The 288,358-nt window shown below is 37.3% G+C and overlaps 1 protein-coding gene and 2 non-coding genes across 3 annotated transcripts; 2 read left to right on the top strand and 1 right to left on the bottom strand.

The window, feature by feature from the left end:
- Positions 1 to 14,642: 14,642 nt before the first annotated feature.
- LOC122901515 lies at positions 14,643 to 14,747 on the top strand. The gene has a single exon (XR_006383529.1). It is a non-coding gene; the product is annotated as a U6 spliceosomal RNA (small nuclear RNA).
- A 6,565-nt stretch (positions 14,748 to 21,312) lies between these two features.
- TRNAS-UGA lies at positions 21,313 to 21,394 on the bottom strand. Its single transcript has one exon. It is a non-coding gene; the product is annotated as a tRNA-Ser (tRNA).
- Positions 21,395 to 65,180: 43,786 nt separating this feature from the next.
- Positions 65,181 to 281,786, top strand: LOC122899251 (catenin alpha-3-like). The gene is made up of 5 exons (XM_044236823.1): positions 65,181 to 65,273; positions 118,551 to 118,654; positions 155,976 to 156,168; positions 212,663 to 212,829; positions 281,583 to 281,786. The coding sequence occupies exons 2-5, from the start codon at positions 118,556 to 118,558 to the stop codon at positions 281,784 to 281,786; spliced, it is 663 nt and encodes a 220-aa protein (XP_044092758.1). The 5' UTR covers positions 65,181 to 65,273; positions 118,551 to 118,555.
- The last annotated feature ends 6,572 nt before the right edge of the window (positions 281,787 to 288,358 follow it).

Below are 288,358 nucleotides of genomic sequence, written 5' to 3'. Positions count from 1 at the left end.
TTCTTTTCTTTTCTTTTCTTTTTTTTTTTTAGATTTTATTTATTTGACTCAGAAACAAACTGAGGGTTTTGGAGGGGGGGTAGGGGGTGGGGTGAACCTGCTGGTGGGTATTAAGGAGGGCACCTATTGCATGGAGCACTGGGTATGGTGCATAAACAATGAATTTTGAAACACTGAAAAAAATTTTTTAAATTTTTATTTATTTGAGAGAGAGAGCGAGAGAGTGCATGAGCAGTGGGGAGGGGCAGAGGGAGAGAGAGAGAGGCAGACTCCCTTTTGATGGGGGGAGCCTGACTCAGAGCTCCATCCGGGGACCCCGGGGTCATGACTTGAGCCGAGGCAGATGCTTAACCAACTGAGGCACCCAGCGCACCTGTATTTCTCTTCTTTGCATAGGTGGTAGCATACTATTTACAGTGCCGCACACCTTCATTTTTTCAGTTGCTGTATCTTGGAGCTTTTTCCTTTTTAGTGCATTAGTGCTAACTTGTTCTTTGTAGGTGCTTTATAACATTCCATGGTGTGGATGAACCACACAGTTTATTTAACTTGTCCACTATTCTATTTGATACCTTCCAAGGTTATTTACATTTTTTAATAACACTACAATGAATAGCTTTGCGCATAATATTTCTTGCATGTGAAGTACACTGGTAGGGTAAAAAGCTAGCATCGGAATGGATCAAAGAGTACTTACGTCCATTTAGGATTTGATTACCATATTCTTAAACAAACAACTGATGCAATTTGGCAAGTTTTAAAGATCTTAGGGTCACTGGATTGGAAAACCCAGAAAATAGTGTTTGTTCATTGGGATTGTTGCCCGCAGGGGTTTTTTTTTTGTTTGTTTTTTGCTTTTTTGCTTTTTAAGTCTAGGCCATATTTGTTGAATAACTCAGCTTGAAGCACTGTGTTTATGGAACAACTTACCCAAAACCTTCCCAGACCCCTGATATCAGGGGGTGACCAAGATATAAAACAATAATAAAACCAGAGTACACTTTTCTTCCAGTAACTTCTCACGGAGCCAGGGGGAGAACAGAGTGTTTTATCAGTGTTAAAGCTTCCTGCTTTCTGGGTGTCCTGAGATGCTGAAATGTAATTCTGAAATATCGTTGCTCCTTTAAGTAACAGGCAACTCAACAGAGCAACTTTGAAAAACCCAGACAGAATCCACAATTTCCTGGGATCCTGAACAGTTTCTAGTCCCGAGTGAATAGAACCCTGTCTGTCAAAAATACGTCCCTGGATGAGCAAATTAGAAATGCAAAAAGACTTGAAGCTATTTCTTGTAAAAAGCAAGCTGGATAAGAAGAAGATAACATTGTTTTCCTGCTTATGAATTTTCATATCCTTTCTGGGCCCAGATCTGATGGTGGTTACGAGATCAATCACAGCAGCAAGTGCCGATGACTAATGCAGTTACTGAGAGGGTTCTTTAATTTCCTGGAGGCAAATACCATTACCCGCTACCTCCACAGTGAGGATGAGGAGATGCCAGGGCCACTGGGGAGTCAGTGATGGAAGAAATTATAAAACTGATGCAATTACTGAGAGAATGATGAAATGTGTCACAATGAAAGGCTTCAGTTCCCTTCAATTTCAGGTTTTGTGATATGCATCAGTGTGGCTGTGTCTGCAGCATTATTACTTCTCAGTTGCCCATGTCATCTCACCCTCATTGAGAGAGAAAATTCTGCAGCAGGCAGCTCATTCTCATCCTTTCTCCTCCCATCCAGGGTCTTTCATTTCTTTGTTTTCACTTGGACAGTTTCTTGTATTAATTAGCTGCCCCGCGTGAATGTTGTCATAGTGGAAGCTAGGTTAGGTTTATGGAGAACTAGGTCTTTCTCTTGTTCTAATGTGTGGGATATAGGGAAAAATCACTTGAGCTCTCAGATCCAGTTTCTTCTGCCTGTGGCTGGAATCTCCCCTTTGTAGAACACAAGGTCTCTGCCCACGACCAGGTCCAGAGCTGGCCTGCTTCGGGCCTCCATTGGCCCCATAGGTGTGGGCCCGAGAGGGAGTGTGTGGTTTAGAAGTCGAGGACTAGTGAGGACAGGGAAAGCAGAGATAGAGGAGGTGTCTTCTCCATCCTTCTGATAACTTGTTCTTCCTTGATGTTGTTTTCTTTTTTTTTTTTTTTAAGATTTTATTTTTTATTTTTGAGAGAGCATGAGCAGTGGGGAGGGGAGGGATGGGGAAGCAGAGAGATTGAGAGAGAGAGAAGTAGACTCCTGCTGAGCAGGGATCACCTGGGCAGATGAGGACAAGAGAGTCCATCAGGGTGGGGGATGTGTAGGGGGAAGAATTATGTGTCTCCACCAGCAGCAGCCAGCTAAAAATGCTGGTTTAGAAATTCCATCACTGCTTAAACAATAAAAATGTGACACTCAAAAATTTAGAAATAGTAACATCTAGGTGGCTCAGTTGGTTGGGCATCTGCCTTCACTCAGGTCATGATCCCAGAGTCCCAAATCGGGCTTCTTGCTCAGCAGGGAGTCTGCTTCTCTGCGTGCACCCCCCCCCATTTGTGCTCTCTTTCTCTCTCTCTGACAAATTAATCAGTACAATCTCAAAAAAAAAAAAAAAAAGAAAATTTTAGAAATAAAACCTGATGTGGGAGAAAAAAATGCAGATGTGAAGGTTGTTCATCAGATAATACTTAAAGAGAAGTGATTGGCTATATGGCCTGAGGCAAGTTCTTTACTTTTATTTCTTTGAGCCCATTTCCTCTCTTATAAAATGAGAAGACATAAAACTCATTGTACCAGGAAGTGAAATGAACCCAGGAAAATTGTGAACCTAACCCAGACTGTTCTGGTTTTAATTTTCCTCTTCTGGTCTAAAGTCAAGGAATCAGGGGCGCCTGAGTGGCTCAGTGGGTTAAGCCGCTGCCTTCAGCTCAGGTCATGATCTCAGGGTCCTGGGATCGAGTCCCGCATCGGGCTCTCTGCTCGGCAGGGAGCCTGCTTCTTCCTCTCTCTGCCTGCCTCTCTGCCTACTTGTGATCTCTGTCAAATAAATAAATAAAATCTTAAAAAAAAATAAAGTCAAGGAATCAGGGATCTATGCATCAAGGCAAGGACACGACATTGGCAGACATCCACAGTGATTTCATCCTTGGTGAAAATATGTGGTTAAGCGGTATCTCCGCAGAGAGGACTTAACCATCAGTATCACCTTGGGCAAGTTCACTAACGTCCTTGTGCCTCAGTTTCCTCATCAGTAAAATGGGATAGTAAATACCTTGATGTAGGACACAAATATTAACTACTAAAATATTAACTATTAATAGTAGCCATTGGGAAAGAAAGAGAGTGACTGAAACTTTTTTTCCAGCACCTTCCCAAACTTTAGAATGGCGCTCCAGCATCACTCAGGAACTTCCTACAAAGGCAAATCATGGGAGCCCTACTTAGATCTACGGAGTTAGAATCCATGATTCTAGGATTCCTATCCTCCTGGATAAGGCCCAGGACTCTGTTTGGAATCTCTGTGGAATCTCCATGGGATCCTTATGGATGCTGAAGTTTGAGCAATACTATTTTAGAACTTTGCTCCCCAAAGTGTGGTCTAAAGCCCAGAATCATCAGCATCACCTGGGAATTTATTAGACATGAATCCAGAGCCCAGTCTGATACGCTAAGTTGCAATCTGCATTTTAACAAGATCCCCAGGTATTTCTATGCATGTTAAATCTTGAGAAGCACTGCCCCTAGAACTGTATTTCTAATACAGTAGCCACTAGCCTTAAGTGGCTCTTTCATAGTTAAAATGAAATAATATTAGAGATGCAGTTCATTAGTCACACTAGCCATGTTTCACATGCTCAACTGCCACATGTGGCTAGTGGTTACTATTGGACAGTATAGATCACAGAACTTTTCTATCATCTTAGAAAGTTCTATTGGATGGTGCAGCTCTAGAATAATTATTACAGGGCTTTTTTTTTTTTTTTTTTTTGGTAGGCACAGAGCATCTAGATGGAGCAAATTGTCTGGGATAAGGATGACAAACTAATGTTTAAAAAAGCCAGGCAGGTGAAGTAAATGAGTGAAGTGTGTCAATTATAAGAGAACAATGAACATAAGCACAGTGGTCATTGGCCAGTGATACTCAACCTCTGTGTTGGGATTACCATCGGGAATACTGGGGACTCTGTAAACTGGGAAAGCAGTTTCCCCGATGGTTACCATGGAAGAGGTTGGGCTCTGGCTACCCTAGACAGTTTTATTTTTGTTTAAGGAGGTAGAAATCTGGATTTTTATGTGGGTCTTAAATTTTGATTACTAAACAAACACCTGATTCAGTATTACCAAACACCTGATTTGACCTTGTGTTGTGGCCTGAAAATCAAGCTGTGTGGTTCTGCCTTGCCAAGATCAATTGTTTGCCTTATGTATGTCTTCCTTTATTGTCTCTATCATTTCTTCTCTTCTTTTGATTCCATCTTTGCTTTCTCTTTCCTTTTGTTCTTTTCTTTCTCATCCTCTAATTGTCCTTTCCTTCAGTAAGCATTTGTTGAATGCTCTGTGCCGGGAACTGAGGATACAAAGATGAACCAACATTGTCTCTCTGCCTCAGACAGCCCAGTGCTTAGTGGGATACTCAGACATGAATTGAGGAAAAGATAGTGTAATTTGTGGGATGCCCCAGTAGTGGTGTGTCCAAAGCCCTGCAGAGTGGTAAATAAAGGAGTGAATCAACTTTGACATGGGAGAGGTCAGACAGGTCTTCACACGTGTGTGGACATTTGAATTGGGTTTTGAAGGATGTGCAGGAGTTCTACACAGTGAAGAGCTGAGATAGGAGTGGAAGAGAGTACTTTTTAGTGGGAGGAGCACCTTGGAGACTTGACAATGCTTGGTTTGTTTGGAAAGAGAAAACTTCTGGATAGCTGGTGTATAAGGTATAAAAAGTTATTTACCAGAGTTCTCTGTTCTCATAGTCTGTCAGGTAGCCACTTCCCACCACCATTTGGGTCACTTGCCTCTACCCTCAGGCTCTTCTTACCACAGTCTTGTGTCCCCTGGATCTAAATCTTCTTTTTGAATCTCCTCCCATCCCCTACGGTCTTTTCATTCCCTCTACTCCCCTGCCTAGATCTCCCTCCGTCCATTTAAAATTCAGAGTTCCCTTTATATATTCAAAATCATCCAGTGCTCAACTAATCAGAAAGAGAATAAAGATGCTGAGATTGTTAACTCACCTCTTAGGAAGGTAGTTTAAATGTCAATGACTCTGAGAAACTTACTTGAATCCTGATTCAAACTTAGTGTTGAAAACACTGAGAAAATTTGAGAGATGATTGGAAATTTGAACACTAACTGGATATTAATAATTGATATTTTTAGGTATGATAATGATATTATGGTTGTGTTAGAATAAGTTCTTATTTTTAGAGATGCATCAGATATTTATGGATGAAATTATAAGAAGTCTGAGGTTTGCTTGAAAATAATATAGGAGGAGAGAGAGTGGATGAGATTCAGATGAGACAAGACTGGCTGTGAATTTATAATTGTTGAACCCAGGAAATAGCTACATAGGGTTCATTACACCAGACTCTATTTCTGCATATGTTTGCATATGTATTATGTTTGAAATACTGCATGATATTGGTTGAATTGAGTCCTTCAAAAAGATGTGTTAGGGGCGCCTATGTGGCTCAGTCGTTAATCATCTGCCTTCAGCTCAGGTCATGATCCCAGGGTCCTGGGATGGAGCCCTGTGTCTGGCTCCCTGCTCAATGGGAAACCTGTTTCTCCCTCTCCCATTAACCTGTTTGTGTTCCCTCTCTCGCTGTGTCTCTCTCTGTCAAATTAATAAATAAAATCTGTAAAAACAAAACTCCCCCAAACCCACAAAAAGATGTGTGTTAAAGTCTTAACTCTTAGAACATCTGAATGTGACCTTATTTGGAAAATAGGGACTTTCCACATGATATCAAGCTAAAATGATAGGGTTGGTCCTAATCCAATATGATTGGTGTATTTTTATAAGAAGAGGAAAACTTACATGGTCAACTAATATTTGACAAGGAAGCCATGAGTACTCAATGGGGAAGGAGTAGTTCTTAATAATCGGTGTTGGGAAAACTGGATGACTGCATGCAAAAGAATGAAATGATATCTCTGTCTTACACACTCACAAAAATGAAGTCGAAATAAATTAAAGATTTAAACATAAGATCCTCAACTGTGAAACTCCTAAAAGAGAATATAGAAAGAAAACTCCTTAACATTGGTTTTGGCAATGATTTATTTTGGATAGGACACCAAACATAGGCAACGGAGCCAAAAATAATAACTGGAACTATATCAAACTAAAAAGGTTCTGCTCAGCAAAAGAATCAATAAAATGAAAATATGACCTACAGAATGGGAGAAAATACTTGCAAGTCAATTCCCAATAGTGAGTTAATATTCGAAATATATAAAGAACTCATACAACTCAATAGCAAAAACCTCAAATAATCCTTTTTTAAAATAAAGATTTTATTTATTTATTTATTTGTCAGAGAGAGAGAGAGAGAGAGGACATGAGAGAGAGAGGGTGGGCTGCAGATAGAGGAAGAAGTAGGCTCCTTGCTGAGCAAGGAGCCCGATTAGTGACTTGATCCCAGGACTCTGGGATCATGACTGAGCCAAGGGCATATGCTTAACTGACTAGGCCACCCAGGTGTTTTAACAGAAATAATCCTATGAAAAATGGGCAAGGGAACTGAACAGACAGTTTTTCAAATTTGTATCTTTATGCACTCCTATGTTAATTGCAAGATTATTCACAACAGCCAAGATTGTCGTCAACAGATGACTGGAAAAAGAAGTTATGATACACTCACACAGACAAACACAGGCACACAGGCACACACACATACACACCCATGCACACACATGGGAATATTATTCAGCCATAAAAGTGAAGGAAATCCTGCTGTTTACAACAACATGGATGAAACTTGAGGGTATTATTCTAAGTAAAATAAGTCAGACAAAGAAAGACAAATACTGTTATGATATAATTCATATGTGGAATCCAAAAAAGCTGAACGCATAGAAACAGAGTAGAATAGCATTTACGCTGGGGGCTGGGGGTGGGGGTGGGGAAAATGGGATGTTGGTCACAAGGTACAAACTTCCAGTTATGAGACAAATAATTTCGGGGGACTCTAATATATAGCCGGTAATTATAGTTAATAATACTGTATTGTATACTTGACAGTTGTTAAGAGAGTAGATCTTCAAGGTTCTCATCACAAAAAAGAAATGGCAATTATGTTACATGATGGAGGTGTTAGCCATCACCACTGGCGGTAAGCATTTTGCAACATAAGGTGTAAGATATCAACACATAGTACACCTTTACTTTATGCAATATTGTATATCAATTACATGTCCATAAAGATGGGAAGAAAGAGGGGGGTTTGGACAGAGACACACAGGGGGATGCCTTGTGACTAGCAGAAGCGGAGCCTGGAGTGATACAAGGGGAAGCCAAGGAATGTCAAGGACTGATGGCCAACACCAGAAGCTAGGAAGAAGCAAGGAAGAATTCTCCTTTCTAGCCTTTGGATGGAACATGATCCAGCTTACACCCTGATTTCTAGCCTCCAGAACTGTGGGGGAATAAATTTTTGTTGGGACAAGTCACCCAACTTGTCACTCTTTGTTATGACAGTCCATGGAAACTAATAAAAAAATAAAATAACAAATATCACCTATTTCCCTCTTTTAAACTCTTCCCCCACCCCCCCTTCTATCACATCTTAATCTGAACACCTTCACTCTTTTTCCACCTTTGCACAATGCTCTGTTCCTTTGAATAAGAAGAATGAGAGCGCCGAATCCTATGACTCAGAACTAAAAGTCTGAGCATGAGGTTGAGGTGGAAGTAAGGAAGGAGGCGTTTTCTGAAAATTAAGCAAAGGCATAAACTACCTCAAAATCTTTGCTGGTTCATCAGGCCCTGTGCATACCCTAAATAAGCCATGCCCCTCTGGGGGACGATTAGTTCCTTCTGCAGGCTATAAGACCTGTTTTTGGTCTTGGCTATACCATTTTTTAACTTGGAGATGTGGGGCAAACTGTTAAATTCAAAAGACTTATTTTCTTCTCAGTAAAGTGAGGGGCTTGGGTTATACCAGGAAACCTTCCTTTCTACCTCACACTGGCTCAGGTGCTCCTTTTCCACCTGAACTAACCTGCTCCTACTGTAACAGGCATCATCCCATTTGTCCCTGGTTACCATCTGTCACTGCCACAGGATTGTGAGCTCCTTGAGGCAGGGACTGTTTTGTTCACCACTGGATCCCCGTGCCAAGTCCCTGGCTTCTCACTTAGTAGATGCACGACAGAAGTAACCTGTCACAACAACACTGTATTTATGGTAAATCTGTAAAATGGGTGGTAGAGGGGTGCCTGGGTGGCTCAGTTGGTTAAGCGACTTCCTTTCCGCTCACGGTCTTGGGATCAAGCCCTGGGTGGGGCTTTCCTGCTCAGCAGGGCAGTCTGCTTCTCCCATTCACTCTCCCACTACCCCTGCTCCTGTGAGTGCTCTCTCTCTCTCTCTCTAAGTAAACAAATGAAATCTTAAAAAAAAAAAAGTGTGGCAGAATTTCCCTTTTGGAGAGATACAGAAGAAGCCATTTGTCTGCATGTAACTATTTTAACTCTTTGGACTCTGCCAGGTCCCTCTCTTCCATATCCTCTTTGGGATCAGTGTTTGAAAGTTTCCCTCATCCTTTCTCCCCTTCTAGAGGCTCCACCTCACTGTGTTTGACGTTAGAAATAGATTTGGTACAATGCCCAAAACTGTGCTGAGGATAACTAACGTGCTTGCCTGGGGTAGATTTTTTTTTTTTTTTTTTTTGGACTGTGTCAAAAGTTTCGTGCTTTTTAGTGATGAGAGTTAAGCCTTACAATTGGTTTCAGAGAGGAAACAAGAAAGAGGCAGAGTACTATCGGTGTTTAACAAGGCCTTCGAAGAAGGATTTTTCTTTGCTCAAGGGAAGACATCAGAACTGCAGATATGCATGTACAGTTGAAGCCCTGAAGAAAAATGAGCCAGAAAAAGCACTTCAAACACATGCAGGTTGGTTTCTGCAGTGCCTATGGAATGAGATTTTTTCCTTAAGAGTGTTTCCATTTTGGAAATAAGGAAAATTTCGTAATGCAAAGTAACCATGTGAAGAATGTATAATCTGTTATACAGTGATTTTAGCAGAGTGATACATTAAGACAGGCATGTTGTTGGACTGCTTTTACAAACTGCCTGGCTCTTTCTCTATATGGTGGTTTTCAGGATTGTTTTTACTCTAAATTTCTATGCTTCTTTGAGTAGAATCTTTTCTATTCCACTTTCAAAATAATTCAGAGTATGTTCTACCCAGACTAAAAGTTTATGGAAGTTATGACAATGAAATGTAAAGATTTTTTTCCTCCCAGCAGTGTATTTGCATGGCCCTCAAGAAGTTTTCCTTCAAATCTTTAAGGTAGAGTCACCATTATTCCTCAGATGGCCACAAGATGGCAGCTTTGGGCTAATAGTAGTAGAAAGATCCACCCAAAAAGCATTTGCAGGTTGCTGTGATGGTGTAAAAAGACTCAAGACCTGGTTGTTTCTTGGCCTCTCCATCTCCACAGTGTGCTTCCCAAGTTTTATATAAGGCAGAGTTCTGGCTATCTATGTTGGTCCCTCAGACCCACCCTCTGCTGTCCTCAGCTGCAGAGGCTGACCAGTTACATTTGGTCAATGAGGAGGCCCAGCCAGGGAACAGAGGGGGCAGAAGAATGACGAGGGACAGTTATCCCCTTGCAGGATCACCTTGCACTACTTGTGTCCCCTAAAGGGAGGTCACTGCTCTTCTTTTCAGAATGTTTCTTCTGGGTCCCGGTGGCTGCTCCCTCCCCTCTTGAATGGTAAAAGCTTTTCTGTCCCTTGTGGTTTTCCTGGACCTTCTCCTTACCTTTGTAAATTGTTTATTAAACCCATATAGGAAAAACCCACATAGAATTGTCCTAAACTGAGTGTGCCTTCTGCTTCTTGCTGAGATAATGACTGATACTATATTAACCATGTCTTTTTATTTTCTGCATTTCTGATGCTTTGACCAATGAGATCTTACTAAACCCCGAGAGACTGCTCCTCCTATGGCTAGCCAATTCCTAGAGACAGGAAACAATTCACCTGCTCTTGCGTCTCTTGTATGTGAACAAACCAATCCTGAGCCCACACCCCACCCCTTCCTTCATCAAGCTCTCACACTCAAGGCCACTATGCCCCTGCTGTAATCTGTGCTGGGGACAGGTACCAGACAAAAAGGGACAGTCCCTGGGCTTCAAACCAGCCAGCCTTAAACCTACTTGCCTTGACTCGCATTCTCCTATCTGCAGAAACCAAAATAAAGACTCTACCCCAGGGATACCTGGGTGGCTCATTCAGTTAAGTGTCTGTCTTCAGCTCTGGTCATGATCTTAGGCCCTGGGATCAAGCCCCACATCAGGCTCTCTGCTCAGTGGGGAGCCTGCTTCTCCCTCTGCCTCCAGCTCTTCCTGCTTGTGCTTGTTCTCTCTCTCTCTCTGACAAAATAAATTAAATCTTTAAAAAACAACAACAACATCGCTCTTTGGTGTGGCATGCACCCTCTTTTTGGGAACAGTGAGTAATACGCTTTCTTTCAGTGGCAGTCTTCTGATCTGTTGATCTTCCACACCTGAATAATAATAAAACCTATATTGTACTTATTTATTTATTTTTAAAAGATTTATTTATTTATTTTTAAGTAGACTCTACCCCCAATGTGGGGCTCAAACTCATAGCCCTGAAATCAAGAGTCGCATGCTTCACTGAATGAGCCAGCCAGGTACCCCAAACCTACATTTTATTTTTTTTTTTAACTTAAATTCAACTAGTCAACATATAGTATATCATTAGTTTCAGATGTGATGTCAGTAATTCATCAGTTGCATATAACACCCAGTGCTCACCACATTACATGCCCTCCTGAATGCCCATCACCCAGTTACCCCATCTGCCCACCCATCTCCCCTCCAGCAACATTGTTTGTTTTTTATAGCTAACAGTCTCTCACAGTTTGTCTCCCTTTCTGATTTCTTCCTACTCAGTTTCCCCTCCCTTCTCCTTTGATCCTCTGCACTATTTCTTATATTGCACATATAAGTGAAACCACATGATAATTGTCTTTCTTTGATTGACTTATTTTGCTCAGCATAATACCTTCCAGTTCCACCCATGTCGATATAAACAGTAAGATTTCATCCTTTTTGATGGCTAATATTCCATTCTTTATATGGGCCACATTTTCTTTAACCATTCATCTGTTGATGGACCTCTAGGCTCTTTCCACAGTTTGGCTATTGTGGACATTGCTGCCATGAACACTGGAGTGCAGGTGCCCCTTTGAAACCATTTTCAAATATGTGGAAAGCATAAGGGAACTGTCATATACTTAACTCTAAGAAGGAACACTGTATGGAAAGTATTTTCAACTAACATCTTCTTGCATGAAGATAGAAGCATAAAACATACATTTTAAAACAGATACAAGTGTTTTGATACTTTTATCATTTTTAGAAAGTGATTAGCTCTCCCCAGATCTGTGACGTTATAGAAGAGTAGTAACTGGGTAATGTCACAGCTCTGTGGGGGGGTTTCGCTGGAAAGACGAAAACTTCTATTGTAATTTTCCGGTGCCCAAACATTTGCCCCAATGAAAAATTCTCAAATGCTGTAGTAATAATAATAGATAATAAAACAGAGCCACTAAAAAATTGAAATATGAAGATATGGCCTAGTCAGCAACGGGCTGGATGTTTTGTAGAGAGAGTCTTGAGAAAAATGGTGAGAGGGTTTTTGTTTTTGTTTTTAAATGAAGCTTGAAAAGCACTGGGGAGGGGGAAACAAAGGATAATTTAGAAAGACATACTACTTGAAGGTGGTATTGATATATTAATACATGTTAGAAAAGAGTGGCTCAGGAAGCATCAATCTGCCTGAGCAGTGGTCATTTTTCAAGTCTGGATGAATGTAAACAAAAATCAAATTGTCACAAGTAGATCTGAACGATATACTGTCTAATTTCCATGGCAAAAAGAAGAACAAGAAAAGCAATAGATAAGAGGGTGTATGAGGCTCTTTGCTTGCATTTTAGAAATAAATTCGTTTCTAATGAGAATGCACCGTCAGAGAATGCACAGCAAAGCAGTGGGGACTCTGCTGTATTAATGTAGGTACTGAAAAAATTCAAGTCTTTCATCTCACCCCTGAAATGTTCTTCAAGTAGAAGTAGTAACCGAGAGTGGGTCCCATGGACCTCCCATCACTCCCTTGCCTTATAAATAACCTTTGTCATGCTGCCGGGAAGTTCCCAGACCTGCATTCTTTGTAATCCAGTCTTTCTTGTCCTTTTTTATGACCAGGGGCAGTGAGTACTACACCCAAAGAGCATTTGAGTCAGTAGGGGCTGTAGTCACAGGAATTATTATTGAAGCATCTTGAATTCTTAATAAAAATTCATGAAGTCCAATAGTTTCTGGTAGAATATGGAGAGAAGGACAGAGAGAGGAAACAGAAGTAGGAAGAAAAGAGACTGTTTCCAAGAACTAACTCATTTGGGATGATTTTTTTTTTTTAAAGAGATTTTATTTATTTAGGGCGCCTGGGTGGCTCAGTGGGTTAAAGCCTCTGCCTTCAGCTTAGGTCCTGATCCCAGGGTTCTAGGATCGAGCCCCGCATTGAGCTCTCTGCTCAGTGGGGAGCCTGCTTCCTCCTCTCTCTCTCTCTGCCTGCCTCTCTGCCTGCTTGTGATCTCTGTCTGTCAAATAAATAAATAAAATCTTTTTTTAAAAATCCTTTTGAAAAAAAATTTTATTTATTTATTTGACAGAGAGATAGACAGACCAGGAACACAAGCTGAAGTAGTGGGAGAGGGAGAAGCTTGCCTCCCACAGAGCAGGGAGCCTGATGCTCAGGATCCTAGGATCCTGAGCTGAAGGCAGACGCTTAACAGCTGAGCCACCCAGGTGCCCCTCATTTGGGGCATTCTTAGCCTTTGTTTTCCCCTAGAAATGGAATAGATTAGCAAAGGGGAGAATTTCTTTTTCTTTTTTCTTTCTAGGGCATTTGTTTATACTTTTATTTGTTATCCTTTTCAGTTTTATTGAGGTTGGACCGTATTTTTAGAACTGCTCAACCACTGATTTCTTGTGTCCAGTTCCTGATATCTGCACAAAGGGCTGACTCTTCTCTTTCCATTCTGCATGACAGTAGATGACTGGGACTGAGATCCCTGTTTTCGAAAATGTCATGGATATGAGATTTTCTTTGAAGCATTTTTTTTTTTTTGTAAAATCAAAAGATTTGAAATAATTTTGATCGTCATAAATAGGGATTTGGTTAAATAAATCATGGTATTTTTATTCTGAGGCAGTGAGCTCTAGTTGCTGAGGGCATTTCAGTTAGCAGAGGCCATTTTTATTTTTATTTATTTAAAAAAGATTTTACTGATTTATTTGACAGACAGAGATCACAAGTAGGCAGAGAGAGAGGAGGAAGCAGGCTCACTGCTGAGCAGAGAGCCTGATGCGGGGCTCGATCCCAGGACCCTGAGATCATGACCTGAGCCGAAGGCAGGGGCTTAACCCACTGAGCCACCCAGGCGCCCCCAGAGGCCATTTTTAATGAGAAAACTATTTCTACAGAAAGATGTGCAGGATATATTTTAAAATAACAAAATAAGGTTCAAGACATTTTATGTAGTGTGCTAACATTTGTATAAAAGCTATGTATATTCTTGCATGTGCATAAAGAAAAAAAAGATGAGAAACTGGCCATTGGTGGTCTAGGAAGGAGACGTTGGTGGCAGGAGGACGGGGGGAGCCCTTATGAATTTGAACCATGAGACTATCTTACCTATTCAATAAGCACGTTAATGTGATTTAATTAAAAATTGGGATGAATTGGAGTTGGAAGAAGGAATGTAACACAGGCTGGGAAATTATATTTGTAAAACCAATAATGAACTACAAAAGACATAAAAAACCCCCACAAAAAATCAGCCCAGCTAGGAGAGAATGTCAAAGTAATGACATCCCTCTGAGAAAAGGGTCTCATAAAGTTCTAAACACGTCCTCGGCCAGAGGAGCTCCGGGCGGCTTTGTGCATCAACTCCCAGGGAACTTGCTCAGTTCAGATAATCTAGCTCAGAGAGAAAATAAAGCATAAAAAATTCCACTCCAGTAATATGAATTAATAGCCTCTTTTGTTCCTGTCCAGGGGCTTCCTCAGGATGATCCCAGACACCTTTATGAAGGACCTGCTCTGGGTAAAGAGGAAAGGAAGTGACAGCATGAGATCTCTTCCTCCACTCCCCAGCAGTAAACCAGCTGTGACCTGTTTTGAGGGTTAAATGAGATAATGTATGTAAAGCACTTACCACAGTGCCTGGCCTATGGTTGGAGCTCAGAAAATGGCAGTTATTCCTGCACCGTGAAGTAGGAGTAATAATTATTATCACTTAGTAGATAAGGAAATTAGGTCTCAGAGAGGTTAAGTCACCTGCCTGAAGTAACACAGCAAGAAAGGGAAAGAGCCTGGATTTGAAATCTGGTGGCTCTGGGGTTCATTTCAGCAGCACATATACTGAAATTGGAATGAAACAGAGAAGATTAGCATGGACCCTGCACAAGGATGACACACAAATTCATGAAGCCTCATGGTTCTGACTTCAAAGCCCTTGTTCTTCCCACTCCCTCAAGGCACTTCACAAATAAACCTGCCCATACGTATTCGAATCACATCCTAAGGTTCACGGTTTTGTTTGCAACAGCAGTTAAAGATAGAGCATTTATTTTTTTCAGAGCAGTAGCCTATGTTGCAAACTACAGAAAGAGGATCTGTACCCTATCAGTCTCTTTAGTGAGTGGAACATAAGAGCATACTGCACAGGAGAAGATTCTGGAAGGTTCTGGGCTCTTCTGATGTATTGAGATAAAATGATCTTAGAAAACATTCACTCCCAGTTTTGCCTTATGCATTTTTATTGATGTCTTTTCTTGGTATCTTCATGTTAATGGAAATCTCAAGATTTTATAGCTATGTTAACTAGTCTCTTAACAGTGTCACAGTTAATCATATCTTAATATTATACTTGGAAAGACCTTTTTATTATACTGGGGTGAGTCCTCTGGCCACTGGGCCAAATCCAGCATGCTACCTGCCCTTGGAAATAAAGTTTACTTGGAACATGATCACACTCATTTGTATATGGCTTTTTTCCATGCTGCAAAGGCAGAGTTGAATAGTTACACAACAGCAATTACATGGCCTGCAAAGATAAAAATATTTACTAGCTGACCTTTTATAGAAAGTTTGCTGATCTCTGCCTGAGAGTCATGTGCAAAAAGTAAGCATGAAAAAAAAAAAAGTAAGCATGGCATTTCTGTGCTCCAACATTCTAGCACACATTATTTCAAAACACTAAATCTCTTTCCACTGATGTATATGTCTTCACATTTGGAAGCTAAGTCCCTTTCACACAGATACCATCTCTGGGAATGACTGGTGTTGTCAGGTAAACTGTGTCTAAAGTTCCCTCACTGGACAAACACTCTGAGAATCTTAAATGAATATGAATATGTCTGGGGGGAAACATATTCCCTAAAAGTCTTTGGGGACAAATGTGGTGTCAAGGAACAAAGGACTCTAAGATCCCTCCCATGGGACTGTGGGACAGGAGCTAACCAGGTTGGGGGTGTGGCCAATCTCAGTGCCTGACTGAGCTTACCAACCCCTGACTCTTCTCTACCCCTGACCTCAGGCAGCAGACAGTAGAAAGAGCATAAAGCCCACGCCACGGGCCATGCTCTCTGTTCCTGGAGTCTTCTGAATGGCCTAGAGATGTCAAAGAAGACCTGGCCTTGCTCTCTCAAGCCTCCCAAGCAGTTCAATGCCAGACAAAAGCAGTGAAGGTACATCTAAGTCTATCATATCCTGTCTTTAGGTCTCAGAGTCCAATCTCTGAAAGCATGTCCCCAGACCCAAGACAAACGAGTAGATATCGGGGACAGTGGGAAGGAAGTGGAAATACCTCGTTTAACATGACATCTAGTCTATGAGCTTGGGTGAACTTGACAGATCAACTTCATGGAGGCTGGGAAGGAAACTAGTCATTATAAGAAGAGCTGAAGGCTTTAAGTTTTTCCAACAGTGTTTCAAATAGAACACGTCATCTCAAAATACCAATATCAGATCTTCTCTCTCTAACTCTGCAGGGACTAAGACTTAGCTGTCTCTATTAGTTGTCTGCATTCTAGTCTGCAGCGAGGGCCTAAGATCCAGTGTTCTGGGGGACATGGCACACTTGAGAGCAAGATCTCCAAAAGTGGGCCTGGGGGGCTTGTCAAAACCGGAAAGTACTTGGAATACAAGTTTACACATGTCCTCTGCCAGCTCTATCTTTCAATCCCTTTTTTGCTGCCTCAGTAAACAGCACTGCCTCCATTAATGAAACCTCTGGAGATGAACCTCCTTTACAATGAACATGATGTGTTAAAACAAAATAACAGCTTCATAAATCACACTAAACAGTACTGCAATACATCAGGTGGCTCTGTGCGATATTCCTGCTGATCTATGCAGTCAGGGCACAAATCTCTCCGGGCACAGTTTTGATTCATCTCCCAGAGCTGAAGGAAAACAGAGTGCACCCACCCTCATTAGAGACTCTATCTCCCACTACTTCAGATATTCTGAGACCTCTTGCTCTCTGACTTTCCCAACCACAAATTTTGTTCAACAGAATTATTGATTGAGGACCCCTCAATCAATTGTCTGCCTCCCTGGCTCCAAGGGAATCCTGAAAAGCAAATTCGTGGCTTTTTCAGCTTCTGGGATGGGGTCCCTTAAGTACAAGATAAGGACATCTAGTGGTTAAAGGCACACACACACAGACACCCTCCACACATGTGCACACACAAGGAGAGATCAAGCAAATATTCATTCTAACGTATTACACAGTTTCATAAGTGTTGTGAAAAAAAAAAAAAGATAATAAAATGGTTTGAAATCATGTAAGCAGGGGACCTAACCAATTTAAGAGGAGGATGACATTGGAATGTGTAAAATTCCTAAGCTGAGAAAGAGTCAGGTCTCTTCAAGGAACTAAAAGAAAGGACAGTGCATCTGCTAGACAATAAATGGGAGAAGCCCAAGAGGTATGCTGCTTGGATCATTGGAAGACATGGATTCATGCTAAGGGTTTTAAGGCTGTATTGTTCAGAGTACACAGGCATCCCCAGAAGGGTTTTCAGGCGGAGGGTTATAAGATCAAACATGCATTTCAAAGAAAATTTTATTTTATGGACAACAGATTGGAAGGGAGGAAGTGTGGAAGATAGGAGGCTGAGAAGTGGTGGAGGTGAGAGGTGGTGTTTAGACTGGGTGGTAGAGGTAGATTTGGTGAAGGATGGGAAGTTATCAGGCTGATTCCAAGTGGGTGTGTCCTGCTCCAAGGCTGGAGATGCCACAAACTGGGTGAAGAACTTGGAGAAGGACCTGGATCTGGAAGGGAAGGGATGATTAGGAGTTCTGCATTTGCAAACAATTCACTGCAGTCTATTTACATTTAAAACCTTTGGCTTCTGGGAAGTTGCGGGATTTATCTTTTATTAATAGAAGTGAGTTGAGAAAGATTTAGGTAAAAAGGAGACTTGGGTGTCATATTTATAACCTCCTCTGCCTTCTAAGGGGAGCCTCTTTAAATGCTGGGCACACTGAGGTCAATGCACAGAAAATTGTTCTGTATCATAAAACAGTGAAGAAGTTGGGGACTGTAGGGCCAATCTTCAAGATCATGAATCTTGGGCGCCTGGGTGGCTCAGTGGGTTAAGCCGCTGCCTTCGGCTCAGGTCATGATCTCAGGGTCCTGGGATCGAGTCCCGCATTGGGCTCTCTGCTCAGCGGGGAGCCTGCTTCCCTCCCTCTCTGTCTACTTGTGATCTCTCTCTGTCAAATAAATAAATAAAATCTTTAGAAAAAAAAATCATGAATCTTGTGAAGTTGGATTGGAAAAAGCAGGCTCCAGGGGATGTACAGGGTGGGAGGGCGGGAGGACTCTGGAGGAACGGAAATGGAAAGAGGAATGGAAAGAGGAATCAAGTAGTGTCTTTCCTCTGAGGAGGGCAGAACCTCTTCCACATCTCCCCTCTGAAGTCTTCCATGGATTTTCCTTTCCGTGATTCTCAGCCATGGAGAGACCTGACATCAGGTTACATGGAGGCCAGGGTGACAGTGAACCACTCTCAGGGAGATGGGAATGGGAGTTGACCCACCGAGGAAATGGTGCTGCAGGTGCTTGCTTCCTGACTCAGTCTGCCTTTTCAGTGCTAGAAGACAAGGGAATGGAAGAAAAAGTAAAAGAAGACGAGAAAGACATAAGAAAAAGGAAGACAATGGGAAGGGAAGGAGGGATATGTTGTTGGGGTTCTGTTCTCTCTCCTCTTCAATTAAAAACACCGAGAGAAGGACACTATATATTAAGTTATCTCATACTAAAGCAAAGGTCAGTGACTCTCAAAAGGAAAATGGCTGTTGACCTCCTCCATCCCCTTCTCTGGGGTCTTCTTGGGGTGGACTGTGGATTTGTGTGCAGGGAAATTAGCACTTAGTGGGAAGACAGACAAACGACAGAAATATTTCAATGTGACCCTTGCTATTATAGGGAATAGGAGAATATACAAGGGTCTTATGAGTCAGCCTGGGGGATTGCACGAATGTTTTACCCCCCAAGGTAATACACTGAAGAGAAATCATGAGTTTCCATCATGTTGGTGGGGTGAGGAGGGAAACGATACCTGGTATTTGGAAGAGAGAAAAAAAAAAGACTGAGGCTGAAAGCAGAAAATTTACTGACCTACTCTAAGGATTTTTAATAGTTCATAGAATTATCAGGAAGGCTGCAAAGTCACTTTTGGAGAATGGGAGAGGAGTAAGTTTGTTAGGCATAATCTAAGATCATTCCAGAATGACAGCACAAAACCAGTCTGGTAGAGACAGGAGGGTCAGTGATGCTCAATAGCTACAAACCCCAGTTGCAGCCTCGGTGCTGCTGCTGTTAGCAATGCCTGCGGTTGTTGTTATCGTGGCCTCGGCTCACCACACCAGGATGAACCCTTACCTCTGTTTCTTTGCATGAATGACTGAGATTGGAAGTTGCAGGTGGGCACATTTGATTGTCTGCCTCTGAGGGGAGGCAGACAAGGGAATCCTGAAAAGCAAATTCGTGGCTTTTTCAGCTTTTGGGATGGGGCATTCACATACCTGGATTCAAAAAGAGAAAGTCCTCTAAATAGAAAGGGAGTTCAAATCATGGGCAGCCCTCTTTTCCTAATAAGGGGAGAGGGATGAAGGCAAGATAAAGGTATTCCAGGTAATTGTATGTGAGTATGTAGAAAGGTTCAAAGGCATGAGGTAGCATGCTGTGCTGCCAGGCCTGCTAGTAACTCAAAAATAGGTGGGATAGAAGGGAAGGAGGGCTGGGAAAGTGGGCAGGGGACTTGTTTTGAAGGCTTTATGCCTACAAGTTTGGCTTTCTTGTTAGAGGGTTGTGGCAGGTTCGGCTAATTGTCCACTCACTATCCACTGATGTTTCTTCCTTACCAATGAAATTCCAGTTTTGATTTGGGTAGCTCTACACCCAGCGATACTTCCTTGTAGCCATCAGTGATTGCCATATTCACCGTTCAAATCAATGAGACATAAATGGAGGATTCTTGTTTCTCCCTTTCCTAACTAAATACAGCTATGAGCTCTGGAGGAATAGCAATCAACTTAGGATGGTAAGACAACCAGGAGGGAACGAGGCCTATGTATTAAAATGGCAGAACAAGAAGATGGAAAGAGCCCAGTTCCCTGTTTCATCTGAGACTTGCCTATTCCGAGATTTCTTGAGACAAGCCCCACGTGTTTTTAAGTCACCAGAGTTGTATTTTCTGTTATTTGCAGCTGAATGTGATCCTGACTTTAAGAGGGAAGGAGACCAGACAGGACACTAATAAAATCATTTATAAGTGACTTCAGTGGGGACAGAAGAGGTAGGATTGGGCAGAGAGGATGGACTGAAGATGTGAATGTGGTGAATGTATATGTTCAGCCATGTCTCAAACGGGATGGGGGCTATGGGGGTGGAATTTACTTCAGGTACCACAGAAAACTATCCCCAGCATTGAAGTGTTAGGGAACGCCATGAGAACACCTGGAAAGCATGGAGTGGGAGAGAGATTGTGAAAACAGCTGAAAGGGAGTGGAATGGGGATGTGTATGGTCTCAAAGACAAACCTCACAATATTTTTTTAGTATTAAAAAATTACAACATACAAAATACAACAAACAAAATATATTGGGTCAATATACAAATTTTAGAAAACTCAGTTAAGCAAAAAAGTGTCCGTTAAAAATATTAAAACCCTCCCAAATTCCACTACCCAGAGGTAATAATTACTTCTAACATTTTGATTATTTCTTTGCAGCCCCCATGTAGTCCTTTTTTCCCCATTCTTACCACAAAAATGATTCTATAAATAGTTTAACGAAAATGTGATCAGAATATGTATTGTTTTTCAATCCAACATTTTGCATTTGACAAAACTGAGAAGGGCTTTTTATGTCACTATCACTGTAGTGGCTACATGCAGTGTTCCATTCTGTGGATGTATCTATCATGGTATAGATGTCAAACTTAAACATTCTTATTTCTCATTTCATGCAGTGGGGGAATTGTTAAAGGTAATTCTGGGATTGAAGTAGTGGCATTAGCTTTGCCATCAGGTTTTTTTTTTTTTAAGTTTTAATTTTAATTCTAGTATAGTCAACATACAATGTTTTATCAGTTTCAGGTGTACAATATAGTGATTCAACAGTTCCATACATGACCCTGTGCTCATCATCTATTTAACCGCGCCCCCCCCACCAGTTTTAACGTGATACCTTGGGCTGTGATAGCCCAAAAAATTGCGCCAATATTTATCTTATTTTATTTGTATTTTGTCAACTTTTCTTCACATTGTGGAAAAAGATCCTAAAACCGTTATCTTGCTGGTTAGGACAAAGCAAGATTTTTCCCTTCAGTATAATCAGTACGTTTGCAGAGCTGACATTTACTGGCTTTCCTTTAACACTTTAGACTTCTCTGTAGGTGAGCCATTTAGCTAGCAGGCAAGGAAATGCAGCAGTTAGTAACGATTATCATTTAATGGCATACGTTGAAAGAGGAAAAGAGAAGCTACCGGCTTCCGCAGCGAGCAGGGTTCGAACCTGCGCGGGGAGACCCCATTGGATTTCAAGTCCAACGCCTTAACCACTCGGCCATCGCTGCCACGGAGACGAAGCAAACGCAGAGACACTTTAGTGCAATAACTGCGCGCACGCGCGTCCAGCCCACTAAGAGGCGGAGCCTACAAACTCCCCAGCTCAGTTCAGAGAGGCGTCAGAGGGTTGACCCCTCAAATTGTGTGAACTATACCGTGGAAACAGAGAAATAACAGAAACTCCCTTAAGTAGTATAAGTAAACTTTAAGTAGAAGGTCTGGGAAACCCTACCCTTCGCTGAGCTCCGAAAATCCCAAAGTTGCCTGGCTTCTGGTCGCCGACCATATTTTTGCCCTCCCACTTCCTTATTAGGTAATCGAGGTGGCTGTGACACAAAGACCTATCCCATTCAGTGCTGCGGGCCTGCGCTCTGGGAAATTTCTGCGTTCCTGCGGGGGCGTGCGTCTTCGGCGCGTTCCTGAGTTGACCGCGTCGCTTTGACCCCTCCTTTTTTTGCGGAAAGGCGGGAGGCGGGAGGACTCGGGGTCGCTGTCTGTGGCCACACCTGTCCCGAGCTTCTGCCCAAGCAGCCCTCTCTCATTCTTCCTCCAAGGGTTCCTGCTGGAGGAAATCCGGCCCCAAGTGTGGTCTCAGGTCTTTGAAGTGTTGAGCATTGGACGTAGTTTGAGAACCAAGTTCTGCGAATTAGGTCTGCTTTCTACCTTTAAATACCATTATTTTCTCCCTTAAGCACTAGCCCTCCCCCGCCCCCCCTTTTTTGAGTTACTTAGTTAAAGGTCTCAGAAGCGGGTAGGTCGGTAGTATGCCGCCTACTTCAGACAACAGAAGCCCGGGACCCGCCCGTGGGTTTGGGCTGCCGACTCCAGGGCGCACGCGCGGCTCCTCATCCGCGCATGAGGAGGACTCCGCCCCCTCTCCACAGCCGGTTCTATCTGTTGATGCAAGATTTGGTGACAACAGTAGTAACAACAGCAACAAGAAAGGCAACCTTTTACTAAATTTCTAAATTTCTTCTTAAATTTAAACTTTTAAAATTCTAAAAGTGTTCCTGGAAACAAATGTCACCATCTCTCCAATAGTGTTACAGGAAGGCAAATCCTTGCCTTTTGGAAACCCGGATGTTGGGTGACCTCACTTTATGTGTGAATTTTCTTGAGACTTTTCAGTGCCATTTCTTTTAACCAAATTATGGTGTTAGGTGTCTAAACCTATTTAATTGCAGAAGGGGAGTGTAATACTTAAGAATTTTAAGAGTGCTTTCTATTGGGTTTGAAATGGTTTTTAGAATTTTTATCATTGTTTTTAATTTGGCAAAAACTACGGAAATGGTCCCAGTTTCTCTGTGAATCCTATTTGGGAACAAAGCTATTCCCGTCAATCCCAGGCATAAGTTTTGTCATGTATGTGAACTTTATTTGGCCTTTTCCAATAGAGACTATCTAAGAAGGAATAAATTTCCGTCCTTCATTCTTGTTCTTAGATCATACATGTGCTGTGCGATAACCTTCATTTAATCTTACTACATTAATTTACCTTGATTAGGAAGTCTTTTTAAAATTTTCCCGTGCAGTGGAATGGTAATATTTACTGAAAGCTCTTTCTCTTCTTTAACTTTCCCTTCTCTTAGGAGTACTCCTCACTTGCTTAAAAGCATGACAGTAATGGGAATTGATTATGGTTAAAATAGTTTAACCAAAAAATCTACCCAGAAGGTTTCATGCTCATTTTTTGGTTTGATTTTGAGGGGAAGGGACGACTGCAAAGAAAAGAATTTATTACAAATTAATGTGTATTGGTGAGAACAACTGTGATTAAAATTTCTTTGCAAAATTTCAGAAGTGAAATAACTACATTAACCTTTAATTTTCAGCTTATTTGAATTAATGTAGGCTTTTCAAAAATGAAATTGCCTTTTTTCTGATTTATCATATTACGAAAATGAGCCAAGAGATCAAAATAATTACAGGTTTTCAAATAGCATGAATTTATAAATGAATTCTTTCAGATTCCACCTTAGGTTTTTAGCATTGCTATTTAATGCAATGTGTGGCAGCTAAGGGAAGAAGAAGCAAAACACATGTTTCCGACACAATTATAACATAAGTGTTTTATGATTCATGACAGTAACATCATAAAACATTAATTTTCAACCATGAACATTTTACTCTGTAAAGTTCCCCTGGTGATTCTGATTACCTCCTCTTCTACACTAAACCCACATTCTTTTTTTTTTTTTAATTTATTTAATTTATTTCTTTCAGTGTTCCAAGATTCATTGTTTATGTACCACACCCAGTGCTTCATGCCTTACGTGCCCTCCTTAATACCCACCACCAGGCTCACCTATCCCTCCAACCTCCCTCCCCCCTCTAAAACCTGCAGTTTGTTTCTCAGAGTCTACAGTAACCCCAGATTATTTTATGTGGTAGTTTTTATCAACCTAATTTGATGTGGAAGGCAAATATCTGTGGCTTTCTCTAAAAACCTCTCTGGATGCTACTTTCAAAGGCAGAATACTAGGGGGGTTGGGGCATATGTTTAGGAGCAGATGAGCTCTTTTTTAGCAATCAAAATTTATTTTGAATTATTTTGCTGGTTTTATTTTTGAATAAAAAATCATAGACATTAAAGCTAGTCTAATCCCCCCCGCCTTTTTTTTTTTTTTTTTACAGACAGGAAATTGTGGCCCATGAATGGCTTACCCAAGGTCATGTAGCTAATTAGTGGTAGATTCAAGACTGTAATTTGTTATATTAGCCCAGTGTTCTTGCTAGGTTTTTTGTGTATTCTTTTAACAAAGAATACTCTGGCCCAGTGGCGTGCAGATCAAGAAGTGTGTATATCAAGAAGTTTGGTTATTGAACAGCACATATAGACAGAGTCTACTGAATAGGAGAGAGTTGTGAGTTGAAATTTGAAGGCCTTTGAGATGTCAGATACTGAATATATCATGGCTGGTGAGTTTTTTTTTTTTTTTTTTTTTTAATTCCAGTATCCAATCCATCCTCTCAACTAATGATGACACTTCAGTTGTGCTTAAAGAAGACCACTCCTCCCCCATTGGATGCAGCCTTACTTCAGCTGTTAATCAAGGTATCCCATCTTCTCCTGGCCAAGAGGTAGGCATGTGACTTGTATTTTTTTTATTGCTGCATAATAAATTACAAGATGTTTAGTGACTTAAAACATTAATTTATTATCTCACAGTTTCTCTGTGTTAGGAATGTGTTATGGATGTGTTGGTGGGTTGACTGGGTCCTCTGCTCAGGGTCTAACCAGATCTCAAGGTGGTGACTTGGACTTTGATCTTGTCTAAGGCTTGGGGTCCTCTTCCAATATCACTAGATATCAGCAGAAATCAGCTTCTGTGGTTGTAGGACTTGTTGCCTGTCAGTGGAGGATCACTTTCAGGTGCTAGAGGCTGTACCTTATCAACAACATGATGATTGGTGGTAGGTTGTTAGGCCATCAGAAGAATTACTCTCTAGTTTACTACAGTGGGATTTCATGTAATATAATGTAATTGCAGAAGTGACTGTTGTATCATGCTCACAAATCCAGCTCAAGTGAGGGGAATTATATAGGGTGTATACATATAGCTGGGGCAGGGATCTTGGGAGCCATCTTAGAATCCTGTCTACCATGTTACTGAAGTTGGACCAATCAGATCCTCTCTAAACCCCCATTCTTTCTGTTACACAATTGTATTTTTATGGACATCCCACACAAAACACATACATAGTAATCAATGAGAGGTGATCAGAGACTGGAAATTTTATCTTAGCTGTACTTTGTACCTCATATGAAAGAAATAGAGTTGACAACTGCAGAATTTTAGAGGCTCAGCCACCATTCAACTTTCTTGAATTTAATTCTGTACTGATTGCAGAATTACTGTAGCTATCCATTTTAGACAACATATGAGAGCATTAGTTCAAGTTGGCCAAAAAAATTTACAAAGTTGTTGGCAAGAAAACCCTAATGAAGGTTTAGCTAATAGGTTTACAGGCATCATGAAAAGTGATGGAAATAAATATGTAATTCCTGCATTGGGAATGATTGTATGTTTGAAGCCTAGGCAATTAATTGTGGGTTGCTTTATAATCATTATGTTACTTACACATGTATTTTTGAGGGAGGCTAGAGATATACCCTGCTCAGCACTAGAGCAACTTAAAGGATTTTCCTACCTAATTGGTCCCCTAATGCCATGCCAATTAAGAATTAAGAAGTAGGGCGCCTGGGTGGCTCAGTGGGTTAAGCCGCTGCCTTCGGCTCAGGTCATGATATCAGGGTCCTGGGATCGAGTCCTGCATCAGGTTCTCTGCTCAGCAGGAAGCCTGCTTCCCTCTCTCTCTCTCTGCCTGCCTCTCCATCTACTTGTAATTTCTCTCTGTCAAATAAATAAATAAATAATCTTAAAAAAAAAAAAATTAAGAAGTAGAATCAAGACAAATGAAATCCTCTTTTTCTTTTTTTTATTAGAATAGAACTTTATTGGTGGCATCAAGATTTTTAAAAATTATTTTATACTTTAAAGTATGCAATAATTTGATACATTAATCAGTTTTTAAAAGTTTTTATTTTAATCATCCAGTGCTCATCATGACAAGGGCACTTCTTTTTTTTTTTTTTTTCCAATTTATTTATTTTCAGAAAAACAGTATTCATTATTTTTTCACCACACCCAGTGCTCCATGCAAGCCGTGCCCTCTATAATACCCACCACCTGGTACCCCAACCTCCCACCCCCCCGCCACTTCAAACCCCTCAGACTGTTTTTCAGAGTCCATAGTCTCTCATGGTTCACCTCCCCTTCCAATTCACCCAAATTCCCTACTCCTCTCTAACGCCCCTTGTCCTCCATGCTATTTGTTATGCTCCACAAATAAGTGAAACCATATGATAATTGACTTTCTCTGCTTGACTTATTTCACTCAGCATAATCTCTTCCAGTCCCGTCCATGTTGCTACAAAAGTTGGGTATTCATCCTTTCTGATGGAGGCATAATACTCCATAGTGTATATGGACCACATCTTCCTTATCCATTCATCTGTTGAAGGGCATCTTGGTTCTTTCCATAGTTTGGCGACCGTGGCCATTGCTGCTATAAACATTGGGGTACAGATGGCCCTTCTTTTCACGACATCTGTGTCTTTGGGGTAAATACCCAGGAGTGCAATTGCAGGGTCGTAGGGAAGCTCTATTTTTAATTTCTTGAGGAATCTCCACACTGTTCTCCAAAGAGGCTGCACCAACTTGCATTCCCACCAACAGTGTAAGAGGGTTCCCCTTTCTCCACATCCTCTCCAACACATGTTGTTTCCCGTTTTGTTAATTTTGGCCATTCTAACTGGTGTAAGGTGATACCTCAATGTGGTTTTAATTTGAATCTCCCTGAGGGCTAATGATAATGAGCATTTTTTCATGTGTCTGATAGCCATTTGTATGTCTTGATTGGAGAAGTGTCTGTTCATATCTTCTGCCCATTTTTTGATGTGTTTGTCTGTTTCGTGTGGGTTGAGTTTGAGGAGTTCATTATAGATCCTGGATATCAACCTTTTTGTCTGTACTGTCGTTTGCAAATATCTTCTCCCATTCCGTGGGTTGCCTCTTTGTTTTTTTGACTGTTTCCTTTGCTGTGCAGAAGCTTTTGATTTTGATGAAGTCCCAGAAGTTTATTTTCGCTTTTGTTTCCTTTGCCTTTGGAGACGTATCTTGAAAGAAGTTGCTGTGGCTGATATCAAAGAGATTACTGCCTATGTTCTCCTCTAAGATTCTGATAGATTCCTGTCTCACGTTGAGGTCTTTTATCCATTTTGAGTTGATCTTTGTGTACGGTGTAAGAGAATGGTCGAGTTTCATTCTTCTATATATAGCTGTCCAGTTTTCCCAGCACCATTTATTGAAGAGACTGTCTTTTTTCCACTGTATATTTTTTCCTGTTTTGTCAAAGATTAATTGACCATAGAGTTGAGGGTCCATATCAGGGCTCTCTACTCTGTTCCACTGGTCTATGTGTCTGTTTTTATGCCAGTACCATGCTGTCTTGGTGATCACAGCTTTGTAATAAAGCTTGAAATCAGGTAAGGTGATGCCGCCAGCTTTATTTTTCTTTTTCAACATTTCCTTAGCGATTTGGGGTCTCTTCTGATTCCATACAAATTTTAGGATTATTTGCTCCAGCTCTTTGAAGAATGCTGGTGGAATTTTGATTGGAATGGCATTAAAAGTATAGATTGCTCTAGGCAGTATAGACATTTTAACAATGTTTATTCTTCTGATCCAAGAGCATGGAATGGTCTTCCATCTTTTTGTGTCTTCTTCAATTTCTTTCATGAGTGTTCTATAGTTCCTCAAGTACAGATCCTTTACCTCTTTGGTTAGGTTTATTCCAAGGTATCTTATGGTTCTTGGTGCTATAGTAAATGGAATCGATTCTCTAATTTCCCTTTCTGTATTTTCATTGTTAGTGTATAAGAAAGCCACTGATTTCTGCACATTGACTTTGTATCCTGCCACGCTGCTGAATTGCTGTATGAGTTCTAGTAGTTTGGGGGTGGAGTCTTTTGGGTTTTCCATATAAAGAATCATGTCATCTGCAAAGAGAGAGAGTTTGACTTCTTCATTACCAATTTGGATACCTTTTATTTCTCTCTGTTGTCTGATTGCTGTTGCTAGGGCTTCTAATACTATGTTGAACAAGAGTGGTGAAAGTGGGCATCCTTGTCTTGTTCCTGATCTCAATGGGAAGGCTGCAAGCTTTTTCCCATTGAGGATGATATTTGCTGTGGGTCTTTCATAGATAGATTTGATGAGGTTTAGGAATGTTCCCTCTATCCCTATACTTTGAAGCGTTTTAATCAGGAACGGATGTTGGATTTTGTCAAATGCTTTTTCTGCATCAATTGAGAGGACCATGTGGTTCTTCTCTCTTCTCATATTAATTTGTTGTATCACATTGATTGATTTGCGAATGTTGAACCATCCTTGTAGCCCAGGGATGAATCCCACCTGATCATGGTGTATAATCTTTTTAATGTGCTGTTGGATCCTGTTGGCTAGGATCTTGTTGAGAATCTTAGCATCCATATTCATCAGTGATATTGGTCTGAAATTCTCCTTTTTGGTAGGGTCCTTGCCTGGTTTGGGGATCAGGGTAATGCTGGCTTCATAGAAAGAGTCTGGAAGTTTTCCTTCTGCTTCAATTTTTTGAAACAGCTTCAGGAGAATAGGTGTTATTTCTTCTTGGAAGGTTTGGTAGAATTCCCCAGGGAATCCGTCAGGTCCTGGGCTCTTGTTTTTTGGGAGGTTTTTGATCACTGATTCAATCTCGTTATTAGATATCGGTCTATTCAGGTTGTCAATTTCTTCCTGGTTCAATTTTGGTAGTTTATATTTTTCCAGGAATGCATCCATTTCATCTAGGTTGCTAAGCTTATTGGCATATAACTGTTGGTAATAACTTCTGATGATTGTTTCTACTTCCTTGGCTTTAGTTGTGATCTCTCCCTTTTTATTCATAATTTTATGAATTTGGGATTTCTCTCTTTTCTTTCGGATTAGTGTAGCCAGTGGCTTATCGATCTTATTGATTCTTTCAAAAAACCAGCTTCTAGTTTCATTGATACGTTCTACTGTATCTCTGGTTTCTTCCTCATTGATCTCAGCTCTAATCTTGATGATTTCTCTTCTTATATGTGGAGTTGGTTTGATTTGTTGTTGATCCTCCAGTTCTTTAAGGTGTAGAGACAGCTGGTGTGTTCTGGATTTTTCAATTTTTTTGAGCAAGGCTTGGATGGCTATATATTTTCCCCTTAGGACCGCCTTTGCTGTATCCCATAGGTTTTGGACCGAAGTGTCTTCATTCTCATTGGTTTCCATGAATTGTTTCAGTTCTTCTTTGATCTCCTGGTTGATCCAAGCATTCTTAAGTAAGGTGGTCTTTAGCTTCCAGGTGTTTGAGTTCCTTCGGAACTTTTCCTTGTGATTGAGCTCCAGTTTCAAAGCATTGTGATCTGAGAATATGCAGGGAATAATCTCAGTCTTTTGGTATCGGTTGAGTCCTGATTTGTGACCCAGTATGTGGTCTATTCTGGAGAAGGTTCCGTGTGCACTTGAGAAGAATGAGTATTCTGCTGTTTTAGGGTGGAATGTTCTGTATATATCTATGAGGTCCATCTGGTCCAATGTGTCATTCAATGCTCTTGTTTCTTTATTGATTTTCTGCTTCGATGATCTGTCTAATTCTGAAAGAGGCGTGTTAAGATCTCCTACGATTAGTGTATTCATATCAATATGACTCTTTATCTTGATTAACAGTTTTCTTAAGTAATTGGCTGCTCCCATATTGGGAGCATAGATATTTACAATTGTTAGATCATCTTGGTGGATAGTCCCTTTAAGGATAATGTAGTGTCCTTCTGTATCTCTGACTACAGTCTTTAGTTTGAAGTCTAATTTATCTGATATGAGAATGGCTACTCTAGCCTTCTTTTGAGTCGACAAGGGCACTTCTTAACACCCATCACCTCTGGTCCCCCCCCAATTTCCTTCTGATATCCAACAGTTTGTTCTTTCTAGTTAAGAGTCTGTTCCTTGGTTTCTCTCTCTCTCTCTCTTTCTCTTTCTTTACCCCCTTTGCTTATTTGTTTTGTTTCTTAAATTACATGAGTGAAGTCATATGCTGTTTGTTTTTCTATGATTGACTTATTTCCTTTAGCATAATACTCTCTAGCTCCATCCATGTCACTAAAAATGGCAAGCTTTCTTTCTTTTTTTTTTTTTTAATGGCTGAATAACATTCCATTGTATTTATATATCACATCTTCTTGGGATACCTGGGTGGCTCAGTTGAGTAACTGTTGATTTTGGCTCAGGTTGTGGGATCAAGCTGTGTGTTGGGCTTCATGCTCACTGTGGAGTGTGCTTGGGGTTCTCTCTCTTCCTCTGCCCCTCCCCCCCTGTGCACTGTCACACATTTGTGCAAGCTCTCTCTTTCTCTCTCAAATAAATATTTTTATTTTAAAGATTTTATTTATTTATTTGACAGAGAGAGATCACAAGTAGGCAGAGAGGCAGACAGAGAGAGAGGGAGGCAGGCTCCCCGCTGAGCAGAAAGCCCGATGCAGGGCTCGATCCTAGGAACCTGGGACCATGACCTGAGCTGAAGGCAGAGGCGTTAACCTACTGAACCACCCAGGTGCCCCTCAAATCAATGTTTTAAAAAATATATATCACAACCTTTTTTATTCATTTATCAGTTGATGGACATTTGGGCTGCTTCCATAATTTGGCTATTGTAAATAATGCTGCTGTTAACATAGAGCATGTTATCCCTTTGAATGAATGTTTTTTATATTCTTTCCATAAATAACAGTAGTGTGATTGTTGGATCATAGGGTAGGTCTATTTTAAACTTTTTGAGGAACCTCCACTGTTTTCCAGAGTAGCTCTACCAGTTTGCATTCCCACCAACTGTATGAGAGGGTTTCTTTTTCTCCACATCTTTGCCAGCACCTGTTGTTTCTTGTGCCTTTGATTTTTAGCTCTTCTGACAGGTATGAAGTCATATCTCATTGTAGTTTTGATTTGCCTTTCCATGATGATAAACAGTGATGAGCACCACTTTTCACGTGTCTGTTGGCCATCTGGATTTCTTCTTTTGAGAAATGTCTGTTTGTGTCTCCTGCCCATTTCTAATTGGATTATTTGTTTTTTGGGTATTGAGGTTTAGAAGTTCTTTATATATTTTGGATACTAACTCTTTATCAGATATGTCATTTGTAAATATCTTCTCCCATTCCATAGGTTGCCTTTCAGTTTTGTTGATTGTTTCCTTTGTTCTGGAGAAGGCTTTTATTTTGATGTAGTCCCAGGAGTTTATTTTTGCTTTTGTTTCCCTTGCCTCAGGGAACATATCTAGAAAAAAGTTGCTATGGCCAATGTCAGAGAATTACTCCTCTGCTCTCTTCTATGATTATTATGGTTTCAGGTCTCAAATTTAGGTCTTTAATCCATTTTGAATTTATTTTATGTTTGGTATAAGAAAGTGGTCCAATTTCATTCATTTGCATGTAGCTGTCTGGTTCTCTCAATACCATTTATTGAAGAGACTGTCTTTTCCCCATTGGTTATTCTTTCCTGCGTTGTTGAAGATTAATTGACTGTATAATTTTGAGTTTATTTCTGGATTTTCTATTCCATTCTGTTGATTTGTGTGTCTTTTTCTGTGCCATTACCATACTGTTTTGATCATTACAGCTTTGTAATATAACTTAAGGTCTGGAATTGTGATGTCTCCAGCTTTGCTTTTCTTTTTCAAGATTTCTTTGTCTATTCAAGGTCTTTTGTGATTCCATACAAATTTTAGGATTGTTTATTCTGGTTCTGTGAAAAATGCTGTTGGTATTTGGTAGGGATTGCATTGAATGTGTAGATTGCTTTGGGTAGCATAGATATTTTAACAATAGTTGTTCTTTCAATCTGTGAACATGGAATGTCTTTCCATTTCTTTGTGTTGTCCTCAGTTTCTCTCATCAATGTTTTATAGTTTTCAGAGTACAGGTCTTTGGTTTGGTTTGTTCCTAATTATCTTATTATTTTGGTGCAATTGTAAATGGTTCTGTTTTCTTGATTTCTCTTTCAGCTGCTTCATTATTGGTGTATAGAAATGCAACAGACTTCTGTATGTTTCTTTTGTATATTGCAACTTTACTGAATTTGTTTATCAGTTCTAGCGTTTTTTGGTGGAGTCTTTCAAGTTTTCTACATACAGCATCACTTTATCTGCTAATAGTGAAAGTTTTGCTTCTTCTTTACCGATTTGGATGCCTTTATTTATTTTTCTTGTCTGACTGCTGTGGCTAGGACTTCCAGTGTTAGGTTGAATAAAAGTGCTGAGAGTGGACATTCTTGTTTTGTTCCTGATTTCAGGGGAAAGGCTCTCAGTTTTTCCCCATTGAGGATGATGTTAGCTGTGGATTTTTCACAGATGGCCTTTATGATGTTGAGGTATGTTCCCTCTAAACAGACCTTGCTGAGGGTTTTTATCATGAATGAATGTTGTACTTTGTTAAATACTTTTTCTGCATCTATTGAAATGATCATATTTTTTCCCTTATTAATGTGATATGTCACGTTGATTGATTTGCAAGTATCAAATCACCTTTGACTTGGGAATAAGTTCCAACTCATCCCAGTGAATGATTGTTTTTTTTTTTTTTAAGATTTTATTTACTTATTTGACAGAGAGAGATTACAAGTAGGCAGAGAGTCAGGCAGAGAGAGAGAGAGAGAGAGGAGGAAGCAGGCTCCCTGCTGAGCAGAGAGCCCGATGCGGGACTCGATCCCAGGACCCTGAGATCATGACCTGAGCCGAAGGCAGCGGCTTAACCCACTGAGCCACCCAGGCGCCCGTGAATGATTGTTTTGAGTGTGTTGTTGAGTTTGGTTTGCTAATGTTTTGTTGAGGATTTTTGCATCTATGTTCATCAGAGATATTGGCCTATAGTTTTCTTTTTTTGTGATGTCTTTTCTGGTTTTGGTATGAGGATAATGCTGGCTTCAAGGAATGCATTTGGAAGTTTTCCTTCATTTTCTATGTTTTAGAGTACTTTGAGAAAAATAGGTATTAACTCTTCTTTAAATGTTTGATAGAATTCATCTGTGAAGCCATCTGGTACTGGGCTTTGTTGGGAGTGTTTTGATTACTGATCTAGTTTCTTTGCTGGTAATTGGTCTGTTCAAGATTTGGTACTTTTGCCAAGTTGCCCTTGAGAGATGTTTTCCCCGTTTGTATTTATACCAAAAGTGTCTTAGTATTTATATCTCTATACTCTTGACTTTCTTATGCCCAGACTCTTATCATTCTTTTAAATTTTTGATAATAAGCAAGAAATAGTATCTTTTTAGTGTTTTGATGATTTATTTAACTCTCAGATTATCTTTTAATGTAATAGGTAAAATCCCTAGTATTATTTTCTTCTGCTAGATTGTTCACTTTTTCAGGAGATAGGTTTTGAGTCTTTTTTTTTTTTTCTTTGTATTTGTTCTTACTGGAACCTTGTCCTGGATAAGTACTCCGTTAATTTTTCTATATTTGACTTGAATTCCCAACAACAACAGATTGTTCAACTCTCACTTCCAGATTCAGAACGTTTAATATGATTGTTAATCTTTCAGTCCCATTTATACCCTGATTCTGACCGCAGTCAGGTGTTTCATCTTCATGTGGTTCTTAGTTTCATGTGAAAAAAAACAAGGAAAGTTAATTTGAATTAATTAAAATGTAGATTTAACATCTGAACAAAGGTTAAGTGAATTTTTAACTGATTTAAATGATTGGCCAGAAAAAGAGAAAGGGAAAGGTTTATTTAATAAAGTCTTAAGTCTGTAAGTGGGTATTACATAGAGGATAGAAGGAACTGAAAGAGTTTCTGCACCTGGAGGAGTTTAAGTTGGGAATAATAAAAAGAATCTCAATATGGTTGTTATGAGACATTAAAATAAATTCTCTGGTGGAGGTTAAGTATTTTCTGAAAATCTGTCTCCCTCTGAATGGTCCAGGTGCAGCCTTTTCATGGAAAGAGAAACTATAAGTCCTGAAGGATTGGGCTGTGGCTTTATATTTTTAATCTCTTAAGACCAGAACCAAATTTAGGTTCTGGCCACCGTGGAGCTACCCAGAATGTTTCCTTATAAGTGTTACTAAAACATCAGTGGCAGTGTAGTAAGATGGAGAAAGTCCTGTTTTCCAGAATGCCTCTCAGGAAGAAAAGAATAAATATGGTAGGAAGGAATAAGATCCTTGGAATGGTAGAGAGGCTAATAGTGGGGTATTTGTGGGGCACCTGCTCCAATAATGAAAGATGTTAAACTCTTTTCTAAGGAAGGTGTGTCTAATTATGTATTTCCCAAGGAAGAGTCCAGTTCTTATTTTGCTGAGTGACAAGTACACATTTAGGGCCAGAATTGAATTTTTTTAAAAAAGACTTTATTTATTTATTTGACAGAGATCACAAGTAGGCAGAGAGGCAGGCAGATAGAGAGAGAGGTGGAAGCAGCCTCCCCACTGAGCAGAGAGCATGAGGCAGGGCTTGATCCCAGGACCCCAGGACCAAGACCTGAGCCAAAGGCAGAGGCCTTAACCCACTGAGCCACCCAGGTGCCCCCAGAATTGAATTGTTTTGAGCAACTGAAGGGAATGCATACCACCAGAAGTCTTTCTTGTGGCCCCTCTTTGAGTGGAGAACATCTTCTTTGATGTTGAATAAAGGCAGTGAGGTGGGATATGGAAGGATAGGAGATCTAGAAGTGGGGAGTGAGTATTGAGGAACCCAGAATTCTATTATAGATGTATTATATTTGAAATTATTTGATAGATATATTTGTATAGATGTATTATATTTATCTATATATGTATAGATGTATTTGAATTATATTTGAAATGCCACATTCAAATAGATTTGATACATTTAAGTAGATTTATTGTGATTTGACCTTATACCCTTTTGGGAAAAATCAAGTATTTCGAATTGGAATTATAGTGGCTTTTTTTCAATGAAGTTTTATGTAGGCCGCTTTATTTTTTTAAAAATTATTTTTTAAAAAAGATTTTATTTATTGATTTATTTGTCAGAGAGAGAGAGAGTGCACGCACACAAGCAGGCAGAGTGGCAGATAGAGGCAGAGAAGCAGGCTCCCTGCTGAGCAAGGAGCCCGATGTGGGACTTGGATCCCAGGACCCTGAGCCAAAGGCAATGGCTTAACTGAATGAGCTACCCAGGTATCTCAGGCCACTTTATTTTTTAATCTTAGCTTGTCTAAGACTTAACTTTATTACTTTTTTAATTAAAAATTTAAATAAACATGTGATATAGGTATATGAGTAACTCATTACAATTCTTTCTGCATAATTTATATTTTCTTCTTAAAGTAGTATATATACTATATAGCAAATGGATTACATTTTTACTTAATGGGCAGCTGGGGACTTTGAACCTACTGTTACTATCTCCAATCATTTCCCCCAGAAACACTGTCTCAGGTATGGTGTGTTTCCTCTGTGACCATTTAGGAGCTCATCTTATTTGCTCAATTCTACAATTTTAATGGAGTCTTTAGAGGAAGAGAAGATAAGGCTGTGTTCAATTTCTCATCTTTAACCTAATTCTGAATTTTTTCATAAAAAGTTATGTTATATAGTTTTTAATACCAAGGTCTTCTAGAATTCTAGGGTCAAATGAAAAAATAATGTGAAAGTAATATGTTGTGAGAGACACAGTAGGTTAAAAGACATTTTATCTAACTTCATACTCTATATTCATTACAAAACTGCCCATTTTTGTGTTGTTGGTTCATTATACAAGTAAATACATAGTAAGATTTAGGCCATTCTGTTACTGATGAGCTTTGAAATGAATTACATTTTTTTTATTCTAAAACTGTGCATTTTTAATTAGCAAGTTATGTCAATAAGAAGTGCTTACAACATGCAAAAAGGACTTCTCAGTTTGGGTGAAATTAGTAACATGAGGTTTTTACCAATCAAGAGGATTAAGTCAACAATGGTTGTAAGTATTATGGGGTTTTGTGATTTTTATGACACTTTTTTCCTAAGACCACATCCCATTTAGATACTCAAACAAGATTTTAAGTTAAATGACTAAATATCTATTTACTCCTAAGTATGTTTTAATTTAAGCACATTTAGATGATTGTTTATTTATTTATTAAGATTTTATTTATTTGACATAGAGAGATAGGGAACACAAGCAGTGGGAGTGGGAGAGAGAGAAGAAGGCTTCCCACTGAGCAGGGAGCCTGATGTGGGGCTCAGTCCCAGGAACCTGGGATCATGACCTCAGCTGAAGGCAGATGCCCGATGGTTGAGCCACCCAGGAACCCCTGGATAATTGTTTTATATAACCTACTACTTTTGTTTGATTTTAATTATATTTTTTATTTAAAAAATTTTTAATCTATTTATTTAAGAGAGAGCATGTGTGCAAATGCAAGAGTGGGGGAATGGCAGAGGGAGAAGCAGGCTCCCCCCTGAGCAGGGAGACCAATGCGGGGCTCAGTCTCAGGACTCAAGGATCATGACCTGAGCTGAAGGCAGACACTGAACTGACTGAGCCACCCAGGCTCCCCTGTTTGAATTTTAAAATACAATCCCAATGGTTGGTATCATAGAAATCTGTAAATAAGATTTTTCAATTAAATGTTACTTTTTATCTAATGATATAAACACTTGTTAAAAGCAAACTAGTTGAGGGGCACCTGGGTGGTTCAGTTAGTTAAGCAACTGAGTCTTGGTTTTGGCTCAGGTCGTGATCTCAGGGTCATAAGATTGAGCCCATTTAGGGCTTTGTGCTCAGTGCAGTCCTCTTGAGATTTTCCTCCCTGTCCCTCTGTCCTTCTCTCCACCCCCAACTCATGTTCTGTCTCTCTAAAGTAAATGATAAATAAAATCTTAAAAAAAAACCCAAACTAGTATTAAAGACAAATGTACTGTTACATTTATTGCAGCTAAGTGTCCATTAGTATATGAATTGGTGAAGAAGATGTGGTACATATACACAATGGAATATTACTCAGGCATAAAAAAGAATGAAATCTTGTCATTTGTGATACCATGATGAACTTAGACAGTATAATGCTAGGTGAAATAAGTTAGATAGAGAAAGATGCATACCGTATGATTTCACTTATATGTGGAATCAGAAAAACAAAACGAACAAACAGCAGCAATACAGAGAAACAGATGCATAAATGTGGGGAACAAACAAATGGTTGTCAGAGGGGACAGGATGGGGGGAAGGGTGGAATAGGTTAAGGAGTTAAGAGGTACAAACTTTCAGTTATAAATAAGTCACAGGGATGGAAAAGTACAGCATAGGGAATATAGTCAATAATGTTGTAACAAGTATTTTGTTTTTTTTTTTTTTAAATCAGCAAAATGGATTTATTTGGGAATAGCAGAGAATTGCACTTGCAATTTGGGACATGCAAACTACTGCAAAGATAGGCAAGTCTAAAAAAGAAAGGAGTGTTATTTTGTGAAGGACAGGTTGGAAGGTGTTGTTTCGAACCAAAGTTCACTGGAGAAAAGCAAGAGTTCAGGGTGATCACAGTTTGTCACTGGCTGAATTACTGGGTTAGTTCGTTCTTGTAGGAGATGCAGTATTCATTTTTCCCTGTTGGGCCCTGTAATCGTGATTCTTTGATGTTGAGAAGGCTTCTGTTGGGGTCCGTAGGTGATGATTCTTCCTGTAATTGACTTTGGATGATATAGAGCATGAAAGGTCCCCTATATTCTAATAGTTTTGAATAGTAACAGATGGTAACTATACTTATCATGATGAGCATTTTGTAACATATATAACTAACAGGTATGATATAGGTATGTCACATATAGGTATGTCAAAATATATGTCACCTGTATTTTAATTAAAAAAAAAAAAAGCAAACTAGTATGGCCAGATTTTTTATTTTTTATTTTTGACAAGATTTTTAATGAAAAAATAGCATTCCCTACTCCGTGCTTCCCCTTCTCATGTCTCATTCTCCAGATAGAATAACCACATTTAACTAATATCATTTTTTATTTTGGTATTTAATTACAGGTTTTTTTTTTTTTTTTAGATTTTACTTTTAAGTAATCTCTATACCCATTGTGGGGTTCAAACTCACAACCCTGAGATCAAGAGTCACATGCTCTACAAATGAGCCAGCCAGGCACCTCTTAATTCTAGTGTTTTCTTTCTTTTTTTTTTTTTAAGATCTTATTTATTTATTTGAGAGAGAGAGGGAGTATGAGAGGGGGAGGGTCAGAGGGAAAAGCAGACTCCCTGCTGAGCAGGTAGCCCAATGTGGTACTCAATCTTGGGACTCCAGGATCATGACCTGAGCTGAAGGCAGTTGCTTAACCAACTGAGCCACCAAGGTACCCCCCAATTCTAGTGTTCTAAACAATATTCTTATATTACTATTTCTTGAAATTTTAGCTTGAGATTTTATATCTTGATTTTTTATTATATAAACTTCAGCTTTTAAAAAATCTTACCTTTTAAATTATATGATGATACTTGGTTCAAACAATATTCAGTGTTCATATTACTGTGATTATGTGATTATTATTCATTCATAGCTAAGCCACATAGTATACCATGATTACACTTCCTTTCTATTAAAATCTTTGTTTCCCCTGGGCATTATTGATTATATTATTCTTTTCTGTCTGCTTGATTTTCTATATGATTGTCACTAATTCATCTGTAGCTTCCTGACAGAACTACTTATCTCTCATTATATTTAAACATGTCAGATAATAGATTTCTTTCCCTCTCTTCTGGCATCTATTCTTTCCCCCTCTCTCCCTCCCTCCCTTTCTCCTTCCTAGCTTTCTTCTTTCCTTCCTTCCTTTTATCTAGTATCCCTTCTAGATCCTCCTGTTCTCTGCTCTAATCTGGACCAGTTGCTCTTAAACCTGCCCACCTGTCATCTTGGGATCTTCCTTCAGTTCTCTCTGTAATGTATTTTATTGTTTGCTGGATCAAATCTACCTTTTCTTTGTTTCCTTTCTCGGTTGAGGAGCGCATGCACTATAGTAGCTACCTCAGAAAGGGTGAATGAGAGGGGAGATAACATCTTTCAGCTTCACGTATGGGAGAATGTCTTTATTCATGCCTGTGTTTGATAGTGTGGCCGTGTAAAAATTGTAGGTTCAGTCAAAGTTTAACAAGATGTCAACATTCTTTTAAAATAGTCCCAAGAAAAGGGCCAATGAGGGCATAACTTTGTATTTATTTTGAAAGATGCAAGCCATTTGAACCTGATATAGTTAGAGTAACCTGCTTACCTCTCTGCTTTTTAGCCCTAATATGTGTAAACTTTTACTCAGAATTTTCTAAGATTTTTTTCCCCCCTGGAATTATGAGTAATGTGTGAAGTTGGACAGGGACTATTTTTTCAAAAGAGAAGGGAGTGTAAATGAACCAAGTGGTTTTGATTGGGGGGGGACACCAATCAAATTAAATGCTTTTGGGAGATTATCATTCCAAGTTATTTGCTAGTTGGGTTTATACATTAAGTCCAACATTTTAAGGTTTTTTCTCTTGTAAAATGTCAGGAGCAAGAATCTTTTTTAAAATTAACATATAATGTATTAAGGGATACAGGTCTGTGATTCAACAGTCTTACACAATTACAGAACTCCCCATAGCACATACCCTCCCCAATGTCCATCACTCAGCCACCCTATCTCTCCCACCCCCCTCCACTCCAGCAACCCTCAATTTGTTTCTTGAGATTTAGACTCTTGTTATAGTTTGTTTCCTTCTCTGGTTTCATCTTCCCCTCCCTTCCCCTATGATCCTCTGTCTTGTTTCTCAAATTCCTCATATCAGTGAGATCATATGATAATTACCTTTCTCTGATTGACTTATTTTCCCTAGCATATTACCCTTTAGTGCCTTCCACATCATTGCAAATGGTAAGATTTCATTTTTTGATGGCTGCATAGTATTCCAGTGTACGTATACACTATATCTTCTTTATCCATTCGTCTGTTGATGGAAATCTGGACTTTTCCCGTAGTTTGACTATTGTGGACATTGCTGCTATGAACATTAGAGTGCAGGTTCCCCTTCGGATCGCTACATTTGTATCTTCGGGGTAAATACACAGTAGTGCAATTGCTGGGTCATAGGGTAGCTCTATTTCCAACTTTTGAGGAACCTCCATACTGTTTTCCATAGTGGCCGCACCAGCTTGCATTCCCACCAACAGTGTAGGAGGGTTCCCCTTTCTCTGCATTCTTGCCAACACCTGTCATTCATTACTACCAACAGTGTAGGAGGGTTCCCCTTTCTCTGCATCCTTGCCAACATCTGTCATTTCCTACTTAATTTTAGCCATTCTGATTGGTGTGAAGTGGTATCTCATTGTGGTTTTGATTTGTATTTCCCCGATGCCGAGTGATGTTGAGCACTTTTTCTTGTGTCTGTTGGCCACTTAGATGTCTTTTTTGCAGAAATGTCTGTTAATGTCGGAGCAAGAATCTTAAAAGGACTTGAAAACTGTTAAAGTTGTCTTGTGAAAAACCAATCTTTTATTTTGTTTTTATGTGTTTTTAAAAAAATTGAGGTGACATTGACATAAAATTAACCATTTTAAAGTGAACACTAAAGTGGAATTTAGAATATTTACAGTGTTGTGCAACCCTACCTATGTGTTGCTCCAAAACATTTCATCACCCCAAAAGGACTGCCAAATCTTGATACTGATTCTTTTCTTAGAATACAAACTCATACCGTGACTTTCATATTTGGTCTTAAGATATCTGTAGTCACTTAGGAAATCAGCCAAATTATTATATTGTGGCCATTAAGTTCTTTCAAAATTACATTATACATAGTTTATAGTTTTCATACCAGAAAATCACAGAAAGATATTAATGTGCTTCCTATGTATCATATTTTTTGAATTACAGTGTAGATGTTAAATTGGAACACAGTATTAAAATTAGATTGTCTTTATTTATTTATTTTTTTTAGAGTATTTAGAAATGTACTGCCAAAGGACTTTGAAAATGCAGGCTAGAGAGTAAACACATCTCATCAAGAAATGTTCATTTAACAAATAAGTCAGTAGATCTATAGATGTTTCTGTTATTTTTCCCCCACCAGTACGTTGTGCTGCCATTTGTCACATGCTGTAGGATGATCATCTTGTCATTCTGTGATGGAGATGATTCTCTTTTGAAGAGAACTTACAGTGGGTGGGGTTTCATGGAAAATAATTTCTGGTACCTTTAGAGAGGTGGTGAGAAAGAGGAGTAGGAAAAGTGCCAGAGACTACTTTTATCTTTTCTTTTCCCCCTAAAACTCTCTTTTTAAAAATTAGATTCCCTTCACATTCCTGCTTTTCTTATTAACAGCTCTTATTTTTTAAAATTTTGTGACATTTAGAGATTAATAAGGAAACTTCAAAGGGAGAAGCATTCTCTCTGGAAGGCAGAGTCTTACCAGCTTTTGCCAGAATAGTCATGGGTGGTAGTTAAGTAAGATTTGTTGTCTTATTCTGTCAGTCAAATATACAGATTTTGTTTGTTTGTTTTATTTCAGTGTGAAATAAAATACCACGTAACAACAACAGGTAGATCTAAAAAATCTAAGTAACTATGGAGTGTTATAAGTTACCACACGGCTGTAATTATTAATAATTAGAGTGTAAATTAAATAGAAAATAACAAATAATATAAATAAAATGATGAATAAAGATCAAATTGCATGTTAATTAAATATATGTGTATAAATACCTCCATATGTAATAATTAGATGTAATTATTTGGATCAGTGATTCTCAAAGTGTATCTCCCAGACCAGTAGCATCAGCATCACCTGGGAGCTTCTTAGGAATGCAGTGTCTGGGGTTCCTCGGTAGCACAGTTGGTTGAAAATTGGACTCTTGGCTCCAATCATGATCTCAGGGTCATTAAATCGAGTGCCAGGTTGGTTTCCAAGCTGAGCATGAAGTCTGCTAGGGTTTCTCTCTCCCTCTCTCACTGCCCCTCCCCTCTGCATACTTGCTTGCTCTCTTTCAAATAAGTAAATAATCTTAAAAAAAAAAAAGGAAATGCAGTATCTATGTAATGATTCAAAACTCTAGGAATGAGGTCTAGCAGCCCTCTAAGTGGTTCTGATGCAGGACCCAATTTTAGTTGGAAACCAGTATATTAGGTACTGATAGGATGTCCTCTAGTGTTTCTGCCAAAATTGCATTTGACAAATCACTGGCCTAGAAATCCTGATGTAAAGGTAAAAATGAAAGAATATATATAAATTACCTTCTCTTGGGGCCGTCAGTTAAATATCAGACTCTTTTTTTGGCTCAGGTCATGATCTCAGGATTCTGAAATTGAAGCCTGTGTTGTGTTCTGAGCTGAGCATAGAGCCTGCTTAAGATTCTTTCTCTCCCTCTCCCTGTCCCTCTGCTCTTCCTCCCTCCAAAAAATTACCTTCTCTGAATATTTCTCTTTCTCTCTCTCTTTTTAAAGATTTTATTTGTCTGTTTCTCAGAGAAAGAGTGTGAATGAGCACAAGCAGGGGAGCATCAGTCAGTGGAAGAACCCGGGGAGCAGCAGGTTGAGGGAGAAGCAGGTTCCCTACTGAGCAAGGACTCCAATGAGGGACTCAATCTGGGGACACTGGGATCATGACCTGATCCAAAGGCAGATGCTTAACCAACTGAACCACCTGATCATCCCTCAGTATTTCCCTGAAGTCTTTTTTTTCTATGCATATTCTGTAAATTTTAGAAAACATCTATACAATTTTAAATTTTGGTCCTTTTTGGGCTTAATGTTATGGAAGAAGTATTGTCCATGTCATTAAAAACACTTGGTAAACATAATATTGAAAGTCTGCTTAATAGTTCATAGTTTCATCTTCTTATTTTCTGTACTTGTACTATGAAAATTTCTCTTTTAAGAAGGAAGGATGGGGGAATGGTTTTTTGCCTACCATGTTATCTTTGTATTACTTAATAGTATCATTGCTATATTGCCAAAGAGGCATAGGCAAATTTTGTAAAACTTTAAAGCAGGCAGTCGTGGGTGCTTAAAATGTTAATTTATTAGGATTTTGTGTTTTTCATTTCATGCCCTTCATCACCTCAGCTTATTGGCCTTTGGCTGCTCAGTGTCTCATTCTCTGGTTTAGTCCTTTTTTTGTTGTTCCTTTTTTTTTTTTTCTTTTTTAAAGAGAGTGAGCAAGCATGCAAGTGTCAGTTGAAGGGAGGGTCAGAGGGAAAGAAAGAGAGAGAGAATCTAAAGCAGGATTCATGCTCAGTGAGGAACTGATGTGTGTTGATCTCACAACCCTGAGATCACATCCTGTGCCAAAATCAAGAGTTGGATGCTTAACTGACTGAGCAACCCAGCAACCCCCTGGTCTTGTCCTTTTTGACTCACTTTTTCCTTTAAATATCTTCAGTCTTTCACTGGTTCTATCCTGAAGCCTTTAAAGGCAGGAATTTTGGGGACTATGATAAGCAATTGGAGAAGATATTTTGGTCCTTGCCTTTAATCTCAGGATAGAGGTGCTTGCTTACTTGAGCTTAGTGGTTAATAGAAGATCTGTAGAGTCAGTTAAACCTCATTTCCTTGTATTAGCTTTGTGTCTTTGGCAAATAAATCCCTGTGAGCTTAGGTTTTCTCATCTAATAGTCTAATAGTGTCTTATTTGTAGATGTGACCATTACATTGTATACAATTTATAATTTATAAATGTGAGCATTACATTGTATCTGAAGTGCTAACTAGTGTCTGTCATAACAAATCCTCAGTAATTATTAGCTGTTATAATTACAGCTACTATAAGTGTTTAACTCTAGAGCCATTTTTGTACAGTTTGGTAAGACTCCTAGTTTTAGTTCTTAATTTTTGTGACTATTTTTTACTTTTTATATTTTGTGTTAATGGAAAAATTGCTTTACTTTGTCTCCCAGTTAAATTTAACTGTTAAAGTGACAAATTTTAAATTTTTATGGAAAAAATGTTTTAAGAAGGTCTTATCTCAGATTCATATTTAATTTTTCTTTTTGTAGAATTGAACATTCTTTCAGAGGAAGTTGTCTCTTGTAGACTACTTGTATTTTCACTATTTTATAATATTACAGATTTCCTAGAAATTTGTGGGGAAAGCATATATAAGTGTACTCTTAGTTATAGCTAATTTAATGTTTCCTTTGTATTCAGTGAACTTGCTTAGGTTTTTTTTTTTTTAGGATTTAATTTATTTCTTTGAGAGAGAGAGAGAGCGAGCGCGTGTATGCACACAAACAGGGTAAGAGGCAGAGAGAGAACAACATTCCCCGTTAAGCAGGGAGCACTAGTGGAGCTTGATCCCAGGACTCTGGGATCATGACCCAAGCCAAAGATAGACACTTAACTGACTGAGTCACCCAGGTGCCCTGAACTTGCTTAGTTCTTAAGCATGGTAACTCGAAGTATTAATTGAAAAAAGGAAGCATGATTGGGTTTTATTTTCATTTTGCATATTTTTTATGATTTTGTGCATGTATAAAATGAATTTGAGAAACCTGTTTAACATGAGTTACTCATATAAGTGATTTTCTTAATACTGATTTGTTCTCTGCATGTGCTGAGAAGTGTGCAACATTTTGGCCTACTCAGTTTATTCCCTTAACCGATAATTGCGTGAGCTAGGTACCATGTTTGGTGCTAGGTATATGAGTATGAGTAAGATACGGTAGAGCTTATTCTTTTGTGGAGAAATATATAAACAGGTAGCTTCAGTGCAGTGTGCTGAGTAATATAATAGAAGCATGTAAAAAGTGCTGTAGAAGCATTTGGGTAGCACATTTAACTTGGCATTCAACTTGGGTAGAGAGCGAGGAGGGCTGGTTGATAATTGTGTGTAAGGCCAGGCAATTAGGTAAGACTTGTCCAAGAAGGTAACGTTTGATCTGGCTTTGAAGAAAGGAAACAAGTTTAGTGGGTAGTCCAGGCCAGTATGTCTGAGAGAAGGAGAGGAGCACTGATGTCATTTGTTGATGACACAGGAATCAACTGAGAATGTAAAGTGAATGAGAATTCTGCAAGATTGCCAGGTATGAAATCAACTTACAGAAATGAATAGCATTTCTTTGTACTTGTCTTAACCAACTAGAATATATATTTAGAAAATTTATTCAAAGTATGAAAATATCTCTAAAATATCTAGAATGACAAATCTAAATGGCAAAAACTTTGAAACTCTAAGACAAAATAAGCTGAATAAATGGAGGGATATCCCATATTGAAGAGGACAACTTATATAATGTATGTCAATTCTCCTTTAATGAATGTACAAATTAATTGCATTTCCAGTTAAAATTATAGTTTTATTTTTGAGGAATTTGATAAACGTTGTTAACTAAATCAGTCTTAAATCCCCATCCTTTGCTTTTTTTTTTATCAGACAAAATATTAAGACATATTAAAAACCCTTAATGTTACACATAGATCAATGAAACAGCTTAGAGATTTTGGAGACAGGCTATGTGTGTTCGCTGATTCTCATTGTTCACAGATTCTGTATTTGTGAACTCATATACTTGCTAAAACTTGTTTCTTTTTTTTTTGCTAAAACTTGTTTCTAACGCTAGATCGATATTCACAGTGCTTCTGCAGTCATTCAACAACATGTACAGAATTGAGAAGTATTTCAGTTGCCTGATGAGCGGGAGCATGTTCCCAGCTGAACAAGGCGATGTTCTTGTTTCAGCGCTCATGCTATAAATGCGTCCTATTTGCAGTCTGTTTAGAGCCACGTTTCCTGCATTTTTGTGTGTTTTGATGGTGACCTCACTGTTTAAAATGGCCCTGATGCATAGTGTTGAAGTGCTGTCTAGTGTTCTTAAGCACAAGGAGGCTGTGATGTGCTTTATGGAAAAAATATTTGTATCAGATAATTTCATTCAGACATGAATTATATAGTACTGTTAACTGGGAGTTCAGTGTTCATAATTAATGATATATATTAATAAAGTATCTTTAAACAGAGACACACATAAAACAAGGTACAGGTATTGATTGTACTGGAAATATTGTGACCACAGATTCACCGGCACTATATTTCTCCTAGGATCAATGGTTCAGTATTGCTAATTCAGTGGTTGTGGTGACTTTATTGCATAATTAACAAGAATTGACTCCATACGTACATCAGTCAGAGTCAAGTCAAGAAATCAGAAACCATACTAGGAGGTTCAATAAAAATAATTCACTCTCGAGAAATGTCTATAATTTTGTCAGAGGGCTAAAAACCAAAGAAAATCAGAGGAAACACCGTGGGAGAACAAAGGGAAGAGGTTGGAGTTCTTAGAATTCTCAAGCATGGAGCAGGTCCTGGTGGAGCTGGGACACTCAGTCATCTGAAGGGAGAGTACTCCAGGATGGGGTTACAGAGAGATCATCTCTGCATGTGTAAAGGAGCTGACCCTGGAAGAGCCTTTGCTGATGGGATGAAGAACCATTGCTGGGCTGAGCTGTATGAATAGCAAGAAAATAGGAAGCAGGGAATTCTGTTTACTCTCTTGCCTTCCAATGTCCTTGGAAGAACCTAACAGTATGCCAGCTGGCAAAGGAGCAAATTTGCTGAATTCCAGCTCCAGTATTACAAAGCATAGTATAGGAGCAGGATATTTGGATCCGAGGGACAATAGTTTAATATCCAGCACAATATGAGATCTTAATACATAATAAAGACAGCATTTCAAATTCTCACACATGTCCATGAGAAACATGCATAGCAGGGTGATTAAAAGCACAAATTCTGGAATGAGACAGCTTAGATTTGAATTTTGGCTCTGTTATTTACTGTATGATCCTGGGCAAATTATGTAATCTGTCCGTACTACCACATGAAGGAAAGAGATTCACCTCCCAGAAATAACTATATTGGATTGTTACATGAGCAAGAAAAATCTACTTTGTTAAGCACTGAAATTGTTTTTTTCAGTACGTAACATTTTTCTATTACCATAGTAGTATTTGTTGCAATGTTTTTTACGGTAGGGCAGTGTCTATTTTGATGAAAGGAGACAGTTTAAATATGGTGGATGCACAGGTTGGTGAGATTTATACAATAATTAGAAGTGAAAAACATAGATATAAAAATGAATTATAAAATTGTGGTGTTGGGAACTATATATCTCATGAAACAATGAGACATATGACACCAGTACCATTTAGGTGAATTAAAATATATTGATACAAAACAATACACATTTTTTCCAGAACAAATTCAAACACAAAGATATACTTTGAGCATATTGGACGGGTCTTAAGGGATTAAAGTAACAAGAGGGGCATCGGGGTGCCTCAGTTGTTTCAGCATCCAACTGTTGATTTCAGCTTAGGTCATGATCTCAGGGTTGTGAGATGGAGCTTTGCATTTGGCTCTGTGCTTAGCGCAGATGCTGCTTGAGATTCTTTCCCTCTGCTCCTGCTCACATACTCTCTCTCTCTCAAATAAATAAAATCTTTTTTTTTAAAAGGCTTATTTATTTGACAGAGAGAGATAGTGAGAGACGGAATGCAAGCAGAGAGAGGGGGAGAGGGAGAAGCAGGCTTCCTGCTGAGCAGGGTGCCTGATGCGGGGCTCGATCCCAGGACCTGACCTGAGTCAAAGGCAGACGCTTAACCACTGAGCCACTCAGGTGCCCCTAAAATAAATAAAATTAAAAAAAAAAAAAAGAAAAGAAAAAAGAAAGTAACAAGAGAGAGGTTGTGCACAAACTAGTAGTGATAATTGCCATAAACTGATGTCATTTAATTTATTCAATCTTCTTTTACCTAAGAGTAAAAGAAAGATAAACATCAAATCTATAATAGTAACAAAAGAAAAAAATAAATTGGAATGAATTTAATGAGAAATGTAGAGCACACTAAGGAAGAAAATTTTAAAGCTATACTGATGTGAATGAAAGATACCTTTAATATATACAGATAGTCCTTGTTTTTGTGAAGTTCAAGCTTTCCTAAATTGTTCCATATCTTTAGTACAATCTTGAAGTATTAATAGGATTTTTGGGAGCTGGATAAGCTGATTCTAAAGTTGATGTGGAAAATAAATATGTGTGAACAGCTGATAAAATTGCAAAAAGAAAAGTAATAATGAGTGACCAGTCTTGAGAGAGATTCAAATGGGAATGTATAAAAACAGCTTTAAAAAAAAAAAGATTTTATTTGTTTGACAGATAGAGATCACAAGTAGGCAGAGAGGCAGGAGGAAGCAGACTCCCTGCTGAGCAGAGAGCCCGATGTGGGTCTCAATCCCAGGACCCTGGGATCATGACCCGAGCCGAAGGCAGAGGCTTTAACCCACTGAGCCACCCAGGCACCCCTAAAAACAGCTTTTATAGAGCCATTAATTTGTATTTGAAAAAGTTTAGAATTGCCTTATGAATCAACAGAATAGAAATCCCTAAATAAATCTCTCTCTCTCTCTCTCTATAGATATAGATATAGATATGGAATATATATATATATAGAATATATTCTATATATATATATGGAAATGAGTGTACAATATGATTCATTTGAAATTAAGGAAAGAAGAATTGTTCAGAAAATTATGTTGGTATTCTTAGCTATATATTTAGCAAAGTATATATACTTAGCTATACATTTGGAGGAAGAGGAATTGGGTTCTACCTCATTTCTTTCATAAGGATCAGTTGCAGATGGGTAAAATTTAAACATCCCAAACTAGAAGTTCTAGAAGAAAGTATAAGTACATTAAAAAAATTAGAAGTACTAGATGATTAGGTAGTTTACATTGTCATCATTATCATCTTCTTCATTATCTTGGAGTTGGGAATGTTACTCAAGTAAGATCCAAAACCCAGGTCCAGTAGGGGCAGGATTTTTATGTTGCATTGCATGAAAATTTTAAGTTTCTGCCTGGGGCGCCTGGGTGGCTTAGTCATATAAGCAGCTTCCTCTGGTTGGGGTCATGATTCCAGGGTCCTGGGATCAAGTCCTACCTTGGGCTCCCTGTTCGGCCTGCTTCTCCCTCTACCTCTGCCTGCCGCTCAGCCTACTTGCGACTCTCTGTCAAATAAAATCTTAAAAATTTCTGCCTAGTAAGAAACACTCTAAGTGATAGATTAACAGGAAAGATTGACAGCATCTGTATAAGGTGAACTAATTTCCTTCATATATATAGGGATTACAGTTAAATATGAAAGCAGCCAATGGAAAAATAGCAAAGAAAAACAAAGCTTGTATGGGAAATGATATACAGATGGATTTGCATACAAATAAAACAATTGTAAAATTACTCATAATTAGAGATACAAATTTTATTTTTTTGGTATATGTGCTGCCAAAGTGAACACAACAAATTTTATTTTTTAAAAGAGACCACTTTTCATTAATCAGATGGCAGAAATAAAACGTTTTTTTAAAAAAAAGATTTTACTTTTTTCTTTGTCAGAGGGAGAGAGAACAAGTAGGGAGAGTGGCAGGCAGAATGAGAGGGAGAAGCAGACTCCCCACTAAGCAGGGAGCCTGATGTGGGACTCAATCCCAGGACCCTAGGATCATGAGCTAAAGGTAGATGCTTAACCAACTGAGCCACCCAGGCATTTCCAGGAATAAGTTTGATAATGCAGGGGGTTGGCTGGGATGTGGGAAAATGGACAGTCTTATGGATTGGTTGGAGGGTGTTTTAGGGGAAGCTCATTGAGGAAAAGAAGGGCATGATTTCTGTAGAAACTGGCAAATACTCCGTGTCTTTATGCTTTTATCCTGAAAGATAACTGCTTAGATAAATAAAATCTCTTGTCCTTAGTATATTTGTATCCTTTAAATTGGAGACTGGTATTTGGAAAGATAGGGAAAACCCAGATTGGTAAAAGGCTTTGAGTTCCAAATTAAAGATTTTATAGTTTATTGTCCAACCCCCCTGAAGACTTTGTATGCAGGGTAGTGAAGAAATCAGACTGTATTTTATTTTATTTTAATTTAATTTTGCTTTACTTCACTTTTAATTTAATTTAATGTATTTTTAAAGTAGGCCCCATGCCCCGCATGGAGCTCAGTGCAGGGGTTGAACTCAAGATCCCGAGATCAAGACCTGAGCTGAAATCAAGAGTCAGGCACTTAGCCAATTGAGCCACCCAGGCACCTCCAGATCATATTTTAGAAAGAACTCTGATAGTAAATGTGGAGAATGGATTGGTGGAGGTAGTGATAGTGAGAAGACTAACACTTGAGAAATCATTTGTACAACATTGCAGTGGTTCAAATGACCATCGTTAAGGCTCTGATTTGGGACAGTGGGAATGGGGAGAGAGAGAATTTGGAGTTATTAGGATTTGGTGACTGACTGGGTATGTGGGGAGAGGGAATAAATATGACTCCCTTCGTGAAGTCAAAAAGGAATTGGGAGTTTTAGAGAGTTTCTTAGAGTAATTCTGCTTGCTTTAGAGCTTGTAAAACTAATTCTACTCACTGTTGAGTAAGGTACACCTATGTATCTACAATAAAACCTAAACATTTTAAGATTTTGGGGAATTAAGAGTGGCCTGGGGCAGGGTTCTTGAGCCTTTTGCATTTCCTAGAACCAATTTCCTTGTCTCGTTCTCTTTCTTTCTTTCTTAGTTTCTGAGATTTTATTTATTTATTTGACAAAGAGAGATACAGTGAGGGAGGGAAAATAAGCAGAGGGAGTGGGAGAGGGAGAAGCAGGCTTCCCACCGAGCAGGGAGCCTGATGTGGGGCTCAATTCCAGGACTCTGGGATCATGACCCAAGCAGAAGGCAGACATTTATTGACTGAGCCACCCTGATGCCCCTCCTAGAACCAGTTTCTAGCATTGGTTTTGGAACAAGCTTCTCTCCTTGCCTTCTTTATCATCTCCTTCTCTATCATCTCCATCTCCACCTCTCTCATCTCCATCTCCCGTATCCATCTCTCTCATCTTCATCTTTATCATCTTCTCTGTCATCTTCACCTCTGTCATGTCTGTCTTCATCTCTATCCTCTCCCTCTCTATCATCTCTGTCTCCATTTCTATTACTTATGTCCCCCATCTCCATCTCCCATCTCTATCTCTGTCATCTCCATGTTTGTTATTTCCATCTCCATCTCCCTCAACTCCATCTTTGTCATCTCCATCTCCATCTCTATTCCACAGCTCTCATGTCCCCTCTCTCATCTCCCATTTCCCATTCCCATCCTTTTCTCCCCACTTGTTTATCATGGCTCTGTTAGAATATCAACTATTTCTGTTTTCTGTTCTAGATTTAGTCAGATGACTCTGATGTGTGACAAATGGTAAAGCTGGGAGGAATGAAAGTGTCTTGTCCTTAGAGTATATTAGCCAGATCTTATTATATAAAAGCAATTTAATAAATTAATATTTCTATTAGGTGAGTGTATAGTTGAATGACTCATGTATACTATAAATCCATCATTGTCTTATCATATAGTATGTGCCCTGAGAAGGTAAAAAGTTGAAAATAGATTGTAGTGGGAGTATAAATGATACAATTTTCTAAAAAATAGCATATGATTAATATATATTACCTTTTTGTGTTTATGGAATTTTCACCTGAGCCCTGGCAGACTGCAATATAATATGTATTTATAAACTTTCTAATTGCTAAAAATATACTTCTTGTATTTGGATAAGGGCTGACCATATTGGAAGCAGCTTATTTGTGCCATAGGACCAGGAATAGCCTTGGGATTTGGTGATCTGTGGCATAAATTCTGGGAGAGGTACTACCAGGTCCCCTTAAAAATGGGAGTATGGAAAGAAGGAAGTGGAAAACTGGAGTCTTGGCCAAAATTCTATTAATAAGGAATCCCCTAGTGCCTTCCCAATCGTCAAGACCTTTCAGTGGAATGCTAGGTGATGGGGAAGTCTTGGTTTGTAGTTTTTGCCAAGTTTTGTAGTGTAAATACTGATAATTTTGGCCGTTCTCAAATTACCTGTGTGATGTCACTGAATGCAGAATTGGGAATAGATGCTCACAAACAGCTCTTTTCACTTGTACTACATCTTTGTTCACATTAGTGAGATGTCATGTGCTAGAGCTTATCACCAGCAAAGGGGCCTCATTTCCATCTGGACGGTGAGTGATCTAGTTCAACAAGAGTACTGTTGTGTTTTCCAGGCCCACTCCTGGTAATGTCTTGGATTCTCTCCAAAAGAAAAAATACTGGGACTTGTTTCTAGGTAGTTTATTTGGGTAGTAGCTTTAGGGAGTGGGGATGAGAGACTGGACAGAGTGAGGAAAAGAGGAAAGGAGAATGTAGGATAAGCCTGCATTATCAAATCCACTGCTAAGCCCAGTTGGGGCTTGATGCTCCTTAGAATTCTCTTCCTAGAGGTCAACTAGAAGGAGCAATTGTCTACCACTTGTTCTTGGCCCCCACTAGTTGTGGGTTAATCCTGAGCACTCATTCTCCGAAATTTATATGGCTGTGCACGTACTAAGTGGGCTCCCTGTATCCTCTGTGGTATTGGAAAAGCCCTGGGGCAGCCAGTGAAAGACGTGAAGTGTGACACTGACAATGTGAGGGGTGTTATGGCCCTCCAGGAAGTATCTTCCACCATTGTGATTGGGATAAAAATGAGGTTGAACTTGTGTGGGCAGGGCACCGGAGGTATCTGATACAGTGATGCTTGGTTTTAAAAGATAGACTAAAAAACATTTATTCACAATGAAGCTACTATTTCAGATCATAGATCTTGTGGAATTAGTTCTTTAAGAATTGGGGGGCAAATGTAATTATTTCTCTCCCTTCTTTTTTTTTTTTTTCTTTTTAAAAAATTTTATTTAAGTAATCTCTATAACCTAACGTGAGACTCAAACTCATGACTCTGAGATCAAGAGGCCAAAATTAGCAAGACAGGAAACAACATGTGTTGGAGGGGATGTGGAGAAAGGGGAACCCTCTTACACTGTTGGTGGGAATGCAAGTTGGTGCAGCCTCTTTGGAGAACAGTGTGGAGATTCCTCAGGAAATTAAAAATAGCACTTCCCTATGACCCTGCAATGGCACTCCTGGGTATTTACCCCAAAGATACAGATGTTGTGAAAAGAAGGGCCATCTGTACCCCAATGTTTATAGCAGCAATGGCCATGGTTGCCAAACTGTGGAAAGAACCAAGATGCCCTTCAACAGGCGAATGGATAAGGAAGATGTGGTCCATATACACTATGGAGTATTATGCCTCCATCAGAAAGGATGAATACCCAACTTTTGTAGCAACATGGACGGGACTGAAATAAGTCAAGTAGAGAGAGTCAATTATATGGTTTCACTTATTTGTGGAGCATAACAAATAGCATGGAGGACATGGGGAGTTAGAGAGGAGAAGGGAGAGGAGAAGGGGAAAATTGGAAGGGGAGGTGAACCATGAGAGACTATGGACTCTGAAAAACAGTCTGAGGGGTTTGAAGGGGCGGGGGGGGTGGGATGTTGGGGTACCAGGTGGTGGGTATTATAGAGGGCAGGGATTGCATGGAGCACTGGGTGTGGTACAAAAATAATACTGTTATGCTGAAAATTAAAAAAAAAAAAAAAAAAGAGTCACATGCTCTTCTGACTGAGCCAGTCAAGTAAGTCTCTCCTTTTTTTTCTTCCTCAAGTAAAACTCTGGGTTATGTAGTGTTTTTGTATTGTAAGAAACCCATAGAAAGGATTTTATTAAAATTTTTTTATTTCATAGAAAGGATTTTAATAAAGTTCACGAACATTGAAAAAACATGAACAAGTAAGTTAATTCATTTAATGAATACTTAATATTAGGATGGGAAAATATAAACTTAATTTGTGAAACTGTCAAATCCTTTAAAATGTCTTTATAGGTGTTTATAAGGGATAAGGGATGATATAAAACAACTTTGATGAAATTTAGGCATTCATTATTTTTTATTTCTTTGAGAGAACATTTCTGGAAGTTTTAGTGCTTCTACTACTTAGTCATAGGTCTTTGTTATGGTTTCTTTCCATTTGGTAAAGGAATAAAGACAAAATATCTATGTATTCTCAAAGCTACATCTCTAAACCTCTTTCTCCAGTTTCTTTTGGGATATCATCCTTATGTTATTTCCTCCTTTGAGGTTGGTAGCTGTGAATTATTTGTGTATTTGATTGCCTTTAGGTATTAGTAAAAATTCAGAGAGCAAGAAGGATAGCAAAAACTACATGACATGATTCATGCTTTGCCTTACCTTCTTTAGAAAAAGAGGAACAAAAACTAGAACTGGTCTAGTCCTACTAGAAAAGAATTCTCTCTACTTCTTTTATTTATTACTCACCTTCCTTGTCACTCTTTTTCACTGAACATTTCCCAAACTAGTGAATAGTCTGACATCCTGTGCAATTCTGTTAGATGTAAACCCCGGTACTGAATTTTTAAAAATTTAGTTCTTAATGTTTGTCCTAGTTTCCAAGATAAAGTATTAATTTTGTGTATAAATGAGAGGAAACAATTGATACTGTTAATAGAAGGTTTAACTTATTTATTTAAAGAATATTTTATTTATTTATTTATTTTAGAGAGAAGGCACATAGTGTGCATGAGCGGGAGTTAGGGGCAGAGGCAGAGAATCTCAAGCAGACTGTGCACTGAGCTCAGAGCCTGACTCTGGGTTTGATCTCACAGCACTGAGATCATGACTTAAGTTGAAACCAGGAGTTGGATGCTTAACTGATTGAGCCACGCAGGTGCCCCAGAAGTTTCAACTTCTTTAAATTCAAAGTTAACAATCAGAAAGGGTATGTAAGTCATGGACTAGTTTTTTAGCTACTGAGATTTTTCTTATTTTCAAATCTGTGCTACTAATTATGTCGTTTAATAAGTACCTTAAAATCTCTAATGCTTAGCTGCTGTTGCATATTTTCTGAGACAGAAATTCCTGGTTAGTACATGGTAAGTGTTAATATATTTGATAACATGAATTCTAATAATAAAACACTGAACTTTTATGTTTGTTATTGAAAGGAGTAACGCACCCAAACAAGGATCGTTTATATTCAGGAGCTGTATAATAAAGGTTCTGCTTATCCAGCTGACTAGCTGCAGTCAGTTAAGATACCTGCTTTTAAGAATATATGAAAAATCTTCTTACAACTCAAGACATAATGTGTGTGCATGGATTACTTGAGAAAAGCTGAATCTGCATTATGTAAAGAATGCCTACCTCAAACTTTTTCACTTATGTAGATACTAATGTTTGTAGTCTATGGCATCAATCAGACCCATCCCAGTTCCCAGACAAATTCTGTTTGTAGATAGAATCTGGACTTCTAGTCCCGTATCTGATGTGTCCATTGAGTCATAGCCTTCCTTCTAACTCTCCACCATGTTTGTTCAATCTAGGTGACTGGTTTTTCGCCCAGTGCACTTGGCTGGGGCTCTAACTTCCTGCCTAATGCTTAGCAGTTTCCAACGAACAACCTGAAATAAGGCATCACTACCACCTAACATGGAGATACTGCTCTCAGGGGATTTCTTTTTTTTTTTTTTTTTTTAAAAGATTTTATTTATTTATTTGACAGAGAGAGATTACAAGTAGGCAGAGAGGCAGGCAGAGAGAGAGAGGAGGAAGCAGGCTCCCTGCTGAGCAGAGAGCCCGATGTGGGACTCGATCCCAGGACCCTGAGATCATGACCTGAGCCGAAGGCAGCGGCTTAACCCACTGAGCCACCCAGGCGCCCTCTCAGGAGATTTCTGCTGCAGTGACCCACTTACCAGATTCTTGGTTCTTGGACATTGTAACTGGTCCTAGTTAAGTACAAGTTTGCTGTATCCTCCTAACCCTGAGCCTCTTCAGTTGGCCTGCTAACCAGGTCTCTTTGGGGTTTATCCCTACCATTTGGTCATTTCCTCTAGAGTTATTTTTGCCTGGCTCCATGTTGTTGCTTGGTCCTTTCTCTTTCTTTTTTTTTAAAGACTTTATTTATTTATTTGACAGAGATAGATCACAAGTAGGCAGGGAGGCAGGCAGAGAGAGGAGGAAGCAGGCTCTCCACGGAGCAGAGATCCCGATGTGGGGCTCAATCCCAGGACCCTGGGATCATGGCCCGAGTCGAAGGCAGAGGCTTTAACCCACTGAGCCACCCAGGTGCCCCGGTCCTTTCTCTTTCTTGCACTTGCCTATTGCTGAAGTTGAGGTGGAGCTTGCCTAAAATGCAACGTGAACTAATACAGTATTTACTAAGTAGTTAACATGATTAAGTATAATTACCATATATTAAAGACTTAACTATATGTTGTTCAGTATGTCTGAACATCAACACCATGTTTTATAAAATAAGGTCACATATTTTTTTAAATATCTAGATTTCAATAGCTCAGGTCCCTATTGTCTCTTCTTTTTTAATTTTTTAAAAGAGATTTTATTTATTTATTTGACAGAGCGAGATCACAGTAGACAGAGGCAGGCAGAGAGAGAGAGAGGGAAGCAGGCTCCCTGCTAAGCAGAGAGCCCGATGCGGGACTCGATCCCAGAACCCTGAGATCATGACCTGAGCCAAAGGCAGCAGCTTAACCCACTGAGCCACCCAGGTGCCCCTTTTTAAAGGTTTTATGTATTTATTTGAGAGAAAGAGAGAGAGAGAGAGAGACAGAGATACCCCCAAGCACACTCCCTGCTGAGCTTGGAGCCTGATGCAGACCTTGATCTCACCACCCAGAGATCATAACCTAAACCGAAAGCAAGAGTCTGATGCCCAAGCAACTGAGCCATCCTGGCACCCCTCCTCTGCCTTTTTTTTTTTTTTTTAAAGATTTTATTTTTAAGTAATCTCTACATATAATGTGGGGCTCAAACTCACAACCCCGAGATCAAGAGTTATATGCTATACTGACTGAGCCAGGCAGGTGCCCCAAATCCCCATTGTCTTACTGCCAGGAACCAGCCCTTCCTGTTTCTTGGCTTTATCTGAGTCATCCCTAGAGCTCTCTCAGTTGGGTTTAGGAAGAGCCCATCATGGTTTTCTGTTTTGGACATGTTGTCATGCTGTCGCACTGCTGCTTTCGCTCTTGTTCTCCAGGTCAGTATTCCATCTGAATCAGAAAACAGATGCTTTTCTCAATTTCCCACAGCATAGCATTTTAACCAGAGTTTCACAAAAAGAGGCAGGATAAAGATAACACAGTAATTATAATAAACACACACACACACACACACACACACAGAAATAATTACCAGGGCTGCACTCAGTATTCCCTGGTCCATTTTCAGTCATTCATTTCAGTCAGTTCATTCCAGAGCCATTTTCAAGGCATCCTTGAAAAGGGTCTCTCTGACTTGTTTCTGTCTACCACTAGTATGAACGTGTCAGCTTGCCTTTCCATTGTGGTTTACTGTCTGGCTTTCCCTTTCTATCTGGTCTAGGTGGCCAAACCATGGACTTTACAGAGAAAGGGACCCCCTCCCCTTGCCCATTTCACCTAAAAGCCCAGCTTTCCATTTCTCAGACTGTCCTACATTCAACTTCTTTTTTTTTTTTTTTTAAAGATTTTTTATTTATTTATTTGAGAGAGAGACAGTGAGAGAGAGCATGAGCGAGGAGAAGGTCAGAGAGCGAAGCAGACTCCCCATGGAGCTGGGAGCCTGATGTGGGACTCGATCCCGGGACTCCAGGATCACGCCCTGAGCCGAAGGCAGTCGTCCAACCAACTGAGCCACCCAGGCGTCCCCTACATTCAACTTCTTTCCCAGAATAAATAACAATGGAAATATCCATTCTTTTCACAGAAACCTCACTCTCTCACTTACAGGATAAGGTGTGGTCTTGTGGGTACTGCCCAATTCTCTCCTCCTCTTACCATAACTGTCTTTAAAACGTTTTCTGGAAATTTTAATTATTATTATTTTTTTTAAACCACGTTTGGGACTATGGTAGTCCATTGTAGGTTGCACTATGCCATTTTAGTCAGGACTTTTTAAAGAATGTATTTTCCTTTCTAGGTCGGTCCCTCCTCCTGTCTGTCTATCTTCATTTCAGCCTTGGGGCTCTTGTAAACATGCAGTGTTTAGAGCAGTGATTCTCAAGTCCCTGCCTCTTCTGCTTCACCCTGGGGCAGGCAGTTTTGGTTGTCACAGTGGTACAGACACATCTAGCATTTAATTGTCTTGAGCTAAAGAAGCTTACGTGTTTTGCAATGTGTGAAACTCCCCTTTATAATGAATTGTTACACATCCCAAGCAGATTTCAGATATCCCACTGGACATTCGTATATATTCTGTTTATAATTTTCTAAGCCTAGAACTTAACTCTGCTTTAACTTATAAACACTAAGTGTTTTTTTGCATACCTTTAATATACACTGATTTTTCTAGGAATGCACTTGAGTATATCTAAGGAAGATCGCACTCGGGTATATGAAAGGAAGATTGTTCTTGTTTTGTTTTGTATTATATGAGGGGTTGTTCTCCATTTCAGAAAAATCTTGTCTCTGTTGCAAAGCAGCTGTAGACATTTGAATTACCAACACAACACATCCTTATCAATTTACATTTGTAGCTATCACATTCATAGTGATTTTATGCTTAACAGGAAACGTGACTTTTATTATGTGTTCCAGTATGAGTGTGCCTGAGCATTTGTGTAATGAAATACAAATGTACAATTTATGTAAATATATATAACTGTATATAACTTACATTTATATATAAAGTGTGTTTTTAAAGATTCAGTTAGATATTGTGTAGTTAGTAACTATGAAATTCATTTTAGGATATTAAAAAAGCACATTGGGAAATACTTATAAAGAGGGTGTCAGTTCTGATGGGCTTGAGAATCATATAGATTCAACCAGGAAAAAGAAACTCTTCTTTTTGAGAAGCAATAAAAATCTGTAGAGACACACCTCACTGAATTTCTTTGTGTAAAACAGCATTTTCTTCTTCATATTTTCTTCTTCATATTTAGGTGAGACTTGGCTTTTGTGCATTTGCACAACTAGAAAATTTACCATATTGGTTTTCTCAGAACAAAGAGACAATTTGTCTCAAAGGCAAATTTAACCTGGTACTCTTTGAAGGCCAAACGTGATTCTACCTTTTAAATGATATCAGTCTTACTGTATCCCTCAATGAGTACCTCTAGGCTAAGGTGCTACATTACTTTTTATTTATATTATCCACTACTAGCTCTTGAGGTTACATTCAGAAAAATAAGACAGTTTCTATAACATTTTAGAAGTTGTATCAGTGGGGCATCTGGGTGGCTCAGTAAGTTAAGTGTCCAACTCTTGGTTTTGGTTCAGGTCATGATCTTGGGGTCCTGAGATCAAGCCCTGCTCCTTCTGAAACAGATAAATAAAAAGAAAGCTGTATCAAGTAAAATGTATGTTTAAATACATATCATATTACATAATTTGATCAATAATTACAATAATTACATCTTTTGTTTAAACAGTTTGAAACAAAAAGGTTTCTAGATGTCCTGTATCTCTGAAAATGATTGTGATTTTCAAAGCTGCAAGAGCAGGTTTTTAGAACCATCAATACTAGATCTTTGGTTGATTAATATATTCAAGGGAGTGATAGGGTGCTTAATTAATAAAAGAAATGTCACCAAGAAGGTCTGTGCTGGCAATTTTCATTAACAAGTTGAAAAAGAAATAACAAAGTAATCAATGAACTAAAACAGACGTGATTGACTGTAATTACTGTGCTTGTTAAGGTTATTGACTAACAGCAAGATGGCCTGTCAAAATTGAGACATGGCACTTTGAGAAAATTAAATGAGAAAAATTAATGAGAAGAACATTTGTTTTTGCCTCTCTGTTATCACCAAGGAAATAAAGTTAATGTGTCAATTTCAGTAGTGATGAACTAGTTAAACCGAGATTTTTAATTTTAACTCTAAGTACACCCTGCTAACGTTTAAATGCTGTATTTGAGTTTTACATAAAGTGAAAGAGAGGGTGAAGAAGAAATTTGGTGGTAAATATACAAAGATAACATGCAAGACATAACTCTTTTGTGTCAGGTCAAGGTAGTAGCTGTGAGGATGGAGAGGCAGTGGATTTGAGGGACATTTGATAAATAAAACTAGTAAGACACTGTTCTCTTACTTTTCTGGTATCTTTTTTATCTGCATCCAGGCAAACATAACTCCCTCCAGGAAAATTTCCTGGATTATCCTCTTCTCCTAGAGATATCTTTCCCTCCTTTGAAATCTCGTAGATATTGATGCATCACTTTGTATTAAGTTAATTTAAATATGCCGTACTGTAATGGACTTGCCACTGCCCCTAGATTTCATTTCCCTGGTGAAGACAGCATAAGTAAACAAATAAATACATGCTCAAGGTTTTGGGGGCAGTGAGATAAGGTAATCAGATAAGTGAGAGGGGGCAGTGAGATAAGGTAATCAGGCAATACCTGCATGAAAAGGAGCCAGACATATAAATAGCTGGAAAGAAATGATTCCAGACAGAGGAGGAGTAAGTGCAATATTCCTAAGGAGCATAAGCTTGGGTGTTTTGTGAGTAGAAAATGGAACTGAAGTCAATGAACTAGGGGCGAGGGTGCTGTGAGTCAAAGTAGAAGAGGTTGTTGATAGGAGCCGGATCACAGAAGGCTTTGTAGATTTGTTAAAGAACTTGGATTTTCTTTCTTTCTTTTTCTTTTTTTAAAAATTTTATTTATTTGACAGAGAGAGATCACAAGTAGGCAGAGAGGCAAGCACAGAAAGAGAGAGAGAGAGGAGGAAGCAGGCTCCCTGCCAAGCAGACAACCCGATGCAGGACTCGATCCCAGAACCCTGAGATCATGACCTGAGCTGAAGGCAGAGGTCTTAACCCACTGAGCCACCCAGGTGTCCCCCCCCCCTTTTTTAAACTAGTAATAAGGCATTGGATGATATTAAGGAGGAGAATAACATGAGCTGAACTATGTTCGGAAAGATCATTTAGATGCTTTGTGGAGACTAGTTTACAGATGCCTCAATTTAGCTGCAAAAGAGGAGATGGGGAGAAGCGGATATATTAAAGATAACTTTTGGAAGTAGGATTAGTGGGAATTTTTGATGACTGTGAGGGAAAAAAAGGGTTGAAGGATGATTCCTAGGTTTTGGTTTAAGCATTTAGGCGATGAAACCAGTTACTAGGATATGTTAGTAGATTTGAGAGGCATAATCAAGAGATCTTTTTTGGGATATAATAAGTTTGAAATGTCTATTAGGTATCCAGATGGGGAAGGCAATTGGATGCTCTGGGGTTCCTGAGAGAGGTCCAGCTGGGGACACAAATTTGGAATTTGTTAACGTATGGATGTAGGAGTGGTGTATCTGGTGCACTAATGTGCCTTCTCCAGTCTCTGCCTGTCCTTTTGCTTTGTTGCATCTCCCTTTCTCATTCTCGAATGACATACTGGTAGGTGCCATAATTTCCCTGCCGTTAGTGCAGTGCTTTCAAGATGGCTTAGTCCAGTTTAAAACTTGCACTTTATTCCAGTTTAAATCTTCTCTTTTTCCTTCAGCATTGACCAGATGTCTTCTCCAAGGACTTGGCAATGGGAAAGGGCAAGACTGATTTTTTTGACCACTTCTGTTCTCGTATCTTCAAGAGGAAAGATTTAGTTGGCCTTGTTCCTCTAATTTTTCAAATCCCCTGACTTTTTCTATAGTGTTAGGGGCTAGGAGAGGAAACAGGAGGGGAAGAGCCTATAACTTCTAACTGCTTCTTAGTGAGCCCTGAATGAGGTGTCTCTCTTCAAATATTGGAAATTCGTTAACATAGGTGGCTTAATTTTTTTCTTTTGAGTTTGGTTGCCAATTTTGCACAATAGGAGAAATACCACTTGACATCTTATTACAGATCTCCTTTAAAACTGTGGGATTGGATCAGATAACCCTGAGGTGACAGTATGATTTGGCCACACAGGTGTTGGTGGTAGACTTAAAAGTGGCCCTCACGGTAGTGAAGGAAACAGAAATGGGTTATGGAGTGAATGACAGGTGAGAATGTAAGAAGGGCAAGCAGCTTATTTAGGAAGTATTGTGATGAAGGCAGCAGAAAGTAGGAGGAGCTGTAGGGTGAAACTAATAATTTTGTTTGTTGATATTTTTAAAGTTTGAGGTCTTGTGGTATATTTTTGTGCTGATCATTAGAGAAACGGTGATAGTGTGGTACATGAAGTGAGAAGGAAAGAGTGGAGTCCTTGAGAAAGGCGGAGAAGAAGGGATCCAGAGCAGAAGAGGAGGGATTAGTCTTTGATAGGAGCAAGGGTACTGCTCACATTGTAGTAGGAGAGGAGCTGGAGATGCTGGGACTCAGTGCTGGTGGTTTTGTAGACTTGATGATGAGAAGGCATGGGACTTCTTCCCAGGGGGCTCCTGTTTGTTTTTTTTTTTTTTTTTTTTTTTTGTCTGTGAGATAGGAGAGTTGGTTAATAGCTAATTACAGGATGGGTGGGAAGGGAGAGAGTTGGGAAACATCTTTTTTGCTGCAGCATATAAGACCTTTGAAATAGGAGCAGATTCATTTAGTTTCATCTGAAACATCCAACAAAGTGCCAGTGCTATTTATCATATATTTTTGGTATAAGATCATTTTATTTACAACAGACAAATTATCCTTAACTTTAAATCTCTTCTTAAAAAGGTGTTATAGGTGTTAAGAAAATCACATGTTTTTTTGAAGCCCCAACCTACAATTGCCTGAAACATTTTGAGGTATCATATATAGAATAAAATGGACTCATGGTTCATGCAAAAGCTACATTCATTCTTTAAGGTATTTTAATGAAAAGAAAAAAAGGTATTCTATTCTTGTTGAAGAACTGATTGTATCCTGGAGGGCTTATTTTCCAAGAGGGGCTGCTGATAGAGGTAGAATTATTTTCTTTTTGGAGGCTTCCCTTCTGTGCCTCTGATGTTCTAGCTGGCTCCTAACATAGGGCTCCACATCAAGGAGCTTCTCGGTATATGTAGTTGAGTGACTTTGTCTGGGGCCAGAGACACACTTTTGATTACCTCAGGATGATTGCTACAACTGCCGTGATTTATTCTGTCTCTTTTGTCCTTTTTTTTTTCCAGCTCCTTTACCCTTAACCTTTGTTTGCTTGCAAGAGGAATGTGAGCCAAAATTTTAAAGTTTGAAAAGTATAAAGAAAGGAAACAAGTAAATAGGGAAGGAGAATAAATACTGAACAAGACTGGGCAAGGTTACAAGAAGGAATTACTGTGAAAACCTGGAAGGGGGCCAGGATGCAAAACGCAGTAGCTGTGTAGTTTACAGGAACTATTTAGTGTTCAGCATGCTTCAGTGATCACCCAGAGAAAGCCGGTTTTCTCCGGTTTTGTCTGCTGTCCTATAGTTAGCTATGGAAACTTGACATAGGTGATCTGTATTTTTTCTCAGCCAACTGATATAAATATAGGGATTGTGGGGCCTCTGCCTATCAAATCTGACGTGATTTGAATTGCTAGGACAAGGACCTCTTGTGGCCGGAGTGGGAAATACTTCAACTGAGAAAAAAAACCTGGGAGGTTACATTTTTATGAGGCAATTAAAACAAAACAAAACAAAAAAAAAATAGAGCTCTTTAGAATCACATTTCAGATATTTAATTGTTTTGATAACACCAAATACTGTAATTGCATCTGTATTTTATCTATGAGAAGTTTAATATAATTTGAAACACTTCAGATTTTATCCATTTAATTCACCTATCCCCTGAATACAGAAAGAATAGGGGTTTTCATTTTCATTTTGCAGATGGAAAAGAGAAGTACAGAGCAGGTAAGTAACTTATTTGTGGTTTTACAGTGGGGGCAGAGTGACTTATAATAGAATGTGGTTATTTTATCTTGGGTTCAGTTTAACAGTCTGGGTTTGGAAAACATTCATTATTAAAGCTCTAAAACAAAAACTTCTATTTTGCAAGTGTCAAGTGAATTCTTTATTCAAGAAAAGATGGATTGAGAGACATAAAACTTACTCTTTGTTTTCAGTGTGAAAAGAGGCTATTCCTAGATTCTCCAGGGGGAAAAAAGCTGCTTTAAAAAAAAAAAAAATTTGGGAGGACAGTATGTTAGCAGCTAAGAATCTTTAGATAAATATAATGCCAATTGTGCACAATTTAAAGGAAGCTACATAAAAATACAGTTATTTGTAAATTTTTCTAGAAATCATACAAAATTAAGCCCCTTTCATTGTTGATTCTCTCTGACAGTCCCCAGACCCTGCCTTTTCTGTCGTTTCCCTAATAATTGTTCTAAGAGTGCCTGTGGAGCTAATACACAAATGCTTCCTTTTTATTTTTATTTTTAATTATTTTTAATTTCTTTTTATTTTGAATTCAGCTTTTTAAGAACAAGAATGCTTAAACTCAAATGAGTAGTTCTTTTATTTATTTATTAAGTATATAATTAGAAAAATTTCAATGCCAGTATAGTTAACATACAATGGAGTAGTTCTTTTTTAAGGGACAGTTACCACCTGTTGTTTTAGAAGCGGTTGGAAGAAAGTTGCAGAAGTGGTAATGTGAAGGAAATGTGTAAGTTCAGGTGAGGAGTCAAGGAACTGATGAAATGATAAAGCGTAAGTGAGATTTGTTCTGGTGAATGATAGGGTATTGAGGAAAAGGATATCAAAAAAAGGGAAGAGGAACTATGAAAAGAATAGCCACAGAAATAAGAAATTTTGTTGGAGAAGACTTTTTTGGTAACTTTAACAATGGTTTCACCTGTGGAGCATTTGGCAAATCTTCACTGTACACACCTTACTAATAATTATGTGGTTTTAGTGTGATACCCGGGGCAGGTGTATCTTGCAACAGGCAAGGTTTCAGAAGAAAAACACTATCTCAGATGTGACACATCATCCTATGGTATTGAAGACACTGAATTTTACATAATTGATCTTTTGATGTGTGGATTTCCTGGACTCCCGTTATTCCTGCTTTATCATTTTTTTTTTCCACTGTCCATAATTCTAGCCATCAGCTTTAATTAGATGTAAAGAGGCCCTTATTTTGGAAAGGGACTAGAGAAATGCAAATCTAACTTATTCAGAGCTTCCTGACAGCTATGTTTGTAGATCTCTAGGCAAAGTATGTGTCTGGCCTTTTTCAACGAAGTATTTTCAGTAACAAGTTGTCAGTGAGGTCAGTGACTAGCAGTTCAGGATTAGATACCACCCACCCTGGTTTGTAACCTCCCCTTTCTTTCTTATCCTGGGTGAATGACGCTCAGCTAAAGTGACTGCCCCACTGCCACTGCCTCTTAATTTGGTACTCTGTAACTCTGACTAAGAAGCCGTCTTCTTCTTTTTATCCGCCCCCCCAAAACTCTTTTTTGGAAAATTCCCTACAAGAGCCGATTTTTTTTTTTTTAAACATTTACTTTATAGAAAGCAACAGAAAGGTAAGAGTCAAGTTCGTAAAGAGAAGAGCTGGACTTCAGTACATTCTTGTTTCTTCGTTGAATTGCTCTGCCTTAGTTATATATTGTAGGCTTAAAATGTGGGGTTTCCTTCTGATTAAAGTACATTACATTGTTATATAAAATGGGAATGTTTTGAGTAGTTATGATGAGAAATGTAGGCTTTCATGCTAATTTTAAAGTTATAAATAACTTTCAAACTAGTGCCAGGGGAAGCTAGTAGCCAAGGTCGTGCTTTGCATTCAGAGAGTTTCTGGCTATAAAAAGCCGATTGCAGTACTGTGCAGGAAAAGATAAGATATGGCCTGGATGCTTGTGCTTTGGCATGGGGCTGGGGCAGTAGGAAGCAAAGATAGAAAATCTTTGAAGGGATTTTTTACTTTCAACCAGAAGCTTGTTCACAGTAAATGGAAGATTTTTCAAATGAGACCGTGGCAAAACTGTAATTCCTGAATTTAATATTTGTCTCATGTACTTGTTTTATAATGGGCAGTAGCATTAAGAGGTAGAGTTCTCTCAGAACTGTTTCACCACCATTTATAATCAAATAAAAATCACATTGTGTAGGATGTAATCATCAATAATGTAAAGAAAAGGTCACTGTTTGATGGAGTCTTAGTGATTGGATAGTTGCTTTCAGTTGTGCTGAGGATAGAACTGGAAGGAATAAGTTCAGATAGAAACCAGAAGAGATTGTTTAGGCATCAGGAAAGTCATTGATTGTGCAGGTTTTGAGTCACGGTTATACGACACTAAGAAAGCCTGTTACAGTGTCTTTGAAGATACATGAAATCCACTGATGTGCTCAGAACACACAAGTACAAAAAATAAGATTTCAGATTAGCTCGGCTTCTGGGTTTGTTTCATTATTTAGACAGAACGAAAGCTTAACCTACTGAGAATAGTTATGATTTGGGGATGTGGATTATTAACAGTTAAATTTGAATGGTATATTTGGATGTGCTATTAAAATTTTAGTATCCACTATAAAAAATGACCTCAGTATTAGCAAAGGTAATTAGCAAAGTATTAGCAAATGCTCAGTAGTAGCAAATTTATTAAATGGAGACACCCAAAATACAGATAGTATAGACATAGCTTTTTTGTTACCCTCCAACAGATAGTCTGTGTCTTCCTTCTTTTTTGAGTAAAATTTTGGGATTTTATAGGAAAACTTATTTTCTTTTCATCATAAAAATAATATGAACCTTAATGCCATGACCAAACCCAATAAAGTTCACAATAATTAAATTAAAAAAACTAATATGAGCATGGAAATTTGGAGGAACTCTAGGAATTATAGGAATTTTGGAAGTACAGAAAAAAAATTGCCTGTAATCTCATTGATGTATTTCCTTTTAGTCTTTTTTCTCTACATGGCTTTAAAATGAATTGCAGTAGTACTGTAGATAAAATTTGGGACCTTGCTTTTGTATTTAATATTATACCAAAACATTTTCCATGTATATTCCCTATTTTATATAGATGTTATTTTAAATTGCTGTGTAACATTTTTCCAAGTTAATGGATATAATTTTATTAGTTATCATTGAATACCCAAGTGCTATGGTAAATATCTTTGTGAGTGTGTGTATTTATTTTATTTTATTTTAAAATTTTTATTTATTTATTTATTTATAGATTTTTATTTATTTATTTGACAGACAGAGATCACAAGTAGGCAGAGAGGCAGGCAGCGAGAGAGGAGGAAGCAGGCTCCCTGCTGAGCAGAGAGCCTGATGCGGGGCTCAATCCCAGGATCCTGGGATCATGACCTGAGCCGAAGGCAGAGGCTTAACCCACTGAGCCACCCAGGTGCCCCATGTGTGTGTCTTTATTTTAAAGATCATTTATTTAAGCTGTATTTAAAAAATTTTTTTTTTAAGATTTTATTTATTTATTCGACAGAGAGAAATCACAAGTAGATGGAGAGGCAGGCAGAGAGAGAGAGAGAGAGAGGGAAGCAGGCTCCCCACCAAGCAGAGAGCCCGATGTGGGACTCGATCCCAGGACCCTGAGATCATGACCTGAGCCGAAGGCAGCGGCCCAACCCACTGAGCCACCCAGGCGCCCTAAAATTTTTTTTTATTTTATTTGAGTATAGTTGACACACAATGTTACATGAGTTTTGGGCGTACAACATAGTGATTCAACATTTCTATATGTTATGTTATGCTCACCACAAGTCTAGCTGTTGTCAAAATACCATGCTATTAGATCATCTACTATATTCCCTGTGCTGCGCCTTTTATTCCATGACTTACTCATTTCATAAATGGAAGCCTGTATCTCTTACTCCTTTTGCCCATTTTCCCCCCACCTGCCCCAGCAACCATCAGTTTGTTCTCTGTATTTAGTGATCTGATTCTTCAAGCTATATTCTTTTTTTTTCCAATTTATTTATTTTCAGAAAAACAGTATTCATTATTTTTTCACCACACCCAGTGCTCCATGCAAGCCGTGTGCTCTATAATACCCACCACCTGGTACCCCAACCTCCCACCCCCCCCGCCACTTCAAACCCCTCAGATTGTTTTTCAGAGTCCATAGTCTCTCATGGTTCACCTCCCCTTCCAATTTACCCAAAAGCACATACCCTCCCCAATGTCCATAAGCCTACCCCCCTTCTCCCAACCCCCCTCCCCCCAGCAACCCACAGTTTGTTTCGTGAGATTAAGTGATTCTTCAAGCTATATATATATTTTTTAAAGATTTTATTTATTTATTTGACAGAGATCACAAGCAGGCAGAGAGGCAGGCAGAGAGAGAGGAGGAAGCAGGCTCCCTGCTGAGCAGAGAGCCTGATGCGGGGCTCGATCCCAGGACCCTGAGATCATGACCTGAGCCGAAGGCAGAGGCTTTAACCCACTGAGCCACCCAGGCACCCCTTCAAGCTATATTCTTAAATGTGGACTCAGATTAAAGAGCATTTGAGTTGAATACAAAGGTGGTGATTTTTAAGAAGATGGTTTTTTACTGTTTTTAAGTCATTGTAAAATTCTTTGTCTACCAAATGATAAATTTATTGAATGTCTCTGATATGTAAAACATTGTTATCAGGTATGTAGATTGCAATATACTAAGTGTTTGGAAGGATAGAATCCCCTGTTTACAGAATTTCAATTTACCAACTTTACAGATATCAACAAAGCTACATGTGAGGAAAATGCTTCAGTTCTGCCTGAAACCAACAGATACTATTATTGACCATGTTGTTTTGGACTTTAGAACAGTAGAATTTATTAATGACTTCTGTTAAAGGACCATCTATACATTATTCTGATTTATATGAATTTTATGATCTAGCTGTGACAAAGAAATAGAATTAACGATAAATACTTCAGTTACAATAAATGTTTGGAGAAATTAGAAGTATTTAGAGAAATACTTCAGTGAAAAAAAAACTGATAGAGGGCACATACAAGAGCAGAAATTCACTACTGGGTTTTTCTACTTAGGGAAACATGAGAATGGAATAGGGCATTCTAGAGCTGGAGTCAGGGAAGAGATGAAGTTTTTTTTTTTTTTTTTTTAAGATTTTATTTATTTGACAGAGAGAGGTCACAAGTAGGCAGAGAGGCAGATGAGCAGAGAGCCCGATGCGGGACTCAATCCCAGGACCCTGAGACCATGACCTGAGCGGAAGGCAGCGGCTCAACCCACTGAGCCACCCAGGCGCCCAAGAGATGAAGTTTTAATTTGTTATTGTTGAATTTGGAAGTTATGGTTGTAGAAATAGACTATACTGAAGGCAAAAAGCTAAGGAATTGGAGGTCAGTAAAACTATTTGATTTTTTGGAGGGAGTGGCTTTCCAGAGAAATCAAATTAGAGAGAGTAGAGAGATTATTTGGTGGGAGGGGAGGTGAGGTATAGGGTTGTGAATTCTTAAAGAGTATGTTTTGCCTGTATTAAAAGTTTTTTTTTTTTAAATTGTGAAGTTTTCTTTTTCTGTGATATTTAGAGGAAGACCAAAGCTATGGAAGGATGTAAATTCCCTTCTCTAATTCCTATGAACTTCTGTTGGTGTGTTGTTACTCTTGCTTTGGGATAGAAGGGATTAAGATTTGAGAAGTTGGCAGTTCAGTCTTGCCTGAAGAGAAACTTAGGTACTTTGTAATGAAGACTTAAAAAATAGTGTTTGCTTATGGATCGTTGGCTCTTGGAAATGTTAGTCTAGAGACTCAAAAAGTGTGATTTTCAGATTTTTGTTCAGATACTAGATTTTAAGTGATATGGTACCGTGGGGCAGAACTCCCGAGTTTAGTCAAGTTGCAGATCTAATGGAAAGTGACAGATACTTGAGATTACAGAATTTTTGAAAGTGAACAGGACTATTAGCTATTGCACATGATTTTCCCATACTTAATTACTGTTTTTAACAATGTTATTGGTGCCTGGGACACAGCCAATTTAATCTGCTACCAATTTAATCATTAGCTTCCATGGTTTGAGAAATTATTTTGAGTTCCTATGTGCCAAATTGTAATTTAGGTCAAATTTATTTGGCACCCCCTCCTTCCTCCTGGACCTCTTTTCCCCATCTTCATTCTCCCAGACAATATACTTGGGCTGCTTCAGGTTCCTCCATCAGTGGGGAAATAGATTTGATGGAGAGGGCAATGTTGAGTGCAAGGAAAGTTCCTCAATTAGTGGAACTCGAGCATTTCAGGCTCTACATTAGCTGTATTCAACATATGATCAGCAGTTCTCAGTTCTGTTACTGGTCCATGAAAGGAGAAGTTTCTAATGGAATGTAAGTCATCTATGCTCTAAGACTTTGTAGCAAGACTTTTTTGATGAAGGAAATAGTCATTCATTTACATCCTTGCAAGCTCCTTATATCATTGCAGACTTGTGCTTTGAGTAGCATTGCTTAAATTACACTGTACAACATTTATCTCCTCAGTCTATGCATTTGGCATAAAGAATTGGGATCGAGGTGTACAATTAAATAGATGATAAATGATTTACCAGGTCTCAACTGATAAAGGTTTCTGGTATTAATGCAAAGTGGCCCTGGGTTAGTTCACTGAGAACCCTCAGAGTGACTGAGAGGCAGGGTTGCTGAAAGTACTATGTTGGGTCTTCTCTGATATTGGCTTTGGAAGTAATTAACTCACTCATTTTAGATGACTTGAGTAGCAGACATTATTCTTAGTGCTGGGGATAGATACTCGTGAATCCAGTAAAGGCTCTGACCTCTAACGTGCGTTTGTTTGTGGCTGGGGATGAAGGGAGAGTAGGAAATAAAACCAATTTCTCAGTGATTCTCTGGGAGAGATATCAGTGTCCATCTTATTCCAGGGCTGGGGGTCATAGGTCATATTTCCATGGGAGTTTGCAAGATTGATTCGCTTTTTAGTTAGACCCAGCAATTCTTTTTTCTCTAGCATGAGGAAACAAAGGAATACTAGTTTTCAGAATCAAATAACCTGGGGATGGGCACTGTTGGTTGCCTATGCAATATCCATACATTATGCTCTTCTTGCTGGTTTACAGAATCCCAATTAGGTCAAGATAAAAAGGCATAATGTTGTACATATTGACCTGCCCTTTCCCCCCACTTAGGGCAGTTCTATTTAGTTAATACAGATGCATAGTAATTCATGTAGACCTGTCTCATTCTTTTCAACCTCATAGTATTTTATATGGATGTAGCATAATTCATTTAGTCCATTGTGTATTGATAGATGTTGTTTTTAGTAGTTTTTGTTTTTTCGTGTTGCTATGTTGTGTGGAATATCCTTGTTCTTATATCTTGATGTACTTTTATGAGTGTATATTTAGGATAATCTCATGGAAGTAGAATTACTGGGTCTAAAGAAATGCTTTACTATTTATTTTAAAATTTTTATTTAAATTCTAATTAGTTAACATAAAGTATAATAGTTTCAGGAGTAGAATTCAGTGATTCATCACTTACATACAATATCTAGTACCTTATAACAAATGCCCTCCTTTTTTGAAAAAAAAATTATTTACTTATTTGATAGAGAGAGAGAGTGAGCACAAGTAGGGGAGCAGCAGGGGGAGAGGGAGAAGCAGGCTCCCTGCAGGGAGCCCGATGTAGGGCTTAATCCCAGGACCCTGGGATCATGACCTGAGCTGAAGGCAGATGCACCCAACAAGTACCCTCTTTAATACCCATTACCCATCTAGCCCGTCCCTGCCCACTTCCCTCCATCAACCCTCAGTTTGTTCTCTGCTGTTAGGAGTCTCTTACGGTTTGCTTCCTCTCTGTCTCTTTTTTACACCTTCTCATATGTTCATTTGTTTTGTTTCTTAAATTCCACATATGAATGAAATTATATGGTGTTTGTCTTTTTCTGACCTATTTCACTTAGCGTAATACATTTCACTTAGCGTAATACATGTTGTTGCACATGGCAAGATACCATTCTTTTTGATGACTGATTAATATTGTGTGTGTGTGTATGTATACACATACCACTTCTTCTTTATCCATTCATCAGTCGATGGACACTTGGGCTCTTTCCATAGTTTGGCTACTGCTGATAATGCTGCTATAAACATTGGGGTGCATGTACCCCTTTGAATCTGTATTTTTGTATCCTTTGGGTAAATAGCTAGTAGTGCAAATCCTGGGGTAGGGTAGTTCTATATTTAACTTTTTTTTATTTTTTTTAAATTTTTTAAATTTTTTTATTTTATTTATTTTTTTAAAAGATTTTATTTATTTATTTGACAGAGAAAGATTACAAATAGGCAGAGAGGCAGGCAGAGAGAGAGAGGAGGAAGCAGGCTCCCCGCTGAGCAGAGAGCCCGATGCGGGACTCGATCCCAGGACCCTGAGATCATGACCTGAGCTGAAGGCAGCGGCTTAACCCACTGAGCCACCCAGGCGCCCTATATTTAACTTTTTGAGGAACCTCCATACTGCTTTCTAGAACCTCCATACTGCTTTCTAGAGTGGGTGCACAAGTTTGGAAATGCTCACTTTAAAATTTAAGTATTACCTTTAATTGGAAAAATCAGAGGGTTAAGAGTATGCAGAATATAAAATTTGACAGCTATTTTCATATATCTCTTCAAGAAATTTGTATCAGTTTACATCCCCACTAGCTGTATGCTGAAAGCTTATGTGCCCAATGCTAACCAGCACTGATGATACTCCTTCAAAAATTTCACTTTTGACAGTCTGATAGGTAAAAGTGATATACCTTGTTCTTTGGATTTGCATTTAACTAGTTATGAGGAAGGTTGAGCAATTTTTAAATAATTATTTAGCCCATTTTAAAATTTCTTTTTACATAAATTGCCTTTTTATATTCTTTGTCCATTTTTTCTTTTTCTTTCTCCATGGTAAATTAAGCACATTAATTTTTTGTCTTTTTACTATGTTGTAAATATTTCCCCCCAATTTGTTGTTTAGTTTTTGACTTTTTTTTTTTTTAGATTATTTATTTATTTATTTGACAGAGAGAAATCACAAGTAGGCAGAGAGAGAGGAGGAAGCAGGCTCCCCGCCGAGCAGAGAGCCCGATGCGGGACTCGATCCCAGGACCCTGAGATCATGACCTGAGCCGAAGGCAGCGGCTTAACCCACTGAGCCACCCAGGTGCCCCTAGTTTTTGACTTTTATGTTTTATTTTTAAATAATGCAGAAAATAAAATATATATATATTTTTTAAAGATTTTATTTATTTATTTGACAAGCAGAGACCACAAGTAGGCAGAGAGGCAGGCAGAGGGAGAGAGGAGGAAGCAGGCTCCCCGCCAAGCAGAAAGCCCGAGGCGGGGCTCGATCCCAGAACCCTGGGATCATGACCCGAGCCGAAGGCAGAGGCTTTAAGCCACTGAGCCACCCAGGTGCTGTACTCAAAATTTTAAACTTCTTTTTATGACTTCTGGGTTTTGTATTTCCTTTAAATGACTTTTTGCTTCAAATAGTATGCAAAAATGTGTTATAGATAATTTCACTTATACTTTTAGAATTTTAGTCTTTGCTACGTCTGGAGTTGATTTTGAACAAAGGAGTGAGGCTGGGAGTCAGTTTTATGTCAATTTTTCATCCAAATGTTTATTCATTTGAGCCAGTATGATTTATTTAAGAATAACTCTTTTTCCTGCCGATTTAAAATGTCATCTTTATCATAAGCTAAATTTATAATTAGTCTGTTTCCCAACTCTCTCTTCTGTTGCAGTAATATTTGTATCTAATTTTTATTTATTTGTTTACTCATTTATTTATTTTTATTAACATATAATGTATTTTTTGTTTCAGGGGTGCAGGCCTGTGATACATCAGTCTTACACAATTCACAGCACTCACCCTAGCACATTCTAATTTTTACCCAATCCATACTTTTTTTTTTAAAGATTTTATTTATTTGAGAGAGAAAGAGCAAGTGAGTGTGTGAGCGCATGACTGGGAGGGGCAGAGGGAGAGGAAAAAGCCAACTCCCCGCTGAGCAGAGAGCCAATGCAGGACTCTATCCCAGATTCCTGGGACCATATGACCTGAGCCAAAGGCAGACGCTTAACTAACTGAGCCATGCAGGTGCCCTCCAGTCCCTACTTTCTAAATAACTTCATTTTATGACATGTTTTAATACCTGGAAGGATTAATCCTTCTTTGTCTCTTTTCTGCCCCATTAGGATTTTCCTAGATATGATCACAAAATGTTAATTTCTAGATGAGTTTTCGTATAATATTTTATCTGGTGGTTGGGACACAGCTGACATTCAGATGGGCTTTTAAGACCCAGATCTCTAGGCTGGCTATATTGGATTTGGTTCTTTGGCCAGATGTGTTCAGGTCAGAATTGTACCACTGTCCAGCTTGCATGCTTAAAATTTGTTGTTGTTGTTGTTGTCGTTGTTTTATAAAAATGAACTTTTAAACTGAAAAAGTTATATTTGCACATCTATTTTAATTTTTAATTTTAACAAAGGGTGCTTTGGCTACAGTTCTTTATTGCAACCAACAGTCTACAGAGTTTCATAAATGACATTAGATAGTTCATAGACTCTCCAGGAGACTCAGGGAAACAGCCAAAGACGATGTGGCGGGAAAAATGTCCAGCTGTACCTGAGAGACAGTCCTGGAGATGTGTTAGCTTCCACCATTCTGGATTCTTGGGCTGGACACTAGAAGCGCCCCTTACAGTTTTCCCAGAAGTTATCTGATGCCTGCAATCTTTTATAATCTCACCCAAGCTGTATTTAGTTTTTGAAATCTAGAGGCGTGAAGCTGGGCCAGAGCTGGAAGGGTTGTTTGCATACCTATTGCGTCTGCCACAAAGGGTTGTATGATGAAAATAAATTTTCCTCCTGTCCTGACCCCAAAAACTGCTACCAGTTTCAGGTAGAAATTAAAAAAAAATTAATGTATCATTCTGTATCAGGACACATACATTTATTTCACTCTTTATTATAGCTGCCGCTTGGTTGAATTTAACCAATTTATTGCCCCACACTATACTGGAATATTTTATTGTTGCTCTGTATTGGTGAGGACTCATATTCCTCAGTAAAGCCATACAAATTGTTAAAATATGAAATACTTTAGTATCCCTTCTCTTCACTACTAGTAGTCTTCCTCTACTTGGCCTCTTGCCTGGTACCTTCCTTAGACCCAGCATTTAAAGGGTAAGCATTTGGCACAAAAGGGGCCTTCTAAGATCCTCTCCAGGCTAAACTCTGGTTGGAGCCTGAGCCATGCTGGTGGTTAAATATTTTTAGTATCTTTCCACTGCTAGGCAAATGACATTCATTTGGATTTTGTATATCTCCTAAGGCTTTTCCTGACCCTTTTGGTCACAGTTAAAGTCATACCAATGAAAGAATATATGACAATTTATTTAACCAGTCCCTAACTGATGCACATTTAGGTTGTTTTAGCTTTTCGATTAATACAAACAACACTGCAATCCTTGACATGCATCTTCACATACATGTGTTCAGATTCCTAAAAGTGGCATTGCTTTGTCTTTTAGACAAATATAAAATTTTACACATATTGGCAGAATGCCTTCAATAGAGATTTTACCAATACACACTGAGACCAGCAGTGTATGAGAAGCTTATATTTATCTTGTGAAAGATTTCCTAAGAGATTTTAAAAAGTTTTAATGAAACTAATATACCTTTTTAAGCAATGATATAAAAAAAGAGAAGAAAATTAAACCTCATTAGTATGAGTAGCTCTTAATGAAACTATACCAAGATATCATTAGATCATTGTCGTCTTCTAATTAATAAAATTTTGATACTGTGTTAAAATTTCTTGGGGACCAACATCAAATTTACAGGTTTTAATTTTTAGAGCCTACCTTTCCGATATATGGGGCAACATCCATCAGTTCTCAATGCCGTGATTACTCAAAGATACAAACAATAATTCTGTGATGATATATACAAATTTTTCACTGCTCTGTAATATAGTAGTTCTCAACCCAGGGTACTTTTGCTCCCCAGGGGACATTTGGCAATGTCTGGAGACATTTTTGATTCTCACAACTGGGAAGCTGGTGCTATTGGTGTTTCGTGGGTAGAGGCCAGGGATGCTGCTAAACATCCTACAACTCACATGACAGCCCCCACAACAAAGAATTATCCAGCCTAAAGTATCAGTGGTGCTGAGAGTGAGAAACCCTGTTGCAGTAGACTACACCTGGAAATGGACATTGATCTAAATAGTTAAATATTATTTCATTGTCTTTTATTCATTAATTTATTCTCAAGACTCTTGGCACAATCTTTTTGTTGTAAAGAGCGTACTCCTTGGCAGACAGTTTGAAAGCAAAGGCAAAATATTGTAATCTTCCTTCCTCTCTGTTTGTCAGTATCATGAACTCTGCCTGAGAGTGGGGCCAGCAGTTGTACATTTCTTGTCCTTCTTTCTCAAACACAACCTCAGGTTTTTATATTGTTTTGAGTGTTTTTCATAAGGCTTTGCTTATCTTAGGTTTAGTCAATAAAAGCCAATACTGTCCTGATGTGTTCATTCTTCCCATTCCCTTCTTCCTTCTTTTGTATGTCCTTTGAAAATCTCAGCTCTTTAGAAAGCTTCTTGTACACCACCTTGAGTCATATTTGCGGATGTTCTTTCCCATATTTTCCTCATGTGATTGTTGTAGTGGTCTTTATTTTTTGACCTACCTTTCATTTTAGAATCTCTGACTCTGGAACATGTTTATATTTTCTCTGAACTGCTCAACAATCTAAGATACTTGTCTTACTTTGCCTTGTGTTTTCTTCCTTGACTGTTGCGAACTCTAAGGTGATCTGTTCAGTTTTCCCCAAGGTTCCTGTCACTTTCACTTCACTCACATATTTCTCTTTGTTGGTAAGAATTAAGTCCAGGGGAGCAGTTCTATTCCTTGGTTCTTTTGCTCTTTGGATGTGGAATTGGCTGATAGAGAGGCAGCCAATAAAGGAGAAGAGTCGTTTCTCCAATTGTGACTTTTAAATTAATTTTTTTTTTGGTTTTGCTGATTTTTAAATTTTTTTTTAATCTTTGCTAGGTCTCTTGATTTTGACCTCTCACTTCAGTTTTCTTTTTCATTTTACTTGGTCTCTCTGTCACTTCTGTCCTAGAATTTGTGTGTTTGGGTATTTCACTGAGAGCACAGTGTAGATGTAGTCTAAATTTTCTGTTGAGGATGATTTCCCTTGGTATCTTTAAGATATTGTCTTACTCTTATGCTATATAGACTTTTGATTTTGGATTTTTTTCTGTCTGCTTGTTTTTAAAAGATGAGATTTTGTGGTGTTTATCATAAGTGAGCTATGTATATCCTCTTTGAGCTTAATCACTATCAACTTTGAATTACAGAATTTCTCTCTTAAATTTTAAATCTCTTCTCTCTTAAATCTCAGTATATTTCTGGGTTACAGAAGATATATACCCACTGGGGCAGCTACTCTCTTATTCATATTATTTGATCCTTTACTGGATCAAATATAGATCAAGTGGGGGGTGAATTTAACCCTAAATAATTGAAAGCAATTTGGATTCATTTTTCTAAGAGAGATGCATAAAACCTAATCTCTAGAATACCCTTCTGCCATTGTTTTTCTTGTGTCTGTGGCCCTCCTTTTGGGCTCTCATATCTCAGGGCACAATATATGTCACTCTTCCTTTCTCTCCTTATATCCCATATTGCATTTCTGGGAACAAAGATCTTCCAGCAGAGTATATTTAGAAATGTATTGCTGGGAGGTGACCAGGAAACACACCTGGTTATCTAAAAAGCGACTCCTTTCTTTGCAGTAATGGGGTGAGAACTGGTGTTTTGGTTGGTTCTGTCAGCCTTAGTTCTCTGATAGGATGTCAGGATGTGAGGGCCTGACTCTGTGGTTGCTTTAAGTTTAGGTACGAGGGAGTTTTAGTTGTCCCTCCCCCCAATTTATCCCATTCATGAAATATAGAAAATAAGAATGGCCAGATTTAGCAAAATACAAGATACAGAGGTTTGAATTTCAGATAAACAAGCAGTAGTTTTTTTTAAGTATAAATATGTCCCAAATGTTGCATAGGGCATGCTTATGCTGGAAAATTATTCATTATTTCTCTGAAATTCAAAGTTAACTGGAAATTTTGTATTTTATGTAGCAGCCATAAGGTGCCCCCCAGTGTTTTTAAATCATTGTGAGATATTTATCCTTTTGTTTCTCAGGTACTGGTGTAGGAGTGTCTTTTTCTGATTTGATAAAGGTTATCCTTTCCAGTCTTCCTTCACCTGAAAGGCTGGTCAAAACTGGGAGGAGTGGAAGAAACTCATAGAGTCTGGGGGCCTTCAGAGAGGAAAAGAATGAAGACCTGGACTTCTTTCTTTTACAATGTGTATTTATTACTAGAAACTTTTTAATGCATTGAACTGGTCCTGGATAAGAAAGAACCCAATAAGAAAGAACATCAGAGACCTTAAGCTATAATCCTTTTTATGGCCTGCGTTACCTTATCGGAGAAGCTGTTTGGGCTTGTGAGTGATTGGAGGCAGAAGGAGGCAGAAGGCCCTACTGACGGAACCACCATGTTTAGTGAACTGAGGCTATAAGTGTGGATGTCACACCATACCTCTGAGGGAGCAAGCTTGTTCTTTCTTGAAGAACCACTGGGGCCAATGTCGGTAATTGTAGCAGCAAAGGCAAGAGTGCAGCAGGCAAAAAGGTCACACTGGACTTCAGGGGATCAGTTTTCATCAGTAAACTGTTTCATCAGTTTACTGTTTACAGAAACTGTTTACTGATCAGTTTCATCAGTAAACAGAACACTGGCAGCCTTCAACAGGGCCCACTTGAGAATCATATTCTCTAATTTTCTGTCTCTGAGGTATGGGGTCAAGAGGGCCCTGGAGTTCTTGAACAATTTGAGGGATAAGAGAGTTACCCTGTCAGTCTGACAAATGGGAAGTAGTTTTAGTTTGTACTTTTCCACTTGCCCTTCTTGTATTTTTGTTGTTGCCATGGGAAGAACATGCTCCTGGTAGCTTACTTGTCTAAGAAAGATGAGAAACATGTACAACAGATTTAGATTCCAAAACTGTATCTTGTAGTAAGCCCAGCTAGGCCCATCTTGGATTAGCCAACCTAACCACCTAAAAATGCACAAGAGAGAATAAACCTTTTGTGCCACTGAGTTTTAGGTGTTTCGTTATGTAGTATTATTATGGAAATAGCAACTCATAGACCATTAAACAAAAATGACTTAGTATAAGATTTTTAGAAATAATTTTTTTTAAGATTTCATGTATTTATTTGAGAGAGAGGATGAGCTTAAGAGAGCAGGAACAGGCAGAGGGAGAGGGGGAGGGAGAAGCAGACTACCCACTAAGCAGGGAGCCTGTTGCAGGGCTCAATCTCAGGACCCTGGAATCATGACCCGAGTCAAAGACAGATGCTTAACTGACTGAGCCACCCAGGCACTCTGGATTTTATAAAGAATTATTTAAAAATTAATAAGGAAAAGAATAATAGAGAAATGGGTCAATGATAAAGGAAAAAGTAATTCACAGAAGAGCATATTAGAATGGCCAATAGATAAATGAGAAGATATTTAGCTTGTTTCACTAGTTACTAGATAAATACAGATTAAAATAATGGTGTATCTTATCGTACCTATGAGATTGGTAAAAATTTATGTATAGTAATAACCTGTAAAGATGCAAAACAAATGGAACTTTAATATATAGATGGTAGGATCTTTATGGATACAAAGAGAGACATATTAAGCAGGGAGAGGATATTTTCAGGGATTATTACTGACAAAAGATTATATATAGAATGTATAGGGAATTCTTAGAAATCAGTGAGAAAAATAGGCCACCTAGGAGAAAAATGGATAAAAAGTACAAGTAAGCAGTTCAATGAATGGCTGTCTAGTCAACCCAAAATAGATCACCAGTCACATTGGTAATCAAAAATGCAATTAAGACAACAATGAGGCCCACTTCATACTTCCTGTGTTGGAGAAAGTTGAAATGTCCTGCAATATCTTGTGCTCAGGAGGAGATGGGAACATGTAAACAAACCCACATGTTCTGCTGGTCATGTTATTTTGGAGACCAGTTTGGTAATATTTGTTGAAATTGACTATTCAAATGCTTTCTGACCCAGAAATTCTACTGCCAAATTGTATTAGTTTGCTAGGGCTGCCATTACAAAGTATCAAAGACTGGGTGGCTTAAACAATAGAAATTTGTTTTCTCATAGTCTAAAGGCTAAAAGTCCAAGATCAAGGTGCTGCTAAGTTTGGTTTCTCCTGAGGCCTCTCTTCTTGACTTATCCATGGCTACCTTTTTGCTACATCTGCAACATGATTACCGCTTTTTGGTGTCTGCGTCCTAATTTCTTCTTAAAGGACAGTGATCATATTGGATTAGGGCCCATCCTAATGGCTTTATTTTAACTTTATCACATCTTCAAAGACCCTATTTCTATATATAGTTATATTCTAAAGAATAGGGAATTAGAATTACAAACATGTAAATTGTGGGGAGGATGCAGTTCAGCCCACAACAGAGTGTATATGTTAGAGGGACTCTTGCACATCTATAAAAAGAAGCATGTATGAAAGTGTTTATTCTAGTGTTGTTTCTCATGGCAAAAAGTTGGATACTACCTAAATGTTCTTGACTAGGATATCGACAGATAAAATACTTTATAAATGCATCTGATAGGATGCTATAAATGGGAAAATAAACTAAATGAATTAAATTGATTGAGAACTAATTTTTCTCAAATAACAAATAGGTAAGAAGTTCAGAGCTGATGACATCAAGGACCTGTGCTCTTTCTATAGTTTTGCTCTGTCAGTTTTCCTCTTCAGCTTTGCAGTAACACTGCTTTATGTGCAGGCATCATACCAGAAATAGGAGAAGGAGGAGCTAAAGGTCATAACAACATTCTGATTCCCTTTTTTTTTTTTAAAGATTTTATTTATTTATTTGACAGACAGAGATTACAAGTAGGCAGGGAGGCAGAGAGAGGAGGAAGCAGGCTCCCTGCTGAGCAGAGAGCCCCATGAAGGGCTTGATCCCAGGATCCTGGGATCATGACCTGAGCCGAAGGTAGAGGCTTTAACCCACTGAGCCACCCAGGCGCCCCTCTGATTCCCTTTTTATAGGGAAAGAAAAAGTTTTGCCAGAAGACATCTCAGCAGACATCTGCTGTCACCTTATTGGCCAGAATTTGTCACATGCCATTCTGAGTTGCAGAGAAGTCTGGGAAATCTAACGTCCTGCTTCCATTGCCATGAAGGGTAAGAGAGAGCTGGACTATATGTTGCTTGAACTAACCTATGGTGCTTACCATATATATGCAATTAAATTAAAACAACTTAAATATATATTTATATTTACTTATTTATTTCAACATGATAGATCATGAAAACACAATGTTGGGGTAGGAGGAGACAGAGAAAAACAAAGTTGGGGGAGAGAGAGAGAAATAGAGACAAACAGAGAGATACAGAAACAGAGAAGGAGAAAGAGAGGAATTACAATACTGTTTATGTAAATCTGAAAAGCTGTATATCATTGTAAAGATGTATATCAAAAGAGTTATGGAAAGTTGATCAGAAGGGCATCCATTAACTAGTAAGGGGATGCCTATATGAGGGGAGGAGTGGAATGGAACTGAAGCAAGGGATATAGAATATGACAATATGAAAACAACAACAACAACAACAAAATAAAACAGGCTTTTCACAGACCCGTTCCATCAGTTGAACTTTATCTAAGGAGCATGATTGATTATGTCAATCTAATTCTGTGCTTTCACGATCCATGACCCAGAAAAGGCTGGGATGGTTTGGGGCATGTGTGTGTGAGTTACTCTCTCTGTTGGGCATGGTTTTTGTTTAGAGTTGAAGAAATGTGAATCACTATGCTTATGACTGAGTTTACTTTTTTTAACCTTACCCTGTGATGAGCTTTATTCTACAATTGGAGGCTTGATGGGAATGATGTTATAGTTTAAGTTTAGTGAGTATAACAGGTATTTGGACAATTTGGAGATATTATGAGTTTTGCAAAATTGATTGTCTTTGTACATATATTTCTTTTGCTCTATAATGCAAGTTTAGTAGACTTGACTTTAGAGAGCCAATGAGGGACACAAGTTATATAAACATGGCCTTTTGATAGTGAAATCCATCATTCTCTAGTTTTCTGTTATTATCTTTGGAAGTAAAGTGGGAGAAAGGATTTCCTTCCCTTTGCTCTAATGCGCCTCAGCGAGTGACTGGCTGGCTGCTCTGGAATGAAACATGTTGGCATGATTCCATAAGTCTTATGTGGGAACAAGACTGGAGGTTTTCTATTTTTTACTTATTGTCATTCCTTTGCTTTTAGTTCACTATTCTGTCCTTTTACCATCCCGTATCTAATCCTCTAAATAAACATAGATCAGTTATTAATATATGTTAGTGTATCTTTCATTTTCTCTTTTAAGCATTTGTTAACACTTTGGAAGCAAATCTTAAGCACTTCAGTTTTATGTTTCCTTATGACCTAATTATAAGTTATTGTCATGGATAGGGTAGATTACTTCCCTTGGTGAAATGGATTCAATCTGCTAAATAAAAATGTGTGGACTTAATGACTCTTCCTCCATTTTTAAATCAAATAGGTAATTTGCTACCTCTCAGCACCCTTCAAAAATTCAATGGCATTTGGTTTTGGAAAAGGAGAATTCTACAAAGAGAAAAGTATCTTTCCGCATAGTAACAGTGATTAATTGGTGAATTATTTAGCACCGAACAGAGCACTCCATTAAATTCTATGGGTAATTTTCATAAGCAGTTCTCCTTCATGGCCACTTTGTAGGTCACATTTCACAACATGGGAAAAACAGGGGAAAAGGATCAAAATAGACATGGGTAAGCAGAGTAAAGTAGAGCTTGAATTTGAACCCAATTTTCACGTGTTTCTGCCTCTTCTTTTCATTTCTCTCCTTCTCTTCCTTTTTCTAGTGGGTACTTGTTTTGCAAAGTACTATCCTTGCCTGCCTTATCTTCCTCTCCTCTGAAACTTGGAAGCGCTCATTTAATCTCATGGTTTAGGGCGTAACATGGATACCTAGTTACTGTATCTCTCTTTCTAGGCTTGATTTTCTCCTGAGCTTCAGGTTTCTGCGTGTCAGCTGCCCATAGGACATTACTCATTTGCACATGCCTCTCAGATCTCAAACTCATCATATCTAATGTACGTCAGAGTCAGAGCTTGCTCACTGGTGTGAATATTATTTGTTATGAGCGCACTGCAATAGTTTAGAGAAGTAGTAGATAGTGTTCAATATAAAATTAAGTATATTAAAAAAACACAAAAATAAAATGAAATCTAAAAAGTGTACTGAAAATTCAAATAGAACATAAATGTATGGCGGCATTTTTGCTGAAAGTAAGAAGGATTATTTTAAATTGTGTCTATTGACTGGTTATTCTGTGTCCCTCTACCCCATGCATTGTTGTTTAAAAATTTTTTAGCCACGAATAGAATAGAGAGGCCATTAGAGGCCATTAGATGTAGGTTCTTAAGGCACCTGGGGAATCAAAAATTGCTGAATGTAACATACTTTAGGAGAGTCTGTGTTAGGAACCAAACTCACAGTTGGAAAATAAAGTGGAATTAAATAGATGAAAACAAAAAAGTTATCTGTGCATTCTAAAATTGGATGTTTTTAGATTTTTTGGATGATTGGCAAAAGCATAAGCCAATTACTTGCAAAACTGACTTTTCAGTTTTCTTATGCAGGCATATCTTGTAAATTAATTTGAGAAATAATTTGAAGTATCTTTTATATTATAGGGAATGTATCAGTTCAGAAAATTAAAGATACAAAATTTCCTGAAAGAATCCATAGCAATTAAGTGGTGTTATACTTAATTTCCAGGTGTAAAAGATGATTTTTAAATGGTTACCATTTGTTATTATATGAGGAAAGAAAGGGACACATCCAGTTATTAAAAATGATTTTATAGAGCGTGGAACTCAATACTTGCTTTCAATATAACAAATAGGATTTTTTTTATGGGAAAAGAAGCTATAATTTCCTATTTTGAATCACAATTGTGGAGGAGAATGATTATTTCTTTTCTTTCTGGAAAATGTAATACTTGAGCATAAAGGATGTGTCATTAGTAGTAAGTCTGGGAGCGTGAAAAGAGAGATCACTCTTCGAGTCTTTAGATCTGTTTTATTTTTGTCAAGTTAATTTAGTAAACTTAATGTTTGTGATAATAGCTTCAGAGAAGCATAGAAAATTTTTATCTTCAGTCAAGATAAATTTCTGGTTGTTAATGATTTTGGCTATTAAGATGGTAAAATCTTTAAGAGTAAATCAGGCAAGTCAGTGTTCACATTTTTCCAAATTGAAGTTGTAAAATAAGGAATTTGTAGCTTGTATGAGGACTTTGTTAGCCATAACATTGTATGGTCATGAGAAATATAATAATGCTGTGAAAACAGGAACCCGTCTTGTAAAATTAACCTATAGCTCCTAACATATAATGGACAAATAGCAGATACCAAACAAAGCATTTGGAAAATATTAGTTAAACATTTTACAAATGTATATGTAATTTTTAAGAGGAATTATCTTGTATTATAGTGTAGTTCTATTTTCTTTTGCGTTTGTTTTGGATTTTCTAATGGAACTTTTAATCTTTATGTAGAGTTTTTATTTCTTTGTTTCCTTTTTTTCCCCCAGAAAAATCTAGGGTTGTGGAAAGTCATTTTGATCATTGAACCAAATTCTACTTCTTAGCCTTTCTTTCATTACCATGAGGATGCATCTGATTGAGCTGACTGAGGTAGAAATAATAATAGACTTTGTCACAGATGAGAAGTTTTAAACATTAATATGGGCTCTGCGAAAGTCAAATTTATATGGGCAAAATCAAATGGGAATTTTTTTAAAAACATTTTTTAAAAAACAATTTTATCCATTTATTTAAGAGAGAGAAAATGAGAGAGAGCAAGAAAGGGAGAAGGGTCAGAGGGAAAAGACTCTCCTTTGAGCAGGAAACCCCATTTGGGACTCCAGGATCATGACCTGAGTCCAAGGAAACCGCCCAACCAACTGAGCCACCCAGGTACCCCTCAAATGGGACATTTCTGAACACATTAATAAGGAAGTTTGAGATGGTATGTCCCAGTTTGTAGTTCAAGTATAAAAATAAATGTCATTGGATGCAATACTTTGGTTTTTCAGGATCAAGTGGTACCCTCTGCTGGCCAAATTAGGGATTACGTTTAAAAATGAGTAGCTTTTTTTTTTTTTTTTTTTAAATAGTGTTGATTGCTATAGAAAAGATTGAGCAGTACAGAGTATTGTGAAATAATATAGAAAAATTACATATGTGAAGACTGAAGCCAATGTATCACTTAAATAAGTATTTTCTGAAGTGAAACTAATATGGAAATATCCATAATTGAAATTTCCTAGCCTTTTGCTCTACTTTAAAAAATTTATTTCAGATTTTGTTTATTCATTTGAGAGAGAGAGAGAGACAGAATGAGAGAGAGAGAAAGGGAGAGAGAGAGCCAGAGCACAAGAAGGGGGGGTGGCAGGCAGAGGCAGAAGCAGGCTCCCCACTGAGCAAGGAGCTGGACCTGGGGTTCAATCCCAGGAGCTGGAGATCATGACCTGAACAGCAGGCAGATGCTTAACCATCTGAGCCACCCAGGCACCCCAATCTGCCTCTTTTTTTTTTTTTTTAAAGATTTTAGTTATTTGAAGGAGAGAGCAAAAGAAATAGAACAAGCAGGGAGAGGGGCAGAAGAAGAAGGAGGGAAAAGCAGACTGCCTGCTGAGCAGGGAATCCAAAACAGGGTTTGATCCCAGGACTCTGGGATCATGACCTGAGCTGCAGGCAGATGCTTAACTGACTGAGCCACCACTAAGCCATATAGGTGCCCCTTTTGATCTATTTTTTAACCACAGAAGTAGGCCGCAGGGAAGTAACACAGCAGGGGACAAACTACATGGCTCTCCTATCCCTATTTTTGATAGCAACTGTGATATTTAATTTACTTTCATCAGTTAAGTTACTTTTTTAGGAGCGATTGGCAAATATCTAGAGTGGAGATAAGAGCTACTTTTCTCCAGGTACCCTGACTTAATTTCTGTTTAAAATAATTGGAATATTCTTAAGTAATTTAGAAGTTTGATAAGTTCAGGGAGGTATCATATAACACGCATGTTTTACACTTTTCTTTCAGTGTTTTAAATTTTTAAAGTTACTTTGGAATTTACAATGTTTGGGGAATATAATGCACACAGAAGTTATGTTTAAAAGCTGATACTGAACAATATATCATTATTTCATGCAAATTTCGAAAATGCAGTTTTAAGTTTGATTCTCCTGTTTGATGTCACTCTTATAGGCATATTGCTTTAAGAGCACCCATCCCCCCTTTCTGCTTGAGCCACTGTGTCCTGTCAGTCATCCTGAAATACACTAGGGTGCTTGTCAGGCTGTTTGCTTACAGATGCATCATAAGCCAAATTGTGAGCCGTAATAGTGGCACTGAATTTCTAAGTACAAGAAATTGCTTAGACAATTGATTTAGTATCTGTATATGGGTAATACTCTGTCCTGCAGTAGGTGAGTGAAGTGTCCAACTTTTTAAGATCAAATTTTGCTGTGTAAGGCAAATCCTATAATTATAGATTTTCTGTTGCTTCGTTAGATAGCTTTGGGGGAAGTAAAAGGACATTATTTCTATGAAATGGGATGAATAGAAGCTACTATGCTGTGCATTTATTACTTTTATACTAATTTTTCTTTTAAGAACACTAAACTCTAAATGACTTTATGAAAGCTCCAATTTTATAAATGTCTACTTTTTTGAATAGATTAGTGGGCATTTCAGATTTAGATAAAAATATGATTCTCTTACACATTTTTTTCTTTCACAACAACTCAGGCAGACTCAATTGAGCAGAGGCTCCGTTCTGCTATATGGAGTGTGTATTAGTGATTTTTTTAAAATAGCGCTAAAACAAATGCTCATGTGCCAGTGCCCAAGCTATAGTAGTGTTACATCAGAGCATTTAAAAATTCCTGCTGTGCAACTGAGCCATTACTATTTGAGTAATCATATATGCCAGGAACTGGAATCTTTACATTCTTTACACATTAAAGTTGTGTAGCAAGCAGTTTCTTTATTTGTGCAAACAGTTTAATTTCTGTCACGGGCCTCTAAACTTAAATTGTGCATGGATGATTTTCCTGTATTTTTTGTATTTTTTGTATGCAGCCTTAAATATCTTCAAACAAAGCATTGATAAAAACAAAAAGGAAGGAACTTGGATTTTGATACTTCCGTGTTCAATATGGTAGAGAATAGTTAAGAGACAGCAAGGAGTTAAAAGTTTTAAGACTTTATCTAATGTAAACAAGAAGAGATTGCTTTTGCAGATACATAGAATGATTATTTATTTATTCCTTCTTCTAGAAAGGATTTAGGGTGACTTACAAGGCTATATGAAACTCAAGATAGCACAAATTAAAAGTGGAGTGAAAGAAGAAAGGAAAACAAACATAAGAATATAAAACAGAGTCAGGAGTGAGGCAAAAAATGCAGTGGTTTTGACTGTGGTTTTATGATACTAGTGTATTACAGATAGATGGGAGAGAAAATTCGGGGTTACAGAAATCTTTTATGGGAATTTCATACAAACCAGTTGTCTTCCTTACTGCAGGTGGCAGTTCGGAGTGAGCAGAGCATGTTGGACAGTGAATATTAAATACACTTTAAATGTCACTTGTGTTTTGGTGGGAAAAAAATTGGAGAACTGCTGCCTTTTTAACCCTTGCACTGATTTACGTGGGCTTGTATGACTCCACGTTTTCTAGGAGCAGAAAAAGATAAGAGTCTGTCACTTAATTCAGAAGAAAGATTTAAGAGGTTTACTTTTTTAGAAACAATATTTTATCTAAATATGGTAAAATATTTACCTATTAAAACAGACATGATCAAGACAATGTTTGAAGTAAAATATATTTGGCAATTTTGTGTGAATCTATGAATCTTGTCCTAGTATTTTTTTAAATAGCTTGTTGTAAATGAGATTAGCTACTTTCATCATTCCTTTTATTCTTTCAATTTAGTGATAAGTTTAACTTGAATTTCGACTTATGTTAGGTCAAAATTAACTGGATCAATCTAACTGAGAAATAAGTTGTTGATTAGGAGGAGGGAGTTAAAAGACAGGACTTTAATGTTCTTTGATCTTTAAATACTCAAAATGCAATACTGTGTTGGAGACTTTGGGCTCTGTACTGCACACCATACCAAACCCAGCTTGTGTAGCGAATAAAATAAGCTTGCAAACTCATTGCTTTCACCCAGAAGTATTGAAGAACAGAATTGTAGCAGTTAAAACTTTGCCAAAGTTATCTTTACTGATATACTCAGAAATCAAATTAACATGTGAATCATGGATAATCACTGGGTCCCCTTTTTAAAAATTCTGTTGTTAAAAATAAGATCAATAAAACATGATAATTTTGGAGCACTGGGTGTGGTGCATAAACAATGAATCTTGGGACACTGAAAAAATAAAATAAAATAAAAAAAGACATAGTTTTTTTTAAAGGGCAGTGAAAAAACAAAGAAAAATACTCAAAGCTTTTGTTTTTATAATTTTATAGTATAAACACATATGCAGGTTGAGTTAGAGTTCTTTCAAGAAAAAAATATGAATCGTATGCATAATACATCAGGTATATAGAATTATATTGAGGATAAACTGGACACCAAAGAGGCTTGCAAGCTGCAAAGAAAATATTATTAGGAAGTTAAATAGGGTCACCATGCCTGGGTGGCTCAGTTGGCTTGAGATTCTCTCTCCCTCTGCCTCTCCTGCTTGTGTTCTCTCACACACAGAAACAAACAAACGAAGTGTTTTAAAATCAGGAAGTTAAATAGGGTCAAGGCACCAGATAAACTGAACGATGTAAGAGAGAGGTTGGGAATATTCTGTAAATGTTAATCGTACAACTTCCTTTTGTATGATTCTTTCACTTAGCATAATGCCTTTGAGAGATATTCATCTTGTTGCCTTTATCAGTAGTTTACTTTTTTCTTGCACAAAGTATGATGGGATGATTGTATTACAAGAGTGCTTATTTATTTGTTAATGGAAATTTGAGTTTTCAAGTTTTTGACTTTTATGAATAAGGCCAAAATGAACATTTGTGTATAGGTCACTATGTGGACATATGCTTTCATTTCTCTTGGGTAAATGTTTAAGGAGTGAAATTGCTAGGTCATATGGTGGGTATATGTTTAATTTTGTAGGAAACTACCAATTTTTGTTTTCAGTAGCAATGTATGAGCTTTCCATTTACTTCTCAACTTTGCTAGCTTGGGTATTGATAGTCTTTTTAATTTTAGTCATTCCAGTAGGTGTGTAGTGGTATATATTGTAACTCTAATTTGCATTTCTCTAGTGACTACTGATATTGAGCATTTTTCATGTGCTTGATTACCATCTATATATCTTCTTTAATGAAGTGTCTTTTCAAATGTTTTGTCCATTTTAAGATATTGAATAGTTTTTCATGTAATATTGATTTCTAAGTATTCTTTATATTTTCTGGATAAAGGACCTTTATCATATATGGGTTTTATTTTTATTTATTTATTTTTTTAAAGATTTTTTGTTTATTTATTTGACAGAGAGAGAGATCACAAGTAGGCAGAGAGAGAGAGGAGGAAGCAGGCTCCCTGGTGAGCAGAGAGCCCAATGCGGGACTCGATCCCAGGACCCCGAGATCATGACCCAAGCCGAAGACAGCGGCTTAAACCACTGAGCCACCCAGGCGCCCCATCATATATGGGTTTTAAAAGTACTGTGACTCAGTCTGTGGCTTGCCTCTTCATTTACTTTTTTTTTTTTTTTTTTAAGATTTAAAAAAATTTATTTATTTGACAGATGGAGCTCACAAGTAGGCAGAGAAGCAGGCAGAGAGAGAGGAGGAAGCAGGCTCCCCGCTGAGCAGAGAGCCCAGTGTGGGGCTCAATCCCAGGACCCTGGGATCATGACCTGAGCTGAAGGCAGAGGCTTTAACCCACTGAACCACCCAGGCACCCCACCTTTTCATTTTCTTAACACGGTCTTTCAAAGAGCAAAAGTTTTAAATTTTGTTGAAGTCCAGTTTATCAATATTTTCTTTTATGAATCCTGCTTTTGGTTGTCTTATCTAAGAAACCCTTGCCTAACCTGAGGTTACAAAGGTTTTCTCCTATTTTTTTTTTTTTAAAGAATTCTTTCTTTCTTTTCTTTTCTTTTTTTTTTTTTTAAGATTTTATTTATTTATTTGACAGAGATCACAAGTAGGCAGAGAGGCAGGCAGAGAGAGAGAGAGGAGGAAGCAGGCTCCCTGCTGAGCAGAGAGCCCGATGTGGGACTCGATCCCAGGACCCTGAGATCATGACCTGAGCCGAAGGCAGCGGCTTAACCCACTGAGCCACCCAGGCGCCCCTCTTTTTTTTTTTTTTTTTAAGTAGGTAGAGAGTCAAGCAGAGAGAGGAGGAAACAGGCTCCCCGCTGAGCAGAGAGCCCAATGCGGGGCTCAGTCCCAGGACCCTGGATCATGACCTGAGCTGAAGGCAGAGGCTTTAACTCAGTGAGCCACCCAGACGCCCCTCTCCTATGTTTTCTTTAAGAAGTTTGATAGCTTTGTCTTATCCCTAGCTCTGTGATCTATTTCAAGTAAATTTTTGCATCTGGTGTGAGAAAAGGTTTGAGATTCTTGTTTTATGTATGATGCCCAATTATTTCAGCACCATTTGTTGAAAAGAAACTTGAGCTACTTTGGCACTTTTGTTGAAAATAAATTGTCCATGTTAATATTATGTCTAATATATGAGGATTTAAGAAAATGTAATAATCTTATCATGCCCAATAAAATTAACAAATATTAGCATTATCAAGTAAAGACTGTCTAATTTTAACTGCTTAAAAATGTCTTTTTATAGTTGGATTTTGGAATCGGAATTCAGGATTGACATAATTTTGAGTGGCTGGTAGTAAGAGTTTTTCTTCTTTTCTATGTCATCTGTGAGTTGAAGGAACCAAGTCATTTTGTCTTGGAGTATTTTTCATGTTTTGGATTTGGGTGATGGCAACCTTGTGATGTCACTTAACACATTCCTCCTTCCAGTAAAGTGGTAGTTAGACAAGTCTTGATTAGATTTAATTTTAACTCTTTTGGCAAGAATACTGTGGTGGATGATGAGTACTTCCCATTGTGTCACGTCAGGAACCATAGAGTCTGAACTGTGTCACATTTGGTGACGTTAAATTTGATCAGCACATTCAGGCTCTTTAAGTCTGATTCTCAAAGTTTCCTATTAATCATTCACCGAATGATTTTAACTTTTACTGATGATCCTTTTCTAGATTGTTATTTTCTAAGGGGTTGTAAATGGTGATTTTTAGTGTTTTGTAATTCTTAATTAGTTTTATTGGTTGGGATTACTCTATAAAGAATTTTACAATATTCCTCTAAAGTATAGTTCATGCCAGAAAATCAGGAAAATACTTGACTATTTCTCATTCTTTATTAGTTTTCAGAAAAATAGGATGGTGTCCTAGCAACTATGAAAGGTAACCAGTGAGTTTTTGTTTTTTGAACTAAGCTTTATGCATGTTTTATTGCAATCTTTATTTGCAATAGCTAAAGATCTTTATCTTTATTGAAATCTTTATTTGCAATAGATAAAGATTGCAAAAGATATTGCAATCTTTATTCTTTTGATGCTCAAATTTCCCATTTTTGGTCAGTGAGAATACCTTTAACTTGGGTCCTAAGCCTCTTGACAAATCCACGTGGTTTTTATGTTTTAGGTAAGATGTTTCAGGCTGATTTTATATATTTCCTGCCCCAGATCTTCAATCAGCATTTTCTTTGAGAATCTTGCGTCCTTTTAGTGGGAAATAGTATTTAGGAAACACAATCTATGTACTAGGTTGCTGTTGCCACTCCCACTTCCTTTTTATTTTGTGAATGGAGCTAGGAAATTGTTTTTTTTTAGGAGGAGAAAAATACATACTGATAATTCCAGTTCAATATAAGATAACAGGATTTACATGTAAATTTTCTGATTTAATATTTGTATCTATTTTTCTTATGCTAGAATCTTATTTCCTAATAGCATGAATATAATTGCTTTATCATAATGTGTGTGAGTATACCTATGTATGTAAGTTTATATATGTATGTATGTATGTGTGCATATATATAAGAATTTGTAAGACTATATTACATGTATTTAATAAGAGTACTAAATGCAGCTGAAGATTACTTTGCCATTCTTTTTTTCCTAGAGGATATCCTTTTAAGGATTAGAGTAAAAATACTGTGTTTTGAAGTCACTTGAAATTAATTGGTACAATGAATTACTTTGGGCATGCATTAGTTTTTATTTTTGGAGTAGATATCTAGAAGTGAGATTTCTGTACCCACCTCCCTTCTGGTAACCATCTGTTTGTTGTCTATAGTTAAGAACATGTTTCTTGGTTTGTCTCTCTCTCTCATTTTTTTCCTTTGCTCATTTGTTATGTTTCTTAAGTTCCATATGTGAGTGAAATCATATAGTATTTGTCTTTCTTTGACTGGCTTTTTTCACTTAACATTATACTTTCTAGCTCCATTTATGTTGTTGCAAATGGCAAGATTTTGTTCATTCTTCTGGCTGAATAATATTCCAACGAATGTAGGCATGTATGTGTGTATACCTTCTTTATTTATTCATCTACTGATAGTTGGCCCATTTCCGTAATTTGGCTATTGTAAGTAATGATGCAGTAAACATGGGAGTGCATGTATGCCTTTGAATTAGTTGGGTAAAATGAAGTTTTTGTAAGTACCCAGTAGTGAGATTACTGGATTGTAGAGTAGTTCTATTTTTAACCTTTTGAGGAACGTCTATATTGTTTTCCATAAGGGCTCCACCAGTTTGCATTTGCCCCAACTGTGAATGAGGGTTCCCTTTTCTCCATATCCTTGCCAACACTTAATTCTTATGTTTTTTATTTTAACCATTTTGACAGGTGTGAGGTGTCATCTCATGTGGTCTTGATTTGCATTTCCCTGATGATTAGTCATGATGAGCATCTTTCCATATGTCTGTTAGCCATTGGAATATCTTTTCTGGAGAAATGTCTGTTTACTTCTGCCTGTTTTTTAATTGGATTTTTTTTTTTTTTGCATGTTCAGTTTTATCCGTTCTTTATCTATTTTGGATACTAATCCCTTATTGTATATGTTGTTTGCAAACATCTTCTCCTATTTCATAGGTTGTCTTTTAGTTTTGTTAATTGTTTCCTTCACTGTGCAGAAAATTTTTATTTTGTGGGAGTCCCAGTAATTTATTTTTGCTTTTGTTTCCCATGCCTTAGGAGATGCATCTAGAAAAATGTTGCTATGGTCAATGTCAGAGAAATTGCTGCCTGTGCTCTTTTCAAAGATTTTTATGGTTTCAGGTCTCACACTTAGGTCTTTAATCCATTTTGAGTTTATTTTTGTGCATGGTATAAGTAAGTGGTTCAGTTACATTCCTTTGCATGTTGCTGTCCAGTTTTTCCAACACCATTTGTTGAAGAGACTGTCTTTTTACTATTGGATATTCTTTCCTACTTCATTGAAGATTAATTGACCATATAGTTGTGAGTTTATTACTGGATTTTCTAGTCTGTTCCCTTGATATATGTGTTGGTTTTTGTTCCAGTATCATAATGTTTTGATTACTACAGCTTTGCATTATAACTTGAGGTCTGGAATTATGATATCTCCAGTTTTGTTTTTCTTTTTCAATGTAGCTTTGGCTGTTTGAGGTCTTTTGTGGCTCTGTACAAATTTTAGGTTTGTTCTAGTTCTATGAAAAAATGCCATTGGTATTTTGGTAGGGATTGCATTAAATGTATAGATTGCTTAGCCTTAGCATAGGCATTTTAGCAATATTTATTCTTCCAACCCATGAGCATGGAATGTCTTTCCATTTCTTTATGTCATCTTGAATTTCTTTCATCAGTGTTTTATAGTTTTCAGAGTACAGATCTTTCACCTCTTTTTCCCTTAAGTTTATTCCTAGATATTTTATTTTTGGTGCAATTGTAAGTGGGGTGGTTTTCTTAATCTTTTTCTGCTGCTTCATTATTGGCATATAGTAATGCAGCAGATTTCTATACATTGATTCTGTAGCTGTGCCTTTACTGAATCATTGTCAGTTCTAGTAGTTTTTGGTGGAGTCTTTTGGGTTTTCTTTATAGGGTATCATGTCTTCTGTAAATAGTGAAAGTTTTATTCCTTCCTTATTGATTTGGATGCCTTTTATTAATTTTTGTTGTCTGGTTGCTGAGGCTAAGACTTCTAGTACTGTGTTAAATAGTGATGGTGAGATGGACGTCCTGTCTTGTTCCTGATCATAGAGGAAAACATCTCAGTTTTTCCCCATCAAGGGTGTTGTTAGTGGTGGGTTTTTCCTAGATGGCCTTTATTATCTTGAGGTATGTTTCCTCTAGACCTACTTTGTTGAGGGTTTTTGTCATGAGTGGATGCTGCACTTTGTCAAATGCTTTTAATGCATCTATTGAAATGATCATATGGTTATTATCCTTTCTTTTATTAATGTGGTGTATCTCATTGATTCATTTGTGAATATTGAACCACCTTGCATTCCAGGAATAAATCCCACTTGATTGTAATGTATGTTTTTAAAAATATATTGTTGGATTTGGTTTGCTAGTATTTTGTTGAGGATTTTTGCATCTATGTTCATCGGAGATATCAGCCTATAGTTCTATAGTTCTCTCTCTCTCTTTTTTTTTTTTTTTGGTATGGTGTCTTTATCTGATTTTGATATAGCCTCATAGAGTGAGTTTGGAAGTTTTTCTTCATTTTCTATATTTTTAAAAATAATAGTTTGAGAAGAATATGTATTAACGCTTCTTTAAATGTTTGGTGGAATTTGCCTGTGAAAGCATCTGGTCCTGTAGTTATTTGTTGGAGGTATTTTGATTACCAACTCAATTTTGTTACTGTTAATTGGCCTATTCAAATTTTCTATTTGTTCCTGCTTCAGCTTCGTAGGTTTTATGTTTCTAAGAATTTATCCATTTCTTCTAGGTTGTCTAATAGGTAGACCTATAATTTTTCATAACATTGTGTTACAATTATTTGTATTTCTGTAGTTGGTTGTTATTTCTCCTTTCTGATTTGTGATTTATTTTCTCCTCTCTGATTTGTGATTTGTTTATTTGAGTCCCCCACCTCTCTTTTTTTAAAGTCTGGTTAGCAGTTTATGAATTTTGTTGATCTTGAACCAGCTCCTGACTTCATTGATCTGCTCGTTTTTATTATTTTTTAGTTTCTATATCATATATTTCTGCCCTAATCTTTATTATTTCCTTCCTTCTACTTCTTTTTGGTTTTGGTTTTGGTTTGTTCTTTTTTAGTTCTTTTAGGTGTAAGGTTAGGTTGATTGAAATTTTTTGTATTTCTTGAGGTGGGTCTGTATTGCTATAAACTTCCCTCTTAGAATGCTTTTGCTGCATCCTAAAGATTTTGGACCATTGTGTTTTCATTTTCATTTGTTTCTGTGAACTTTTAAACTTCTTCTTTGATTTCCTGGTTGACCCATTTGTTGTTTAGTAGTATGTTATTTAACCTCTATGTATTTGTGGTCTTTCCAGATTTTTTCTTATGGTTGAGTTCTGGTTTCATAGCATTGTGGCCAGAAAAGATGCATGGTATCACTTTGATCTTTTTGCATTGTTTGAGACTTGGTTTGTGGGACTAATATGTGATCCATTCTGGACAGTGTTCTATGTGAAATTGAGAAGAATGTGTATTCTGCTGTTTTAGGATTGAATAGTCCGAATGTATCTGTTAAATCCATCTGACCCAGTATGTCATTCAAAGCCATTGTTTCCTTGTTGATTTTCTGTTTGGATGATCTATCCGTTGATGTAAAGTGTCCTGCTATTTTTATATTAATATCAATTATTTCCTTTACAGTTGTTATTGTTTTATATATTTGAATGCTCCCATTTTGGGTGCATAATTTTTACAATTGCTATATCTTCTTGTTTGATTGTCCCCTTTATTATTACATAGTGTCCTTTATTCTTTGTCTCTTGTTATGGTCTTTGTTTTAAAGTCTGTTTTGTCTGATATAAGTATTAGTGCCTTGGATTTCTTTTGACATCCATTTGCATGGTAAATGTTTCTCCATCCCCTCATTTAAATGGTTGAACAACTTCTTATATGCTTAGAGGCTTTTTGCATATTTTTCCTTGAATGAGAAATTATTTTAAATTACCACCTAACTTCAGTATCTATTGATTCCTTGCTTTGAGAGATAAGGAAAGAAGAGTATTTGAACTTTCCCATCTTTTTTGATGTGTGATTTTGCTAGTCTGTCCACCATGTTCCCAAAATATGTTCTTAGTTCATATATATTGAATGCTTTTGTTACTTTTATCTTTGTAATGTTTTATTTTTTTCTCCCATTTGTTTCTTGAGTTCTTTTGTTTTTACTTCCCTTACAGTGTTTTATCTCTTTTTTAAATCTTGTAACTTTTCTTTCAGTTTTTTTTAAAGAGAGAACATACTGTTTATATGTATGTGTGTGTATTTTTGAGTCCACATATATTTCTTTTATTAAAAAAGATTTATTTATTTATTTCAGAGAGAGTGAGTGTGTCTAATTTGTGTAAACTGAGGGTCTGAACTGAGAAAGTAGTCATGGGAATGGAGAGGACATGGACAATGCAAGAGGAGTTGAGGGGATAGAAGCAATATTAATTTTTCCACTAATCTGATATGAGGAAAGAGGCAGAGTGAAAGAAAATATTCTAGAATGATGTTCATTCATGCTGCTGGATTGGGTGCCCATTTGTGTGGTGAAGTCATTAATCTAGATGAGAACTGAAGATGGTGGCAACAGATTTTGGGGAAAAAATCACGAGTTCAGTTTTAAAATGCCTGTGAGATGGCCCGGTGGTCAATGGATTTGGGAATTCTGAAGCTCAGGTGAGAGATCTGGACTGTAGAATCTGAGTTCCTAAGTTGAACTGAAACTCTAGGATGAGATTACTCAGAGAAAACAATGTGAGCAATGAATGGGATGTAAGGGGTTGAAGCTTAGGGTAAGATCCTTCCTTAACAGGAGATGGTAGATAAACTGGAACCAGCAACACGTATTGGAAAAGAATGCTGGAAGGGTAGAAGGTGGTGTTTTGAAGCCAGAGGAGAAAGTCTTCTATAGAGAGTCTTCTATAGAGAGAATACTGAACATTTGGGAGAAATAGTTAAATAGGGTTAATAGATATATAGGCAGAGTTCCTGGAGAAAAAATTTAAAAGTGGTGGTAAAATAGTGAGCTTGGATGGTTAAGTTCAGAGATTCTGGCATAGACTTTTAAAAACTCTGTTAAAGGAATTTGGAAAAATGGAAATGAGGCAGGGAAGGAGCTTAGGTTTTTCAAACAGTTATATACTGTTGGTTTTTCCTAGTGTATAAGTAGATACATAGAAAAATGAATATAGTATTTTCAAAGACTTTGGTCTCATTTTCTTTATTATGTTAAGCAGGCTTTTATTTATTTACAGCTAGTAAGAGAACAAAGAAGAAAAGGGGAATTTTTAGCTTCAAATTGTGGCTGACAAGGAATTTTACTTTTTTTCGCCATTTTCTTTTTGTTCTCTGCCTTTCAAAAATAACATACCTTAGGAGAATTCATATGTATTTGAGCTGTCTTAAAATATGGAGTAGAACTGACCCACAGGCCCACTGGACTTACAGCAACAAAAGTCACTGTCATTTTCAAGGTGTCTATGAAGGGCATGTTACTTCTGCCCTGCTTACTTAAACTTGATGGCTTCTAGCTAAAGGTTATTCTTGTTCTGGGTGATTCAATGAAAGCTTCTCTGAGGTCTCACATATTAGATTATCTTCTTAGATTTCAATTGACTAATTTAGTTCTTTGGCTTTTTAAATAATATGTAGGTAACCTTCATGCTGCGCTTATATGAGATGGGCTTTCATAGTGTTTCAGTTCTGTTATAATTTTTATATGGTACAAAATGTCCTTAAGTTGAAAGGCATTGCTGTATAGAATAACCATGGGACATTTCTGTCCTTTCTCCTTAGCTGCAATTTTGAAAAGTGTGCCATTGTGAAATATAGGGTGAGCTTTTAGTGTGAATTGGCATTTTATAAAATAATATGAAAGGTGTGTTAACAGGAGAGGGGTAATGAGGTCTTCATGTAAAATTTTTATATACAATGTTACTTTTCAGTTAAATCAGAAATTGAATTATAACTTTTTCTTTTTTCTTTTTTTATTTTGGAGGGACATTAAACTCGACTACCATTCATGGTAAAAAGAACGTAGTATACGACTTAAATATAGGTAGAATATTCTTTTTCTTTGTTTTACTTCATATTAGTTAAGACAGTCTTGGTTTTTTTTAAAAACCATTTTTGAATCCCTCATCTATGTTGTATGTGCAGGGAAGTTTTATTTTTGTTGCTATGGCTAGAGTAAGCAATTGTTTCAATTTAATTTAATTTCACTTAAGTGTTCTTGTAAAGAATCCACAAAACTCATAATTTTGGGGGGCAAGCACTCAATTTGATCATTTTTCAAAGAGTGTCAATAAGATTACTATCCAGAGGCTTATTAAAGAGAACTTCAGATGCTTAAAGTTTGAATTACAACATGCTTAAAGATGCTTTCTTTTTATTACAAAATATAAATTGTTTTGTTCTGTTGAAACCCAGAGTTCTTGGAAGCTAAGGAAATAAAAAGTGCAGACTCTTGAGGATCCCAAATGTAGTACATTTAAGAATTGTAGATCTAACCCTGGAGCATACCTTTTATGCACCACTCTGGAATTGATTTCAAAGAGCTCAAGATCCTTTATGAGGCTGTTGTGCCTTAGGACTTTTTCCTAGGGTATTTAGGCATGTTGCTTTTCTAATTAATGTACATGTAGGAAATATGCCTTAGAATTTGAAGTTAAGCGATCCAATAAATAGAGGCACCAGAAGGAAGCTTTATTTTAAACTCTTTTATTATGGGAACAAAGAGTGAAAGCATTCTTGAATAATAATTAAAGCTGTATAGGTTAAAGAAATATGTTTGTTCTAAATGTAGACAAGTAGACTTTGCTATCCTAGTGAAAAGAGGATAAAATAATATCAACTAATATTTGTTGAGCCCTTGCTAGGTGTCAGAGACACTGGCTAAATTATGGCTTTCATATGAATTTTCCTTCATCTTCAAGATCCCTTTGAGGAGGCTACTCTTATTATTCTCATTTTATAGACAGGGAAACTGATATTTAGGGACACTCAGTAACTTGTCTAAAGTTACCAATGAGCAGGGAACAGAACCTAGATTCTTACCTAGGCAGTCTAGCTTCAAAGCCAATACTCTTAATTACTGAGATCCAATAGTGAGGACATGCAGGAGAATTTAAGAAATCTTGTAGCAGGAGCACCTGGGTGGCTCAGGTGGTTGAGCGTCTGACTCTTGATGTCAGGTCTTGATCTCAGGGTTATGAGTTTGAGCCCTGCACTGGGTTCCATGCTGGACATGAAACCTACCTAAAAAACAAAACCATCTTATAGCAGACAGGGGAGGGTAGCAGGATGTCTCACAATGGTTGCTGCATGTAACCCTGCTGAGAGGCTAAGAAAGGCTGAAACCTAACCCTCCTGCTGGGCAAACTGTGGGCCTTCCTGCTAACACCTGCAGGGCCATGTCTACCCAGAGGGTGGCACCTTTTCCTAATTCATTCGCTGAGAAGGGGATATTTTTCTAATTTACCGAAAGGCAAATCTTAATTCTGTATTCCCTTTCTGGGTATTAATGGATGTATTTCTCTTCATTCCCAACAATCCTTTGACCTGCCTCTTCCTAGTCAGCTTGTTCCCTTGATGGTCATGTTCTATCCACCTTTGTGTTGACAAGTCTAAAATTCATAATTTCATCCCTGATTTCTCTCCCAAATTTTGCTCTTGTATGTTTAACTGCCTGCTTAACATCTCCACTTGGATGTGTAACATACCTCTCAGTTTATCATGTCTCAAACTGGACTCTTCATTTTCCTGGTCTTCCTGCAGCCGTGCCCACCACACTTAAACGGCAACTTCAATCTTCCAGTTGCTGCAGACTGGAAAACCCAGGCTTGAATTCTCTTTTTCCTATGTCTAGTCTATAGGGAATTCCTGTGGTCTCAACTGACAAAATATATCTATAATCTATCACTTCTGTCCACTTCCACTGGCACCATGCAGGTCTAAGTTATTGCAGGAGCCTCCCAGTGGTGTCTCTGCTTCTGCTTTTGCCCTTCATACTTCATTTTATTGGTCAGGATGATCTTTCCAAAATATAAACCAGATCATTTTTCTCTAGTGCTCAAACCCCTGCTCTGTTTTTCGTGTGGTTCGACATGATCTATAGCCACCCACCTTCAACTCCATTACTTTTCTGATCTCTCTTACTATGCTCTTTGTAGCTCATTCCACCCCACTTACACTGGCCTCCTTGCTGTTCTACTAATACGCCAACACTCTCCTGCTTTAGGTTTTTGCTGTTATCTCTGCTGGGGTGCTCTGCTTCCAGGTGTCTGCTTGGCTAATTTCCTCACCATTTCACATCTCCTCAGATGTCCTCGATGAAGCTAATCTTGATCTTATTTAATGCTTTAGTTTTCTCCCACTGTCTCTACAAATGAATCGTGCTTACTCTGTTCTACTTTTTCTTCTCCTCCCCCCATAGTATATGTCATTTTCTAATGTGCTAACAATTTTCTTCTTACTATATTTATTGTTTATGGTCTCCCCCGACCCTCTGACTGGTGTGAAGTAGAAACTCAATAAATGTAAGTTGAATGAATGAATAAATGAATAAATGAATAATGATGCTCTGTACTCTAGGGGTGCCTAGCAGCACCATTGCTGTTATAGCTGATGAAGAGGCTAGGTAGAAGAGCTTATACTTATTATTGATCTCCATAGAAATGTATGGAAAGTATTTGTAAAGTGTAGGAAGATTATCTGAAAAGAAAGAAACCAAGTTATTTCTTCATCATATGGAGGCAATTGGCAATATTAGGCAATTGCTTGATTTTATTGACTTTCTGACAAATCTGAGATCCTTTTGTTTACCAAGTGAGTAGAGATGTGTGTACTTCTTTCTTGGTGGGCCAAATAAGCCAGAAATGATGAAATTGGAACCATGGGGGTGAGAAAAGGGTCAGGAGGGAGGTGGGCTTGGAAAACAGGTGTGTATAGAAATTGTAGTGGAAATTTTTTTTTATTATAGTTGTCCTCTTTCCATTTTATTTTACCCTAGCCAAAATAGTTGTATAAAATCAACTCTGATAATATTGTGCAGCAAATCTCCTATGTGCCCCTTCCTTTTCTTCATTTAAACTTGTGTATGTATGTATATATATATATATATATACACACACACACACACACATATATGTGTGTATATATATTCTTTTTATATATGTATATGTATGTATGTATATACATATGTACATATATATCCATATATATTCTTTTTTTTGGTCACTTACATTTGGTTCCAGTCCTTCACATGATTCCTAAGTACATTCTGCTAACCCTTCTGAAAGAGGGGCATGCTGATAAGGGAAATTGAAGCTTACAGAGTTGCTATCCACTCAAGATAAATCTTTTTCAAGATTCTTTTTACTTATCTGAGAGAGAGCAAGAGGGAGAGCATGAGCATGGGGAGGGGCAGAGGGAGAGAGAAAAGTAGGCTCTCTGCTGAGCAGGGATCCTGACAGGGGGCTTCATCCCAGAACCTGGGTTCATGACCTGAACCAAAGGCAGATGCTTAACTGACTGAACCACCCAGGTGCCCCTCAAGATAAATTTCAAATGAATGCTCTTTTTTTATGACATTATTTCAGGAGTAGGAAACCTTTCACCAGTTGCTCACTATTTTTCCTTGTGTTTTAGGAGTATAGAGTATTAGATAAGATTAATATTTGTGATGATGGTTGCAACTGGCACCTTCCTTATAAAAAATTTCTCCTTTGTATTTAATTAAATAGAGTTTCTCTAAATGAGATCTCATGAATTTCAAAGATACTTTTGGTAGGAGACTTGTTGACATATTCAAAGCAATTTAAACTTGAGGAAAAGAAACCCATTTGCAGATAAAACTGTCAAAGGTGTGTGTGTGTGTGTGTGTGTGTTAGTGTTAGTGTATGTTAATGATTAGCATAGCAAAGCCATATTAATAGATATTTATATTAAAATGTGTTGTAGTCATCCTGAGAAAGTCACATGGGAAAAGGTCAATAATTAATAAATAATGATAAATATAGATACCTAAAGAGATACGAATGAAATACAATGTCATAGATAGCAATAAATTCTGAATGTTTCTATTGTGTTTTTTAAATATTTAAGATTTTATTTATTGGGGCGCCTGGGTGGCTCAGTGGGTTGAGCCGCTGCCTTCGGCTCGGGTCATGATCTCGGGGTCCTGGGATCGAGTCCCGCGTCGGGCTCTCTGCTCAGCAGGGAGCCTGCTTCCTCCTCTCTCTCTCTGCCTGCCTCTCTGCCTACTTGTAATCTCTCTCTGTCAAATAAATAAATAAAATCTTTAAAAAAAAAGATTTTATTTATTTTCTTATGAATGTAATGTTGAATGTTAACAAATAATGTTAATAAAAGTAGAAAAATATGCATATGGGCATATGGGCAATCTATACTCTTGCATGGAAACCCATAAATTTAAGAAAAGAATAATAGAACATTTGGATGAGGGGAAAAAAGAGAGGAAAATAAAAATGGTATTGTTGCAGGAGCTTATTATGTGAAGAACTTTCCTGCTACAGATTAAAAAAATGTTACAGTAACATTTGATGATACATTTTGAAAATTTCAAGAAATCTTTTCTTAAAAGTGGAATAATAATGATTTTTTTTTTAACTCTATCTCAGGGTTAAATGCACCTTAGAAGATTGAGGAAACAATGAAAGAAGCAAATTCGATTAATAAGAACTTGTTGATATGAAATGCTAGAAAGTTTGGGCAGGCCTGTTTTTAACAATTGTAGTGAGCAGCGTGAGAGTATAAAGGGAGGCCTGCATACCACACCTATATATGTAAAAGTTACAAATCAAGATAACAAGCTGCTACAGTAGGTTCTATCTTCCTATCTTTGTACCTTGAGAAAACTCCTTTGAAATGACCTGGGAGACAAGATTTGGATTTAGAATTCTTAGGATTTCTTGAAGAGTCTTGTTAGAATGAGTTGATGGATGGGGAGCTCACTCCTGCCCCTGATAAGTGGTCTGCCCCTTCTCTGTCCACTTTTGGCTCTGTTTTGCATTTGAGAGGCCTTAAGCACATACAAGTGGACAGTCCAGCTTACACATACAAACTCCAACAAACTCATAATTTTGGGGGGGAAGCTGTCTCCTGGCCACCTCTCAAGTGTAGGGATGGGCATATTTAGTCACTTATTTTTGGTAGGATGGATTCTAGGAACAGGTTGGCAGGGCTGTGGAAGTAGGTTTGGGCTGCTAGACCAGAGAGGTGGGATACTGGATACCCTAAGCATGTCAGGAAGGTGTGGGTTCTGAGAGGGCACATTACCTTTGTCCCATGGAGTCTTCCAAAATATGAGGATCTGGGGTGGGGCAGCTCTTGTCCAAGTCTATGGACAGTACTGGTTTGGGAGAAAGTGTTTTATTGTAGAGGTGACAATTGTAAATAAACATTGTGATACACAGTCAAACAGGTGTCCTTGATGTTAAGAAAAGCAAATTTCAGAAATTTTAGATTAATTTTAAGTATGGTTTTAAGGGACTGTATTTGGTCAAAGAGAAATTTGATGAATTAAAAATGAAGAAAGAAGAGAGATAGCTGAGCCTTGGCTTTACTACATTTTATTTCACAAGAATCTGGGGTAGTGCTTCATAAATAATCATTTAACAATAACATCACTGGCCCCAAATCTTAGTGTTTCTGTGTAGGGAGCACAAATTTGAAAAGAATATGGATCAAAGGTGGGAAAAAAGACATTTTACTTAAGGCAAATAAAAAAGAATGTCTGGAACTAGGAAAAATAATGTGGGGAAGGCTAAAGCAGTTCTCATTTGCTAGGATTGGAAGGGATGCTGAAGGAAAGAACAAGGGAGTTTCAAAGTTATAGACTGAGAGAAAGAGAAATAAAAAGCGTAAAGAAGGAATATGTCCTGTGCATGAGTCAGATAATGTAAGATTAGCAGCTGACAGGTAACACACATAAGCTGTAATATTGTGATGTCATGTGGGCAAGCTGGAACAAACACTGATACCAGGGAATTGAATTAAGTGGAAGAGGCAGGTCTGTTAGAATTTATATTAAAATACAGATACTACTATGCTGGTATTATCTATGCTATTTCTGGAACTGTATGAGAAAATGACCATAGCAGTTGCCTGTGGGAGAGAAATTAGGTGGCTGGAGGACAGGGATGAGAGAGAGACTTATTTTTAACCATATATGTTGCTGAACCTTGTATTACTAAATAAAATTTTTAAGTAGTTAAAAAAGAATTGAAACCTTAGATGATGAAAATAAAGGAAATATCTTAGTCTCTTTAAATTGGTTGAATTATGTATCTTCTGAAAAAGTATGTCCCTTAATTCTGCAATGATCTGCAAATGTGACCACAGAAGCTGGGAATCACTAAGAAATAACAGACTGTGTCAGGGAGAGGAGCAAGATGGTGGAGGAGTAGGAGACCTAAATTTCGTCTGGTCCCAGGAATTCATTTAGATAGTTATCAAACCATCTGAACACCTTCAAACTCAACAGGAGATTGAAGAAAAGAATAGCAGCAATTCTAGGAACAGAAAAGTGATCACTTTCTGGAAGGTAGGATGTGCGAAGTGAATCTGATGTGATATATGGGAAGATAGGCCGTGGGGAGGGGCAGGCAGCCTCCATCAGCTGGGTACTGGCAAGTGGTAGAGAAGCAGAGCATGAAATTGGAACTTTCAGCAGTCTGCTCTGCATTTGAGAGGCCTTAAGCACATACAAGTGGGTAAGTCCCACTGGCTAAGTGGGGAGTGGGACAGTTTGGTCTCAGGACCCTCAGTGTCAGAGAAAGACTGGGGGTGCCTGAGTGTGGCAGAGCTCCCACTTTTGGAGTGGGGAAGCTGGGTGCAAAGATGGAGCTAAGGAGGGGGCTCTCAGTTCGGAGTTGTCATAAATGGTGGGCACAGCATAGTTGGGCCACTGCTTCTCAAGCAGGGACCCCACAAGTGACAGATCTGGGGAGACCCCCCCCCTCATCCACTGAGAGGAGTGGCAGGGGAGTGTGCTGCAGGAATCTGCTGAGTTTGGACACTCCAAATGCGGCTGTGTGCCAGAGATAGAAATGCTCGGTCACAGGCTGGGTGAGCACGGAGTGCAGCTGGAGACCAGGGAGATAGATGTGATTGACTGCTTTTCTCTGAGGGCTCGCTGAAGATAGGGTCCCCAGGTACTCAGCTCCTCTGGTTTGGAGATTGGGAGGCCACCATTTTCATTCTCATTCTCTAAAGCTGTATGGAAAGCTCTCAGGGAACAAAAACTACCAGGAGCAAACCCGAGCAGATTGCTTAGCCTGGCGGTGCAATTCCACATCGGGCAAAGACATTTGAGAATCATAGCAACAGGCCCCTCCCCCCAGAAGATCAACAAGAATATCCAGCCAAGACCAAGTTTACTGATCAATGAGAACTGCAAAACTTCAGTGCTAGGGGGATACAGCACTAAAGAATCCCACCCCAGGATTCTTTAGTCTTTCAAAGTTAAGATTTTTAAATTTTCTTTTTCTTTTTATATTTTTTCTTTTTCCTTTTTCCTATTTTAACCAAGATCTTATCTTATCAATACCTTTTAAAAATCTTTTTTATTTTCATCTTTACCATCATAGTCTATCCCTTCATTCTATTTAAACTTATTTTATATATATATATATATATATATTTTTTTTTTTTTTCTGTCTTTAAAATTTTGGGATACAGTTTCTCCCAACAGACCAAAATATACTCTAAATCTAGTGTATGACTTTATCCTAGTCTCCTCCCTGATCACATTCTCTCTCTTTTAAAAAAAAAAATTCTTTTTTTAACCAACTTCTTATCAATTCATTTTTTAAAATACTTTTTAAGATTCATCTTTATAGTCATATTCCATCCCTTCATCATATTTACCCTTATTTTTGTATATATATAGGTTTTTTTCTTTCCTTAAAATTTTAGGAAGTGGTTTCTTCTAACAGACAAAAATACAACCAAAATCAGGTGTGCAGCTCTGTTCTATTTACCTGATCATTTATTTATATTCTTTTTTCTTCTTCTTTTTCTTTTCCTCCTGGTTTTGGGTCTCTTCTTTTGTTTAGTGTATATTTTTCTGGAGTCATTGATACCCTTTTAGCATTTTGTTCTTTCATTCATCTATTCTTCTCTGGACAAAATGACAAAGCAGAAAACTCACCTCAAAAAAAGAAAAAAAAAAAAAAGAACAAGAGGCAGTAATGATGGCTAGGGACCTAATCAATACAGACATTAGTAAGATGTTGGAACTAGAGTTCAAAATGGTGATTATAAAGATACTAGTTGGGCTTCAAAAAAGCATAGGAGATCTGGAGAATTCCTTTCTGGAGAAATAAAAGAACTAAAATCTTACCAATTTGAAATAAAAAAAGCTATTAATGAGGTACAATAAAAAATGGAGCCTCTTACTGCTAGGATAAATGAGGTAGAAGAGAGAATTAGTGATATAGAAGACCAAATGATGGAGAACAAAGAAGCTGAGAAAAAGAGAGATAAACAACTACTGATCATGAGGGAAGAATCTGAGAGATAAGTGATACTATAAGATGAAACAATATTAAAATAATTGGGATTCCAGAAGATGAAAGAGAGGAGCAGAAGATATATTAGAGCAAATTATAGTAGAGAATTTCCCTAATTTGGGGACAGAAACAGGCATCAAAAATCCAGGAGGCACAGAGAACCCCCCCCAAATCAATAAAAATAGGTCAACACCCCGTCAACTAATAGTAAAACTTAAAAGTCTCGTGACAAATAGAAAATTTTGAAAGCAGCTCAGGACAAGAGGTCTGTAACCTACAACAGTAGAAATATTAGATTGGCAGCAGACTTATCTACAGAGACTTGGCAGGCCAGAAAGGACTGGTAGGGTATATTCAGAGCACTAAATGAGAAAAATATGCATCCAAGAATATTTTATCTAGTAGGTGTTACTGAAAATAGGAGGAGAGATAAAAAGCTTCTGGGACAAACAAATACTAAAAGAATTTGCAAACACCAGACCAGCCCTGCAGGAAATATTGAAAGGGGTCCTTTAAGCAAAGAGAGAACCTAAAACTAATAGAACAGAAAGGAATAGAGACAATATATAGTAACAGTCACCTTACAGGCAATATAATGGCACTAAATTTGTATCTTTCAATAGTTACCCTGAATGTAAATGGGCTAAATGCCCCAATAAAAAGACACAGGGTATCAGAGTGGATAAAAAAAAGACCTATCAATATGCTGTCTGCAAGAGACTCATTTTAGACCCAAAGACCTCTCCAGATTTAAAGTGAGGGAGTGGAAAATAATTTACCATGCTAATGGACACCAACAGAAAGCTGGGGGGGGGTAATCCTTATATCAGACAAATTAGATTTTGATTTTGAACAGTGAAGACTATAATAAGAGATAAGAAAGAACACTATATCATACTTAAAGGGTCTGTCCAACAAGAAGATCTAACAATTTTAAATATCTATGCCCCTAACATGGAGGCAGCCAATTATAGAAACCAATTAATAACAAAATCAAAGAAACACAGCAACCATAATACAATAATATTAGGGCACTTTAACACCCCCCCTCACTGGAATGGACAGATCATCTAAGCAAAAGATCAATAAGGAAATAAAGGCTTTATTTTATTTTATTTTATTTTATTTTAATTTTTTAAAAAATTTACTTGACAGGGGCGCCTGGGTGGCTCAGTGTGTTGGGCCGCTGCCTTCGGCTCGGGTCATGATCTCAGGGTCCTGGGATCGAGTCCCGCATCGGGCTCTCTGCTGAGCGGAGAGCCTGCTTCCTCCTCTCTCTCTCTGCCTGCCTCTCTGCCTACTTGTGATCTCTCTCTGTCAAATCAACAAATAAAATCTTTAGAAAAAAAAAAAATTTACTTGACAGAGATCACAAGTAGGCAGAGAGGCAGGCAGAGACAGAGAGGGGGAAGCAGGCTCCCCACTGAGCAGAGAGCTCCATTCAGGGCTCGATCCCAGGACCCTGGGATCATGACCTGAGCCAAAGACAGAGGCTTTAACCCACTGAGCCATCCAGGTGCCCCAGGAAATAAAAGCTTTAAATGACAAACTAGACCAGATGGACATAACACAGATATATTCAGAACATTCCATCCCAAATTAACAGAATACACATTCCTCTCTAGTGTATGTGGAACATTCTCCAGAATAGATCACATCCTGGGTTGGGTCACAAATCAGGTCTCAACTGGTACCAAAAGATTGGGATCACTCCCTGCATATTTTCAGGCTGCTGTGCTTTGAAACTAGGACTCAATCTCAAGAGGAAAGTTAGAAAAAACTGAAATACATGGAGGCTAAAGAGCATCCTACTAAAGAATGAATGGATCAACTAGGAAATTAAAGAAGAATTGAAAAAATTTATGGAAACAAATGAAAATAAAAACACAACTGTTCAAAATCATTGGGATTCAGCAAAGGCGGTCCTAAGAGGAAAGTATATAGCAAAACAAGCCCTTCTCAAGAAATAAGAAAGGTCTCAAATATACAACCTAACCCTACACCTAAAGGAGCTGGAGGAAGAACAACAAAGAAAGCCTAAACCCAGCAGGAGGAGAGAAATAATAAAGATGAGAACAGAAATCAATGAAATAGAAGCCAGAAGAACAGTAGGACAGATCTGTGAAACTAGGAGCTGATTCTTTGAAAGAATTAATAAGATTGATAAATCCCTGGCCAGAGTTATCAAAAAGAAAAGAGAAAGGACCCAAATAAATAAAATCATGAATGAAAGAGGAGAGATTACAACCAACACCACAGATATACAATTATAAGAACATACTATGAGCAACTATACACCAACAAGTTAGGCAATCTGGAAGAAATGGATGCATTCCTAGAGATGTATAAACTACCAAAACTGAACGAGAAAGAAATAGAGAACCTGAACAGGCCCATAACCAGTAAGAAAATTGAAACATAAATCAAAAATCTCAGAACAAACAAGAGCCCAGGGCCAGATGGCTTCCCAGGGGGAATTTTGTCAAACATCTAAAGAAGAATTAATAAGTATTCTCCTGAAACTGTTCTAAAAAATAGAAATGGAAGGAAAAATTCCAAACTCATTTTATGAGGCCAGCATTACCTTGATCCCCAAAAAAAGACCTCAACAAAAAGGAAAATTACAGACCAATATCCTTGATGAACATGGATGCAAAAATTCTCATCAAAATACTAGCCGATAGGATCCAATAGTACATTATAAGGATTATTCACCAAAGTCAAGAGGAATTTATTCATGGGTTTCAAGCATGGTTCAATATCTGCAAATTGATCAATGGGATAGACTACATTAATAAAAGAAAGAACAAGAGCCATATGATATTCCCAGTAGGTGTTGAAAAAGCATTTGACAATGTACAGCATCCTTTATTAATCAAAACTCTTCACAGTGTAGGGATAAAGGGTACATACCTCAATATTATCAAAGCCATCTATGAGAAACCTACAGTGAATATCATTCTCAATGGGGAAAAACTGAGAGCTTTCCCCCTAAGGTCAGGAACACGGCAGGGATGTTTTCTATCACCATTGCTATTCAACATAGTACTAGAAGTCCTAGACTTAGCAATCAAGTAACAAAAAGAAATAAAAAGCACCTGAACTGGCAAAGAAGATATCAAACTGTCACTCTTTGCAGATGATATGATACTTTATGTAGAAAATCCAAAAGACTCCACTCCAAAACAGCTAGAACCCATACATGAATTCAGTAAAGTGTCAGGATATAACATCAATGCATAGAAATCAGTTGCATTTCTATACCCCAACAGCAAGACAGAAGAAAGAGAAATTAAGGAGCTGATCCCATTTATAATTGCACCCCAAATCACAAGATATCTAGGAATAAATCTAACCAAAGAGACAAAGAATCTGTACTCAGAAAACTATAGAATACTCATGAAAGAAATTGAGGGAGACACAAAGAAATGGAAAAATGTTACATCCTCTTGGATTGGAAGAATAAATATTATGAAAACGCCTATGCCACCTAGAGCAATCTATACTCATTTAATGCAATGCCTATCAAAATACCATCGACTTTTTCTGAAAAGATGGAACAAACAATCCTAAAATTTATATGGAATCAGAAAAGACCCCAAATAGCCAGAGGAATGTTGAAAAAGAAAACCAAAGCTGGCAGCATCACAATTCCAGACTTCAGGCTCTATTACAAAGCTCCAAGCATCAAGACGGTATGGTGCTGGCACAAAAACAGACACATAGGTCAATGGAACAGAATAGAGAGCCCAGAAATGGACCATCAACTCTATGGTCAAGTAATTTTCGACAAAGGTTGAAAGCATGTCCAATGGAAAAAAGAAAGTCTCTTCAACAAATGGTGTTGGGAAAATTGGACAGCCACATGCAGAAGAATGAAACTGGACCATTTCCTTATACCACACACAAAAATAGACTCAAAATGGATGAAAGACCTCAATGTGAGACAGGAAGCCATCAAAATCCTTGTGGAGAACACAGGCAGCAACCTCTTCGACTTCAGCTACAGCGTCTTCCTAGAAACATCGCCAAAGGCAAGGGAAGCAAGCGCAAAAATGAACTATTGTGACATCATCAAGATCAAAAGCTTTTGCACAGCAAAGGGAACAGTCAACAAAACCAAAAGTCAATGGACAGATGGGAGAAGATATTTGCTAATGACATATCAGGTAATGGGCTAGTATCCAAAATCTATAAAGAATTTATCAAACTCAACACTCAGAGAACAAATAATCCAGTCAAGAAATGGGCAGATGCCATGAATACACATTTCTGCAAAGAAGACATCCACATGGCCAACAGACACATGAAAAAGTGCTTAATATCATTCGGCATCAGGGAAATTCAAATCAAAACCACAGTGTGATACGACCTCACACCAGTCAGAATGGCTAACAAGTAAGAAAACGACAAGTGTTAGCCTGGATGTGGAGAATGGGAAATACTCCTACACTGGGAATACAAGCTGGTGCAGCCACTCTGGAAAACAGTATGGATGTTCCTCAAAATGTTGAAAATAGAGTTACACTTGGGCCCTGCAACTGCGCTATTGGGTATGTACCCTAAAGATACAGATGTAGTGATCTGAAGGGACACATGCACCTGAATGTTTATAGAAGCAATGTCCACAGTAGCCAAGATGGAAAGAGGCTAGATGTCTATCAACAGACGAATGGGTAAAGAAGATGTGGTATATATACACAATGGAATATTATGCAGCTATCAAAAAAATGAAATCTGGCCATTTGCAATGATGTGGATGGAACTGGAGGGTATTATTCTAAGCAAAATAAGTCAATCAGGGAAAGACAGTTATCATATGATCTCACTGATATGAGGAATTTGAGAAACAAGAGAGAGGATCATACAGGAAGGGAGGAAAAAATGACACAAAACAAAACCAGAGAAGGAGACAAGTCATAAGAGACTCTTAATCTCAGGAAACAAATTGAGGGTTGCTGGAGTAGAGGGGTGTGGGAGGGATGGGGTGGCTGGGTGATGGACATTGGGGAGGGTATGTCCTATGATGGGCACTGTGAATTGTGTAAGACTGATGAATCACAGACCTGTAACCCTGAAACAAATAATACATTATTTTTTAATAAAAAAAAAAAGAAATAACAGACCTGTCAGAAAGCAGAAGAAGGTCAAATACTCTGATTTTCAAAAGGGATAAAAAGGTGTCCTCTAAAATTATACTGGACATCTAGGTACCAAACTATTGGAAAACTGAAGAATTAAAATGTAAGTAAATGGCAGTAATTACTAGCATTCGGCATGGATTCTCCAGGAATGAGTTATGTCAAACTAGATTTTTTTAAGTCGGATTCTTAAGTAAGAAGGAAAGGATGTCTTTATTTCAGTAACACATTAAAAAAAATCCTAACGTATTTTTGATAAGATGAAAAAGTAGATTATTTCACAGAAGTGATTAATAACTGGATGAAAAAGCCATATCTACAGTGTTTATTATTTGATCATCAGGTATCTGAAAAGAGATTTCTAGTGGTATCAAAATCAGTTTTCAAGTCTGGCTCTCATTGTTTGGTGATTTAACTAGAGACTATAGACTTCATACTGAATGATTAATGGGTGAATAGAGAGCTGGGAGGAGGTGTTAACATGTTGCATTCTCTAATACTAATTTTTGACTAGGTCTAGATTTTGTAGGATGAAATGTTAGGAGGAAAAAAATTAAATTCTGCATTTAGGGGCAAAGAAATATTAATCGTCCAAATATATGATGGGGAGATTGCAGTAATCCTTGTAAAAAAGAATTGGACAATTTAGTTCAAAAGTGAGTACAGAGAGATTAATTAGGTAAGTCTGATGACACTGACATTGAATTTAATGTCAGAGAATAAACTGTTACCTTACAGACTGTTACAAAGTTTATTTTTTTTAAACTAAGTATTTTGTATTAGAGACTTTTCTGTAGGAACCATATTATAGATGATTAGGTTTCTAAGCCATCCCATAAGAATATGTCAACTTATGTAGGAGAATTATAGCTTTACTGAGAGGTGTCTGACTTCACAATTTGGGGACAGGATCATGTGTTTTAGTAGGGAGAAGTAGGTGGAAAAGTTTTCTCTTCAATGTTTGTGAGGGAGTGGCTACCCCAAGGCAAATTTTGAAAACGGGTGAAATTTTCCACTGACCTCTGTGTGCATCTCTCTGATCAAACATTCTTCTACTGTCAGGATATGACTAGAATACAATGTGGTTTGTGCTATGATAGTGACATATATGGGTATCAGATGGAGAGTTATGAGCTAGTTCATATGAATGTATGACTGAATATGTGTACCCCATGACCTCTGAGTTAGCTGCATTTAAAAATGAAATGCTTGTTAAATAAAATGAATTTAACATTGATATGAATTCAGTTGCAAGCAGGGAATATAATGGAATACAGGAACTTCAGGTATTGTGGGTAAGGTTATATGGGGAGAAGGGAATGATCCACATGGGTGCATTTGCTCCGGCTTAAGGACTCTTCCTGGAGACATCTATTACTTCTGTCAAGTGTTTGTTTTCTTCCCTTTGGATCTGAAAACTGGGATTTTACGCTAGTCTTTTTGTCTTCAAGCCTGACATTTTTCACTTTATAAAATAATCTCAATTGAAGAGAAGTAAAAAAAGTGGCAGATTTCTAGTCAACATAAGGAAGAACTTTATAAAAGTAACCCCAAGGGGTGCCTGGGTGGCTCAGTCAGTTAAGCATCTGCTTTAGGCTCAGATCATGATCCCAGGGTCTTGGGATGGAGCTTCACTCCAGGCTCCCTGCTTGATGGAGGTCTGCTTGTCCTTTTTCCTCTGCCCCCACCTTCCTCTCCTACGTGCTGTCTTCCCTCCTTGTGCTCTTTCCCTAGCCACTGTGCACTCCCTCTCTTTCTCTCAAATAATCATCATAATAATCTCAGAATCTAACAATTTGTTAGACTTTGACCTTGTTTTAACTTATTTTGCAAAATTCTGCAGTTTTTTGCCTATTACAGCCATGATCTCCAATCAATCAAGATTACTGAACGGGACAGATCCAAAAGATCCAAAAGATTTTTATAAGAAACAGCATTTATTCAAAGAAGAATAATTATATGTAGCAAAGGTTCTTCAAGGACTTGTTGGTATATTATTTTATAATTTTGCAATGAAAAAAATGAACTTCTCAACAACTTTCTTTACTTAATGTGTATTAAAGACATTATCACAGATTTAGAAGATACTTTGGCTGAATTAGGTTTGTCTTTTATCTCTTTGTTGAAAGACATTCTTCTAGTGGGATTATATATGATGTGGATAATTTTTATTCTTAATTTCTTATTTTTTTTTGTGGGAAAATTTTTTATTTTCCTTGCCTCCAATTTCTGGTGCCCAATGTAGCTTTGAAAATCTGTTGTGAATGGATTTCTGTGAAAGGACATTTTTTTTTTCAGCATAACAGAATTCATTGTTTTTGCACCACACCCAGTGCTCCATGCAATACGTGCCCTCCTTAATACCCACCACCTGGCTCCCCCAACCTCCCACCCCCCGCCCCTTCAAACCCCTCAGATGGTTTTTCAGAGTCCATAGTCTCTCACGGTTCACCTCCCCTTCCAATTTTCCTCAACTCCCTTCTACTCTCCATTTCCCTATGTCTTCCATGTTATTTGTTATTCTCCGCAAATAAATGAAACCATATGATGCTTGACTCTCTCTGCTTGACTCATTTCACTCGGCATAATCTCTTCCAGTCCCGTCCATGTTGCTACAAAAGTTGGGTATTCATCCTTTCTGATGGAGGCATAATACTCCATAGTGTATATGGACCACATCTTCCTTATCCATTCATCTGTTGAAGGGCATCTTGGTTCTTTCCACAGTTTGGTGACCGTGGCACTACTGGGTATTTACCCCAAAGATACAGATGTAGTGAAAAGAAAGGACATGTTTTTAAAGGCTGTGAAAGTTCACTTAGATCTTACTTCAGTTCACAATAGTGTTCTCTACTTTTTGTAGATAAAAAAGAACAAAGCAAAGTCAGTAATCTTGACTTGAATTATATGTAGGATGGTTCCTGTCATGAGAGAGGTAACAAATAAACTCCTTTGTGAGTACTCATTTACTAGAAGCCTATGGTTATGGAGACCAAAGGACATACTTTATTGTACTTTATATTGGCTCCAAGCTACGCAGAAGGGTCATCATGGGAATATCCTATTTCTCAATTTATATTTGCTTCTGTTAGAGGGAATCGAAGTGGGGGTGGAATGATTGGAAAAGGTGAAAACCAAAACCAGAATCAAGCTAAACCAAAACAAAACATTTCAGTCCTAGAAATGCTTTTGAGAGAAACCATTTGGCAATAGTGGTGGAACCTTTCTTAAAACATCGTCTGTATTTCAGATGAATAGCTGAGAAAGAGATCATGTTTCTACTTTTAGAAAAGAAATAAAACCAGTGAAAAGGGAAGAAAAATAAGGTAGTATACGCCTACATCATATGGCTTTGTATCTTTATTATGTATATTTTTAATTTTTTAAAAGAATATATTTATTTACTTATTTGTCAGAGAGAGAGAAAGAAAGAGAGAGAGAGAGAAAGAACACAAGCAGGCAGAGGTGGAGAGAGAAGCAGGCTCCCCACCAAGCAAGGAGCCCTATTTGGGACTCAATTCCAGGACCCTGGGACCATGCCATGATCTGAAGGCAGTGGCCCAGCCGACTGAGCCACCCAGGTATCCCTATATATATATTTTTTAAACCCATGATTTTTTAAATTAAGTTTTTAATTTTAATTCCAGTACAGTTAACATACAATGTTATATTAGTTTCAGGTGTGCAATACAGTGATTCAAGAATTCTATACATTGCATAGTGCTCATCACATTAAGTGTACTCTTAATCCCCTTCACCTGTTTCACCCATCCTCCCGCCCATCTTCCTTCTGATATGCTTTATTTTAAATGAGTACCCTTAGTTAAAGTTATTATTATTTTTTCAATGGGAACATTTTTTACTGGAAGCATATTTCAGAATGCTTCTTATATTTTTATATCATAGAATTACAGTAATTTATTTATACTTTCATTTGAAAAAAAATTCAAGCAGTATTTTTTCACTTGATATAATTTGAATAATATTTTTTTTTCCAAAGCAAAAATGTGTTTTGAAAAGGAAGGGAAATGTAGGCACTTTGAGTGGCGTGTGGTAGAGTTAAGGATAGGCTGAAAACAGGACAACACGGTAGTGTGAAAGGGGGCATAGAGGCCCTGAACAGGCTGTTTGGTTGGGTGTAGAAATGTGCTACATTTCAGAAGGTATACTCTGTCTCTGAATTGAACAGTGTTGGTGGGTTTTATATAAAATTCTCAACATTTATAGTACAGTTGACCCTTGAACAAGGATTCAGGGCACTGACACTCCCTCTCCCTTAAAAATTGGCTTATAACTTTTATAGTATTTCCCTCTGTTTAAAAAAAAATTATGGGGTCACCTGGGTTGCTCAGTCAGTTAAGCATCCAACTCTTGATTTCAGCTCAGGTCATGATCTCAGGGTCATGAGATAGAGCTCCACATTTGGTACTGCACTGGGCATGGAGCCTGCTTAAGATTCTCTTTCTCTCCCCCCCCTCGGCGTTCCCCTACACCTCCCTCTCTCAAAACACAAAAGCAAATAATAAAATATAAATCAATAAAAATTATGTTATTAATCTAAGAATTATAGTTCATCAACATATAAGAGTTAATTTTAGTTACAGTATGGTTTTAAGTGTATGTCTTTCTCCGCATGTGCATCAGGTGTACAGTGTGGAAAGGCCTTGGTAAAGCACTGACCTTTTCACTTAAACATACACATGAAGACCTTGATTATCTTTGGAGTATGTACAGTAACATGCTTATGGATCTAGGGAAGGATTTGCTAGGGTAGTAGAAGTTGATGACCAAAGAGATTCATATTTTATGGAACTAGGCCAGTGGGCGTTGACAAAGTCTGGGAGGGGAATGGGAAAAGACCCTCAGGGGAATCAGTTGGGAGGGAGCATGGGCCCTACCCTGAGCCTCTGATATCCCTTGGAGTTGGAGGCAGGCATATAGAAAAAAGAATAATTCTATCTCCAAGAATCACTGGGATGAAAGGAGTATTGAAGGGATTGATTCTGGAAAAGAGAAACACTATGAAAACATGTACTCATTATTTCCTTCCTCCCTTCCCTTTTCCCACATATGTACTTGTGATAAAGTTTAATTTATAAATAAGGCACAGTAAGAGGTTAATAATAATAATAACTAATGAAACAATTATAACAATATATTATAATAAAAGTTTTGTGATATGGTCTCTCTCTTCTTCAAAATATCTTATTGTACTCAGTCTTCATTTTGTGTGATGGTAAACTGCCTATCAGTTGAGATGAAGTGAGGTGAATGACCTAGGCATTGTGATATAGCCTTAGGCTTCTATTTATTTTCTGATGAGATGTCAGAAGGAGAATCATCTGTTTCTAGAGTGGATCACAATTTATTATAGGTAACTGAAGCCACAAAATGCAAAACTCTAGGTAAGGGGATACTACTGTAATACTTCCTAATTATTTTTGTTTTAGTTTCCATGGGTGCCATGGGAAATATCTGGATATTTTCTGGGGCTGGAATCTTATGTTCTCTTGCCTACGAATAGAGAAGAAAATGGGTAAAATCTAAGTGGGAAGGTTTTTGCCTTGATAGTAACACATGTTTCTGTGGACTATAAATTTATTATTTTTTTAACAGACTAAGTTACTTATAGGTGATACATGTTTCTTACTGCTTATCTCTGTGGGCCTTTGATAAATACTTAATTGTGAATAAGTTAATACAAATTTAAGTAATAAGTTTAAGTAATAAATTTAATTAATAAGTTAATACAAATTAATACAAATGGAGATTTGGGTAATAGTTTTTATGGCCAACTTGTTAATTTGAATATGTAATAATAAATATGCCACATGTGGTCATTTGAGATATTTGTGTATTCTTATGCAAAAATATCACTGGTGTTAAAATTAATGTTAATGGGGCGCCTGGGTGGCTCAGTGGGTTAAGCTGCTGCCTTCAGCTCAGGTCATGATCTCAGGGACCTGGGATCAAGTCCCCACATCAGGCTCTCTGCTCAGCAGGGAGCCTGCTTCCCTCTCTCTCTCTGCCTGCCTCTCTGTCTACTTGTGATCTCTGTCTGTCAAATAAATAAATAAAATCTTTAAAAAAAATAAAATTAATGTTAATGTATTAAAGATGACTTGTCATTTTTTCTTTTTTTGTCTTGCCCAAATATCAATCCCTTCTCTCCTTTTATAATAACTATGCCAATTTAGTTTATTTTCTGTATAGGAAAGTAAATTGTCCCCTAATTTCTTTTTCAATCAAAACTCTCAAACAGTCCCCCAAACAAACAGAGATGTATAGCATCTTCCAAAGTCCTACTTGCCTCCTCATCTGAGTCATTATTAACAAGAACAAGCAAAATATGAATGCGGGCTGTCTCAGTGCTATGGTTTCTTGGAAGTTAGAGGACTTGCATGCCATAAGATATTTTGCATCAACTTGGCCATTCATTTATACTTAAAAATCCTGAACAAATGCAAACCCACCCTGGGTTATTATTTTAGTCATGAACATACCAACATAGATTAATTTGTTAGAGGATTTAAGTCCAGACTGCATGACCAGAGAACAGATAGGGAAGGAATTGTTTATTTCTCTGTTAGTGGATTTGTCACCCTGGTGTTCTGAGGGCTACAGCCAATATCAGGAAGAGGTGCAGCATACAGATCTCATGCACTCTATGATTTTCATTAGTGCTTCCCTTTAGAAGGTATTTTTCTTTACTAATAAATATCTTTTCATTTTTGTGCACAGGCAGCATGTCAGCTGAAACACCAGTCACACTGAATATTGATCCTCAGGATCTGCAGGTCCAAACATTTACTGTAGAGAAGCTACTGGAGCCACTCATAATCCAGGTATGAAGACCATGGAAATAACAATATGTAACTTCAGAAGAACTAAAAAATGGGAAAAGTAGATCATGAACCAAGGAAAGATTTGATATTTGTAGAGGGAATATGGTATCTAAAATTGCTTTTAAAAAATACCGTTAAAATACAAAAAATATATATTTAGTAATAGTAATACATTTTGGAAAGTCCCCCCCCCATTCTCTTTTGAAAGCAATAGCTGTGGGGTGCCTGGGTGGCTCAGTCAGTTCAGTGTCCAATTTTTGATTTTGGCTTAGGTCATGATCATGGGGTTGTGAGATTGAATCCTGTGGGGGTGTGAGCTCAGCATGGAGTCTTCTTGTCTCTCTCCCTATCCCTGCTTATGTGCACATACTCTCTCTCAAATAAATAAAATATTAAAAAAGTAAAAGCAACAGCCATAAAAATATGTACATATAGCTTTCAAAGTAACTTTATATAAAATCCCTTATTTTATAGTCATGAAAACTGAGTGAGACAGGCAGCGTGGTTAAAACCACCCTTATTATATAGATGAGGGGATTGAGCCTAGAGAATTTCTGTGACTTGTCCCAAGGCACATGGGGCTCATTTGTCAAATAGAAAACTATTTTTAAAATAACAAAATGTGTGAGAAAAGCAGCTATTTAAGAAATTGTATGATAAAGTCTTCCATAAAGTCAGTAATTCTTTCACAATATACATCATGATTCCTAGGCTTATTGTGTAAGTCCAGATTTTATTTATTGGAGTTCTTAAAGCAGAGCATGAAAAAACTTATACTATACTGTAGATTTAAAATTTTGTCCTTACCCCAAAATTTATGAGGGAACTTCCCTTAGGCTTATCACACATTGTGCCTCCCACAACAAATTATCCCTTTTCTTTTTTTTTTTATTTAAGTATAATTAACATACAGTGTTATATTAGTTTTAGGTATACATGGATTCAACAATTCTGTATATTTCACAGTGCTTGCGATAAGTGTACTCTTAGTTCCCTTTATCTGTTTCACCCATCCCTCCCATGTTCCCTTTGGCAACCACCAGTTTGTACTCTGCATTTATGTCTTTTTTTGTGAGTGTGTGTTTGTTCATTCATTTGTTTTGTTTCTTAAGTTCCACATTTAAGTGAAATAATATGGTACTTGTCTTTCTCTGACTGACATGTTTCACTTAGTGTTAAACCCTCTAGGGCCATCCATGTTGTTGCAAATGGCAGGACTTCATTCTTTTTTAATGGCCGAGTAATATTGCATCATATATGTATACCACCTCTTCTTTATTCGTACATCTGATGATGGACACTTGGGCCATTTCTACAACTTGGCTAATGCAGATAATGCTTCAATAAATATGGGAGTGTATATATATTTTTAATTTCTGTTTTTGTATTTTTTGGGTAAATATCTAGTAGTGGAATTATTGGATCATATGTAGTCCTATTTTTAATTTTTTGAGGAACTTCCATACTGTTTTCCAGTGGCTGCACCAGTTTACATTCCTACCAACAGTGCATGAGGATTCTTTTTCTCTACATTCTTGCCAACACTTTTTTTGTGTGTTTTTGATTTTAGCCATTCTGACCAGTGTGAAGTGGTATTCCACTGTGTTTTTGATTTGTATTTCTCTGATGCTGAGTGATGTTGAGCACTTTTTTAATGTATCACCAAGTTTTCTGGTGAAATTTTTAAATAAATTCTCACAAGTCATTTAAGATTTTGTTCCTATGCAGTTACCAGGTGTGAATAGGAAAATGGCCTTCATTTTGGTGACAGCTCATAAGAGCTAGTACACTTATGTGACTTCTTATTTGTTCCGTAACAGTAGAACATTAGAGTTGGTCACTTAAGACTTGCTAATCAGGAGAACCTCCAAGATGGTGGAGGAGTAGGGGATCCTAGTTTTGTGTGGTTCCTGGAAACCAGTTAGATAGTTATCAAATTATTCTGTAAACCTACAAAATCAACCAGATGTCTCAGAAAAGAATGCTATAATTCTACAAATAGAAAAGCAACCACTTTTTGCAAGATAGGATGTGAGGAGACTTGAATCCGAGGCAATACATTGGAAGATAAACCTTTAGGAGAGGGAGCCTCTGTAAGCTGGGTACCAGAAAGTGTTATAAGCAGCAGAGCACAAACTTGGAACTTTTAGAAGTTTACCTGAAAGGTGCTCAGGAGGTGAGGCAGGTGGAATCCCAGGTGGGACAGCTTGGTCTCAGGAACCCCAGGCTCACAGATAGAATGAGGGTGCCTGAGTGTAGCAGAGTTCCCAGGCATTGGAGTGGGGAAGCCAGTTGCAAACAGTGATACCAGGCTCTGGCTTACTGCTTGGTGTTGCCATAAAATGAGAACCACTGCCTAGTTTGTCTAATGCTCTCTGAGCAAGGGTACAGCAAGAGACAGAACCGCAGAGAGATCCCCCTCCCTATCCTGGAAGGAACTGGGGAGCATGAGTGCCACGGAGTCCATAAAGTTTGGAGATTCGAATTAGGGTGGAGTGCCTGAGATAAAAGTGCTTGGTTACAGGCTGGGCAAACATAGAGTGTGGATGGAAACTGAGGAGACAAGTGTAAGTGACCACTTTTCTGTGAGGGTGCACTGAAGAGTGGGGGACACGAACTTTCAGCTCCTGGGCTAGAGATGGGAGGACAGACGGTTATTTTCAACCACCCCTACCAGCTCTGGAACCCACTTACATTGAGCCTGACCCCTCAAGGGAGTTGTAGTACCACTGGGGCAAAGATACCTAAGATTCAGGCAAAAGGCCTCCCCCCCAAAGACCAGCAGGAACTTCTGGCAAATACCAAGTTTACTAACGGTACAGAACTGAAAACTCTGGCTCTTGGGGAAAGAAGTATATAGCATTTGTGGGTTTTTTCTTATTATTCTTTAGTCCTTCAGTTTTATATTATTATCCTTTTCAGCTGTTTTCTTATTTTATCAATTATTTTTTAAGTCTTTTTAAATTTTCACTATGGTTTATATATCTATCTATCTATCTATATATGTTTCAATTTTGGCTTCCCTTCATTTTATTCAACTTTACTTTTGTATATATATATAAGTTTTTCTTTCTGACCTATTTTGGGAGACCTGTTCTAGTTTCTTCTAACACAGAGACCAAAATACACCCAGAATCTAGTTTACTGTTCTGTTTGGTTCAACTTCTTATCTGATTTTATTCCCATTTCATTTTCATTTTTCCCCCTTTTCTTTTCTGTTTGGTTTCTGTTCTCTTCTGATTAGTGTAGTGTATAATTTTCTGGTATAGTTATTATTCTTTAGTCCCTTCAGTTTTATATTTTATTATTCTTTTCAACTATTTTCTTACCAATTTTTTAAGTCTTTTTAAATTTTCATTTTTACACTTACAGTTTATATATATATATACATTTCATTGCATTCAACTACATTTTTGTATATTTATATAAGGTTTTCTTTCTTGCCTATATTGGGATCAAGTTTCTTCTAACAAACAGGATAGAGATCCAGTTAATTGTTCTGTTCTACTTGTTTGATTTTATTCTGTTTTTTTTCTTTTTCTTTTCTTTTTTGTTTCTGTTCTTTTCTGATTTGTGTAATATATATTTTTCTGGTGTCATTGTTATGTTTGTATTTCCCATCAATTTCATCTATTCTTTTCTGGATATAACGACAAGATGGAAGAACTCACCCCCCAAAAGAGAACAAAAGGCAGAAATCACAGCTAGGGATCTAATAAATAGGGATATAAGTAAGATGTTGGAACTAGAATTCAAAACTTTATCTTTAAATGATTGTAAAGATAATAGCTGGGCTTGAAAAAAGCATAGAGGTCAGTAGAGAATCCCTTCATGGAGAAATAAAACAACTAAAATCTGGTTGAAATAAAAAATGCTGTTTCTGAGATGTAATAATAAAGGCTCTAACTGTTAGGATAAATGAAGCAGAGCTTAGAGTCAGTGATATAGAAGATAAAATGATGGAAAATAAGGACACTGAGGAAAAGAACGATAAACAACTAATGGATCACGAAGGGAGGATTCAAGAGATCAGCAATACCATAAAGTGAAACAATATTAGAATACTTGGGGTCCCAGAGGAAGAGGCAAAAGAGAGAGAAAGGGGCAGAAGGATTAACAAAACAATTTATAGCTGAGAATTTCCCTAATCTGGGGAAGGAAACAGTCATTCAAGTCCAGGAGGTACAAGGAGCTCTCCTTAAAATCAATAAAAATAGGCCAACATCTAGACATATAATTGTGAAGCTTGCAAATTTCAGAAATAAAGAAAAAATCCTGAAAGCAGCTCAGGGACAAGAGGTCTTTAACCTACAAGGGTAGAAACATAAGGCTAGCAGCAGACCTGACCACAGAGACCAGACAGGCCAGAAAGTACTGGCATGATATATTTAATGTGCTAAATGGGAAAAATATGCACCCAAGAATACTTTATCCAGCAAGGCAGACACATGAAAAATGTTCATCGTCACTAGCCATCAGGGAGATTCAAATTAAAACCACATTGAGATACCACCTTATATCAGTTAGAATGGGTCAAATTAGCAAGACAGGAAACAACATGTGTTGGAGAGGATGTGGAGAAAGGGAAATCCTCTTACACTGTTGATGGGAATGCAAGTTGGTACAGCCACTTTGGAAAACAGTGTGGAGATTCCTCAAGAAATTAAAAATAGAACTTCCCTATGACCCTGCAATACTGGGTTTTTACCCCAAAGATACAGATGTAGTGAAAAGAAGAGCCATATGTACCCCAATGTTTATAGCAGCAATGGCACGGTTGCCAAACTGTGGAAAGAACCAAGATGCCCTTCAACAGACAAATGGATAAGGAAGATGTGGTCCATATACACTATGGAGTATTATGCCTCCATCAGAAAGGATGAATACCCAACTTTTGTAGCAGCATGGATGGGACTAGAAGAGATTATGCTGAGTGAAATAAGTCAAGCAGAGAGAGTCAATTATCTTATGGTTTCACTTATTTGTGGAGCATAACAAATAGCATGGAGGACAAGGGGAGGTGGAGAGTAGAAGGCAGTTGAGGGAAGTTGGAAGGGGAGGTGAACCATGATAGACTATGGACTCTGAAAAACCATTTGAGGGTTTTGAAGGGGCAGGGGGTGGGAGGTTGGGGGAACCAGGTGGTGGGTATTAGAGAGGGCACGTATTGCATGGAGCACTGGGTGTGGTATAAAAACAATGAATACTGTTACGCTGAAAAGAAATAAAAAATTAAAAAAAAAAGAATGGAAGGAGGGATGAAGAGCTTCCATGACAAACAGAAACTAAAAGAATTTGTGATCACTAAACTAGCCCTGCAAGATAGATAAAAGGGGATGCTAAGTAAAGAGAGAGCCCAAAGGTAGCAAAGACCAGAAAGGAACAGAACAATATACAGAAACAGTGACTTTACAGGTAATACAAAAGCACAAAATTCGTATCTTTCAATAATTACTCTGAATGTAAATGGACTAATGTTCCAGTCAGAAGACACAGGGTATCAGATTGTATTAAAAAACCCCAAGACCCATTGATATGCTATCTACAAAAGACTCATTTTAGACCCACAGACACCTCCAGATTTAAAGTGAGGGGGTGGAAAACCATTTATCATGTTAATGGACATCAAAAGAAAGCTGGTGTGGCAATCCCTCTATCAGAAAAATTATATTCTAGGGGGAGGAGTCAAGATGCGGAGAAGTAGCAGGCTGAGATGACACCAGATAGCAGGAGATCAGCTAGATAGCTTATCAAACCATTGCAAACACCTACAAATCCAACAGGAGACTGAAGAGAAGAAGAGCAACAATTCTAGAAACAGAAAATAGACCACTTTCTCTAAGGTAGGACCAGTGGAGAAGTGAATCCAAAGTGAAGGGAAGATAGATCGCAGTGGGAGGGGCTGGCTCCCAGCAAGTGGCGGAATAAACGAGCACAAAATCAGGACTTTTAAAAGTCTGCTCTACTGAGGGACATCACTCCAGAGGCTAAACCGGGGTGAAGCCCACATGGGGTCAGTGTGGCCCCAGGTCCTGCAGGGTCATGGAAGGATCAGGGATGTCTGAGTATTGCAAAGCTCTCAGGTATTAGAGCAGGGAAGCTGGCTACAGAGACAGACCGGAGGAGTGAGCTCTCAACTCAGGGTTACCTTGAACCATAATCTGTGGCACAGGCCACTGTTCTGTGAGTAGAGTCCCCGCAAGATCTGGGGAGACACCCCCTGGAAGAGCACAGGGATCTGCGGGGTTTGGAGACTCCAGGTGGAGCTGTGTGCCAAAGACAGAGATGCTTGGTCACAGGTTGGGTGAGCTTGGAGCATGGCTGGAGGCCAGGGAGATGGGAGTGATAGAGCATTTTTTTTCTGAGGGTGCACTGAGGAGTGGGGCCCTGAGCTCTCGGCTCCTCCAGGCCGGAGATTGGGAGGACACTATTTTCATTCCTGTCCTCCGGAACTCTACAGAAAGCATTCAGGGAACAAAAGCTCCAGAAAGTGAACCTGAGCAGATTACTTAGCCTGGCCCCTGGTAAGGGCGGTGCAATTCCACCTCGCACAAAGACACTTGAGAATACTACAACAGGGCCCTCCCCCAGAAGATCGACAAGAAATCCAGCCAAGACCAAGTGCACTTACCAAGGAGAACAGTAGAATTCCAGTGGAGGAGAAAGCAAAGCATGGAATTCATGGCTTTCTCCTCATGATTCTTTAGTCTTGCAGTTAATTTAATCTAATTGTTTTTTCTTCTAAAATTTTTTTAACTTTTACCCTTTTCTCTTTTAATGCTTTTAGTTTATCTTAACAATACCTTTCATAAAAAAATAATCATCTTTTTTGAACCTTCATTATTATAGTCATATTTTATCCTTCATTGTATCTAACTTTATTTTTTGTATACACACAGGGTTTTTTCTTCTAAAATATTTGGGGTACAACTTCTTCTAATAGATCAAAATATATCCTAAATCTAGCTCTGGGCTTGTTCTAGTCTCCAGCCCAAGCAAATTCTCTCCACTTTCTTTTTCTTTATTCTCCCAACCAACTTACTTTATCAACTCTTTTTTTAGAAATTAAAAAAAATTGTTTTTCATCTTTATAGGCATATTTCATCCCTTCATTGTGTTTACCCTTATATATGTTTTTCATTCTTTAAAATTTTGGGAGGTAGTTTCTTCTAAGAGACCAAAATACTCCCCAAATTAAGTGGGTGACCCTGTTCTAGTCACCAGTCTAATATATATATATATATTTTTTTTTCTTTTTATATTTTTCTTTATTTGTTTTCTTTTTAAAAATTTTTTTTTCTGAACTTCTTTTTATCCCCTTTCCCTCCCCAACGATTTGGGGTCTTTTCTGAGTTGGTTAAAGCACATTTTCCTGGGGTTTTGCCACCCTTTCAGTATTTTATTTGCTCCTTCATATACTCTTATCTGGACAAAATGACAAGCCAGAAAAACTCACCACAAAAAAAAGAACAAGAGGCAATACCGAAGGCTAGGGATCTAATCAATACAGACATTGGTAATATGTCAGATATAGAGTTCAGAATGACGATTCTCAAGGTTCTAGCCTGGTTCGATAAAAACATAGAAGATATTAGAGAAACCCTCTCCAGAGAGATAAAAGCCCTTTCTGGAGAAATAAAAGAACTAAAATCTAACCAAGTTGAAATAAAAAAAGCTATTAATGAGGTGCAATAAAAAATGGAGGTGCTTACTGCTAGGAAAATGAGGCAGAAGAAAGAATTAGTGGTATAGAAGACCAAATGACAGGGCGCCTGGGTGGCTCAGTGGGTTAAGCCTCTGCCTTCAGCTCAGGTCATGATCTCAGGGTTCTGGGATCGAGTCCCACATCGGGCTCTCTGCTCGGCAGGGAGCCTGCTTCCTCCTCTCTCTCTCTCTGCCTGCCTCTCTGCCTACTTGTGATCTCTGTCTATCAAATAAATAAAATTAAAAAAAAAATCTAAAAAAAAAAAAAGGCCAAATGACAGAGAATAAAGAAGCTGAGCAAAAGACGGACAAACAGCAATTGGACCACGAGGGGAGAATTCAAGAGATAAGTGACACCATACGACGACACAACATTAGAATAATTTAATTGGGATTCCAGAAGAAGAAGAAAGAGAGAGGGGAGCAGAAGGTATATTGGAGCGAATTATTGTAGAGAATTTCCCTAATAAGGCAAAGGGAACAAGCATCAAAATCCAGGAGGTGCAGAGAACTCCCCTCAAAATCAATAAGAATAGGGCCACACCCCATCACCCAATAGTCTTAGCGACAAAGAGAAAATCCTGAAAGCAGCCCGGGAAAAAAAGTCTGTAACATACAATGGTAAAAATATAAGATTGGCAGCAGACTTATCTACAGAGACCTGGCAGGCAAGAAAGAACTGGCATGATCTATTCAGAGCACTAAACAAGAAAAACATGCAGCCAAGAATACTATATCCAGCTAGGATATCATTGAAAATAGAAGGAGAGATAAAACGCTTCCAGGCAAACAAAAACTGAAAGAATTTGTAAACACCAAACCAGCTCTACAGGAAATATTGAAAGAGGTCCTCTAAGCAAAGAGAGACCCTAAAAGTAGTAGATCAGAAAGGAACAGAGACAATATAGAGTAATAGTCACCTTACAGGCACTACAATGGCACTAAATTCTTATCTCTCAATAGTTACCCTGAATGTAAATGGGCTCAATGCCCCGGTTGAAAGACACAGGGTATCAGAATGGAAAACAAAACAAAACAAAATCCATCAATATATTGCCTACAAGAAACTCATTTTAGACCCAAAGACACCTCCAGATTTAAAGTGAGGAGGTGGAAAACAATTTACCATGCTAATGAACATCAGAAGAAAGCTGGGGTGGCAATCCTTATATCAGACCAATTAGATTTTAAGCCAAAGACTACATTAAGAGATGAGGAAGGACACTATATCTTACTCAAAGGATGATCTGTCCAACAAGAAGATCTAACAATTTTAAATATCTATGCCCTAACATGGGAGCAGCCAACTATATAAACTAATTAATAACAAAATCAAAGAAATACATCAACAATAATACAATAATAGTAGGGAACTTTAACACTCCCCTCATGTAAATGGACAGATCATCCAAGCAAAAGATCAACAGAAGTAAAGGCCTTAAATGACACACTGGAGCACATGGATATCACAGATATATTCAGAACATTTCATCCCAAAGCAACAGAATACACGTTCTTCTCTAGTGCACATGGAATATTCTCCAGAATAGATCATATCCATCATAAATCAGGTCTCAACTGGTATCAAAAGATTGGGATCATTCCCTGCATATTTTCAGACCACAGTGCTCTGAAGCTAGAACTCAATCACAAGAGGAAAGTTGTAAAGAACCCAAATACATGGAGACTAAAGAGCATCCTTCTAAAGAATGAATGGGTCAACCAGGAAATTAAAGAAGAATTGAAAAAATTCATGGAAACAAATGATAATGAAAACACAGCAGTTCAAAATCTGTGGGACACAGAAAGGGCAGTCCTTAGAGGAAACTATATAGCAATACAAGCCTTTCTCAAGAAACAAGAAAGGTCTCAAATACACAACCTACACCTAAAGGAGCTGGAGAAAGAACAACAAAGAAAGCCTAAACCCAGCAGGAGAAGAGAAATCATAAAGATCAGAGCAGAAATCAATGAAATAGAAACAAACAAACAAAAACAAAACAAAACACACACACACACACACACACACACACACACCCCAAAAAAACAGTAGAACAAATCAACAAAAACTAGGAGCTGTGTTCTTTGAAAGAATTAATAAGATTGGTAAACCTCTGGCCAGACTTATCAAAAAGAAAAGAGAAAGGACCCAAATAAATAAAATCATGAATGAAAGAGGAAAGATCACAACCAGCATCAAAGAAATACAAACAAGTATAAGAACATACTATGAGCAACTCTATGCCAACAAATTTGACAATCTGGAAGAAATGGATGCATTCCTAGAGACATATAAACTACCACAACTGAACCAGGAATAAATAGAAACCCTGAACATGCCCATAACCAGTAAGAAGATTGAAGCAGTCATCAAAATCTCCCAAGAAACAAGACTCCAGGGCCAGATGGCTTCCCAGGAGAATTCTACCAAACGTTTAAAGAAAAAGTAATACTTATTCTCCTGAAACTGTTTAAAAAAAATAGAAATGGAAGGAAAACTTACAAACTTATTCTTTGAGGCCAGCATTACCTTGATCCCAAAACCAGACAAAGACCCCATGAAAAAAAGAGACTTACAGACCAATAGCCTTGATGAACACAGATGCAAAAATTCTCACCAAAATACTAGCCAATAGGATCCAACAGTACATTAAAAGGATTATTCACCACAACCAAATGGCATTCCTGGGCTGCAAGGTTGGTTCAACATCCGTAAATCAATCAATGTGATACAATACATTAATAAAAGAAAGAACAAGAACCATATGATACTCTCAGTAGATGATGAAAAAACATTTGACAAAGTACAGCATGCCTTCCTAATAAAAATTCTTCAAAGTGTAGGGATAGAGGGCACATACCTCAATATTACCAAAGCCATCTATGAAAAACCCACCTCAAATATCATTCTCAAGGAAAAAAAGCTGAAAGCTTTTCCTCTAAGGTCAGGAACACGGCAGGGATGTCCATTACCACCACTGCTATTCAACACAGTACTAGAAGTCCTAGCCTCAGCAATCAGACAACAAAAAGAAATTAAAGGCATCCAAATTGGCAAAGAAAAAGTCAAACTATCACTCTTTGCAGATGATATTCTACTATATGTGGAAAACCCAAAAGACTCCACTCCAAAATTTCCAGAACTTGTACAGGAATTCAGTAAAGTGTCAAGATATAAAATCAATGCACAGAAATCAGTTCAATTTCTTTACACCACCACCAAGACAGAAGAAAGAGAAATTAAGGAGTCAATCCCATTTACAGTTGCACCCCAAACCATAAGATACCTAGGAATAAACCTAACCAAAGAGGCAAAAATCTGTACTCAGACAACTAAAAGTACTCATGAAAGAAATTGAGGAAGACACAAAGAAATGGAAAAACATTCCATGCTCTTAGATCAGAAGAACAAATATTGTGAAAATATCTATGCTATCTAGTGCAATCTACACATTTAACCCAATCTGTATCAAAATACCATCAATTTTTTTCAAATATGGAACAAATAATCCTAAAATTTATATGGAACCAGAAAAGACCTCCAATAGCCAGAGGAATGTTGAAAAAGAAGGCAAAGTTGGTGGCATCACAATTTCCAGACTTCAAGCTCTATTACAAAGCTGTCATCATCAAGGCAGTATGGTACTGGCACAAAAACAGACACATAGATCAGTGGAACAGAATAGAGAGCCCAGAAATAGACCCTTAACTCTATGGTCAACTAATCCTCGACAAAGCAGGATAGAATGTCCAATGGAAAAGAGACAATCTCTTCTAGAAAGGGTGTTGGGAAAATTGGACAGCCACATGCAGGAAAATGAAACTGGACCATTTCCTTACACCACACATGAAAATAGACTAAAAATGGATGAAGGACCTCAATGTGAGAAAGTAATCCACATAAAAATCCTTGAGGAGAACACAGGCAGCAACCTCTTCGACCTCAGCCTCAGCAACTTCTTCCTAGGAACATCGCCGAAGACAGGGGTAGCAAGGGCAAAAATGAACTATTGGGATTTCATCAAGATCAAAAGCTTTTGCACAGGAAAGGAAACAGTCAACAAAACCAAAAGAGAACTGACTGAATGGGAGGAGATATTTGCAAATGGCATACCAGATAAAGGGCTAGTGTCCAAAATCTATAAATAGCTTAGCAAACTCAAACCCAAAGAACAAATAATCCAATCAAGAAATGGGGAGAGGACATGAACAAACATTTCTGCAAAGAAGACATCCAGATGGCCAGTAGACACATGAATAAATGAAAAAAGTGCTCCACATCACTTGGCATCAGGGAAATACAAATCAAAACCACAATGAGATACCACCTCACACCAGTCAGAATGGCTAAAATTAACAAGTCAGGAAATGACAGGTGCTGGTGAGGATGCGGAGAAAGGGGAACCTTCCTACACTTTGGTGGGAATGCAGGCTGGTGCAACCACTCTGGAAAACAGCATGGAGTTTCCTCAAAAATTTGAAAATAGGGCTACTCTATGATTCAGCAATTGCACTACTGGTTATTTACCCTAAAGATAAAAACGTAGTGATATGAAGGGGCACGTGCACTCGAATGTTTATAGCAGCAATATCCACAATAGCCAAACTATGGAAAGAACCTAGATGTCCATCAACATATGAATGGATAAAGAAGATGTGAGATATATATATATAATACACACACACACACACACACACATATAATGGAATACTATGCAGCCATCAAAGGAAAGAAATCTTGCCATTTGCAACGACATGGATGAAACTAGAGGGTATTATGCTTAGCGAATAAGTCAATCGGAGAAAGAGAACTATCATATGATCTCCCTGATAAGAGGAAGTGGAGATGCAATGTGGGGGGTTTGGGGTGTAGGAAAAGAATAAATGAAAGAAGATGAGATCAGGAGGGAGACAAATCATAAGAGACTCTTAATCTCACAAAACAAACTGAGGGTTACTAGGGGGTCGGGGGATCAGGAGAGGTTGGTGGGGTTAATGGACATTGGGGAGGGTATGTGCTATGGTGTGTGCTGTGAAGTGTGTAAACCTGGCCATTCACAGACCTGTACCCCTGGGCTAATAATACATTATATGTTTATAAAAAAATAAAAAAATTAATAAAAGAAATGTAAAAAAAAAAAAGAAAAATTAGATTCTAAACAAAGACTGTATTAAGAGATGAAGAAGTACACCATATTATAATAAAGGTGTCTATCCTACAAGAAGATCTAAAAATTGTGAATATTTATGCCTTTAACATGGAAGCAGCCAATTATATAAACTAATTAATAAGAAATTAAAGAAATGCATTGATAATAAAACAATAATAGGGAATTTATTTATTTTAAAGATTTTATTTATTTATTTGAGAGAGACAGACAGACAGAGGTTACAAGCAGAGGAAGTAGTAGAGGGAGATTTGGACTCCCTGCTGAGCAGGGGGCCTAATGTAAGGCTTTATCCCAGGACCCTAAGATCATGACCTGAGCTGAAGGCAGACATGTAACCAACTGAGCCATACAGGTACCCTAGTTAGGGATTTTAATACCTCTCTCACAGCAATGGACAGACCATCTAAACTGAAGATCAGTAAGGAAACAAGGAAACAACCAGTTGGATTTAACAGATATATTCAGGGCATTTAATCCTAAAGCAACAGAATACACATTCTTCTTGAGTGCTCATGGAACATTCTCCTGAATAGATCACGGAATGGGCCACAAATCAGGTCTCAACTGGTACCAGTAGATTGGGATTATTCCCTGCATAATCTCAGACCACAATGCTTTAAAACTTGAACTCAATCAGAAGAGAAAATTTGGAAGGAACACAAATACATAGAGCTTACAGAGCATCCTTCTAAAGAATGAATGGGTCAACCAGGAAACAACAGTTCAGAACCTTTGGGACGCAGCAAAGCCAATCCTAAGAGGGAGGGGTATAGCAGTAAAACCCTTTCTCAAGAAATAAGAAAATTCTCAAATACACATACTAACCATATACCTAAAAGAACTGGAGAATGAGTAGCAAATAAAGCCCAAACCCACCAGGAGAAGAGAAGAGAATTAATAAAGATTAATAAAGATTAGAGTAGAAATCAATGAAATAAAAACCAAAAGAACAGTAGAACAGATCATTGAAACTAGGAGCTGGTCCTTTGAAAGAATTAATAAGATTGATAAACCCCTAGACAGACTTATCAAAAAGAAAAGAGAAAGAACCAAAATTAATAAAATCATAAATGAAAGAGGAGAAATCACAACCAACACTGAAAAAATACAATTATAAGGACATATTATGTGTAATTGTTTGCCAACAAACTAGGCAATCTGAAGAAATTAATGTGTTCCTAGAGACATATAAACTACCAAAACTGACTCAGAAAGAAATAGAAAATCTGAGTAGATCCATACCAGCAATGAAAGTAAAGCAGTAATCAAGAATATCCCAACAAATAAAATTCCAGCACTAGATGGCTTCCTAGGGGAATTCTATCAAACATTTAAAGAAGAATTAATAACTATTCTTCTGAAACTACTCCAAAAAATAGAAATGGAAGGAAAACTTCCACCCTCATTCTATGAGGCCAGCATTACCTTGATCCCCAAACCAGATAAAGAACCCACCAAAAGGGAGAATTACAGACCAATATCCCTGATGAACATGGATGCAAAAATTCTCACCAAAATACTAGCAAATAGGATCCAATAGTACATTAAAAGGATTATTCACCATGACCAAGTGGGATTTATTCCTTGGCTACAAAGGTGATTCAACATACAGAAAGCAATCAATGTGATAGACTACATTAATAAAAGGACAAGAATCACATGATCCTCTCAATAGATACAGAAAAAGCATTTGACAAAATACAGCATCCTTTCTTGATTAAAACTCTTCACACTGTAGATGGAACATTCTTCAATATCATAGAAGCCATATACAAAAAGCCCACTGCAAATATCATTCTCAATGGGAAAAAACTGAGAGCTTTCCCCTTAAGGTCAGGAACACAGCAGGGGTGTCCACTCACACCATTATTGTTCAACATACTACTAGAAGTCCTAGACTCAGCAGTCAGAGAACATAAAGAAATAAAAGACATCCAGATGAGCAAAGAAGTCAAACACTCACTCTTTGCAGATGCTATGATACTTTATGTGAAAAACCCAAAACACTGCCCCCCAACATTGCTAGAAATCATACAGGAATTCACCAAAGTGGCTGAGTTGATCCCATTTACAGTTGCACCCAAAACCATAAGATGCCTAGGAATAATCCTAACTGGAGAGGTAAATGATCTATACTCAGAAAACTATGGAAAACTTATGAAAGAAATTGAGGAAGACATAAAGAAATGGAAAAACATTGAATGCTTATGGATTAGAAGAATAAATATTGTTAAAATTTATATATTATCCAAAGCAATGTACACATTCAATGCAATCTCTATGAAAATACCATCAACTTTTTTCACAGAGCTGGAACAGATAATTCTAAAATTTGTATGGAACCAGACAAGACTCTGAATAGCTGGTGGAAAGCTGAAAAAGAAAACCAAAGCTGTGGCATCCCAATTCCAGATATCAGGCTATATCTCAAAGCTGTAGTCATTAAGATAGTATGGTACTGGCACAAAACAGATATATAGTTCAGTGGAACAGAATAAAGAATCCAGAAACAGACCCTCTATGGTCAACTAATCTTTGACAAAGCAGGAAAGAATATCCAATGGAAAAAAGACTGTTCAACAAATGGTGGTGGGAAAATTGGACAACCACATGTAGGAGAATGAAACTGGACCATTTTTTAAAACCATACATAAAAATAAATTCAAAATGGATGAAAGACCTAAATGTGAGACAGGAATCCATCAAAATCCTAGAGGAGAACGTAGGCAGGAACCTTTTTGACCTCGGTTGCAGCAACTTCTTGCTAGACATGTCTCCAAAGGCAAAGGAAACAAAAGCAAAAGTGAACTATTGGGACTTCATCAAGATTAAAAGCTTTTGTACAGCAAAGGAAACAGTTGATGAAACCAAAGACAACCTACAAAATGGGAGAAGATATTTACAAACATCTTATCAGATAAAGGGTTAGTATCTAAGATCTTTGAAGAACTTAACAAACTCAACACCTAAAAAGCAAATAATCCAGTCAAGAAATGGGCAGAAGACATGAACAGACATTTCTATAAAGAAGACATCCAAATAGCCAACAGACCCATGAAAAGAATACTCAATATCACTTGGCATCAGGGAAATACAAACCAAAACCACAATGAGCTACCACCTCACACCAGTCAGAATAGCTATAATTAACAACTCTGCAATAAAAAAATGTTGGTGAGGTTGTGGAGAAAGGGGTGCCCTCTTATACTGCTGGTGGAAATGCAAACTGATGCAGCCACCATAGAAAATACTATGGAGGTTCCTCAAATGGTTAAAAATACAACCCAGCAATTGCATTTCTAGGTATTTCCCTGAAAGATAAAAATGTGATCCAAAGGGACACCTGCATCCCAAAGTTTATAGCTGCAATGTCCTCAATAGCTAAAATATGGAACGAGCTTAGATGTCCACTGACAGATGAAAGAACACAGAAGAAATATATATATATATATATATATATATATATATATATATATATATATATACCCAGCACTGGGATTCAGATTTTTCATAATCTACAAGTAGATGTGCTAGGGAAAGAGAAATTAGTACTTATTATATGCTAGATAGTTCTCATTTATATATAAGTATAGTTGCTAGTTTATGTTCTTTAAGATTTTTGTCAGTGTTTTTGAATGTGTTTCTTGATTTCTTAAAGTTTGGTATAGAGTTTGGTATACCAGTTCACCAATATCCCAGTTAGAAAAAAGTTTCTAGGGCTTAGCAATCTTAAAGTTGAATTAATTAAAAATAATAATTGCTAGAATATCCTATGTTCAGAAACTGTCCCATAAAGGAGAATTCTAGTGCAACAAAATTATTTGGACATATTCTTGATTTTCATTTTAATGGGATTATCCTTATCAAAAACCAGTGCATTTCAAACTCAAAGAAGTATTAAAATAACCGACCTTTTTGTTAACGCATCTGTCTACCCAGATGGGATATATGTCAGTTCCACTACTGCTTTAGTCAAAGCAAGTAATGTGGTCATTGTGGATACTGGATGTGTGATCCTGCCCTGTACTCAGGAGAATAGGAATACTGTGAAAAGCTCTTTTATCTGTCACTTTGATCATATATTTCATATCAATATTGATATGTCATATCAGTACAAGTAAACTTTTTCATTAAATTTGTATTATAGGATTTTTTATAGACTATTATCATATTGAATATCTCATCACTTTTTTTTAAAAGACTGTTTATTTTGAAATAGTTATTGTTTAAATAACATTGCCTGTGATTATACTGGAAAACATTCCAAAAGAAGTTAATGATTTTAAGTTCATAGTGCCACCAGATGAAGTTATCAATGTAGTAATCCCATTAAAGAATTCTCATTTTCACTCATTATTTATGTTAATGTTTTATATTCCTTTGCTTTCAGGTTCCACAGAAATTACTTCCCACCTCTGTATATAACTCACAGTCAAAATTACATTTTAATTTTTGGAGTAATTAGTCATAGATACTATTATGTCACTCTGGTTTCTATTCATTTATTCATAAATCTTTATTCTGCTCTTTTTATAGTTACCAGAGTGTTCCCCACCAAACTTGATTTATCTATAATCTATTTTTTTCCTCTTGAGCACAGGTAAATCACTAGGTCATTTTGCAGGGATGTTCAGTCTAGGATATATTTCAATCATTTGCTTTCATTTTCTCTGTGTTATAACTTACACAGTTGCATCCCTCTGTAATAAATTCCTCCAATGGATCAGAAATAATTTTTTTTCTCAGCAATTACATTTTTATGATTGCAACTGTAGGCATCTGCACTTTATCACTTTCAAGACCCAGGTTTGGCAGTGCAGTGCAGAAAGTCTATTTATGCAGAATTGCGATTAAAAGAATTTACATCTCTATGTCGTATACTCTCTGAAGGATATACAAACTGCTAGATCATGCTATAGTCATTATATAATAGAACCGTCTATAATCTTATTTGCCACAGAATATAATTTTCTATGTGTCAGATTCATGTTGAATGTGAACTAAAAGAATTGACTTATGCCAAAATCTTTTAGGATAAAAACATTAGCAAACTTCTTATGTGTTATCTCCTATAAAGATTTTTTGGAGCAAAGATTCAAATGTATTTTATGATGTGTATGTATCCCCTGTTTTCAAGAGGTAAAGACAGAGTTAAATCAATAGTGATAAACATTATTTCTCTGGCTCTTACTCCTAACTCTTATATGACCTCTTGGCCTTTTCTTGGCTTCTACTTCCATAGTGTCTCCATTTATTTCTGGGAGTCCCTTGGGGATGGTTTTATTTATTTTTATTTTTTTTTTTAAAGATTTTACTTATTTATTTGGCAGAGATCACAAGTAGACAGAGAGGCAGGCAGATAGAGAGGAAGGGAAGCAGGCTCCCTGCTGAGCAGAGAGCCCGATTGTAGGGCTTGATCCCAGGACCCTGGGATCATGACCTGAGCTGAAGGCAGAGGCTTTAACCACTGAGCCATCCAGGTGCTCCGGGGATGGTTTTATATACTCAGTAATACTCATTCAGACTAGTTTAAGAGTACCTGCCAGTTCTTTTATGAGTCAGCATAAGGTAGGTTATGCTGTGATAAGACAGATCCCAGGATGCCTGAGTGGCTCAGATGGTTAAGCGTCTGCCTTCAGCGCAGACATGATCCCAGGGTCCTGGGATTGAGTCCCACTTTGGGTTCCCTGCTTAGTGGGGAGTCTGCTTCTCCCTCTGTGCCTCCCCCTGCTTGTGCTGTCTCTTGCTCTCTCTTTCTCAAATAAATAAACAAAATATTAAGAAAAAAAAAAAAGACAGTTCCCAAATCTCTGAGGCTTAATAAAAGTTCATTTCCAACTCAAGCTACATGTAGAGTGTGAGTTAGCAGGGGATTTCTACTTAGTACCAGCACTAGGGACCCAGACTCCATCTCAGTATTTACTTCCACTGTTGTAACAGAAGAGAACATAATGTATCATGCAAAGTGTCCTAAAATGTCCACCCAGACGTAAAATGTCTACCCAGATGGGATATATGTCAGTTCCACTACTGCTTTAGTCAAAGCAAGTAATGTGGTCATTGTGGATACTGGATGTGTGATCCTGCCCTGTACTCAGGAGAATAGGAATACTGTGAAAAGCTCCAATAACTATTACAATCTTCCCATTGCCTTCTATTTAGGGCTTCCTTTTTTGGTGGGCAGCTGACTTACTCATACCAAGGAGTATCAGTTGGCAAGAAGCCCGAGGCAATCTAGCATGCAAGTCTTGTCTCTGGGGGAAGATGGTAAATTGTTCCATCTCCATCCTGTGGTTCGGGGATTCACTACATACTGAGAGTTAAGCAGTTGGTACCTAGAGGTAAACGTTCTATCAGGTGCTAAACTAAAGACAAACAGAGAAATAGAGACATGGAGAAGAGTTCTAGTGGAACAGTTTTCAAGGTCAGATCCACAAACTCCTGCTGTTGAGGGACAGTAAGGTTACCTATATACCGGAGTTTTAATGTATCCTTCCAGTTTCCAAACCACATTGCTTCTCAAAACTCTAGCCTCTGTGGGGACTCACTGTTTCCAGTTCCCTTGAACACTGGCCATGTAGGCCTGATGCTTGTTTTCCTTATGTAATCTGATTCCCTGGCCTCTTACTTTCTCTTCCGAAAGTTCTGAAAAGTTCAATACAAGTGGCTAAAGTTCAAAAGAAGTTCCTTTAGCAATCCAGGGTTCCTGTAATTGTCCTCATTACTTGTAGTAGAATGGGGATTTTCCTAAAAGTCTTTCTTTTGTTTTTCTCAAAATTTGGATTCTCTGAGGTATGACTCACTTGTGCTTCCAAAACTATCTGTTGTGTTTTCCAGTTTTGTCTAACTTTGTCTTGCTGATGATCCACTGCCAATGATGCCCATCATGAGGCTGGGAATGACACATCAAGGTAGCCATGTTCCAATGCCTCCAAAGCTGCCATTTCTCAAGGTGGCAAAATGGCACTGGGGTCCTACAAAGGAGGGGAGAATGCCTCTCTTCCCAACTGTGCTGTCACATGGGCACCAATGAAGCAATGTTTACACCTAAAGTCACAGAAAATTTCCATTTCAGCTCCTTCTGCAGTCTCCTTCATTTCCTTGTTAGAGTAAAACCCAGTGCAAGTGCCTGGTTGGTGAATTCTTACTCCTCTAAGCACCATGTTTTTCTTTCTTTCTTGGATCCTATGCAGAACCTCCCTGCCATATCCTACTCTCAGTAGAATTTCTTTCTCTCCTTCAGCCAAGGGGGAAAAAAGCAAAAAAGGAATTATTAGATGCTTAGATGTTCAAAGGGTTCATTTCTCTATGTTCTATAGACAGATCTGATTTACTTTCAGATAGCTGAGAGAATACATGGTTTGGCTTCTTTGCCTCCTAGAATATAATTTCCTTTTTTCTTTTGGAAAAGAATTCAAGTTTCATTTGTTTGTGGTGGTTTACTGTCATTTCATAGGTCATTTTGAATAAGCATGTTGCCACTAACTTAGGTTTCCTTGACTTTATCACCAAATATCTTTTCAGTAGCCTTGCTGATTATTCTATCAATAGAATTTATGTCAGAATTAATATTGAAGGTTCCAGGGAAATCTGAAAGATAGATCTGCACACATATAGAGTTCTTATAGTTAGTTTATATGCAAATATTGGAGTTTGGACTGTGATCTCAACAAGTAACCTCAGAAGTTCGTAAATAAATGTCTTATTTAAACACTTAAGGTTCAAGGCTTAATAAGTATAAAGATGTTATTTTTATGGTAGGATAAAGAAATAAGCTTAATTCTGCCTTAATAATGTTTTAAAGTTTAAGGTGATTCAGTAATAGTTGAGTTGATTCTAATAAAGTTAATGCTTTAATTTCTGCATTCATTTACTGCCAGAAAACTCCCATGGGAAAGTTGTGATGCTAAGTTTCCTTGAGAAACAAGTAATTGAGAAAAAGGAAGCCACTTTTTAATTTAAAATAAGGACAAGAAAAACTAATAATAATTGATTAAAAATAGCACGAGTCCCGCAGGATTGTGCATGGATATGCTGGATATACTGGATGCTTCCACCACCAGAATTTGGTAGCTTTGCGATTAGCTGTGAGGCAGATGTCAGTCTCTGCATATTTTTACCTCTTTTCACTTGCTCCCTAGACGTTTTATTCTGTCAGACTCTGATTTTCATTCTACTCCAATGTTGCTGCCATGTTGTTCTTAACTTCTCTGACCACCCTCAATCCATTCCACTTCTGTTAATAATTTATCTTTTGATCACAGCTTATCTTTTCTTCCACAAATTCAGATAGATCCCACAGATATCCACCTCTAACTTAGCTGTGGAATAAGGTAATTTTCTTATAAACTGATTCGATAGGCAGCCAGGTGGTATAGACCGATAAGACCAGATCCAGTTGCCTTTTTAGTGGAACATGCTAGATTGATGGGAGCAATTGTGGTTCAGCTGGCTGAAGGGATAGGAGTACATATCTCCCCAGATGTCATCATTTTCATTGCTCAGAGTGTGATTCTACCCTTCACAGAAGTTCCTGGTCCATTTCAGAACACACAACTTGTCTCAGGAAATACTGCCACAACTTGGCACTCCAGGAGTCTAGACTAGTGATTGACAAACTTTGTCTGTGTAGGTACAGATAGTAAATAGTTTCAGCTTTGACAGCCACAGGGTCTCTGTTGCAGCTCCTCTACCATTTGAGTTTGAAAGCAGCCATAGGCAATAAGTAAACAATGGGTGTTTATAATAAAACATGGCTGTGTTCCAATAAAACTTACTTAAAAAACAGGCAAGTGGCCAGATTTGGCCCTGGGTGCTTAATTTGCAGGCCCCTGCTCTGGACTGACAATTTTCTCATGGATATAATCTGTACTTACTGATTAAAGAAGGGTAAGAAATGGGCAGTATCCCACACACAGTTGGGAGCTCCCTGTGAGAAAATTTTGATGGGGCGATTTGTGGCCAGCCCTGTGAGACCCACAAAAGCCTCACTTGGGGGAAGAATGCTAACTAGGCAACTCAGAAGGTTCCTGTTGCTATTGAGATCCTGTTAGTCCAGTGGTTTTCAACCCTGGCTGCACATTAAAATCACCTGGGGAGCTTTAAAATCCTGATGCTCAGGCCACCGAGGAAACCAATTAAATCAGAATCTTTGGGAGTAGGACCAAGCTGTAATTTTAAAAGTTCCCAGAAGATTACAATGTGAGAAATGCTGTGCTGGCCTTAATATCAGCCAGTAGTGAACCTGGTTCTGCGTCTTGGCCCAAGGCTTGCCCTAGTATAGTGTTCCTTCTGTCTCTTATTTATGGGTTTGGTAGTGCTCACCTGGAATAAATTAGTAAGGAATTTCTGGGGGTCACCAGGAGTTTCTCAGCTCTGATACTTATCTGTTGCTCAGCTCTGAAGAGGCTGCCCAGGGGTGATTGTCCTGTTGTGAGGGACCTATCCCATTTCTTTTCTGAAGAGGATCTGCCTCTCCCATACTCTGACTAAGCCTATGGTCACTAGGCTTAGTCATGACCTGAGAAATGAGAATATTTTCAAGAGCTATTGTTTCTCCCTTAGGATATTTGGAACCAGGACATAGTTTGTTATAATCTATAAATAATTTTTACCTTTGGAAAAGTTACTTAACTGTGATATAGCTGAGTTTGGATATATATAGTATTATGGTACTGAGTGCTCTACAAACTAAGGCTTAACAAATGTGGTTTGTAATTTTCAGGAGTCCTTTCTTCAAAAAAAATTTTTTTAAGTTTATTTATTTAAAATCAGTATATCCAACATGGGACTTAAACTCATGACTCTGAAATCAAAAGTCACATGTTCCCCTGACTAAACCAGCCAGGCACCACTGAGTTTTTACTTTTAGGAAACAATTTGCATTTTTAACCCCAATAAAATAAAATACTGGGGTTCTTCACTTTAGATACATTTTTTCTACCTCACATTTTTAACATTCTGAAATTAGGATATATTTTATGACAGATATGAACTGTTTTTTTTTAATATATTTGACAGACAGAGATCACAAGCAGGCAGAGAGAGAGAGAGGAGGAAGCAGGCTCCCCGCAGAGCAGAGAGCCTGATGTGGTGCTCGATCCCAGGACCCTGGGATCATGACCCGAGCCGAAGGCAGAGGCTTTAACCCACTGAGCCACCCAGGCGCCCCCAGATATGAACATTTAATGTAGTTTTCCTTTTCGATGCTTATAAGGATTAACAAATTTACTCACAGTCCCTTTTGGTAAATACTCAATCTTTTTATTATTTTGTTTTATTTTTAATTTTTTATTAACATATAATGTATTATTAGCCCCAGGGGTATAGGTCTGTGAATCACCAGGTTAATACTCAGTCTTTTTATTTTTTTTATCTTTATTTTTTATTTTTTTTTAATTTATTTATCAGAGAGAGAGAGAGGGGGAGAGAGCGAGCACAGGCAGACAGAGGCAGAGGAAGAAGCAGGCTCCCTGCTGAGCAAGGAGCCCGATGTGGGACTCGATCCCAGGACGCTGGGATCATGACCTGAGCCAAAGGCAGCTGCTTAACCAACTAAGCCACCCAGGCGTCCCAGTACTCAGTCTTTTTAGATAAAATGCTCAGAAATGGTGGTTGAGTGAGGGTTTTGCTTATGTGACTTCATGGGAGTGGGAGATGGATTTAGTGCCTTTTGCTACAGAGTGGCTGGTCTGGGATACCTTCTGGACTGGTGATCTTTGAGAAATGGCTGGACTCATGCATAGTTATCTTGTGGATGCCTCTGTGTATTTCTTCTGTAGTCTAGAGCTGATAGAATTTGTGGACTACTCTCTGTCATCTTGATAAGGGTCCTTGGTTCTCTCAAGATGCTTGGTCCTCGATGGTCCTTCAGACCCTTAAATCCCAGCTTCATTCTCTGTCAGGCATTATCTTCATTCTCTGTTTGGCATTATCTCTCTACTTCTCAGGCTGTGCTGCAGGATTACCTTGCTTCTCACCATGATGGGCTCAGGGTAGGCCCACCAGTCTTCAGCACAGCCACATTTTGATTGTCCTTTATGGTATCTAGGATGGTGTGGGAGGTTATCCATGACTCATGGGAATCAAGAGTGGCTTAGGAAAGTTAAACTTCTCTTCCTTCTACTTATAATTATACTGTGATGCCAAGATGACACCGTGGCTATCCCAGAGTTTGTGCAGGGAAACACAATTTCCTGTCTTTTTGATAATAGCCATTTTAACAGGTGTGAGGTGATACCCATTGTGGTTTTGATTTGTGTTACTCTGATGATTAGTGATATAGAGCACATTTTCATGTAGCTGTTGGACATCTGAATGTCTTTTTTGGAAAAATGTCTGTTTAGGTTCTTTGCCTCTTTGCAATTGAATTGTTTTCTTGCTGTTTAGTTATATGAGTTTTTTATTTATTTTGGATATTAAACCCTTATCAGATATATGACTTGCAAATATTTTCTCCTGTTTGGTAGGTTGTCTTTTCATTTTTGTTGATGGTTTCTTTTGCTGTGTGTAATCAATTATAAACATTAACCTTTAAATCAATTACGGGCTATAGTCAAACCACATTTGTGTTATTTTAGAACTTTGACCATTGCGCTCTACAAATTGAATCTTTATGGTCTTTCCTATTGTTTGTTGTCTCTTATTCTTACATGATTAGCAGGTATATTTCCCCTGGATATCTTCAGTAACAAGGAGTTTTGTGTTAGAAGAGAAAAGGAATAAATCTGATGGTCTAGGATAGATGGGAAAAAAGGAATCTGGCAATAGATAGTGGGAGTAAAACACAACGGAAGTTTTATAAGATTGTGTTGGCAAACCATATGGCATAGTTCATTCAACTTTACTTTCGATGGGGTTTTAAATGTTTATTAAAACAAAGCCAAGACATAGAATTTGGGGTGGAAATGCAAACCCCACCATCAGCCACTGCTGGAAGTGGAATGCTGGATTGGATGGACCATGTCACATGACTAAATTACTGTGTGTGAAGTCAACCCATTCTTTATTTTAGGCCTAGGTTTGGCTTGATTGGATTTTTCACTTATTTTGTTTCCTTTAAGCAGTTAGTGGTTATTGATGGAAAAGAATTGTCCTGTTCCTTTTTTTTGCTTACCAGTTCTTTGAACCAGTATTTTACTATAAACTATTGGTTATTGATTCACCAGAAGGATTAATGGTTGATTTAGGTATACATAACAGTATAAATATATTTTCTCCTTAATTTGTTTAATTCAGTATGTGATAGTTTTTTCATCACAATTTTGGAAACATTTGTTTGTAGAGAAGGACACTGTATGATTAACATTGTATTTTTTCACTGAAACCTAAATTTGCCTTTGGGTTATTGCTTTGTATAAAACAAAACAAGTATATTTTCTAAATAATAGTCACATTCAAAACATTCAAAACGGCAACAGTCACATATCCTATGATTACTAGGTTAATGGTTGGGCTTCCTAAAAACACTGCTTCTACAGGTTGGGGTGCCCAAAGTTTAGTCCTGCAACTTTTCTAGTGATATTTTGTTTTTGGGAGATATCATCTAGTCTCATGAGTTTAAAAAAAATACTGTTCTCAAACATCTTTGAAATTTTGGTAAGACCAGTAAACCATTTGTATATGAATAGTTACAGTGAAAATGTAATCTATAAGAAATACTTCCAGCCCTAATCTTTCTCAACTTGAGAATTGTATACTATTTTCCAACTTAGCAACTCTGATGGGCAGTCTTAACATGCCCAAAGTTCAGCTCTTGATTCTTCTTCCTTCTCATGTGTCCTTAAGTAAATATTACCTGCATGTACCCAGCTATTCAGGCCATCTACCATAGAGTCATCTTTGATTCCCTTTTGTGGCCCACATCCAATCTATTAGCAAACCTTGGCAACTTAACAAAATTCTGCCACTTCTCGACAGAGTCCACCAGTGCTCCCTGGAACAAGCCAATGTGGTCTTCACTTAGGCTACTCTAATAGCCTCCTAACTGCTTTTCCTTCTTCCATTTCTCATCCATCTTCCTTGGTCCCTGTCTAATTCCCAGTCTATTCTCTAGAGCAGACAGAATGGGCCTTTTAAATTTTGGGTCAAATAAATGAATAAAATCTTAAAAAAAAAATAAAAGAAGATTTTAAAATTTTGGGTCAGATCTTATTTCTTTCCTGTTCTAAAATCTTGAATAGCTCCCAATCACAAGACTAGAATTCAGAGTGTTGATGGTGATCTACAAGGCCTGTAAAATTCCCTGGATTAGAATATTTAGCTACAGCTGTTTGTGTTTGACATGTAAATCTCTTTGCTTTGTTATGCCATCTGCATGGCCCAGAGGGTTGATAGAATTGGAGAGGGATTGACATGTGTTTTGTTATCATCCCTCAGTAGCTTCAAGTAATACTTTGGCTAGCAGTGTTATTAATCTAACAAACAAAACCCTAAATTATATTTTAAAAGATGATGGTTGTTTTATACTTTTTGTGTCATTAGCGGTAACAATTGTTATAGGCTGAATTGTATCCCTTTCAAATTCATACACTGAAGCCCTAGTCCTTAGTACCTCAGGTAATGACTGTATTTGGAGATAGGGCCTTTAAAGAGGTAATTAAGTTAAAATGAGGTCTTTAGGTGGGCCCTAATCTGGTATGACTGGTGTCCTTATAAAAGGTGATTAGGACAGAGAGAGAGAGAGGTACCAGGGATGTGTGCACACATAGAAAAGCCATGTCACAGTGAGAAGATAGTGAGAAGAGTGCAAGCCAATGAGAGAGGCCTTAGAAGAAACTGACCCTGTTGACACCTTGATCTTGGACTTTCAGTCTCCAGAACTATGAAAAAATAAGTTTTTGTTGTGTAAGCCACCCACTCTATAGTACTTGGTATGACAGACCTGGCAAACTAACATATGGTTTAAAAAGTGAAAAATCAGTGGGGTGCCTGGGTAGCATAGTCAGTTAAGGAATGAGCTCTTGGTTTTGGCTCAAGTCATTATCTCAGGGTCATGTTATTAGGGTCGTGAGATGTAGCCCCTGGAGTCTGCTTAAGACTTTCTCTCCCTCTAACCCTCACTACCATGCTTCTGTGTGCACACTCTCTCTCAAATAAATGAATAAATCTTTTTTTTCATTAAATATATATTTTTAAAGATTTTATTTATTTATTTGACACAGAGAGAGAGAGAGAGATCACAAGTAGGCTGAGAGTTAGGCAGAGAGAGAGGGGGAAAGCAGGCTCTTCGCTGAGCAGAGAGCCCTGGTGCAGGGCTTGATCCCAGGTCCCTGAGATCATGACCTGAGCCAAAAGCAGAGGTGCAACCCACTGAGCCACCCAGGCATCCCTCATTAAAGATTTTTTTTATTTATTTGACAGAAAGAGACACACACGGCGAGAAAGGGAACACAAGCAGAGGGAGTGGGAGAGGGAGAAGCCAGCTTCTGCTGAGCAGGGAACCTGTTTCAGGGCTCGATCCCAGGACCCTAAGATCATGACCTGAGCTGAAGGCAGACGCTTAACCGACTGAGCCACCCAGGTGTCCCATGAATAAATCTTTAAAAAAAATCTTAAAAAAAGTGAAAGTCAGTAATAAAATTTGTGTGCCTGTTCTTTTTACCTATAGTTTGAAAATGAACTATGTAAACTGTCTTTTTTCTTAGTTTTGGCCTGAAAAGAAGAATGAATTTAAGTATATACTTGGGTGTAGATCACTTTGAATTAATCAGACTTCAAATACTGTATAGGAATGCAGACTTGCTTTTTTATGATAGTAGACATGGGAAATGACAAAATATCCTGCATTAAAGAGTTCCTTTTGATGGGGGCACCTGGGTGGCTCAGTGGGTTAAAGCCTCTGCCTTCGGCTCAGGTCATGATCCCAGAGTCCTGGGATCGAGCCCCGCGTCGGGCTCTCTGCTCCGCGGGGAGCCTGCTTCCCTCTCTCTCTCTCTCTGCCTGCCTCTCTGCCTACTTGTGGTCTCTATCTGTCAAATAAATAAATAAATCTTTAAAAAAAAAAAAGATTCCTTTTGATGAAAAATACCATGTGCTATTACTGAAATTAAATTTTAATTTTGGCATAGCTATCAGGTCTCTTTATAACTGAGCAAATCATTCAATATTATGGCTCATGGTTTAAGGTCTCTAAAATCTAGGATTTTATCTTTTTGTTAAATAAACCACTACTTAAGTAAACCACTACTTATTTATTATTTACAGTATGCTTGCTCTGGTTTTTTAGAATGGTATAAAGGTCTCTGCCCTTATTTAGTTCATCGTAAATCTGGGGAGGTGGTATGATAACAGCTAATTACAGAATGTTATAATGAGTGGTATGAGAAGTGCATATAAGGGGCTGTGAGTGGTCGGTTGGGTTGGGGGGATGCTCTAGGCTGAGGATGCCAAACATTTTTTGTTCTGGGCCAAATACGTAGTTTGTGAGCAGACGCCACAAATGGAAGATGGGAGTGAAATTCAGTCAGAAGTGAGATCATAAATTGCCTCATAAACCATGCCTTAGGCTTTATCCAGACCATGCTTTAGACTTTATCTTATGGACTGCTGGGAGCCATTGGAGGGTTTTGAGCTGGCACAAGTATTTCAGGTTTGCATTGGAGAGAGATGGCTCTATGGAATTATGGGATGGGTTTGGAGATGTGATGAAAGCCAGAATCAATGCATATACTTTTTTTTTATTCAGTTAGCCACTTTATAGTACATCATTAGTTTTTGATGTAGTGTCCATTGATTCATTAGTTCCATATAACACCCAATGCACATCACAACACATGCCCTCCTTAATACCCATCACCCTGTTACCCCTCCCTGCCCCCCTCCGTTCTGAGACCCTCAGTTCTTTTCCCAGGGATCATAGTCACTCATGGTTTATCTCCCTCTCTGATTTCTCCCCCTTCAGATTTCCCTCCCTTCCCCTGTATCATCCTTGCTATTGCTTATGTTCCACATATGAGTGAAACCATATGATAATTGTCTTTCTCTGATTGACTGACTTCATTCACTTAGCATCCATGTCAATGCAAGTGGTAGGTATTCATCATTTCTGATGGCTGAGTAATATTCCGTTGTATAAGTACCACATCTTCTTTATCTATTCATCTGTTGAAGGGCATTTTGTCTCTTTCCACAGTTTGGCGGTTGTGGATATTGCTGCTATGAACATTGGGGTGCATGTGCCTCTTCTTTTCACTATATCTATATATTTGGGGTAAATACCTAGTAGTGCAGTTGCTGGGTCACAGGGTAGCTCTATTTTTAACATCTTGAGGAACCTCCAGTAGTTCCTTGAGGAACTATTTTCCAGAGTGGCTATACCAGCTTGGATTCCCACCAACAGTGTAAGAATATTCCCCTTTTCCACATCTTTGCCAACATTTGTTGTTTCCTGTCTAATTAATTTTTGCCATTCTAACTGGTGTGAGGTGGTAGCTCATTGTGGTTTTGATTTGTATTTCCGTGATGGCCAATGATGGTGAGCATTTTTGCATATGTCTGTTAGCCATTTGTATGTCTTCTTTGGAGAAGTGTCCGTTCATATCTTCTGCCCATTTTTTTGACTGGGTTATTTGTTTTTTGATTGTCGAGTTTATGAAGTTCTTTTTTTTTTTTTAAATTTTATTTATTTATTTGACAGACAGATCACAAGTAGGCAGAGAGGCAAGTGGAGAGAGAGAGGAGGAAGCAGGCTCCCTGCTGAGCAGAGCGCCCAATGCGGGGCTCAATCCCAGGACCCTGGGATCATGACCTGAGCTGAAGGCAGAGGCTTTAACCCACTGAGCCACCAGCCACCCTAAGAAGTTCTTTATAGATCCTGGATATTGGATCCAGGATATGGATATGTAATATTATTTGCCAATATCTTCTCCTATTCCATGGGTTTTCTCTTAGTTTTGTTGACTGTTTCCTTTGCTGTGTTTCCTTTATTTTGATGAAGTCCTAAAAGTTCATTTTTTCTATTGTTTCTCTTGCTTTTGGAGACATGTCTTGAAAGAAGTTATTGTGGCTGATGTCGAAGAGGTTACTGCCTATGTTCTCCTCGAGGATTTTGATGGATTCCAGTCTCACATTGAGGTCTTTCATCCATTTTGAGTTTACCTTTTGTGTGTCAGGGGAATGGTCCAATTTCATTCTTCTGTATGTGGCTGTCCAAGTTTCCCAGAACCACTTATTGAAGAGACTTTTTTCCATTGGATATTTTTTTCCTGATTTGTCAAAGATTAGTTGACCATAGAATTGAGGGTTCATTTCTGAAGTCTCTATTCTATTCCATTGATCTGTGCCTTGTTTTTGTACTAATACCATGCTGTTTTGGTGATCACAGGTTTGTAATATAGCTTGAAGTCAGGCAACATGATGCCCTCCACTTTTTTTTTTTTTTTCTTTTTCATCATTCCCTTGGTGATTCAGGGTCTTCTCTGGTTTCAGACAAATTTCAGGATTTTCGTTCTAGCTCTTTGAAAAATGCCAATGGTATTTTAATAGGGATGGCAATGAAAGTGTAAATTGCTCTGGGCAGGATAGACATTTTAAAAAATTAACATATAATGTGTTATTTGCTTCAGGGGTACAGGTCTGTGAATCATCAGTCTTACACAATTCACAGCACTCACCATAACACATACCCTACTCATTGTCCATAACCCAGTCACCCTACCCCTCTATCCCGCCCAGCAACCCTTAGTTTGTTTCCTGAGATTAGGAGTCTGTTATGATTTGTCTCCCTCCCTGGTCCCATCTTGTTTCATTTTTTTCCCTCTCTGCCCCCCATGACCCCTCACCCTGCCTCTCAAATTCCTCATATCAGAGAGAGCATTTGATAATTGTCTTTCTCTGATTGACTTATTTCACTTAACATAATACTCTCTAGTTCCATCCACGTCATTGCAAATGGCAAGATTTCTTTTTCTTTTTCTTTCTTTCTTTTTTTTTTTTTTTGATGGCTATATAGTATCAGGATAGACATTTTAACAATGTTTATTAGTCTTCTGATTCTTGAGCATGGAATGTTTTTCCATCTTTTTGTGTCTTCCTCAATTTCTTTCACAAGTGTTCTGTAGTTTCTAGAGTATAGATTCTTTACGTCTTTGGTTAGGTTTATTCCTAGGTATCTTATGGTTTTTGTTGCTTTTGTGAATAGAACTGATTCCTTAACTCCAAAACCGGGCAAAGACCCCAACAAAAAGGAGAATTACAGACTGGTATCCCTGATGAACATGGATGCCAAAATACTCCACAAGATCCTAGCTAATGGGATCCAACAGCACATTAGAAGGATTATTTACCATGACCAAGTGGAATTTTTTCCTGGGATGCAAGGGTGGTTCAACATTCACAAATCAATCAACGAGATAGAGCACATTAACAAAAGAAAAGACAAGAACCATATGATCCTCTCAATTGATCCAGAAAAAGTATCGACAAAATACAATATCCATTCCTGATTAAAACTCTGCAGAGCACAGAGATAGAGGGAACATTCCTCAATAACATAAAAGCCATCTATGAAAAGCCCACAGGGAATATCATTGCTAATGGGGAAAAGTAATGAGGAAAAGCTGAGAGCTTTTCCCTTAAGGTCAGATACATGACCGGGATGCCCACTCTCACTACTATTGTTCAACACAGTGCTAGAAGTCCTAGCCTCAGCAATCAGACAATAAAAAGAAATAAAATTCATCCAAATTGGCAAAGTAGTAGTCATACTCTCTCTTTGAAGATGACATGATACTTTATGTAGGAAACCCAAAAGACTCCATGCCCAAATTACTAGAACTCATACAACAATTCAACAAAGCAGCAGGATACTAAATCAATGCACAGAAATCAGTTGCTTTTCTATACAATAACAGTGTAACTGCATATACCTTTTGTAACAACAGAGTGAAGGATAGGACCAAAATTGAGGCCCTGCTTCTATGTCATTAGGATAGCATGGAAGGAGTGCAGGGAGGGTAGTTATTCAGAGAGCAGATATGACAAACAGTGGCCCTGGGCTGAAGTGGAGATGACAGAAACTAAAACTTTTAAAGAGACATTTTAAAGTACCTAGAGAGGAGGATAAGAGAGAAGGAGTAGCCCAGATGACCTCTGGATTTCTGCCTCAGTTTAGAGGTGTCAGTCCCTCTCCTTGAGGTAAGAAATACAATAGAGGAGGACTGTTTTTACCTCACAGTCTGCCAAACTTGATTATCTGCTACTCAGACAAAAATAGTTTTAGTCTCTGCCCCTTTGCACATGGTTCCCTTCACTTGGCTCTCTTCCCCTGCTATCTGTCCTGGTAGAAATCTGTCCGTTCTTAAAGGCTCTTCTTGGAAGCCCTACTTAATCCTTGTGAATGTTTGCCATCTTTTTGGCACTTTCTTTGTACTTAAAAGTCTAAGCAGTTACCGTCCTGTTCTTTGTATTGCAGCTAGTTGTGTATCTCTCATCACTGTACTGGAATGTACTCATCTTTACTTTCTAAATGTCCATGGTATTGTTTTGAACATAGCATGTGCTCAGTAAGTGTTTATTGGCCCAAGATGATCTAAAAGAAGATTGTAGTTGGTTTAAGATGAGTGTTAAGTGTTAATTCTCTCTCTTTTTTTAAAGATTTTATTTATTTATTTGACAGACAGAGATCACAAGTAGGCAGAGAGAGAGAGAAGGAAGCAGGCTCCCTGCTGAGCAGAGAGCCCAATGTGGGGCTCGATCCCATGATTCTGGGATCATGACCTGAGCCAAAGGCAGAGGCTTTAACCACTGAGACACCCAGGCACCCCTTAAGTGTCAATTCTTTTTTTTTTTTTTCAAGATTTTTTTTTAAAATTTATCAGAGAGAGAGAGAGAGAGAGAGAGAGCGAGCACAGGCAGACAGAATGGCAGGCAGAGACAGAGGGAGAAGTAGGCTCCCTGCTGAGCAAGGAGCCTGATGTGGGACTCGATCCCAGGACGCTGGGATTATGACCTGAGCCGAAGGCAGCTCCTTAACCAACTGAGCCACCCAGGCGTCCCTTAAGTGTCAATTCTTAATGGAGTCTCAGTACTTCAGTCTTCCACAGTACTTTAGTTAACACAATGAAGGTTGTTTTTGGTAGGAAATAAATAACAGTTGAAATTATCAATAACTTGGAAAAGGGACCCTTCCCTTCCCAAGAGTAGATGGATATCTTTTACTTTAAAAGATCACTGGTTTTACTGTAGACAACTGTCTATAGACAGTTTTATTTTTCTACCCTTTACTTTCCTTCATAACTCTGAAGTTTTTAGCTCATTAATACAACTTAAATGTCTTCTATTTTATTTCACACAATAAAATTAACTCAAGGAAGCAAAAGTAGCCCTGAAGGTTCCTGTGAGCTATTGGAGGAAAGTTAAAATTCAGTGTTTTAGCTAATAAACAAAAGAGGAGATGGTGTTAACATGGCCTTTTTATACTACAATGATAATAGAATTAGAAAAATAGACTGGGAAAGAGCATGGTTATAGAATATATATGTATTAACCCAAGTTGGCATTTGGAAAAGACTTTCTACAAAGCTAACATTTGAAGTGCTAAAGACATTGTTGTATTAATGCAACAAATAAAAGTAAATTAAGTCTCATGCTGTATTCTGCAGTGCTCCTATTGTATACTAGTGTTGCTCTATATAATGACAGTTGATAGCTAGGTTCACTAAACATCTCAATTTAATTATCAGTATCTTTGGAGCATCTAGAGAAGCACATCTGAATTAGGAAAGATTAGAAAGATTTTTTTTGTACTTTAAATTTCAGTATGTAAATATTATACAACATTAAAAATATATCTGGTTTTATGGGATTTAAGTGTGCAGAATTAATAAAGCAGGGGATTTCTTCTTTTCATATTATTTGAAGTATCTAATGTAGGACCATTTCAGTAGGGAGCTCATTTCTGTATGTATGTATGAAGGTGTATCTGTAGCCTACCTCAGATTTACAGACTAAAGAAAGTGAATGAACCCAGGGTCTTTAAGAGACTGCAGGAACCAAGAAATTTCCAGATGGCAGGGACCCCCTAAGATCTGAGAAGGAGAAAAAGGAGAGGGTTGTGCATGCGTGACAAAAAGAAAGTTTAGGAAGATGTAGACTATGACTTAAATTAGAATCATTTTTGCTGTTAATTCCAACTGAAGTTTTTTGTTGCTTATAAAAATATAACTGATTTTGTATAACTGAAAAAGAGAATGAGGAAACAGAAATTATTTTACAGCATATCCTGAAAGCTAATTTTTACTGATTGCTGATATTTCTTCAAGAGATGGGAGACTTTTTCAGATAACAATTGCACTCCCAACCTTTGTTGAGAGTCATTTGTTATCCTGGGTCACAGTCACTGAGGAGAATTGGTTAGTTCCTATAGGTAAGTTGAGGTTAAAAAAAAAAAAGGTTTTTTTTAGTTTTCTTTTTCCCCCCAGAGGATTACCAAACCATCTTTACTTTCTGAAATAAAGTGAAGCATTGAAAATGTCACTTGAGTTTAATCAATATTAAATAACTGTATTTTGGGGTATTTCAGAAGACATAGGTATAAATGATTTATAAATGGGAATAACTTGCTGGTTGCAATTGCATTTATTTTGATGGAAGCACAATGTTCTTATACAATGTTCTTTTCACATTTCTTGTTTGGCATTTATTGTAAGGAACAAAGCATTTCTGGAATGCTCATTTTAATTTCAAAGCTCAGGCTAGTCTATGGAAAACATTTGGCACATGGAAGATCTGAACAATAATAGAGGAATGTTCAGTGGGAAGCGTCATGAATTGTGGCACCTAAAATACATTCTGAGGGAACATTTAGACAATGAAACTTATTTTTCATTTTAAACAAAGATTTTAAACTAGGTGCTATCATTTGTCTTAATCTGAACCAATATCTTTTAATTCTTGATATATAAATTAGACTGACAATAGTGAGAAATTTGCCTTTTGGAGTATGTGAAAATCCATAATAAGTCAGGCATTTTATCATCTTTATTTAATTCATAATAAAGACACTTGGCCCTATTTGACTGCTTGTAAAACATACAGAATGTGTTCTGTTAACGGACTTCATTACATTTAGCACAGGGGACCCCAAGATCAACATGAGGGTAGTCCCAAGAGAACACCTCTGACAAGGATCCCATAACAGATTTTCTGTATCCACATGCGGAATGGACTAGAAAATGTGCATTAAATGTCAACCAATATCTGTGTCATGTTGTAGATTTTTTTTTGAAGACTTTATTTATTTATTTGACAGAGACACAGAGAGAGGGTACACAAGCATGGGAATGGTGAGGGAGAAGTAGGCAGGGAGCGTGATGCCGGGCTCGATCCCAGGACTCTGAGATCATGATCTGAGCCGAAGGCAGATGCTTAACAACTGAGCCACCCAGGCTCCTCATGTTGTGGATTTTGTAAGACATTTTACATATTTAACCTTCACACAGTCATAGGATAATATGATTGTTCTCATTTTCTAAGAGAGGAAACAAAGACTTGCTACAAGGTACTGCACTATGGGTTGTGAACATGAGAATAAAGCAAATTAGCATAAAGCAAGGGGTCTATTGGATGGAGAAAGAGAAGGGCAGGCAAAAATTATTTTCATCTACATTATTTCCCCCATAACTTATAAGTTCTTTCTTAGTTGCTAGTTAAAAAACTGGGTCCAGATATACAAATAAACAAATATGTTGTGCTCTATAAGCAATAAACAAGCCAAACCTCTAGGAGCTACAGAACAGGAAGGGTTATGTATAGCACATTGTCAAAGATGTGGTGAATGGTTGTTAAAAGCCTTGGCTATTTGATGATAAGTCGGAGTCTAGCTTTCTATAGGAGTTTCAGGTCTGCCATTTTAAATACTGGATACAACTTTTTTTTTTCTTCCTCTATAGTGGGTATCTTCCAGCTTTGCCTATAAAAATATTAACCAAATTTATTATTGGGATTCAAGGTTTAATTAATAAATGGATATTTTTTACAATGTAATTTTGTATGAGATTTAGTTTCTAAATACAGATGCTTAATTTCTTTTTTTTTTTTTAAGGTTTTATTTATTTATTTATTTGAGAGAGAAAGAGAGTGTGAGTGGGAGAAGGAACAGAGGGAGAGGGACAAGCGGACTCCATGATGAGCATGTAGCCCAATGCAGGGCTTAACCTTTCAACCCTGAGATTATGACCTGAGCCAAAAATCAAGAGTGGGCACTCAACTGACTGAGTCACCCAGATGCCCCAGATGCTTCATTTCTATCTCTAAATAATGGCCTTATTATTAGCTTATCCTTTTTTTAAAATAAAAATGATTTTATGTATTTAGTAGGGAGAGCACAAACAGAGGGAGTGGTAGGCAGAGGGAGAGGCAGACTCCCCACTGAGCAGTGAGCCTGCTGTGGGCTAGATCCCAGGACCCCTGGGATCATGACTTGAGCTGAAGGCAGACGATTAACCATCTGAGCCATCCAGGTGCCCCTAGTTTATTCCTATTTTAAACATATTTACAAAAGGAATAATGCTCATTATTAATGTACTCAGACAATTCAAAATATAAAGATTAAAAAACCCCTCTTTTCTACTATCCCATTCATGAAGCCATTTATATAATACATATTTTATTGGACACCTACTTCGTGCATTGTTCTGGGTGCTGGAGGAAAAAAAACCACATTTTCTGCTTTCATGGAGTTTACATTTTAGTATTGGGAGCATGAAATAAACATATAAACAAAAAAAATCAGGTTCTATAAGTTTTGTGGAAATATGAAGTAGGATGAGGGGAAAGATTGAGAGAGGGTAGGGATGGGATAATCAAGAAAGTCCTCTTGATAGGAGACTTTGAACAAGACCTCTTTTAGAGTCCTAATGAGTTAGGGGAGTGTAGGAGACAGGTAGGACAGGTTAAAGAGGGCCAATATGTAGGTCATGATTTGGGTTTTGTTCCTCTGAGCTAACCAGTGTTTTATGTTTGAGTGGTTCTGTACCCCCTCCACGTTGATAATCTCTATACTTAGACTAATACTTACTAATACTTACTAACCGAATTATGATGATTTTTGCCACCCTCTTAATATAGATTGCTGGCTACAAAGTGCTATAAATAATTATTGTATGTAAATATTTATACATACATATAATACACATACACATGCACACACTGCATTGTTTCAATAGTAAAAATTGATAAATTTCAATCTCTGTGGCTCTTCTTTCCTCTAGTCCTCTCTTTCTCCCTTCTTACCTCCTTCCTTCTTTCCTTTTTATCTTTAGTTGGAAATTCCATAGTGGCTGATAATATTGCTCTTAGTGTATTGACTTGACTTATGAGGGTGTACCAGTAGTACTGGGAATAAATCATGTTTCTATGAAATACTTCCTTTTGTTCTAGGCTGTGATGTCCCAGGACTATGTTCTCACAATTTGTCTAATGAGTGACTTGTATTTTTCCAATTTTAGGTTACTACACTTGTAAATTGTCCCCAGAATCCTTCCAACAGGAAAAAAGGACGTTCAAAACGAGCCAGAGTCCTCCTAGCTTCTGTGGAGGAAGCAACTTGGAATTTATTAGACAAGGGGCAGAAGATTGCTCAGGAAGCCACAGTTTTGAAGAAGGAGCTTACTACTGCACTTGAGGAAGTTCGCAAAGAAAGTGAGTACTCTAATTCTGGTCAGGAGCAAACTGTATGTCCTTAGGGTGTTAGTTATGGAATTAGATTTGTGAGTGTTTTGTTTTTGTTGACTTGAGTTTATTAGCTCTACAAAGACCTCTGAGGAGCTAGCTGTGGGAGGCAGAGTGGCTCATTAGTCAGCTCTACGGCTCAGAGTACTATTCCTGGTTCTTTCCTTCAGTTGTTTAGTCCCTGCAGGCTCTTTCTTCCCCTCACATGCCATAGTTTATCCATAATAAGCAAAGAGAAGTGTATCCTGTTTTGTCATAGATATAATGAGAAATGACTAATGAAGCTGAGGGTGTATTTTCCCATATATAAATAAATTATAAAGTTCCTTGTTAATAGTTGGAGATAATAAATTACAGCCCTGACCACTCAGGAATACATTTTTTATTTTTCTATTTTCTAGTTTAGATTTACTAAACTTAAAAATAAATACTTTGCATAAACTATGCATAACTCATGTTATTGCTAAGTTAATATTATAAAATGAAAGTGTACATTTTACCTTTTGATGTATTTACTTATGATACTACAACAGTTTTCTAACAAATGTAAATATCATTTGCAGTCTGTTTTTTAAAGAACTGTCCTATTTATGCATCATCTTGCTGCAAGGAACTATTTTGAGAGGATAAGAAAACTTAAATATTCTTGTTTGGCTGTATGAAAGAGACTTGGGGTGTTGAAATATTCCTCTTCCCAACATAACTTTATGAAAATCAGGAAATGTTTGCTAATTAAATAATTAAGATGAATATAGTAGCTACAATAAACTTTACATCAAATATAAGGAAGCTATTTTTTATTTGCTATATATTGTTATATGTGATTTATATTTTATAGAGACTCTTCAGAAAATATAAAGAAAACATAATGCCCAAGATAATTTCTCATGAATTCATCGTTCCTCCCTCCCCACTGCCACCTTAGACCCACTCTTTGTTCTGTCCTCTCTGTTCTGGTACCATCATTCACATTAGTAACCAAGTCAGTTTAGACTCTTCTTTCTCATTTCCCTCTCCTTCCAGTTAGTCTCTAAGTTTAACAGATTCTGTCTTCTTTTGTCTTTCAGATCTTTCCCTCTTCTCCATTACTAATGTTGACTCCTGAATTTAGGATTACTGCATTGGCCTTACCTTATACCAAAACCAAATATATCCTTTAAAGATGAAAATATACTCATTTTGCTTCTGTGCTTAAAATCCTTTCTGTAGCTTTTGAAGGATTAGAGGGACTGTGTTTCTGGATCAGGTTCAGATGTTTAAACTTAGCTCCCTCAGCATTTCAGAATTGGGCTTCTGCCATTCTCTCTTCTCATTTCCTGATTCTGTCCCCCTCAAACTTTCCTCCGAACAAGAACTTAAGGTATCTTGAATGGCCCATGTTGCAGTTCTGTTACCAGCTGTTCCCTTTACCTGGATTCCCCCTCTCATCCAGCCAATTATTCACTGTAGCAAAGCTCAGCCAAGGTCTTTTTTCCGGGAAGTGTGTACTGACCTCATAATGCTGATTTAGATGTCCCTCTTCTCTGTCCCCACAGACTCTGAACATCTCTCTTTCATAGGCTTTACTACCTCATACACCAAACATTAATTTACTTGTTCAGTAAATCTAGACTCTTAATTCCTTAAAGGTGGCAAATACCAGGTCTTATTTGATGAGCAATGCCTGACACAACAACCACCTAAGAAGTGTTTGTTAAATAAAAAAAAAAAATGGAGCATCATTTTTTTAACTTTATATTATATAATTTTATAATGATTTTATCTTTGCACTTGTGACATTATCTCATGGTTTCTTTGCTGAGTCTTTTGGTAAAGAATATGAATGCTATCCTAGAACTGTTTTTATCACATAATGTGATTTATTTTACAACATAGTTTTTATAAAACACCTAATAATAAGTATATATAACACTGGTCATTCTGGGGAACACTAATAGCATAAGTTGTCATGAAATGGTATATCTTTAAAAAAAGTAAAATAATAAAATTATTTTAAAGAGAAGGTCTCAAAGAGAAGTACATTTGAATTCTAGGATTATGTTATATAATCCTTCACTATGTTCTATTATGATGTGTGAAATTATATGATGTGATATATATGGCATATGCTGTATACACAACAAATCTATTTGGTTAAAAATCACCAAGTGCTTTATACTAGGATTCTTTCTGACAAACTGCCAAATTGAACTCCCGCCACTTAGTGTGGGAGGAAAGCAGTGAAATGGCAAATGGTTCTGGAATTTGGGGAATGGCCAATGCTTATCCTATGGATAGCAGAGATAGTAACAGTAGAGCACTGTTCCGAAAAACTTGGAAGGAATTTTAGCTCAGTGGGGAGTTGAAGAATCAGGAGATTGAATTCTGATTCAAGCAACCCTTTGATACTAGAAACATATTTTATTTTCCTGCCTTTTTTTAAAAGGGCTTTGTCCAGTGGCATAATACAAAGGACTAATGAAGAGCAAATAATGAGTTTGAAGTATTTGGGAAAGATAAAAAATATTGGAGGTAGAGGATATTTTTCTTTGTATATTTATTGACTTATTTTCTTTTCTTTTTAAGATACTTATTTGTTTATTTGATAGAGAGATAGAGAGTGCACGAGTAGGTAGAACAGCAGGTAGAGGGAGAGGAGAATCAGGCTTGGGATCATGACCAGAGCTGAAGGCAGCCACTTAACTGACTTAGCCATCCAGGCACCCCTTATTTTCTTGACTTATTTTCAAGAAGAATTTGAGAGTAATTTAGAAAATTTATTCTTCTACTAAAGGCTGTAATTTATGTAGCATTACCACAGGGTTCTGTTTTAATCTGTTTCACTGACTTTAGTGCTTTAATTTGAGACCTGAAGTGATAAATAATGTGGACATTTGATTACCTAAAGAATTTGCTTATGGAAGATAGGACATGGATAGTATCAGGGGAGGATGGTGAAAGGAAAGGTCATATGTGGGCCGAACTCTAGAGATCCAGCAAAGTTGGCCCACATAGTGATTATTTTTCACTCATGCTCTTACAGCTTACTTCTATACTTACATCTAAACAATGGCAAAATATTAAACCCAGTGTTTAGTTTTAGAGTATTCACATAACAATTAGCTAGGAATTAGCTAAGAGTCGTTTACAATGTTTGCACTATATGTTTTGCCTTTGGTATATATGCTACCTTCATATAGCCTCTATCGTACCGCTATAATGTACAGACATAGCTTCTAAGTCACATGATTGGTTATATTTAAGGTTTTATTTAATGATTTACCAAGGATAGGAAACACAGGAAAGTGCATACATTATTGTGAACAACTCAATACAGTTTCACATTGTAAACACTCGGGTCAAGAAATTGTAAACACTCCTACCAGAATCCTAGGAGCACCCCTTGTGCCTCAACCAGTTATTTCTTCACCTCAGTGGTAACAATTATTCTAGGTTATTACATGTTAGTTTTTTGCCTCTTTTGAACTTTGCATAAGTAGGATCTATATAGTATGTTGTATCTCCTGATTCTGGCTTCTTTTACTCAATGTCGTGTTTGTGAGGTCTCAACATGTAGTAGTTCATTCATTTCATTCATAAATAGATCATTATTTATTTATGTTAGATTGATGGACAGTTGAGTTTTTACAGTTTTTGGCCATAATGAAGAGTGCTGCTATGTACATATTTTTGCATTACTTTTGGTGCCTAAATGTAGATTTTCCTGCTGGTTTATATTTATGATGAAATCGCTAGGTCATAAAGTATATATTCAACTTAATAGATTTTACCACACAGTTTCACAGTAGATTTTCTAACTGACACTCATCAGTAATGTTTAAGAATTTCAGTTCCTTTACATTCTTACTAACTTGGTGTTTGCAAGTCAGTGTTTTTGATGCAAGTGTATGTGGTGGCTTTCTACTGTAGTTTTAGTTTTTATTTCTCTGATGACTTTTTGTATATTCTAGATATGAGTCTTTTGTTAGTTGTGGATATTAAAAATATCTTCTTTAATTATATTAAACATTTTTAATATTTAGAAGTAATTTTAATAAATTGGAGTTATTTTATTTCTTTATGGATAGAGATTTTTCTGTTCTGCTAAAAAAAACTTGGCTTACTGTAAGTCAAGAAGATATTCTCATATGTAATCATCTATGGGCTTTATTTTGCCATTACAATCTACCTGGAAATAAATTTTTATGAATGGTCTGAGTGAGGGGTCATGGTTTTTTTTTTTCATATGGGAATTCAGTTGATCCAGTATTATGTGGATGCATGTGGAAGTTTAATTGTTTTAGTGTAGTTATTGAAAGAAATTAGTCTTTCTCAATTGAATTTCTTTGCACCTTTTTTTGAAAATCAGTTGACCATGATGTGTGTGTCTACTTAGGAACTCTCTTGTGTTTTACTGATTTGTATGTCTACTTATACCAATATCACGTTGTCATGATTATTGTACCTCAGAGTAAAATAAAATAAAAATTATCTTGATTTTGTAATTTTAAATCCCTTGTACTTTCATAGAAATTTTGGAATCAGCTTCTTAATTAAAAAAAAAAAAAAAGAAAATCCTGGGTGTCTCAGTTGGTTGGCCATCTGCCTTAGGCTCATGATCTCAGGGTTCTGGGATCAAGGTCCACATCAGGCAGGCTCCCTGCTAGGTGGGGAGTCTAGTTTTCCTTCTCCCTCTGCTTGCTGCTCCCCTGCTTGTACTCTCTCTCTCTCTGTGTCAAATAAATAAGTAAACTATTTAAAAACAAAACAAAAACCAAAAATAAGCAAACAAAAATCCTTCTGGGATTTTGATTGGGATTAAATTGGGTCTATAGATCAATTTGTGCTGAACTGACATTTTAATAGTAATGAGTCTTCTGATTCAAAAACAAGTAATTGATTTTTGTGGTATTGTAAAATGGTACTTTAAAGATTTTAATTTTATGTCTATCTTTTATTTTAAAAATATTTATTTATTATTAAAGCTTTTATTTATTTATTTGCCAGAAAGTGAGTATGCACAAGCAGGGGGAGTGGCAGGCTCCCCGCTGAGCAAGGAGCCCAGTGTAGGATTTGATCCCAGGACTCTGAGATCATAACCTGATTCAAAGGCAGATGCTTAACCAACTGAGCCATCCAGGCATCCTGCAAAGATTTATTTATTTTATAGAGAGAGAGGGAGGGAGAGGGAGCGCAAGTAAAGGGAGGGTCAGAGGGTGAGAGAGAATCTCAAGCAGATTCTGTGCTGAGCATGGAGCCTGATATGGGCTCAATTTCATGACCATGAGATCACTATCTGAGCAAAACCTAGAGTTGGGTGCTTAACCAACTGTGCCACTCAGGCACTGCTTTATATCTATCTTTAAATTTATGACACCTTTGCCCTGCCTTTTCCTGTTTTTAATTCTGTCCAGTGAACTTTTCATATTAGTCACTGTACATATTTAGTCCTTGAATTTTCATTTGTTTTTTTAAAATTTTCAGTTCCTGTGGAAATAGAAATAGTTTTCATTTCTCTAATTTCTTTCCAAATTCCAGTTCCCTGCTGAAATTTTCATCTTGCCATTATTTCTCTTGAATATCTCAATTATAGTTAATTTCTGTATAGATATATGGCATTCTTATAGGGTTGTTTCTATTGTCTGTTATTTCTTTCATTTTTAAAATTTTTCTTTTTCTTTTTCAGTACCTGATTTTGTTTCCTGATATCTTGGATAATTTTTTTATTGGATGCTGAACACTTTATATGACAAACTGTAGAATTAATTTTTAAAGGTTGGTCTATTTTTGGCTAGCTATTATTCTTGGGAATAGCACCTCAAAGTCTGAGTTGAAAGTATGAAATATTTTGGATTTCCTCCTAAGCAGACTCAGACCTCCAGTTTTATCTTTCTTACTTCCTGAAGGAGGGAAAATTTATTTTCCCAGTTTCTCTTTCTCTCAGCAGCCATATTCTTTTTACTTCTCTCTTACTCAATGTTTCTACCATTTGCTTTCTCATAAAGTATGTACAGTCAATTCCAGGTAGTTTTAGGATCTAAATATCAAATGCAATTATTAAAAACTCATTAAAATAGGATGAATTTTTTAAGGCTTTGGATGTATAACAGGTTTTATTAAGTATGAAACAAAAAACTATAAATAAAAGACTAATGTATTTTATTTTATCAAAATTAAGGACTTTCTTACATCAAAAAATTCATTAAAGAAAATGAAAAGACACAGTTGGAGAAAATAGTGACATAAACACAATAAGAGATAATCATAAGAACATAAATCAGTAAGAAAAACAAAGGAAAATTGGGCATAAAAAGAATTTTACAGAGGAATAAACACCAATGAAAATGTAAAGAGATATTCAGCTTCACTGGTGGTCAGAGATATGCAAATGAGGTACCATTTTATGCAATTCAGTTGGCTGAAATTAAAAAATCCTGACATATTAGAAAGACTTTGAAGCAGCAGGATTTTTTATACTTTGCTTGGTAGAGTGCAAATTGGTACAACTACTTTGAAAAATACTTTGGATATGTCACTTTTGTTAAATGCCAAAGTTCCATATATATGTGGGTATGTATGTTTCTGGACACAAATCAATTATATTTCTGGTGTTGTTGGTGCATAGGAATGCAACTGACTTATTTGGATTGGTACTTGTTCAGGTATCTCTGAAATGAAATATTTGGATGGTTATTTTTAAAAAGAGGGAAACATTTGACACATGCAAACACACATGTCCTGTTTCTTTGGGATTCCTTATGATGGTAAGATTATGATACTTTATTTGGCTTATGTGAGAAACTAATTTTACAAAAATGATATGATACAGTGTATGGCATTTGGTGTTCATACATGAAATTGCAAAGAACAGGGAACTGTAACAGATGTGTGTGTGTGTATACCTATATATCTGTATATCTATATATCTAATCTGTATGTGCATATGCTTTCCATTCATAAACATTATTTAGTTTGTTGTTTGGAAAAGAAGGTAAGTAATGATTGGGTTTAGCAAAAGTCTGAAAGATTTGTCAGTTAAATTTAAAGTTGTAGAGGAAGCTTGGTTGTAGAGGAAATTTGCTTTACATGTAACCTAGTAGTACTGTGAGATCCCTATAGTGGGTAGTCTTCTCAGTTATCCTGGTTTTAGCTTTTGCCTTCAGCTAGTAAAAAAAAAAAAAATTAGATGGAATTACAGATTTGATTAGAAATGAAAAAAAAAAAGACATCCTTTTGTGTTTCTTCAATGCTTTGATTAAAAAAAGGAAAAGGACAAAAATTATGTGGAATATTAAATAAACCTGGTTCAGAGTATCTTCCAATTTCAAATAAAATAAGGGCTTACTATGAGAGAGAAGGGTTGTAGAAAGGAAGTGTATAGTCAGTATTTCACTAAGTTATCATTAAGAGAGAAGATTACAAAAGTAATCATATTTAGACTTGTATGCCCCTTCTCTTATAAATATTTGGTAATATTTACAGCAGTTGCCTAATATTTATCTATTTTGGTTAAATATTTGGCATCTGAATTTGGTTTTAATTTGGGCCCTGGAAATATGGAAATAAATAAGATGTATCTGAGGTATTAATAAAAGGGGTAAATAGATGTGTAAACAGTTGTAATAGTGTCTGATAAAAGTCTCGTAATGGTATGTCTCAAAGGCTGTTGGAGCTCATATGAAGAAGAAATAAAATAGTGACTCTAAACTTCCATTTTCTGGGGCGCCTGGGTGGGTCAGTGGCTTAAAGCTTCTGCATTCAGCTCAGGTCATGATCCCAGGGTTCTGGGATCAAGCCCAGAATCGGGCTCTCTTTTCGGCAGGGAGCCGCTTCTTTCTCTCTCTCTGCCTGCCTCTCTGCCTACTTTTGTCTGTCAAATAAATAAATAAAATCTTTAAAAAAATAAACTTCCATTTTCCTTTGTTTTACCATTAAATTAGGGAAGAGAAATCTCTGTCATGTAAGTGAGTACATATATAATTGATAGGAAGATGTGGTCTATGTCTAGCCCTCTTTTCTCAGAGACTTGCATTTCTTTCTCTTTTATTTAAAAAAAATCAAATATTTAGTGAAACCTTTGTCTAGGCCAGGGTCTGTTCTATGTGCTAGACTCACAGAAGTGAACTAGGCAGACAAAGCTTGCTCTCATAGAGCTGTCTGATATTTTAGTAGAAAGATAGGTAGTAAACAAGTAAACAGGCTTACTTTTAATTCTTCAAAGGGTTTCTGATTCTTTTTCCTTTGAACATTTAAACATAATGTTAACAGTTTTCTCATGCAAACACTAACTGCTTTACCTTAATAATTATACATTTTTAGATTCCCAGTGACATATTGTTGACCTTGAACAACACAGGAAATAGGGAAGCTAACCCCCATGCAGTCAAAAATCCAAGTGTAACTTTTTTTTTTTTTTTAAAGATTTTATTTATTTATTTGACAGAGAGAGATTACAAGTGGGCAGAGAGGCAGGCAGAGAGAGAGAGAGGAGGACTGTTTATGTTATCAGTAAGTCTTCTATAGTAGGCTATTAAGTAGTTAAGTGTAACTTTTGACTCCCCCAGAACTTAACTACTTAATAGCCTACTATAGAAGACTTACTGATAACATAAACAGTTGGTTAACACATATTTTGTATGTTATACATAGTATATATTGTATTCTTATAATAAGGTAAACTAGAGAAATGAAAATGTTATTAAGGAAGTCACAAGGAAGAGAAAATACATTTATAGTACTGTACTATATAAAAAAAATCCACATATAAGTGGACCTACAGGGATCAAACTCATGTTGTTCAAGGGTCAGTTGTAAAATAAATATAAAAATATGCCTTCCTTAATATATAAAGGGATAAGTAATTTGAGATTTCAAGAGCCCAGACAGGCACAAGATGCCTACACAGGTATAGCATAGCACTAGTCAAACCTCTATATACTTTAGGATGAATTATCTGGAATACACAGTATAACACCAAGAGTCTTGGCAGTTATTACTACCAGAGCCAGCAATTGGAAACATGTACTGTTGGCTTCATGTTGTTGTGTGTCAAGTGAGAGAGGGCTTGTGAATTTGTTGGAATCCTGCCTCTGTTAAAATACTTCCCCATCTATTTTTAATTGTGGGCCTCCACTAAGGCTACTATGAGCCAGTTGGAGGGCTAGGAAGATTAATGAGGAGAGTTTTGAATCCATTAAGGCCCTCTAACTATAGCTCTCCTTCCCAAATATGGGGCTATGGCATTTTATACTAAAAGAAATGCTATGCTCTTTAGGGTCTAATGCAGGAGCATCCCAACTGTATGTTTTTAAAGCTTAGGCCAGTAGCAGCTGACAATTTGCCCCAGTTTGCATGGCTCATGAGTATTTCTCGCAGGGCAGGCGATATGGTTAGTGTCTAGGGGACTGTCTCCTCCCTGGTGAGAAGTAAACATTTGTATTTGAAAAATGCACATATTTATCACATGCATAATACGTGTATTCAGGGTATTTAAAAAATTTATCCCTCTTTATACATTTCCATAGTTCTTCATCTTCATGATTTTTAAGACCCTAGGTTTATAGACCTTTCCAACAGGAATTAGAAATCAAGATTTACCATCATCTGTATTAGTCAGAGAAAACAATTACTTCTAGAAATGATTATTCCTGGCAAATGGTATCTTGGAAGTATAATAAATCTTCCTATCAGTATATTTGGGCACTTACTTAAACAACAAATGCTATTATAGAATTTCCAATATTGAACCTTTAAAAAGTTACCTATTCCTCCTTGATTATTCAGTGTATTTTTATTTTTGTTTAAGGAAAAAATTGTATCCTAGAGAAAATAAAGATTTAAAAAATTTACTGGTGTCATTTTGGGTCACCTGTGTTGAAAGATCTTATCTTTTAAAGCTCAGCTATATTGAACATTTATTTATAAGAGAAAATAGCAGTTCATTTTTAGTTAACTGTCCCTAAGTAACAGGTCAGCTCCATCTACTCTGCTCAAAAACATTGCAGTTAGGACTTAGATAAAATGTTTGGTATTTACCACCAATTACTCACAGCCTATATATGGTTTCAAAGGCAACAGCTGCTGCCTCATTATTTCCATCTATTGCTATGTTGATGTTGTATATATTTAACTGTTATTATATCTCAAGAGTGTTCTTAGATAAGCATAAAGTTACAAATACAATAATCTTTCTACCAAATACGTTGTACTTGAGGAGATGCAGTTCATTCTTCATTTGAAAGGGGATGATGAACTCTTGTTCTAACACATTTTAACATGCATACATGGTGTCTTATAGCTGGCAGAATGTTTATGGAAACACTTCCATTGAAGACTGATGAGCTAATTAGCTACATTGCTTGTAATCTACTAATTGCTGGAACACACTCAACATGGCATCCCTCAGTGTTCACTTGAAAAATCTGTGGCAGGCTTTTCTTGTAGTGCATTTGATATTCTCAGCAAACTTCTCAGTGTTGCCCATCTTGAAGTGTTGTGTGGGCAGTTGGGAAGTACAGTACTTGATGTGTGTGTGTGTGGCCATCTCACTTTCAGTCACTTGGTATGTTGGACCGGAGACATACAGACGGGCTGATTTGAGAAAATAACTGCAATGTCAGTCTTGAAAGTAAGAGGTACTCGGTAAGCCACATACCATTTACTCTGACGTATAACTCAGAGTTAGGAGTAAAGATTTAATACATGTGAACAGATTGATTCGTAAGTGAGGAGTCCTAGAAACTAAAATATGGACTGAAATCTCGGCTGGTAAAGAGTCTGAATTCAAAAGTGTGATGCATATATTATGACTTTTGTTTTCCTTCATGGCTGGAGAGATGGCACCACTCTTGTGTGCAAAGGTAACAAAGGAAGTGTAATGCTGACAAGTGATCTAAAGTTTATCCTCACAGGTGATAGTTCTGAACATTATTATTTTGTGGCATATTTTAGTGTTAAGAGTGCATTACGCTGTTGGCAGTTTCTCAGTGTCAGGAACAAGAATTTTTAGATTTTCTGTTCTTGACCCTTCTCATCTCTTTCTTCAGTTTCAAAGGAAGTTGTGCTCCTTTTTACTCTTTAAAAGTTTCCAGTCTTACTTGGGTCCTCATTAATGTCTTCTCTTCTTTTGAGAGACTTTTCTTCTATTGTCTTTTCTTTGCCTAGTCTGTTCATTGATATTACTTTTACTGGTTCATTCTTTCTTTTCTTTCTTTCTTTCTTTTTTTTTTTTAAGGTTTTATTTATTTGTTTGAAAGAGATCACAAGTAGGCAGAGAGGCAGACAGAGAGAAAGAGGAAGGGAAGGAGGCTCCCCACTGAGTAGAGAGCCCGATGTGGGACTCGATCCCAGGACCCTGGGATCATGACCTCAGCCAAAGAGAGGCTTAACCCACTGAGCCACCCAGGCGCCCCTTACTGGTTCTTTCATCACACATGTTACCTTGCTGCTGCTTGATAATTGGCAAATATTCAATAAAAAAGCCATTTCCCAGTAGAACTAGAGGACGTTATGCTAAGTGAAATAAGTCTGACTGAGAAAGACAAATACCATATGATTTCATTTATATGTGGAATATAAAAAACAAAATAACTGAATGAAGAAAAAAAACATAGAGGACAATCAGACATATAAAAACAGAGAACAAACTGATGGTTGCCAGGGGGTTGGGGGTGGGGAATGAGCAAAATGGGTGAGGGGGAGTGGGAGATCCAGGCTTCTAGAATAAGTCATGGGAATAAAAGAATGGGTAAGTCATGGGAGTAAAAGTCAGTAGTATTTTAATAGCATTGTGTATGGTGACAGATGTGGTGAGCTACATTGTGATGTATTCTTGTGAGCATAACATAATGTGTGTAGAATCACTATGTGATCACACCCGAGACTAATGTAACACAGGGTGTCAGCTATACTAAAAAAATTCCATTTCCTTTAGTATGCCACTTTTTTAAACTTCTTATCCTGTTTCACATTTTCTGTTCTTCTGCTTTGGTCTCTTTGTTATTTTCTCCTTCTTTTTCAGGATGTTACACACTAAATTCTCTTATTACTTCTCCACACCCTCCTTTTCTTTCCTCATTCATTTTCTTTCCCTCCTGTCTCCTAACAATGATTTTTCTTAAGTCTCAGTCTTGGTCCTCTGTCCCCTATTCTCTTCTTTCCTTGGGCACCTTTTTCATTCTCAGAATTTTAATTATAACTGCTTTGTTGACAACTTTCAGTTCTCATATAAAGCTCTAATTCCAAAAGCACTCCGAGAGCTTTTCAATCTTTTTTTTTTTTTTTTACATTAAAAATGTAAAACTCATGCTCAACTCACTCCCCGAAATAATGGTCATCCTTGGGAATATTTAATGTTGTACACACGAGTTGACACTCCACTTCCTTCTTCCCAAGTGAGAAGTGATATACACTGTAGTCAACACCCTTGCTCTAACCAATTAGTAGGTAGTTCCACTTGGCTATTTAGGTATTACCTTACACTTACATATAAACTGAACTCAACATATTCTTTCACAAGCCCTTCACAAACTTTTATATCTCTACTATCATCTGACTTAAAATCTTGGCACATTTGAGATAGTTGATTATTTTCTCCTTTCTAAACTCCCTGTTTCCTTGAATAATAGAAAACCACACAGTACTAATTTTCCCTCCTTATCTCTTTGGCTGTTTTTTTTTTTTTTTTAAAGGATTTATTTACTTATTAGAGAGAGAGAGAGGGTTAAAGTGTGAGGTGTGGGGAATGGCTAGGGGAGAGGGAGAGAGTCTTTTAAGCAGATATTGTGCTGAGCATGGGGCCCAATGTGAGGTTTGACTTCATAACCCTGAAATCACCACCTGAGCTGAAACCAAAGTTGGATACTTAATCAACTAGGCCACCATGGCACCCCTGGATGTCTTTGGAGAAGTGCCTATTCATGTATGCCCATTTCTTAACTGGATTATTTTTGGGTGTTGAGTTTGATAAGTTCTTTATAGATTTTTGGATACTAACCCTTTATCAGATACATTGCAAATATCTTCTCCCATTCTGTCGACTGCCTTTTAGTTTTCTTTGCTTCCTTCACTGTGTAGAAACTTTTATCTTGAGGAAGTCCAGATAGTTCATTTTTGCTTTTGTTTTCCTTGACTGTGGTGACATGTATAGTAAGAACTTGCTATAGTCAAGGTCAAAGAGGTTTCTCCCTGTGTTTTCCTCTAGGATTTTGATGATTTCCTGTCTCACATTTAGGTTTTTAATCCATTTTAGTTTATTTTTGTGTATGTCTTAAGAAAATGGTCCTGTTTCATTCTGCATGTTGTTACTCAGGTTTTCCAACACCATTTGTTGAAGAGACTGTCTTTTTTTTTCCATTGGATAGTCTTTCCTGATTTGTCAAATATTACGTGACCATATAGTTGTGGGTCTATTTCTGGGTTTTCTGTTCTGTTTCATTGACCTTTGTGTCTCTTTTCTGTGCCTGTACTATACTGTCTTAACGACTATAGCTTTGTCATACATCATGAAATATGAAGTCATGATGCCTGTAATTTTGTTTTTCTCTTTTAGAATTGCTTTGGCTATTTGAAGTTTTTTCTGGTTCCATACAAATTTTGGGATTGTTTATTCTAGCTCTGTGAAAAAAGCTGGTGGTATTTTGATAAGAATTGAATTAAATGTATGGCTTTCTTTGGGCAGTATATACATTTTAAAAATGTTTGTTCTTCCAATTCATGAGCATGGAATGCTTTTCCGTTTCTTTTTGTCCTTTTCAATTTCTTTCATAAGTGATCTGTAGTTTTTGGAGTACAGTCTCTTACTTGTTAGGTTTATTCCTAGGTATTTTATTGTTTTTGGTGCAGTTATAAATGGGATGGAGTCCTTGATTTCTTCTCTGCTGCTTCATTATTGGTGTATAGAAATGCAACAGATTTCTGCTCATTAATTTTATATCCTGTGACTTTGCTGAATTTATGTATCAATTCTAGCAATTTTTTGGTAGAGTCTTTCAGATTTTCTACAGAGAGTATCATGTTGTCTTCAAGTTGGGAAACTTTGACTTCTTCCTTGACAATTTGGATGCCTTTTATTTCTTTTTGTTGTCTGATTGCTGAGGCTAAGACTTTCACTGCTTCCACTACTATGTTAAATAGTTCTATTCTACTGGTTATTTTTTGTTTGTTTGTTTCTATATCATTTATATATTATTTATTTATGCTCTAATTTTTATTATTTTCCTTCTTCTGCTGGATTTAGGCTTTATTTGCTGTTCCTCTTCTAGCTCCTTTAGATATAAGGCTATGTTGTGTATTTGAGAATTTTCTTGCTTGATGAGGTGGACATGTATTGCATACCCATTGCCTTTGCTGCATTTCAAAGATTTTGGACTGTTGCATTTTCATTTTCACCATGTATTTTTAAAATTCTTCTTTAATTTCTTGGTTAGCCCATTCATTTTTTAGTAGGATGTTCACTAACCTCCATATATTTGAAGTCTTTACAAATTTTTTCTTATGATTCACTTGAAGTTTCATAGTGTTGTGCTCTGAAAATATATATGGTATGATTTCAGTCTTTTTGTACCCATTGAGACCTGATTTATAACCCAGTATATGATCTGTTCTGGAGAATGTTCCATGTGTACTCAAAAAGAATGTGTATTCTGCTTCTTTAGGATGAAATGATCTGAATATATCTGTTAAGTCCATCTGGTCCAGTGTGTCTTTTAAAGCCAATGTTTCCTTGTTGATTTTCTGCTTAGATGATCTGTCCTTTGCTGTAAGTGGGATGTTAAAATCCCCTATTATTATTATATTGTTATCAATGAGTTTCTTTATGTTTGTTATTAATTGATTTATATATCTGGCTGCTCACAAGGTGGGGGCATAGATAAAATTGTTTGATCTCCTTGATAGATAGACCCCTTTATTATGATATAATGCCTTCCTTCATCTCTTATTACTACCTACAGATGAATGGATAGAGAAGATATGGTCCATATATACTATCTTTGTTTTAAAATCAGTTTGTCTGATTTAGGTATGGATTCTCTGGCTTTCTTTTGACATCCATTAGCATAATAGGTTGTTCTCCCTCTACTCCCTTTTTAACAGCGATGTCTTTAGTTCTAAAATGAGGCTCTTGTAGGCAGCATATGGATGGGTCTTTTTTTTTTAAATCCATTGTGATACCCTGTGTCATTTGATTGGAGCATTTAGTCAATTTACATTCAGAGTGATTATTGAAAGATAAAACTATCGCAGGCACAATGCAGTTTTAAATATTTGAGAGATTCTTTCATAAAGTTGCCCCAAAGTCTGCCATATGCTATGTTGGATTTGATTGAAGACCACCATACAGTTAAGAATTCTTAATGGATGGAAATCACCAAACTCCATAATTTTCCATACCTTGGAATAGCTAAGAAATTTTTTAAAAATTTCAGAAACATTTGCTAAAAACTGAAAAGGAGAATAAAGCATTGACATGTGAAATGAAGAGTGAGTGTTAGGTTATAACTAAAGAAAATCGGCTGTTTAATAAGTTCTAATGGTAGATATTTCATTACTGCTCTTTGCTGGGTACTTACCATATTAGCCAGACTAAATACATATTGTACTCTTTATCAAATACTTAGAATTTTATTAAAAAAATAAGATGTGGTTTCTGACTTCAAAGATCTTAAAGTAATGGGACTTAGTTTTAGGAAATTAAGTGAGAATAATTCTAAGAGATGAACAAGTTCAAGATCTTATAGTACCTTTAAATGTGAAAGTGTTAAGAGCACATCATGTGGTGGAATGGTCAGAATGAAGAGACTTAATAATTGTTCCAGAAGAAGCTGAACTTTGACTCAGATCTATAAAAATTTTAGAGAAAGATATGTATGTCATAGAAAATCAAATAATGTAGAAGAGTTTATGGTGAAAAACAATTTCCTGTTGTGCTCTTTGCTACCTTCAGTTTCACACCCCACAGAAAATCTTTATTTTCAGTCCCACACCCTGGAGGAAGTCTTTCTGATTTTAGATATGATGGTTACTCTGGAAAATTAAGTTGTATACTTAAAATTCTTTTCCTTTACTTATCAGCTTAAGATATTATCCATTTATTTCCTTTTATGAAATATGAAAATTTTGTTCATCTATACTCCCTGTTTGTCCCTGCCTTTTCTTCCTTCCAGTGTTTTACACTTTGACATCATTTTTAGTTTTACTATTTCCTATTTCATATTCCATCATCTTTAGTCACTATCCTGACTCCTCTTAGTGTTTGGTAAGAATAACAACATTCATTCTGTTCTCTGTCTTTAATTCTACATTTTATCTTTCACCTTCTACCTCTATTGCTTCTAATCTTACTCTTACACAGTCAAGGTTGTTAACATTTTAATTTTGATATTCAACTATAATGAAGCAATCTGTATTTGTTATTAGTGGATAAAGTTGAAAACCATTGCACAACATTAACATTATTATGACTCTATATGTTTTATTTAGTACATGGTAGAGTAGTATGATAAATTATATCTTTTTCCAAGGGTCCAATGTCACAACCTGTTGTCCCTCAAAAGGAAATGATTCCATAATCAAGGTCAAATGGATTTTCTTTTTCATTGCTTAAAATAATGCTACCATTTGGTCTTGTTTTGTTTTTGTCACAGAGACATCTCAAACTCCCTGTCTTCTTTTCAGTGATGTTAAAGGTTTATCATCTCCAGACATCTCTGGGTTAGGCATGCCATATCCTTTATTTCCACATATTTCTTTCTCTGACATTTCCCCTCTTTCTTGCCATAAAACAGCTGTGCAGCCTTCTCTTTCTCTGTGTGTGAGAATAAGGAGGGATTTACTCTGAAGTCCAAAAACATACCAGACGCTTCAGCTTTCCCCAGATGGTTTCCTTTTTTTTTTTTTTTTAAATAAAAAAGCCCTCTTTTTATGACTTGGGGGTGACTGTTGAGCTGCCTTCTTCTTTGCAAACAGTAATAGAGAAAAGGGAAAGGGGCACAGGATTTCATGTACATGAATATAATTTATCATCCTCATTTTAGGAGAATTTTTTAAAAAAGATTTTATTTATTTATTTGACAGAGACCACAAGTAGGCAAAGAGAGAGAGAGAGAGAGAGAGAGAGAGAGAGAGAAGCAGGCCCCTGCTGAGCAGAGAGCCCTATGCGGAACTCGATCCCAGGACCCTGAGATCATGACCTGAGCCGAAGGCAGCGGCTTAACCCACTGAGCCATCCAGGCTCCTAATTATCCTCATTTTAGATGGCTACTAGTTTCTGCCCTGCATTATACCTCCAAGCCAGAGCCTCTTTGGATTCCAGTAGTCCATTTCAGTGAGGGGGTGTTAAAGTCCCCTACTATTATTGTATTATTGTCAATGTGCTTCTTTGATTTTGTTATTAATTGGTTTATATAGTTGGCTGCTCCCATGTTAGGGGCATAGATATTTAAAATTGTTAGATCTTCTTGTTGGAAACTTTGAGTATGATATAGTGTCCTTCTTCATCTCTTACTGTAGTCTTTGGCTTAAAATCTAATTGATCTGATATAAGGATTGCCATCCCAGCTTTCTTTTGATGTCCATTAGCATGGTAAATTGTTTCCCCCCCCGGCACTTTAAATCTGGAGGTGTCTTTGGGTCTAAAATGAGTTTCTTTAGACAGCATATTGATGGGTTTTGGTTTTTTAAAAATCCATTCTGATACCCTGTGTCTTTTGATTGGGACCATTTAGCCCATTTACATTCAGGTAACTACTGAAAGATATGAATTTAGTGCCATTGTATTGCCTGTATGGTGACTGTTACTTTATATTGTCTCAGTTCCTTTCTGGTCTACTACTTTTAGTCTCTCTCTTTGCTTAGAGGACCCCTTTCGGTATTTATTGTAGGGCTGGTTTGGTGTTTGCAAATTCTTTTAATTTTTGTTTGTCCTGGAAGCTTTAATCTCTCCTTTTATTTTTCATGATAGCCTAGTTGGATTTAGTATTCTTTGCTGCATATTTTTCTCATTTAGTGCTCTGAATACATCATGCCAGTTCTTTCTGGCCTGCCAGGTCTCTGTGGATACGTCTGATGCCAGTCTAATATTTCTACCATTGTATGTTACAGACCTCTTGTCCTGAGCTGCTTGCAGGGATTTTCTCTTTGCCACTAAGACTAGTAAGTTTTACTATTAGATGATGGGCTATGGACCTATTTTTATTGATTTTGAGGGGGGGTTTCTCTGTGCCTGCTGGGTTTTGATGTTTGTTCCTTTTGCCACATTAGGGAAATTCTCTATTATAATTTGCTCTAATATACCTTGTGCCCCTCTTTCTCTTTCTTCTTCTTCTGGAACTCCAATTACTCTAATATTGTTTTGTCTTGTGGTATCACTTATATCTCGAATTCTCCCTTCATGGTCCAGTATTTATTCTTCTCTCTTTTGCTCAGCTTCTTTATTCCCCATCATTTGGTCTTCTATATCACTAATTCTCTCTTCTGCCTCATTTATCCCAGCAATAGAGCCTCCATTCTTGTTTGCACCTCATTAATACTTTTTTTGATTTCAGCTGGTTAGATTTTAGTTCTTTTATTTCTCCAGAAAGGGGTTTTTATTTCTCCAGACAGGATTTCTCTAATATCCTCCATACCTTTTTGAGCCCAGTTAGCACCTTGAGAATTGTCATTCTGAATTCTAGATCTAACATACTACCGATGTTATATTGATTAGTTCCTTAGCTTTTGGTACTGCCTTTTTTTTTTTTTGTGGTGAGTTTTTCCACTTTGTCATTTTATCCAGATAAGAATATATGAACAAGAGAATGAAATACTAAAAGAGTGGTAAAGACCCCAGAAAAATATACACTAACCAAATCAGAAGAGACCCCAAATTGGGGGGAGAAGAAAGGGGGTAAAAATAAATAAAAAATATATTAGACTGGTGAATAGAACAGAGCCACCCACTTGATTTTGGGTGTATTTTGTTCTCTTAGAAGAAACTACCTCCCAAAATTTTGAAGAAAGAAAAACGTGTATATACAAAAATGAGGGTATACATGATGAAGGGATGGAATATGACTGTAAAGGTGAAAATTTAAAAAAAATTCTAAAGAAGGAATTGGTAAGATAAGCTGAATGAAAAGATGAAAAAAAGATCAAAGAAAGATGAAAGATAAAAAGTGGGGGAGAGAATGTGCTCAGGCTAGAGCCTAGAACAAAGCCCTGTGCCAGATTTAGGGTATATTTTGATCTATTAGAAGAAATTGTATCGCAAAATTTTTTAGAAAAAATACCCCCTATATGTATACAAAAAAATAAGGTTAAATACAATAAAGGATAAAATATGAGTATAGTAATGAAGGTGTAAAAAGATTTTTTTAAAAAAGGTATTGTTAAACTAGTTAAAAAACATTGAAAGAGGAAAGAGGAAAAATTAAAAAAATGAATGAGAAAGAAATTAAAAAATTTAATTAAATTTGCAAGACTAAAGGATCACGGGGAGAAATCCATGAATTCTATGCATTGCTTTCCTCTAGCTCTGGAGTTCTGCTGTTTTCCTTGCTCAGTGAGCTTGGTGTTGGATGGATGTTCTTGCTGATATTCTGGGGGAGGGGCCTGTTGTAGTGATGCTCAAATGTCTTTACCTGAGGCATAATTGCACTGCTCTTCCAAGGGGCCAGGCTAAGAAATCTGCTTGAGTTCGCTCTCAGGAGTTTTTGTTTCCTGAATGCGTTCTGTAGAGCTCTGGAGGACGGGGATGAAAATGGTGACCTCCAATCTCCAGCCCTGAGGAGCCGAGAGCTCGGGGCCCTACTTCTTAGTGCACCCTCAGAGAAAAGGGGTCAATCACTCCCATTTCTCTGGTCTTCTGCTGGTGCTCTGGGCTCACCCGGCCTGTGACGGAGTGTTTCTGTCTCCGGCGCAGAGCCCCATTTGGAGTCTCCAAACCCAAACAGATTCCTGCCTCTAGAGGAGGAAATTGAGTCTCCCTGGATCTACCAGTTATGGTAGATCATAGACCAGTGGTCCGACTGTGTCGGGGATCACTGTTTAAGGTAACCCCGAGCTGAGAGCTCTCTCCTCGGCTCTGTCTCTGTAGTCAGCTTCCCTGCTCTGATACCTGGGAGCTCTGCCACACTCAGACAGCCCTGATCTTTCAGTGACCCTGTGGGTCCTAACACCATACTGTCCCTGCAAGTGTTCCACCCCTGCTTAGCCTCTGGAGCGACGTCCCTTAGAGGAGCAGATTTCTGAAAGTTAATGATTTTGTGCTCCACTGCTCCACCACTTGCTGGGACCTGGCCCTCAAGGTCCATCTTCCTGTTGCTTCCTGTCCTACCTTTCAGAAAGTGGTTGATTTTTCATTTCTAGAATTGCTGCTCTTCTTCTTTTTGATCTCCTGTTGAGTTTGTTGGTGTGTGGAATGGTTTGATAACTGTTTAGCTGAACTCCTGTGACCTGATGTCATTTCAGTCCGCTACTACTTTCCCATCTTGCCCACAAATTCTCTGTTATGGTTTTATTCCTTTTTTTTTGGTACTTTTAAAAATTTTATTTATTTATTTATTTTTATTTAATTTCTTTTCAGTGTAACAGGTTTCACTGTTTATGCACCACACCCAGTGCTCCATGCAATATGTGCCCTCCATAATACCCACCACCAGGCTCCCCCAACCTCCTACCCACCTCCCCTTCAAAACCCTCAGATTGTTTTTCAGAGTCCACAGTCTCCCATGGTCATTTCCCCCTCCAATTTCCCTCAACTCCCTTCTCCGCTCTATCTCCCCATGTCCTCCCTGTTATTTCTTATGCTCCACGAATAAGTGAAACCATATGATAATTGACTCTCTCTGCTTGACTGATTTCACTCAGCACAATCTCTTCCAGTCCCATCCATGTTGCTACAAAAGTTGGGTATTCATCCTTTCTGATGGAGGCATAATATTCCATAGTGTATATGGACCACATCTTCCTTATCCATTCAACCGTTGAAGGGCATCTTGGTTGTTTCCACAGTTTGGTGACTGTGGCCATTGCTGCTATGACCATTGGGGTACATATGGCCCTTCTTTTCACGACATCTGGGGCAAATACCCAAGTAGTGCAACTGCAGAGTCATAGGAAGCTCTATTTTTAATTTCTTAATGAACCTCCACACTCTTCTCCAAAGTGGCTGCACCAACTTGCATTCCCACCAACAGTGTAAGAGGGTTCTCCTTTCTCCACATCCTTTTCTATTTCTTTTCTATTTCTGTCTCAGTGAGGTCTGGAGAGAGACCTGGTTAAATGAGTGCCCAGGGCACCATCTTGAAAGAACTGATGGATGCTATGGGTGTCTCAGTTGAAGGAATGGTCTGAGTAAAGGTTAAGTAACAGTGTTAACAGGAATTTGTAAATATTCTAGTAAATATTCTATCTGGAACAGATAATGAATTAACTGAAAATAAATAATTTAGGCCTTGATGATTCAGAGTTGAACCTGCTTGAAGTAGAAGTATTGAGCTTGGTGTCTTAGGGATCAGGAGACAACTGTTAAGTTTTTAAGCAGTTGAGTGTTGTTATGAATATAGTTTACAGTCTAAGTTTAAATATTAAAAAGTGTGTAACTACTGAAGACCATTTTCTGGGCACGTTTCTATAAAAAATAAACAGTTCCTTTACATTTATGGTTTAATTTCAAGCCTTGAGCTTGAGAGTCATTTGACATAAGTAAGTGAATAAATAATTTAATGTATCTGGGAATTTACTTAACTATTTTAAATAGTCACATATAACAATAATGAGAGGAGACAGTATTGTGCAGTTGTTAAGATATTTCCTTACCTCCTCTACTATAATTGTTGTATTGAATCTGAACTTTTTAGTTCCTGAATGACAGGTGATAAACTCTCAATAGATAGTAATTTTTATTATAGTGCTGCATTATATAGTTTCATGCTTTTCAAAACACTTTGACATATGACATGATCTTCCTAACCATCTTTTTGAGGAAATAGGGATAGGTACTAATATTCAAGTTTATGAATGATAAAATTGAAGTGGGGAGGGAAATATGTATAATATCACACAGTTCTTTTAGTGTTTTGAGCAATGTAATAGTATTATTAGATACTGGGGATTGTTTCACTTGACCTATTCAAGCTTCCTAATGTGCTCTTCAGTACTAAAGAAGTTGGGCAAAATAAAAACTACATTTTCCAGGGTCTCTTGCAGCTGGGAATGTTGTCCAGGCTTTGCCAAAAAGATGCATAGCAGTGAAACTTGGAAGGACATAGTAACCGGCATGAGAGTGGCCACACATGGAGAAATGGGCTCTCTTTGCAGTCTAGTGGCATATGCATTTTGTTCTTTTGTGGCACTACTGGAAGAGGTTTTGAAGTCTGGATTCTCATATCATAGACACTGAGTGATGGGTAGTGGCAGCAGGGTTTCTACCAAGTTAGAACTGTGGTGGTATTAAAAGGTTTTCTTGGCTGATTTTGTTCCTGTCTGAGTAGCACTCTGGAAATTCTGTAAATCCACCTAATAACTCAGAACAAAGTCTTTTCTCTTTAAATTAGCTAGAGTGGATTCTGTTAACCTACAGGAATTATAGTTACAAATATGTATGCCAAGACCAGGTTTGACTCTTAAGAACATACATTAACCAGATTATTAAGCTTATGATGTAAAATCAGAACTGATTTTTAACTTATAATAAAGTTATTATGTGGAACAGTAAAAAAAATAAAGAAAAATAAAGTTATTATGTAGAACCAATTACACCCATACATCCAGTATGTTTTTTCATTATAGATAGACTGACACTGGGAATATAAGTAATAACCAGAAGTTTGCTGAGTGAGCATGAAATAGAACAAAATAAGATAGAATAGAATGTTTATATGGTATAAAGTTAGAAATCATCAGGTTAATCTATAATTTCTATGAGATAATCTTACCCAGTGGGGTTATAGCATTTGAAATTTATTATACAAAGTGGGTAGCTATCACTAACTATTTTGATTTTCTTACTTGGTTGATGCAGCCCCATTTTGATTGACAATGCCTTTCTTTAGACATACTGTTTTTTTCTCCTTTAAACTTCATGAGAATTCTTTTTAAAAAATTTTTATTAAACTTTCAATTTTAATTCCTGAATAGCTAACATATAGTATTATTATAGTTTCAGGTGTACAATATAGTGATTCATCAATTCAGTACATTACTCAAGTGTTCATCATCATAATTGTACTCTTTAATCCCCAACTAGACATGCTATTACTTCTAATCAATTTTTAGTCAGGATTAGATACCATGTGCAGCCTAGGATCCATCTTTCTTAAGATGACAGATCATTTGACCCTAGCAATATAGTTAATCACTAACACATTCTTGGATATGAGAAGAAAATTCCTTTCTCTTTTGGGTTTATCTCTTCTCCAATCCATTGTATATGTCATAACTACAGAGTTTAATTCCCAGAGAGTACTTTTCTTTCCCATATTTTCAAATGACGTTCCTCAGTACTACTGATAAGTAGAAACTAGATCTCTTAATATTCAGACTTCTATTATTTCTTGCAAACCAATGTGACACACATTGGGCTAGAGACTCTTTGAGTTAATTAATAGTAATTTTTTTGGAGGATTGTAAAATGTTCAGGTTTGACTGGTCTTCCAAGGCATTCCTTTAGAATCAGAGCCTATTAATGCATTTCTAACAAAAGTTATTTTTTTAAATAAAGATTTTATTTATTTGACAGGGAAAAACACAGTGAGAGAGGAAATACAAGCAGGGGGAGTGGGAGAGGGAGAAGCAGGCTTCCCGTTGAGGAGGAAACTTGATGTAGGGCTTAATCCCAGGACCATGGGATCATGACCTGAGCCGAAGGCAGATGCTTAATGCTTAATGACTGTACCACCCAGGCACCCCCAAGATCTTAAAGTTAAAAAAATAGTGCTGGAAGAAAATTGCAACCTTTGTTGTAAATTGACTGACAGATTTGTCTCATCCTTGTCTAACTACTAACAGCTAGAAAAAACTATATAAAACTATGAGATTAGGAATGTTATGTTTAAATATGCATGACCATAACAGTAAATGAATCTTTGAATTGCCAGGTTCTATTTGTGAAAGTTTATTCTTAGCCCTTTCTCTGTGCTAACACATTATATGAGATGTTTATTTCTTGCTTTTCTTTTCTTTTTTCTTTGCTAGAGACTCTTAGTGAGATTTGTTCTTTTATCTTCCTCACCAACTAGTCACAATTTATTGCAATAATCCAAAGGAAGGAATTAACAGTCTTTTCCTTTACTTTAGCTTTGCCCATTCCTCCCTAAATTTCAAAAGTTTTCATTTCTCCTTTTCCCCCCAACTTTTCTAATGTCTCCTTTCTTCTTACAGCATTTACTTAAATATTGGTTTCAACCATTCTTGGAGGGAGGCCTTTGGAATTGAGAAGCACTATTGGTAATCTACTCCCTGTGGACAGTTGAATACCCAAATTTGTGTGGCTGATAGCTATGACTTTATGATGAACTGAGATGGGAATGTTTGCTGAAGCTCCAAAGTCAAGAAATTGTTCGGTTTGGTGGAAGAAAGTGGTCCAGTTTCATTCTTTTGCAGCTGCTGTCAGGTTTTTCAACACCATTTATTGAAGACACTGTCTTCTTCCTATTAGATATTCTGTCCTGCCTTGTTGAAGATTAATTGACTGTATAGTTGTAGATTCTTCTCTGGGTTTTCTTTCTTTTTTAAAGATTTATTTGTTTATTTATTTGAGAGTGAAAGAGAGCAAGTGAGAGAGATAGTGAGTGAGCATGAGCAGGATGGGTGGAGGAAGAAGGAGAGACAATCCCAAGTAGATTCCATGCTGAGTATGAAGCCTGATGTTGGGCTTGATCTCATGACCTTGAGTTCATGACTGGAGCCTAAACCAAGAGTTGGATGCTTAACCAGCTGTGCCACCCAGGTGCCCCCATTTCTGGGTTTTCTATTCTGTTCTGTTGATCTATATGTCTGTTTTGTGCCAGTACCATACTGTTTTGATCACTACAGCTTTGTAAATGTAATTTGAAGTCCAGATTTATGAAACATCCAGCTTTGGTTTTTGTTTTCAAGGTTGCTCTGGCTATTTGGGGTCTTTTGTGGTTCCATACAAATTTTAGGATTATTTATTTTGTTCTGTGAAAAATGCTGGTGGTATTTTAATGGGGATTGCATTAAACATATAGATTGCTTTGGGTAGTGTAGACATTTTAGCAATATTTATTCTTCCAATCTATGAGCATGGAATGTCTTTCTACTTCTTGCATCATCTCCAATTTCTTTCATCAATATTTTATAGTTTTCAGAAACCACTTTCTCACACCATATGCAAAAATAAATAGGAAATAGTTTAAGGATATAAATGTGAGATAGGAAACCAGAAAAATCTTAGAGGAGAATACAGGCTGTAACCTCTTTGACATTGGCTGTAGCAACTTCTTACTAGATATGTCTCCTCTACAGGAGGGATACAGAAGCAAAAATAAATTATTGGGACTTCATCACAATAAAAGCCTGTACAGTGAAGGAAATGTCAACAAAATGAAAAGGGAACCTATGGAACGGGAGAAGGTGTTTGCTGATGACATATCTGAGAAAGGGTTAGTATCCAAAATATATAAAGAACTTCTAAAAGTCAACGCCCCCAAAATGAATAATCCAGTTAGAAATGGGCAGTATATATGAACAGACGTTTTTGCAAAAAAGACATACAGATGGCCAACAGACACGTGCAAAGATGCTCAATATCACTAGTCATCAGAGAAATACAAATCAAAACTGATATATCACCTTACACTGTCAGAATGGCTAAAATCAAGAACACATAATCAACAGGTATTGGTGAAGATGTGGAGAAAGGGGACCCTCCTGTACTGTTGGTGAGAATGCAGCTGGAGTAACCACAGTGGAAAACAGTACGGTGGTTCCTCCAAAAATTAAAAATAAAACTACCCTATAATTCAGCAATTGCACTACTAGTTATTTACACAAAGAATACAAAAATACTAATTCAAAGGGATACATTCACCCTGATGTTTATAGCAGCATTATCTATGATAGCCAATTTATGGAAACAGCCCAATTGTCCATCAACTGATGAATGGATAAAGAAGGGGTGGTATATAAATACAATGCAATGTTTATTCAGCCAAAGAAAAGAATGAAATCTTGCCATTTGCAACAACATGGATGGAGCTAGAAAATATTCTACTAACTGAAATAAATCAGTAAGAAAAAGACCATATAATTTCACTCATGTTGAGCTTAAGAAACAAAACAAAAGAACATAGGGAAAAAAAAGAGAGGGGCAAATCAAGAAGCAGCCACATAGTGGTTACCCAAAGGGTTGGTGGGTGGGGGGATGGGTGAAATAGGTGATATGGATAAGTGCACTTGCTGTGATGAGCACCCCGTGTTGTATATAAGTGTTGAATCACTAAATTATAACCCTGAAACACTGTATGTTACTAACTGGAATTTAAACAAAAACTTAAAAAAAAAAGAAATTGTTCTGGAAGTTTCATAGGAATAGCTTTTATTTTGACATGATAAATCTTCACATAAAAGATATAAAATATTAATATGTCAGTGAAAATACTTCTGCATTTACCTCACACTTTTCGCTTGGGACTAAAGGCTTTCACTTATTTTCCTAATTGTGTTCCATAATTTTGTGTTCCATAATTTTGTTTTTGCAAAATAAGGAGATTGATGTCAAAAAATTATGACTTGCTTGGGACTTTATAGAAAGTTAGTGAGCAACCTAGGTGAACTGGCTATTGACAGTGCTATATAGTTTTTCAATATTATGCTTTGGAGTGAGAAGAAAATTCATGATTCTTTTTGGTACTATACTGGAAACATTATTTGGAGCTGGCTAAATTTTCTTCAGTGAACCATTTAACTGAGGCATATGGAAAATTCCTGAGATGCTAAAATTATTAGATATATAAATACTTAGCCAAAAAAAATGCTGGGTCAAATGTTATACTTTTAAGGGATAAATCAGACTTTATGTTGTCTGGGGTTTTCAGGGAGGTCCATATGTTTTGCTTCAAACATGAAAGCCAACTAAAGATTTTATGAAAAGGAGCTGATTTTTTAGAGCCACATTCTTGTGCATCAGAATAGAGAAACTTGTTGGTTCTATTAACTTTTTTTCCAGATCACTTGAAATTTTTTTAAGTATATTTGTTCATTACCTCAGATAAGGTATTAGTAAGCATTTTCTGTACAGAGCCACATAGTCAATATTTTAAGCTTTGTGGGCCTGTGCTGTATGTTGCAACTACTCGACTCTCACTGAAGTAGGAAAGCAGCCATAGATATACACAGTCAATAAACAAACAAAAATAGCTATGTTCTAATAAAACTTTATGTACACTGAAATTTCAATTCTATATAATTTTCACATCTCATGAAATATTATTTTTTTATTTTCCCCCAACCATTTTTTTAATTAAAAAAATTTAATTCCAGTATAGTTAACATGCAATGTTATACTAGTTTCAGGTGTACAATATAGTGATTCAGTAGTTCTGTACCTTACTCAGTGCTCATCATGATAAGTATACTCTTAATCCCCTTCACTTACTTCACCGATCCCTCCACCCACCTCCCCTCTGGTAACCATCAGTTTGTTTTCTATAGTTAAAAATCTATTTTTTGGTTTTTGTTTTGTTTTGTTTTGTTTCTTAATTCCACATATGAGTGAAATCATGTGGTATTTGTCTTTCTCTGACTGACATTTCACTCAGCATTATACTCTATAGATCTATGCAAATGGCAATATTTCATTCATTTTTGTTGGTCAAGTAATATTCAATTGATATATGCCATATCTTCTTTATCCATTCATCTATTAATGTACACTTGGGGTGCTTTCACATTTTGGCTGTTATAAATAATGCGGTAAACATAGGGATGCATATATCTTTTTGTGAATTACCATTTTAATATTCTTTGGGTAAATACCTAGTAGTGGAATTACTGGATAATATGGTAGTTCTATTTTTATTTTTTTGAGGAACCTCCATACTCTTTTCCAGAAAAGCTGGAAAATAGTTTGCATTTCCAACAGTTCATGAGAGTTCCTTTTTCTCTGCGTCCTTGTCAACACTTGTTGATTCTTGTGTTTATTTATTTTAGCAATTCTGACAGGTGTGGGGTGATATCTCATCATGGTTTTTATTTGCATCTCTCTGATGGTGAGTGATGTTGAGCATCTTTTCACGTGTCTGTTGGCCATCTGTATGTCTTTGGAAAAATGTCTATTCAGCTACTCTGCCTATTTTTAAATTGGATTATTTGTGGGATTTTTTTGTGTTGAGTTGTATAAGTTCCTTATATATTTTGTATACTAACCCTTTATTGGATATACCATTTGCAAATATCTTCTCCTATTCTAGGTTGTCTTTTTAAAAAAATCTTTTTATTTTTTTATTTTTTAAAAACATATAATGTATTATTAGCCCCAGGGGTACAGGTCTGTGAATTGCCAGGTTTACATACTTCACAGCACTCACTGTAGCACATACCATCCCCAGTGTCCATAACCCCACCACCCTCTCCCTACCCCCTTCCCCCCAGCTACCCTCGGTTTGTTTTGTGACATTAAGAGTCTCTTATGGTTTGTCTCCCTCCTGATCTCACCTTGTTTCATTTATTCTTTTCTTACCCCCCAAGCCCCCCACATTGCATCTCCACTTCCTCATATCAGGGAGATCATATGATAGTTGTCTTTCTCTGATTGACTTATTTTGCTAAGCATAATACCCTCTAGTTTCATCTACATCATTGCAAATGATAAGATTTCATTTCTTTTGATGGCTGCATAGTATTCCATTTTATATATATCACATCTTTTTTGTCCATTCATCTGTTGATGGACATCTAGGTTCTTTCCATAGTTTGGCTATTGTGGACATTGCTGCTATAAACATTCAGGTGCATGTGCCCTTTCAGATCGCTACGTTTGTATCTTAGGTACAGTAGTGCAATGGCTGGGTCATAGGGTAACTCTATTTTCAACTTTTTGAGAAACCTCCATGCTGTTTTCCAGAGTGGTTGCACCAGCTTGCATTCCCACCAAGAGTGTAGAAGGGTTCCCCTTTCTCCGCATCCTCGCCAGCATCTGTCATTTCCTGACTTGTTAATTTTAGCCATTCTGACTGGTGTGAGGTGGTATCTCATTGTGGTTTTGATTTGTATTTCCAATAGGTTGTCTTTTAGTTGTATTGGTTGTTTCCTTTGCTGTGTAGAAGCATTTTATTTTGATGTAGACTGAATAGTTCATTTTGCTTTTGTTTCCCTTTCCTCAGAAGACATGTTTAGAAAAATGTTGCTATAGCCCGTGCTGGAGAAATTATTGCCTGTGCTTTCTTCTAGTATCTTTATGGTTTGGGGTCTCATAATTAGATCTTAAATCCATTTTGAGTTTATTTTTATGTATGATGTAAGAAACTGGTACAGTTTCATTCTTTTGAATATAGCTGTTCAGCTTTCCCAGCCATTTGTTGAAGATGCTGTTTTTCCCCATTGTATATTCTTGCCTCCTTTGTTGAAGATTAATTGACCGTGTAATTATAGGTGTATTTCCAGGCTCTCTATTCTGAGCCATTGATGTATATGCCTGTTTTTGTGCCAGTACCATACTGTTTTTATTGCTACCACTTAATAGTATATCTTGAAATCTGGGATTGTGATATCTCCAATTTTGTTCAAGATTTTTTTTTTCAAGATTGCTTCAGCTAACATTTTAATAGGTAACAGGCATTGCACTTATAGTCCACAGTCAGACACAACTTTCAAAATTAACACTGTATTCACAGAAGAAAAAAACAGTATTGCCTACTATATAGTAGTATGTACACATTTAAAGAGTGAAAACTCTCTTTTCTTCCTTTTTGCTCAGAAATTTCTTCAGTTAATTTTTTAAGTGGTCCCAGCAGCGCAATAAACACAGTGAGAAGTCTTCCTCAAAATAGGTGAGATGGAATATATATACATTTATGTCATTTCATCTGTATGGTAGCTGAAACATTCCTAAATTCCAGTCATATTCTTAACTCTAACCTTACTAGTGAAAGTATATTAATTTGAGACAAGAACTAATTTAGAGTATGATGTGAGTAGTAAGAAATCACTAAGATGTAACTTATTTACAGAGTTGTCCCTTGGCCTCTTGAAATAGGTTATGTTCCACTACTGAGTATTTGCTGTCTTTTTATTGGCAAGATATATCACATTGGTTTGCTTGGCAAAGCAGAATAAACTTCTGGAACTGAAATATGACCTAGAGTGGAATGCAATGGCAAAAGTCACCGCCAAGTTAAAAGGTAGTTCAACCCGTTTCAAAGATGAAACAGCATGAGGAACTACTGTAATTTGACTGGGTAGAATGGATATTTTAACAATTTCTGTTCTTCCAGTCCATGAGCATTTCCCCAACCATTAAAAATGATTTTTACATTTTAAAATGAAATAAGTTTGTCAGTAGAAGACAAATATGATATGATCTCCCTCATATATGGATTTTAAGAAACAAAACACATGAGCAAAGGGGAAAAAAGAAAGAGAAAAGTCAAGAAACAGACTCTTAACTAGGGAGAGCAAACTGATGGTTACCAGAGGGGAGGGAAGTGGAGGATGAATTAAATATGTGATGGGGATTAGGAGTGCCCTTGTCCTGAGGAGCACGGGGCGATGTATGGAATTGTTGAATCATTATATTGTACACTTAAAACTAAGAAAATATTCCATGTTTAAAAAATGGAAAAGTAATTTTTAGCTTGTGGGTTCTTCATATAAGCAGTGCAGACTAGATTTAGCCTGTTTTCCATAGTTTGCTGACTTTGTCTTAGAAAAAAGAACTGAGAATTCAAAGACTTCCAAAAGTGTTTCAATTGTGAATTGCTAAGAATCTCATATTTCTCAGACTAATTTTATTATTGATTGGAGAGGTAAAATGAAAAGAGAGTTAAAGCTGCTGTTAATTTTTGTGCCAAAGAGAACTAATTCTTACAGCTCCAGTTTTGTGTTTTAGCTATATAGTGGACTCTAGGGTTCCCGGGGATTTCTGAGAGGTGCATTCTGCTCAGGGTTTTGCTGCAGCATTGTAAAGGAGAGTTTTCAGCATACTTTACCCCACTCTTTTTTTTTTCTTTTAAAGATTTTATTTATTTATTTGACAGACAGAGATCACAAGTAGGCAGAGAGAGATGAGGAAGCAGGCTCCCCACGGAGCAGAGAGCCCAATGTGGGGTTCGATCCCAGGACCCTGAGACCATGACCTGAGCCGAAGGCAGAGGCTTTAACCCACTGAATCACCCAGGTGCCCCTTTCCCCCACTCTTAATGATCTTATATTCCTCTCATGGAGAAAAGTTAGTTTCAATGTACATACTACTTTTCTACTATGTCATTATAATAATTATTCACCATGTATAACAGTTATTATAATGACAGCTTCCAGTACTCATTCATATATACTCATTCATATATACATTCATTCTCTTTCCTTTTACCTCCTATACAAGTAGTTTTTAGTCCTTTGCTCTTGATTACTAAAAAAAATGCCTGTCTTTAAACAATCAAAAAATAACCTCTACTAAGGACCTTACTAAATCCTTTGTACATTTTTAATTAAGCTTTAATAACTAGATCATATTTTTGATAGAAAATATTTTTATATGCTTATTGGCCATTTATATTTCTTCTTTGGAGAAATATTTATTTGGATTCTTTTCCCACTTAAAAAAATTGGATTATTTGTCTTTTTATTATTGAATTGTAAGGATTTTTAAAGTAGACTGTGGATATAAGTCTCTTATTGGTTATATGATTTACAAATATTTTCTCCCATTCTGTGGGTTGTCTTTTCACTTTCTTGATGTCTTTTGAAATACAAAATCTATTAAAAACTGACTTATTGAGGTATTATTGAGGTACGAAAAACTGATATTTAATATATACAACTTGATGTGTTTGTTAGTAACTATATACCCATGAGACCATCCTCACAATCAGTGCTATAAACTTATTCTTCACTTTCAAAAGTTTCCTCCCTCCCCCACTTCTTTGTTTGTGTGTGTGTGTGTGTTTTTGTGATAATAGCACTTAACATCAGATCTACACTCTTAGTGAATTTTAAATATACAATACAGTATTATTGATCATAGCCCTATGTTGTAAAATAGATCCAGAAGTTTTTTTATGTTGCAAAACTGGAACTTTGTACCCTTTGACTATTATCTCTTTATTAGCCTCCCCCAACCCACTCCCTCCCAAAGATCCTGGCAACCATTATTCTACACTCTTTTTCAAGAATTTGACTGTTCTGCATAGGGAGATGGAGAGGAGATGGGAGTTGAGGGAAATTGGAAGGGGAGGTGAACCATGAGAGACTATGGACTCTGAAAAACAATCTGAGGGTTTTGAAGGGGCGGGGGGTGGGAGGTTGAGGGAGCCAGGTGGAGAGTATCAAGGAGGGCACGTATTGCATGGAGCACTGGGTGTGGTGCAAAAACAATGAATTCTGTTATGCTGAAAAGAAATAAAACAATAACAACAACAACAACAAAAAGAATTTGACTGTTTTGGAGTCCACATATAAATGAAATCATGCTGACTTTCTGAACCTGGTTCATTTTACTTAATGTGTCTCTCTCTGTCAAATAAATAAAATCTTTAAAAAAATAGCTTGCTTCCTACTTAGGGAAATCCAGGGTATCCACCTGGCAGAGATCATGCTTTAGTCACCATTGTATAATTCATAGTGCTTTTCACACTATATTACTGAATGAATATTTGTTGTATCAATGAATGAGCTCTTTTTAAGGGTTAGATATCTTTTTTTTAGAAAAAAATGATAATATTGTCATTCCCACTTTCAAAGCATGATAATGAATTTTTTTTACCAGATATGAAGAAAATCAAGGATATAAACTATTGTTAACGCAGTATAATATAAGCCAGGCTTGCTCATACTTAGGGAGAAAATGAAATATTGGAAAAAGTAATAGGTAATTAACTTTAGTCTAACATATTAGTTGCAAGATTTAGATTTTTCCTCAAAAGAATTAAATTGACATTAAGAATAATATTAAAGAAATGTTTTTGATGGCATATTGATCAATAGGGTGTTTGGAAATAAATGTAATAGCAGTTATGGGCAGCTGTTCCAGTCAAAGTCTGACCATTTAATTAAGTTGTAAATTCATACTATTATCTTTTTATTGTTCATTGTAAAATATGGGTAGCTATTTGTTCTTGTCACTTTGTTTTACTATAAATAGCTTTAAATACACGATACTCATAATACTTGGAGATAATATAGGAATTACAATCTTAAACATAATACTCAGATATATTATGTATTTTATTGCCTTAAAATTATCACAGTTTTACATATGACATGAAATTATTTTGTCAGTTTTTTGGCAACTTTTAGGAGTAATTCATCATTCTTTCAAATTTTTGAAGTGTCATCAATTAGACTTTTAGGAGTAATTCATCATTCTTTCAAATTTTTTTTTTAATTTTTAATAAATTTTTTAATTTTTTATAAATATATATTTTTATCCCCAGGGATACAGGTCTGTGAATCGCCAGGTTTACACACTTCACAGCACTCACCAAAGCACATACCCTCCCCAATGTCCATAACCCCACCCCCTTCTCCCAACCCCCCTCCCCCCAGCAACCCGATGCGGAGAAAGGGGAACCCTCATTCTTTCAAATTTTTGAAGTGTCATCAATTAGTCCTATTTTAAAAACTACCTTTATATTTAAATGCATTAGATTATAGTTATATTGTGTAAAATATTTTACACATTAAAAACATTAATATTTTTGTGTGGACTAATGTGTTTTACATATAAATATATAATTCAAGTTTGCCTAAGTAAGAGTGAAATTTAAGCTATTTCCAGTATTTTGCAATACAACACAGTATTTGCTTTAAGATATGTTTGTTCTCATTTTTGGAATGAGAATTTGGAATTGAAATTCCAAATTCTATTGGAAGTGAAAAGTGCATTTATTTTTCTACACACAGACACACCCTTAAAAATTTATTTTATCTTAATGGGTGATTTATGAACATTAGCTAATTTCTTGATGTTAGTCCAACTTCCAATTTTGATATAGGTCTGTTAATTGAGTCTCATACAATTCTTTTTGCCTAAAACAAACCCATACTACATTGAGTAAGATTATTAATTTTGATGTTTATGAAAGAGAACTTAATTATACTTGAGAAGCTACCAAACTGAAGAATACTTCTTGCTATTTTATAATTTTTTTCCCTCATTTTGCCTCCACTTTTGCCATTTTTTTCTTCCAGACTCAATTTGACAAATTTTTAAACTCATTTTTATTGGCTCCAAGCATTTAAATTAATTTTCGAAGAAATAACAGATCTTTTCTTACACTATTATCTGATAAGTTTACATATTCATTAAAATTACATAATTATAATTTTAACTGACATGAAAAGATTGTGGAACAAATTGATAGTCTTTTGGTATACTTCTCTTGGTATACTTCAATTAGTGGGAGCAGGAGAGCTCTATTACTTGAGATAATCCTTTGATATTGAGCAGAAAGAAGGGATCGTTACTACGTTTGAGAGGGAATACAAAGAATTGATTAATGTAGAACAATGGTCAAGAGAGGGTCTCTTAAGAGAATTTCCCAACTATGATGTGAGGAGATGTTTCCTCAGTTTTATTGAAATGATCCCCATCAAATTTTATATTTTATAAACATTCATAATTTTATAGAATTAGTCCTATCAAAACATTTCTCAGCTCATTTTGAATGTTCTTAATGGTGCACAACAGTACCAGATTGCCTATTACCTTCTACTTTAGTTAACTCAATATGCTCTCCTGTTGTCATTAGCTGGCCACAGCCATTCTCTGATGTATGATTAATGCCTTGAGGGTAGAAATTCTGCTTTCTCTGAATTCCTTTGTTAGCAGATACTGGGGCAATGTTCACTTTAGGGCTAATGATTCCCCACTATTTAGGCAAGCTCTTTATGTACGCTACCATATATCCCACAAGTCATAAAGTTTTCCTCCCAGGTGGTGGGAACAAACACTATTTCCAGTGCTATGTGAGTGCCAAGTACTGTTACCTTAAAGCCTTTTTGAGAGCTTTTCTCCAGTCTTAGATAGTTTCTTCCCATGTGTGCATTAATTAGTATTCAGCTGAATACTCAAGAGGAAGCTTCTGCAAATCTTTGGAGTTCTGTGTATCTCTCTTCTTTCTCATTCCCTCTTCTGTGTACTTTAGCTGCCATAATCTCAGAAGACTCTTAGTTCTGTCTTTTCAGCTCAGAGAGTCTGTCAGGCTCTGTCTTAATTTTCCCTTCCTAACTGTGGCCTGGAAAGTCTCTCAAGGCAATAAGCAAGGGCTATCAAAGGGCTCATGTTACTTGCTTCCCATTTTTCAGAGACTGCTGTCCTTTATTGCTGGATGCACAGTGCCTTCACAATTGTTTTTTCATATATTTTGTCCACTTTCAGGTGGGAAAGAAATCTGGTTTAGTTACTGTGCTTTGGCTGGAACAAAATTATGCCTTGTAGTAAGACTTTACAGAGTTTGGAGATAATGAAAAGGAAATAAAACATAGCCAGCATTTTACAATGGCCGCTATATGCAGCTACATTCTGAGTCCATAGGGCTTGCTGATGTCCTTGCAGATGCTGCAGATACTCTTGTAGCTTTCAAGCTTGAGTCTACACAGCAATGGCTAGCTTTTTGGCCTTTTTCTCTGCCACGATAAGGTTTTCCTTTAACATACAAAACATTTTTGCTCCTTGTAGTCAAAACTGTCTCAAACATTGTAAACAAGGTCTTTTTATTTTTTTTTTAAACATCCATGTAAGTTTAGGATCTAGTTGAAGTCACCCTCCTCTTTTCTCTGCCAAGGGGAGGAAAAAAATCAATCTGCTCCACAGTTAAATTCAGGATCCTACCTTTTAGGAGTTCTTAAATTCAAATGACTGTTTCCCAATTAGAAACAGATAAAACCAAACCCCTAGTGCCCAGTGTCAGCCTGAGAACTCTATTATAATGGAGTATGGTATTAAATATTGAATCAATTAATATGCATCACTGCACATTACTTGGTATGGTATATTAAAACACAGAAGGATGACCAGACACATATACTAGATATCTTAACTGAATAATAAATATAATGTTCATTGTAAAAGTTGGACGAAATTTGATCTTTAGTGTTTGCTTCTTTTCATTTTGGTTGTTCCCCTTTCTCCTCTGGTTGTTTTGCTTGTACAGTTTTTTCTGCATTTTGAGGTTTATAATCAGTACAATCACTTTTAGAAAGCAGTATTGTACTGTTGAATGTGGCAAAGGAACTCTCTATTTAAAAGTACCATGCAAGTATCTTTTATAAAGTGAGGAATATTTCATAATATGTTGATTTATAAAGCCAATAACTTTTCTTTTCTTTTTTTTTTTTACTTTTGGAGTTTATTTATATGATCATATAAACCTTTTACATATCAGATTTTTATATATTTAGAAGTTTTCACATATTACATTTATATATATATAAATGTATATAATGTATATATGTATAAATGTATATAAACTTACATTTATATATAGATATATAGATAGATATAGATATATAGGCATATATATCTATATCTATCTATATATCTATATATAGGCATACTTGTACATACAGATATATATAGGCATATATATCTATATCTATATATATCTTTGTAGAGTATATACTTCAAGACATTATTCAAGCAGGCATTTCATAACTGATTTTTTTTGAAGATTAAAAACCTGAACTAAGTTCTTATGGTATTTTCAAGAGCTTCAACAAGTTGCTTTTTTTTTTTTTTTTAAAGATTTTATTTATTTATTTGACAGAGAGAGATAGATCACAAGTAGGCAGAGAGGCAGGCGGGGAGAGGATGAAGCAGGCTCCCTGCTGAGCAGAGAGCCCGATGCAGGGCTTGATCCCAGGACCCATGATCATGGGATTATGACCTGAGCCGAAGGCAGAGGCTTTAACCCACTGAGCTACCCAGGCACCCCTACAAGTTGCTTTTATAGAGTGGGATTTCTTGAAGGAAAGATGTAGTTCTTTATTTGTATGTATTTTAAAAGTGAAATTTTCTATTCATTAAACTTAAGAGTGAAAGGGTTAAAAGAAAGATTGGAAATGATATTTCTAAAGAACAGACTACTCATGTATAGACTTTTTAACAAATGGGTGGTAATAGAAAGGGATTTGTACTTTTTTTCTATTAGGAAAATAGTTTTTTTCCTGATATGAGACAATTTGACAGGGAACTGGCTAAATTATGTAAACCAGCTATCCTTGATAATAAATAGCTGGAACATGGTCCTTCTCTATGCCTCTTAGTACTTTGTACAGGTTTCTGCTTGACCCCTGCTTAGATTGTATCATAGTGTTTGTTGGCTCTCATTTGTGAAATTGCAAAATTACATTGTATTGATCTCTATATCTTGGATACCTAGGATGGGGTTGTGTTATATAGGGAACAACACATGTTTCTTAAAGGAAAGTTGAATAATGTTTATTCACATATTCATTCAGCAACACATATTCAATGTATTGGATATATGCAATAGAGTAGGAACTGTTGTAGAAGTGGTAGTACCACAGTGACCAGGATCAATGCAGCTCTTACTCTCAAGAGCCCCCTTTTTTTCTTTTTAAGTTTTTATTAAATTCCAGTTAGTTAACATACGATGAAATATTAATTTCAGGTGTAGAATTCAGTGATTCATCACTTAAATACAACATACAATCGCAAGTGCCCTTCTTAATACCTATCACCTGTTTAACTCATCTACCCATCGGCCTCCTCTCCAGTAACCCTCAGTTTGTTCTGTATTGTTAAGAGTCTGTTTCCTGGTTTGGCTCTCTTTATTTCCTCCTTATGTTCATCTCTTTTCTTTCTTAAGTTCTATATATGAGTGAAATCATATAGTATTTGTCTTTCTTTGACAGACTTATTTCACTTAGTGTAATACTTTCAGTCTTCATCCATGTCGTTGCAGATGGCAAGATTTCATTCTTTTCCTTGTCTGGGTAATATTCCATAGTGTATGTGTGTGTGTGTGTGTGTGTGTGTGTGTGTGTGTTCATGGGTATACTACCTCTTGTTTTTGTTTTTACTTTATTTAAATTCTAGGTAGTTCACATATAGTGTAGTATTAGTTTCACAAGTAGAATTTAATGATTCCCTTAACTTACATTTAACACCCAGTGTTCACCCCAACAAGTGCTCTCCTTCATGCCCATCACCCATTTAGCCAGTCCCCCATACTCACCTCCCTTCCAGGAACTCTTAGATTGTTCTCTATAGTTAAGCATCTCTTATGATTTGCCTCCCTCTCTGTTTTTATCTTATTTCTCTTTCTTTTCTCCTATGTTCATCTGTTTTGTTTCTTTAATTCCACATAGGTGTGAAATCATATATTTGTCTTTTTCTGACTTATTTCATTTAGCATAATACAACCTAGTTCCATCCATGATCATTGCAAATGGCAAGATTTCATTCTTTTGACAGCTGTGTTATTAATATTCCATTGTACATAGTACCACATCTTCTTTATTCATTCATCAATCAGTGGACACTTGGGCTCATAATTTGGCTATTGTTGATAGTGCTATTATAAACATTGGAGTGATGTGCCCCTTCAGATCACTATTTTTGTATCATTTGGATAAATACCTATTAGTGCATTGCTGGTTGTAGGTATTTATATCTTTTTAAAAGAGTTTATTTATTTGAGAGAGAGAGAAAGAGAGAGAGCACGAGTGGGGTGGGGAGAAACAGAGGGAGAAAGAGGAGCTCCCTGATCAGCAGGGAGCCCAACCCAGGGCTTGATCCCAGGACCACAGGATCATGACCTGAACTGAAGGCAGATGCTTAACTGGCTGAACAACTCAGGGACCCCTATTTTTCACTTTTTGTGGAACCTTCATACTGTTCTCCAGAGTGACTGCACCAGTTTGCATTCCCACCAACAGAGTAGGAGGATTCCCCTTTCTCCTCATCCTCACCTCATTATTGTTTCCTGACTTAATAATCTTAACCATTCTGACAGGTGTGAGGTGATATATCATTGTGGTTTTGATTTGTATTTCCCTGATTATATGTGATATTGAGCATTTTTACATGTGTCTGTTAGCCACTTATATGTCTTCTTGTCTGCTCATGTGTTCTGCCCATTACTTAACTGGATTATTGGTTTTTTAGGCTTCAAATTTGATGAGTTCTTTATAGCTTCTTGATATTAGCCCTTTATCAGATATGTTATTTGCAGATGTTTTCTCCCATTCCATTGGTTACCTTTTAGTTCTTTTTTTTTTTAAGATTTTATTTATTTATTTGACAGAGAGAGATCACAAGTAGGGAGAGAGGCAAGCAGAGAGAGAGAGAGAGGAGGAAGCAGGCTCCCTGCTGAGCAGAGAGCCCGATGCGGGACTCGATCCCAGGACCCTGAGATGACCTGAGCCGAAGGCAGCGGCTTAACCCACTGAGCCACCCAGGCGCCCTGGTTACCTTTTAGTTCTATTGTTTCTTTCATTTTTGCTGAAGCTTTTAATCTTGATGAGGTCCCAAGAGCTCGTTTTTGCTTTTGTTTTCCTTGCCTCCAGTGATGAGTCTAATAAGAAGTTGCTGTGGCCAAGGTCTAAAAAGTTGTTGCCTATGTTCTCCTCTAGGATTTTGATGGTTTCCTGTCTCACATTTAGGTCTTTCATCAATTTTGAGTCTATTTTTGTATATAGTGTAAGACAGTGGTTCAGATTCATTCTTCTGCATGTTGCTGTCCAGTTTTTCCAACACCATTTGTTGAAGAAACTTTCTTTTCTTTCCTTTCCTTTTTCTTTTCTTTTCTTCTCTTCCCTTTTCTTTCTTTCTTTCCTGCCTCCTTTCCTTCTTTCAAGATTTTATTTATTTATTTATTTGATGAGAGAGAGAGAGAGAGAGAGAGCAAGAACAGGAACACAAGCAGGAGGAGTGGGAGAGGGAGAAGCAGGGAGCTGATGGGCTTGATCCCAGGACCTTGGGATGACTTACCTTAATGACTGACCCACCCAAGTGCCCCTGAGACTGTCTTTTTCCCTTTTGATATTCTTTCCAGCTTTGTGAAAGGTTAGTTGACCATATAGTTGTGGGTACATTTCTGGATTCTTCTTTATAGGTATGTATGTACACTTCACAGCACTCACCATATCATATACCCTCCCCCCTGTCCATAACCCAGCCACCCTCTCCATACCCCTCCTCCCCCCAGCAACCCACAGTTTGTTTTGTGATATTAAGGGTCTCTTATGGTTTGTCTCCCTCCTGATCCCACCTTGTTTCATTTTTCCCTTCCCTACTGCCCAAACCCTCCACTCAGCCTCTCAAATTCCTCCTGTCAGAAAGATCATTTGATAATTGTCTTTCTCTGATTAACTTATTTTGCTCAGCATAATACCCTCTAGTTTCATCCACATCATTGCAAATGGCAAGATTTCATTTCTTTTGATGGCTGCATAGTATTCCATTATATATATATATATATATATATATATATATATATCAATCACATCTTCTTTATCCATTCATCTGTTGATGGACTTCTAGGTTCTTTCCATAGTTTTGGCTATTTAGCTATATATATATATATATAAAAAGACTGGTGAATAGAACAGAGCCACCCACTTGGTTTTGGGTATATTTTGGTCTCTTAGAAGAAACTACCTCCCAAAATTTTAAAGAAAGAAAAGCTTCTATATATATACAAAATATAAGGGTAAACATGATAAAGGGATGGAATATGACTTTAAAGATGAAAATTAAAAAGAAAATTCTAAAAAAGGTATTGGTAAGTAGGTTGGAAGAAGAAGGGGAAAAAAGGGGAGTAGAGAATGTGCTCAGGCTGGAGACTAGAACAAAGTCCTGTGCTAGATTTAGGGTATATTTTCATCTATTAGAAGAAAGTGTATTCCAAAATTTTTTAGGAAAAAAAAAAACCCTATATGTATATAAAAAAACAAGGTTAACTACAATAAAGAATAAAATATGACTATAGTAATGAAGATTTAAAAACATTTTTTTTAAAGAAAGATACTGTGAAGATAAACTAGTTAAAAAACATCAAAAGAGGAAAGAGGAAAAGTTAAAAAATTAGAATGAGAAAAAGAATAAAATAAAAGAAAATTAATTTAACTTTGCAAGACTAAAGGATCATGGGGAGAAAGCCATGAATTCCATGTGTTGCCTTTCCCTACCTCTGGAGTTCTGCTGTTCTCCTTGACTGGTGAGCTTGGTCTTGCCTGGATGTTCTTGCTAATCTTCAGGGGGAGGGGCCTAGTGTAGTGATTCTCAGATGTATTTGCCTAAGGCAGAAATGCACCATCCTTGCCAGGGGCCAGGCTAAGAAATCTGCTTATGTTTGTTCTCAGGAGTTTTTGTTCCCTGAACACTTTCCTTAGAGCTCTGGAGGACGGGAATGAATATCGTGGCCCCCAGTCTTCAGCCCAGAGGAGCCAAGAGCTCGGGGCCCCACTCCTCAGTGTATCCTCAGAGAAAGGGGGTCAATCACTCCCATCTCCCTGGTCTCCAGCCGTGCTCTGGCTCACCCGCCTGTGACTGAGTGTTTTTGCCTCTGGCACACAGCCCCATTTGGAGTCTCCAAACCCAGCAGATTCCTGCCTCCAGAGGAGGAAAGTGAGTCTTCCTGGATCTGCCACTTGTGGGGGTCCCTGCTCAAAGAGCAGTGGCCTGACTGTGCCATGGATCATGGTTTAAGGTAACCCCAAGTTAAGAGCTCACTCTCCACTCTGTCTTTGTAGTTGGCTTCCCTGCTCGATACCTGGGAGCTCTGTCACACTCAGACACCCCTGATCTTTCAGTGACCCTGTGAGTCCTGAGACTATACTGTCCCTGCATGGGCTCCACCCCTGCTTAGCCTCTGGAGCTATATCCCTTAGTGGAGCGGACTTCTGAAAGTTCTGATTTTGTGCTCTGGTGCTTCAGTGCTTGCCAGGCGCCAGCCCCTCCCGCCATGGTCTCTCTTCACGTCACTTTGGATTCACTTCTCTGCATTTCTTATATTTCAGAAAGTGGTCAGTTTTGTTCCTAGAATTGCTGGTCTTCTTCTCTCCGATCTCCTATTGAGTTTGTATGTGTTTAGAATGGTTTGATAACTATGCTTTTGATCTCTCTTTTCCACTCAAAGGGTCCCCTTTAATATTTCTTGCAGACCTGGTTTGGTGTTAGTAAACTCCTTTAGTTTTTGCTTGTCTTGGAACACTTTATCACTCTGTCTGTTCTTTCTTTCTTTTTTTAAATAACAATTTATCCTTTTAAAGATTTTATTTATTAGAGAAAGAGAGTGCATGTGTGCACGTGAGGGGATGGGCAGAGGGAGAGGGAGATGCAGAGTCCATGTTGAGCAGGGAACCCCATGTGGGGCTCAGTCTCAGGACCCTGATATCATGACTTGAACCAAAGTCAGATACCTAACTGATTGATTTACCCAGGCACCCCTCTCTCTTTTTATTCTGAATGACAGACTTATTGGATATAATATTCTTGCCTCCATATTTTTCCCATTTAGCACCATTGAATATATCATGTTAGTCTCTTCTGACTTTCCAGATTTCTGTGGATAGGTCTGCTGCTAACCTTAGGTGTCTACCCTTGTAGGTTAAGGACCTTGTGTCCCTAGGCACTTTCAGAATTCTCTCTTCATCTTTGTATTTTGCAAGTTTCACTGTGATATGTTTTGGTATTGACCCGTGTTTGTTGATTTTGAGGGGAGTTCTCTGTGCCTCTTCGACTTGAATGCCTGTTTTGTTCCCTAGATTAGGGAGGTTCTCAGTTATAATTTGTTCAGATATACCTTCTATGTCTTTTTCCTACTGTTTTTTCTTCTGGGACTCTTATGATATGGATATTATTGTGCTTTGTGGAATTGCTGAGTTCCTTAAGTCTGTATTTGTGATCTAATAGTTTTCTTTCTTCTTTTCTCCTTTCTTATTTTCTATAATTTTATCTTCTATAGCACCTATTAATCCCTCTGTTTCTTCTATCCTCATTGTGAGTATATCTAGTCAGTTTTGCCTCTCAGTTTTAGCACTTTTTATTTCAGCCTGAATAGTTTCTAGGTAATTTTATCTCTGCAGACAGGGTTTTTCTGGTGTCTCCTATGCTTCTTTTGAGCCCAACTAGTATTCCTATGACTGTTGTTCTAAATATTTTTTCACATATATTGCTTATATCTGTTTTGAGCAAATTTCTGGCTGTTATTTCTTGATCTTTCTTCTGGGGAGAATTCCTCCATCTTGTCATTATGTCTAGGTTTTTCTTTCTTGCTCAAACCCTTGTTGCTCTTGCTCCTGCTCTCTCCCTCTCTCCTTGACTTCTCTCTGCACAAAGGGATCCCTCCTCTCTGCAGCACCACGGCTTTTCTCTTCCCCAGTTCATGTCTCTTGAACCTTGCATCTATTACTTTCTCTTCCACCAGTTGTGCAGTTTGTTTTCTTAATCCTCAGAATGATTTCCTAGTTGTTCAAAATAATTTGATGTTGATCTAGCTGTATTCAAGGGCCAAGGGAAGCCTAGGGTCCCCTTACTACTCTGCATCCTAACTCCTCCCCTGCACTTCTTCCATATCCATTATTAAGTCCATGGACATTTGGGTTCTTTCTGTAATTTGGCTATTGTTGATAATGCTACTATAAAAATTGGGGTCCATGTATTCCTTTGAATTAGTATTTTTGTATCTTTAGGGTAAATACCTAGTAATGCAATTGTTGTCTCATAGGGGAGTTCTATTTTTAACTTGGAGGAACCTCCATACTGTTTTCCAGAGTGGTTGCATTCCCACCAGCATTCCCACCAACAGTGTAAGAGGATTCCACTTTCTCTACAACCTTGCCAGCATCTGTTATTTCTTGTGTTGTTTTAGCCATTATGGCTGGTGTGACTCTCCTTAGTCTTTTGATTTAGAGTTGAAGACAGACTGGTCTAAAGAGGGAAGTACAGTCCTATATCAAGAAGCAAAAGAAGTCTCAAATACACAGCCTAACCTTAAAACCAAGGGACCTAGAAAAGGAACAACAAATAAAGCCTAAATCCAGCAGAAGAATGGAAATAATAATAAAGATTAGAGCAGAAATAAATGATATAGAAAAAAACCCCAGTAGAACAGATCGATGAGGGCTCTCTGCTCAGCAGGGAGCCTGCTTCCCTCTCTCTCTGCCTGCCTTTCCATCTACTTGTGATTTCTCTCTGTCAAATAAATACACAAGGTCTTTAAAAAAAAAAAGAACAGATCGATGAACATAGGATCTGGTTCTTTGAAAGAATTAATAAAATTGATAAACCTGTAGCCAGACTTATCAAAAAGAAAAGAGAAAGGACCCAAATAAATACAATCATGAATAAAAGAGGACAGATCACAACCACCATTGCAGAAATACAAACAATATAAGGGACAATTATGAGCAACTATATGCCCACAAATTAGGCAATCTGGAAGAAATGGGTAAATTCCTAGAACCATATAAACTAGTAAAACTGAAAGACGAAGAAACAGAAAACATGAACAGACCCATAACTAGCAAAGACATTACATCAGGAATCGGAAATCTCCCAACAATCAAAAGTCCAGGGCCATATGTCTTCCCAGGGGAATTCTATATATTCATATATAGAAAACATATACAGAAGTGTTAATACCCATTCCTCTGAAACTGTTCCACAAAATAGAAATGGAAGAGAAACTTCCACTCATTCTGTGAGGTCAGTATTACCTTGATTCCAAAACCAGACAAGGACCCCATGATAAAGAAGTATTACAGACCAATATCCCTGATGAACATGGATTAGAAATTCTCAATAAAATACTAACAAATCAAATCCAGCAGTACATTAAAATGAAAAAGAGTTGAAAGCACAGACTTATTGTGAAAAGCCTGTGTGCTAAGTTAAAAAGTAGTCACTCTGGAAAATAGTATGGAGGTTCCTCAAAAAATTAAAAATAGAATTACCCTACAATCCAGCAATTGCACTACTAGGTTCTTACTAAAAATACACAAAAGTCTACATTCAAAGGGGCACGTGCACGGTGATGTTTATAGCAGTATTATCAACAATAGTCAAATTATGGAAAGAACCCAAACATGCATCGACTGATGAAAGGATAAAGAAGTGGTGGTATGCATATGAGTGCACACACACACAATGGAATATTACTCAGCCATCAGAAAAGAATGTAATCTTGCCATTTTCAATGATATGGATAGAGCTAGAGAGTATTATGCTAAGTGGAATGAGTCAATCAGATAGAGAAAAATACCATATGATTTCATTCATATGTGGAATTTAAGAAATGAAACAGATAAACATAGGGGAAGGGAAGAAAGAGTAAGAGGCACACTATAAGAAACTATTAACTATAGAGAACAAACTGGGAGTTGCAGGAGAGTAAGTGAGCAGGGGAGGGGCTAAATGGGTGATGGGTATTAAGAAGGGCACTTGTGATAAGCAGTGGGTGTAATATGTTTGTGATAAATCACTAAATTCTAATCCCAAAACCAGTATTACACTATGCATTAAGTATTAAGAGTTTAAATAAAAACTTCAAAAAACATAATTAAAGACAGGGTTTGAAACAAGTCATTACACTAAATGTTGATTTTTAGTTGTGATAGGAAGCATACAGTCTTATTGTGAGGCCTGCCTTAATAATGCGGGATCTGAGGCTTCATTGAAGAAGTGATGTTTATATTGGAGTTTGAGCTGAGGCTGAAAATGGTTGTGCATATTGCATGGAAGGGAGGGTGGTGAAGCCAGTAATAGGAAGTTTACTTACTGCATCTTTGTTATCATTTTCCCCCAACAATGTTACTTGGTTTTCTCTTCATACTACCTTAATGGAAACAAAGACTTAATAGTTCTTTAATGTTTAAATGATCTTTTCCTGAGTATGACTCTTCAGCCAATTGTTCAAAATCCCAACATTTTTAGTCAAGAACACATAATTCTTTTTAATGTATATGAAGTCAAAGATAGTATTCTATAAAGGCTGTCATAACTTTCCAATTCAGAATCATGACAAGAAAAGATAATTTTCTTTTTTGTGGGAATTCATCTGCTCTCTAAATTTCTGAGGTCCCTTTAGTTTTTCATAGTCTCCTGGCAGAAATTCTGAGTTGCAGAGAAACATAAAAATCACCATTTCCTGGTCTTAAAAATTTACCAATTCTACTAGAAATTTCCTGAGAAGTAACAGCTATTTGTGGACTGGTGTCTGTGTTCAGATACTGTGCTGAACATGTATTATGAATTATATCTCAATCATCTCAGGAACACTATGAGATAAGTAATATTTTTATTTCTTTCCTTTAGAGGAGGGCACTGAAAGTATTTAAGCATCCAAGGTCTCAGAGCTAGAAGAGGCAAATAAGAATTTGATCTCACAAGTGTCTGACTTAATAGTCTAACTTGGTATTGCTAAGAGAACTAAAAGTGACATATTAACTTGTTTAGGCAGTCTCAGACCCTCTTCACAGGCATTGTCTGTTATAAAGAACACTATTCTTTATATTCTTTGTATATATTTAATAGAAACCATTAATTTCATTTTTATTATGCTAAATAATAGTAAAGTAAGTAAAAACTAAAATAATCATGAAGTAGAGAAGATAAGACAGGCCCTTTAATATATTGTTGGTGAGATGGCTGTGTTTTGGGGAATTTTTTGACAATATGTAACAAAACATAAAATTCATTTGCCTCTGGACTTAGCAATTCTACTTTTAAGAATTTATCCTCCAGCTAAGTTTGTTCATGCATGCAAAGATGTGAGTCATTCTTTGTAGTACTGTTTGAAATAGGAAAAAGTTGGAAATGATTTATGGGTTTAATAGAAGTCTTGTAAAATAAGTTATAGTAGATCAATAAGGTGTAGTTGTATTCAAGTATTAAAAAGAATGACTACAGGGGCTCCTGGGTGGCTTAGTGGGTTAAAGCCTCTGCCTTCAGCTCGGGTCATGATCCCAGGATCCTGGGATCGAGCCCTGCTTCAGGCCCTCTGCTCAGGTGGGAGCCTGCTTCCTCCTCTCTCTCTGCCTACTTGTGGACTCTGTCTGTCAAATAAATAAATAAAATCTTTAAAAAAAAAGGGGGGGGCACCTGGGTGGCTCAGTGGGTTAAGCCTCCGGGTCATGATCGCAGGGTCCTGGGATCAAGCCCCACATCAGGCTCTTTGCTCAGTGGGGAGCCTGCTTCCCCCTCTCTCTCTGCCTGCCTCTCTGCCTACTTGTGATCTCTCTCTCTGTCAAATGGAAAAAAAAAAAAAAGAAGGACTACAGCTATTCAAGTCTTTACTAAGCTCAACACTCTGTTCTTAATCAATTTTAATAAATATCATAGGTATTGTTATTATAGCTCCGTTTATGAGGAAAAAATAAAAAAGTTAAGTGACTTGTCTGAAGTGGTAGGAACAGATACTGAAGCAGAACATCTTTAGAACCCACATGACTAATTACTATGCATACTTTAATGTTTCCTGGTCATTTATATCCCTGTGTGAAAAGAAAATAAATTGGTAAGTGAAGAAATAAATTGTAGGAAGTTTTTATAGTATGATAATATTTGTGAAAAGGATCAATACCTGTATCTACTGCATGTTTTATAACATATAAAAATGTCTCTATTTTCCATGACAGAAAATCTTTCTTTATATATTAATATATGTGAATATGTGAATATATTCATAAGGTACATTAAAAGTACATATAAATATATATAATATATGTAAATTTATATATAAAAATTTATATACATATGTACACATAAAACATACATTTGTGGAAAAATTTCTGGGTGGCTATACAAGAACTCAATTTTTGGATGATTCGTATAGAGACTTCATAAAATTTTTTCCCCTTATACTCTTCAGTATGCTGAATTATTTAAAAGTAATGAGCATATATCACTTTCATAATAAAAACAAATTTAAATTGAAAAACTTAAAAAACAGTGCATGTGAAAATTCTTTAACAGTTATTTTCCTGGAGAGAAAAAAAGAGGAACTTTTTCATATTATACACTTATGGACCTTATTTTTAAATTTTTTTTTGGTTTAGAATATTCATTTCTTTGCTTTTACTATAAGTAATTATAATATTACATAGTTAAATTTTTTGTGGGCTATGCTTTTAACTTTAATTTTTTATGGAAATAAAGCAGAGCTAAATAAAAGAGACATTATTGTATTAGTAAAATCTCCATTACAAATAATTTTTTACAATGAAAGCAATGGTAGGATTTGGACTAATTCTCTGAAATTCAATTAACATATAATGTATCATTAGATTCAGACATATAGGTCAGTGATACACCAGTCTTTTTTTTTTTTTAAACAATGTTCTTTTATTTTGGGAAATTATGACTTTTTCATAAAATATGACATTTATGTTAAAATGTAGTGAATTTAACCAGTCTTTTTTTTTTTTTTAAGATCTTATTTATTTATTTGAAAGAGAAAAAGCAAGAGAGCACCAAGTGGAAGGCGAGAGACAGAAGGAGAGGGGAAGGGGTAGAGGGAGAGGGAAAAGCAGAGGGAGAAGTAGACTTCTTGCTGAGCAGGGAGTTCTGTTTGGGCTCAGTCCCAGGACCCTGGGATCATGATCTGAGCTGAAGGCAGAGGCTTAACTTGACTGAGCCACCCAGGCCCCAACCAGTCCTATATAATACCCAGTGCTCATTACATCATGTGCCCTCCTTAATGTCCATCACCCAGTTACCCCATCCCCTCACCCACCTCCCCTCCAACAAGCCTTAGTTTGTTTTCTATGATTAAGAGTCACTTACGGTGGGTTGCTGGGGGGAGGGGGGTTGGGAGAAGGGGGGTAGGGTTATGGACATTGGGGAGGGTATGTGCTTTTGGGTAAATTGGAAGGGGAGGTGAACCATGAGAGACTATGGACTCTGAAAAACAATCTGAGGGGTTTGAAGTGGTGGGGGGGTGGGAGGTTGGGGTACCAGGTGGTGGGTATTATAGAGGGCACAGCTTGCATGGAGCACTGGGTGTGGTGAAAAAATAATGAATACTGTTTTTCTGAAAATAAATAAATTGGAAAAAAAAAGAGTCACTTACGGTTTGTCACCTCTGATTTTGTTTTATTTTTTCCTCTTTCCCTATGATCTTCTTCTTTAATTTCTTTTATCAGTGAGATATTATAATTGTTGTAGGATAGCTCATTTTCAACTTTTTGAGGAACCTCCATGCTGTTTTCCAGAGTGGATGCACTAGCTTGCATTTCTGCTGACAGTGTAGGAAGGTTCTCCTTTCTCCTCATCTTCACTAATATCTGTCATTTCCTGGCTTGTTAATTTTAGTGATTCTGACTGGTGTGAGGTAGTATATTGCCTTGTGGTTTTGATTCGTATTTCCCTGATGCCGAGTGATGTTGAATACTTTTTAATATAACTGTTGGCCATTTGGATGTCTTTGCAGAAATGTCTGTTCATGCCTTCTGCCCATTTCTTGATTATATTGTTTGTTCTTTGGGTGGAGAGTTTGATAAGCTCTTTATAGATACTGGATACCACCCTTTATCTGATATGTCATTTGCAAATATCTTTTCCCATTCTTTTGGTTGTCTTTTGGTTTTGTCGACTGTTTCCTTTGCTGTGCAAAATATTTTTTATCTTGATGAAGTCCCAAAATTTCATTTTTGCCTTTGTCTCCCTTGCCTTTGGAGACATGTTTAGCAAGAAGTTGCTGTGGCTGAGGTCAGAGAGATTTGTTCCTGTTTTCTCCTCAAGGATTTTGTTGGATTCCTGTCTCACATTTATGTATTAATCTGTTTTTGTGTATGGTATAAGGAAATGGTCCAGTTTCATTCTTCTGATGTGGCTGTCCAGTTTTCCCAATGCCATTAGTTGAACTGACTTTTTTATGTTGGATAATTCTTTTTTTTAATTTTCTTTTGAAAAATTAACATACAATGTATTATTTGCTTCAGAGGTGCAGTTCTATGACTCATCAGTCTTAACACAATTCACAGCACTCACCATAGCACATACCTTCCCCAATGTCCATAACCCAGCCACCCTATCCCTCCCCCACCAACAACCCTTATTTTGTTTCCTGAGATTAAGAGTCTCCTATGGTTTGTCTCCCTCCTCATCCCATCTTGTTTCATTTTTTCCCTCCCTACCCACCATGACCCCCCACCCTGCTTTTCAAATTCCTCATATCAGAGCAATCATATGATAATTGTCTTCCTTTGATTGACTTATTTCACTTAGCATAATGTCTTCTAGTTCCATCCACATTGTTGCAAAGGGCAAGATTTCAGTTTTTTTATGGCTACATAGTATTCCATTGTGTATATATACCCAAACTTTTTTATCCACTCATCTGTTGATGGACATCTAGGTTCTTTCCATAGTTTGGCTTGTGGACATTGCTGCTATAAACATTCAGATGCATGTGCCCCTTTGGATCCCCACATTTTTATCTTTAGGATAAATACCCAGTAGTGCGATTGCTGGGTCATAGAGTAGCTCTGTTTCCAACTTTTTGAGGAACCTCCATGCTGTTTTCCAGAGTGGCTGTACCAGCTTGCATTCCCACCAACAGTGTAGGAGGGTTCACCTTTTTCCGCATCCTCTCCAACATCTGTCATTTCCTGACTTGTTAATTTTAGCCATTCTGACTGGTGTGAGGTACTATCTCACTATGGTTTTGATTTATATTTCCCTGATGCCCAGTGGTGTTGAGCACTTTTTCATGTGTCTGTTGGCCATCTGGATATCTTTGCAGAAATGTCTGTTCATGTCGTCTGCCCATTTCTTCATTGGATTATTTGTTCTTTGGATGTTCAGTTTCATAAGTTCTTTATAGATTTTGGACACTAGCCCTTTATCTGGTATGTCATTTGCAAAAAATCTTTTCCCACTCTTTTCATTGTCTTTTGGTTTTGTTAACTGTTTCCTTTGCTGTGCAAAAGCTTTTGATCTTGATAAAGTCCCAATAGTTCATTTTTGCCATTGCTTCCCTTGCCGTTGGCAGTGTTTCTAGGAAGAGGTTGCTGTGGCTGAGGTTGAAGAGGTTGCTGCCTGTGTTCTCCACAAGGATTTTGATGGATTCCTGTCTCACATTGAGGTCTTTCATCCATTTTGAGTCTATTTTTGTGTGTGGTATAAGGAAATGGCCCAGTTTCATTTTTCTGCATGTGGCTGTCCAGTTTTCCCAACACAATTTATTGAAGAGACTGTCTTTTTTTCACTGGACATACTTTCCTACTTTGTCGAAGATTAGTTGACCATAGAGTTGAGGGTCTATTACTGGGCTCTCTATTCTGTTCCACTGATCTGTGTGTCTGTTTTTGTGCCAGTACCATACGGTCTTGATGCTTGGAGCTTTGTCATAGAGCTTGAAGTCTGGAATTTAGATGCCACCAGCTTTGGTTTTCTTTTTCAACATTCCTCTGACTATTTGGGGTCTCTTCTGGTTCCATATACATTTTAGGATTATTTGTTCCATTTCTTTGAAAAAAAAATGGATGGTATTTTGATAGGGATTGCATTAAACATGTAGATTGCTTTAGGTAGCATAGACATTTTCACAATATTTGTTCTCCCAATCCATGAAGATGGAACATTTTCCCATTTCTTTGTGTCTTCTTCTATTTCTTTCCTGAGTACTTTATAGTTTTCTGAATACAGATTCTTTGCCTCTTTGGTTAGATTTAGTTCTAGGTATCTTATGGTTTTAGGTGCAATTTTAAATGGGATTGACTCCTTAATTTCTCTTTCTTCTCTCTTGCTTTTGATGTACAGAAGTGCAACTGATTTCTGTGCATTGATTTTATATCCTGACACTTCACTGAATTCCTGTACAAGTTCTAACATTTTTGAGTGGAGTCTTTTGGATTTTCCATGTAAATTATCATATCACCTGCAAAGAGTGAGAGTTTGACTTCTTTGATGATTTGGATGCCTTTTCTTTCTTTTTTTTTTTTTTTAAGATTTATTTATTCATTTTTCAGACAGAGAGAGAGAAGGAGCCCAAGCAGTGCTTGTGCTCCCTTTTGGCAGGCAGAGGCAGAGAGAGAAGTAGGCTCTCTGCGAGAAAGGAGCCTGATGTGGAACTCAATCCCAGACCCTGGGATCATTATCTAAGCTGAAAGCAGCCGCTTAACTGACTGAGCCACCCAGGCTCATTTCTTTTTGATGCATTTCGTTTATTTTTGATGTCTCATTGCTGAGGCTAGGACTTCTAGAACTATGTTGAATAGCAGTGGTGGGGATAGTGGACAACCCTGCCGTGTTCTTGAGCTTAGGGGAAAGCTCTCAGTTTTTCCTCATTGAGAATGATAGTTGCTGTGGGTTTTTCCTAGATGGCTTTGATGATATTGAAGAATGTACCCTCTGTCCCTACCCTTTGAAGAGTTTTGATCAAGAGAGGATGCTGTACTTTGTCAAATGCTTTTAAAGCATCTATTGAGCGTATCATATGGTTCTTGTTCTTTCTTTTATTAATGTATCGTACCCCATTGATTGCTTTATGGATGTTGAACCAACCTTGCAGCCCAGGAATAAACGCCACTTGGTCGTGGTGAATAATCCTTTTAATTGGATCCTGTTGGATCCTATTGGCTAGTATTTTGGTGAGAATTTTTGCATCTGTGTTCATCAAGGCTATTGGTCTGTAATTCTCTTTTTTCATGGGGTCTTTATTTGTTTTTGGGATTAGGTAATGCTGGCCTCAAAGAATGAGTTTGGAAGTTTTCTTTCCATTTCTATTTTTTGAAACAGTTTAAGAATAAGTATTAATTCTTCTTTAAATGTTTGGTAGAATTTCCCTGGGAAGCCATCTGGCCCTGGGCCCTTGTTTGTTCAGAGATTTTTGATTAATGTTTCAATTTCCTTACTGGTTATGTGTCTGTTAAGGTTTTCTATTTCTTTCTTGTTCAGTTTTGGTAGTTTATACATCTCTAAGAATGCATCCATTTCTTCAGATTGCCTAACTTGCTGGTGTATCGTTGCTCATAATATGTTCTTATAACTGTTTGTATTTCTCTGGTGTTGGTTGTGATCTCTCCTCTATCACTCATGATTTTATTTGGGTCCTTTCTCTTTCTTTTTGATAATTCTGGCCAGGGGGTTATCAATTTTATTAATTATTTCAAAGAACGAGCTCCTAGTTCCGTTGATTTGTTCTCCTGTTCTTTTGGTTTCAATTTCATTGATTTCTGCTCTGATCTTTATGATTTCTCTTCTCCTCCTGGGTTTAGGCTTTCTTTGCTGTTCTTTCTCCAGCTCCTTTACGTGTAGGGTTAGGTTTTGTGCCTGAGATGTTTTTTGTTTCTTGAGAATGGCTTATATGGCTATATACTTACCTCTCAGGACTGCCTTTGCTGTGTCCCACAGTTATTGAACAGTTATATTTTCATTTTCATTTGTTTCCATGAATTTTTAAAAATTCTTCTTTAACTTCCTGGTTGACCCATTAATTCCTTTTTTTTTTTTAAGATTTTATTTATTTATTTGACAGAAATCACAAGTAGGCAGAGAAGCAGGCAGAGAGAGAAAGGAGGAAGCAGGCTCCCTGCCAAGCAGAGAGCCCAATGCGGGACTTGATCCCAGGACCCTGAGATCATGATCTGAGCTGAAGGCAGAGGCTTACTTAACCCAGTGAGCCACCCAGGCGCCCGACCCATTCATTTTTTAGTAGGATGCTCTTTAGCCTCCATGTATTTGATTTCTTTCCAACTTTCCTTTTGTGGTTGAGTTCTAGTTTCAGTGCATTGTGGTCTGAAAATATGCAGGGAGTGATCCCATTCTTTTGGTACCAGTTGAGACCTGATTTGTGATCCAGGATGTGATCTATACTGGAATGTTCCACATACAGTAGAGAAGAATATGTATTCTTTTGTTTTGGGATGGAATGTTCTGAATATATCTGTGATGTCCATCTGCTCCAGGGTGTCATTTAAAGCTTTTATTTCCTTGTTGATCCTTTGCTTAAATGATCTGTCCATTGCATGAGTGGGATCTTAAAATCCCTATTATTTTATTGTTATTGATGTGTTTATTTGATTTTGTTATTAATTGGTTTATATAATGGCTGCACCCATGTTAAGGGCATAAATATTTACAATTGTTAGATCTTTTTGTTGGATAGACCTCTTTATTATGATATAGTGTCATTTCTCATCTCTTACTACAGTCTTTGATTTAAAATTTAATTTGTCTGGTGTAAGGATTGTCACCCCAGCTTTCTTTTGATTTCCATTAGCATGATAAATGGTTTTCCACCCTGTCACTTTCAATCTGGAGGTGTCTTTGGGTCTATGGTGAGTCTCTTCCAGAGAACATATCAATGGGTCTTGTTTTTTCATACAGTCTGGTACCATGTGTCTTTTGATTGGGGCATTATCCCATTAACATTCAGAGTAATTATTGAAAGATATGAATTTTGTGCTTTTGTATTACCTGTAAGGCTGTTTCTGTATGTGTTCTATATTCCTTTCTGGTCTATATTACTTTTGGGCTGTCCCTTCCCTTAAAGGATATTTCTTGCAGGGCTGGTTTGGTGATTACAAATTCTTTTAGTTTCTGTTTTTCTTAGAAGCTTTTTATTTCTCCTTCCATTTTGAATGACAACATAGCTGGATAAAGTATTATTGGCTGCATATTTTTCTCATTTAGAACACTGATTATGCCAGTCTTTTCTTGCCTGCACAGTCTACTGCCAGTCTAATGATTCTAGTCTTGTAGGTTACAAACCTCTCGTCCCAAGCTGCTTTCAGGATTTTTTCTTTGTCTCTGAGATTTGTAGGTTTCACTATCATATGTCAGATTCTTGACCTATTTTTATTGATGTGGGAGGGGTGGGTTCTCTGTGCCTCCTAGACTTGAATGCCTGTTTCCTTCTCCAGATTTGGGATGTTCTCTGTTATAATCTGCTCCAATATACCTTCTGCCCCCTTCCTCTTTCCTTTTCTTTTGGGATCCCAATTATTGTAATACTTTTTTGCTCTATGGTATCAGTTATCTCTTTAATTCTCCCCTCGTGATCCAAGAGTTGTTTATCTTTCTTTTTCTCAGCTTCTTTGTTTTCCATAATTTTGTCTTCTATACCACTAATTCTCTCTCCTGCCCCATTTATCCAAGCAGTTAGAGCCTCCATTTTTTGTTGCATTTCATTAATAGCCTTTTGACTTGATTAGATTTTAGTTCTTTTATTTCTCCAGAAAGGGATTTTGTAGTGTCTTCTATGCTTTTTTTTTTTTTTGAAACCAGCTAGTATCTTTATAATTGTTATTTTTAACTCTAATTCTGACATCTTACTTGTGTCCATACTGATTAGGTCCCTGGCAGTCAGTACTGCCTCTTTCTCTGTTTTTTGAGGTGAGTTTTTTCTATCTTGCCATTCTTTCAGAAAGTGGTTGCTTTTCTATTTGTAGAGTTACAGGCATTCTTTTCTTCACCCTCCAGTTGAGTTTGCAGGTGTTGAGAATGGTTTGAGAGCCATCTAGCTGAATTCCTGAGACCAGATGAAATTAAGGTTTCCTACTCCTCTGCCATCTTGGACTCCTCCTTGAACTGTGAACTTTTAAAAATGAATAAGTTCACATTGCTTTTATCATAAGATGTATTTTCAATGAAAAGAATCTTAAAAAATTTAGGTATATTATTTTAGCAGTTGTGTACTATTATATATAATTTCCATGACTAAGTTTAGGATGCAGGTTATTATATTGACAGTTTAGGAAAATCTGCCTATGTTAAACTTTTATCAGAGAGTTCCTGTTTTGAAGGCTAGCTCTTTTTCTTTTTCCTTTTTAAAATATTTTATATATTTGAGAGAAAGAGAGAGAGCGTGAGCATGAGTGGGGTGAAGGACAGAGGGAGAAGCAGACTCTCCACTGAAAAGAGAGCCCAATGCAGGATTTAGTTCCAGGTCCCCAGGATCATGACCTGAGGTGAAGGCAGACTCTTAACTGACTGAGCCACCTAGGTGCCCAGGCTAGCTCTTTTCTAACACTGACTTGGAAAGTAACTCAATGAAGATTTACCTTATTTTTATAAACAAGATTGTTTCTTGTTTTAAAGTCTTAGTAATGAAACCTTTTACAGCAAATGAGATTCAGCAAATACAGAAGTTGACAGCAATTCTAGTAGATGTTGCTAGTCAGTTGAACATAGTTCTCTTGCAGGAAGATGGTATCATGCTTCTTAAACTCCAGAGCCTTTATTAAAAACAAATGCCAATTTTAAACTCCATTGTTTATTAACTGTGTTCTAGTGTCAACTGACACTATTTTAATATTATGCTCAGTCATAAAATGTAGTTGGAATTAAGATGATAAATGCTTAAACATTTAAGTATAGGTGAAACTTAAAGTATATTATTTTTGTTATGTTTTTCAGGTGAAGCTCTGAAAGTATCAGCTGAGAGATTTGCAGATGATCCATGTTATCTCCCCAAAAGGGAGGCTGTGGTTCAAGCTGCCCGTGCCTTGCTGGCTGCAGTTACCAGACTCCTTATCCTCGCAGATATGATAGATGTCATGAGTCTCTTGCAGCACGTGTCAGCTGTAAGTAAAAGATGGCTAGTTTACCTTGGCATTGTTTCACTTCTAATTCCATTTTCTGAAACTGGTATTAATCCTAGTGCATCCCAACCTCACCTTCATTTATTTTTTTTTCCAATTTATTTATTTTCAGAAAAACAGTATTCATTATCACCTTCATTTCTTAATGTCACCCAGCAGATGATTCAATTAGATTGTGCAACTCTTGTATACCTCAAAAGAACAAAGCCAGAAGTTATTTTGTTTATTAAAATTTTTAGATTTTTAATTTAAATTCTAGTTAACATATAGTGTTATGTTATGTAACTAAATGTTAACATATAGTTTCAGGCATACAATTTAGTGATTCAGCACTTGGGACTCATCACAAGTGAACTCCTTTTTTTGTTTTATAAGGAAGTGCACTCCTTAATCCCTGATACCTATTTCACCCATCCCCCCACTACCAACCATCAGTTCTCTTCGGTTTTTGACCTTTTCAGTTAAGACTCTGTTTCTTGTAGTCCATAGTCTCTCATGGTTCATCTCCCCCACTGGTTTCCCCCTACTTCATTTTTCCTTTCCTTCTCCTATGTCCTTCATGCTATTCCTTATGTTCCACATATAAGGGAAACCATATTAATGATTGTCTTTCTCTGCTTGACTGATCTCACTTAACTTAATCCCCTCCAGTTCCATCCATGTCAATGCAAATGGTAGGTAGTCATCCTTTCTGATGGCTGAGTAATATTCTATTGTATATATGGACCATACCTTCTTTATTCATTCATCTGTTGAAAGGCATCTCTGCTTCTTCCACACTTTGGCTATTGTGGACATTGCTGATATGAACAGTGGGGTGCATGTGACCCTGTCAGAGAAGAGGGCAGTAGGGATATGGGTTATCCCAGTGATGGGTATTAAAGAGAGCATTATTACATGGAGCACTGGGTGTTATACACAAACAATAAATCATGGAACACTACATCAAAAACTAATGATGTACTGTATGATGAGTAACGTAACATAATAAAGAAAAAAGATAATTTCTTGGTTTGCGTCTCTCTTTTTTCCCATTTGCTCATTTGTGTTGTTTCTTAAATTCCACAGTTCAGTGAAATCATATGGTTTTTCTTTCTCTGACTGACTTATTTCATTTAGCACAATACTCTGTAGTTTCACCCATGTTGTTGCAAATGCCAAATTCATTCTTTTCTTAGCATATATATGTGTATATATAGATATATGTATGAATATTACTCAGCCAAGGCCTGCTGACGTGCAGAGACAGTGAGGCGGAGGCAAGGTAGACCACAAGAGGGGATGGAAGAGGCGTTCAGAGCCACATCAGGCTGAGCTTTGAAGGCTGCGGTAAAGGGCTTCAGATGCAGGCATTGCTGGTTCAATTCAATTTTTGTCTGTCTCTCTTTTTTATAGATATCTTATTTTTAACCAATCGCTACACCCAATGTCGGGCTCCAACTCACAACCCCAAGATCAGGAGTCTCTTCTTCTTTCGTTGACAGAGCCAGGTTCTTTTCCTCTCTTCCCCACTGTCTCCCTGCTTTCCCTTTCCATCAAGGTCTCTGTACCCCCTTCTGAATTTCTGTCCTCCTCTGTACTTCTGGATACAGCACTCGGGCAGGCAGATAGGGCAGGAGGCTCCCAGCCATGTGTCTCCCTGTGACTGCAGCCGCTACACCACCCTGCTGTACCTGCAGGAGCAGTGTGGCTGTCTGCCTGGTAACCCGTGACATCAAGCAGAGGCTGGCGCTGGATTGGCTTGGCGCTCGCCGGAGGCTGGGCAGTTTCTAGCTCACAGAGGGTTTTGGAAGAGCCGGGATGGGGGAGAAAGGAAAAAAATCGGGAGGGACTTGTATATAAAAAAATTATATATATGTATATATATATAATATATATAAACATTTTATATATTATATATTTATGTAAAGTTAATATATAAAATTTATATAAAAATATATATAAAGAAGTTGTGAGATTATATATATATAATCTCACAACTTCTTTATCCATTCAATAGTCGATGGACAGATGGGCTTTTTGCATAATTTGGCTATTGTTGGTAGTGCTGCTGTAAACATTGGGGAGCATGTATCCCTTTGAATTAGTATTTTTGTGTTCTTTGGGTAAATGCCTAATAGTGCAATTGCTGGATCTTAGGTTGGTTCTATTTTTAACTTTCTGAGGAATCTCCATATGATTTTCCACAGTGGCCTCAGTGGCTGCCCCTACTGAGTTTGCATCACCACCAACAATGCTGCAGTGTTCCCCTTTCTCTTCATCCTTGCCAAACCTGCTGTTTCTTGTTGTTGATTTTAGTTATTACAATAAGTGTGAAGGGATAGCTCATTGTAGTTTTGATTTGTATTTCCCTGAGGATGAATGATCTTGAGCATCTTTTCTTGTGTCTGTTGGCCATTTGGTTGTCTTCTTTGGAAAAATGATTCTTTGTGACTTTTGCCCATTTTTAAATTGGATTGTTTGTTTTTTAGGCATGCAATTTGATTAGTTCTTTGTAGATTTTGGATATTAACTCTTTTTCTGATATGTCATTTGCAAATATCTTCTTTAATTCTGTAGGTTGCCTTTTAGTTTTGTTGATTGTTTCCTTCATTGTGCAGAAGATTTACTCGATGAAGTCCTAATAGTTCATTTTTGATTTTGTACCCTTGCTCTGGAGACACGTCTCATAAGAATTTGCTATGGCCAAGGCCAAGGAACACTGTCTGTGGGTGAGGTCAAAGAACACTGCCTGTGTTCTCCTCTAGGATTTTGATGGTTTTCTGTCTCACATTTAGGTCTTTCATCCATTTTGCGTTTATTTTTGTATATTGGATAAGAAAGTGGTCCAGTTTCATTTTTTGCATTTTGCTGTCAATTTTTCCCAACACCATTTGTTGAAGAGACTGTCTTTTTTCCATTGGATGTTCTTTCTTGCTTTGTTGAAGATTAGTTGACCATATAATTTTGGTTTTTTTGTTTTGTTTTTTTAATCCTGGTCCGTTGATCTGTGTCTCTATTTTTGTGCCAGTACCATACTGTTTTGATCATTACAGTTTTACAATATAGTTTGAAGGTGGAATTGTGATGCCTCCTGCTTTGCTGTTCTTTTTTGAGATTGCTTTGACTATTTGGGGTCTCTGGTGGTCCTATACAAATTTTAGGATTGTTTGTCTTAAAGCCAGTGGTAGATTGAAAAATAGAAGATGGCTCACTGATAAAGAAATAGATAGGATTATATAGGTAATATAAATAATGAATATATAATTGAAAAAGAAAAACTTTAAAATTTAAGACACAAGAAAGTTTGTCCTACTTTATAAATGAATACTGTTTGCCAGCTACTCTTGATCCAAGATCAAGTGTGCATGTTTGCAGGTTGTCTGTGATAGCTGTAGTAATCCATATGAAAAATGTATAAATTGATTTAATATGAGTAAAGAATATAATTTTACTTAGATACTACAAAGGCAGCAAGATATCTGGTTTGCTTTATTTTGCTAGACAAATCATTTAGAAAAGTTTTAGTAGAAATAGAATTTTATTAGAGTCCTTTTTACTTTCTTAATTTATTTAGTTCGACCAAGTCATTAATAATGTCCAGGTGAGAAGATTGCAGACAATCCTTTGGAGTCTCTGATCTATTTCCTGCATTAGGACTTTTACTCTTCTGTCCATAAATACATCTGCATATTCATAAGGTGCCTGGTGACTGTAGTATCACTTTTCCATTAAGCAAATGATGGCCTTGTCTGATTGACCTTCTTATTAAAATCATTTTCTCTAATTGCTAAGCTAAACCTTTCTTTGCATCTTTATCTTACTCTTTAATGCTTACCATAACACTAAACTAATGGAACCTTCCCTTTATAATTTCATATTCCTTTTCTTTTGTTGGTTTTATTACTGTAAAAATGCAAGCTGGCACTTTTTGTTGTTTTAGATAAGGAGAGAGTATAGGAAAGAGTATAGGAAAAAGTTTTTTAGGAAAGAGTATAGTTCTTATCTTCAGAAGCTGTATACTAGTGGATTTGTAGGTGAGATAATTAAGCAGTGTTTCTTGTTTCTTGGTTATTGTTAGATACTGGAAATAGTACTGTAGACAAATCCCTAAACATTTCTGACATTCACTTTTTTTTCATATGTGAATACAGATGCTAAGAAATGTTGTAATCAAGAAGTAAGGTATGAAAGATTAAGTGCCAGGTAATTCGTAGTTCTAATGACCCCAGTTTTCCAGTATTTTAGACTCTAGATTTGTTGAGATAGAGCAGAATGAAAGGCTTTTTCAGGTAAAAATTGCTACTCTCATAATTGATTAAGAAGTAATGGTGTGTATATTCAAGACCACAAACACCTCTATTACCAATTTTAGTTGAGTACCACTAATTTCTAGGCATAGTGCTGGGTAGTTCACACATAGTATGTCTTTCAAATGAAGCAGGAAATAACTGAAGATCAAAGCAAAACAAAGTACTATTTTTTGCAATAAAATTATAGTTAATATTTACTGAGTTTTTATAATATGCTAATAAGCATGATGCAGCATTATCTTCTTAATTCAGTCTTCAACAACAGTCTTATGATTATGATTTTTATTTTAAAGTTAAAAATCAGGAATATTTATTTAAGAAATTTGCTCAAGGTAATAGGAAAAAAAAACCCCTTTTTGGAACATAGTACTCCAAGGGTTAGGACAACCTTAATTATAAATACCTTTCACAAGCGTATAGACAAGTTCATGGCCTTATAATAGATTATTAAAGGAATTCAGATATTTCAGGAGGAGGGGGAGTTCTTAACTCTAACTACTCTCTCCTACATTTGTTGGTATCAGAGACTGAGTTTAGGGTACATCATTTAAGATACTTATCAGTGTGTTTAGTACAACAATGTTACCTCATCTAAGAAAAAGGGGAGACCTTTTGTGGTGAATTGTAATAGTGTTTCATTATTTCTTTGTTATGAAAAATTTATATACATATGTATTTACTTATTATTAAAGATTTTATTTATTTATTGGACAGACAGAGATCACAAGCAGGCAGAGAGGCAGGCATAGAGAGAGAAGGGAAGCAGACTCCCTGCTGAGCAGAGAGCCTGATATGGGGTTCAATCTCAGCACCCCAGGACCATGACCCGAGCCGAAGGCAGAGACTTTAACCCACTGAGCCACCCAGGTGCCCCTATTTATTTATTTTTAAGACTTTATTTATTTATTTGTTAGAGAGAGGGGGAGCACAAGCAGGGGGAGTGGCAGGCAGTGGGAGAGCACACTCCCCACTGAGCAAGGAGACCAATGCATGACTCAATCTCAGGACCCAGGGATCATGACCCGAGCCAAAGGCAGATGCCCAATCTACTGAGCCACTCAGACATCCCACAAAATTAATATTTAAATTGCATCATTAACTCAATTCTTTTGACAAAAATGGACAAATGGAATTTTTTTAATGTCATCACGATTAGAATTATTTGGCATAACATTCCCTCCACCCCAAAGTATTCTGCAGACCCTGTCTTATAAATATGCAACATGGAAGAAAGGATTTTTTTTATGGTCAGTGCTGCATATAGAAATTCTCTTTGAGGGCACCTGGGTGGCTCAGTGGGTTAAGCCGCTGCCTTCGGCTCAGGTCATGATCTCGGGGTCCTGGGATCGAGTCCCACATCGGGCTCTTCTGCTCAGCAGGGAGCCTACTTCCTCCTCTCTCTCTGCCTGCCTCTCTGCCTACTTGTGATCTCTCTCTGTCAAATAAATAAATAAAATCTTTAAAAAAAAAAAAGAAATTCTCTTTGAATATTTTTGATGCACATAAGCACATAAAAGTTGGTGAGAAATACTGAAGTGAAGAAATGTATTTAATTTGCATAACTCAGAGTTTCTCCAATTTTTTAACCTTAGGACCCTTATGTTAATCCTGGAACTTTCTCAGACCATACTTTGGGAAATAGTGGTTTAAAATATTTCTTTTTTCTTTCTTTTTAAAAATAACTCCACACTCAGTATGGAGCCCAAAATGGGACTTGAACCCACGACCCTGAGATCAAGACCCGAGTTGAGACCATGAGTTGAATGCTTAGCTGACTAAGCCACTCAGGAGCCCCGTAGAATATTTCTGTATTTCTAATATATTTATTAATATATTAAATTTCTTCTTGGATTAAAAAATTTTGGAGGAGAAATGTCAGGGCCCTTACAGTCTAATATCTTATTGATGTAGATTAGACTCTTTCCTACAATACAGTGTGTAATACACAACTGTCTAACAGTAATAGCAGTCTCAATTCTGTGAGACAGTGAACCTGACTTTGGACAGTTCTAATTGTTAGAACTGTCTAATTTCTAATTAGAACTGTTCTAATTTCCTCAAACTGAGTTTAAAGCTGCCTTCCTGCTATTTCCATTCATTGTTCCTAGTTTTGCTTTCTTGAGGAACTCAGAACCAAGGTAATAGGAAAAGACATTTTCATTTTTTTCTGTTTTTATTAACATATAATGTTATTTGCCTCGGGGTACCATCTCTTCTTTATCCATTCATCTGTTGATGGACATCTAAGCTCTTTCCATAGCTTGGCTATTGGGGAGATTGCGTCTATAAACATTCGGGTGCATGTGCCCCTTCGGATCCCATGCTGCCAATCTAATATTTCTACCATTTTATGTTACAGACGTCTTGTCCTGCTTTCAGGATTTTCTTTTTGTCAGAGACTTGTAAGTTTTACTATTAGATGACATGGTGTGGACCCTTTTTATTGATTTTGAGGGGGGTTCTCTGTGCCTCCTAGATTCTTATGCTTCTTCCCTTTGCCAAATTAGGGAAATTCTCTGCTGTTTTATGCTCCAGTATACTATCTGCCTCTCTCTCTCTCTCTCTTTCTTCTTCTGGGATCCCAATTATTCTAATACTGTTTTGTCTTATGGTATCACTTATCTCGATTCTCCCCTCATGTTCAAGTAGTTGTTTGGCTCTCTTTTGCTCAGCTTTTTTATTCTCCATCATTTGGTCTTCTATATCACTAGTTTTCTCTTCTGCCTTATTTATCCTAGCAGTAAGAGCCTCCATTTTTGATTGCACCTCATTAATAGCTTTTTTGATTTCAACTTGGTTATATTTTAATTCTTTTATTTCTCTGGAAAGGGATTTTATTTTTCCCAAAAGGGATTCTCTAATATCTTCCATGCTTTTCTCAAGCCCTGCTAGTACCTTGATAATTGACATTGTGAACTGTTTCTGACATATTACTAATGTCCATATTGATTAGGTCCCTAGCTGTTCTTTTTTTGTGTGTTTTCTCTGTCTTGTCATTTTATCCAGATAAGAATAGGTGATTGAGAGAATGAAATACTAAAAGTGTAGCAATGACCCCAGAAAAATATATACTAACCAAATCAGAAGAGGCCTGAAACCAGGGGAAGAAGAATGGGGGAAAAAAAAGAAAAGAAAAAAAATGTGTGTGTGTGTGTGTGTGTGTGTGTGTGTGTATGTATGTGAGAGAGAGAGAGAGAGACTGGTGAATAGAACAGAGCCACATACTTGATTTTGGGTGTGTTTTGGTTTGTTAGAAGAAATTACCTCCCAAAATTTTAAAGAAAGAAAAACTTATGTATATACAACAATAAGGGTAAACATGATGAAGGGATGGAATATGACTGTAAAGATGAAAATTTAAAAAGTTTCTAAAAAAGGAATTGATAAGATAAGAAGTTGGTTGAAAAAAGAAAAAAAAAAAGAGGAACGAATGTGATCAGGCTGGAGGCTAGAACAAACCCATGTGCTAGATTTAGGGTATATTTTGATCTGTTAGAAGAAATTTTATCCCAAAATTTTAAAGAAAAAAAATCTATATGTATATAAAAAATAAGTTTAAATACAATGAAGGGAGAAAAATAACAATGAAAATTTAAAAAGATTTTTAAAAGGGTATTGATAAGATAAAATAGTTAAATATGTTAAAATAGGAAAGAGGAAATATAAAAAAATAGAATAAGAAACAATAAAAAAATTTAACTTTGAAAGATTAAAGGATCATGGGAAAAAAGTCATGAATTCTATATGTTGCTTTCCCCTAGCTCTGGAGTTCCACAGTTCTCACTGATTGGTGAACTTGGTCTTGGCCAGATGTTTTTGCTGATCTTCTGGGGGCAGGGCCTGTTGTAGTGATTCTCAGATGTCCTTGCCTGAGGCAGAATTGCATCACCCTTGCCAGGGGCCAGGCTAAGTAATCTGCTTGGGTTCGCTTTTGCTAGCTTTTGTTCCCTGAAGGCTTTCCTTTCAGCTTTGGAGGATGGGAATGAAAATGGCGGCCTCCCAATATCCAGCCCAGAGAAGCAGAGAGCTCAGAGCCCCACTCCTCAGTGCACTCTCAGAGAAAAGCAGTCAATCACTCCCATGTCCCTGGTCTCTGTCTCACCTGGCCCGTGATGGAGCATTTCTGTCTCTGGTGCATGATTCTGTTTGGAGTTTCCAAACCCAGAAGATTCCTGCAGTTTGTTCCTGCGCTGCTTCTCCTGGAGGAGGAAGGAGGGGCTTTCTCTGGATCTGCTACTTGTGTGGTCCCTGCCTGAAGAGTAGTGGCCGGACTGTGCCTCAAATCACTGTTTAAGGTAACCCTGAGCTGAGAGCCCACTCCTTGGCTCCGTGTCTGCAACTGGTTTCCCGTTCTGATACCTGGCAGCTGTGCCACACTCAGACACCCCCGGACTTCTTGTTGCCTCATTGGTCCTGAGACCATAGTGTCCCTGTGAGGACCCCACCCCACCGCTTAGCCTTTGGAGTGACATCCCTCAGTGTAGCAGACCGCTAAAAGTTCTGATTTTGTGCTCCACTGCTCTCTTACTTGCCAGGAACTGGCCCCTCCCCCGCAAAGTCTATATTCCTCTTTTTTCAGATTCACTTCTCCACATGTCCTACCTTCTGGAAAGAGGTCGATTTCCTGTTCCTAGAATTGCTGCTCTTCTTATCTTCTATCTCCTGTTGAATTTGTAGGTGACCAGAATGGTTTGATAACTGTCTAGCTGAACTCCTGGGACCTCATGGTATTTCAATCTCCTACTCCTCCTCTATCATGCTCCTTCCAAACATTAACATTGAGTAAAGTTGTTGAAGTGAGCCTCAGACTTGCTTTATTAGGCTACTGTATAAACCGTGTTTATTTCATCATTAAGCACTTTCTTAAAGGCTTTGCTGAAATCAAGATGTATTATCTGTGGCATTGTAGATTTACTAGTCTAGTAACTGCAGCTATAAAGGAAATGAGGTTGGCTTGGCATGACTTACTTTTAATAACCCCATAAGAGTTCCAAGTGGCAATTGCTTGCTTGCTTTCATTCCTTTTCTTTCTTTTTATATATTTTTAACATTCATTTTTAAATTACTCACAGTCCACTTACTTTTGGTTGTAAATCACTTGTCTGCTGGGATCTCCTTGCCCTTAAGATCCAGATATAATTGGCTTGAACCCTAATTCTATTGTAATTCTATGTCCTATCAACTATAATATTCTCCCCCAAGATTTCTATGGGGTTTATATTCTCAGGATCATCTCTGGTTCCAAGCTTTTGCTCCCACTGAATTGTTTTAGTTTATGAATGGTCTTTGTGTCCCTATTTTATAGTATGCTAATTGGAAATTGACCTTCCCCCTCTTTTTTGATTTTTGATTTTGACAGACATAGACACACACACACACACACAGAGTCCATTACTCCCAGACAAGGCATATTTATGTATATTGCAAACCTTACAGAAATTTGGGGAAGTAGAAGGGAGGGGGTTCTGTACTGTAACACTATATGCTGAGTGGGTCTAATCTGTATATTAGAAATCTTCAAAGTTCTTTAACAACTTCATCTTATTGTTTTTCCACATCCTTCTTCCCTACCTACTCTCCTTGTTCTCCCTCACATCCTTAAATTCCTGTTCACTTGAATGTAATAAATTTCTGTCTGCTGATTTGTGCCCTCATATATCACTTTCTTTCTTTTTTTAAAAGATTATTTATTAATTTATAAGAGAGAGCGAGAGAGCTTGAACATAAGTGGGGTGAGAAGCAGACTCCCCGCTGAGCAGGGAGTCCAATGCAGGGCTTGATTCCAGGACTCCAGGATCATGACCTAAGCTGAAGGTAGACCCTTAGATGACTGAGCCACCCAGGGACTCCTCTCATATATTACTTTATATCTTAATTATTCCTTAAGGTATTTTCCTCAGTATATAGATAATATTTCCCTAAGAAGAATTCTGTAGTCACCTATGTCTCTTCTCTTTCACATACATATACTATATAATTATTTACTATAGATTTTTTTAGGGGGAGAACATCAGCTTTACAGGTATAGATTTCTTCTTCTGGACACACTCTTCTTTCAAAAGCAGTAGGCCACATTTTTATTTCTTGCCTTTGTTTGGAATAGAACAGAAAAAGGCCTGTCTCTTCTCCTTTCTTCCAGTTATATCTTACTATTTCACGCAATCTTCGGCTCATTTCGGGCTTCTACAACACTCCCCAACACAATTCCCTGATACATTTTTAAATTTATTTTTATTCCATAGTACCAAGGAATTTCTCTGCTATCACAGTGTCTTCTTTTGTGGCCTTACTCTTTTCTTCCTTACAATGGGTTTTTCCTAAATTATAGGATTTTTTATACCTATTAGGGTATATTTCCCTTTAAATGTCAGGTCAGTGAGATATTACTCAATTCTTGATTGTCTGTAGCTATACATTTCTTGACTTCCTTACATTTTCTTATCTTTATTTAATTATCTTCTTTCCACTGAGACTGCCCCCAGAAATGTCATTATGATCATTATGATCAAGCATTCATGAGGACATAGACTGAGATCACCAACCAGTGCAAATATGGTCCCCTGAGTAAATCTCGATGGAATTCTCTGTGTCAACCAACATAGAGTTGATATATAATTAAATACATCAAAGACTCCTGATTTGACAGTTTTAAAGTCATCTAGTTCCTTAAGAAAATACATGTTTTCTTCTCTGTGTAATAGGTCTAAATCAAAGGTAACAGAAGATAGAAAAAAGAATGATGATTTTTCAATATTAAATTAATTATAGAAACTTGGAAAGGCAATTTGGCTTTATTACCATGGTTGCTCATAATTTTCCATAGAAATTTAAAAATTTCTTTTTTGGTACTGCTTACCTTTTTTTGAGCTTTACTATTTATACTTCTCAAGATACCACACCTTATTTTACTGACATTTTGACTTTATAAGGGTTAATTTTATTTGAGTTGAAATTGGCTGGGATGTCTCTTACTTTCATTATGGGTCAAGACAATGTAGAGAAAAAAACATTGCTTTTGGCTGAAGAGGGACGCTTGAATACTGGCTTTGTTGATTAGCTGGTGAATTTGGGAAAGTTAAAATCTGTGGCCTTGGTTTCTTCTTCTGAGCTTTAAGGATAATAATACTCTGAATACTTTGAAAGGATCTTGTAAAGATTAAATGATATAATATGTAAATTATATGGTAAGAACTGATGTTCTCTTTCATTTTCTTTCCTTTTCCTGTCCTACCTTTTGCCACCATGGTACCTTGCTCTTTTGACTCTTGCAGTACAATAGTGCCCTTATTCCTAAAAAATGAAGGGAAATAAATTTGAGTTCTGAACTAAGCTTTTCAAATTTTTCCATTTGTCATACTTGGGTTTTACTTATTTTTTTAATGGAAAGGTGGGTACCTTTGGATTAGGAGGTAGACTATTGTCATTATAAGAAATGGGTCTGGTATTTAATAACTACTTATGTGAACTACATCTTTAATATTTTCTACATAGATATATAGAGCATTTCTCTAATGAACAAATTATTCTGAACATGAAGAATATTCATAATGTTGACAGAAAAATCACACATTACCATATTGGTAGCCCAGGTTTTCTGAAGCCACCTTCTATTATTATTTTGCCAGCAAAAAGTCTTTCTAAAACTTCTTCTTATTAAAAATATCAAGTTTATAAGACAGAAATTACTGTATTATTAAGTGTTATTAGAAGCCAACTATATTCTGTAGAAGATCCTAGGCATAATATATACAGAGATATTAAGGTTTAAAGAAAAACCCGGTCTCTAGACTGGTATTGAAGATAGAATGGGAGGAAGTAGAAAATGGAGACAAATAAGGTGGATATTATTGGATTTATGCTGAATTTCATATGAAAACTTTAAGGACAAAGGAAATTTGAACAATGTAAAAATTTAACTTCAAAAAGAACCAGCATCATTCCAGGTAGCTCCAATTTGATTAGTTAATTAATCCATTCAGCAAATGGTTGGTTTTTGTGCTGATCACTACTGTGTGCTAGGGATTCAAATTTGGAAAAATAATACCACAGTCCTTTTCTCCTGGAATTTAAGACATAAATTAATGTAAGTTACATGATAAAAGTTGGTGTAAGATGTTATGAAAACATGATGGCTGTTCTATCAAGAGAAAGTGTTTTGAGTGAGGAATGCATGGTCAGGTTTGGAGAGTTAACTAGACAAAGCGGTAGATGTAAACACAATGAAGGTATGGAGTATGAATAAAGATAAAAATTTAAAAAGGTTTTAAAAAAGGAACTGATAAGATAAGAAGTTGGTTGAAAAAAGAAAGAAAAAATTAAATTAAAAAAAATGAATGTGATCAGGCTGGAGACTAGAACAAAGCCATATGCTAGACTTAGGGTATATTTTGGTCTGTTAGAAGAAACTGTATCTCAAATTTTTTTTTTAATCTCAAAATTTTAAAGAAAGGAAAACTTATGTGTATACAAAAAATAAGGTTCAATACAATGAAGGATTGTGTAAGACTGATAAATCAAATGCTTGTGCCCCTGAGACAAATAATACATTATGTGCTAATAAAATAAAAAAATTTTTTCTTCAGAAAGTATTGTTCTTAATTTTTGCCACCTGGCTATATATGAAATGGTACCTCATTCTGGTCTCAATCTCCTGATTATTAATAAAGTTAAACATTTTTCATTAAAAAAAAAGAAAGTGGTGGAGGAAGAAAGCATTTTAACTCCAGGAACAGTACATGCTCAAAGACCTGTAACTCTTCTAAGGCCTGAGATGAAGAAACACTGTCGTATACCTCAGATGGATGTAATATTGTGTGCCACCTATACTCAGAGTGAGAGAGGGAGGGAGATGAAAAGACAAGCCACAGACTGGGAAACTATATAGGCAAACCACTTATATAATGAATGGCCTATACCCAGAACTTATTAAGAATTTTCAAAACTCAATAAAAAACAAAATGTTTAAAAATGAAAAAGATTTGGAGATTGAGAGGTAGGTATAGACCTACTTGTGGAAGGCCTGTGTGCTAACTTAAAAAGTTAAACTATAGTCTGAAAGCTAAGGGGGAACCATTAAAGAATATTAAGCATAAATATGATATAAACAGATTCGCATGTTGGGACCAGTACACTGGCAGCAGTGAACGAAGTGGCCAGAGTGGAAGCAGAGGGGCTAGTTATTAGGCTGACACTGACATCTCTGGTTGTGAAATGATGGGATGGGATAGAGAATGAATGAGAGAGAGAGATGAAGGAAGAAAAGCCTGCAGTTTGAAAAGTGATTGGAATCTGTTCAAATCAAAAGGGAAGCATCAAGTGGTCTTTCAGGAATCTGGTTGGGCACCGAGGATGTTGGCTTTCAGTTTTATATAGAGGAGAAGAAGTTGATGAGTTTCAGTCATATTGGACTTGAGGCACATATAAGATAGCAGATACTAAAAGATATGTTTAGAGCTCATGAGAGCAAATAAGACGAAAATAGATTTGGAAAGAATCAAGAAATAAGTGTTAGGATTTAATTTGCATTTTCCTAATGATTAGTGATATTAGGCATCCCTTCCTGTGTCTGTTGTATATATATCTTCTTTGGAAAAATGTCTGTTCAGGTTCTCTTCCCATTTAAATCAGATTACTTGTTTTTTGGGGTTGAGTTGTTTTATAAGTTCTTTACATATTTTGGATATTAACTCCTTTTCAGAGATATCATTTGCAAATACCTTGTCCAATTCAATAAGCTGTCTTTTTTGTTTTGTTGATTTTTTTTTCACTATGCAAAAACTTTTTATTTTGGTGTAGTTCCAGTAGTTTAATATTTTAAACTACTTTTGTTTAAAAGTAAAAACTGTTTTTGTTTCCCTTGCCTGAGGAGTCATATCTAGAAAAATGCTTCTAGGGCAGATGTCAAACAAAACCACAATAAAATATCACCTTTCACATTTCAGAATAGCTAAAATCAGAACCATAGCAAATAACAAGTGTTAGTGAAGGTGTGGTGAAAATGAACCCTCATGCACTGTTACTGGAAATGAAAATTGTTATAGCCACTGTAGAGGAAAAGTATGGAGGCTCCTCAAAAAATTAAAAACAGAAATATTATATGATCCAGTAATTCCACCACTGGGTATTTATGCAAAGAAAACAAAAGTACTAATTAAAAAAATATATGCACCCCTTTGTTCATTGCAGCACGGTATATTTATAATAACCAATATATGAAAGCAACCCAAGTGTCCACTGAAAGATGAATGGATAAAGAAGATGTAGTATGTGTATGTATGTGTGTACACACACACACGAGAGAATATTAGTCAGACATAAAAGTTAATGAAATCTTTACATTTTCAATGATATGAATGGAGCTAGAGGGTATAATGCTAAGTGAAGTAAGTCAGTCAGAGATAGACAAATACTATATTATTTCACTCATATGCAAGATTTGAAAAACAAAACAAATGGATAAACAAGAGACAAACAAAAAAATCAGACTCTTAAATATAGAGAACAAACTGTTCATTGCCAGAAGGGAGTAGGGTGGGGGTATGGGTGAAATAGGTGAAGGAGATTAAGAGTATGTTTATCTTGATGAGCACTGAGAAATATATAGAATTACTGAATCATTGTATATCTGAAACTAATATAATGCTGTATATTAATTATACTTCAGAAAAAAAGAAATAAGCATTAGAGGAATCAATAGGTTTGTATGATATCTCTTGGGGAAGGTTTATAGTGTCAACTCAAACCTTTGGTCTCAAATCTTTGGGACCTTGTGATTCAGTTGAAAGCTCAACCGAATGAAGAATCCATAAGTTTGTATTCCGTTCTTGCTTCAGTAGGAAGATTTGGGACATCTTACTGGAGTCTCTGCCCCTGGCATAGCACCACAATAAGGAAGAGACCTTAGCTCCAGGTTCTCCAAGTCGAGGGAAGGGGTTGGTTTATGGTTCAGCACTCCAACTTTTCTGAGGGAAATCCTCTGAGGACTGGTTTCCATCTTGTTAGTCTTGGAGCTCTGCTGGGTCTAGCATAATCTAGAAGAGATTGGTAGACACCACAGCCCATTCTATACTTCTTTGGCTTAGCACACAGCAGGCAGACAAGAACCATAGCAGCCTGCTTCTCTCTAGGGAAGGAGAGAGTTGGTAGAGGTCAGGCTGATTGTTGGGGGTCTTCTATATGAGGCCAGTCCACAAAGACTAGGAAACATGCCTAATTTTTGTAATATGTAGGCATCAACACAGAGACTCAAGCAAAGTGAAGAATCAGGCATTGTTCTAAACAAAGGATTAAGGTGAATATCTAGAAATTGATCCTAATGAAATAGAGTTATATGATTTAACTGATAGAGAGTTCAAAATTAGCAGTCATAAAAATGGTCACTGAGGTCAAGAAAACAATGCATGGAGGGGACAAGATGGTGGGGTACTAGGAAGAGGCGTCTTTTCAGCTGGTACCCCAAAGTGAGCTGATTACCTACCAAAGAACTCCGATCACCCATGAAATCAGCCTGAGATCAGAATTATACACGTCTGGATCTCTACAGGGGCAGAAGACACCAGTGAGCAGGTAAAGCGGAATGGGAACGGCGGACTGATACCAGAAGATAAACAAAAGGGGGAGGGAGCCACCAGAGGCGACCGGTGGGAAAGTAATACCTCAATACGAGCGAGAGTGCCCTGCGTCTGGGGACCAGCATTAACTTGGAGACTGGTTGAAAGCACTCCAAAAGAGCAAAGGATTGCGGGGGGAAATTGTGGGAATCGGGGCAGCTAGGGACAGTGGCTCAAGTCCCCGGTCCCAGACGGCCTCCCCGGCGCAAAGGCAGAGAGAGTGCGGCAGAGAAACCAGCTCCTGGTCCCTAAGCCGCCAGCACGCCCCAGAGCGCGTGGGTTCCGGCTCCTGTGAGGGGATGGGAGCTGCGCGGGTCTGCAGAACACGCGCTAGCCCTACCACAAAGCTTGAGATGCGCGCGCACATCCATCGAGCTCTCCTGGGTTACTAAGGCCTGGGGGCGCTTCTTGACCTGCGCCATTGTTTCAAAGTCTAAGCCGCGCGTGCGCGAAACTCTTCCCCGGACAGAGGCGGGCAAAAGCCCAGCCTGCGGCTTACGGACCAGCGCCCCGTTCTCAGTGCCCCAGACGCGGGCCCGACCCACAGCCGCCTCTGAAAAGAGGTGCGCGCAAGCCGGGCACTCCCAGCCAGGGCTGGCGGCAAAATCTCAGTGTGCGATCGCTGCTTGGAACCTCTCTGGCGGTCAGGAGCTCCCAGACAGCCGCCACTGCCTTGGCTTTGGGGACGAGCAAAAGATCCTGCGCCCCCAGGGTCTTTAACTTGGAACCTGCACTGCCAGCATCCAAGGGGGAATTTATTCAGCTTCTGCACCCAGTCTGAGGCTTCTCTCTGAGACGGAGATCAGGAAGTGTTCCAGGGTGCACCTTGACTGCACCAGAGTTGATACATCCAGCTACATCTGTTCAGTCTTCTCCCACCAAAATGACTAGGAGGAGGAATGCCCAACAGAAGAAAAATACAGAGGATGGACCTTCTGCAACAGAGCTAACGGCTATCAACATAGACAATATGTCGGAAAGAGAATTCAGGCTAACAATGATCCAGGCAATAGCTAGGTTGGAGAAAGCCATGGATGACCAAACAGAATTGATTAGGGCCGAACTGAAAGCGACGAGACAGGATGTTCACAATGTTAGGGCGGAGCTTAAAGCTACCAGGGAGGAGGTCCACAATGCTCTCAATGAGTTCCAATCTAATCTAAACTCTCTCAAAGCTAGGGTAACTGAGACAGAAGATAGAATTAGTGATCTGGAAGACAAACAGAGAGAAAGGATCAGGAGGAAGCCTGGAACAAACAGCCTAGATCCCACGAAAGCAGAATCAGGGAAATAAATGATGCCATGAAGCGTTCCAACGTCAGAATTATTGGAATTCCTGAAGGGGAGGAGAAAGAAAGAAATCTAGAAGATATCGTGGAACAAGTCCTTCATGAAAATTTTCCGAATCTCGTGAATGAAACCAGCGTTCATGTACTAGAGGCTGAACGGTCTCCACCCAAGATTATACACTCCAAAAAAACATCACGACACCCGATAGTCAAATTGAGAAATTATAATTGTAGGTATAATCTCTTGAAAGCCGCCAGGGCAAAGAGGCTCCTTACTTACAGAGGGAAGCCCATCAGAATAACGTCAGACCTGTCCACAGAGACCTGGCAAGCCAGAAGAGGCTGGCAAGATATATTCAGGGCACTAAATGAGAAGAACATGCAGCCAAGAATACTTTATCCAGCAAGACTGACATTCAAAATGGATGGAGAGGTAAAGAGTTTTCAAGACCGGCAAGGCTTAAAAGACTATGCAACCACCAAGCCGACACTGCAGGAAATATTAAGGGGGGGTTCTATAAAAGAGGCAAAATCCCAAGAATAGCATTGAACAGAAATATAGAGACAGTCTACAGAAAGAAAGACTTCAAAGGTAACTCGATGTCAATAAAAACGTATCTATCAATAATCACTCTCAACGTGAATGGCCTAAATGCACCCATAAAACGGCATAGGGTTGCAGATTGGATAAAACGACAGGACCCATCCATATGCTGTCTACAAGAGACCCATTTTGAACCTAAAGATACACGCAGACTGAAAGTGAAGGGGTGGAGAAGCATCTTTCATGCCAATGGGACTCAAAAGAAGGCTGGGGTAGCGATTCTCATATCAGATAAATTAGACTTCAAACTAAAGACTGTAGTCAGAGATACAGAAGGACACTACATAATCCTTAAAGGGACTATCCACCAAGATGATCTAACAATTGTAAATATCTATGCTCCCAATATGGGAGCAGCCAATTACTTAAGAAAACTGTTAATCAAGATAAAGAGTCATATTGATATGAATACACTAATCGTAGGAGATCTTAACACGCCTCTTTCAGAATTAGACAGATCATCGAAGCAGAAAATCAATAAAGAAACAAGAGCATTGAATGACACATTGGACCAGATGGACCTCATAGATATATACAGAACATTCCACCCTAAAACAGCAGAATACTCATTTTTCTGAAGTGCACACAGAACCTTCTCCAGAATAGACCACATACTGGGTCACAAATCAGGACTCAACCGATACCAAAAGACTGAGATGATTCCCTGCATATTCTCAGATCACAATGCTTTGAAACTGGAGCTCAATCACAAGGAAAAGTTCCGAAGGAACTCAAACACCTGGAAGCTAAAGACCACCTTGCTTAAGAATGCTTGGATCAACCAGGAGATCAAAGAAGAACTGAAACAATTCATGGAAACCAATGAGAATGAAGACACTTCGGTCCAAAACCTATGGGATACAGCAAAGGCGGTCCTAAGGGGAAAATATATAGCCATCCAAGCCTTGCTCAAAAAAATTGAAAAATCCAGAAAACACCAGCTGTCTCTACACCTTAAAGAACTGGAGGATCAACAACAAATCAAACCAACTCCACACATAAGAAGGGAAATCATCAAGATTAGAGCTGAGATCAATGAGGGAGAAACCAGAGTTACAGTAGAACGTATCAATGAAACTAGAAGCTGGTTTTTTGAAAGAATCAATAAGATCGATAAGCCACTGGCTACACTAATCCGAAAGAAAAGAGAGAATTCCCAAATTCATAAAATTATGAATGAAAAGGGAGAGATCACAACTAACGCCAAGGAAGTAGAAACAATCATCGGAAGTTATTACGAACAGTTATATGCCAATAAGCTTAGCAACCTAGATGAAATGGATGCATTCCTGGAAAAATATAAACTACCAAAATTGAACCAGGAAGAAATCGACAACCTGAATAGACCGATATCTAATAACGAGATTGAATCAGTGATCAAAAACCTCCCAAAAAGCAAGAGCCCCGGACCTGACGGATTCCCTGGGGAATTCTACCAAACCTTCCAAGAAGAAATAACACCTATTCTCCTGAAGCTGTTTCAAAAAATTGAAGCAGAAGGAAAACTTCCAGACTCTTTCTATGAAGCCAGCATTACCCTGATCCCCAAACCAGGCAAGGACCCTACCAAAAAGGAGAATTTCAGACCAATATCACTGATGAATATGGATGCTAAGATTCTCAACAAGATCCTAGCCAACAGGATCCAACAGCACATTAAAAAGATTATCCACCATGATCAGGTGGGATTCATCCCTGGGCTACAAGGATGGTTCAACATTCGCAAATCAATCAATGTGATACAACAAATTAATATGAGAAGAGAGAAGAACCACATGGCCCTCTCAATTGATGCAGAAAAAGCATTTGACAAAATCCAACATCTGTTCCTGATTAAAACGCTTCAAAGTATAGGGATAGAGGGAACATTCCTGAACCTCATCAAATCTATCTATGAAAGACCCACAGCAAATATCATCCTCAATGGGAAAAAGCTTGCAGCCTTCCCATTGAGATCAGGAACAAGACAAGGATGCCCACTTTCACCACTCTTGTTCAACATAGTATTAGAAGTCCTAGCAACAGCAATCAGACAACAGAGAGAAATAAAAGGTATCCAAATTGGTAATGAAGAAGTCAAACTCTCTCTCTTCGCAGATGACATGATTCTTTATATGGAAAACCCAAAAGACTCCACCCCCAAACTACTAGAACTCATACAGCAATTCAGCAACGTGGCAGGATACAAAGTCAATGTGCAGAAATCAGTGGCTTTCTTATACACTAACAATGAAAATACAGAAAGGGAAATTAGAGAATCGATTCCATTTACTATAGCACCAAGAACCATAAGATACCTTGGAATAAACCTAACTAAAGAGGTAAAGGATCTGTACTTGAGGAACTATAGAACACTCATGAAAGAAATTGAAGAAGACACAAAAAGATGGAACACCATTCCATGCTCTTGGATCGGAAGAATAAACATTGTCTGCCTAGAGCAATCTATACTTTTAATGCCATTCCGATCAAAATTCCACTGGCATTCCTCAAAGAGCTGGAGCAAATAATCCTAAAATTTGTATGGAATCAGAAGAGACCCCAAATCGCTAAGGAAATGTTGAAAAACAAAAATAAAGCTGGCGGCATCACCTTACCTGATTTCAAGCTTTATTACAAAGCTGTGATCACCAAGACAGCATGGTACTGGCATAAAAACAGACACATAGACCAGTGGAACAGAGTAGAGAGCCCAGATATGGACCCTCAACTCTATGGTCAATTAATCTTTGACAAAACAGGAAAAAATATACAGTGGAAAAAAGACAGTCTCTTCAATAAATGGTGCTGGGAAAACTGGACAGCTATATGTAGAAGAATGAAACTCGACCATTCTCTTACACCGTACACAAAGATCAACTCAAAATGGATAAAAGACCTCAACGTGAGACAGGAATCCATCAGAATCTTAGAGGAGAACATAAGCAGTAATCTCTTTAATATCAGCCACAGCAACTTCTTTCAAGATACGTCTCCAAAGGCAAAGGAAACAAAAGCGAAAATAAACTTCTGGGACTTCATCAAAATCAAAAGCTTCTGCACAGCAAAGGAAACAGTCAAAAAAACAAAGAGGCAACCCACGGAATGGGAGAAGATATTTGCAAATGACAGTACAGACAAAAGGTTGATATCCAGGATCTATAATGAACTCCTCAAACTCAACCCACACGAAACAGACAAACACATCAAAAAATGGGCAGAAGATATGAACAGACACTTCTCCAATCAAGACATACAAATGGCTATGAGACACATGAAAAAATGCTCATCATCATTAGCCCTCAGGGAGATTCAAATTAAAACCACATTGAGATATCACCTTACACCAGTTAGAATGGCCAAAATTAACAAAACAGGAAACAACATGTGTTGGAGAGGATGTGGAGAAAGGGGAACCCTCTTACACTTTTGGTGGGAATGCAAGTTGGTGCAGCCTCTTTGGAGAACAGTGTGGAGATTCCTCAAGAAATTAAAAATAGAGCTTCCCTACGACCCTGCAATTGCACTCCTGGGTATTTACCCCAAAGATACAGATGTCGTGAAAAGAAGGGCCATCTGTACCCCAATGTTTATAGCAGCAATGGCCACAGTCACCAAACTATGGAAAGAACCAAGATGCCCTTCAATGGATGAATGGACAAGGAAGATGTGGTCCATATACACTATGGAGTATTATGCCTCCATCAGAAGGGATGAATACCCAACTTTTGTAGCAACATGGACGGGACTGGAAGAGATTATGGTGAGTGAAATAAGTCAAGCAGAGAGAGTCAATTATCATATGGTTTCACTTATTTGTAGAGCATAACAAATAGCATGGAGGACAAGGGGCGTTAGAGAGGAGTAGGGAATTTGGGTAAATTGGAAGGGGAGGTGAACCATGAGAGACTATGGACTCTGAAAAACAGTCTGAGGGGTTTGAAGTGGCGGGGGGGTGGGAGGTTGGGGTACCAGGTGGTGCGTATTATAGAGGGCACGGCTTGCATGGAGCACTGGGTGTGGTGAAAAAATAATGAATACTGTTTTTCTGAAAATAAATTAATTGGAAAAAAAAAAGAAAACAATGCATGAACAAAGTCAGGATTTCAGTAGAGATAGAAAATATTAAAAAGTACCAAACAGAAACCATGGAGTTAAAGAACACAATGACTAACTTGAAAATTTCACTAGAGAATTTTAATAGCAGATGATATAAGGTCAAAAAAAGGATCAGGAAAAAAAAAATGGGATCAGTAAACCTGAAGACCAGTCATTGAAAATAATTCAGTCAGAGGAGCAAAAGAAACAGAAATGAACAAGACAGTTTAAATGATTTATGGATACCATTAAACAGAATAGTGTATGCATTTATAGGATTCCCAGAGGGAGAAGAGATAAAAAGGACTAGAATGTTTATTCAAAGAAAACATGACTGAAAATACCCCAAATAGGTGGAAACACCCCAAAAAAGAACTCAAAGAAATCTACATCAAGACATAATATAATCAAATTGTTGGAAGTCAAAGGCAAAAAGAAGTCTTGTTGAAAAACAAATGGAGGGGCTCCTGGGTGGCTCAGTAGGTTAAGCCTCTGCCTTTGGCTCAGGTCATGATCTCAGGGTCCTGGGACTGAATTCCAGACTCTCTGCTTGATTGCATCAGGCTCTCTGCTCAGCAGGGAGCCTGCTTCCTCCTCTCTCTCTCTCTCTCTCTGCCTACTTGTGATCTCTTTCTGTCAAATAAATAAATAAAATCTTTAAGAAAAAAAAAGAAAAAAGGAATTCTTATAAGATCATTAGTGGATTTTTCAGCAGAAATCATGTAGGCCAGAAAGGAATGAGATGATGTATTCAAAGTGCTGAAAGAAAAAAAAAATGCTGCCAACCAGGAATAGTGTACCATCGTATTCCTTGCAATATTTATTTATAATAGCCAAGATACAGAAACAACCTAAATGTCCACCAACCAATGAATGGACAAAGAAAGTTTGGTCTAAATATAAAACTGAATTATTATTCAGCATAGAAAAGAAGGAAATTTTGTCCTTTGTGACAACACGGATGGACCTCAAGGACATTATGGTAAGTAAAATAGGTCAAAGAAAAACAAATACCATCTAATCTCACTTTATCTATTACAATCTATAATTATCACAATCCAAAAAACCCCCCAAAACCAATAGAAACAAAAACAGAAATAAAAACAGAAAAAAACAAAAAGAAAAACCAAGCTCATAGATATAGAGAACAGACTGGTGGTTGCCAGAGGCAGGGGTAGGGGTGGGAGAAATGGGTGGAGGGAATCAAAAGGTACAGACTTCCAGTTACAAAATAAGTCATGGAGATATAATGTATAGCATATTTTCTATAGTTAATAATATGCATTGCACATTTGAAAGTTGCTAAGAGAGTAGATCTTCAAAGCTCTCATCACAAGAATAAAATTCTGTGACTCTGTAAGGTGATAGATGTTAATAGCTTATTGTGGTGATCATTTCAGTAAATGTACAAATATTGAATTATTATGTTATACACCTGAACATAATACACTGTTACATATCATTTATACCTCAGTTAAAAATTGACAAATCCAGCTTGCATGGAGCACTGGGTGTGGTGAAAAAATAATGAATACTGTTTTTCTGAAAATAAATAAATTGGAAAAAAAAATTGACAAATCCATGGGGTGCTGACTGACTCAGTCAGTAGAACATGTGACTTGATATCAGGGTGAGTTTAAGTCCCATGTTGGGTATAGTGATCACTTAAAAATAAAATCTTTAAAAATAATTGACCAATCCTTAGCTGGACTAAGAATAAAAGAGAGAAGATTCAAATAAATAAAATCAGAAATGAAAGAGGGGACATTACAACTGATGCCATAAAGATAAAAGGGATCATAAGAGATTATTATGAATAATTATAAACCAACAAATTAGATAACCCAGAAGAAATATATAAATTCCTAGAAACATACACTAAATCATGAAACAGGGAGTCTAAACAGACTAATAACTAGTATGGAAATTGAATCATTATAAAAAATATTCTAAGAATTAGAAGCTCAGGACCGGATGGCTTCACTGTCAAACTCCACAAAACATTTTTTTTTTAAAGATTTTATTTATTTATTTGACAGAGAGAAATCACAAGTAGATGGAGAGGCAGGCAGAGAGAGAGAGAGGGAAGCAGGCTCCCTGCTGAGCAGAGAGCCCGATGCGGGACTCGATCACAGGACCCTGAGATCATGACCTGAGCCGGAGGCAGCGGCTTAACCACTGAGCCACCCAGGCGCCCTCCACAAAACATTTAAAGAAGAATTGATGACAGTCCTTTTCAAACTGTTCCAAAATACCGAGGAGTTAGGAACACTTTCAAACCCATTTTGTGGGGCCAGCAGAACTCTGATACCAAAGCCAGATATGGATACCATAAGAGAAACTTACAGGTAAATATCCCTGATGAATATAGATACAAAATCCTCAACAAAATGCTAACAAACTGAATTCAACAGTGTTATTAAAAGGATTGTACATGCTATTTGTTATGCTCCACAAATAAGTGTATATGTACATTATGCCCAGCTGGTTTTACCTGGAGTGAAAGGATGATTGAACACATGAAAATCAGTCAATGTGATATACCACATTAACAGATAAAGGATAAAAATCACATGCCCATTTTAACAGATGCACAAAACAGTTAAAAAAATTCTGCAATTGCACTCCTGGGTATTTACCCCAAAGATACAGATGTAGTGAAAAGAAGGGCCATCTGTACCCCAATGTTTATAGCAGCAATGGCCATGGTTGCCAAACTATGGAAAGAACCAAGATGCCCTTCAATGGATGAATGGATAAGGAAGATGTGGTCCATATACACTATGGAGTATTATGCCTCCATCAGAAAGGATGAATACCCAACTTTTGTAGCAACATGGATAGGACTGGAAGAGATTATGCTGAGTGAAATAAGTCAAGCAGAGAGAGTCAATTATCATATGGTTTCACTTATTTGTGGAGCATAACAAATAGCATGGAGGACAAGGGGTGTTATAGAGGAGAAGGGAGTTGGGGTAAATTGGAAGGGGAGGTGAATCATGAGAGATTATGGACTCTAAAAAACAATCTGAGAGGTTTGAAGTGGCGGGGGGGGTGGGAGGTTGGGGTACCAGGTGGTGGGTATTATAGAGGGCACGGATTGCATGGAACACTGGGTGTGGTGAAAAAAACAATGAATACTGTTTTTCTGAAAATAAATAAATCAATTTAATAAAAAAAATTCTACATTCTTTCATGATGAAAATTCTCAACGAACTAGAGGTAGAAGGAAAGTACCTCCACATAAGAAAGGCCATATATGGTAAGCACATAGCTAACATTGAATGTATCAGTGAGAAGTTGGAATATTTTTCTCTATGATCAGGAACAAGACAAGGATGCCAATTTTCACCAACTGTGGTGGTCTAGTCAACATGGTATTGGAAGTCCTAGCTAGAACAGTTCATCAAGAAAAAGAAATAAAAGGCATCCAAATTGTAAGGGAAGAAATAAAACTGTCTCTATTTGCAGATGACATGGTTTTATATGTAGAATACCTGAGTACACCAAAAAACCTTTTAGAACTAACGAATGAATTGAGTAAAGCTGTAGGACATGAACCCAGCATATGAAAATCATTTGCATTTCTTACATTTACAATGAACTATCTGAAAAGGAAATTAAGAAAACAATCCCATTTATGGTGGCACCAGAAAGAGAAATACTTGGGAATAAACTGAGAAGATGAAAGGTTTATAATTTGAAAACTACAAAACACTGATGAAAGAAATTAAAAAGAAGATACAAATGGAAGGGCGTCTGGTGTTTGTGAATTGAAAGAAGTAATGTTGGTAAAATGTCTGTAATACCCCATTTACAGATTCAGTGCAATTCTTATTAAAATCGCAATGGAGGGTTCCTGGGTGGCTCAGTGGGTTAAAACCTCTGCCTTTGGCTCAGGTCATGATCCCACCGTCCTGGGATCGAGCCCCATATGGGACTCTGCTCAGCAGGGAGCCTGCTTCCCCCTCTTTCTCTGCCTGCCTCTCTGCCTACTTGTGATCTCTGTCAAATAAATAAACAAACTCTTAAAAAAATAAAATCCCAGTGAAATTTTTTAAAAACAGAAATTTAAAAAGTAATTCTACAATTCATATGGAAACACACATGGCTATGTATAGCCAAATGAATCCTGAGAATGAAGAACAAATCATTGCACTTCCTGATTTCAAAATATATTACAAACCTGTAGTATTCAAAACAGTATGGCACTGGGATTAAAAATAGACTTCCAGACGAATGGAACAAAATAGAGAACCCAGAAATAAATCCATACATATACCATCAACTAATCTTTGACAAGGATGCCAAGAATTCACAATTTAGAAAGGATATTCCCTTCAACAAATGGTGCTGGGAAAATGCGATATCCACATGTGAATGAATGGACTGTTATTTTTACCACATGCAAAAATCAACTCAAAATAGAATAAAGACTTAAATGTAAGATCTAAAACTGTAAAATTCTTAGAAGAAAACATGGGGGAAGACTTCATAATATTGGTCTTAGCAGTAATTTCATGGATATGACATAAAAAGGCAACAAAATGAAAAATAAACAAATGGGACTACATCAAACTAAAAAGACTTGCATAACAAAGGAAAAACATAGTGAAAAGTCAGTCTGTGGGATAGGAGGAAATATTTGTAAACCATATATCCAATAATGGGTTAAAATCCAAAAAATAAAAGGAACTCTACAACTCACTAGGAAAAAACTCTAATAACCCTATTAAGAAATGTATTAAGGACTTGAATAGATATTTTTCCAAAGACTTACAAATGGCCAACAGGTATATGAGAAAATCCTCAGTGTCAATATCATCAGATAATCAAAATCAAAATTACAATGGGATATTACTTCACATCTGTCAGCAAAATTGTTATAAGCAATAAAAAGATAACAAGTGTTAGTGAAGATGTGAAGAAATTGGAAGAACTGTACACTGTTAATGGGAATGCAAAATGGAATACCCACTATGGAAAATAGTATGGAGGTTCCTAAAAAAATTAAAAATGCAACAATTTTATGATCCAGCAATCCATTTCCTAAGTATTTATCTAAAAGAATTGAGATCAGGATCTCAGAGGTATTATCATTTCCATGTGTACTGCAGCACTCTTCACTATAGTCAAGATGTGGAAAAAATCTAAATATTCATTAACAAATGAATGGATAAAGAAAATGTGGTATATGTACAGTGAAATACTATTCAGTCTTAAAGAAGGAAATTCTGATATGCAGCAAGGATGCAGACATTATGCTAAATAAAATAAGCCAGTAACAGGAAGACAAATACCATATTCTTCCATTTATATGAGGTATCTGAAATAGTTAAAATCATAGATTCAAAGAATGGATTGGTGGTTGCTAGGGGATATGAAGTGGAAATGGGGAATTAGTTATCAATGGACATAAAGTTTCAGTTAAGCGAGTTTTATTCAAACTAGAGATCTCATGTAGAATATTGTATGTATAGTCAACAATGATGTATACCTAATATAGGTATTTAGGAGGGTTGATTTGTTCAATAAAAAATTTTAAAAAAGATAAATTTTGCAGCAGTATTAAAGAAAAAAGTCTAAACGACTTATTTCTTACAGGAAATGCCTTGCACTAAGGTGATGCTCAGTAAACAGTTTCTTTTTATTGAGGTATAATTGACATACAACATTGTATTATTAGTTTCAGGTGTACAACATAATGATTCAGTATTTTTACGTATTGTGAAATGATCACCACGAGTCTACTTAACATTGGTTACCATACATAGTTACAAATTTTATTCTTTTAATAGGACTTTAAAGTTCTTTTCTCTTAGCAACTTGGAAATATGCAATACAGTATTATTAGCTGTAGTCACTGTGCTGTACATTACCTTTCTATGACTGATTTATTTTATAGTTATAAAGTTTGTACCTTTTGACTCCCATCACCCACTTCGCCCCTGCATCTGGCAACCAACAATATGTTCTCTGTATTTGTGAGCTTAGGTGTTTTTTAGTTTTAGGTGTGACATATAAGTGATATCATATAGTATTTGGTTTTTATTTCAATAAATAATTATTGAATGACTGTTTTTGTTCAGTCATTCACTGCCAAAAGATGTGATGAGTTTAATGACAGTGATCTTTTACAATTTGTGGATCTTTAAAATTTACAAAGCAGTAATCTATAAAGGTGGATTATAAATTTTATTATGGCAAGAACTCTTCCTCTTTTATTTTTCTCCATTTCCTGTATGTCTGGCATATTGCCAGGCCCATGATAAATATTTGTCACTTGAATGTCCTATTTTTCCTCTGCTGATTTCACAACAACCTTATAAAAAGTAGCCAAGTAAGGACAATTTCTCCCATTTTATAGATAATAATAAAAAATTGGAATAGTAGTGACTTGTCTAAAATTATGAAATTATTAAATGGCATAGTAAGGATTTGAATCCAGATTTCAAGACCAATGTGCTTTCAACTCCATAGGAGTATTTCTAAATTAGACCTCAGGTCCAATTATGTTCTGTATTTTTTTTTAAACATTTTCAAAAGTTAAATTCAGTTAATTGATAATGTATTATTGGTTTCAGAGGTACAGGCCTGTGATTCATCAGTCTTATATAATACCCAGTGCCCATTTCATCTCATACCCTCCTTAATGTCCATCACCCATTTACCCCATCCCTCCACACCCCTCCCCTCCTGCAACCCTCAGTTTGTTTCCTGTGAATAACAGTCTCTTATGGTTTTTCTCCTCCTCTGGTTTTGTCTTTTATTTTTTCTCCTCTTCTATGTTCCTTTTTGTTTCTTAAATTCCACGTATCAGTGAGATCATATGACAGTTGTCTTGCTCTGGTTGATGTATTTTGCTTAGTATAATACCCTCCAGTTCTTTCCATGTTGTAGTAAGTGGCAAGATTTCACTTTTTTGATGACTGAGTAGTATTCCATTGCATATACACATCACATCTTCTTTATTCATTCGTCTGTTGAGGACAATCTGGTCTCTTTCCATAGTTTGGTTATTGTGGACATTGCTGCTATAAACATTGGGGTGCAGGTGCCCCTTTGGATTGCTACATTTGTATCTTTGGTGTAAATACCCAGCAGTGCAATTGCTGGGTCATAGAGTAGCTCTATTTTAACTTCTTAAGGAAACTCAATAATGTTTCCCAAAGTGGCTGCACCATCGTGCATTCCCACCAACAGTGTAGAAGGGTTCCCCCTTCTTCACATCCCTGCTAACATTTGTCATTTCCTGACTTGTTAATATTAGCCATTCTGACTGGTGTGGGGTAGTATCACATTGTAGTTTTGATTTGTATTTCCCTGATGGCCAGTGATGCTCAGCTTTTTTTCATGTGTCTGTTGACCATTTGCATGTCTTCTTTGCAAAAATGTCTGTTTATATCCTCTGCTCATTTCTTTTTTTTTTTTTTTTTTGCGTAGTTTTTTTTTGTTTTTTTTTTCATTTTTTTTCCAATTTATTTATTTTCAGAATAACAGTATTCATTATTTTTTCACCACACCCAGTGCTCCATGCAAGCTGTGCCCTCTATAATACCCACCACCTGGTACCCCAACCTCCCACCCCCCCCGCCACTTCAAACCCCTCAGACTGTTTTTCAGAGTCCATAGTCTCTCATGGTTCATCTCCCCTTCCAATCTACCCAAAAGCACATACCCTCCCCAATGTCCATAACCTTCCCCCCTTCTCCCAACCCCCCTCCCCCCAGCAACCCACAGTTTGTTTCATGAGATTAAGAGTCACTTATGGTTTGTCTCCCTCCCTATCCCATCTTGTTTCATGGATTCTTCTCCTACCTACTTAAGCCCCCATGTTGCATCACCACTCCCTCATATCAGGGAGATCATATGATAGTTGTCTTTCTCCGCTTGACTTATTTCGCTAAGCATGATACGCTCTAGTTCCATCCATGTTGTCGCAAATGGCAAGATTTCGTTTCTTTTGATGGCTGCATAGTATTCCATTGTGTATATATACCACATCTTCTTGATCCATTCATCTGTTGATGGACATCTAGGTTCTTTCCAGAGTTTGGCTATTGTGGATATTGCTGCTATAAACATTCGGGTGCACGTGCCCCATTGGATCACTACGTTTGTATCTTTAGGGTAAATTCCCAGTAGTGCAATTGCTGGGTCATAGGGCAGTTCTATTTTCAACATTTTGAGGAACCTCCATGCTGTTTTCCAGAGTGGTTGCACCAGCTTGCATTCCCACCAACAGTGTAGGAGGGTTCCCCTTTCTCCGCATCCTCGCCAGCATCTGTCATTTCCTGACTTGTTAATTTTAGCCATTCTGACTGGTGTGAGGTGATATCTCATTGTGGTTTTGATTTGTATTTCCCTGATGCCGAGTGATATGGAGCACTTTTTCATGTGTCTGTTGGCCATCTGGATGTCTTCTTTGCAGAAACGTCTGTTCATGTCCTCTGCCCATTTCTTGATTGGATTATTTGTTCTTTGGGTGTTGAGTTTGTTAAGTTCTTTATAGATTTTGGACACTAGTCCTTTATCTGATATGTCATTTGCAAATATCTTCTCCCATTCTGTCAGTTGTCTTTTGGTTTTGTTAACTGTTTCCTTTGCTGTGCAAAAGCTTTTGATTTTGATGAAATCCCAAAAGTTCATTTTTGCCCTTGCTTCCCTTGCCTTTGGCGATGTTCCTAGGAAGATGTTGCTGCGGCTGAGGTCGAAGAGGTTGCTGCCTGTGTTCTCCTCAAGGATTTTGATGGATTCCTTTCTCACATCGAGGTCCTTCATCCATTTTGAATCTATTTTTGTGTGTGGTGTAAGGAAATGGTCCAATTTCATTTTTCTGCACGTGGCTGTCCAATTTTCCCAACACCATTTATTGAAGAGGCTGTCTTTTTTCCATTGGACATTCTTTCCTGCTTTGTCGAAGATTAGTTGACCATAGAGTTGAGGGTCTATTTCTGGGCTCTCTATTCTGTTCCATTGGTCTATGTGTCTGTTTTTGTGCCAGTACCATGCTGTCTTGATGATGACAGCTTTGTAATAAAGCTTGAAGTCCGGAATTGTGATGCCACCAACTTTGGCTTTGTTTTTCAATATCCCTTTGGCTATTCGAGGTCTTTTCTGGTTCCATATAAATTTTAAAATTATTTGTTCCATTTCTTTGAAAAAGATGGATGGTACTTTGATAGGAATTGCATTAAATGTGTAGATTGCTTTAGGTAGCATAGACATTTTCACAATATTTATTCTTCCAATCCAGGAGCATGGAACATTTTTCCATTTCTTTGTGTCTTCCTCAATTTCTTTCATGAGTACTTTATAGTTTTCTGAGTAAAGATTCTTAGCCTCTTTGGTTAGGTTTATTCCTAGGTATCTTATGGTTTGGGGTGCAATTGTAAATGGGATTGACTCCTTAATTTCTCTTTCTTCTGTCTTGTTGTTGGTGTAGAGAAGTGCAACTGATTTCTGTGCATTGATCTTATATCCTGACACTTTACTGAATTCCTGTATAAGTTCTAGCAGTTTTGGAGTGGGGTCTTTTGGGTTTTCCACATAGAGTATCATATCATCTGCGAAGAGTGATAATTTGACTTCTTCTTTGCCGATTTGGATGCCTTTAATTTCCTTTTGTTGTCTGATTGCTGAGGCTAGGACTTCTAGTACTATGTTGAATAGCAGTGGTGATAATGGACATCCCTGCCGTGTTCCTGACCTTAGTGGAAAAGCTTTCAGTTTTTCTCCATTGAGAATGATATTTGCAGTGGGTTTTTCATAGATGGCTTTGATGATATTGAGGTATGTGCCCTCTATCCCTACACTTTGAAGGGTTTTGATCAGGAAGGGATGCTGTACTTTGTCAAATGCTTTTTCAGCATCTATTGAGAGTATCATATGGTTCTTGTTCTTTCTTTTATTGATGTGTTGTATCACATTGACTGATTTGCGGATGTTGAACCAACCTTGCAGCCCTGGGATAAATCCCACTTGGTCGTGGTGAATAATCCTTTTAATGTACTGTTGAATCCTATTGGCTAGTATTTTGGTGAGAATTTTTGCATCTGTGTTCATCAAGGATATTGGTCTATAGCTCTCTTTTTTGATGGGATCCTTGTCTGGTTTTGGGATCAAGGTGATGCTGGCCTCATAAAATGAGTTTGGGAGTTTTCCTTCCATTTCTATTTTTTGGAACAGTTTCAGGAGAATAGGAATTAGTTCCTCTTTAAATGTTTGGTAGAATTCCCCCGGGAAGCCATCTGGCCCTGGGCTTTTGTTTGTTTGGAGATTTTTAATTACTGTTTCAATCTCCTTACTGGTTATGGGTCTGTTCAGGCTTTCTATTTCTTCCTGGTTCAATTTTGGTAGTTTATATGTTTCTAGGAATGCATCCATTTCTTCCAGATTGTCAAATTTGTTGGTGTAGAGTTGCTCATAGTATGTTCTTATAATAGTTTGTATTTCTTTGGTGTTAGTTGTGATCTCTCCTCTTTCATTCATGATTTTATTTATTTGGGTCCTTTCTCTTTTCTTTCTGATAAGTCTGGCCAAGGGTTTATCAATTTTATTAATACTTTCAAAGAACCAGCTCCTAGTTTGGTTGATTTGTTCTATTGTTTTTTTGGTTTCTATTTCATTGATTTCTGCTCTGATCTTTATGATTTCTCTTCTCCTGCTGGGCTTAGGGTTTCTTTCTTGTTCTTTCTCCAGCTCCTTTAGGTGTAGGGTTAGGTTGTGTACCTGAGACCTTTCTTGTTTCTTGAGAAAAGCTTGTACCGCTATATATTTTCCTCTCAGGACTGCCTTTGTTGTGTCCCACAGATTTTGAACCGTTGTATTTTCATTATCATTTGTTTCCATGATTTTTTTCAATTCTTCTTTATTTCCCGGTTGACCCATTCATTCTTTAGAAGGATGCTGTTTAGTCTCCATGTATTTGGGTTCTTTCCAAACTTCCTCTTGTGGTTGAGTTCTAGCTTCAGAGCATTGTGGTCTGAAAATATGCAGGGAATGATCCCAATCTTTTGATACCGGTTGAGTCCTGATTTAGGACCGAGGATGTGATCTATTCTGGAGAATGTTCCATGTGCACTAGAGAAGAATGTGTATTCTGTTGCTTTGGGATGAAATGTTCTGAATATATCTGTGATGTCCATCTCATCCAGTGTATCATTTAAGGCCTTTATTTCCCTGTTGATCTTTTGCTTGGATGATCTGTCCATTTCAGTGAGGGGAGTGTTAAAGTCCCCTACTATTATTGTATTATTGTTGATGTGTTTCTTTGATTTTGTTATTAATTGGTTTATATAGTTTGCTGCGCCCACGTTGGGGGCATAGATATTTAAAATTGTTAGATCTTCTTGTTGGACAGACCCTTTGAGTATGATATAGTGTCCTTCCTCACCTCTTATTATAGTCTTTGTCTTAAAATCTAATTGATCTGATATAAGGATTGCCACTCCTGCTTTTTTCTGATGTCCATTAGCGTGGTAAATTCTTTTCCACCCCCTCACTTTAAGTCTGGAGGTGTCTTCGGGTTTAAAATGAATTTCTTGGAGGCAACATATAGATGGGTTTTGTTTTCTTATCCATTCTGATACCCTGTGTCTTTTGATTGGGGCATTTAGCCCATTAACATTCAGGGTAACTATTGAGAGATATGATTTTAGTGCCATGGTATTGCCTGTAAGGTGACTGTTACTGTATATTGTCTCTGTTCCTTTCTGATCTACCACTTGTAGTCTCTCTCTTTGCTTAGAGGACCCCTTTCAGTATTTCCTGTAGCGCTGGTTTGGTGTTTGCAAATTCTTTCAGTTTTTGTTTGTCCTGGAAGCTTTTAATCTCTCCTTCTATTTTCAATGATAGCCTAGCTGGATATAGTATTCTTGGCTGCATGTTTTTCTCGTTTAGTGCTCTGAAAATGTCATGCCAGCTCTTTCTGGCCTGCCAGGTCTCTGTGGATAAGTCAGCTGCCAATCTAATACTTTTACCATTGTATGTTACAGACTTCTTTTCCCGGGCTGCTTTCAGGATTTTCTCTTTGTCACTAAGGCTTGTAAATTTTACTATTAGGTGACGGGGTGTGGGCCTACTCTTATTGATTTTGAGGGGTGTTCTCTGAACCTCCTGAATTTTGATACTCGTTCCCTTTGCCATATTGGGGAAATTCTCCCCAATAATTCTCTCCAGTATACCTTCTGCTCCCCTCTCTCTTTCTTCTTCTTCTGGAATCCCAATTATTCTAATGTTGTTTCGTCTTATGGTGTCACTTATCTCTCGAATTCTCCCCTCATGGTCCAGTAGCTGTTTGTCCCTCTTTTGCTCAGCTTCTTTATTCTCTGTCATTTGGTCTTCTATATCGCTAATTCTTTCTTCTGCCTCATTTATCCTAGCAGTGAGAGCCTCCATTTTTGATTGAACTTCATTAATAGCTTTTTTGATTTCAACTTGGTTAGATTTTAGTTCTTTTATTTCTCCAGAAAGAGCTTTTCTATCTCTGGAGAGGGTTTCTCTAATATCTTCCATGCCTTTTTCAAGCCCAGCTAGAACCTTGAGAATTGTCATTTTGAACTCTAGATCTGATATATTACCAATGTCTGTATTGATTAGGTCCCTAGCCTTCGGTACTGCCTCTTGTTCTTTTTTTTGTTGTGAATTTTTCCGTCTTGTCATTTTGTCCAGCTAAGAAGATATGAAGGAGCAAGTAAAATACTAAAAGGGTGGCAACAATCCCAGGAAAATATGCTTTAACCAAATCAGAAGAGATCCCAAATCGTGAGGGGGGATTTCTCCCCCCTGACGATTGTGTGAGGGATCTCCTCTGATTGGGATCTCCTTTGATTGGGATCTCCCAATCTCTTCTGATTGGGATCTCTTCTGATTTGGGGATAAAAAGAGGTTCAAAAAGAAAGAAAGAAAAAAAGAATTAAAAAAAAGAGATTGAATTAAAAATTCAATCAAGAATTTAAAAAAGAATTAAAAAAAAGATTGAAGAGATTAGGATCTCTTCTGATTTGGGGATAAAAAAAGGTTCAAAAAGAAAGAAAGAAAAAAAAGAAAAAAAAAGAATTAAAAAAAAAGAAAATGAATAAACAAAAGTATAAAAAAGAAAAATATATATATTAGATAATCTAGTTAAAAAACGTTAAAAGAGAAAAGGGTAAAAGTTATAAAAAATTTTAGCAGAAGAAGAGAAAAAAAATGAAAAAGAAAAAAATTAAATTAACTGCAAGACTGAAAAATCACAGGCAGAAAGCCATGAGTTCCGTGGTTTGTTTTCTCCTCCTCTGGAATTCTGCTGCTCTCTCCTTGGTATTGAAACTGCACTCCTTGGTAGGTGAACTTTGTCTTGCCTGGATTTCTTGTTGATCTTCTGGGGGAGGGGCCTGGTGTAGTGATTCTCAAGTGTCTTTGCCCCAGGCGGAATTACACCGCCCTTACCAGGGGCCGGGCTGAGTGATCTGCTCGGCTTTGCTTTCAGGAGCTTTTGTTCCCTGAGCGCTTTCCGTAGAGTTCCGGAGGACGGGAATACAAATGGCGGCCTCCTGGTCTCCGGCCCGGAGGAGCCGAGAGCCCGGGGCCCCGCTCCCCTGTGCGCCCTCAGCGAACAGCTCCCAGTAACTCGCGTCTGCCCAACCTCCGGCCGCGCTCCGAGCTCACCGAGCTTGCGACCGGTTCAAGGCAACTCCAAGCTGCGAGCTTACTGTCGGCTCTGTCTCTGCAGCCGGCTTTCCCGTTCCAATATCCGCAAGCTCTGCGACACTCGGACACCCCCGATCCTTCTGTGACTCCGCAGGACCTGAGGTCACGCCGACCCCGTGTGGGCTTCGCCCCGGTTTAGTCTCCGGAGCGATGTCCCTCAGCGGAACAGACTTTTAAAGTCCTGATTTTGTGCTCCGTTGCTCCGCCGCTTGCTGGGAGCCGGCCCCTCCCCCCGGGGTCTATCTTCCCGTCGCTTTGGATTCACTTCTCCGCCAGTCCTACCTTTCAGAAAGTGATTGTTTTTCTGTTTCTAGAATTGCTGTTCTTCTTCTCCTCGATCTGCCGATGGATTTGCAGGTGTTTGCAATCTTTAGATAAGCTCTCTAGCTGATCTCCTGCTAGCTGAGGTAGTCTCAGCATGCTACTTCTCCGCCATCTTGACTCCTCCCCTCCCTCTGCTCATTTCTTGATTAGATTGTTTGTTCTTTGGGTGGTGAGTTTGAAAAGTTCTTTATAGATATTGGATACTAATTCTTTATCTCATATGTCATTTGCAAATATCTTTTCTCACTCTTTTGGTTGTCTTTTGGTTTTGTCAACTGTTTCCTTTGCTGTGCAAAATATTTTTATCTTGATGAAGTCTCAGTAGTTCATTTTTGCCTTAGTTTCCCTTGCCTTTGGATACATGTCTAGCAAGAAGTTGCTGTGGCTGGGGTCACAGAATTTGGTTCCTGTGTTCTCCTCAAGGATTTTGGTGGATTCCTTTTTCACACTGAGGTCTTTGATCCATTTTGAGTCTGTTTTTGTGTATGTTATAAGAAAATGGTTCAGTTTCATTCTTCTGCATGTGACTGTCCAATTTTCCCAACACCATTTGTTGAACAGACTGTCTTTTTTCTATTGGATATTCTTTCCTGCTTTGTCAAAGATTGGTTGACCATAGAGTTGAGGGTCCTTTTCTTCTTTCTATTCTGTTCCATAGATATATGTGTCTCTTTTTGTGCCAGTACCATACTGTCTTGATGATGACAACTTTCTAACAGAACTTGAAGTCAGGTATTGTGATGCTACCAGCTATGGTTTTCTTTTTCAACATTCCTCTGGGATCTTTTCTGGTTACATAGAAATTGTAGGATTATTTGTTCCAACTCTGTGAAAAGAAGTTGGCATTTTGATAGGGATTGCATTGAGTGTATAGATTGCTGTAGGTAGCACAGACATTTTAATAATATTTATAATATTATTATAAATTATATTAAAATATAAATATATAATTTATATATAATTTATATATACATAAATTATATATATTTAATATATATATTAAATATAAATAAAAATAAATAAATAAAATAAATAAGAATATAGATAAATATATAAATATATATTATATATTTATATATTAATTTACATATATAAATTTATATATAAATATATAAAAATATATATAAAATAAAATTATATAAATATTTTTATAAAAATAATATTTATTCTTCCAATCTGTGGGCATGGAACATTTTTCCATTTCTTTGTGTCTTCCTCAATTTCTTTCATGAGTGTTCTATAGTTTTCTGAGTATCCATCCTTTGGCTTTTTGGTTAGATTTATTCCTAGGTATCTTGGGTTTTGTGTGCAATTGTAAGTGGGATCAACTATGTAGTTTCTCTTTCTTCTGTCTCATTGTTAGTGTATAGAAATGCAACTTATTTCCGTGCATTGATTTTATAACCTGCCACTTTGCTGTATTCCTGAATGAGTTCTAGCAATGTTAGGGTGGAGTTTTTTGGATTTTCTGTATAGAGTATCGTGTCATCTGCAAAGAGATTGAGTTCGACTTCTTCTTTGCTGATTTGGATGGTTTTGTTCTGTGTTCTTGATTTAAGGTTTGTTATCATTCCTTACAGTAAAAAATCATCTGAGATATGTGTGTTTTAATTTTCTGCCTCAGCTTCAAAGTTCCTTTTAATAAGTGGTATTGTTAGGATACCTGGGTGGCTCAGTTGTTTAATTGGCTGCCTTTGACTCAGGTCAGGATCTCAGGGACCTGGGATTGAGTCCTGCATCAGGCTACTTGCTTGGTGGGGAGCTTGCTTCTCTCTCTCCCTCTGCCTGCCACTCTGCCTGCTTGTGATTTCTCTCTCTCTCTCTGTGTGTGTCAAATAAATACATAAAATCTTAAAAAAAAAGTGGCATTATCATTTTATAAGTTCATTTGGAAAATATGTATGAAAGGCAATGGATTAACTTCAGAAAAATAAAAAAATTCTCAGTAATACTTCACTTTGGTTCCTCTGTGGTTGCCATATTTGACTAAGGTAGATTAGCCATTTCTTATGTTTAAAAAATTTCTTCTTACTCTAAAGATTAATATTTATAGAACATTAACATATTATTCTTTTGACTATTCCTTTCTTCTGCTTTGGTTTTCAGAATCTTTTGATATTGTTTCAAACGGACACTTTAGGGACACTAGACCACACTTGGTGATTCAGTACCTGTAATCAGATGCTTATTAGATGCTCTTTTCTACACAAAATGTTGTGAGTATGGGATTTTCTTTTTTTTTTTTATCTTCATTTTTTTATTTTTTATTTTTTTATAAACATATGATGTATTTTTATCCCCAGGGGTACAGGTCTGTGAATTGCCAGGTTTACACACTTCACAGCACTCACCATAGCACATACCCTCCCCAATGTCCATAACCCCACCACCCTCTCCCGACCCCCCTCCCTCCAGAACCCTCAGTTTGTTTTGTGTGCTTAAGAGTCACTTATGGTTTGTCTCCCTCCTGATCCCATCTTGTTTCATTTATTCTGCTCCTACCCCCCAAACCCCCCACGTTGCATCTCCACTTCCTCATATCAGGGAGATCATATGATAGTTGTATTTCTCCAATTGACTTATTTCACTAAGCATGATACCCTCTAATTCCATCCATGTTGTCACAAATGGCAAGATTTCATTTCTTTTGATGGCTGCATAGTATTCCATTGCATATATATATACCACATCTTCTTTATCCATTTATCTATTGATGGACATCTAGGTTCTTTCCATAGTTTGGCTATTGTGGACATTGCTGCTATAAACATTCGGGTGCACTTGCCCTTTCAGATCACTACATTTGTTTCTTTCGGGTAAATACCCAGTAGTGCAATTGCTGGATCATAGGATAGTTCTATTTTCAACTTTTTGAGGAACCTCCATGCTGTTTTTCAGAGTGGTTGCACCAGCTTGCATTCCCACCAATAGTGTAGGAGGGTTCCCATTTCTCTGCATCCTTGCCAGCATCTGTCATTTCCTGACTTGTTAATTTTAGCCATTCTGACTGGTGTGAGGTGATATCTCATTGTGGTTTTGATTTGTATTTCCCTGATGCCGAGTGATGTGGAGCACTTTTTCATGTGTCTGTTGGCCATCTGGATGTCTTCTTTGCAGAAACGTCTGTTCATGTCCTCTGCCCATTTCTTGATTGGATTATTTGTTCTTTGGGTGTTGAGTTTGCTAAGTTCTTTATAGATTTTGGACACTAGTCCTTTATCTGATATGTCATTTGCAAATATCTTCTCCCATTCTGACTGTTGTCTTTTGGTTTTATTAACTGTTTCCTTTGCTGTGCAAAAGATTTTGATCTTGATAAAATCCCAATAGTTCATTTTTGCCCTTGCTTTGATGTTCCTAGGAAGACATTGCTGCAGCTGAGGTCGAAGAGGTTGCTGCCTATGTTCTCCTCAAGTATTTTTATGTGGACTCCTTTCTCACATTGAGGTCCTTCATCCATTTTGAGTCTATTTTCATGTGTCGTGTAAGGAAATGGTCCAATTTCATTTTTCTGCATGTGGCTGTCCAATTTTCCCAACACCATTTATTGAAGAGGCTGTCTTTTTTCCATTGGACATTCTTTTTTGCTTTGTCAAAGATTAGTTGACCATAGAGTTGAGAGTCTATTTCTGGGCTCTCTATTCTGTTCCATTGGTCTATGTGTCTGTTTTTGTGCCAGTACCATGCTGTCTTGATGATGACAGCTTAGTAATAGAGCTTGAAGTTCGGAATTGTGATGCCACCAACTTTGGCTTTCTTTTTCAATATTCCTTTGGCTACTCGAGGTCTTTTCTGGCTCCATATAAAGTTTAGGATCATTTGTTCCATTTGTTTGAAAAAAAAAATGGGTGGGATTTTGATAGTGATTGCATTAAATGTGTAGATTGCTTTAGGTAGCATAGACATTTTCACAATATTTGTTCTTCCAATCCAGGAGCAAGGAACACTTTTACATTTCTTTGTGTCTTCCTCCATTTATTTCATGAGTTCTTTATAGTGTTCTGAGTATAGATTCTTAGCCTCTTTGGTTAGGTTTATTCCTAGGTATCTTACAGTTTTGGGTGCAATTGTAAATGGGATTGACTCCTTAATTTCTCTTTCTTCTGCCTTTTTGTTGGTGTAGAGAAATGCAACTGATTTCTGTGCATTGATTTTATATCCTGACACTTTACTGAATTCCTGTACAAGTTCTAGCAGTTTTGGAGTGGAGTCTTTTGGGTTTTCCACAGATAGTATCCTATCATCTGCAAAGAGTGAAAGTTTGACTTCTTTGCTGATTTGGATGCCTTTAATTTCTTTCTGTTGTCTGATTGCTGAGGCTAGGACTTCTAGTACTATGTTGAATAGAAGTGGTGATAATGGACATCCCTGCTGTGTTCCTGACCTTAGCAGAAAAGCTTTCAGTTTTCTTCCATTGAGAATGATATTAGCTGTGGGTTTTTCATAGATGGCTTTGGTAATATTGAGGTATGTGCTCTCTGTCCCTACAATTTGTAGAGTTTTGATCAGGAAGGGATGCTGTACTTTGTCAAATGCTTTTTCAGCATCTATTGAGAGTACCATATGGTTCTTGTTCTTTTTTTTTTTTTATTAATGTGTTATATCACATTTATTGATTTGTGGATGTTGAACCAACCTTTCAGCCCTGGAATAAATCCCACTTGGTTGTGGTGAATAATCCTTTTAATGTACTGTTGAATCTTATTGGCTAGTATTTTGGTGAGAATTTTCGCATCTGTGTTCATTGAGGATATTGGTCTGTAGTTCTCTTTTTTTTTTTTTTAAGATTTTATTTTATTTATTTGACAGAGCAAGATCACAAGCAGGCAGAGAGGCAGGCAGAGAGAGAGGAGGAAGCAGGCTCCCCGCTGAGCAGAGAGCCCAATGTGGGCCTCAATCCTAGGACCCTGAGATCATGACCTGAGCCGAAGGCAGCGGCTTAACCCACTGAGCCACCCAGGCGCCCTGTAGTTCTCTTTTTTGATGAGATCCTTGTCTGGTTTTGGGATCAAGGTGATGCTGGCCTTATAAAATGAGTTTGGAAGTTTTCCTTCCATTTCTATTTTTTGGAACAGTTTCAGGAGAATAGGAATTAGTTCTTCTTTAAATGTTTGGTAGAATTCCCCTGGGAAGCCGTCTGGTCCTGAGCTTTTGTTTGTTTGGAGATTTTTGATGACTGTTTCAATCTCCTTACTGGTTATGGGTCTGTTCAGGTTTACTATTTCTTCCTGGTTCAATTTTGGTAGTTTATATGTCTCTAGGAATGCATCCATTTCTTCCAGATTGTCAAATTTATTGGCGTAGAGTTGCTCATAATATGTTCTTATAATTGTTTGTATTTCTTTGGTGTTAGTTGTGATCTCTCCTCTTTCATTCATTTTTTTATTTATTTGGGTCCTTTCTCTTTTCTTTTTGATAAGTCTGGCCAGGGGTTTATCAATCTTATGAATTCTTTCAAAAAACCAGCTCCTAGTTTCGTTGATTTGCTCTATTGTTTTTTTATTTTCTATTTCATTGATTTCTGCTCTGATCTTTAGGATTTCTCTTCTCCTGCTGGGTTTAGGCTTTCTTTCTTGTTCTTTCTCCAGCTCCTTTAGGTGTAGGGTATGTTGTGTAATTGAGACCTTTCTTATTTCTTGAGAAAGGCTTGTACCGCTATCTATTTTCCTCTCAGGACTGCCTTTGCTGTGTCCCACAGATTTTGAACCATTGTGTTTTCATTATCATTTGTTTCCATGAATATTTTCAATTCTTCTTTAGTTTCCTGGTTGACCCATTCATTCTTTAGAAGGATTCTCTTTAGTCTCCATGTATTTGGGTTCTTTCCAAATTTCCTCTTGTGATTGAGTTCTAGCTTCAGAGCATTGTGGTCTGAAAATATGCAGGGAATGATCCCAATCTTTTGATACCGGTTGAGACCTTATTTATGACCAGGATGTGATCTATTCTGGAGAATATTTCATGTGCACTAGAGAAGAATGTGTATTCTGTTGCTTTGGGATGAAATGTTCTGAATATATCTTTGATGTCCACGTGGTCCAGTGTGTCATTTAAGGCCTTTATTTCCTTGTTGATCTTTTGCTTGGATGATCTGTCCATTTCAGTGAGGGGAGTGTTAAAGTCCCCTACTATTATTGTAATTATTGTATTATTGTCGATGTGCTTGATTTTGTTATTAATTAGTTTATATAGTTGGCTGCTCCCACGTTAGGGGCATAGATATTTAAAATTGTTAGATCTTCCTGTTGGACAGATCCTTTGAGTATATATAGTGTTCTTCCTCATCTCTTATTATAGTCTTTGGCTTAAAATCTAATTGATCTGATACAAAGATTGCCACCCCAGCTTTCTTCTGATATCCATTAGCATGGTAAATTGTTTTCCACCCCCTCACTTTAAATCTGGAGGTGTCTTTGGGTCTAAAATGAGTTTCTTGTAGGCAACATATTGATGGGTTTTGTTTTTTTATCCATTCTGATACCCTTTGTCTTTTGATTGGGGCAGTTAGCCCATCAACATTCTGGGTACCTATTGAGAGATATGAATTTAGTGCCATTGTATTGCCTGTAAGGTGACTGTTACTGTATATTGTCTCTGTTCCTTTCTGATCTACTACTTTTAGGGTCTCTGTTTGCTTAGAGGACCCCTTTCAATATTTCCTGTAGAGCTGGTTTGGTGTTTGCAAATTCTTTCAGTTTTTGTTTGTTCTGGAAGCTTTTTATCTCTCCTTCTATTTTTAATGATAGCCTAGCTGGATATAGTATTCTTGACTGCATGTTTTTCTCGTTTATCGCTCTGAATATATCATGCCAGTTCTTTCTGGCTTGCAAGGTCTCTGTGGATAAGTCAGCTGCCAATCTAATATTTTTACCATTGTATGTTACAGACGCTGCTTTCAAGATTTTCTCTCTGTTGCTAAGACTTGTAAATTTTATTATTAGGTGAGGGGGTGTGGACCTATTCTTGTTGATTTTGAGGGGGGTTCTCTGCACCTCCTGGATTTTGATGCTTGTTCCCTTTGCTGTATTAGGGAAATTCTCTCCAATAATTCTCTCCATATACCTTCTGCTCCCCTCTCTCTTTCTTCTTCTTCTGGAATCTCAATTATTCTAATGTTGTGTCGTTGTATGGTGTCACTTATCTCTTGAATTCTCCCCTCGTGGTCCAATTGCTGTTTGTCCCTCTTTTGCTCAGCTTCTTTATTCTCTGTCATTTGGTCTTCTATATCACTAATTCTTTCTTCTGCCTCATTTTCCTAGCAGTAAGCGCCTCCATTTTTGATTGCACCTCTTTAATAGCTTTTTTTATTTCAACTTGGTTAGATTTTATTTCTTTTATTTCTCCAGAAAGGGCTTTTATCTCTCTGGAGAGGGTTTCTCTAATATCTTCCATGCCTTTTTCGAGCCCGGCTAGAACCTTGAGAATCGTCATTCTGAACTCTATATCTGACATATTACCAATGTCTGTGTTGATTAGGTCCCTAGCCTTCGGTATAGCCTCTTGTTCTTTATTTTTGTGGTGAGTTTTTCTGACTTGTCATTTTGTCCAGATAAGAGTATATGAAGGAGCAAGTAAAATACTGAAAGGGTGGCAAAGACCCCAGGAAAATGTGCTTTAACCAAATCAGAAGAGACCCCAAATCATGGGAGGGAGAAAGGGGATAAAAAGTTCAGAAAAAAAAATTAAAAAAAGAAAACAAATAAAGAAAAAATATAAAAAAGAAAAAAATATATTAAATAAACTAGTTAAAAATGTTAAAAAAGAAAAGGGTAAAAGAAAATTTAGCAGAAGAAAAAAAATAAAATAAAAAAATTAAATTAACTGCAAGACTAAAGAATCAGGGGGAGAAAGCCATGAGTTCTGTGCTTTGCTTTCTCCTGTACTGGAATTCTGCTGCTCTCCTTAGTAGGTGAACTTTGTCTTGGCTGGATTTCTTGTTGATATTCTGGGGGAGGGGCCTGTTGTAGTGATTCTCAAGTGTCTTTGCCTGAGGCCGGATTGCACGGCCCTTACCAAGGGCCGGGCTAAATAATCTGCTCGGGTTCGCTTTCGGGAGCTTTTGTCTCCTGAAGACTTTCCATAGAGTTCCGGAGGATGGGAATGAAAATGGCAGCCTCTCAGTCTCTGGCCCGGAGGAGCCAAGAGCTGGGGCCCTACTCCTCAGTGTGCCCTTAGAGAAAAGAGCCCAATCACTCCCATCTCCCTGGCCTCTGGCCATGCTCTGAGCTAACCCAGACTGCGACTGGCTCAAGGTAATCTTGAGCTGAGAGCTCACCCTTGGCTCTGTCTCTGTAGCCGGCTTCCCCTCTCTAATACCTGTGATCTCTGCGACACTGAGACACCCCTGATCCTTCTCTGACCCTGCAGGAAGGGCCATAGTGGCCCCACGTGGACTTCACCCCGGCTTAGCCTCTGGAGTGATGTCCATCAGTGGAGCAGACTTTTAAAAGTCCTGATTTTGTGTTCAGTTGTTCCGCCGCTTGCCGGGAGCTGGCCCCTCCCCCCGTGGTCTATCTTCCTGTCGCTTTGGATTCAGTTCTCCGCTGGTCCTAACTTTCAGAAAGTGGTCTATTTTCTGTTTCTAGAATTGCTGTTCTTCTTCTCTTCGATGTCCCATTGGATTTGTAGGTGTTTACAATGGTTTGATAAGCTATCTAGCTGATCTCCTGCTACCTGATGTAGTCTCAGCCTGCTACTTCTCCGCCATCTTGACTCCTCCTCCTCCTTGGGATTTTCTGTTAATGTTATAGGTAACATCTAGCACAGGGTACAGTTGCATGGAATGTTAAACAAGAAAAAAATCATAGGTATTGAGCCAACTGCTCTTTTGGAGCAATGCTACTTGATATTTTTTTATTATGGGAGTTGGTAGGCTGCTGGAGTTGTGGAATTATTTGAATCTATTACTCTGACTACAAAAGGAAGCTAAGGCATTGACAGTGAAGGCCAGGGAAGTTTCACTTTCCAGAGCCCTTGCTGCATCTTTCCTTGCTGCTTCAGGTGGTTTTTCTTCTTGTCTTCTTTCTCAAATTACTCCATGAATCTACATAATTTTCATAAACTCACAGAATTCACAGAATGTGTAGTTTGTATAGAACAGTGGCTTAAATTCATTAAACAGTATGTTGTCAGAAAAAGGAGGAAAATATATTAGGAAGGAGAATGCTAAGCCCAGCTAGATATTTTCCTTGCTGCTCTATTCATGCTTCTCTTTTCTGCAAAACAGATTTTCAATTATTTTAATAGGAGATAAGTAATCATGGTCTCTGTTATTTTATTTGGTAGATTACTGTTACTATTTCTGAATGAAAAGAAATTTACTTTTATTTAGGTGTAATTTATATACAACATCATATTAGTTTCAGGTGTTTAACATTATGATTCAATATATATATATATATATATATATATATATATATATAGTGAAATGATTACCACAATAAATTTAGTTAACATCTCTCACCATATATAGTTTGCAACTTTCAGTTATGTAATACACTATTTATTAACTATAGTCACCAGGCTGTATATTTTATCTCCATGACATGTGTTTTGTGACAGGAAGTCTATACCTTTTGATTCCCTTCACCCATTTCTCCTCCCCTTACCCCTGCCTCTGGCAACCACTAATCTGTTCTCTGTATCTATAAGGTTGGTTTTCTTTTTTTTTTTCTGTTTTTTTGTTGTTTTGTTTTGTTTTAGATTGCACACATAAGTGAGATTAGATGGTATTTGTCTTTCTCTGTTCGACTTATTTTACTTATCATAATGCCCTTGAAGTTCATCCATGTTTTCACAGATGACAAAATTTCCTTCTTTATAGCTAAATAATATCCAGTTGCATATTTAGACCAAATTTTCTTTGTCCATTCATTGGTTGATGGACACTTAGGTTGTCTCAGCATCTTGGCTATTATTGATAATGTTATAATGAACATAGGGATGTATATATCCTTTCAAATTTGTGTTTTCATTTTCTTCATTTTAAATTCCTGGAAGTGGAATTGCTAGATCATATGGTAGCTCTATTTTAGTTTTGGGGGAGAATCTCCATACTCTTTTCCATAGTGGTTGTACCAATTTACATTCCCACCAACAGTGAAGAAGGATTCCCTTTTTTTCCTATCCTCCCTAAAATTTGTTATTTCTAGTCATTTTTAGCAACAGTCATTCTAAGGTGATATCTCCTTGTGGCTCTGATTTGCATTTTTTGATGCTTAGTGATATTGAGCACTCTTTCATGTACCTCTGTGTCATATGTATGTCTTTGGAAAAATATCTACTTGGATCCTCTGCCCGTTTTAAAATCAGATTGTTTGCTGTGTTCTTTATATGTTTTGGATATTAACCCCTTATCAGATATATGATTGGCAACTATTTTATCCTATTCAGTAGGTTGTATTTTCATTTTGTTTATGGCTTCCTTTGCTGTGCAGAATCTTTTCAGTTTGATTTATTTTAGTTCCACTTTATTATTTTTGCTTTTGATGACTTTATTTTTGGTGTCAAATTAAAAAAATTATCACCGAGACTGATGTGAAGGAGGTTGCTGCTTATGTTTTCTTCTAGGGGTTATGTGGTTTCAGGTCTTATATTCAAGTCTTTAATCCTCTTTGAGTAATTTTTGTTAATGGTGTAAGATAGTTGTCCAGTTTCATTCTTTTGCAGGTGACTGTCTGGTTTTTCTGGATGCCCATTTATTAGAACGATTGTCCTTTCTCCATTGTATATTCTAGGCTTCTTTGTCATAAATTAATTGACCATGTATATGTGGGTTTATTTCTGGGCTATCCATTTTGTTCCATTGATCTATGTGTTGGTTTTTATGCCAATATTATAATCTTTCGATTACTGTTTGTTTGAAACAGTAATTTCGATTGTTGTTTGAAATCAGAGAGTATGATACCTTGAGCTTTGTTCTTTTTCAGAATTGCTTTGGCTATTCAGTGTCTTTTGTATATCCATACAGATTTTAGGATTATTTTTTCAATTTCTGAAAAAAATACCATTGGAATTTTGATAAGGATTGCATTGAACCTGTGAATTGCTTTGGGTAGTGTGGATATTTTAACAATAATAATTTTTGCAAACCATGAACTCAGACTCTTTTTCCATTTATGTGTGTTGACCTTACCTTTTTTCATCAGTGTTTTACAGGTTTCAATGTATAGGTCTCCTTGGTTAAATTTATTCCTAGGTATTTTACTCTTTTTGATGTAATTGTAAATGGAATTTTTACAATTTCTCTCCCTGCTAGTTCATTATTAGTGTATAAAAAAACAGATTTTGTATCTTGCAACTTTACTAAATTCATTTATTCTAAGAGCTTTCTGGTAGAGTTTTTGAGATTTTCTTTTTTTTAATTAAAAAAATGTATTCATTTATTTGAGAGAGAGTGAGAACAGGAGAGAGAAAGAGGAAGGAGCAGAAGGAGAGGGAGAAGCAGGCTCCCCACTGAGCAGGGAGCCTGATGGGTGACTTGATCCCAGGACTTTGAGATCCAAACCTGAACTGAAGGCACACATTTAATGGACTGAGCCACTCAGGTGTCCCTAGGATTTTCTATGTATAATACTTGGTCATCTGCAAATAATGACAGTTTTATTTTTTTCTTTCCAATTTGGATGCCTTTTATTTCCTTTTCTTGGCTAATTACTCTGACTGGGACTTCTACTCCTGTACTATGTTTAATAAAAGTGAGAGTGGGCATCTTTGTCTTATTCGCAATCTTAGAGGAGGAGCTTTCAGCTTCTGTTCGTTGATTATTATTTGAGCTGTGTACTTGTCATAAATGGTCTTTATTATGTTGAGGGATGTTTCTTTTGTACCCACTTTGTTGAGTGTTTTGATCATGAGTGATTGTTAAATTGTGTTAGATGCTTTTTCTGCATCTATTGAGACCATCTTCTGATTTTTATCATTACAGTTTGTTAATGTGATGTATCGTATTGGTTGATTTTTTAATGTTGAACCATCCTTACATTCTGAGAATAAATTCCACTTGATCACGGTGTATGATCCTTTTAATGCATTGTTGAATTCAGTTTACTTATATTTCTTTCTTTCTTTCTTTCTTTTTAAAAGATTTTATTTATTTATTTGTCAGTGAGAGAGAGAGTGCGCACAGGTAGACAGCTAGACACAGGTAGCAGGCAGAGGCAGGGGGAGAAGCAGACTCCCTGCAGAACAAGGAGCCCGATATGGGACTCGATCCCAGGATGCTGGAATCACGACCCGAGCCAAAGGCAGTGGCTTAACCCACTGAACCACCCAGGCATCCCAGTTTACTTATATTTCGTTGAATATTTTTGTATCCATGTTCATTAAGAATATTGGCCTATAATTTTTTTCTTGTGATGTCCTCGTCTGGTTTTGGTATCAGGATAATGCTGCCTTCTTAAAGTGAGTTTATAAATGTTTCCTCTACTATTTTTTGGAAGAGTTTGAGGATTGGCATTCAGTCTTCTTTGAATGTTTGATAGAATTCACTAGTAAAGCTATCTGGTCCTAGACTTTCATTTGTTGGGAGGTTTTTGATTACTGATTCAGTCTCCTTCCTAGTAACTGGTCTGTTATGACTCTCTATTTCTTCATGACTCAGTCTTAGAAGATTGTAGGTTTCTAAGAATTTGTCTATTTCTCCTAGGTTATCTAATTTTTTGGTGTGTAATTGTTCATGGTAGTTTCCTATGATTTTTTGTATTTCTGTGGTGTCACTCTGGTGAGTCTAGGTAAAGGTGTGTCCTATTTTTTTTTGTTTTGTTTATCTTTTCATTTATCTTTTCAAGGAACCAGCTCTTGGCCTTCATTGATCTTTTCTATTATCTTTTTAGTCTCTATTTTATTTGTTTCTCTCAGATCTTTGTTACTTCCTTCCCTCAAATAACTTTAGTCTTTGTTCTTTTTCTAGTATTTTGAAATATAAAGTTCAAAAAAACTTTATAGAAAGTTCAATGGCTTTATGTTTTGTCTTGTTTGAATTTGAGTATAGTTGACACACAGTGTTACATTAGTGTTTGGTTATTTATTTGAGATATATCTTGTTCCTTGAGGTAGATGTTTATTGCTATGAACTTCCCTCTTTGAACTGCTTTTGCTAGATGCTATAAGTTTTGTCATGTGTTTACATTTTCATTTTTCCAAGCTATTTTTTAATTTCTCTTTTGATTTTTTTTATTGATCCACTCATTGTTCATTAACATGTCATTGAATCTCCACATATTTGTGAGTTTTCTGGTTATCTTCTTGTAAGTGGTTTCTAGTTTTATACTGTTGTGTTCAGAAAAGATATTTAGTATAATTTCAAGCTTCTTAAATTTGTTAAGACTTGTTTTTTGGCCCAACATGATTTATTGTGAAGAATATGACATACGCACTTTTGAAGAATGTGTATTCTGTTGCTTTTGGATGGAATGTGCTGTATTTATTCGTTAAGTTCCTCTAGTCTAATGTGTTAAGGTTGATATTTCCTTTTTGATTTCCTATCTTGGTGATCTATCCACTGATGTAAATGGCAATTGAAATGCCCTACTATTGTTATATTGCACTTTATATCTATTTTTAGATCTGTTAGTGTTTGCTTTATATATTTAGGTGCACCTGTGCTGAGTGCATAAATATTTACAAATATCATCTTGTTTAATTCACCTCTTTATTGTTATGTAATGCCCTTCTTTTTCATCTTTTATAGTCTTTGTTTTAAAGTACATTTTGTCTGATCAAGAGAGTTAAGGCGACCTTAAGCTTGCTTCCTCCCTTGAACATAGCTAGAAGAGTATCAAATCATTCTGAATACCCAAGAAATCAGTCAGAAGAGACTGTAGACATGGAGCAAAGCTGCATATCTATAAACCCATGGGAGGTAGGAACTGCAGAGAGTTGATCTGTGGTAGAAAAGAGTTGGGGGTGCTGCAGAGAGGAGGAAGCCATGATCACAGAGAAAGTAGTGAGACAATGGGATAGAAGGAAAAAATGACAAAACAAAAAAAAAGTGCAAAAATATGCACAGAGAACTGTACAAGATAACTCTTCCCCAAAACCATTGATTGGGAAAAAGGAGAGTGTTTCAGTACCACCAGTTTTTAATAAACAGTGAAGCACAGAGTTTTGTTTGGAGGTCAGCACCATAGTGAGGGTTGGGCCTGGTGGTGCTCCCATGAGGAAGCAGGACAGAGCCCCTGGTAGTTAGCAGCATAGTCTGAGTACATCCCTCTGGTCGCTTAGGGAGAAGGGGTTTTCCTGCTTGGAGTGCATTTGGTAGAGGTGATATGGCCTCTTGTGGGCAAAAGATGCTAGGGGCACCATTGAGCTGCCCACTTCACCAGTATAGGAACAAAGACACCAGTGAGGTCAGCAAACCTTGGCGCTGGCTGTGGATTGTGACTTACCATAAACTCCAAACCACTGCATGGTCTTGCAGTTGTTTCTGAGACAAGCTGGTACTTGCCAAGCAATGCAAGAGCCTCCTCCAGAGAATCTGCCTGGTCTGCACTTTGGGGGCCTCTGAAGAGTGGAGTTTTGAAACACAGCCTCACCTGGCAGGCAAACAGCCTGGACACAGGGTGAAGGTGGGGATCTGACAGAAGCTGGGTACACAGGAGGGGCGATTGTGTGTCTGCAAGGGCTTCCTGAGAGTGGTGGGTGGCTTTGGGTGGCTTTAGAGAGAGCTGGTGAAACTATTTTCATCTCCTTGCCCAACAGCGCTGATCAACCTCAGTGAGCTAAACAGTGCCATCAAGTGGAGAATGGAGGTGCTATACAAAGTGTTGACCCTTGGGGCACCTGGGTGGCTCAGTGGTTAAAGCCTCTGCCTTCGGCTTGGGTCATGATCCCGGGGTCCTGGGGTCGAGCCCCACATCGGGCTCTCTGCTAAGCAGGGAGCCTGCCTCCTCCTCTCTCTCTCTCTCTCTGCCTCTCTGCCTACTTGTGATCTGTCAAATAAATAAATAAAAATCTTAAAAAAAAAAAAAAGTGTTGACCCCCCTGTGCTCTGCAGGTTCATCTTCTCCACTAGGGCAAGTTCATCTGAGAATCAGAGCAGCAGGCCTCTCCTCCAGAAGACTGGCACAAAACCTCACATGGACTAAGTCTCCTGATCATAGAGTGCTGCAAAGCTTCAGCTCTAAGGGAAACAGGATCTAGCTTCCTTTGGGTTTGTTGTTTGTTTGGATACAGAAAGAACAATTTTTAAAATTTTTAATTTTTTAAAAGATGTCATTTACTTATTCAAGAGAGAGAGAGAGAGAGCACAAATGGGGAGAAAGACAGAGGGAGAGGGAGAAGCAGACTCCCCACAGATCAGGGAGCCAGGACTCTGAGATTATGACCTGGGTCAAAGGCTAACATTTAACCAACTGAGCCATGCAGGTGCCATAATTTTTAATCTTAAATTAAAAATTTTTTTCTTTTTTCTGTTAATCTTTTAATAAGCATACCAAAATGTACCTAAAATCTAGCTTCTATTATTGATTTTAAAAAATTTTTAATTTTTATATTATTTATTTATTTATAGCCTCCAAAAAGTTAAGATCGAGGAATTCATCCCAAAAGAAAGATCAGGAAGAAATAACAGCCAGGGATTTAATCAATACAGATATAAGTAAGATATCCAAACTAGAATTTAAAACAATGATTATAAGGATACTAGCTAGGCTTGAAAAAAGCATAGAAGACACTAGAGAATCTCTAGTGTCTAGTGCAGAGAAAAAAGGGCCCAAATCCAGTCAGGCCAGAATTAAAAATGTTATAACTGAGATGCAAACCCAAATGGATGCTGTAGCAATAAGGTTGGATGAAACAGAGGAATGAGTCAGTGATATAGGAGATAAAATTATGGAAAATAATGAAGCTGAAAAGAAGAGGGAAGCAAAGATAATGGATCATGAAAGTAGACTTAGGGAACTCAGCAACTTATTAAAACATAGTAACATTGTATTATAGGAGCCCCAGAAGATAAAATGAGAGAAAAAGGACAGAAGGTTTATTTGAGCAAATATAGCCGAACACTTCTCTAATCTGGGGAAGAACAGAGTCATCAAAATCCAAGTAGAGAAACCCCATTAAATTCAACAAGAGCTGACTATTGCTAAGGCATAACATAGTCAAATTCATAAAACACACAGACCAGGAAAGAATCCTGAAAGCAGCAAGGGACAAATAAGTCCTTAACCTATAAAGGAAGACAAATCAGGTTTACAGCAGATCTGTGCATAGAAACTTGGCAGGCCAGAGGAGAGGGGCAGAATATATTCATCAAAGTGCTGAAATGGAAAAATATGCAGCCTAGAATACTTTATCCAGAAAGGCTATCATTTAGAATAGAAGCAGAGATAAAGAGTTTTCTAGATGAACAAAAACTAAAGGAGTTAGTGACCACAAAACCAGCCCTACAAGAAATATTAAGGAGAAAAAGACCAAAAGCAACAAAAACTAGAAAGGAGCAGAGAACGTCACCAGAAACACCAACTTTACAGGTAAGACAATGACATTAAATTCTTATCTTTCATTAGTCACTCTGAATTTAAGTGGACAAAATGATTCAATCAAAAGATACAGAGTATCAGAATGGATTAAAAAAAAAAAAACAAGATCTATCTATATGCTGCCTATGGGAGATTTATTTTAGACCTAAAGTCACCTGAAGATTGATAGTGAGGAGATGGAGAACCATCTATCATGCTAAGACATGAAAAGAAAGCTAGAGTAGCCATAAGTATATCAGGCAAACAAGATTTTAAGTCAAAGACTTTAACAAGAGGTGAAGAAGAGTATTATGTTATAATTAAGGGGTCTGTCCATCAAGAAGATCTAATAGTTGTGAATATTTATGCTCCCAACTTAGGAGCACCCAAATATATAAATCAATTAATAACAAATATAAAGATAATTCAATAATAGTAGGAGACTTTAATACCCCATTTACAGCCATGGACAGATCATCTAAGCAGAAAATCAACAAGGAAACAGTGGCTTTGAATGACACACTGGACCAGATGGACTTAACAGATATTTTCAGAACATTTCATCCTAAAGCAGCAGAATACACATTCTTTTTGAGTGCACACTGAACATTTCCCAGAATAGATCACATACTGGGTCACAAATCAGGCCTGAACAATATAAAAAAGTTAAGATCATATCATGCGTACTTTCAGACCAAAACACTATGAAACTTGATGTCAACCACAAGAAAAAATTTGGAAAGACCACAAATACATGGAGGTTAAAGAACATCCTATTAAAGAATGAATGGGTAAACTGGGAAATTAAAGTTGAAATTAAAAAAAAATACATTGGAAGCAAATGAAAATGAAAATATGAGAGTCCAAAACTTTTGGGATGCCACAAAGACAGTCCTAAGAGGGTCTCTCTCAAGACACAAGAAAAATCTCAAAAACAAAAACAAACACCCACCTAACTTTACATCTAAAGGAGCTAGGAAAGGAACTGCAAATGAAGCCTAAAGCCAGCAGAAGAAAGGAAGTAAAGACTGGAGCAGATATAAGTGCTATAGAGGTAAAAAAACAAAAACCAAAAAACCAGTAGAAGAGATCAATGAAACCAGGAGCTGGTTCTTTGAAAGTATTAATAAAATTGATAACCCCTAGCCAGATTTATCAAAAAGAGAAGAAAAAAGACCATAGTAAATAAAGTAATGATGAAAGGGGAGAAATCATGACTAACACTACAGAAATGCAAACAATTTAAGAGAATATTATGAAAATTTACATACCAACAAATTGGGCCATCTGGGAGAAATGAACAAATTCCTAGAAACCTATAAATTACCAAAACTGAAATAGGAAGAAATAGAAAATTTGAACAGACCCAAACCAACAAAGACATTGAAACAGTAATCAAAAATCTCCCAAAGGGTTGCCTGGGTGGCTCAGGCAGTTAAGCTTTTGCCTTTGACTCAGGTCATGATCTGAGCATCCTTGGACTGAGTCGCGTGTGGGTTCCCTAGTCAGTGGGGTCTTCTTCTCCCTCTCCCTCTACTCCTCCTTACCTCATGCTCTCTTGTGCTCTCTCTCGCTCTCTCTCAAATAAATAAATAAAATCCTTTAAAAGCTCCCCGAACAAACAAAAGTTCAGGACCAGATGGCTTTTCAAGGTAATTCTACCAGACAGTTAAAGAAGAGTTAATACCTATTTTTCTGAAACTGTTCCAAAAAATAGAATGGAAAGAAAACTTTTAAACTCATTCTATTAGGCCAGCATTACCCTGATTCCAAAACCAGACAAAGACTCCATTAAAAAGGGGAGTTACAGGCCAATATCCCTGATGAATATGGATGGGAAAATTCTCAACAAGATACTAGGAAATCGAATCCAACAGTACATTAAAAGAATTAATCAACATGATCAAGTGGGATTTAGTCCTAGGCTGCAGGGGTGGTTCAATATCCACAAATCAATCAGTGTGATACACCACATTAATAAAAGAAAGGATAAGAATCATGTAATCCTGTCAATAGTTGCAGAAAAAGCATTTAACAAAATACAGCATCCATTCTTGATAAAAAACTCTCAACAATGTAGGGATAGAGGGAACATACCTCACATCTTTGTATATGGCCTTTGTGATGCCATATACAATGACATTACATATGGCATCACAAAGGCCATATACAAAGGATCTACAGCTAATACCCTCAATGGGGAAAAACTAAGAGCTTTTCCTCTGTGGTAAGGAACAAGACGGGGATGCCCACTCTCACCACTGTTCACCACTGTTAGTTAACATAGTACTTGTAATCCTATTTGCAATGGTTAGAGAACAGAAAGAAATAAAAGGCATTACAATTTGCAAGGAAGAGGTCAAACTTTTAGTACTTGCAGACAACGTGATACTCTATGTAGAAAACCCAAAAGACTCCACTAAAAATTTGCTAAAACCGATACATGAATTCAGTAAAGTTGCTAAAACTGATACATGAATTCAGTAAATTTGCAGGATACAAAATCTACAGAAATCTCTGTTGCATTTCTATATACCAATAATGAAGTAATGGAGAAATCAAGGAGTTAGTCTCATTTACAGTTGCACCAAAAACCTAGGAATAAACCTAACTAAAGAGGTTACAAGATCTGTATGCTGGAAAGTATAGAACTCTTATGTGAGAAATAGAAGAGGACACAGAGAAATGGAACATTTTATGGTTTTGGAGTGGAAGGGCAATTATTGTTAAAATGTCTGTTACTGAAAGCAGTCCACACATTCAATGCAATCCCTGTCATAATAACACCAGCATATTTCACAGAGCTGGAAGGAAAAAAAATCCTGAAGTTTATATAGAATTAGAGAAGACTGAATAGTCAAAGCAATTTTGAAAGAAGAAAAGCAATGCAGGAGGCATCACAATTCCAAATTTCAAGATATATTACAAAGCTGTAGTCATCAAGACAGATGGTACTGGCACAAAAACAGACACATAGGTCAGTGGAACAGAATAGAAAACCCAGAAATTGACCCACAAGTATATGGTCAACTAAACTTCAATGAAGCAGGAGAGATTATCCAGTGGAGAAAAGATAGTCTTTTCAACAAATGACGTTGAGAAAACAACACGACATGCAGAAGAATGAAACCGGATCACTTTTTTACACCATCAAAAAATAAACTCAAAAAGGGTGAAAGACCTAAATATGACACAGGAAACCATCAATTTCTTAGAGGTCAATACAGGAGGAACCTCCTTGACCAATAGCAACTTCTTACTAGACATATCACTGCAGGCAAGGGAAACAAAACGAATAATGAACTGTTGGGACTTCATCAAGATAAAAAGCTTCTGTAGAATTAAGGAAACAGTCAACAAAACTAAACGGTAGTCCACAGAATGGGAGAAGATATTTTCAAATGACAAAGCTGATAAAGGATTAGTATCCAAAATTGATAAAGAACTTACCAGACTTATCACTCAAAAAAGAAATAATCTGGTTTAGGAAATGAGCAGATGACATGAATAGACACTTTTCCAAAAAAGACATCCAGATGGCTAACAAGCACATGAAAAGATGCTCAATATCACCATTATCAGGCAAATACAAATCAAAACTCTGATGAGATACCACCTCATTCCTGTCAGAATGGTTAAAATCAACAACACAAGAAACAATACAGATTGGCAAGGATTGGAGAAGGGGGAACCTTCTTGTACTCTTGGTGGGAATGCAAACTGGTGAAGCCACTCTGGAGAACAGTATGGAGGTTCCTCAAAAAGTTAACAATAGAAGTATCCTATGATCCAGCACTACTAGGTATTTAACTAAAGGATACAAAAATATACATATAATATAACATGTATCCTGATGTTTATAGCAGCATTATCTACAATAGCCAAACTATGGAGAGAGTCCAAATGTCTTCAACTGATGAATGGATGAAGGTGTGGTATAAAGGTACAATGGAATATTACTTAGCCATCAAAAAGAATGAAATCTTGCCATTTGCAAAGATATGGATGGAGCAAGAGTGTATTATGCTAAGTGAAATAAGTCAATCAGAGAAAGACAAATATATGATTTCACTCACATATGGAATTTACTCAACAAAGAAAGAAAGAGCATGGGAGCAGAAAGGTGGCAATGGAGTAGGAGGACCCTAAGCTCACCTTGTCTTATGAATACAATTTCATAACTACCAAATAATCCTAAATATCCCAGAAATCAACCTGAATACTGATAGTATAAAATACACAACTAAACAGAGAGCAGAGGCCGTATCTTAGAATGTAGGAAGTGTAGAGACATGGTTTAGGGGAGAAATGTATTGTAGCCTCTGTGGACAGGAAGAGCCTTGGTCACACAGAAGAGGAAGAGAGGGAGTAGCATAAAGGGGAACACAAGGAGAACATTTCCCCAAAGCCATTGCCTTCGAAAATCAGTTGGGCTCTATTTTGTGAGTTCTTGTAACTAGTGGTAGGCTTAAAGCCTGGAGTTTTAAATGTCCATGGCCTTGGCTAGGATAGAACCTGGAGGGCATTGTGCTACTCCTGGAGAGAAGGCAGACAAGCAACCCCAGAGGGCAGACAGCATGGAAACAGTGATCTGAGGAGTGTGTGTGTGGGACACACAGTGAGAACAGTATGTGCTCCTTTTGGAGCTTGCCCCTGAGAGGCAGCATTCATGGTGACATTTCTTTGGGATGAAAGGAGTTGGCTAGTGCCATTTCCTCCCTGCCCTTCAGCATAAACATAGAACCACTTGTGTGAAGTAGTGCACTGTTAACACTAGCTGCCTCACTTGCTTATACCAAGCCCTGCCCCACCCTGCTGTGCTCTGAACAAACTGTCATTTTTGGTCACACTTGCCTTAGTCCTAGCATTGTGAGCTCATTCCCCCAGAAGACCTGCCCCTGCCCACACCATGTCTCTCAACTAGAGAGATACAGGGCCTCATTTCTGGTAGTGACAGGTCTCATTTCACATACAGAACAGAGCACACCAGTTAAAAGTCACCACATTCAGGCAAGGGACCAAACACTGCCCACAGCAGGCAGGGAGAGCCTCTGCAGATGACTGGCCTGAAGGGGAGAACAGTTAGAACACAACACGAGAGTGCACACAGCACGTCCTGGAGACACTCCCTGAAGATCCAGACCCTGGGCACTACATGACCTCTTCTTCATGAAGCTGTTACTTTCAGGGCTAGGAGACATAACTGGCTTTTCTAACACAGAAAAGAAGGAAGAGACTTAGATATACTATGAGAACAGAGGAACTTATCCCAAATGAAAGAACAAGGCAAAAGTCAGAGATCTCATGAAATGGATAAAGTAACAAACCTGATGGAGAACTTAAAGTAGTAGTGATGAGGATACTCACTGGGCTTGAGAAAAGTATAGAAGACATCAGTGAGACCCTCAGAACATAGATAAAAGAGTTAAAGAAGAATCAGAAATGAAGAGTGCAATAAATGTGTTTAGAAACATCCTTGATGCAAAGAACTGCACTGGAAGAAGCAGAATGAATTAATGATCTAGATGAAAAAGTAATAGAAAACACTGAGGCTGAACAAAAGAAAGAATTATGCAACAGAATAGATTTAGGGAACTCAGAGATTCCATCAAATGGAGTAATACTTGTTTTATAGGAATCCCAGAGGAAGAAGAGAGGAAAAGGGGGCAGAAAATGTATTTGAAGTAATAACTGTAAACTTCCCAGATTATGGGGAAGGAAACAGAAATGCAGATCCAAAGAACTCCCATCAAAATCAACAAAAACAGGTCAACACCAATGCATATTGTCTGCAAATTTGTAAAATATAGTGTTAAAAGAAAAACCTTAAAAACAGCAAGGTAAAAGTTCTTGTCTTACAAGGGAAGACCCATACAGATACCTGCAGATTTCTAAATAGAAATTGGCAAGTCACAAAAGGGTGGCATGCTATATTCAAAGTTCTGAATGGGAAAAAATCTAACCAAGAATACTCTATTCAGCACCAGAAGAGTGTTAGAGTCTCCTAAAGAAAAACTGAAGTAGTTCATGACCATCAAAGCAGCCTTGCAAAAAATATGAAAGGGGATTCTTCATGTGGAAAGGAGATAATGAAAATGATCGTATAAATTAGGCAGGAAACATAAGAGCAGTAAAAATGAATATTTCTGTAAATATCAGTCAAGGAACTCACACAAAAAGAGGATGTAAAATATAATAACATATACCTAAAACAGTGGAGGAGAGGAGAAAAGAATGGGTTCAAACTTGAACAATAAACTTAATATAGATTGATATTTGTAGAAGAGGTTATTACAAACCTAATGGCAATGATATATCAAAAACTATTACTAAATAGACAAGAATAAAGACAAAGAAATCCAAATATATCACCAAAGAAAATCAGCAAAAAATGAATGGGAGAAGGAAAAGAAAGAATCAGAGAAAATCTTCAGAAATAACTACAAAACAAGTAATAAAATGGCAATAAGTACATATCTATCAATGGTTATGTTGAATGTAAATGTACTAAATGCTCAGATCAAAAGACATAGGGTATGGAAAGGGTAAAAAAACAAGACCTATCTATATGCTGCCTAAAGAGTCATTTGAGACCTAAAGACACCTGCAGATTGAAAGTGAGGGGGATGGAGAAATATTTATCGTGCAGATAGATGTCAAAAGAAAGCTGGAGTAGCAATACTTACATCGGACAAACTATACTTTAAAATAAAGACTATAACAAGAGACAAAGAAGGGCACTATATAATATTAAAGGGGAGTCCAAGAAGAAGATATAAGAATTGTAAGTATTTATGTACCCAGTATGGGAGCACTCAAATACAAAAAGCAGGTAATAACAATGCCAAAGGAACTAATTGATAATAATACAATAATAGTAAGGGATGTTAACCACCCACTTATGTCACTGGAGAGATCATCTAAACAAAAAAAATCAATTAGGAAACAATGGCTTTCTCCAAAGAGGCTGCACCAACTTGCATTCCCACCAACAGTGGAAGAGGGTTCCCCTTTCTCCACATCCTCTCCAACACATGTTGTTTCCTGTTTTGTTAATTTTGGCCATTCTAACTGGTGTAAGGTGATATCTCAATGTGGTTTTAATTTGAATCTCCCTGAGGGCTAATGATGATGAGCATTTTTTCATGTGTCTGATAGCCATTTGTATGTCTTGATTGGAGAAGTGTCTGTTCATATCTTCTGCCCATTTTTTGATGTGTTTGCCTGTTTCGTGTGGGTTGAGTTTGAGGAGTTCATTATAGATCCTGGATATCAACCTTTTGTCTGTACTGTCATTTGCAAATATCTTCTCCCATTCCGTGGGTTGCCTCTTTGTTTTTTTGACTGTTTCCTTTGCTGTGCAGAAGCTTTTGATTTTGATGAAGTCCCAGAAGTTTATTTTCGCTTTTGTTTCCTTTGCCTTTGGAGACGCATCTTGAAAGAAGTTGCTGTGGCTGATATCAAAGAGATTACTGCCTATGTTCTCCTCTAAGATTCTGATGGATTCCTGTCTCACGTTGAGGTCTTTTATCCATTTTGAGTTATCTTTGTGTACGGTGTAAGAGAATGGTCGAGTTTCATTCTTCTACATATAGCTGTCCAGTTTTCCCAGCACCATTTATTGAAGAGACTGTCTTTTTTCCACTGTATATTTTTTCCTGTTTTGTCAAAGATTAATTGACCATAGAGTTGAGGGTCCATATCTGGGCTCTCTACTCTGTCGTGAAAAGAAGGGCCATCTGTACCCCAATGTTTATAACAGCAATGGCCACAGTCGCTAAACTATGGAAAGAACCAAGATGCCCTTCAACGGATGAATGGATAAGGAAGATGTGGTTCATATACACTATGGAGTATTATGCCTCCATCAGAAAGGATGAATACCCAACTTTTGTAGCAACATGAACAGGACTGGAAGAGATTATGCTGAGTGAAATAAGTCAAGCAGAGAGAGTCAGTTATCATATGGTTTCACTTATTTGTGGAGCATAACAAATAGCATGGAGGACAAGGGGCGTTAGAGAGGAGTAGGGAATTTGGGTAAATTGGAAGGGGAGGTGAACCATGAGAGACTATGGACTCTGAAAAACAATCTGAGGGGTTTGAAGTGGCGGGGGGGGGTGGGAGGGTGGGGTACCAGGTGGTGGGTATTATAGAGGGCATGGCTTGCATGGAGCACTGGGTGTGGTGAAAAAATAATGAATAATGTTTTTCTGAAAATAAATAAATTGGGAAAAAAAAAAAAAAGGAAACAATGGCTTTGAATGACGCTCTGGACCAGATGGACTTAACAGATATATTCAGAACATTCCATCCTAAAACAGTAGAAAACACATTCTTTGCAAATACACATGGGACATTCTCCAGAATAGATCACATATCAGGCCACAAAATAGCCCTCAACTAATGCAACAAGACTGAATATCTGTGCACCTTTTCTGACCACATATTATGAAACTAGAGATCAACCGCAAGAAAAAAAATCTAGAAGGAACACAAATACCTGGAAGTTAAATAACATACTACTACATAATGAATGGATCCACCAGGAAATGAAAGAGGAAATAGTAAAATATGTGGACACAATGAAGATGAAGGCACAATAGTCTAAAACTTTAGTGATGCAGCTGAAGTGGTCCTAAGAGTTAGGAAGTATATAGTAATATAGGCCTACCTCAAGAAGCAAGAGAAATCTCAAATACACGGCTTAACCTTACACTTGAAGGAGCTAGAAAAAGAACAACAATTGAAGCCTAAAGCCAGCAGAGGGAGGGAAACAATAAATATTACAGCAGACAAGTGATAAAGAAACTTAAAAAAGCAAAAAACCCAATAGAATAGACCAATGAAACCAGGAGCTGGTTCTTTAAAAAAAATCAATAAAACTGATCAACTTCTAGCCAGACTTATAAAAAATTAAAGAGAAAGAACCCAAATAAATAAAATCACAAATGAGAGAGGAGAAACAACAACCAACAACACAAAAATATAATTATTAAGAGAATATTATGAAAAACTCTATGCCAACAAATTGGACAACATAGAAGAAATGGATTAATTCCTAGAAACATAAACTATCAAAACTGAAACAGGAAAAACTAGAAAACTTGTAGAGTCTGATAACCAGGAAAGGAATTAGTAATCAAAAAACTCCTAGCAGGGGTGCCTGGGTGGCTCAGTGGGTTAAAGCCTCTGCTTTCGGCTCAGGTCATGATCCCAGGGTCCTGGGATCGAGCCCCGCATCAGGTGCTCTGCTCAGTAGAGAGCCTGCTTCCTCCTCTCTCTCTCTCTCTGCCTGCCTCTCTGCCTACTTGTAATCTCTGTCTGTCAAATAAATAAATAAATAAAATCTTTAAAAAAATAAAAAACAAAACCCCTAGCAAACAAAATTCCAGGACCAGATGGCTTCACAAGTGAATTCTACAAACATTTAAAGAAGAGTTAATACCTGTTATCAAACATTCCAACAAATAGAAAAGGAAGGAAAACTCCCAAATTCATTCTGTGAGGCCAACATTACTGAGATACCAAAAGCTGATAAAGACACAACAAAAGAAAGAGAACTATAGGGCAGTATCTCTGATGAACATAAATGCACAAATTCTCAACAAAAATCTAGCAAACTGAATCCAACAATACATTTAAAAATTCACTTACCATTATCAAGTGGGATTTGTTCTTGTGCTGCAAAGATCATTCAATGTTCTCAAATCAATCAACGTGATATATTACATAAGTAAAACAAAGGATAAGAACCATATGATCATTTCAGTAGGAAAAGTATTTGACTAAGTATACCACCCATTCTTAAAAGAACAAACAAACAAAACAAACAAAAAACCTCAACAAAGTAGGGATAGTAATAAAGGCCATATGTGAAAAACCCAGTTAATAACATCATAAATGGGGAAAAACTGAGCTCTTTTCCTCTATAACCTGGAACAAGACAGGAATGTCCACTCTCACCACTTTTATTCAACATAACACTGGAAGTCCTAGCCACAGCAATTAGATGACAAAAAGAAATAAAACGCATCCAAATCAGCAAGGAAGAAGTAAAACTTTAACTGCTTGCAGATTCTATATATAGAAAACCTGAAAGACTCCACCAAAACCCAGCTAAAATGGATAAATGAATTCAGTAAAGTCGCAGGATACAAAATTAACATGCACAAATCTGTGGCATTTCTATACACCAGTAGTGAAACAGGTGAAACAGAAATTTAAGAATCATTCCATTTACACCTGCACAAAAACCAGTAAGATACCTAGGAATAAAGCTAACTGATGAAGTAAGAGACCTATACTCTGAAATCTATAAAATGCTGATGAAAGAAATTGAAGATGATAAAAAGAAATTAAAATACTATGCTCATGGATTGGAAGAACAAATATTGTTAAAATGTATATAGTACCCAAAGCAGTCTACACATTTTTAATGCAATCCTTATCAAAATACCGACAGCATTTTTCACAGATTTAGAATAAACAATACTAAAATTTGTATAGAACCACAAAAACCTCCAAATAGCCAAAGCAACCTTGATAAATGCAAAGCTGGAAACATCACAACTTCTTTCTAGATGCCTCCTGAGCCAGTGGCAACAAAAACAAAAATAACCTATTGGGACTTCATCAAAATAAAAAGCTTCTGCCCAGTGAAGGAAATAATGAACAAAACTAAAAGGCAGCCTGTGGCATGGGAGAAGATATTTATAAATGACGTATCTGATAAAAGTTCCATATCCAAAATATATAAAGAACATATAAAACTCAATGCCCCAGGAAACAATCCAATTAAAAATGGGCAGAAGACATGAATAGACCTTTCTCTAAAGAAGACATACAGGTGGCCAACAGACACATGAAAAGATGCTCAACATCACTCATCATCAAGGAAATATAAATCCAGACTTCAGTGGGATATTACCTTCCACTTATCAGAATAGCTAAAATCAACAACACAAGAAACAACAGGTGTTGGTGAAGCTATGGGGGAAAGGAGAGCTCTCCTGCACTGTTGTGGAAATGCAAACTGGTCCAGCTACTCTGGAAAACAGTGTGGAAGTTTCTCAAAAAGTTAAAAATAGAACTACTCTATGATCTAGCAGTTGAACTAACTAGGTATTTACCCAAAGAATACAAAAATACTAATTCAGAGAGATACATGCACCCTGATGTTTATAGCAGCATTATCTACAATAACCAAACTATGGAAACAGCCCAGGTGTTCATCAACTGACGAATGGATAAAGAGGAGGTGGTACATACATACAATGGAACATTACTTTGCCATAAAAAGTAGAAAACTTGTCTTTTGTAGTGACATGGACGGAGCTAGAGAGTAGTATGCTAAGTGAAATAAGTAAGAGAAAGACATACCGTAGAATTTAACTCTTATGTGGAATTGAAGAAACAAAACAAATAAGCAGAGGGGATGGAAAAAAAAAAGAGATATCTAAGAAACAGACTCTTAAGTATAGAGAACAAACTGATGGTTACCAGGAGGGGAGGTCGGTTGGCAGGTGGGTGAAATAGGTGATGGGGATGAAGGAGGGCACTTGTGATGAGCACCGGGGGTTGTATGGAATTGTTGAATCACTATATTGTACATCTGAAGCTAATATTACTCTCCAGGTTAACTGGAATTGACATAAAAACTTAAAAAAATGCCAAGTGACCAAAGGAAAAAAGAGACAAACCAAAGAACAGACTTTTCACCAAAGAGAGCAAACCGATGGTTGTGAGAGGGAGGTGGGTGGGGAAAGGGGTGAAATAGGTCATGGGGATTAAGAGTACACTTATGATTTTTTTTTTAAGATTTATTTTGAGAGAGAGCAAGAACAAGCAAGAGAGAAGGAGTGAGTGGAGTGGGGAGGGGCAGAAGGAGAGGGAGAGGGAGAGGGAGAGAGAGAATCTTGAGCAGACTGTGCTGAGTGTGGAGCTGGTTTCGGAGCTCGATGCCACAACTGTGAGATCACAACCTGAGCTGAAACTGAATTGGATGCTCTCCCTGACACTGCCACCCGGTTGCCCCGAGAACACCTAATCCTGATGAGTACTGAGTAATGTACAGAATATTTGAATCACTATATTGTATGCCTGAAATTAATATATCACCATATGTTAACTAAACTGGAATTAAAAATTAAAATATAAAGAAAAATTGACAAATGAGTCTTTTCACATAAAGTTGGAATGCTTTTCAAAGGGCAGCTTCTTCTGTCACTCTCTCAAATAAATAAACAAAATCTTTAAAAAAAGAGAGAGAGAGAAAAGAAAATGGGATGCCTGAGTGGCTCAGTCAGTTAAGTGTCTGACTTTGGTCAGGTCATGATCTCGGGGTCCTGGGATGGAGCCCTGTGTGGGACTCCCTACTCAGTGGGGAGTCTGCTTGTTCCTCTCCCTCTGTCCCTCCCCCTGCTCATGTTCTCTCATTCTCTCAAATAAATAAAATCTTCAAAGGGCTGCTTCTTGTGCTGGGTGAGCCTGCATGCAGGGCATTTTTTTTTTTCAAGATTATTTAATTTGAGTGGGAGAGAAAGGATGGAGAGAATCTCAAGCAGAGTCCCTGCTGAGTGCTCAGCACACAGTGGGGCTCAATCTCATGACCCTGAGATCATGACTTGAGTTGAAATCAAGAGTCAGACGCTTGAATGACTGAGACACCCAGGCACTCCTGCACACAGCTGTTGCAGAGCCATTTCTGTTTGACAAAGCCCTGTCAATCTTGTGGGCATGAGCTCCATTTGTCTGCAAAGCCTCTTGTTTTAGGTTTCTCTTGGGTGCTGGTCTTAAATGTAGGCATGCCTAATGTGGGGTACAAAACCTTCAATACTCAGGGACTAGCTGTGGGTTTTGAGTTTCCTCCCAAATGTGGGTTGCCATGCTGGGGATGGGGGGTTTATGGTGAGTTTGTGTCTCTCCTACCTGCTTCTCCTCCTACTTTGTGTCTTTCCTACCTGCTTTGATGTTTACCTCTTATTTGCTTGATGTGAAGTGGTTCCTCAGCCAGTTTCTAGACTTTTTTTTCCCCAGAGGAAATTGTTCCATATACATCTGTAATTTCAATGTGTCTATGGGAGGAGGTGGAGGCAGGACCTTCCTACATTTGCCATCTTGAGTCAAAATCTGAACAGAAAAGAGTTTTATGAGAAAACACACTGGGAGTGTTTACAGTGCTTACTCTAGTGGCAAATTTTGGGCTTAGAGATAATGTTTGCTTCTTCTCATTTTTGTCTTGTCTGCCCTGTGATAATTGTTTCATAAGGTAATCAAATAGAACAGAATTTGCATTTGTTTCCTGGTTCAGAGATCATTTTGATACTCAGTTTTGGCAGTTTTAGAACATTCCTACGCTTGTTGGAGGTCAGATTTATTCATTGGGCTTTTTTATTTTACATTTGAATTTTGTAGTAAGGGAAAAATATTAACACAGGATACATGTAGTGTTCAATAAATTATTGGGCCTTCTTTGCTTATTTTAAATTTCCACTCAAAAGTTTGAAGAGGTAAAATACAGGAATGTTAAAATCTCTTCAATTAATTCTGCGTCCTTTCCCAACTTATCTTCAACTGAGAGATCATTTATTCTGAGACATAGTCAACATAATGAAATTGCAGTGCACTGAACTAATGAGAAAATCTTAAGAGGTCTATTTCAGTGATCAAGCACAGTGGCCTATTGGAATGAAAAATCCTCAAATAAAGTCAACATCTAATTTTTTAAAAGTAAAATCTAAACCTCTCTTTAATCACTGTCTTATTTTTATCTTTTTCATGTCAGCTTTATCTGCAAAGTAAAATTATTGCTTTTACTCTTTAACATCTTTAAATATATATATGGGCAGAGAGAGATGGGGTATGTTTAATAGGGATCTAACCTAAAGTACACTACAGATAATTGTATGACCTCTCCTTGACAATTATTTGTTGTTATATGGGAAAAATTTTACTTAAATAAATGAATCATCATAATTTGAGTACTTTGAGCTACTTAGTGTCAATAAATGGAGAGAGAAAGTCTTGATAATGAAAGGTCAAACTTTAAAGTCTCCACTTTACGCAGACTGATTTTTCATAGAAATGTTTTGTGGTGATGTATTCTTCCTGGATTGTCTCCCTTTCTTCTCTGGCCATGGAAGTATTGCTTGGTTTTCATGGTTTTTTTTTTTTTTGAAGATTTATAAATGTATTTACCCTAAAATTCCTATTCGGATCTGTATAAAGTTCACAGAAGTAAATGTGAAAAAGAAGTATTTCAGAAGTAGAGCTAATATTTTTTAGGGAATATAAAATGCTTAGAATTAAATAGATTGGTTAGTTTATATTAATTGTTGGTAAATTTGCTTAAATTGTTTAGAATATTAAATTTGGTATTTTGATTTGAATGTAGTGAGAAGGGACCAAGAAATGGGCAAGACACAGAAATGATCATCAACAAGATAAACAGTTAATATAAAAGTCATTATAATTATGTCAAGATAAATTTGTTAACTATGCTATAAAATAGGGAAACGAGGGGCACCTGGGTGGCTCAATGGGTTAAAGCCTCTGCCTTCAGCTCAGGTCATGATCCCAGGGTCTTGGCATGGAGCCCCACATCAGGCTTTCTGCTCGGCGGGGGGCCTGCTTCCTCCCCTGTCTCTCTCTCTCTGCCTGCCTCTCTGTCTACTTGTGATTTCTGTCAAATAAATAAATAAAATCTTTGAAAAAATTATATTAAAAAAATAGGGAAACGAGCAGACTTTGGCTATGTTGAAACTGTAGAATCTGTTCCCTTTTAAGGGTCTGAGAACTTGTCCTTCCATTTGAAGCCTAAATCAGATCTCTTCGTGTCTTCTACATGGCCTGAGTTCCTCAGTTGGTATAACTAGTTTTTTTTTTTTTCTGTTTTACTATATTTTGCTTTTATTTCTCTCTCTCTTTTTTTGTTTTTGGACTCTCTTTACTACTTTGCCTTGCATTAGAGTTAGTGGTATGGTAGAAAGAGTACAAACACTGTAGTAAAAACCTGGTTTATACTCTCTGAGTCCCAGTGTACTTACTTGTAGATTGGGTAGAGAAATAGGATTACATTGGAAAGCACAAAGTACCTGGCTCAATAAACGTCAGGGTCTTTCCCATTTCTGAGTTCCATGTGTAGTTCCTTCATAGTTTTTAAGTTCCTTTAGGGCAGGAAATGTGTTTTATATTCATAGTGCCTTGTGCATAGTAGGTTCTAAAAGATTATTTGTTGAATTTAATTTACTGTAGCACTGTGAAAGCTTAGCATTGTTATTTTCCATTTCTTTTTCCTCTGTCACCTTGGATTGAGATAAACATGTTGCTTTTATGAAATTGAGCATTTAATTCAGTAGAATGCCATTATAATATGACTTATCCCACAGAGTTTGAATAGTAAGGTCAAATAATTTCCCTGGAAACTTAATAATATTCTATACAATCTTATTAGCCTGTCTCATAGCATCATAGTCCATGGAATTCTGGTGTGTTTAAAATGGTGAAGTCTCTCTCTGTAGAAATCTGTCTAAATGCACACAGTGAGAATATGGGAGGTAAATGACAAGGAAAGAGAGCAAATGCAAATGTCATTGCAGGTGACATTACTCGACATTTTCAATCACTGATATTCCAAAGTATGTTTTAATTTATTAAAATAAACCAAGAATTGAATATCTTGTGATCTCCCTTTGCTTAATTAATTATTAGCAGCAGAACAATATTCTGTGATCCACTGCAATTTGTCTCCTTTATGTTTATCTAGTATCTGACTTAAAAATGAACAGAAGCATTCTGATTCAGCAGAACTGATTTATAACTCATCTGCGTTATAGAGCAGAAATGAATAAATGTTTGCTGAACGTGCTACATATGCTTCGATCACAGAAATGTTAGTTTTCCTTCCTTCTCAAAATACAAGATCTGAGAGATCTTCCTGGCTGAAGTTTGTGTGGTGCTGATTTTGCATAGATATTTCTATAGAGACAAGCAGCTACCTTTATATATATTTGTTTCTGTGATTGGAATGTGAGAGCTTTCTTAATACTTCCTCATTGTGATTTGAAATTATAATACATTCATCACAATTTTTTTCATTAGAAGTAACAGTATATGCTAAAACAGTTTTTTTTTAAATGCAGTATGCTCTTTTGTTAGAATGAGGATTAAACATGCTTCCCATTCATGCGGTAATGTTGGTTATACTTATGATACAGTTTCTAATTCTTTACAGTCATTTCACTGAAGGGCAATTGGCATGTGTTCACTCTGGATTATGAATGAGAGAAACTGAGGCTCAGTCTGGACTATTTCTCTGTTTCAGCTAGTTAGGCATTTGAGAAAAATGTACTGCTATCCTAATGATTTACTTTTGTTTTCAATTTCAGTTTCAAAGAACATTTGAGTCTCTAAAAAATGTTTCCAATAAATCTGACCTCCAGAAAACCTACCAGAAGCTTGGAAAGGAGCTGGAAAATCTGGATTATTTAGCCTTCAAACGTCAGCAGGTAGGAGTCAGAACTCTTCCTGGTGGAGGAGATGAACACTTTATGCTTCCTGCCATTCTGCCTGTCAGGTTTAAGTGGATCTAGGGAGACTTATCTTCTAATGTTTAGGGCAGAAATAGGTTGTGTTGTGCTGTGCTGACCTGCTGCGTTCATACGGTTTCCTGAAGAATTCATTGTTGTCCTTGCTTTTAGATGTGCAGTTTGGGGGTTTCCACATGTGTCCTTATACCTCCCTTAAAGAAAACTCCTGCTGGTTTGTGAAGCTATAACTACCCTTTGACTAAGGATGCCTCAATGTCATAAAGGAAACCTCTGTGATGGCTTGGCCAGATGGCTTTTATATTTGACAGGGGGATACTTGAGGAGAAAAATCACCTGATGACCAGAAAAAGGATATAGATGTACGTACAAAATTAAGGGAAAGAATCATGAATATGCCAAAGTATGAATCTACCTTTAGTTTTCTTGTTAGATCTCTGAAGATTAGTGGAATTTTGCTAAATGTGTAAGGGGGAAGGAAAATGTACTTTACAAATGCAAAGCTTTTAGCCTCCTTGTATAGACCTCCAAATAAATACAGAACCAAAATAGATTTTTATAAAGTTGCTTTCAGAATTAGTATAAAAAAAATTAGTAATCACTAAATTTGATTTATTTGTGAGATGCTGCCACAGTAACTAGCTAGCTAATTTTCCCAAGCTGAGCCTCACCAATTTCCTCAGAGCCACTAGGTGTCAGGGTTGTCAAGCTTTTACTGATTGAATGTTTATTCCCATCAGAACAGCCAGATAGTCGTTTAAATTAGGTTGCTTGAAATTTGGGAATGTGTTCAATGATGGATAATGTCTAGAAAAATGACTAAGTGGCTGACTTGCATGGCCAAGCACCGAGTCCATTTTTTAAGTCTTTCATGTTAGTATGGCAAAGGTGTGACTCTCTTGTGATTGCCTGATTCACAGATTTTGTATCTTTTGGATGAAGTTTTCAAAGCTGGGCCTTTTTTTTTTTTTTTAGTTCACTTTATGAAATCTCTGTGGTATGGTCTGGAAGTATTGACTTGAAAAGGGAATTGTGTTCTAGGTTTTGCTTTATCACTGACTTACATGGGTATTTAGCCTTTCCATTGCCCTATTTTCCTGAGAGTTACTTTTATTTTGTAGAATGTTGTGGGGTAAATGGAGTATCTCTGCATATACTTTAATTTATATGAAAAAGGACACAATATCCATTTAAGTTTTATTTACTTATTTTAAAATTAGTGATGGCTTACATATTAGCACATGTAAAGGAAGTGGGTCACAGTTACACAGAGCTACTACAGGAATCTCCCAGATGGTGCTGCTTTAAATTCACTGTAAGTCACTGCTCTGGCCTATGCAATTTTTAGTACAGTTTTGTTTCCAAGAACCATATTTTATCACTGAGGGATATTTGAGTTGGCAGGCAATAGTCACTGTCCTCTTCTCTCATCCTTTCTTATTAGCACATTTTCATTGATTAGATTCTTGCATTAGCTAATTGTGAATTTGGAAAAATGTGAATGCTTCAAGGGTAGAAGGGCAAGACTTTGCCTGAATAAAAGACAGATAAGTAAACTGTATGTGTGTTTGAGGAAAAGATGGGCACATGGTGTAAATGTATGTACACTCATGTGTATGTAAATCATATGTATGTTTATTAAAGGCAACTGTATGCCACATATTGTGATTAGTAAATGTATGGATCAGATCATGAAATGTTTATAACAGTACAATGGGGATGGTTTTATGAGCACCATTGTAAGGTGAGAAAACTGTTAAGAGTTAAGTAACTTGTCTAAGGTCACTGGGCTAATAAGACATAAAGCTGGGCTTTAAATCTAAATCAGTCTGATTCTAGACCTGGGAGTTTTCCAGGTCTCATTCCCAGTACCTTGCAGGGAGGCAGGCTGGAGGACAGGAAGGTGAGGAGGCCTAGGCATGCAGTATGAAGACAATTTTAGGGATGCCAGACCCAGGGCTTAAAGAGATCTTTGAAAGTGGGTACCTGGTGAGAGGCAAAACAGGGTGGCTTCTCTCTCCACTTCTCTTTCTCTCATGCAGATTTTTAGTATATATGAAAACACAAAATGATTTTTGAAATAATGTCTTTAGACAGCTAAGAAAATGCATGAAACTTTATCTTCACAATCTTCCGAGTATTATATCTAGTAACCATGGTTCTAGTGAAATTTATTCACACAAGGCAGTGTCTTAAACTCAAAGGGACAAATCCTTATGTAATGAACTTAACTATACACATAACATACTGTCAAGCCTTTTGTATTACACAACTCTAGCTCTCCTTATATCTAATGATCATTTTTCTGGATTTCGAAAGAATGGAAGGGGAATTGAGGGAAGTGGAAAGAGGATGATAGAGTAGAAAGTCAGGGACCAAAGACTGATGAAAAAGAGGGAAAGGAACTTGTAGGGATATGATAAGAGGGATCAAATGAGGGAAATTAAACTGTACTTGGTTTTATACTGTATACCTAGAACTCTTCATTTTATTATCCCCCAGTCTGACTCCCTGAAGAGATGTTAAGAATGAGACCTGGGAAAATAGTATAGTAAAAGAAAACATTGATTTTTGAAGAATTAAAAAATTTTTCAAAATAGAAAAATAGGGAGGAAAAAAAGGAATACAAGAAGACATGGCAAATGAGGGAGATGGCAGAGAATAGCAAAGACAAATTTTGTTTACCTCCCATTTTGCTTCCAAATGTAGCAGAGCTTCCTAGGAATTTGTAATATTAACCAAGTTCTGTACCAAAGCCACAAATGAATTGGTAGGAATTAGTTTGGGCAGGGTTCAGAGAGTCAAAACAACATCAACTCTTCTCTGACTTGATGGGATTTGCCTGTTATCTCCAATCCTATGCCTTAAAAGGCCTCCAAACCTTTTAAACACACACAACTAAGTTTCTTCTGCTGGAAAAGATTCAGGTTTCTGTAAAATTGCAATTCAGCAAGAAAGATTCTGCCTTATAAGGCAGGATTCTTTGTACCAGAGGATTAGTCATGGTTTGTTCCCTGGTCTAACCATATTTATCACTCCTCCTTGTGACAGCACGTAGCTCCATAAGGACAGAGCCTCGTCTGTCACCTTCAATGCTGTATTCTCTGCAGTGTTCACAACAGTATCTGACCCATGGCGAATGCTCAATAAATACTTGTTGGTGCTCTTGTTACTAAGAGCAAGAAAGCATACCTGAAGTTTTGGTTTCAGATTACAGGCAATTAGTATTGATGTATTTTACTATACTTTTAAAATTCAGAAGGGTATTAACCCTTTGGCTTCCTCATTAATCCTTTAGCTTATTTATTATTTAGTTTTTTTTCTCCTAACATTAATAATTTTCCAGTCATTTCTTTAAATAAACACAAAATGTTAATGTGAATTATGTGAATTATGAATGAGCAGTGGATTGATTATAGTTATTTTCTTGGACTCATTCATTAGATTTTATTTTCTGTCCCTCCCTATGACATTTTAAACATCATTCTCAGAGATTCCCCCCCCCCAACCCCCCACCCCTGGGCCAGAAAGATCCTGGGAGTAGTTTGCTCTAGTCTTTTACCTTTCTTTTTTGGAATTATTGTACTACTTCTCCTAAGTGTGCATTTAGCTATTTCTTTTTTTTTTTTTTTTTTAAGAGTGAGTGCTTATACTTCAGTTCCTTGGGCTGTATTTTAAGTTGGGGCACAAGCATCTCTCCATTTTCCTTCTGTCAAAAAGACTAATGTTGAAAAATAGCTTTGGTTAGAAAAGGTGAGAGGAGGCCCTGATAGATGAAGTGATGGGTTTACCAGGATGAATCAGCTTGAAGTAACCAGATGACAAAGCAAGATTAGCCTGAGAATCTGGAGCCTTTTTCAGTTTTTACTATCTGGAGATGCATTCTTGGAGATTATCTGCTTTGACTGGTTTTTATCTTCCTGGTTAATGTTACATAGGAATGGTAATAGTAAGCTTCAGTTATTATATAGAGCCCAGATTTATGCATTAATTTGAGAGGTTATAAATCAAGAAATTTCCTTGGGGCTTTGGTTTTGTGGAATAAAATAAAATAAAGTTTGATTTTCTGTACTCGAATTTAATTCCCTCTTCTCTTTTCTATCCTTAATACTTATAATAGCATTATAAGACATATTCCCTTCCCAGAGGTTTCTGAAGTCCTTTGGTATAAATTAAAGTTGACATTATTGAGTTGAACATTATGAAGACTGAAGTACATTTACATAGTGATGTGAAAATATGCAAAATTAAAATCCTGTACTTCAGATACATATCCATGTTGGAACACATTACATACCCCTGCTCTCCCTCTTGTCTCCCTAAATATGCCATGCTATTTTGGCCTTCTGCTCTTTTCACAAGGTTTATAAAACTTGGTATTTAGAGTATACCAACCTTTTCTATTTGCTTATTTAATTGCTAATCATTCTTTAAAGCAAAGTCTAGCCTCCCTCATGGCACTTTATCCTATGACCTTTAGTCAATATGTAAACTCTTCCTTCTTTGTCATTTTTAGCTTTTAACCATGTCATACAATTTAGAATCTTATTGCTTATATACTTACTCTTCAATAAGCTCAAGTTAGAGTATGGCTTTGTAGTGGGCCAGATCTAGTTAGACTGTTTGTACCACCTTGGGCATCATAGTTCTTTTTTTAAAATGTTAGAAAAATAACACCTAACTCATGGCCTGTTTTAAGAAAACAGTATGTAAAACATAAAATACATAAATGCTTTAAATCCTTTAAAGTACATAGAGGAATCAATATATAAAGGGCTTAGCACCATGCCTGACATGTGGTTAGTATAAGTGGCAGTTATTATGATGTTGTTTTATATTATTCTCATAAGTCATCTTCCATAATGGTAAGTTTCAGAAGAATATACTCTCTATTCTGTACAGTTTTGTATGGCACATAATGTTCAGCACTGTTCTTAAAATATCAGATGGAATGTTTCTGGATATAGATGATGTAGGGGTCAGAGATCTGTATAACAAACAAATAAACAAAAATCCCAAAACTAGAGATACCTTTTCAGAAAGCAGTTGCATTATTTGCTTCTAATCTGTTTTGTGGTCTCTTGATGGGCAGTAAAATTAGGGGTCCTGAGTATTGTGCCATGGCAATCTGTGTTAGAAATAAGGTCTCAGACCCAATGTTCTGCCAAATCCCAACTCATGTAATAATTACATCCTATGTTCCTAAACTTCCCTTGTGGTTCCAGTTGCTGTTGTTCAGCACATTATTGTTCTCTCTTTAGTGATGATATTTAAGAATGAACCATTGCTTTTTTCTTTCACTGAGTTGAATGAGTTAATCCCTTCAGATAACTCCCAAACCAGAACGATACATAATACTTTGTAAATAAGAATTGCCTTTAAAATGATTCCTTATCAATGAGGAAAAATAGAAATAAATTAGAAAAAAATTATTTAGTAAGAATAACTATAGGTTAACAACCTTGCATTGAAAAATAAAATTCCAGAAGGATAATGACTGACCACATAGAGAATAATCCTAGGCTCACCTTGGAATTCAAGAACACAAGACAATAATGTCAGGCTCTTCTGAAATCAGTGTTTAGAAAAACAGAACTGAATAATATTAGGCTTGTTGTTGTTGTACTCTAGCATATAGAGAAGAGGAAGTTGATGAATTCTGGTAGTAGTCTTCATCAGTGTAAAGACTTATGGCAATAAAAACGTTATAGATCATATAGGATGAGGGGATATGTAATGATATTGCACTAGAATATTTGCTTATTTGTGAGGACAGTACGATGTAGAACTAACTTCCCATTACATTACCATGAAAATGGAAGTTGTAAATATGTTTTACTTAAACTTTAAAAAAGAAAGTATGCAGTTGGGATTATTCAGATGAAGTCTAAGAAAGAGTGTAATTGGGGGCTAAATGAGCATTAACAGGAGGTGTTAAGCGTCTAGAGCAATAGTTCTAGAGACAGTAGATTTACTTCAGTGGTTTTTGTTAGATGAAATATGTTAATAGCTCAATTGGGAGAGGATCCTTCTTCCTTTCCTTGTTCTGTAATTAATCCAACTCTCTTGAAAGAGTTCTGATTGAATTACTCCTTTTAAGAGTAAGTCAACCAAAGACTGCTACATTAAAATTTTCATGTCTACCTTAGATAGTATTCTATTTCTTTCTTGGCCAATGAAGTAAAATGATTATTTATGCCATTTATAAAACTGTTTCTGAAGATCCCAAAGCATTTCAGACATTACTTAAAAATTTATTGCACAGGTATTAAAAATGTTGAATTATAAGACTGTGCTGCACCATAGTTCAAATAAACTCCATGTTTTATTCTATCCACTACAGATGCAATTTCATTTTTATTCAATTGCACCAGTTTGTCTTATAGAAAAAAAACAACGGCATTACATTTATTCTTGACTTTTCTGGTACGGAGAGAGAAGAAAGATGGATACATCATTCAAGGTCATTCCAAGTCAGTAACAGAGTCAGAATTAATATTCACATTTCTTAATTTCTAGCTTATTGCAATAGCCATCTAATCATTTTCACTACTTCATAAACTGCAGATCTTTATAGGGTAATTTCTTTTTCTATAGTTACAGTCTGAAGTTACAAA

The sequence above is a fragment of the Neovison vison genome, chromosome 2 (assembly GCF_020171115.1).
Source record: "Neovison vison isolate M4711 chromosome 2, ASM_NN_V1, whole genome shotgun sequence".
Taxonomy (NCBI): Eukaryota; Metazoa; Chordata; class Mammalia; order Carnivora; family Mustelidae; genus Neogale; species Neogale vison.
The sequence above is the reverse complement of the archived record's forward strand: the minus strand, read 5'-3'. Positions and strand labels throughout refer to the sequence as shown.

Bases quoted from the DNA above. Each gene is read 5' to 3' on its own strand.
- LOC122899251 (XM_044236823.1), top strand. From the start codon at position 118,556: ATGTCAGCTGAAACACCAGTCACACTGAATATTGATCCTCAGGATCTG. The intron at 118,655-155,975 runs GTATGAAGACCA...TTCCAATTTTAG, and splicing joins TGGAGCCACTCATAATCCAG to GTTACTACACTTGTAAATTG. The intron at 156,169-212,662 runs GTGAGTACTCTA...TATGTTTTTCAG, and splicing joins TGAGGAAGTTCGCAAAGAAA to GTGAAGCTCTGAAAGTATCA.